The sequence below is a fragment of the Salvelinus fontinalis genome, chromosome 3 (assembly GCF_029448725.1).
Source record: "Salvelinus fontinalis isolate EN_2023a chromosome 3, ASM2944872v1, whole genome shotgun sequence".
In the NCBI taxonomy this organism is placed as follows: Eukaryota; Metazoa; Chordata; class Actinopteri; order Salmoniformes; family Salmonidae; genus Salvelinus; species Salvelinus fontinalis.
Window position 1 is genome coordinate 14,691,497 of NC_074667.1, and position 229,217 is coordinate 14,920,713.

Below are 229,217 nucleotides of genomic sequence, written 5' to 3' on the forward strand. Positions count from 1 at the left end.
GTGGAACGTTTCTGACACCTTGTAGAATGCCCTGAAGAATTCAGACTGTTAAAGAGGCAAAGGGGGGTCCCACCTGGTACTAGATGCGTGTACCTAATAAATTGTCCGGTGAGTGTATGTTACATCCATGTTGAGAAAAACAACTCTGCAGATCCTGAAAATATTTTTAATATTTAAAACTAATGAAAATTTTCACACAGTGGTTTCACTAAATTATTTTATTTCTGTCTTTGATGGGATGAACTCAACATTGTAAAGGTTGACTATTATTGACATATATGGTGGCATTTAAGTGCAATTTAAAAGTTGCATTTAGCAAACTAATCATGTCAAACTTCTGTTGTGGGTGACATGATAACAGAGCATTCAAATTACTTTTCTTCAAACAATAAATAAATGGCATAACAGGCTTCAGAATGACATTTAAAACTGTGAAGATATGAATATTACAGGTCAAATCAAGCACCTTAGAAGTTGAGAAGCTACTAATTCCTTTGGGGCAGGCCTCAGGGTGGATACTTGCTGCTGCGGTGCTTATTCGCTGCTCTGGCAGTCAGTAGCGAGTGCCAAAGCCATGGATTTCCAGTTTGGGGATGTCCCTCTCGTTAGAGAACTCGGCGTGGTCAATGCGTGAGCTGGGACTCCCCACCTTACTCAGCCACACCTTCCTACGGAAAGAGAGAGAAAAGGCCCACAATTCCGAGTCAAAACAACATCTTACAAACTGTCACTGGTATTCAAAACAAGTTCTATAAAAGACACGTAAAATGATTTTCAATTTTCAGGCAATAATCTCTTCTGATAATATAGTACGTAGTTCAGGTGTTTTGATTAGGCTTTTGGGACTACTCCATTGATTCCATTGTACTGGACTAAACAAAATAAAGGGCAGACAATGTATTAAACAATCTATTTGAACCAGATCTGGTGTCAATGCATTGACAGACATAACAATAAATATTGCCAACTACAGCCAAGATTTGGCTGTAATAGGCCATATGTTTTGAGTCCCCAGCATAACGCAAACACAATGGGATCAATTCATGTTCGTGATAATCATCTCATGGGTGCAAGCGATGAGCTAACACCAGAGGACCTATGTTCCCTTTCCTCGCAGTCTGTACGCTAAATCCCTCATGCTGTATCCTAGTGAATCAAGAGGTCACTAAATGCATTATGGTCCTCTGAGGGCCCATCACTCCATTCTGATTGGATAAGTGCGAGCAGCAAGGCACACCGGTTGGCAGTCGGATGCTTTTTTCAAGGTGGGTCTGTGTTGAGACTGCCGGGAAACATCTTGCGTTGGAGGCTAGGATGGAGGAAATTGACTAACAACAAAAGAGAGATGTATGTATCGTTGCCATGGAAGAGATGTCTCATTCTCTCTTACAAGGGTCCATTGATATTCCCCTACTATTTTGCCTTTCAATGAAATACAAGTAATTCTACTGGTGGTTCCCTAGGCTATGCATTATCAAGTTGAGCACAGAGTGTCTGAGCTTTGGGAATACAGGATTTTAAAAAAGCCTAGAAAGTACAGACTACCCAGTAATAAAAAAAAATGCTGTCTAGTTAACTCTGACAATTTTATACCTCAGTGCTGTCAAATATGTTGATTATTGTGCATTGTCCCTGACAAAAACGATATAAATAACTAAAATGTTATCAATACTGACATTGTAAATATAGGATACACACCAAGGTGTATAAAAGAGAAAAAACACTGAAAATTACAAATCTACTAAATAAAAAAATAAACGCAACATGTAAAGTGCTGGTCCCATGTTTCATGAGCTGAACTGAAAGGTCCCAGAAATGTTGCATACGCACAAAAAGCTTATTTCTCTCAAATTTTGTGCACAAGTTTGTTAGTGAGGATTTCTACCTGACAGGTGTGGCATATCAAGAAGAAGGCAGTCTGAAGGCAAGACGAGAAGGCAGTCTGGCCTAATACTGTAAATGTCCTGGGGACTTTAAGTAGCAACCACCTAGCAGACTGGGTATGGTAACTGCTGGTGGTGAAGGAGACCAGACTACAGAGGGAGTATACCCAAAAGGGATTTGTAGATGAACACATTGTGACGGCCCTGAATTTTTCTGAACCGTCTCAGTGCTTCTCCTTCCAATAGGGCGCTTCCCCTTTAATTCCCAATTAAATAGCCAGCATCAGCTGCGCAAAAGGTGGGGTTGTGATGGAGACATGAATGAGGAAGTGGCCAACCCTCAGTTCTGAAGCTTCTCTCTTCCGTTTGTTTTGTTGCATTTAAAAGTGTGCTTTTGTAGCCTAATAGCTAGTTTACCCAGGATCGGATCCACTTTGCATCCGTGGACTACACCTCTCCGTTGTTCTTCGTGGCCTTTCTCCGCTGGAGATCTGTTGGCGGATTGGATATTTTTCAGTCTCTCGGTTCCAGCTTTGATGCACCTGTACTGACCTCGCCTTCTGGATGGTAGCGGTGTGAACAGGCAGCGGCTCGGCTGGTTGTTGTCCTTGATGATCCTTTTGGCCTTCCTGTGACATTGGGTGCTGTAGGTGTCATAGAGGGGCAGGTAGTTTGCCCCCAGTGATGCGTTGTGCAGACCGTACCACCCTCTGGAGAGCCTGGAGCGCGTCACCACAACGTCTGAGTGGGTGGACCATTTCTGTTTGTCTGTGATGTGTACGCCGAGGAACTTAGAACTTTCCACATGTCCCTTCGATGTGGATAGGGGGGGTGCTCTGCTGTTTCCTGAAGTCCACAATCATCTCCTTCATTTTGTTGATGTTGAGTGAAAGGTTGTTTTCCTGACACCACACTACGAGTGCCCTCACCTCCTCCCTGTAGGCTGTTTCGTTGTTGTTGGTAATCAAGCCCACTACTGTTGTGTCGTCTGCAAACTTGATGATTGAGTTGGAGGCATGCATGGCCACAGTCGTGGGTGAACAGGGAGTACAGGAGGAGGCTGAGCACACACACTTGTGGGGCCCCAGTGTTGAGGGTCAGCGAAGTGGAGATGTTTCCTACCTTCAAATCCTGGGGGCGGCCCGTCAGAAAGTCCAGGACCAAAATACACAGGGCGGGGTTGAGACCCAGGGCCTCCAGCTTGATGAGCTTGGAGGGTACTATGGTGTTGAATGCTGAGCTGTAGTCAATGAACAGTATTCTTACATAGGTATTCCTCTTGTCCAGATGGGATAGTGTGATGGTGATTGCATCGTCTGTGGACCTGTTGGGGCGGTATGCAAACTGAAGTGGGTCTAGGGTAGCCGGTAAGGTGGAGGTGATATAATCTTGACTAGTCTTTTAAAGTTACTACATGATGACAGAAGTGAGTGCTACGGGGCAGTAGTCATTTAGTTCAGTTATCTTTGCCTTCTTGGGTACAGGAACAATGGTGGCCATCTTAAAGCATGTGGGGACAGCAGCCTGGGATAGGGAGCGATTGAATATGTCCGTAAACACATCAGCCAGCTGGTCTGTGAATGCTCTGAGGATGCGGCTAGGGATGCCTTCTGGGCCAGCAGCCTTGCGAGGGTTAACCCATTTAAATGTTTTACTCACGTTGGCCACGGAGAAGGGGGAGCATAGTCCTTATTAATGGGCCGCAACGATGGCATTGTATTATCCTCAAAGCGGACAAAGGTGTTTAGTTTGTCTGGAAGCGTGACCTCGGTGTCCGTGACGTGGCTGTTTTGTTGTTGTTGTAGTCTTCGACTTCCTGTAGACCCTGCCACATACGTCTCGTGTCTGCGCCGTTGAATTGCGACTCCACCTTGTCCCTGTACCGGCAATTTGCTTGCTTGATTGCCTTGCAGAGGTTAATATTCAGCCATATTCCCAGACTTCTTTCCATTGTTAAATGCGGTGATTCGCGCTTTCAGTTTTGCGCAAATCCCGCCATCAATCCATGGTTAGGGTAGGTTTTGATAGTCACAGAGGGTACCTTATCTCCAATGCACTTCCTTATAAACTCACTCACTGAGTCAGCGTATAGATCGATGTTGTTCTCTGAGGCTGACCGGAACATATCCCAGTCCACGTGATCAAAACAATCTTGAAGCCTGGATTCCGATTGGTCAGACCAGCGTTGAATGGTTCTAGTCACTGGTACATCCGGTTTGAGTTTCTGCCTATAAGATGGTAGGAGCAAGATGGCGTCGTGGTCGGATTTGCCAGCCCAGGACCTCTACATCTGGCTTCTTCACCTGCGGGATCATCTGAGACCAGCCACCCGCAGCTGATGAAACTGAGGATTATTTGTCTGTAATAAAGCCCTTTTTGGAGAAAAAGAAAATTGCCAGCGCACCCATGGCTGCGCCCCTGCCCAGTCATGTGAAATCCATAGATTAGGGCCTAATCAATATATTTAAATTGACTGATTTTTGTCACGTTCGTTTGTAGAAACGGACCATGGCGCAGCAGATGTTGAGTCCCACATAATTTAATGAATAAAGTGAAACTTAGAAAAGACAAAAAAACAAACTAACAACGAACCGTGACTACAGAGATGCTATGTGCACTAACTCAAAACACAAAATTCAATATCCCGCAAACACAGGTGGGGTCAAACACTACTTAAATATGATCCCCAATTAGAGACATCGATTACCAGCTGCCTCTACTCCACCATAGAAAATAAGGACTCTCTATGGTCAGGACGTGACAGTACCCCCCCCAATGGTGCGGACTCCGGCCGCAAAACCTGAAACCAAAAGGGAGGGTTAGGGGGTGTGTCTAGTGTCGGCTCTGGTGCAGGACGAAGAACCCGCTCATCCCGCCAGCATCGGGGGAGGCTCCGGTGCGGGCCGAAAAACCCGCTCATCCTGCGGATCCAGCCATGGACCCAGGCTGAATACTGTGCCCGGACCGGAACAAGATGCAGAGGAAGGCTCCTGCCCTGGAGCGGGACTGGACACCGGCCTGGACATCGGTGCAGAGGAGGGCTCCCGCCATGGAGCTGGACTGGACGCCGTCTCAGGAGGCTCCGGGCCGCGGACCGTCTCAGGAGGCTCCGGGCCGCGGACCGTCTCAGGAGGCTCCGGGCCGCGGACCGTCTCAGGAGGCTCCGGGCCGCGGACCGTCTCAGGAGGCTCCGGGCCGCGGACCGTCTCAGGAGGCTCCGGGCCGCGGACCGTCTCAGGAGGCTCCGGGCCGCGGACCGTCTCAGGAGGCTCCGGGCCGCGGACCGTCGCCGGAAGCTCTGGACTGGGGATGGTCGCAGGAAGCTTGGTGCGTGGGGCCGGCAATGGCGGTACCGGACTGGTGACATGCACTTCAGGGCGAGAGCGGGGAGAAGGAACAGGACGTACTGGGCTGACCTGGTGCGTATAGCCTGCATCAATGGTACCGGTTCAATGACACACCTCGCATGGCGAGTGCTGTGGAGGTGTGCATCTGGGCGAGTGCGAGGAGCAGGCACAGGACGTACCGGACTGACCACCCCGTGTGCTCCCTCCCCCAAAAATTGGGCTGTCTTTTGGGCTTTCCTTGTGGCCGCGAACCCCGGCGTCGTCGCTGTTCTCCCTTCTCTCCTTGCGTCTCCCGCCAACGAAGGTGATCCTGTCCTGCCAGGATTTCTTCCCAAGTCCAGGATACACTCTCCTCCTGGGCACGCTGCTTGGTCCTGTTGTGGTGGGATATTCTGTCACGTTCGTTTGTAGAAATGGACCAAGTTGCAGCGGATGTTGCGTTCCATATAATTTTATAAATAAAGTGAAACTTAGAAAAGACAAAAACAAATAAACAATAAACTAACAACGAACCGTGACTACAGAGATGCTACGTGCACTACCTCAAAACACAAAATTCAATATCCCACAAACACAGGTGGGAACAAACACTACTTAAATATGATCCCCAGTTAGAGACAATGATTACCAGCTGCCTCTAATTGGGAATCATACAAATCACCAACATAGAAACATGAAAACTAGAACACCCACATAGAAATAATAAACTAGACTAACCCCCCAGTCACGCCCTGACCTACTCCACCATAGAAAATAAGGACTCTATGGTCAGGACGTGACAAATTTCCTTATATGAACTGTGTAACTCTTTGAAATTGTTGCATGTTGCGTTTATATTTTTTGTTCAAACTACTATAGCACATTTCTGAATCACAGACCACACACATACAAACAGAGCATTTTAAATAGGTACTACATTCGGACACAGGCTATTACAGTATTATACACAATGTATTAAGTGCAAAGATCTGCCCAGTTTTTCAGGAAACTAAACCCTAACAAAAGAAAACAGGGAAATTGGAAAATAATTGCTAGCTGCCAAGGGAGGGAGGTATTTAGCCAAATGAATCCTTTAAGAACACCCACCCTTGCTTGTTTACATTTCCCTATCTCACATCTCTGAGTAGTTGGCAGAGGAAGACCTTTATTGGATGTCTATAACCTTTCTTACCCCTTTGCGTTTTCTATAGAGGTGTGAGTAAGCGCTTTGAAAACATGCTCCTTCTCTCTCACTCTACCACACCCGCTGGTCAATAACCCCCCACCCAATGTACACAGTGGAGCCCATCTGTGTTCTCAAGCGCAGGCTGCTGCTCATTGTTTTCAAGGGAAGAACTGGGAGGCTCCAACCCTCTCACTGGTTTGGGGAAGCTAGATAGCATTGAAATGCTACACATTGTGTGGATGAGTCAGTAAAGTGCCTTCATCGTGAAGTGGTACCATTACTTTGTGTACTGTTTGACAAGCGCCCTTTGAGACATAGCTAGATCTAACATTCCAACAACATCTTGGATTAGTTCAAATTAAGCTAGCCTTATCTCCACACTACTGAAAAGGGTAATTCAGATAAAAGGCCCCAAAAAATACAGATGAAGTGGTGGATATCAGGACTAAGACATGGAACGAAAGGAGTTAAGTCAGCAGACTAGCAATTCCAACCCTGCCAAAGAGAGGTGGAAAGTAAGACAGGGGAAATATTTATTGTTCATGAGGGAGAGAAAAAAGAGGGGGGAATGCAGGCAGACTCCAGCAGATTCCAACCTCGCCTGCTCTGTCTGTTTCAATATTTAATGACCAAAAACATTTCTGTTCTCACATCTCGTGTTCGCAGGCCGGAATGAAAAGGAACACTTTTTTTGTGCCGCAAAAGCTCAACCCTCAAAAGGCAGTGTCAGGCACAGTTGAATGACTACAAACACTGCAGTGTGTACATAAAGAAATACACATATTTCAAGAGGAACCCTCTCCCCAAATTTCAGAGCTAGATAAATACTCTATAGCCAATGGGTGAAGGAGCTTCCCAGAGATTAATGTTAAGGTAGTTTAAGGTAGTTTTTATAATGTGCCATTTTTCATCACATAGCACATTTACCATTATGTAAGTCACAATAGAAATTAGAAACAAGCCAAAGGATTGACGATCCATTGCAATCAATCTTTCTCTCTCTCACACACACACACACACACACACACACACACACACACACACACACACACACAGGTCAGGCTTTGTGAAAGGAAATACTCCCCTGCTGGCCGGACCCTCCTCCAGCTCTCCAGTACATCTTGTTCCCATTTCCTAGTTCGTAGAAAACCTGGTGATGTAATCCACAGCTCGACCCAGGCTGACTTACTTTCCCATATACCTCGGTTTTAGGAACTACAGGCTGAGCCACACCCACCAAGCAGGTCAGGGAAGTAGTAAGATGAAGTTGCCCCTCAACACTGATCTGAAGTCAGTTTAGCATCCTTCAGTTTTGTGCAAGCATGGGCAAAAGGGAGTTCCCTGAGATAAACAAATGAGAAGCCGGCACACGGAATATTGCTGCTACCCAGTGCTTTATTTCTGCACCCAAATACTAATTCCTTTTTCTCAGTAATATCCTTTAGTCCAGCACCGGTATTTGCAAGTTTAGGATGTGCATATCACCCTCCTTTTCTTCAAGAGGGAGTTTCTACCATACACCAGTCTATTCCATTTAAATCCATGGGGGGGAGTTTGTGAGCGCACCCTTTGGGGATAGAGAATCAGGCCACAGCCTGTGACTAGGCATGGGAAGCTCTATTCTAGAGTATTCCATGGGGCAGGGATCGTCAACTAGATTCAGATGTGTGCCAATTCCTTCTTGAGCGGATGGTCAGGGGGCCCGAACAAACAAAAAAATATTTTTTGGACTGCAAATTGACCGCAAGAAGCACAAACAGATATAACATTTGACTAAAACAATCCTTTCAAACATTGCTTACATTTGTATATGGTCACATATCTTTCTATGTCTGGGAATACTTTGGAGCAGATTATTATTTTTTTTTTAAATCACTTAGAGCTGATTAGCATTTTTTTTTAAATATCCAACAATAAAACATTATTTTTTTTTTTTTATCCCCTCCAAAAACCCACCAGTTAGTTGGGGAACCCTGGCATTTGGTAATAGTCTGGGCATATGATGACACCTACTGGAAAAGTACTACAAGATACTCTTGCCTGGTTTCAACCAAAGTAACTGCTCTGAGGTATGCCTACATTTTATTACTATTTTTTTGCACTGACTCTTGCAAATGCTGAATGTACACTCACTGGACTCTAACCACACACTCACACATACTACACTGACACTAACACACACACACACACACATTGATGCCACACACACACACAACAATTCACACTCTTCACATACACTGCTGCTACTCTGTTTATTATCTATAGTCACTTCACCTCTACCTACATGTACATATTACCTCGACTAACCCCGTACCCTTGCACATTGACTCGGTACCAGTACCCCTTTTATATAGGCTCGTAATTGTTATTTTATTGTGTTACTGTTTTTCCTTTAGATTATTTAGCAAATGTTTCTTACTTTATTAAAACTTTGCATTGTTGGCTAAGGGCTCGCAAGTAAGCATTTCACAGCAAGGTCTACACCTGTTGTATGCGGCGCATGTGCAAAAAACAATTTGATTTGATACATGTAGTATAGAGATCATTAAACACTTTACTTGCAAGTATGAAGTGGTATTAGTTGTTAAAAGCATGTATGAGCCTTTATGATTAGAATAAGGCTTATAATATGTTATCTCTCTGTGTGGCAACCAACTCAAAAACTGTATTTAAATGGTAATGCAAAATAAAAATATTGAGTGTTGTGATGCTGAGGGCTAAATTCCATTGAACCAGCATTGCGGAATCATATAAAAATCCCCCAAAATAATAACAGGTAGACCTGCCCCTCAGGTAGCTGATTCTTTTACAGAATAAGATGTGTTCAGTAGAGGAGGCTGGTTAGACTCCATTCCATTGATTCCTTTCTAGACATTTGAATGAGCCCCTCCTCCTATAGCTCCTCCCACCAGCCTCTTCTGGTGTGCAGTAGTTTGTAAACCAAGACATTGCTTATACATTCAAATGGAATGATTCATTGAATCGTGTCCTGTCTAATGAATTGTATTGTCTATCTCAGAGTGGACTTACATTTCATTGACCTTGTCATGGGGCCCCTGTAACTGGCCAATCACTGTTCCTTCTCTTGTGTTCTTCACCCAGCCATTAACACCCAGCTTCTTCCCCTGGTCTTCTGTGTACTGGAAAACACAGGACCAAAAGAAAGGAAGGAAAAACGGCACAGGGGGTGTAATGTTAGTGCAGTAACTGGGGTTATCTTCTTATAAAGATACCACTGTACAATGTATTTTAGAAACGGAACCAATGATTGTCTACACTGTGTGTGGGCCACATGAAAATGCTAACACGCTTCACTTTATCAATACGTATGGAACACAGAATTTAAAAAGAAGAGTACAGTTAGATGAAAGAGGGGAAAATACTAACATGTTGCAAATCAAAATGGAATGTGATAGGTTTTAAAATATATATATTTGTTCTACTTTAATTTTATATTAGTATTGTTTTTTTTTTTAAATAGCCTTTTACATGTTGAGGAAAATGTAAGTTAAGTTGCTCACCATTCTGAAGCAAACACCTGTAAGAACAAAACAAACATGAAAAGAAATAGGGGTAATTCATATCCAAATATTCCAGATTAGCTACATCTTGCTTTATTGACCTGATCCTTTCAGACTAGAAACTGTAGAGAATCCAAGGGGCCATACACAGTCCTCTTTGGTTCTCATTCAAACCATTGACCACAGCACAGCCAATGCGTACAACAGTCCTGACGCGTGTAATACTATTGGAAACATCAGAAATTCTACTTTCATATCACCCCAAAATATTTTTTTCAAATACAAAATATACACTTACTGTGCACCGTTATAACACAGATTCCAATTTCCTTTACCTGAACTATGACACTTCCTGAGCTAATGGAATCTAAGGCAAAACTAAATTATAACATTGTCTCAAAGCTATTACACTTCTTCCCCTGGTCTTTTTTTGTGTATCTTCTGTATTTGTAAAGTTATTTTGGGATGATAATTAAGTTCGCAATCAAGGATAAATTGTTTTAAAATTAAGAGCATGTAATGCCTAGATCAATTCCCCTCAACAATATTCAATGGGCTAACTTGAAGTGCTAATTTGCACCATGCCATAGGGGAAAACAATTGCATTTGAAAATATGGATAGTAGCATGCTATGTTTCGGTTGCACAGTGAAAATTGTTACCAAACTTGCCTACTCAGTGAATATACTTCAGGCAGTGTGCATTGTGTGAGTTGACGATTTTACAAACAGGCACAGGCTCACCCCTAAGGCAGACAACTGAACATGCGCAGGGTAGCCTAGTAAGCCTACCTACCCTGGACGTTCCCGAATATCTCGAAATCTACAGAGGCAAGCTTTTCACCTCCAACATCAACGTTGGTAGACATGGCAAGTAAAATAACCACTGTGGATACAACTAAACTATATAGGCTTTTCACACTACCCATGCAATAAACCCAGGCCCTCTCCCGGCTAACAGATGTAGCTACTTTAGTTGCTTTGCTCAACGATAAGTCTGAGCTATACCCTGCTCACTGCCACCATTTTTTCTTCTGCCAATGCGTCTTCTTCTAATTTAAGCAACTTTAGTGGTGAATTACTACCACCTACTGGACCAGACAGAGAAGGTCTAAAACCTGCCTAATCTCGGAAACCCTTATCTAAAATCGTGCGTAACTGCGTCAGATCCTCCATACCGTCTGTCCACGAGAGGTTAAAACCTGTGATAATATATTCGTTTTTTTGTGGGGGGGCTTATATTTGTCCTGTTACACACAAGTGCGTAATGACAATGTATTGTTTTGCATATCCCAACTCCCGCTGAGACACCCACAATTATAAAGGACCTCTGGGGCAATTAGGGCTAAAGGCCATGCTCAAAGGTACAGCAAAATATCTATATATCTTTTTTACTTTGTCTGCTCCGGTATTCAAACAGCAACCTTTACAGTTACTGGCTCAACACTCTAACCTCAAGGCTACCTGCCATCCCTTATTCTGATGTTTAGCTGACACTGATTTTGTGCTTAAGCACTCAACTTTTAATGTTAGCAGTCCCCCATGGCGGAAGCACCCCCAGATGCTGGTAGAAAAAGGTTGAGAAACATTGATTTAGCATACATATTGTATGGTACAAAATGATCTGCAGATGAAGTCTCAATAAAAGGATGGAAAATATTTGATTTAGATCTTCATTCTTTTTACATTAGTGTTCTGGTTGGCTCAGTTGGTAGAGCATGGCACTTGCAATACCAGGGCTGTGGGTTCAGTTCCCATGTGGGATCAGTATGAAAATGAATGCACTTACTACTATAAATTGCTCTGGATAGAGTATTTACTATAACGTTTTTTTTTGAAGGTGCGGTTGGTTCTATAGATCAATGAAACAAAATCTAATTTAATGAATTTATGTTTTAATTTATAAGGTCACTAAATGTGAGTAATTTCACACAGTGCATTGGAATGGATATTGTACAGTCATGTACATCATTCTCAACTCATAGGTAACAGCTTTGAACATGTTCCAACGTTTGTTGAAAAAATAAATAGGCTACAGTATATGTTCACTTATCAGTATTACCAGTACTGCAAATAACGAATATCATTTTTCAAGTTTACAGTATATTTTGCCTCCTGTGTTAAAAAAAGTGTTTTATTGCAGAGATGTCAATCCCAACTAGGGCTTGAACCCACAACCTTGAACCTGTCAACCCAACAGCATAGCCGTTACGCCAAGAGATATAGATTTCTTCAATATAGGATGGGTTGTCTGGAGAATGCAGCTTTGTGCTTCACTGCTTCACGTACCTCGAGAGGGCCGCAACCGGGGGCCATCCCACTTCTTACAACTATGTTGCAAATGACGACAGTGCAACGTCCTATATGTGTCTCAAAAGGTCTCCTGAATAGGATTTACCCACTTGGGGAGATCATAATTAGGGTCCCTACAATATCATGATGGAAATTTATCTTGACTGTGATTACCAATGTGGATATATGACTCGTGATGAGCAATGTGGCCTATCAATCTTAAAATAAGCCCTTTGACACTTGTTCAGGAGGGTAGGCCTGAACTAGTCCTGTGCAGTTGATGCGGGAGTCTGGACACAAATATTTGGTCATGTGCATTTTCCGAAAGTAAAAAGAAAGTATCTGATCAACAGTCTATTCCCACCACCATTTTTTTTAAAGACTTAGTTACGAGAAAATAACTATTTCTTAAGCAATAATTTTGCTAGGACTGTCTGGGAGGGGTCTGAGTGAGGAGGGGGAAACTAGCTGTTATTGACAGAGAGGTTTGGAACTCTCTTTGTTATTGATCTATTAACCAATTTACCGCTTGGTGATCTCACCATGGAAAGCCGAAACTTCTGCACATGCAAACCTGCTGATTAGAAGGTCCTGTGTATATTTTATTTTCAACCAGCAACTAACACTGATCAAATTCTGTCACACTTTTACAGTGTTAGTTTCATCAGCTGTTGTTCAATATGAAAAAAATGAATTTTGACTGCACCGGTCTTTTAAAATATTACTCAAACTGTGCAGCACCTAGCTCAAATCAATGCTATTGATCAAGCAGGTTGTAAGGGGGTTGGCAAAAGAATGGTATTGTTGTTCAGTTTTCTTGTATTCCTGACCCTTGTTATGAACTTTATGAATAATGACTAAATGATGTATACATTTAACGTAGAGATATAACTAACAGAATACTACCCTGTCACTGTATGATTGTATGAAACCTATTAGAATCATAAAACTAAATCTAATGTGTGTTAGTCAAGAATTAGAACAAGGACTTTCTGTTCCTTTTTGTCAGACAATATTACTATGCTCCTTACAGGACATTCTGTCCCCACCCTGGGAGGGGAGAGACCTTGGGCTTGTAGTAGATTGTTTAACAGGTGGCAGACAACGTGTGAGTAGGAGAAGACTTGTGAACTATGTTGCTATTGTATCTGAGAGGAGGGACATTTATGACGAAATGTGAGGTATATAGACCAATGTACAGGAAATGATAGGCAGAACGTTCCCGTAAATAAACATTTGACTATTGTAGACTGGGCCTCTGTCTGTTTTTATTTCTATCAGTATCCTACAAATCCTGATATAGCAGACTGAGTAATTTAATTTAATTGGTTAAAGAACATGAGAACTTAATTCTCCTAACATCCTGCAGGAGTAAAGGGAAATGACAGAGTAGATCTAATCACAAAGGGTGCAGTGAAAAAGAATATAGTGGATCAGGTGGGTAGAGGTGTGGTAAAAACATTGATTCAAAAAGACTGGGTTGGATTGCTGGCAGAGACAATGGGATTTGAGTATTAAGGGGAGACATTTCTATAGTATAAGAACATCTGTACTGGAGGTAGTGTCATATAATGGTAACCGAAGGGAGGAAGTTGTCTTGTGCAAGATGAGATCATACAGGATTAAACTCTTCTTTAAATGTATACTGAAACATGACACTGGAATGTGCAATGGGTGTATGATAGATAAAACTGTTGAGAATGATTGATTATTGTGAACTGTATTCGCGAGCAGGCGAATGGGGACAAGAGAGTTGAATTGTTCTGCTCTCAAGAAAAGGGTGCCATTGAAAGGAGTGATTACTGGGGTAGTAGTAAATGTGAAAGTTGACCAACCGAAGGGGAAGATTCCCGGTGTTGGTGATGCTCGTCATTTGGTGCAACGCAGACCAGCTGTCGTGAGTGGTGAAACAGAAGAGCTGTTGTCTTTTGAGTTTTGATGTTGTCTTTTCCCGACAAAGTGATGTTAGGATATATAACTTATTCTGTATGAGCTTTGGTGCCGAATACATTAAGTTGTTACAGGTGTCAAGCTTAGGGGCATGTGGCAGCAGTGTGTAGGAGGGAGGTTCCTACATGTGAGAAGTGTGCAGAAGGGCATGAGATAAAGAAATGTGTGGCATTGGGGAAAGTAGTGGTATGTGTTAATTGTACGGGTGCCCATGGGGCTGGGGATCAGAAATGTCCAGTGCGAGAGAGGCAGGTTGAGGTTTCCAGGGTTAGAGTAGTGCAGAAGTTGTCACATGCTGAGGCAATGAAGAAAGTAAAGGAAGATGGGTCAAGGGGGAGGGATCCTGAGAGTGGTGTCAGTATGTACCAGTACAGAGGGATATGACAACAAGTGATATATGCTTCAATAAGATTGGATGTTTAGCGTTTTATAGCAATGGTTATTAACCAATGGAACATAAGTCGAAGAAAATTGAGGGTGTGATGGCAGCTGCATAGAGGTATTTGGGTGTATGAGACTTGACGTGAGAAGAGTTACAGGGTGTGTTGAGTGGTGGTGTGCCCTCCTTTCAGGCTGTTGGCCCAAGGAAGGGCTAGAGAGATTTAAATAGTGGAGTAGGGTGGTGGGATTTTAGTGAGTGTAGTGTATTTGTTGATTTATTTTGTTTTTTCAAGCAAAGTATAAGGGACTTACACTCCAGTCTAGTAGGTGTGGTAAGGCAACATTTATTGAATGCTAACTGCTGAAACCTCAAAGAAGTAGTTTGGGACAGAGATTAAAAATGTATTTATTTCACTAGACAAGTCAGTTAAGAACATTCTTATTTACAACGACGGCCTACCCCGGCCAATTGTGCACCATGGGACTCCCAATCACAGACCAGATGTGAACCTGTGGTAAGAGGCAAGACCTGCTATCTCTTTAAGGTTCAGGTGTTACTTGTTTTTATAGCCTTTTTAGCATATTCTATCCTCTTTGTCACCCCATCTGTTTTAAATTAATATTCATAAAAAAAAATATTACTTTTGAGTGTAGTTGTATTTTGAACTTATGTGTTTGGAGTGACTGCCAGCTCCGTCACAGATTTAGATGGGAGAGTTTGTTTGATAGGGTCAGAGAGATTGGCCAGGGATAGGATTTGGGTGGGGGATTAGTAAGGTTTGTAATGCTTTATTTTATTAGAAATACTGGGTTAAGTTACAGAATATGGTGATAGAGTTACAGTGTGTGTTGAGTGGTGGTGTGCTGTCCTTTCAGGTAGGTGGCGGTGTATGCACCTTTCAGTTGGTTACGATCCACAAGTGTACATTTTAAAGAAGAAGAATCAGCTCGCGAGCTACTTCCTTCTACAGAAGCCAATAGGAACTTAGTAAATGGGCACGAGGTATCTCCTGACTGAAGTTCATTGTCGTTGCAGAGCGTTAGTAAGTTGTTTAAAGTTCAAAATTGTCCTACAAAGTTATCTTTGCCCGGTCGAAACAGCATGTATCACTCATATGAATAGTTAGATATTTAATTGCAAATATAACGTTATGTAATGTATCTCCGTTGCACACGTTTGCAGTAGATCAAAATAGTATTTGCTTGTAACAACAAATTTGCACGCTGAGTAGTTCAAACAAAAGAGTATGATTCTAGCTATTGAATTAACTTGCAAATGAATAACAAAGTACTATAGGACAGTGTTTTTTAAACTGAGAGGAAATGTCATGGTAAAAAAAGAGATGAGGTTGACATGCCTTCAATTCTTGTCAAATCTAGCCCAATGTGGTACTAAAGGAGCCTAACATTACTCCTTAGTCCAAGGACCTTACCTCTGATGCACTATGCAGAAATCGCTCAGCCATTTCCTGGTTGCTAAAATCTAATCGTTTACCTAATTTCAGTTTATGTAACTAAACAAGAAAGTACAGTAACTCAGTAAAATCTTTGAAATTGTTTCATGTTGCGTTTTATATTTTTGTTCAGTATCTAATTTCCAACTATAGTTTGATGCATGTAGATTCTCTTCTGTCATAACTTGTTGCCCCAGAAGGCTAAAGTAGTGCTCACCAGAATGTCTTACATCGATAAAATGAATGCATTAGTAATCTAATTGACACCGGTAAAGTTGTATGTTTTGTTTAGGGACCGGGGGAGAACGCAATTACTCCAAAACAGTGGAAAGATGGGTCCTTTGCAAAATGTCCAAATGTCATCAGTTTGACCAGTTTTAAGGAAATGAAAAGCTGAGAAAATGAAGAAATATTTCTGATTAGACTTCTGTTAGTTTTGGGTGCGTATTTTGTATTTTGTGGTTGAAATACTGTCTGCTTCCATAAGTGTCAAAGATAACACATTACACCAGATTTGTATTTTCTCTAGAGATGCTGAAAGAAATAAATCATATTTCTCCACTCATGTTCCTGAGATAATTAACATTTGTATAATTTTACTGCAAGAAATGCATAATTCTGCTGGAGTTAATATTATGCTATGTGAGAGGTTGTAGGCCTACAGTCAGTGTCCATATTTTAGTTACTATTCCATTTAACCCATATAAACTTAAATTAGTATTATGCAAAGGGTGGCTACTTTGAGAAATCTCAAATATATAATAGAAAATAGTAAAAATATAGAAAATCCCTAGAATGAGTAGGTGTGTCTGAACTTTTGACTGGTACTGTATATTTGCACACATCTCTGACCTCATCCATTGTGGAGGCCTAGACTAAAAGCCAATTTATGCTTGATCCGAAAATGTGGTCGGAGGCTCCATATGGAGGGTGTGACACATTTGCTGAGCCTCCAAAGGCATGCAGATGCCAAATCGAGCTCCGTACCGCATCGCTATGCGCTTCCCAAATGTTCTAACAAAGCGGAGGGCTCTGTATAGCTCCGCATTGACATGATTGGATCCTGGATGAACACAAATTCACTTTCTTGACAACAGCTCTGCACTGCTCCGCGACGCATGAATTCCCTGACTTCTACTGAGGCCATATCACCTTAAATGCTGCATGGCTAATGCAGATGTCGGATTGAACATGCGCTCAGATGCACAATGCACTTCTCTCTCCAGAATGTGCTCTCTCCCGCCAATTTGTGCACATTCATTGTTTCATAACTTCATTGTGTGAATTTTTGCATTTGAGTGTTAGTGTATATCAATTCCCTATTACGTATCACCAGTAGTACATTTACCGTTAAACCCTATAATTTCTAATCTACAATGTTTGTTACTTTGCTTACTGTAATTTATTTTAATGCATTCAATATTATTATTCCAGGCTTCCCGTTCTCATTGTCTGAGTGGACACATTGTTTGCAGAGTGCACAACCTATGCTACACTTGTGAGAAACAAGTTTTGTTTATTTCATTCCATTTATGAGTTTTGTCAATTTTAGTCATTGACAGGAGCGGTCCAAACAAAAGACAATGTTGAGTAAGGACACGCATGCATAGAAGTAGGCCTATAGGCTACCTGGGCTGAGTGTAAATGTAGGCATATAAATGTGCGCATTTGGGGATCTGATAGTATTTCTGATTTGCTTAACGCACCACCACACACCACCTGTGAAGCTTCTCAAAGTAATGTTTTCTTCACCTCAAACAGCAAGCAAACAGACTGTTTTTACATCCATTGAGAATTACAATAGTTCCTCAAAGTAATTGAAAAATCTTTCCAGTTCTCTCCCTTTTGATAAATGTCATGCTCTGATCCAGTGGAAACGTCATAAAATGAATTACTTATTAGTGCTTGACTTGGACTGAAATAAGTCCCTGTACTCATTTTGGATGCTGGTACTGTTTATTTAGGTGCAGGAGCTCCACAATACTTTTGAACTAATATTCTGTAACAGCAGTAGACAATTTGAAGTGCCGGTAATCAGCTCTGGTGAGCTCCTCCTCAAGTCAAGCACTGCTTCTTATCCCTTGCGCAAATAGCCTACAGTTGTGTCTGTCCCGAGTTAACTGGTGCACAAACTCTGAGGGCCCAGAATATTTATTCAATGTTGCAAGCTTTGGGCTGGACCCAAGTTAATAGTTTATACAATGTTTCAAGTTTGGCTACACATGGCCTGTTTTCAACAATGTGATTTACAATATATTTATTTTTGTCAGGATATTTTCTACATGCAGACTACAAGTTTTTAGTTGTTGGCAATAGAAGTAACTTTTTAGGTTTGTGTCATTTGGATAGATTTTTGATTTAACCACATGACAATGATTTTGAGATATGAAGACGTTATAATAAATAATTTTTTCACGAAATTTGCACATGAACACCATAACTGGCATGCAGATCGTTAGAAATTGTAAGATAAATTGGCATTCAACATGAGAAAGGTTGCCGATTCCTTGTGTAGCCTATTACTGGCAACTTCAGGAGAGTAATGGCATAATCTGTGAAAGCCAGCAGGAGCGGGAGGAGAATAGTTGGTTCAGGTTAAGTTTTTTTTCTTCTGTCTTCTGGTTATCTAGATCTCTGGTGCCCTCTTGAGGAATTTGACTTATTTCATCAAACCTTAAAGCATCAGACAAGCTCAATGTATGTAGGTGATTTTATTAAAACACATAGGGTGTGTCTATTAAACCAAATCAACTTTTATTTGTCACATGCGCCGAATGCAACCTGTTTAGACCTTAGAGTGAAATGCTTACTTACCAGCCCTTAACCAACAATGCAGTTTGAAGAAAAATAAGTGTTGACAAAAAAATTGATAAGTTAAAAATAACAAATAATTAAAGAGCAGCAGTAAAATAACAGTAGCGAGGCTATATACAGGGGGTACCGGTACAGAGTCAATGTGCAGGGGCACAGGTTAGTCGAGGTAATATGTACATGTAGGTAGAGTTAGTAAAGTGACTATGCACAGATAATAAACAGAGTAGCAGCACTGTAAAAGGGGGTGGAGGGGACAACAACAATGCAAATAGTCTGTGTAGCGATATGATCAGCTGTTCAGGAGTCTTATGGCTTGGGGGTAGAAGCTGTTAAGAAACCTTTTGGACCTAGATTTGGCGCTCCGATACCGCTTACTGTGCGGTAGCAGAGAAAAATGTCTATGATTAGGGTGGCTGGAGTCTGACAATTTTTAGGGCCTTCCTCTGACACCGCTTGGTATAGAGGTCCTGGACTGCAGGAAGCTTGGCCCCAGTACTGGGCCGTACGCACTACCGTCTTGTAGTGCCTTGCGGTATTAGGCTGAGCAGTTGCCGTACCAGGCAGTGATGCAACCCTTCAGGATGCCCTTGATGGTGTATTTGTATAAATTTTTCAGGATCTGAGGACCCAAAGCTTTTCAGTCTCCTGAGGGGGAATAGGTGTTGTCGTGCCCTCTTCAGAACTGTATTGGTGTGTTTGGACCGTGATAGTTTGTTGGTGATGTGGACACCAAGGAATTTGAAGCTCTCAACCGGCTCCACTACAGCCCTGTCGATGAGAATGGGGCCGTGCTTGGTCGCTTTTTCCTGTAGTCCACAAATGTCTCCATTGTCTTGATCACGTTGAGGGAGAGGTTGTTATCCTGGCACCACATGGCTAGGTCTCTGGCCTCCCTATAGGCTCTCATTGTTGTCGGTGATCAGGCCACTGTTGTTTCGTCTGCAAACTTAATGATGGTGTTGGAGTCGTGCCTGGCCATGCAGTCATTGGTGAACAGGGCGTACAGGGGGGGACTGAGCACGTACCCCTGAGAGGCCCCCGTCTTGAGGATCAGCGTGGCAGATGTGTTGTTACCTACCCTTACCGCCTGGGACAGCCCGTCAGGAAGTCCAGCATCCAGTTTCAGAGGGAGGTGCTTAGTCCCAGGGTCCTTAGCTTAGTGAGATTGCGTCATCTGTTGGAGTGGGTCTAGGGTTTCTAGGATGATGGTGTTGAACTGAGCCATGACCAGCCTTTCAAAGCACTTCATGTCTACAGATTTGAGTGCTATGGTTTGTTAGTCGTTTAGGCAGGTTACCTTGGTGTTCTTGGGCACATGGACTATGATGGTCTGTTTGAAACATGTTGGTATTACAGACTCAGTCAGGGACAGGTTGAAAATATCAGTGACGACACTTGCCAGTTCAACGCATGCTCGGAGTACACGTAGTGGTAAATTGTCTGGCCCTGCGGCCTTGTGAATGTTGACCTGTTTAAAAGGCTTACTCACATCGGCTACGGAGAGCGTGGTCACACAGTTGTCCGGAACAGCCGATGCTCTCATGCACGCTTCATTGTTGCTTGCCTCGAAGTGAGCATAGAAGTAATTTAGCTAATCTGGTAGGCTCGTGTCACTGGACAGCTCACGGCTGTATTTCCCTTTTGTAGTCTGTAATAGTTTGCAAGCCTTTTCACATCCGAGGAGCGTCGGAGCCGATATTGACGCTTTGCCTGTTTGATGGTTCGTCGGAGGGCATAGGGGAATTTCTTACAAGTGTCCGGGTTAGGGTCCCGCTCCTTGAAAGCGGCAGCTCTACCCTTTAGCTCAGTGTGGATGTTGCCTGTAATCCATGGCTTCTGGTAGGGTTATGTACACACGGTCACTGTGGGGATGACATCATCGATGCACTTATTGATGAAGCCAATGACTGATATGATGTACTCCTCAATGCCATTGGAATATGTTCTGGGATTCTTCCGGTCTGTGCTAGCAAAACAGTCCTGTAGCTTAGCATCTGCGTCATCTGACCAGTTCGTTATTGACTGAGTCACTGGTGAATCCTGCTTTAGTTTTTGCTTGTAAGCAGGAATCAGTAGGATACAATTATGGTCAGATTAGCCAAATGGAGGGCGAGGGGGAGCTTTGTACACGTCTCTGTGTGTGGAGTAAAGGTGGTCCAGAGTTTTTCTTTTTTTTTTCTTCTTCTTTTTTCTGGTTGCACGTTTAACATGCTGGTAGAAATGAGGTACAACAGATTTTAAGGCCATTAGGAGCACTGCCTCTGGATGACCTGTTTGCTTATGGCCTTATACATCTCATTGAGTGCGGTCTTAGTGCCAGCATCGGTTTGCGGTGGTAAATAGACAGCTACGATTAATAGTGTGGTCTACAGCTTATCATGAGATTCTCTACCTCAGGTGCAAAACCTCGAGACTTCCTTAATATTAGATTTTGTGCACCAGCTGTTGTTTACAAATATACACAGACCGCCACCCCTTGTCTTACTGGATGCGGCTGTTCTATCTTGCCGATGCAGCGTAAACCACTCCAGCTGTATTGTATCCATGTCGTCGTTCAGCTATGCCTCGGTGAAACATAAGATATTACAGTTTTAATGTCCCGTTGGTAGGGTATTCGTGATCGTAGCTCATCTATTTTGTTGTCCAACGATTTTACATTGCCTCAACCATCAGTCCTATTAGCCAGATTACCCACTCGCTGTGGGCTCCTTAGAAGGCACCCCGACCTACGTCCCCGATAACTCTGTCTCTTTCTCATGCGAATTACAGGGATTTGGGCCTTGTCGGGTGTCTGAAGTAAATCCTTTGCGTCCGACTCGTTAAGATTTTTTTTAGTCAAATACGAGGTGAGTAGTTGCTCTTTTCGGTCATAAGAGACGATGGCAGAAACATTATGTACAAAATAAGTTACGAATTGTGCAAAATAAAACACACACAATAGCACAATTGGTTAGGCGCCCGTAAAACGGCAGTCATCTCCTCCGGCGCCGTTCTATCACTTTATGGAAAAATACACGTTTTAAGAATTTCAACCAACCGATTGGTCGAAAGAAGACGACTTTCGGTTGACCAAGATTTTAATTGTTGGGGACAACCCTAGCACATTTTTCCCCACTGCTATGGAATAAATAATTGTATTATATAATAATTATAAAGTCATACAATTTTTACTGTGCATGAAGTTTCAAATGCATTCTGTCATTACTAAATGTATAATGCGATAGGTATTTTGACATAAAAAAGACACAAACATTTAATGAATAAAATATTGAATCAGTCTTCCTCAAATGAAGGGAATGATACGATCTTTAGTAGAAGGGAATCTGATTTAATTCGTCCTCAACTCGTGGCTCAGACACGTCATTCACGAAAAATGTTGTTAGCCCTGAGTTAACATGGGCCAGCGTAGGTTATTTCTTGACCTGGCTAAAAAGTGAGCCACTTTCGTGGCACTGGTTATCCCGAGTTGAACTCAGATTTGACCAAAGTTACCTCGCTATCTCGAACCAAGTATGTAGTATAGGGCTTTGTGGTGTGAGAATACCTGCTGTAGCTGATAATGCAATTTTACCCGACCAATAAACATCTTTCACACACAAACATCAAACATTTCACAATAATAAAGCATTATGTTCCCTAAATGTGTATTTAAGAACTTTCCACCACTGTTTTTGGATAATAAATCCACCACGGCAACTTCAACTCTACTACCTTGACTGTGATCTTAACAACAATAATGACATTGTTTTTGTTCGTCTGCAGAATTGCCTGTAGAATTAAATACAGCATCATCATGGGCCGCCTGGACGGGAAAGTCATTGTGTTGTCAGCAGGAGCCCAGGGCATTGGAAGAGCTGCAGCCATTGTAATATTTACTTAATTTACCATTCACCACACAGCTAGGCTACATTTGCTAAACAAATATACACTGAATGTACAATACATTAGGAACACCTTCCTAAATTGGGTTGCACCCCCTTTTGCCATCAGAAGAGCCTCAATTAATCGGGGCATGGACTCTACAAGGTGTTGAAAGCGTTCCACAGGGATGCTGGCCCATGTTGACACCAATGTTTCCCACAGTTGTCAAGTTCGGTGGATGTTTTTGGGATGGTGGACCATTCTTGATACACAAACTGTTGAGCATGAAAACCCAGCAGCGTTGCAATTCTTGACACACTCAAACCGGTGCGCCTGGCACCCACTACCATACCCCGTTCAAAGGTCTTAAATATTTTGTCTTGCTCATTCACCCTCTGAATGGCACATACACACAATCCATGACTCAAGGCTTGAAATTACTTCTTTAACCGGTCTCGTCCCCTTCATCTACACTGATTTGAAGTAGATTAAACAAGTGATACCAATAAGGGACCATAGTTTTCACCTGGATTCACCTGGTCAGTCTGCCTTGGATAGAGCAGGTGTTCCTAATGTTTTGTACACTCAGTGTAGATATGGTGAATTTGATTGTTAAGGCTCTCAGAAACACCCTCTGATGGGGGTCGGCAACAAGCAGCCCACTTGCCAAATTCGTGCTATTAGCATTTTTATTAGGCCTCCCGAAGACTAACCAAGAATTCCATTCCAAACTATTCCTACAAATAGAGACCGATGTGATCATGTCTCAATCAAGGTATGATAATTTTGTATCTATTTGGGTTTACTTGCAGTCAATTTACGCGGCTAAACCTAGTTGCCTACCCCTACTCTAAGACTTGTACAATGATGTAAAGTAGTCACGATGTATTCATTTGAACATTTTACTGATATTGAGTGAACAGTAAATAACCATGAAAGTAATATTCTGTAATTTTAACTGTAGGCCTTTGCCAAAGAAGGAGCTCAAGTCACCGCAACAGATATCAATGGAGAGAAGCTGAAGGAACTGGATGGCCACCCTGGTACAGTTTATTTTTGTTTACTACCATCATTTACTGGGAATCCTGAGAATTAAGGCATGCCCTTCATTCATATCAAATCTTAAAATCCATCAAGACATTAGTTTGAATGCAATACCCCCAGTACACCCCAATGAATGTTCCTGTTCTACGGAGTAGGAGCCCTGCCACTCTTTTGGTGAACTGGTGAGAGATGGGGCTGGAGAAATCAAAGCCATGTTTGTTTACAAATTATATTCTTATTTAACAAAAAATTGTTAAATAAGCTTATATTTTGGGTTCTGATGGGGTATCTCTATTATACCGTGAGCCACAAAATTGCAGTGGGATCTCCTACAATTTTGCTTCAATTTTCTTAATTTTAGGCTCAAAAGAAGCATGTCATCTGGGGAAATGCCACTTTGTTTTGAATTGCAGTCTCACATTTTCTAACTTTTCTTTAGACATATTATACATTTAAAAGAGGGGAGAAACCTGGAAGGGTTAACTCTGGAAAGAAACCCGGTCTCTGGCGGGGAGTTGCATATGTGATGAGCACAGGGAGAGTTACCACTCAGCCATAGCTCTGCACACCCAGTTACATTTTAAACCAAATAATTGTTCAATATTGCAAACATAGGGTGACATTTTTACATGAGCAAATTAACCATAACATTTTAAATAAACGGGAAGTTGCAAATAGCTTATTAGCAGCCTGAACTTGTGCTTTGCAGTGGGGGCTATTGAGTGAACGATTCTGTGATGGTTCCAGTCCACAAAGATGAAATTACATTGGATTGGCATGGATAGGATAAGTAAATGAATTTAAAAGTGCAAAATTGATGTACCATTTGCAGATTGCCCCTTTTAAGTTATTAACGCTTACCTTTTGAGGACAGCAAAAACCTGCTATTATCAAAGGCTGCATTAAAACAATGTCCATGGTTTAATCTCTAACCATACTGTTTAGGTGTAATGGGTAGTTGTATTTTTTTAGGGGTTACGAACTTTTCTTATTACAATACATTCCAATGCTTAAATGCATTTCTATGACACGTGCACTGATCACAGTACATTACCCAACCATGCCTATATTTGAGGCATGGTTGTTTGGTTATGGTAGATATTCCTCTCAAAGTGAGTTACTTAAAAGGGACAGTGTAACGCTTCCTTCCGTGCATGTTCATCTTCCCCACACTTCCCACACCTACTAATGTATTAAAGAGATGCAGCGGGATCTTTTTCAAATCTCACGATTTAGACACGAAGTGCCTATGTAGGGTTCATACATGCATTATATACCATCTGGTGTCCTGTCCTAGTGGATAAAGCAACTCAATACTTACATCGTTTCTTCCTTCCATTTTGTGGCCGCGCTCTGAAGGTACACTGGGTTTCCCACGTGCTTAGATATTTTTGATAACAGCGAGAATAAATTGATCAAAGGAATGCAACGTAAGTTAGAATGCATCCGCTATTAAAGTTATAGTACACCTATAGGATACAGATTTTGGATAATTAAATACTTATCCAAAACGTTAAAAGTTATATAATTTATGTGTGGGGCTTTAGTTGAGATTGTTCTTTAGAGTCAAGTGTATATATATGTCAAGGCCTCAATTGTTCCTTGATTAGCACCATTCATTCTCACTGTCGATAATTCTGTTATAATTTCTAATTGTAACTGTATCCACTTTCTATTTATTTCTTTAAAAAAAAAATATTTCACCTTTTATTTAACCAGGTAGGCAAGTTGAGAACAAGTTCTCATTTACAATTGTGACCTGGCCAAGATAAAGCAAAGCAGTTCGACACATACAACAACACAGCGTTACACATGGAGTAAAACAAACATACAGTCAATAATACAGTAGAAAAATAAGTCTATATACAATGTGAGCAAATGAGGTGAGTTAAGGGAGGTAAAGGGAAAAAAAGGCCATGGTGGCGAAGTAAATACAATATAGCAAGTAAAACACTGGAATGGTAGATTTGCAGTGGAAGAATGTGCAAAGTAGAGATAGAAATAATGGGGTGCAAAGGAGCAAAATAAATACAGTAGGGGGAGGGGTAGGTAGTTGTTTGGGCTAAATTATAGATGGGCTGGGTACAGGTGCAGTAATCTGTGAGCTGCTCTGACAGCTGGTGCTTAAAGCTAGTGAGGGAGATAAGTGTTTCCAGTTTCAGAGATTTTTGTAGTTCGTTCCAGTCATTGGCAGCAGAGAACTGGAAGGAGAGGCGGCCAAAGCAAGAATTGGTTTTGGGGGTGACCAGAGAGATATACCTGCTGGAGCGCGTGCTACAGGTGGCTGCTGCTATGGTGACCAGCGAGCTGAGATAAGGGGGGACTTTACCTAGCAGGGTCTTGTAGATGACCTGGAGCCAGTGGGTTTGGCGACGAGTATGAAGCGAGGGCCAGCCAACGAGAGCATACAGGTCGCAGTGGTGGGTAGTACATGGGGCTTTGGTGACAAAATGGATGGCACTGTGATAGACTGCATCCAATTTATTGAGTACGGTATTGGAGGCTATTTTGTAAATGACTTCGCCGAAGTCGAGGATCGGAAGGATGGTCAGTTTTACAAGTGTATGTTTGGCAGCATGAGTGAAGGATGCTTTGTTGCGAAATAGGAAGCCAATTCTAGATTTAACTTTGGATTGGAGATGTCTAACCAGACACCTAGGTATTTGTAGTTGTCCACATATTCTAAGTCAGAGCCGTCCAGAGTAGTGATGTTGGACGGGCGGGCAGGTGCAGGCAGCGATCGGCTGAAGAGCATGTATTTAGTTTTACTTGTATTTAAGAGCAATTGGAAGCCACAGAAGGAGAGTTGTATGGCATTGAAGCTCGTCTGGAGGGTTGTTAACACAGTGTGCAAAGAAGGGCCAGAAGTATACAGGATGGTGTCGACTGCGTAGAGGTGGATCAGAGACTCACCAGCAGCAAGAGCGACATCATTGATGTATACAGAGAAGAGAGTCAGTCCAAGAATTGAACCCTGTGGCACCCCCATAGACTGCCAGAGGCCCGGACAGCAGGCCCTCCGATTTGACACACTGAACTCTATCAGAGAAGTAGTTGGTGAACCAAGGCTATCGAGTCTGCCGATGAGGATGTGGTGATTGACAGAGTCGAAAGCCTTGGCCAGGTCAATGAATAGGGCTGCACAGTATTGTTTCTTATCGATGGCGGTTAAGATATCGTTTAGGACCTTGAGTGTGGCCGAGGTGCACCCATGACCAGCTCTGAAACCAGATTTCGTAGCGGAGAAGGTATGGTGGGATTCAAAATGGTCGGTAATCTGTTTGTTGACTTGGCTTTCGAAGACCTTAGAAAGGCAGGGTAGGATAGATATAGGTCTGTAGCAGTTTGGGTCAAGAGTGTCCCCCCCTTTGAAGAGCGGGATGACCGCAGCTGCTTTTCCATATTTGGGAATCTCAGACGACACGAAAGAGAGGTTGAACATGCTAGTAATAGGGGTTGCAACAATTTCGTCAGATAATTTTAGAAAGAAAGGGTCCAGATTGTCTAGCCCAGCGGATTTGTAGGGGTCCAGATTTTGCAGCTCTTTCAGAACATCGGCTGACTGGATTTGGGAGAAGGAGAAATGGGGAAGGCTTGGGCGAGTTGCTGTGGGGGGTGCAGTGTTGTAGACCGGGGTAGAGGTAGCTAGGTGGAAAGCATGGCCAGTCATAGAAAAATGCTTATTGAAATTCTCAATTATAGTGGATTTATCAGTGGTGACAGTGTTTCCTATCCTCAGTGCAGTGGGCAGCTGGGAGGAGGTGTTCTTATTCTCCATGGACTTTACAGTGTCCCAGACCTTTTTTTGCGTTTGTGTTGTAGGAAGCAAATTTCTGCTTGAAAAAGCTAGCCTTGGCTTTTCTAACTGCCTGTGTATATTGGTTTCTAGCTTCCCTGAAAAGTTTCATATCATGGGGGCTGTTCGATGCTAATGCAAGAAATGTAATATATGCAAAGCATTGAATATTTAAATTCATGCACTTCTAAATGACTTTTAACTTTGCCCCAGAAGAATTGAACTCAAGGGCACTCCCACATCATATTAAGGAATGTGCCTACCTGATTTAGGGGACACTAAACAGTTGTTCCAATTTCATCGTAAAAGTTTTTCCTTGGTGTTAAATACAGTCTGCGAGCAAATGTAACATTTATAAATTAATAGTTCGGATTACGGGATACCAAGGTAATAATTTTCCATATTATGTTCCAGTTAAAGGGTTGTTCCGATTCAATTAGATCTGTGGACATACTTTTTTTAATGGCTAGCTCATAATGAGCTTTCCAAAAGTTTATATATTTTTGAGATCAGTTCTTTCGGGAGCCCAGAGTTTATTTATAAAACCCATAATTGGATGGTTCGGTAGTTTGGTTTCCGAAGGGACTCCATAAGCCAGCATAGCTGACCTAAGTTGTAAATATAGAAAAAAGGAGTTGCCTGGTAATGTGCATGTATCTTTCATATCTTGGAATGTTCTCAAACCATTACTGTCCATGATATCTGTAAGTGTACGGATTCCACATTTGGACCATTGAGGGGATGCAAAAGGCCACCCTCCAAATTGCAAGGCATTATTGTGAAATATTGGGAGCATGGCCATGCCATTTTGTTTCCGAGTTAAATTGTTTTTCAATTTTGCGGCAAATAGAAACTGTGTAAGCAATAGTGGGACCAAAGTGTAGTTTACATTGTTTAAGTTATATAGGAGACACCATATACTATACTAAGAAAGATCATGTCTAAACCAATTTAGGATGGGGTGAAATGCTCGTGCCTGGAAATACAAGTTTGGTACGGCTAGTCCTCCTACTTCTTTCCTTCTGTAAACTACAGAAATTCAGCCGTGGCAATATATTCATTTTGACAATAGATAATATGCCGGTTAAAGAAACTGGGATATTATTCTATCTACTGAGGTTGATTTAGAATGTTCTGTTAAAGTTGATTTATTTACAAAAAAACTTTCCAAGCCAAACTTTCATACACTATATACAGTTGAAGTCGGACGTTTACATACACTTAGGTTGGAGTCATTAAAACTCGTTTTTCAACCACCACACAAATTTCTTGTTAACAAACTATAGTTTTGGCAAGTCTGTTAGGACATCTACTTTGTGCACGACAAGTAATTTTCTAACAATTGTTTACAGACAGATTATTTCACTTAATCACAATTCTAGTGGGTCAGAAGTTTACATACACTAAGTTGACTGTGCCTTTAAACAGCTTGAAAAATTCCAGAAAATTATGTTATGGCTTTAGAAGCTTCTGATAGGCTAATTGACATACTTTGCGTCAATTGGAGGTGTACCTGTGGATGTATTTCAAGGCCTACCTTCAAACTCAGTGCCTCTTTCCTTGACATCATGGGAAAATAAGAAGAAATCAACCAAGACCTCAGAAAACAAATTGTAGACCTCCACAAGTCTGTTTCATCCTTGGGAGCAATTTCCAAACGCTTGAAGGTACCACGTTCATCTGTACAAACAATAGTACGCACGTATAAACACCATGAGACCACGCAGCCGTCACACCGCTCAGGAAGGAGACGCGTTCTGTCTCCTAGAGTTGAACGTACTTTGGTGCGAAAACTGCAAATCAATCCCAGAAGAACAGCAAAGGACCTTGTGAAGATGCTGGAGGAAACGGGTACAAAAGTCTCCCATTTCCACAGTAAAACGAGTCCTATATCGACATAACCTGAAAGGCCGCTCAGCAAGGAAGAAGACACTCCAAAACCGCCATAAAAAAGCCAGACTACGGTTTGCAACTGCACATGGGGACAAAGATCGTACCTTTTGGAAAATGTCCTCTGGTCTGATAGAACATAGAACTTTTTGGCCATAATGACCATTATATTTGGAGGAAAAAGGTGGAGGCCGAAGAACACCATCCCAACCGTGAAGCACGGGGGTGGCAGCATCATGTTATGGGGGTGATTTCCTGCAGGAGGGACTGGTGCACTTCACAAAATAGATGGCATCATGAGGTAGGAAAATTGTGGCTATATTGAAGCAACATCTCAAGACATCAGTGAGGAAGTTAAAGCTTGGTTGCAAATGGGTCTTCCAAATGGACAATGACCCCAAGCATACTTCCAAAGTTGTGGTAAAATGGCTTAAGGACAACAAAGTCAAGGTATTGAAGTGGCCATCACAAAGCCTTGACCTATAGAAAATTTGTGGGCACTGAAAACTGAAAAGACGTGTGCGAGCAAGGATGCCTACAAACCTGACTCGGTTACACCAGTTCTGTCAGGAGGAATGGGCCAAAATTCACCCAACTTATTGTGGGAAGGTTGTGGAAGGCTTCCTGACACGTTTGACCCAAGTTGAACAATTTAAAGGCAATGCTACCAAATACTAATTGAGTGTATGTAAACTTCTGACCCACTGGGAATGTGATGAAAGAAAAAAAGCTGAAATAAATCATTCTCTACTATTATTCTGACATTTCACATTCTTAAAATAAAGTGGTGATCCTAAAACAGGGAATTTTTACTAGGATTAAATGTCAGGAATTGGGAAACTGAGTTTAAATGTATTTGGCTAAGGTGTATGTAAACTTCCGACTTCAACTGTGTATATATCTATCACACGCGTATGAGTACACCCCTTGAAATTAGTGGATTTGGCTTTCAGCCACACCTGTTGCTGAAAAGTGTATAAAATCAAGCACACCGCCATGCAATCTCCATAGACAAACATTTTCAGTAAAGGGGCCTTATGAAAGAGCTCAGTGTCTTTCAACGTGGCACCGTCATAGGATGCCACCTTTCCCAACAAGTCAGTTCAGCAAATTTCTACCCTGCTAGAGCTACCCTAGTCAACTGTAAGTGCTGTTATTGTGAAGGGCAAAGGTATAGTAGGTATATGTAATGATCGGCTATGAAAAGCCAACTAACATTTACTCCTGAGGTGCTGACTTGCTGCATCCCTCGACAACTACTGTGATGATTATTATTTGACCATGCTGGTCATTTATGAACATTTGAACATCTTGGCCATGTTCTGTTATAATCTCCACCCGGCACAGCCAGAAGAGGACTAGCCACCCCTCATAGCCTGGTTTCTCTCTAGGTTTCTTCCTAGCTTCTGGCCTTTCTAGGGAGTTTTCCTAGCCATCGTGCTTCTACACCTGCATTGCTTGCTGTTTGGGATTTTAGGCTGGGTTTCTGTACAGCACTTTGAGATATCAGCTGATGTAAGAAGGGCTATATAAATGAAAAAAAAATTGATATAGGATCAACAATGGCTCAGCCGAGAAGTGGTAGGCCACACGAGCTAAAAGAATGAGTCCTTAAGCATGTAGCGCATAAAAATCGTCTGTCCTTGGTTGTAACACTCACTACCGAGTTTCAAACTGCCTCTGGAAGCAACGTCAGGACAAGAACTGTTCGTCGGGAGCTTCATGAAATGTGGTTTGCATGGTCGAGCAGCTGCACGCTAGCCTAAGATCACCATGCGCAATGCCATGCGTTGGCTGGTGTGGCGTAAAGCTTGCCGCCATTGGACTCTGGAGCAGAGGAAATGCATCCATCTGGCAGTCCAACGGACTGGGTCTGACGGATGCTAGGAGAAAGCTACCTGCCTGGATGCATAGTGCCAACTATAAAGTTTGGAGTAGGAATAATGGTCTGGGGCTGTGTTTCATGGTTTGGGCTAGGCCCTTAGTTCCACTGAAGGGAAATCTTAACGCTACAGCATACAATGACATTCTAGACGATCCTGTGCTTCCAACTTTGTGGCAACAGTTTGGGGAAGGCCCTTTCCTGTTTCAGCGTGACAATGCCCCCTTGCAGAAAGCGAAGTCCAAACAGAAATGGTTTGACAAGATCGGTGTGGAAGAACTTGACTGGCCTGCACAGAACCCTGACCTCAACCCCGTCGAATACCTTTGGGATTAATTGGAACGCCGACTGCGAGCAAGGCCTAATTGCTCAACATCACCTCACTAATGCTCTTGTGGTTGAATGGAAGCAAGTCCTGCAGCAATGTTCCAACATCTAGTCGAAAGCCTTCCTAGAAGAGTGGAGGCTGTATGCTTGGGTTCATTATCCTGTTGGAACGTAAGTCTTTGCCCCAGTCCAAGGTCGTTTGCACTCTGAAGCTGGTTCTCATCAAGGATTTGCCTGTATTTGGCTCCATTCATTGTTCCCATTACCAGTCTCCCAGTCACTGCCGCTGAAAAGCATCCCCATAGCATGATGCTGCCCAACACCATGCTTCAAGGTAGGGGTGATGAGCTGTGCCTGTTTTTTTTCCGGACATGGTGCTTTTCATTCAGGCGAAAGAGTAAAAAAAAAATCTCATCGGACCACAGCATCTTTTGCCTTAATGATCTCTGTCTTTCACGTGCCTGTTTGCAAACTCCAGGCGGCCCATTGTGCCTTTTTCTCAGGAGTAGCTTCCGTCTGGCCGCTCTCCCATAAAGTCCAGATTGGTGAAGTGCTGTAGACTGTTGTCCTTCTGGCAGGTTCTCCCATCTCTACCAAGGAACTCGGTAATTCTGTCAGAATGGTCATTGGGTTCCTTGTCACCACCCTGACCACGGTCCTTCTTGCCTGGTTGCACACTTTGGTCGGAGGGACAGCTGTAGGCAAAGTCTGCGTAGTTCCATATTTCTCAATGGTGGAGACCACTGTGCTCTTGGAAACTTTCAAAACTCTCAATTGTTTTATACCCTTCCACAGATATATTCCTAATCACAATTCTATCTCTGAGATCTACAGACAGTTCCTTGTACTTCATGGTATAGTTTCTGCTCTGACATACACTGTCAACTGTGGGACCTTACATAGACAGGTGTTTCTTGTCCAAACAATTTGAATTGGCCAAAGGTAGACTCCAATCAAGTTGTAGTGACATCTCAAGGATGATCAAAGGAAATTGGAAGCACCTGAGCTCAATTTTGTGTCATATAAAAGCGGTGTGAATACTTATGTAAATTAAATTTCTGTATTTCATCTTCAATACATTTGCAAATATGTCTAAATATGTTTACTTTATCCATTTATAGGGTTGTGTGTGTGTGAAAAATAAATCTAATCTATTTTAATCCATTTTGAAATGGGGCTGTAACACAACAAAATGTGGAATAAGTCAAGGGGTATGACTTCTTTCTGAAGGCACTGTAGTATTTTAATCATATTAATTAATTGGAGCCAATTCCCATATGTTCCAAGAAAGACCAGAGATATGAACATTAGTCTATCAAAAGCTTTTTCTGCATTGAGTGATAATAGCGCACAAGGAGCTGTTGTTTCTGATGAAGCATCTAAGATATGTAATAGTCGGAGGTTATCCAAGGATAAACGCTTTCTATCGAACCCGCTTTGATCCGTGTGGACCAATTTGGGGAAGTAAATCTCAAGACGGGATGACAACAGTTTAATATCTGTGTTTATCAAAGATAACGGGCGATAGTGAGAACAGTGGGTGCCATCCTTTTAAAAAATATATATAATAATTATAGCAAAATTACTGCTGTATTCACATCTCTCCCAAATGAACCTTTGTGAATGGCTGTCTTAATAATTTTGAGCAACAGTGGACCTAATTGATTCCAACATTTTAAATAGACCTTAGGAAGAATACTGTCCCATCCAGGTGATTTGCCTTCATTCATGCTATCCAATGCTCTTTTGAGTTCGAGAGGTGGCTTCCTCTGTTGAGAGAAGAGTTTAATTATTTTAGAAAAATATTTAGTATTGCTTGGTATGGATATACAATCAGAGGTTTACAGTTATTTATAGAAGGAGAATCTTTGATTCATTTGGGTTGTGATAGTAATTCCCCTGTTTCAGTAGTTGCTATATCAGCTAATTGATCATTACTGCATAGCTTGTTGGCCAGTAAACGACTGTTACGATTACCGTGGATGTAATGGTTGAGTCTTACTCGATGGATGGTAAATTCTGCTCTTTATCATATCAATAAATTAAGTTCTGTCTTGACTTTGGAAAGAGTAATAGCTACCTGGTCTGAAAAGTGTTTGTTGAGAACGCTCCAACACGGTTAACATTTCCAAATCTATGTAGAACTTTTAAAATCTAGACACTTCACTTCACATGACCCAGTCCGCATCCAGCTATGTTTTTTGTGGCTAATCTTACGTATATCTCCTAGGTATCAAGACTAAGGTGGTGGATGTGACCAAGAAGGACCAGGTGGAAGCGCTGGCCAAGGAGTTTGACCACGTAGATGTGCTGTTCAATGTTGCCGGGTATTTTTTTGCTTTCTCCTGTTCCTTTTTCACTTGTATCTTATTTATATATTTTTTTGAGGGATTGATTCAATTATATCGATGACACACTGAATTAATAAAAGTCAGATCAGATGTGTTGCACCATCACACACCATTTTCCAAAAGGTGCCCCCTGTACCGAAGTAGCTAGGGCACTGTCTACATTTTATTTTGTGTAAACCAGGTAAATTATTTGTCTTCACATTTTCCCTCTCCACGTAGGGAACCTGCACAATTTCAACAGGTCACATTTCACACTTTTTATGACCACTGCAAATACAATTTAAAGGGTTACTTCGGGATTTTGGAAATGAAGCCCATTCTGCTTACATAGTCAGATTAACTCATGGATACCATTTTAATGTCTCTGCATTCAGTATGAAGGAAGTTGGAGGAAGTTTTGTGAGCCAATGACTGGAAGTCTACAGTATCTACTAGCATGCTAGCAGTTATCATAGACTTACAGGCATTGTGCTAATGCTAGTTATCAAGCTGACTGGGAACACCGCCATTTTGGTTCATCCATGATTGACCACTACCCATCACCCCTCTCAGGTTTGTCCATCACGGCTCCATCCTGGACTGCGAGGAGGCGGACTGGGACTTCACCATGAACGTCAACGTCCGCAGCATGTACCTCATGAGCAGGGCTTTCCTGCCCAAGGTGAGCAACCACCCCGCCGCTTTACTCCACCGACCTCTGACCCCAGAATTAAGGAACACACAGTCCTCACCATATGAATTTCAACTGTGAAGCTACAGTGCCTTCAGAAAGTATTCATACCCCTTGACTGATTCTACATTTTGTTGTTACAGCCTGAATTCAGAAACAGTCCTGTATTTTAGCATCTGCTTCATCTGACCATTTTTTTGTATACCGAGTCACTTGTGCTTCCTGCTTTAATTTTTGCTTGTAAGCAGGAATCAGGAGGATAGAGTTGTGGTCGGATTTAGCAAATGGAGGGCGAGGGAGAGCTTTGTACGTGTCTCTGTGTCTCAGCTATTCATTTTCTTTATCAATATCTTTTTCTTTTTAAATCTACAAACAATTCCACTTTGACATTATGGGGTATTGTGTGTAGATCAGTTACCCAGTCTAATACATTTTAAATTCAGGCTGTAACACAACAAAATGTGGAAAAAGTAAAAGGGTGTGAATACTTTCTGAAGGCACTGTACATTTATTTTATTTTACGCCAGCATTTTGAATTTGAGATTTTATGAATATGGGGTGACAGTACAGAATGTAACTTTTTTTAAGGTATTGTAATTTCTATCCGTTTTACCATTTAGAAATAAAGGCACTATGTATGAAGAGTGTGTGTGTGTGTGTGTGTGTGTGTGTGTGTGTCGTCCCCCCCCGAAGAAATCAAAAGTATTTGGGCAACTTCACTTATAGTATGTCAAGTAATCTAAAGTATTGTAGTTGGTCCTTATGGTGGATGTGTGGATCCCTTGCACGCAATGACAGCATCAAGTTTGTGACTCTAGGGCCTCCCGAGTGGCGCAGTGGTCTAAGGCACTGCATCGCTGTGCCACTAGAGATCCTGGTTCGAGTCCAGGCTCTGTCGCAAACAGCCGCGACCGGCAGACCCATGAGGCGGTGCACAATTGGCCCAGCGTTGTACGGGTTAGGGGGGGGTTTGGCTGGCAGGGATGTTCTTGTGTCATTGTTCTCTAGCAACTCCTGTGGCGTGTCGGGTAAAACGCACGCTGACATGTTCACCAGGTGTATGATGTTTCCTCCAACACATTGGTGCGGCTGGCTTCCTGGTCAAGTGACGCCCCATGGCTTTCGACCTTCACCTCCCCCGAGTCCGTATGGGAGTTGCAGCGATGGGACAACTACCAATTTGGATACCACGAAATTGGAAAAAAAAATAATACAAAAAAGTTGACATTATGGGCACAACTGGCTTTAAGACAGCGCAATTTTGACCACCTTATATGAGCTCATTTGCGACGTTAACTGTCAACACTCCAAACATACCCGTTATAGGAGCTTATGCTATTTAAACTAGTATCAATCCACAATGGACTAGGATGAGAATATTCTGTGCACCCAGCTGAATTAGAGTTGATGACAACGCAAAGACCGCCAATAACCTACAGAACTTGAGACAACGGCACGCAGCATTAAACGTAACGTCACACCTCCAAATAATGAATTAATCAAAACCCAGCCCTTTCACGCATCCACCAGCTACTGCGCCCATAATTCTGGTTGTGAAAATAAATATTTCTGACACCCTGAACCTATACCAACCTATAGCCTACCGCCAGCACTGAGATTATCATTCTCCTAACCTACTATGTTAATTCTCTGGATTATTCTCATCCTAGTCCATTGTGAATTAATCCTACAGTTTATTAAATAGCACAGACTAGTAATGAGTAAAAAACAATTACATCCAGTGTTTGCTCAATATTTTTGAAGTGTTGACAGTCAACATTTCTGTAATGGGCTTCAGCGATGCCTTTATGCATTGTACTTGTAGTCAAATGCAATTTACTGAAGCTTTAGTATTTGTCATGTATGTGTGAGGCACGTTCTGAAAAAACAAGATATAGCCTAGGCCTACCGTTGATATGGGGTTATGGGAGAGAAATTGATGAATAGCCTATGTTTGGAGGAGCGTGTCTTTGGTAATCGAACAAGAGACACTCTTTGGATATGGGGATGGATACAAGCCAAATTAAACACACACGCAGCCTATCCATAAATGTTTCTCGATGTTCTACCCTTGTCTGTGAATTTTGACTAATATAAAAGCATGCTGGCAAAATCGCCACGAGGAGACCATTGAAAACCATTTATGGATAGGCTATTTGTGCATAGCCAGGATAAAAAACACACATTGCTGCTGAACCAGCTTTTTTGTTATAGTCGGGCAAGGGTTTTTTAATTAAACGAAACGGAAAATATGTTTGTTACAGGAAAATAACTTAAATGTTTCTAAATACGAGTCAATCGGATTATCTCTCGTTCCATGATGGGTATATAGCCAGGGATTTTTGTAATGTAACATTTTAGTCATTTAGCAGACTCTCTTATCCAGACCAATTTACAGGAGCGATAAAGGGTTAAGTGCCTTGCTCAAGGGCACAGACAGATTTTTCACCTAGTCGACTCTATGCTACCTGCCAGGTTCTGGATACAATTATGTCATAGCCTACATACTGTAGATAAAAAGGAGATGTCTGCTCACTGTTTTGCTGCTGCCAAACATAACCTTTTAATAAAGCTTTTGTGAGTAAGATTTCTTTCAAAGCGGTCTCACGAGCCAAACCCTTTATCGATTGTTTTGACTACTTAGCGAATGCATTGGGCATGACCGTGTAGGGGCGTTCCTTTGTAGTTACTGCAGCAGATATTGTAGTGGAAACCTGCCCAAGATGTGTATAGCGTAGTGTCTTTTTAGTAAGTTATCTACTATGTAGACTTAATAATTAAACATTTTGATATATACAGATACATTGTCTTTTATATTAGATCACTTACTTGGATAACACTGTCCTGTTGATCAATAATTTTTTTCTCATCTCAGATGTTGGCCAAGAAGTCTGGGAATATCATTAACATGGCGTCTGTGGCCTCCAGTATAAAAGGTAAGGATGCGATTTTTTTTTTGTAATACTGAACCAAAATATAAATGCAACATGCAACACATTTGTGCACAACATTTGAGAGAAGATTTTCGTGCATATGGAATGTTTCTGGGACCTTTTATTTCAGCTCATGAAACATGAGACCAACACATGTTGTGTTTATATTTTTGTTCAATGTGTACAGGGTTGGGTAGGTTACTTTCTAAATGTAATCTGTTAAAGTTGCTTGTTACTTGTCCAAAATTGTAATCAGTAACGTAACTTTTGGATTACCCAAACTCAGTAACGTATTCTGATTACATTCTGTTACTTTTAGAGTTATTTCCCCTTAAGAGGCATTAGAAGAAGACACAAATGTATGTTACCAATTGAATGGTATCTATTGCAGGATAAACCAATGTTAAAGTTTACATAGCTGGCCATATATGGATGTAAAATGTTACTTTATGGGTTGGTTATGTAGGCTTCTTCTAACCCATCGCTTTCTACTACATATTACAATACGATTAAATTATATCTTGACATTAATAACCAAAGTCTATCAAAATTCCAATAAAGGTTATACCCCTTGATCGTCAAGAATAGGACTTGGAAATATGGAAGTATAGATTAGTCAAATTGTTTTACCTGAGCATAACTACTCTGTTTATGATTTGGTTGTCATGGAGGACTGAATGGGCTCATTGATTCAAGTTGAAAAATAAATGCTGCGCTCATGGAATGGCATGCTTTGAGCACTACTGAAAGTGCTATTTACACTGGGAAAAGAAATGCCATGTTTACTTTTTTGTTGGTGACAATAAAATATCTTCATAATATGATGTTGTTTAAAGGGCAAATCCACAAATGAAACAGTAACAAAACAGCCACCCCGCCTCTGTTTTGGTAAAAAGCTGAGGGATGGGCCTGGAGAAATGTAACCACTCTCAGATTAATAGACACCTATGGATGCAAGGACTGACCATCCATGATATCAAAATGATTGTTTTCACCATGTTATGAGGCTACACAGTGTGTGTTTACATTTACAAGGTTTACAAACATTGGAGAAAAACTAGCTTATATTTTGGGTTTTCATGGAGTGTGACAGTTGAACTAAGCTCATGAGGCATTTATAAGTTATATTCCTCAAGAATCAATGTGTGTGTGTGTGTGTGTGTATATGCTACATCAATTTTTGGAGTAATATTAGTCCAAAAATGGATGTAGCAACTACAGATTGCCCCTTTTTAAGTCTATCAAAAGTGTGCGAGTTTGAGCATGTGTCCATTAGGCCTATGGATTTTTTTTTTTTTGCAGACCCACTTTTATATCATAGGTTGGGATCCGCACTATGCAGCTGTTGCAAGAGCGCATTTTTCACTGGCTGTCCACTGGTTTAAAAAACAATGATTGATGGGCAGCTTGAACTTCTTGAATTCAACCATTATTGGGATCAAATACACATTTAGATTTGTGAGCAGCTATCCACAACAACCACAATTCATGAGGTGCAAATAGCTAAATGAGAGAGCAGCAGTGTGATTCATATCAATGCGCTATGTAGATCTCAATAATAAAGGATATCCGTATCGCCGTAGACTACACCACTGCTGTCATCCTTACCTCCAAGCGTTTATTCAAATTGGATAGTCATTGGATGCCGACAGCAGTTGCACCATTGGAAGCCATAGCTTGGACTGTAGCCTACAAAAGCCTCTTTTCCCGCGATCCATCAAACTCATTTGGTGTCATCATAGTAGTCTCTGACTTGTGGTCAGACTCACTCAGGTGGAACAAACTTAAACTTGTGGCTTTTTTCAATGCTGATTTGAATGTCATTTAGTATATATACTGTGTGTGTGTATATATATATATACACACACACACACACACACACACACACACACACACACACACACAGTATATATATATATATAAAGTATATACAGTATATATGTATATACAAACACACACAGTATATATGTATACTGTGTATATATGTATGTGTGTGTGTATAGTATGGTAATTCATCATGAACATCCAATGAAATTTGGTCACAGTCCATGTCCACTCTATCCAATCCTCTGACTATGTATTTAGTCAAGCGAAACCTTTGGCTGTGTGTGTTCCCTCCATAGGTGTGGTGAATCGATGTGTGTACAGCACCTCCAAGGCTGCTGTCATTGGGCTCACTAAATCTATAGCAGCCGATTTTCTCGAGCAAGGCATTCGCTGTAACTGCGTATGTCCTGGTAAGCACTGCACCCTATATTCCTTATATAAAATCTGATTAACGTGCCTTTCCTTTTTAATCATACCCTAGCATGACTCAGGAATGGCATGATCTGTGTTAGATTATAACACAAACACTGCTTACAGGCCCTGCTTACAGGAATGCTACACTGGACAGGGAACTTTTGTCAATCATGATACGCTCCCATTTATTTCAATGAAACCTGAGCATAAAGCCATGTGGCTCTGCGAGTGGCTGGCGCTGCTCATCTTAAAATTACGCTCTGGTTCTATTTTCAAGAATTTGACATGCCGCTCACGCCCGAGACAAGTTCAGAGTACAGAGATTTCACACTGTGAAAAGTGTATTGTTTTTGTTTAATCATTGTGATGTACCATACACTGTATAAAGAATAGTGATTATGTACAAAATGTAAGTGTTTTCTCTGCTAAACAGGGACCGTGGACACCCCGTCTCTGAGGGGGAGAATCCAGGCTCAGCCTAATCCAGAACAGGTACTCTCTATCTTCCACAACTACTGTCCTATTGTTTTAGTGTATAACAGGACAGCCTGTGCATTAATTGATAAATAAATAATCATTAACATATTTCTGTCAGTGTTGCATGTACGAAGTACCAACGCTGACTAGATTCGATGGCTATTTTACGTGGCCCTTTTAACCCACAGTGGGAAACGCTCCATTGGAAAGATGCCAATAGTAAATATATTTATATGAAATATGTCCTGCTTCATCTCTGCAGGCCCTAAAAGACTTCATGGCGAGACAGAAGACGGGACGAATGTGCACTGCCGAGGAGGTGGCACACCTCTGTGTCTACCTGGCCTCAGACGAGGTGAGCGCATTCATGGTCTGCAGAGCCCACAGCAACAACAAGTATCTGAATGTTGGGTTAATGTTTTGTTTCTGTTACCGTGCGGTAGCATGCCACTGGGTGCTAAATGACAGCTGATGTAGCCGGGGTTTAGTTTAGTTACGTTCTTCAACAATTTATTTGAAACATCTGTTAAGCTTTGTTATGACATTGTCGCCCTTATGACGTAGCATCCAAGTAAAGTGTAACTGTTTATTCCACCTCCCTCTAGTCTGCCTATGTCACTGGAACTGAGCATATCATTGATGGAGGATGGAGGCTCTGAAGAACCTACAGTACAGAGCACAAGGAAGCTCTGGAAAACTATCATGTCTTACTGTTAATTACAGTAATATAAATTTCAGTGGCCTATGCCTTATATGGTATGCCAAAAGCTTGACTTATTTTGAAATCGTACAGAAGCTGCTGACATTTTTTACTGATTTTTCAAATTTTTCATGAAGTGTTTGATTATGTGGTGTACATTTAATATAGTCTCTTCAAAAATAATTGTTAAGAATAAGGACTTCTGGTTTCCTTGTGTACAATAATATACTGTAATCAACTAGTTTTAAACACCTGTACATGTGATTTTGTGCTCATTGACACAATGATTACATATAGCTAATAAACAAAATGCAATACTTGACTGTTATTTTTGTAACTAATTTAAAACATTTTGTAATGTGTTGTAACTGCTAGTTTGTGAAGCATAATCACTATAGTTAATAGTGTTTGGGTATTTGCAAGCAGTTGATTGGCTGAGTGAAACCAATCATGTGACAACCGCTATCCATCTGTGCCGTCACCCTGTTTATAGCTTTAACGTTTTTTTTCTGTGATCTGTGTGTGTGAAAGTTACTCCAGCTTAGCGGCCTCCTGCTCCAGTTGTTCCAGGAGTCCTTTAGTCAAACTCACTTCATACTGCTGGCGACGTCGTAAGAATCCCCCCCCCCCCCCCCCCCATAAAGGTCATAAATCATGCGCAATGGTCATCGAGTATGCAATGTAGGTTAAGTCACCAAAAGAGCAAACATTTAGTATGCATTGTCATTGTAAAGCAACGCATTTACTTCTCCATCCACATTACCTTGTTATGCATCCTCCACATGCACCGTTGATTTGATTTATTAGGATGGCGACATCTAGTCTTACTGGGGTCTGACAAATAACGAAAGACAATACAGACCAAAATACTTCAGCATAATGTCACGATCTCACTTGTTTACAATAGGAAAAGTGAACGGGAAAATAAATTTCCTCGTCTGTCTTATTTTTTGTTACCAAAATACTGATGAAAGACCTGATTGCTGGGGTAATTTTAAGATTTCAGGCTTAAATCAATTGGACAAACTTTTCTGGCAAAGGTGTTTTAGGGACCGTCGTAAAAGTGCATTACCGGTGATTGCGTGTAAGCAAAGAAATATGTTATTTCTTTCCAAACCAGGAGGATTAGCCCTATATGAATATTACACACTGCAAAGGACCAACATTTTTATTGGTTACCTGTAACTACTGTGCTATATTTGACCCATATACAAGGATACTATTCAAAAGCTTCTTATCAATTGGAGATTTAAAAACCACAATATGAAGTCACTGACCCCCCCCCCCCCCCCCCCACACACACACACATCATCCATGCTACATTCCTTAGAATTCCAGTTCACCACTTCCCTGCTTTTATAAGCATATTTCTTGTGATAGGTCTACAGTGCCTTCGGGAAGTATTCAGATCAACTCTCAACTCTATCCACATTTTGTTGGGTTACAGCCTTATTCTAAAATTTATGAAATAGTTTTTTTCCTTCATCAATCTACACACAATACCCCATAATGACAAAGCAAAAACAGGTTTTGTTTTTTGGGGGGGGGGGAAATTTGGGTATGTTTTTCAGGGCAGGGACTGGGAGACTAGTCAGGATCGAGGCAAAGATGAACTGAGCAAAGGACAGAGAGATCTTTGATGACAACCTGCTCCAGATCTCTCATGACCACAGAATGTGGCAAAGGTTTACCTTCCAACAGGACAACGACCCTAAGCATACAGCTAAGACAACGCAGGAGTGGTTTCGGGACAAGTCTCTGAATTTTCTTGAGTGGCCCAGCCAGAGCCCGGACTTGAACCCGATCGAACATCTCTGGAGAGACCCGAAAATAGCTGTGCAGCAATACAGGTGTGCCAAGCTAGTAGCATTATACAGAAGACTTGAGGCTGCCAAAGGTGCTTCAACAAAGTACTGAGTAAAGGGTCTGAATACTTATATCAATGTAATATTTTATTTTAAAAATTCTTTGTCATTATGGGGTATTGTGTAATAAAATGTTGAAAAAGGGAAGGGGTCTGAATACTTTCTGAATGCACTGTAACACAGTGGTGACCTGTTTAGGGCAGAGCCCCACCTGTTTTGAGCCCCACATTTTTAGCAAAATAATAATCAAATTAAAATATCTCAACTGTTTGGGGGGAGGCTTGTCTGTTTTGCATGTTATTTTGGCATTAATACATATCACATATCAGTTTTCAAACAATGTAAAAAACAATCATTCGGTTAATAAAGCTGCATACACACATGGTCTCTTTTTTGTTTTCTCCAGTAAGGCAGCACCAAAATGCAGGTGTTTCAACATAGCTTAGTGCTTTTTGTGGTGGTGGGGCGAGCCAGCAGAAAATAGAAGCATTGCACCGTGATTGGCTCAGTATTTGGTGTTTTATTAGGGTCCCCATTTGCTGTTGCACTCTTCCTGGGGTCCACACAAAACATGAAACATAATACAGAATGGCATAATACAGAACATCAATAGACAAGAACAGCTCAAGGACAGAACTATATAAAAAAAAAAAAAAAAGGAACATGTATCCTACATATCAATGCATCCACACAAACTATTTAGGTCAAATAGGGGAGAGGCGTTGTGCCGCGAGCTGTTTATTTGTTTTTTGAAACCAGGTTTGCTGTTTATTTGAGCAATATGAGATGGAAGAAGGTTCCATGCAATAAGGGCTCTATATAATACTGTACGCTTTCTTGAATCTGTTCTGAATTTGGGGACTGAGAAAAGTCCCCTGGTGGCATGTCTGGTGTTCTGTCACTCATTGGGACAGTACTTCATCACCAAGTTTAAGTCCTTTGTAAGGGTAGACATCCAACATTTCAGCCCTTTGTGTCCTGCCATAGAGTTATATTACAAGTGCCCTTCCAAGAAGGCTCAAGGTCATTGGCCACAGATAAATGACATCAAATGATGTTATATGTACAGTAGATTTGATTGGACTGATCATGTCAACATCTTACATTCAAAGTCTTAGCTAGCAGTCATCATCATGAATCAAGTCGACAATCTACTGGCAAATTATTTTTATCCTTGTCATATGAAGAGAAATTATAAATAAAACGTATCAGTGCTCATCGGCCAGCAACAGAATTCAGAACATGGGCCGTTCTTACAGTGTACTCCCAGTACAACAAGTCAGAACTATAGGATACATAAAGGGGGCATATAAACATACAGTATGTTGAGATGTACAAACTATGCCATAAGCGTACGACAAGTATTTTACTGTACTTTATATGATGATTTAAGAGAAACCTTGTTTTAAAAAATGCAACAACAAAAAACAGAACTCATTTTATTTCTAAAGCTTGGAAGGCGTGACAAGATAAGTTGTATAACTGAAATGTTTTTGTTTTGCTTTTCAATTGTTGTAATTTCAGTAGGAATGCAATTGGGTATGTAGGTATGTGTGCAAATAAAAGTATGATACTTTTATTTGCATACAACAATACAATAGTGTATTATTAGCCCATGTGGGCTGGCCATCATGAAGATGCATGACACTATAATAAAATCATTCAATCATATATTTCCTACCTAGGTTTTTTTTCTACCAATTCTACCATAGGTTTCATATCTTTACCCTCTTGTGATTTGTGTTCTATACATTTCTTTGCCACTAGGTGGAGCCATTGACTACAGTAGCGCTTACCCTGTCGACCTACTTGTACTGACAGCCAAACTGTTTCCTTGCAAAAAGTCTTCCCTTATCCCTATGACCTATGTACATTTCCATTCCGTCTGTGTCATTGTTTTGACGAAGGACATTGATGAATCCTGAAACGTTTTGCTTAAGTTTGTTTCATAAAAAAATGTTTTTAATGGTGAGCGAGCGCTGCGCCTTTCCTTTTCCATTATGACACAAAAAAATAGTTGCACCTTTACTCAAATCAAATCAATTTTTATTAGTCACATGCACCGAATACAATAGGTGTAGACCTTACAGTGAAATGCTGACCACGCTGCAACATTACATTCCTTCACCCCAATTGCTGACTTGCCTCTGCATGAAGTGAACTGGGCAGCCTATATGGTTAGAAATTTGGTATTACACACCAAATGGTCCTGGAAGTGGTGTATGGTCTAACCCCAAATCTACCCCTAGACCCTATACCCTATAGATCTGAGTGGTTTTGACAAGAAATACTGCAATAGTTCCAACTACTGTATTTGCTCGAGTAGGTGCAACAATTTAGTTAAGTTACCTCTCCCAGCCCCAAGGGGTTGCACCCCAAAATTCAGTAAACGATGACTCAATGGATAATGATTCAAAAGGAATAGAGACAAGGTAGTACAAAGTGTGCATATGTTTATTAAACTTTAAAGTACCTAATAGACATTATAAATTGGGAGGTTCGAGCCCTGAATGCTGATTGGCTGACAGCCGTGGTACATCAGACCGTATACCACGGGTATGAAAAAACATTTATTTTAACTCCTCTAATTACGTTGGTAACCAGTTTATAATAGCAACAAGGAATCTCGGGGGTTTGTGGTATATGGCCAATATACCACGGCTAAGGGCTGTGTTCAACACGACACAACACGGAGTGCTTAAGAACAGGCCTTAGCCATGGTATATTGGCCATATACCACACCCTCTCGTGCCTTATTGCTTAAATGCAATGTGTAAATTCAATGTGTGCTATACCTTTGAAACTTCCTCACTGTGTAATTGGAAAAACATGTTGATGGCACTATTTCATTTTCTAGCTCTTAATAAACGTACAAATTCTGGATTTTTTGTTGGTGGTTCCGAAAAAAGATAGGACAATGTCGGGGAAGCTACTGTGAAAACATAGTTCACCAAGCTACCAATTACTTCACACTGGAAAAAGGTATACACTAAAGCTACCCTTGAAAAAAATAGTTGACTTCTTAAAGTTACTTTAAAAAAGTAGATCAGTACATCCAAAATACTTTCTGATAAATGATCATATCTAAATTTGAAATGCCATAGACCACACTCATGTCAGTTGGACAGGAAGCTATTGAAAACTAAATCTGTACATTAATTAATAACCACAGGTCAGGAATAAAATAAAATAAAAAAGGTGTACCCTTTATAAGTGAGGTCGAAGAACCCACCGCATTGTAGATCTATAACTCATATGGACAGTGATCTATTGAAAATGATATCTATCACAGGAAATATTAATGGGAAATCAGATAAATGAAAAATAGCATTTCTAATGGGTGCACTATGGAGGAGGGAGGCTATGACCAAACATCAAGTGGTTTTACATGTACAGTTGAAGTCGGAAGTTTACATACACCTTAGCCAAATACATTTAAACTCAGTTTTTCACAATTCCTGACATGTAATCCTAGTACAAATTCCCTGTCTTAGGTCAGTTAGGATCACCACTTTATTTTAAGAAAGTGAAATGTCAGAATAATAGTAGAGAGAATGATTTATTTCAGCTTTTATTTATTTCAGCTTTTATTTATTTCATCACGTTCGCAGTGGGTCAGAAGTTTACATACACTCAATCAGTATTTGGTAGCATTGCCTTTCAATTGTTTAACTTTGGTCAAACGTTTCAGGTAGCCTTCCAAAAGCTTCCCACAATAAGTTGGGTGAATTTTGGCCCATTCCTCCTGACAGAGATGGTGTACCTGAGTCAGGTTTGTAGGCCTCCTTGCTCGCACAGGCTTTTTAAGTTCTGCCCACCATTTTTCTATGGGACTGAGGTCAGGGCTTTGTGATGGCCACTCCAATACCTTGACTTTGTTGTCCTTAAGCAATTTTGCCACAACTTTTGAAGTATGCTTGGGGTCATTGTCCATTTGGAAGACCCATTTGAGACCAAGCTTTAACTTCCTGACTGAATGATATATCCACATAATTTTCCTACCTCATGATGCCATCTATTTTGTGAAGTGCACGAGTCCCTCCTGCAGCAAAGCACCCCCACAACATGATGCTGCCACCCCCTGTGCTTCACGGTTGGGATGATGTTCATCAGTTTGCAAGCTTCCCCCTTTTTCCTCCAAACAAACATAAGGAGTGTCATTATGGCCAAACAGATATTTTTGTTTCATCAGACCAGAGGACATTTCTCCAAAAAGTACGATCTTTATCCCCATGTGCAGTTGCAAACCGTAGTCTGGCTTTTTTATGGCGGTTTTGGAGCAGTGGCTTCTTCCTTGCTGAGCGGCCTTTCAGGTTATGTCAATACAGGACTTGTTTTACTGTGGAAATTGAGACTTATCACATTTCACATCACCAACCAAAAGAAGAGTTTATTGCATTACTTAGGCCCAGCATCAGCTTGTTCAACATTGGATGATTGTAAGTAATTTGAGATGGTAATTGAGACCTGTTTCCTACAGCATCTTCACAAGGTCCTTTGCTGTTGTTCTGGGATTGATTTGCATTTTTTGCACCAAAGTACATTCATCTCTAGGAGACAGAACGTGTCTCCTTTCTGAGCGGTTGCATGGTCCCATGGTGTTTATACTTGCGTACTATTGTTTGTACAGATGAACGTGGTACCTTCAGGCGTTTGGAAATTGCTCTCAAGGATGAACCAGATTTGTGGAGGTCAACAATTTTTTTCTGAGGTCATGGCTGATTTATTTTTATTTTCATATGATGTCAAGCAAAGAGGCACTGAGTTTGGAGGTAGGCCTTGAAATACATCCACAGGTACACCTCCAATTGACTCAAATTATGTCAATTAGCCTATCAGAAGCTTCTAAAGCCATGACATCATTTTCTGGAATTGTCCAAGCTGTTTAAACGGCACAGTCAACCTAGTGTATGTAAACTTCTGACCCACTGGAATTGTGATACAGTGAATAATAGGTTAAATAATCAGTCTGTAAACAATTGTTGGAAAAATTACTTGTGTCATGCACAAAGTAGATGTCCAACCGACTTGCCAAAACTATAGTTTGTTAACAAGAAATTTGTGGAGTGGTTAGTAAACTAGTAAACTAGTTTTATTGACTCCAACCTAAGTGTATGTAAACTTCAGACTGTATATGTCATTTGGACTGGAAGCTATTGAAAATTTGATCAATCATCCTAAAACCACCCGTCGAAGAGGTATTGATGAGCTAACTCCGAATATCAAACCAATTTCCAAACATATTTTTTTTTACTGCTGTACTTTCTTGGCCACTTCATTAAGCAACATTAACGCTGATTTTGTCCAGTTTATTTTACATTTACATTACATTTAAGTCATTTAGCAGACGCTCTTATCCAGAGCGACTTACAAATTGGTGCATTCACCTTATGATATCCAGTGGAACAGCCACTTTACAATAGTGCATCTAAATCTTTTAAGGGGGTAGGTATTTTTTTTTAGACCTGGACAGCCATTTGAAATCTTCAAATGTGTATAACAAAGACAAGATTGAATTCTAAATATCTGTCTTATACAGTGCATTCGGAAAGTATTCAGACCCCTTGAGTTTTTCCACATTTTGTTACGTTACAGCCTTATTCTAAAATTGATTAAATTGTTTTCCCCCCTCATCAATCTACACACAATACCACAAATTTATTAAAAAAAATAGAAAAATATCACATTTACAAAAGCATTCAGACCCTTTACTCAGTACTTTGTTGAAGCACATTTGGCAGCGATTACAGCCTCGAGTCTTCTTCTGTATGACGCTACAAGCTTGGCACACCTGAATTTGGGCAGTTTCTCCCATTCTTTTCTGCAGATCCTCTGAAGCTCTGTCATGTTGGATGGTGAGCGTCGGTGCACAGCCATTTTCAGGTCTCTCTAGAGATGTTCGATCAGGTTCAAGTCCGGGCTCTGGCTGGGCCACTCAAGGACATTCAGAGACTTGTCCCAAAACCACTCCTGCGTTGTCTTAGCTGTGTGCTTAGGGTCGTTGTTCGATGTGTCTAGGTCATGCGGTGAAGGAGCTATTGCATATTAAAAAGTGATTAGAAAATATATATTATTGTCAAAACTAAATGGTGTGCAGCATGCCTCTATATAAGAAATAATATAAAGGTGAATAGAGGTTTCTAAATCACGTGGCGAAAGAGCTATTGAAATTTGTATATAATTGTGTAAGGGCTTTATGAGAAAACCAAATCTTTGTATAAAATTGTGTAAGGGCTTTATGGGAAAACCAAATTGTGTGCAATGTGTGTCCCTATCCTGTAAACAGTCCAAATTTGGTTTGAGGTGTCTAGGTCACATGGTGGGGCAATTAAAATGTAAAACCAAACTTTGAATATAAAAATTCTTATGAAATAAGAACAAAGGATGTTCAGCATGTGTCTCTCCCTTCTGAACAGTTTAAAGTTGGTTTGAAGTTTCTAGGCGATGTCAGGGCTGGCCATAGACATAAGTGATGTAAGCGGAACTCAGTCGAGGTCTCAACTTACTGTTGAGAGTTAGAATAATAGAATACACAAGGTGCAATTTAAAAATGTGGTTGTGCATCAGTCACTTAATTAGCCCATGTCTGCTAAAAAAAAATATGAATTGTTAAGTTAGTCTAGCCAGCTATCTAATCACGGCCGAATTACCGACCGGACATGAAGGGTATGTTTCCAGCGGCCCTGACTTCCAGCGGGCCCCCATTGATTTTGCTACTCACTCTTACTCAGATATGTTTATTTATTTGTTTATTTCACCTTTATTTAACCAGGTAGGCAAGTTGAGAACAAGTTCTCATTTACAATTGCGACATGGCCAAGATAAAGCAAAGCAGTTCGACACATACAACAACACAGAGTTACACATGGAGTAAAACAAGCATACAGTCAATAATACAGTAGAAAAATAAGTCTATATACAATGTGAGCAAATGAGGTGAGATAAGGGAGGTAAAGGCAAAAAACAAAACAAACAAAAAAAGGCCATGGTGGCGAAGTAAATACAATATAGCAAGTAAAACACTGGAATGGTAGATTTGCAGTGGAAGAATGTGCAAAGTAGAGGTAGAAATAATGGGGTGCAAAGGAGCAAAATAAATAAATAAATACAGTAGGGGGAGAGGTAGTTGTTTGGGCTAAATTATAGATGGGCTATGTACAGGTGCAATATCATATTAACATGGCAATAGTCATGGCAAAATGTGTAGAATTTCAGGAAATTAGCTTTAAAATGGCAAAAATCCCCATGGCAAAATGTGTAGATTTGCAGAAAACTTGCTTTAAAACTACAACATTTTCTCTACGCAACATGGCAAATGTGTAGAATAGCAGGACATTTAATTTAAACCTTAAAGGTCCAATGCAGCCATTTTTATATCAATATTAAATCATTTCTAGGTAACAGGGAAGTACCGTACTGTGATTGTTTTCCATTAAAATTGTCAAAAATAAACTAAAATAGCATCTAAGCAAAGAGCAATTTCTCAAGCAAGAATTTTGCTAAGACTGTCTGGGAGTGGTCTGAGTGGGAAGCGGAAAACTGAAAACTAGCTGTCATTGGCAGAGAGGTTTGGAATTTTCTTTCTTATTGGTCTATTGACTAATTTACTGCCTGGTGTTGTCACAGCCTTTTCAAACATCTCTTACACTAAAATGGGATTATCATCACTTTCACAATTTCACAGTATTATTCCAACCTCATAGTGTGGAAATATATATAAAACACAGGAAAATCACATTTTTGACTGCACTTGGCTTAAATGTTCTCTTCCCTGTCAATGGCTAGGGTGATGTGGTCAAAGGGTTATTGAAATGTAATATTGTGATCTTGCACTTTGTTGACGGTTCCAAAACTATTGTCGTGCCATTCATCTGCTGCCATCACCTCATATTTCAGTATGATAATGCACGGCACAATGTCGCAAGGATCTGTACACAATTCCTGGAAGCTGAAAATGTCTCAGTTCTTCCACGGCCTGCATACTCACCAGACATGTCACCCATTGAGCATGTCTGGGATGCTCTGGGTGACATGTATGACAACGTGTTCCAGTTCCCGCCACAATCCACATCCTGATCAACTCTATGCAAAGAAGATGTGTTGCACTGCATGAGGCAAATGGTGGTCACACCAGATACTGCGATTTTTACTTCTGATCCACATGGCTTCCTTTTTCTTTTAATGTATATGTGACCAACATATGGATATCTGTATTCCCAGTCACGTGAAATCCATAGTTTAGGGCCTAATGAATTTATTTCAACTGACTGATTTCCTTATATGAACTGTAACTCAGTGAAATCTTTGAAATTGTTGCATATTGTGTTTATATTTTTGTTCAGTATAGTTGCATCGACTGTGCTGTAGAATGCGTACACCGTAGCCATGTGATTACTAAACTCGGTTCAGAATTGGGAAAAGACCTGAGCAATGATGTACACCTTTTTTTCTTTCATGAAGAGCCTAATCTGAGGTCTGTGACTTTGAAGGCTCGAATGTCCGGCGAATATTGAATATCAAATAAACGTTTTACCACGGTAAAACAACGTATTGTAATGACCTGACTAGATCATAAATGAACAATTGTCCAGACAGAGGCTTGAGTTTGCGAATTGACGGCTTATTAAACCAACTTTACACAGGCTACTGTTTGGACCGATCCCACTTCTGACACCAGTGTAATGAAACAGCTGGGAGCAGATCTCGAACCCTCGACCTTCTAGCCCGAGGTCCGGCGCGCTATCGACTGTGCCGCAAAAGCATGCTCCAGCGGCAGAGTCGATTTCCGCGCTTATAAACCCAGGGTCGTTACAGTATATATTTCTAAGTTAACAAATGTAAAACTGCACTGTTTGAATTGTAAATTATTTGTAGAATACTTAACCAGGTGTAGTATTTGGCCCACCTAGTGCCTTAATGGTTGTGTGCTTATTGATGTTCATAACAAAACATGTGGATAATACAAAGTGAAGTTAGTTGAAACGTATTAAAGTAATTTTGTCCCAGGGCAGGCTCAAATCATCATCTTCGTGCCCCACCCGCGCGAACCCAGAGAACGGGCAGTCGTTGCATGGTAACGGGACGCGTTTCCTTGGAGTGTATGAATGAACAACATGCAGATGGATAGCTTAGCTACTGGAGCTAGCCAGCTGTCAGTTTCCTAACAAATGAGTCGCAGACATTTGGAAATTACAATCTTGTGTATTACAACTAAGCGCTTTTGACTAACGGGACAGGAAACATGGAGGTAAGTTGTGCTGGTTTGTATACCTAGCTAGATAGCTAACGCTAACAGGTGCTAAATTACTGTACGTTAGCTAACTTTGTCTTCCGCTAGGTAGTATTCATTAGCGAACACCGCAGCAAAATGTTTAGCAAAGGATAAAAAACACAAGCCTTTCTTGTTGGAAAACTTCATTCCGTTTTCTTGCGTCAAGTTGGTGACTAGTGAATAATCACCTACTGTATCGTGACTGTCTCTACACTGTGTGTGCAGAAAGCTCCCAATCCGATTCAAACTCCATTCACCAGCGGCAGCTCTGCAAGCGTTCGGCCTAAATCAAAATACTTTCGTTGATCGCCAAATATGAAGTTTCGTGGAGCAACTATATTAATTAAAGGCCGGTATGAACATCCAAAAAAAGGTCTACATAAAAATGGACAAACAATGCATATTTAGCACCTCCAATGACAGTACATACCGGCCATAACGAGTAAATTAAGACAGTTGCTCAGCGAAACTCCATATTTGGTGATCAACGACGAACGTATTTTGACATTAAAACGCATACAGAGCTGGTGAATGGGAGTTTGAATCAGCTTTCTGGGCGATAAGTCTCTAACGCACAGATAGATAGATACTGGTTCTGGATTGCAGTATGTTAACGTTACAGAACTGTCAAGATTTGTTCGCTAACTTTATTTTTCGTCCAATAATAATTTGTATTCATGTCACTGCATTTCTATAGTAGGCCTATAGTAACTTGTGACAGTTAAGAATCAATATATCTTTATTGTCACAATCAGGTAATGTGTAGTACAGTCAGGGCAAAAGCAAAAAACAAGATCAACTGCAACTGATACACATAAGATGAATAGAAAACAGATCAGTTACAGTAGTTATTGCAGGAGTAAAACCTACAGAGAACATAATGTGTCAATTTCAGTGCCTTGCAATTAGCTTACTCTCTCAGATTTGACAAGTGCTTGATTACAGTTTGTGTGTCCTTTCCCAGGATAAAGGTCAAAAGCCAGAAGCAGATGAGAACAGTTTTGAATCACTGGAGAAGGAGTTCCAGGAGGTTCTCGATGAGCTGGTGGGAGACAAGAGCCTGGACAAATTCCGGGTTGAATATGAGAAACTGACCAATGCCCTGAAGAAGTCCCACGAGAGCGAGAAGAGGCTGATGACAAAATGCAGGGAGCTGAATGCAGAGATAGTGTCCAATTCAGTAAAAGTTGCTACTGCACTGAAGTTGTCCCAGGAAGATCAAACGACTATAACTTCTCTGAAGAAGGTAGGCATTTTATGGTGAAAACATGAGTAGCTGCAGAGATGTGTAATAGGCCTACAGCCTAAGGTTAGGACGAAGGTTGCTATTACTGTTGTTGCCAATAAGCTGTTGTAGGCTATTATGGAGTAAAATATTCACACTTCATTTTGAGCAGAATAAAGCAGTGTTTTAGAGTCGTGCTTTATTTCAACATGTCCCAGATTTGTCATAGTAGTATGGCCATACTGTACAATTGAACACTTTTTTTTCCTTTTAGGAAATAGAAAAGGCTTGGAAAATGGTTGATGCAGCCCACGATAAAGAGCTCAGAGCAAAAGAGACAATTCAAACATTGAAACATGAAATTTCAAATCTAACAAAACTTGTTGAACAAGGTGCTGGCTTGTCCGTGGGTCAAGAACATGGGTGAGTTGAGTTGTGCACACTCGCACTGTAAATTGTCCACTTCCTTTGAATTAACCAATTCACTAGAGATTATTGTCATACCTGAAGGCCTATATACAATGCTTAATTTGAGCCGAATCCTGCCGGAACAATATCCCGCACCTCACAGTTTTGGACTGCTTCGTTTTGGCATCTATTTGCCTGGATTCGGTACCTCATGGCATGACAAATCATTTCCTCTGTTTGCAATGTAAAAATAAAAATATCCTAGTTAGGCTATATCAAGTTGCCTCCTCGTTAATTCTCCTGCCCCCTAAAAAACGTTATGTAAAAACTTCGATTTTCAGCCTGCACTTGATATTCTGAGAATTGATTCGGGTTGGGCTGGGTCCGGGTTTAAGTTTGTACAACATTGTAGCCTATGTTTTGGGTCCAACCCTTGTCCATTGCTGTGGTGAGAGAGAGAAGCATGCACCTGTATCTCTCACAGAACTACATTGAGATTCTATGTTTGTGATCTCTCTGCTCTGATGGACATGTGTCTGCAACTCTCCATCTCTCCAACATTGCACTTCATCATAAAAATATAAATAGGCCCTATTATAAGTATTCTAATTTAAATTCAAGTTCACTAGAATGACTCTGTAGGGGAACAACACTTTTTTACAAAATATCTTGAGAGATAATGGCACGAGCGCATCGGCCATTACTGGTGAGTGCACATCCACTAGCCTATCTTCATCATTGGGTGAATGGATTCAACTTTTACTGGACCTTTCTTCCCAATGACTAAAGATCCCGAAGCTTCTATGGATGTGCAGGATTCTCTACTTACACATAGTCTCTGGTCTACTCGTAGAGAACAGACTACTCTGGCGAATATAGTGCTCGTTTGATAAAGGTCAATCAAAGCTGAATCAATATCTGCAAGATCACATAATGCCAAATATAATAGCATAGTATAAAGTTACTGTAAGACATAAAACACCACCTAATTTCTGATGAGATTTTTCTCTTTCTGATGAGATTTTTCTCTTATGCGGCCACAACTCAACAGCGCGCTAGGCAAAATATTATGTGCTTTGATTGAAACAAAACACAGGTTCGCTCACTGTACAACATTTGAAACAACACTGTGCATAACTAAGAAGATCTAAATGTATATTCCTATGAATCTAATCGAGATCAAATGGTTGGCTTGAAAATGCTGCATGGACGTTTCACCGGTAAAACTTGGAAGAATTATCATTCATGATTGACAGTGAGAAACGTGAAGGGAGGGTGAGCACAAAAATGTGTGCGTAAAGTGAGGGTAAAGAAAACCATGCGCAGAACATAATATGAATCTTTCCAGGGTGACGGGAAGGGGAGGTTACCTACGGATCCTCAGCCTACAAATGAAGCACTGCCTACATCTCTAGATAATGATAACATTAGAGGACTTTCAACTGAAAGCTAATTTGTTTTTCAGTGTAAATGATCTGCTGAAAATCAAAGAGGAACTAACCAAGGAAAGAGATGAACTGCTTACGGAAGTGGTGACTCTGCGAAAGAGTCTAACAAAGGCCACCGCCAGTCAACAAGAGATGGAGGTTCAAAAGGAAAAGGCAATGGAAAACATATCTCAGGTAATGCAGAAATTCAACATCACCTTTTACATTTACAGGTGTTTATTGTTAATCAACTTAATGACAGCAAATTGAAGAAGTACAAAACCACAAAAATGTGTTCTTGGTTGAACGGAGAACAACTCAAAAGGATTTTTAAACATCTTAAACATCACCATTTAAAAAAAATGTATGTGGTGCATTTGCTTTACCTTCACTTAACTGGCAGGTAAGGCATTAGTTATTAGGTAGGTATTATGGCCATACACTTGGTAGTTGTCTGGAACCTGACTCTGTAATTGTTTATAATTTCAGTCCTCATTCCCATTCAGTTGCAAATAAAGTAGGCTTTATTTGCTGTACAGAGTGTCCACAAGTCTTGGCACATCCAGTCCTAAATTAACTGGGGCCTTATTATATAGTAAGTCCACTCCAGTGCCTGCTTCCTGTCAAAATACTTGCTAGTAACAACATTGTTTTTATCCTATATTCTGTCCAACATAGCTCCAGCAAGACATCCAGGTCCGTCAGAACGAGTGCTCGCGGGAGACACGGCGGAAGGAGAAGCTGGAGAAGGAAGTGAAGCAGCTGCACACAGACCTGGATACCAAGCAGTCGGACATCAAAGTGCTGAACCTGCAGAGCCAGCGCAGCAAAGAGGAGCAGCAGAGGCTGGAGCAGCAGCTGCGGGAGCAGAAGGTGAGGCCGTGACCAGGGGTGATGTCCCACCTGCCCTCCCTGTCCACCGGTCCTCTCCCTTCCCCAATCTTTTCACAGATGGGCTGGCGAGGGAACACCAGCTTGAGAGATGGTGCCAGTTGTACACACATGGAATACAACTTTTACATGTATGCTGTAGGGGGTTTAGATTTAATGTGTGATTTGATTTGTGCCGTTTGTCCCCTCGCAGATTCTCAATGAGCGGGCCACAAAGGAGCTGGAGCAAATGCAAGTGAGAAACACCAAACTCCAGCAGGAGAATGAACAGAATTCCCTGAGTTTGGAGCAGCTCTCTCTCGACACACAACAAAGGGCATCTGACCTTAAGGTAAAGCTCACAAACACCCAACGTGTGTGTGTGTGTGTGTGTGTGTGTGTGTGTGTGTGTGTGTGTGAGAAGCTCCACAGATGACAGACACCAATAGAGAGCCCTCACAAAGTTGTGCCTAATGTTGATCGAAACATCATGCCAGTAAACCTTATATTAATCATGGGACCCCATGGTTGTTTTTTGGCTATTTTTCGCAAGGCAGCACATATGGGCACATATTCACAAAGTGGAGTGTAGGGATCGATGCTGGAGACGAGAAGCAGGTACAGGGAGTGAATATTTTAATGAAACACGGACATGGAACAGAACAGGAACAGCGCCTGGACAGGGGCAAAAATAACGACATCAATGCTGACACAGGGAACAAACTGAGGAGCAGACAGATATTCAGGGGGCAATCTACAAAGTAATTGCATAATGATGGTGGCAGGTGTGCGTAATGAAAGGCAGCCTCGAGCGCCAGAGAGGGGGAGCAGGCGTGACAGTACCCCCCTCTAGGGGCGTCACCCGGCTTCCCACCTGGGCGAGCTTGATGGGCCAGCCGAGGCATGGGCGCTGGACAAGCTGGCTGTGGCGTAGAAGCCCGGCGAGCCGGCTGGAGCATGGGAGCCCGGCGAGCCGGCTGAGGCGTAGGAGCCCGACGTGCCGGCTGAGGCGTGGCGTGGGATGGGAGTCCGATGAGGCGTAGGAGCCCGACGTGCCGGCTGAGGCGTGGGATGGGAGTCCGATGAGCCGGCTGAGGAATAGGAGCCCGACGTGCCGGCTGAGGCATAACGTGGGATGGGAGCCTGCCGACCCAACCAGGGCAAGGAAACCTCTCGAGCTAGCTAAGGCGTGAAAGCCCGACGAGCCAGCTGAGGCATGCCTGGTTCCATCGTTGACGGCACCTGGACCCGACGTCGCCAACAAAACAAAAAACCTCCCCGATGCTTCGTATGGTGGTGTCAGCATTCTGTAAGGATCGACGCTGGAGAAGAGAAGCAGGTACAAGGAGTGAACATTTTAATAAAAAACGGACATGAAACAACAGGAACAGCGTCTGGACAGGGGGAAAATAATGACATCAATGCTGACACAGGGAACAAACTGAGGAGCAGACAGATTTAGAGGGGGTAATCAACAAAGTAATGGAGTCCAGGTGAGTACAATATTTCGCAGCTGCACGTAATGATGGTGACAAGGGCAGCCTTGCGCCAGAGAGGGGGAGGGAGCAGGTGTGTCAAAGATTGCTGGGGTTGCTATATGAATATCCACAAGGGAACCACAATTCATCCCATAAACACAAGCTTCTTGCTTTTAAAAATAGATCTTTAACCAAGTGAAAACAAAAATTCAGTGCATTTGATAAACCAGCATAGCAACCAAACACAGCATGTCATGTTAACACATGAGGAGCATCCTAATAGCACCCTTCATGGTTGCAGGATCGTTGTCATTTTCTGGGAAATAGGCTAGTGATTTCTCGGGCAGGGAGAGAGCGAAGGGAGGGAAAAAAGAAGGGACAATCTTAGCCCAAACCACTGCAAACTTGTCTTTCCTCAAACAAATTCTGTTGAGAATGGAGTGGCCTCTTCCTGAACAGTTATCAGAGACAACGAAAATTGGACAGGAGCCCTAATGTCAGCAACACAATAAATACCTATTCTCTCTCTCTCTGACCCCCCACCCCCCTCTCTCGCTCTTCTCTTTCTATTCCTCCTTTTGTTCCCACCTCAGATGAAGGAGGAGGAGGTGAATCAGATGCGTCAGGAGATTGCCAAACAAACAAAGATGAGAGAGGCCACTCAACGGAAGTTCCGACAGACGGAGGATCAGAAGTTGGAAGTAGAGCAGCTGAGGGACATGCTGAAAAACCAGATCGCTGGCCTGGAGAGAGGCAAGGATGCACACACATGATACACACACCCGCACACCCTATCTTGCACTGACAAGACAATAAATACACTCTATATACACACACACACTAAACCCACACACATGCAACACATGCATACCAACACCACACACACACATATACACACACCTTTACACTCATCATATGTGTCACGGCTGTCTTCCTCTGAAGAGGTGTAACAAGGATTGGACCAATACGCAGCGTGGTAGGTATCCATGTTTTAATATAGAAAACGGAACTATGAACACCAATACAAAACAATAAACATGAACAAATACAAATACTGACACAGGAAACAATCCTCCACAAAATACCCAAATAACATGGCTGCCTAAATATGGTTCCCAATCAGAGACAATGATAAACACCTGCCTCTAATTGAGAACCAATCTAGGCAACCATAGACTTACATAAACACCTATAATAAACACAACCCCATAACTCTACAAAAAAAACCTAGACAGTACAAACACCCTAGACGAGACAAAAACACACAAACCACCCTCGTCACACCCTGACCTAACCAAAATAATAAAGAGAACAAAGATAACTAAGGCCAGGGCGTGACAATATGCTGCTGCTACTCTGTTCTTTAGTTTATTGTTATCTCTCCTGATGCCTAGTCACTTACCCTGCCTTCATGTACATATCTACCTCAAATACCTCATACCCCTGCACATTGATCTGGTACTGGTACTTCCTGTATATAGCTCCATTCTTGTGTATTTTATTCCTCTTGTGTTACTATTTTATTACATTTTTTACTCTGTGTCTTTGGGAAGGGCTCGTAAGCAAGCTTTTCACGGTAAAGTCTACACCTGTTGTATTCGGGAAGTGACAAATAAAATTGTATTTGATTTCAACATGCGCGCACACACACACAGAACTAAACAAACACGAATACACACGCCCACACAAATGCATGCAGGGAGACACACACAAATAACTGGGTTGACATTTCAACACTCCTCTGCTCTGTTCCACTCTTCACTTTCAAAAGCACTTTTTACCCCTTTTTCTCCCCAATTTCGTGATATACAATTGGTAGTTACAGTCTTGTCCCATCGCTGCAACTCCCATACGGACTTGGAGAGGCGAAGGTTGAGAGTCTTGCGTACTCCGAAACATGACCCCGCCAAGCCCCACTGCCCGCTTAATCCGGAAGCCAGCTGCACCAATGTGTCGGAGGAAACACCGCATAGCTGGGTCACCCGGTCGCGGCCGGCTCCGACACATCCCGGGATTGAACCCGGATCTGTAGTGATGCTTCTAGCACTACGATGCAGTGCCTTAGTCCGCTGCGCCACTCGGGAGGCCAAAAGCACTCTTTTGGCCTTCCGAGGAAGATGACAGGAAGATGCCATTTTTTCAGAAATGGAGTCCTCCAAAAAGCAGATGGAGATTGACAAGAAAGGCATTGACGAACTGGTGCGGGAAAGAGACATCCTGAACAAGGTATGTAGAGAATAATATAATTTAGCGGACACTTTTATTTGAAGGAACTTGCAGAACTGTCAACATTGACAGTGACAAACATCCAGTATGTACCCAATGCAGAAATCAAACCGACAACCTCGGCATTGCCAGCACCTACTACTGCATGACATTATGTGTATAGCCTATGTAGTTTGGTTATTTGCAGGTCTTGTTTTGCATGAATTGTTTCATTAGACACATCTTAATGTGACAAATGTGCACCAAGCACACTCTCATCTGTTCATAACCCATTGTGAAAGTGTGTCTGTGTTCATTTGTGCATGTACATTTGTGTGTGTGTGTGTTTGTTTTGTGCGTGTTTGCATGCACGTGTGTGTGTGTGTGTGTGTGTGTGTGTGTGTGTGTGTGTGTGTGTGTGTGTGTGTGTGTGTGTGTGTGTGTGTGTGTGTGTGTGTGTGTGTGTGTGTGTGTGTGTGTGTGTGTGTGTGTGTGTGTGTGTATTGTAGAACATGATCAAGGCAGCTAATGCCACGGAGAAGCAGCTGAATATAGGGAAGCTCCATGAGCAGTCCAAGAAGAACCTGGACCAGGAGATCATGAACTACCGCGACGAGGCCCAGAAGCAGCGCAAGATCATCTACCAGCTAGAGAAGGAGCGTGACCGCTATATCAACGAGGCCAGCGACCTCACACACAAGGTGCACTAAGATAACTCAGGAATGGGTGGAGAGACCAGGGGACTCATTTATAAATGCTGCGTACGTACAAAGTATTATGTTTTGTGTGCAAAAAAAACCTAGACAGTACAAACACCCTAGACGAGACACCTGTTGTATTCGGGAAGTGACAAATAAAATTGTGTTTGATTTCAACATGCGCGCACACACACACAGAACTAAACAAACACGAATACACACGCCCACACAAATGCATGCAGGGAGACACACAGTTTTCACTGCATTTATAAAAACTGAACTTGCCTGGAGAATGTGCTTACCTCCACGCAAAGTTCAGAACATGCAAACGCACAACTTCTTGTTACTTATAGTAATTATTGCATTGCAAGCAGGCAAGTAAGTACTTTGTGCAAATGAGGAATGGTTAGGTTGACACGCCTTTCATAAAACAACAACAACAGAAAAACATAATGACAAAACAAATGCAGCTTTTTGCCGTTACTAAGAAGAGCGAACATCTATTTACTTTATCTTTGCAATCTAAATTGATAAATGGGAATTATTTGACCTTTTATTTAGGCAGGGGAGTTCCATTGAGACCAAGGTCTCTTTTACAAGGATGCCCTGCATGACAAGACCAAGCAATCAAAAGCCGTTTTACTTAAATCTTTGGTGACAAATGGAGTTTCCAGATTTAGCCATCCCTGTGACCGGATATGGTATCTCGTACATCTATGGGTTAGTAACGACAAAGACAGTACAGTATGAAGATAGGCAGAAACTGCTTTTCCAATAGAAATCCCCGATCACTCTTGTAGGCGAAGTTAAGACGATGTTGGCTAGTTAAGCTCATGCATAGAGACATGTTATCGGGTTTAGGACGGGGCTAATTTTATAGTGAGAAACATGCGTATGTATGGTGTACGCCTAGTTTATGAATCTGAAATGTTTTTTTATAAGTAATGGGTTTTCAGAAATGGGTTACGCAGATATTTAGTGTGAAATTTACACAACGCTTATCAATGATGCGCACAGAGTGCTGGCAGGTCTTATTCATTGTGATCTAAAGGGCATAGAGGATCCTAAATCCACGTTGGATACATACAGCACCAGGGATTTAGGCTCAGTTACATACTGTACCAGAAATGTAGCACTAGCATTAATGTTGATGAAGCAGAGAAAATGGGAGGGAACTCCATTTGAACATTGCAGTTTATCAATTAGGATTTCAACACAGAGAAGATGAGATAATGTGATATGCGACATGTGTTGCAACAGACAAAACATCTTTATATGTGTTGATGAGGTGGGGAAAATTTCAACATTACAGTTTATCATTTAGGACTACAACATGCCGGTATTGTGTCTAGGTTGTCTTTTATAAACACCTAGCTATCAGCCTCTGGTTACGTAAGCCCAAGTCTTATATTAAGTCCCAAACTAAACCCCCTCTTGGGATGATTCTCTGTTCTCTCTGTTCTTTTCTTCCACAGGTGCTCCAACACATGGAGGACATTAAAATGAGGGAGATGCAGATCTTTGAGTACAAGAAGAAGATTGCAGAGGCAGAGACCAAGCTCAAACAGCAGCAGAACCTCTACGAGGCGGTCCGATCTGATCGGAACCTCTACAGCAAGAACCTTATCGAAGCCCAGGTTGGATTTACATAGGAGTAGTCAGTTGTGTGGACAGGCAGGCTGGTGATTGTCCGGTCTGTCGATCGGTCAATCCTTTACTCACTCGCTCACCCATTCACTCTCCGCCCTCTCTTTCAGGATGAGATCACAGGGATGAAGAGGAAACTGAAGATCATGAACCATCAGATTGACCAGCTAAGGGAGGAGATCAACAGCAAAGAGTCTGCCCTGGTCAAGGAGCACCTGGAGTTCCAGCGAGTGGAGAAAGAGAAGGAGGCTCTGAAGGTAATTTACTATGCCGTGCTCACTTTGTGAGGGGCTAAAGTAACTACTGTGCAAATCTACTTTTTAGTCTGGGAACCCATTGGTGTAACTAGTCATGGGAGAAAGGCGGGTTGTAATTGAGCATTTTGTTTTACTAAAATATTAACACCAACCTGCTTTAGCTCTTTCAATCACACCAGGGTGACACCCTCACCACCAGGGTGACACCCTCACCACCAGGTTGACACCCATCCTTCCTTCTTGAAGCAAATGCTGCATTCCAAATGGCACCTAATTCCCTTTATAGTGCACTACTTTTGACCAAGGCCCAAAGTGTTTTCTTTTTCTTTACCCCTCATTTTCAAATTCAAATTTTAAGTATAGGCCATCTTTCTATTTCTCCCATAGGCCGAGCTCCAGAAGATGAAGCAGCAGGCTCAGGAGACGAAGCAGTTTATCGACAACCAGGAGGCCGAGGAGAGAAAGCTGCTTAAGATCATATCCGATGCTGATGCTGAGCGGCTCAGACAGAAGAAAGAATTGGATCAGGTAAGGGAAAGGTGGCTGCCTGCTTTCACTGAGAACTCACTGCCCATTCAAAGAGACAAATAGTATTGTCATAGCGATAAAATAGTGCTGATTTGAATAAAGGGGCCAGCCCTTCCCGTAGAGGCCTGGGATGGAGAGAGATGTTATCATCAGCCAGCAGATCTGTCATGCCTTTGTGGTCTCGCATTACATTGGTCAAAAAACATTGTGTTGATGTGGCTGCAGAATGTGACAGAGGTGCAGCTTTTCATTTCTTCCTAATGAGGTTTGTCTTTGAATGGATGAGACCAAGTAAAACATTCTAGAAATGTGACTTTTTAGGAAATAGCAGGTAATTTAGCAGGTCATCTACCAGTATCCATTTAGATGGAAAATAATCAAACACGTTATCACAAAGGGCCAATATCACAAATATTTTTTATTTCTAAATGTATTTTTACAGTCTTTGATCAAAGTAACCTGGGGTTTTTGTTGTTTGCTCTTTTGCCATCACCGTCTTGTAGGTGATCAGCGAGCGAGATATCCTGGGCACTCAGCTGGTGCGGCGAAACGATGAGCTGGCCCTACTATACGAGAAGATCAAGATCCAACAGTCCATGCTGAACAAGGGAGAGATCCAGTACAACCAGAGGGTGGAGGACATCCGCCTCCTCAAGATGGAGATCAAGAAACTCAGACGGGAGAAGGGCATCCTGGCCAAGACTGTGGCTAATGTGGAAGACTTAAGGTGAGATTGAAAGAGGAAGAGGGAGTAAGAGAAAGACAGAGGTAGATAGTGAGAGAGTGCAAGACAGCAAGAAAGTGAGGGGGCGAGACAGAGGGTGGGAGACGCTGATATAGACGGAGAGCAGGGGGGACATAGGGAAACAGAGAAAGATCGAGACAAATTCCAGTTGGACTCCAAAGAATGCTCAAGCTAGATTTATTCAACCATATGATGATACAAGCACAAATATTTCTAATCTACTAGGCGGGGTCAACCCCTTACACATCTACATAGCCAATATATCTACGTTGCTAGGCAGGAAATTAATTGGTTCCTCTCAACTGGTGTAGTCATGGCCCTGCCTGATGCTAGAACCTGTGTAGGCATGGAAGTGTATGTGTGTGAGATAGGACTGTAGTAGGAGGGTCATTGGGGTGGGCCCCTCTGGCCCCCCTCCAAGAGGTTTCTTCTCACTTCTTCTGTTGACTTGGACCTCGAGCCGAATTCCTCGCTCCTCCCTGGTTCCGCAGCTGGCCTGCTTTATCAAAGACTAACTGTTGCCCTTCGCCTCCCTCATTAACTTTCCATACACGTTCCTTCTTCACCTTTCATTGACACAGAACATAACCTTTTACGGCTAGGGGTTCCGCTAGCGGAACGTTTCGACAATATCCGGTGAAATGGCAGAGCGCGAAATTTTTAAACAATTATTAGAAATATTTATACATTCACAAGTGCAATACACACAATTAAAGCTTAACTTCTTGTTAATCTAGCCACCGTGTCAGATTTCAAAAAGGCTTTACGGCGAAAGCTAACTATGCTATTATCTGAGGACAGCACCCCATCAAACAAACACATGACAATCATAATTCAACCCGCCAGGCGTGACACAAAACTCAGAAATAACGATATAATTCATGCCTTACCTTTGAAGATCTTCTTCTGTTGGCACTCCAATATGTCCCATAAACATCATAAATGGTCCTTTTGTTCGATAAATTCCATCGTTATATCTCCAAATATATGATGGCGTAGCAGTCGGACGTGTGTTTGTCTTGTCCCGTCTTGTCCCGCGTAAATAGTCCTCGTATTTTTTGTATACATTTCGTATATATTTTAATTTCACTTTCCATCTAGGAACTGAATATACATTCCCGCAACCCGCCTCACCCAATGTAGTACGGATCTGCTATTTTTTTATACTTTAGAACCGTAACCCCAATCAGAAGCTAGCCAGATAACTAGCTACTAGCTAGTAGTCAGTTAGCCACTGCTGCGGTCTTCACCCTTAACTCGGACACCAGCCAGCTTCAGATCGGGTCAATACCTGCCAGTCTGCAGGCGCGATATCAACCCAGAGAATATAGGACTGCTTTTTCTCTACCACATCACCGGATTCCTGACGCAAGCTCTGGACAATTACACCGGATCATCGTCGCTAGCTAGCTGCAACCAAGTGGCTACTACTGGCTAATACCTCTGTCCCGAAACAAGCACCAGTTAGCCTTGAGCTAGCCTCGAGCTAGGCCCATCTGCCGGCTAGCCGAAGAGGTCTACCAGCGAATTCTTGGGCTACAATACCTCTTTTGCCAATTGGACTGGACCCTTTATTGCCGACACGGAGCCCCGCCGATTCATCACGACTGGTCTGCCGACGAAATTGTCCGAGGTGGTTTCAACAGGCTTTTCCATTGCGACGTTTCTGAATACCCATCTGCTAATTATTAGCTGTCTTATCGGCTGCTATCTAAATAATTTTTTTCTTTTTTTTTCTTGGGTCACTATATCTATTTTGCCAATTGGATCGATCCCCTCTACCACACGGAACCCCACTAATCTACCGACGGAAACAAACGAGGTGACAAAAAAAAAATAATAATAAATAAAATTTAAAAAAAAAACAGACCTCCATCCTATGTTATCTTGCTACCGATAGCCAGCTACCCGGACAGCTGTCTGGATCGCCGTGACCCCAACCAACCTCTACTCACTGGACCCTTATGATCACTCGATTAAGCATGCCTCTCCTTAATGTAAATATGCCTTGTCCATTGCTGTTCTGGTTAGTGTTTATTGGCTTATTTCACTGTAGAGCCTCTAGCCCTGCTCACTATATATCCAACCTCTCAGTTCCACCACCCACATATGCGATGACACCACCTGGTTTCAATGATGTTTCTAGAGACAATATCTCTCTCATCATCACTCATTACCTAGGTTTACCTCCACTGTATTCACATCCTACCATACCTTTGTCTGTACATTATTCCTTGAAGCTATTTTATCGCCCCCAGAAACTTCCTTTTACTCTCTGTTCTAGACGTTCTAAACGACCAATTCTCATAGCTTTTAGCCGTACCCTTATCCTACTCCTCCTCTGTTCCTCTGGTGATGTAGAGGTGTATCCAGGCCCTGCAGTACCTAGCTCCACTCCTATTCCCCAGGCGCTCTCTTTTGATGACTTCTGTAACCGTAATAGCCTTGGTTTCATGCATATTAACATTAGAAGCCTCCTCCCTAAGTTTGTTTTGTTCACTGCTTTAGCACACTCTGCCAACCCAGATGTTTTAGCCGTGTCTGAATCCTGGCTTAGGAAGACCACCAAAAATTCTGACATTTTCATCCCTAACTACAAGATTTTCAGACAAGATAGAACGGCCAAAGGGGGCGGTGTTGCAATCTACTGCAAGGATTGCCTGCAGAGTTCTGTTTTACTATCCAGGTCTGTTCCGAAACAATTTGAACTTCTACTTTTAAAAATCCACCTCTCTAAAAACAAGTCTCTCACTGTTGCCGCCTGCTATAGACCACCCTCTGCCCCCAGCTGTGCTCTGGACACCATATGTGAACTGATTGCCCCCCATCTATCTTCAGAGCTTGTGCTGCTAGGCGACCTAAATTGGAACATGCTTAACACCCCAGCCATCCTACAATCTAAGCTTGATGCCCTCAATCTCACACAAATTATCAATGAACCTACCAGGTATCACCCCAATTCCGTAAACACGGGTACCCTCATAGACATCATCCTAACCAACTTGCCCTCCAAATACACCTCTGCTGTTTTCAACCAAGATCTCAGCGATCACTGCCTCATTGCCTGTATCCGTAATGGGTCAGCGATCAAACGACCTCCACTCATCACTGTCAAACGCTCCCTGAAACACTTCAGCGAGCAGGCCTTTCTAATCGACCTGGCCGAGGTATCCTGGAAGGATATTGATCTCATCCCGTCAGTAGAGGATGCCTGGATATTTTTTTTAAATGCCTTCCTCACCATCTTGAATAAGCATGCCCCATTCAAGAAATTTAGAACCAGGAACAGATATAGCCCTTGGTTCTCTCCTGACCTGACTACCCTTAACCAACAGAAAAACATCCTATGGCGTTCTGCATTAGCATCGAACAGCCCCCGTGATATGCAACTTTTCAGGGAAGCTAGAAACCAGTATACACAGGCAGTTAGAAAAGCCAAGGCTAGCTTTTTCAAGCAGAAATTTGCTTCCTGCAACACAAACTCAAAAAAGTTCTGGGACACTGTAAAGTCCATGGAGAATAAGAACACCTCCACCCAGCTTCCAACTGCACTGAAGATAGGAAACACTGTCACCACCGACAAATCCACTATAATTGAAAATTTCAACAAGCATTTTTCTACGGCTGGCCATGCTTTCCACCTGGCTACCCCTACCCCGGTCAACAGCACTGGCCTCCCCTCTGCTACTCGCCCACGCCTTCCCCATTTCTCTTTCTCCCAAATACAGTCAGCGGATGTTCTGAAAGAGCTGCAAAATCTGGACCCTTACAAATCAGCCGGGCTAGATAATCTGGACCCTTTCTTTCTAAAACTATCTGCTGAAATTGTTGCCACCCCTATTACCAGCCTTTTCAACCTCTCTTTCGTGTCGTCTGAGATTCCCAAAGATTGGAAAGCAGCTGCGGTTATCCCCCTCTTCAAAGGGGGGGGACACTCTTGACCCAAACAGCTACAGACCTATATCTATCCTACCCTGCCTTTCTAAGGTCTTCGAAAGCCAAGTCAACAAACAGATTACCGACCATCTCGAATCCCACCATACCTTCTCCGCTATGCAATCTGGTTTCAGAGCTGGTCATGGGTGCACCTCAGCCACGCTCAAGGTCATAAACGATATCTTAACCGCTATCGATAGGAAACAGTACTGTGCAGCCATATTCATTGACCTGGCCAAGGCTTTTGACTCTGTCAATCACCACATCCTCATCGGCAGACTCGACAGCCTTGGTTTCTCTAATGATTGCGTTGCCTGGTTCACCAACTACTTCTCTGATCGAGTTCAGTGTGTCAAATCGGAGGGTCTGTTGTCCGGACCTCTGGCAGTCTCTATGGGGGTGCCACAGGGTTCAATTCTTGGACCGACTCTCTTCTCTGTATACATCAATGATGTCGCTCTTGCTGCTGGTGAGTCTCTGATCCACCTCTACGCAGACGACACTATTCTGTATACTTCTGGCCCTTCTATTGACACTGTGTTAACAACCCTCCAGGCGAGCTTCAATGCCATACAACTCTCCTTCCGTGGCCTCCAATTGCTCTTAAATACAAGTAAAACTAAATGCATGCTCTTCAACCGATCGCTGCCTGCACCTGCCCGCCTGTCCAACATCACTACTCTGGACGGCTCTGACTTAGAATATGTGGACAACTACAAATACCTAGGTGTCTGGTTAGACTGTAAACTCTCCTTCCAGACTCACATCAAGCATCTCCAATCCAAAGTTAAATCTAGAATCGGCTTCCTATTCCGCAACAAAGCATCCTTCACTCATGCTGCCAAACATACCCTTGTAAAACTGACCATCCTACCAATCCTCGACTTCGGTGATGTCATTTACAAAATAGCCTCCAAAACCCTACTCAATAAATTGGATGCAGTCTATCACAATGCCATCCGTTTTGTCACCAAAGCCACATATCCAAGATGGCGTAGCAGTCAGATGTCCTTTGTCCTCGTCTTGCCCCGTGTATATATATTTTATATATTTTTCTTCTCATATCTTTTTATATATATATATTTTTTTCTTCTTAAAAACTCAACTTCAAAACACTCTCCTGCAACCCACCTCACCAAATGTGGTGCGGATCTGTTTTTTTTTCCTCAAAAGTATTATTCACCTCGTATCCGAAATCTACAACAGAAGCTAGCCAGACGTTAGCCAGCTCACAAGCTAACGTTAGTAGTTCAGCTAACCACAGCTAGCGCTTATCAGCTATCCTTTAGCTGCTATCCGAGTGACTATTGGCTAACATCATTTCCGGAGCAAACACCAATTATCCCGGAGCTAGCCAGCTGAAGAGTTCCATCAGCCACTCCTGGGCTACAATCACCTATCCGGACCCGTTTTACTGCCGATGCGGAGCCCCACCGGGCCTTCACGACTGGGATACCGACGTTATCTGCCCGAGGGAGTATTTCAACTGGCCCCTCCATCGCGACGTAACCTGAACGTCCATATGCTAACTGCGGCCCGCTAATCGTTAGCTGTCTTGAGCATATCGGCTGCTATCTGAACAGGTCTATCGAACAATCTTCTTAGGCCACTATAACTATTTTGACAATTGGATTGGTCCCCTCTACCACACGGAACCCCACTAATCTACCGACGGAATTGCACGGCGTGGCTAAAAACAGACCTCCATCTTCTGCTAGCTTGCTACCCATGACTAGCTGTCTGAATCACGAAGCTAGCACCAGTTAGCATACACAATTCTACAATTCACAACCTCTCTTTCGCCACCGCCATCCGGCTTGGATTCTCTGTCGACACGACCACGTCTGGTCTGCAGACGAACACCCCATCCGCTGTGCCCTCAACCGGCCTCCGTCTGAGCAGACCCCCTCCGTCTGAGCAGACCACCCCCCCGGGCTACTAACTTTAAACGCCGCGGGCTAGCTTAGTGGAGGCCTCACTGCTCCATCTACGGCTGCCCCCTGGACACTATGATCACTCGGCTACATAGCTGATGCCTGCTTGACTGTCCATTAATTCACGGTACTCCATTCAGTTTATTTGTGTTTTATCTGTCGGCTCTGTGCTTTAACTCAGGATCTGTGTGTAGTTAATCCGACCCTCTCTGCCTGGTCGTCGCCATTTTTACCTGCTGTTGCTGTGTTAGCTGACTAGCTGCTGTTATCTCACCTGTTGTTTTAGCTAGCTCTCCCAATCAAGACCTGCAATCACTTTATGCCTTATTGTATGTCTCTCTCAAATATCAATATGCCTTGCATACTGTTGTTCAGGCTAGTTATCATTGTTTTGGTTTGCAATGGACCCCGTAGTTCCACTCTCCGTACCTCTGATACCTCCTTTGTCCCACCCCCCACACATGCGGTGACCTCACCCATTGAGACCAGCATGTCCAGAGATACAACCTCTCTTATCATCACCCAGTGCCTGGGCTTGCCTCCGCTGTACCCGTGCCCCACCATACCCTGGTCTGCACATTATGCCCAGAATCCATTCTACCACACCCATAAATCTGCTCCTTTTATTCCTTGTCCCCAACGCTCTAGGCGACCAGTTTTGATAGCCTTTAGCCGCACCCTCATCCTACTACTCCTCTGTTCCTCGGGTGATGTGGAGGTAAACCCAGGCCCTGCATGTCCCCAGTCACCCTCATTTATTGACTTCTGTGATCGAAAAAGCCTTGGCCTTATGCATGTCAACATCAGAAGCCTCCTCCCTAAGTTTGCCTTACTCACCGCTTTAGCACACTCTGCCAACCCTGATGTCCTTGCCATTTCCGAATCCTGGCTTATAGGAAGGCCACCAAAAATTCTGAGATTTCCATACCCAACTATAACACTTTCCGTCAAGATAGAACTGCCAAAGGGGGAGGAGTTGCAATCTACTGCAGAGATAGCCTGCAAAGTTCTGTCATACTTTCCAGGTCTATGCCCAAACAGTTCGAACTTCTAATTTTAAAAATTAATCTCTCCAGAAATAAGTCTCTCACTGTTGCCGCCTGCTACCGACCCCCCTCAGCTCCCAGCTGTGCCCTGGACACCATCTGTGAACTGATCGCTCCCCATCTAGCTTCAGAGTTTGTTCTGTTAGGTGACCTAAACTGGGATATGCTTAACACCCCGGCAGTCCTACAATCTAAGCTTGATGCCCTCAATCTCACTCAAATCATCAAGGAACCCACCAGGTACAACCCTAAATCCGTAAACATGGGCACCCTAATAGACATTATCCTGACCAACTTGCCCTCCAAATACACCTCTGCTGTCTTCAATCAAGATCTCAGCGATCACTGCCTCATTGCCTGTATCCGCCACGGGTCCGCGGCCAAACGACCACCCCTCATCACTGTCAAACGCTCCCTAAAACACTTCTGCGAGCAGGCCTTTCTAATCGACCTGGCCCGGGTACCCTGGAAGGATATTGACCTCATCCCGTCAGTTGAGGATGCCTGGTCATTCTTTAAAAGTTACTTCCTCACCATATTAGACAAGCATGCTCCGTTCAAAAAATGCAGAACCAAGAACAGATATAGCCCTTGGTTCACTCCAGACCTGACTGCCCTCGACCAGCACAAAAACATCCTGTGGCGAACTGCAATAGCATCGAAGAGCCCCCGCGATATGCAACTGTTCAGGGAAGTCAGGAACCAATACACGCAGTCAGTCAGGAAAGCAAAGGCCAGCTTTTTCAAGCAGAAATTTGCATCCTGTAGCTCTAACTCCAAAAAGTTCTGGGATACTGTAAAGTCCATGGAAAACAAGAGCACCTCCTCCCAGCTGCCCACTTCACTGAGGCTAGGTAACACGGTCACCACTGATAAGTCCGTGATAATCGAAAACTTCAACAAACATTTCTCAATGGCTGGCCATGCCTTCCTCCTGGCGACTCCAACCTTGGCAAACAGCCCCGCCCCCCCCGCTGCTACTCGCCCAAGCCTCCCCAGCTTCTCCTTTACCCATATCCAGATAGCAGATGTTCTGAAAGAGCTGGAAAACCTGGACCCATACAAATCAGCTGGGCTTGACAATCTGGACCTCCTATTTCTGAAACTGTCCGCCGCCATTGTCGCACCCCCTATTACCAGCCTGTTCAACCTCTCCTTCGTATCATCTGAGATCCCCAAGGATTGGAAAGCTGCCGCGGTCAACCCCTCTTCAAAGGGGGAGATACCCTGGACCCAAACTGTTACAGACCTATATCCATCCTGCCCTGCCTATCTAAGGTCTTCGAAAGCCAAGTCAACAAACAGATCACTGACCATCTCGAATCCCACCGTACCTTCTCCGCTGTGCAATCCGGTTTCCGAGCCGGTCACGGGTGCACCTCAGCCACGCTCAAGGTCATAAACGATGTCATAACCGCCATCGATAAAAGACATTACTGTGCAGCCGTCTTCATCGACCTGGCCAAGGCTTTCGACTCTGTCAATCACCATATTCTTATCGGCAGACTCAGTAGGCTCGGTTTTTCTAATGACTGCCTTGCCTGGTTCACCAACTACTTTGCAGACAGAGTTCAGTGTGTCAAATCGGAGGGCATGTTGTCCGGTCCTCTGGCAGTCTCTATGGGGGTACCACAGGGTTCAATTCTCGGGCCGACTCTTTTCTCTGTATACATCAATGATGTTGCTCTTGCTGCGGGCGATTCCCTGATCCACCTCTATGCAGACGACACCATTCTGTATACTTCCGGCCCTTCCTTGGACACTGTGCTATCTAACCTCCAAACGAGCTTCAATGCCATACAACACTCCTTCCGTGGCCTCCAACTGCTCTTAAACGCTAGTAAAACCAAATGCATGCTTTTCAACCGTTCGCTGCCTGCACCCGCACGCCCGACTAGCATCACCACCCTGGACGGTTCCGACCTAGAATATGTGGACATCTATAAGTACCTAGGTGTCTGGCTAGACTGCAAACTCTCCTTCCAGACTCATATCAAACATCTCCAATCCAAAATCAAATCTAGAGTCGGCTTTCTATTCCGGAACAAAGCCTCCTTCACTCACGCCGCCAAACTTACCCTAGTAAAACTGACTATCCTACCGATCCTCGACTTCGGCGATGTCATCTACAAAATAGCTTCCAATACTCTACTCAGCAAACTGGATGCAGTTTATCACAGTGCCATCCGTTTTGTTACTAAAGCACCTTATACGACCCACCACTGCGACCTGTATGCCCTAGTCGGCTGGCCCTCGCTACATGTTCGTCGTCAGACCCACTAGCTCCAGGTCATCTACAAGGCTATGCTAGGTAAAGTGCCGCCTTATCTCAGTTCACTGGTCACGATGGCTACACCCACCCGTAGTACGCGCTCCAGCAGGTGTATCTCACTGATCATCCCTAAAGCCAAAACCTAATTTGGACGCCTTTCCTTCCAGTTCTCTGCTGCCTGCGACTGGAACGAATTGCAAAAATCTCTGAAGTTGGAGACTTTTATCTCCCTCAACAACTTTAAAAATCTGCTATCCGAGCAGCTAACCGATCGCTGCAGCTGTAAATAGTCCATCTGTAAACTACCCACCCAATTTACCTACCTCACCCCCATACTGCTTTTATTTATTTACTTTTCTGCTCTTTTGCACACCAGTATCTCTTCTTGCACATGATCATCTGATGATTTATCACTCCAGTGTTAATCTGCTAAATTGTAATTACTCGATTTATTGCCTACCTCATGCCTTTTGCACACATTGTATATAGATTCTCTTTTTTTTCTACCATGTTATTGACTTGTTTATTGTTTACTCCATGTGTAACTCTGTGTTGTTGTCTGTTCACACTGCTATGCTTTATCTTGGCCAGGTCGCAGTTGCAAATGAGAACTTGTTCTCAACTAGCCTACCTGGTTAAATAAAGGTGAAATAAAAAAATAAATAAAATATACTACCCACCACTGCGACCTGTACGCTCTCGTTGGCTGGCCCTCGCTTCACACTCGTCGCCAAACCCACTGGCTCCAGGTCATCTACAAGACCCTGCTAGGTAAAGTCCCCCCCTTATCTCAGCTCGCTGGTCACCATAGCAACGCCCACCCGTAGCACGCGCTCCAGCAGGTATATCTCTCTGGTCACCCCCAAAACCAATTCTTCCTTTGGCCGTCTCTCCTTCCAGTTCTCTGCTGCCAATGACTGGAACGAACTACAAAAATCTCTGAAACTGGAAACACTTATCTCCCTCACTAGCTTTAAGCACCAGCTGTCAGAGCAGCTCATAGATTACTGCACCTGTACATAGCCCATCTATAATTTAGCCCAAACAACTACCTCTTTACCTACTGTATTTATTTATTTTGCTCCTTTGCACCCCATTATTTCTATCTCTACTTTGCACCTTCTTCCACTGCAAACCAACCATTCCAGTGTTTTTTTTTACTTGCTATATTGTATTTACTTCGCCACCATGGCCTTTTTATATTTTTATTTATATATATATATTTTGTTTGCCTTCACCTCCCTTATCTCACCTCACTTGCATTGTATATATATATATGTATATATGTATGTATATTGTACATTGTATATAGACTTATTTTTCACTGTATTATTGAATGTATGTTTGTTTTACTCCATGTGTAACTATGTGTTGTTGTATGTGTCGAACTGCTTTGCTTTATCTTGGCCAGGTCGCAATTGTAAATGAGAACGTGTTCTCAATTTGCCTACCTGGTTAAATAAAGGTGAAATAAAATAAATAAATAAATAAAAAATGTCAATTTATTTGGCATGTTTGATAAAAAAAAACACTGGTTCCAACTCGTGCAACATGACTACAAAATATCTAATAAATTACCTGTAATCTTGATCCAAACATTTCAAACAACTTTCCTAATACAACTTTAGATATTTTTTTACGTAAATAATCGATCAAATTCAATACCGGACGAAAACAAAGTGGAGCGAGCTTTCAGGTCGTGCGCCCCAACCACAACAGTACACTAGACTCGACCCTCGTTCTGAACAGCCATACTTCTTCATTACTCAAAAGAAAAACATCAACCAATTTCTAAAGACTGTTGACATCCAGTGGAAGCGATAGGAACTGCAAGCAACTGCCTTAGAAATCTAGATCCACATAGAAACCCATTGAAAACACTGTCACCTGGATGGTTTGTCCTCGGGATTTCGCCTGCAAAATAAGTTCTGTTATACTCACAGACATTATTTTAACAGTTTTAGAAACTTTAGAGTGTTTTCTATCCAAATCGACCAATTACATGCATATCCTAGCTTCTGGGCCTGAGTAGCAAGCAGTGTACTTTGGGTAAGCTTTTCATCCAAAATTCCAAATGCTGCCCCCTATCCTAAAAAAGATAAACAGTTATCATACATGTTATGTAATCAATTGTAAAGGCTGTCGTTCTCCTCATCCTCGGACGAGGAGAGGAGAGAAGGATCATCAGACCAAAATGCAGCATTCGGGAAATAAGCCATCTTTTATTTAAACACGATGATGGCAACACGAAAAACAAAACACTTTCAAAATTACAAAACAAGAAAACGACGTAGACGAAAAAACCTGAACATGAACTTACTTAACTAAAACGTAAAACTCACGGACAGGAACAGACTACATCGAAACGAAACGAACAACCGAACAGTCCCGTATGGTGCAAGACATAACACAGATACGGAAGACAATCACCCACAAACAAACAGTGAGAACACCCTACCTAAATATGACTCTTAATTAGAGGAAAACGCAAACCACCTGCCTCTAATTAAGAGCCATACCAGGCAACCCAAAACCAACATAGAAACAGAAAACATAGACTGCCCACCCAAAACACACGCCCTGACCATAAACACATACAAAAACAACATAAAACAGGTCAGGACCGTTACATCAATAAGTTATTATATAGTGACAGGAATAAGTATATTTCAAATTAGAACCCAACACCGTTCGAAGAGCGCAGCACACTAAACTCCGCATCAATGTCTGTAAATTATGCAAAATTCTTTAACTTTTCTTTTCACATGATTTCATTATTTAAATTGTTTTTGTGGTACAAAAGTGCACAGATCTGTGCAGCAGGACTATTTCTGCATTGCTCAGTTTACATTGCTGTCTTATTCATCGGCATTAATTTGCTTTATTGTGAACCTGTTGATACAGTATCTGCAGCCCACAAAAGGTTACCATAGTGGCATTTGCTGGACATCTACCATGAACAAAACATTGAATTGATACAGGCTTGCCAATGTTTTTACATCCTTAATGATTAATGAAAATAGTGAAATTTAAGTCTGTTTTCAATCTATGCCCCACTTGAATTTGTTGTCATGAAATATGTGACGAGGAAATGCCATGACATTTGATGCCCTTTTGTGGGTTTTGTGACAGACGTGAGGTTTTCCACATGCAGAGGGAGCTTCTCAAAGAGAGGACAAGGTGCAGAGCCTTGGAGGAGGAGCTGGAGAATCCTATGAATGTACATCGTTGGAGAAGGCTGGAGGTGTGTGTGTTACTGTGTGTGATTGTGTGTGTATATTTTGTGAGTGCTTGGGCTCAAAAACATTTTAGACCTGTTTCAGTACATTAACTTCGGAATGCTTCGGCCTAGCTTCTGTGGGACATAGCCAGAGAACCTATTTAGGGTTATACATTAATGCCTCTTATTTGACTTTCCTCAGGCCAGCGACCCAAGCACCTATGAGTTGATCCAGAAGATTCACTCTTTACAGAGGCGTCTGATAACCAAGAGTGAGGAGGTGGTGGAGAAAGAGCTTTTATTACAGGTAAACTCCAGATAAATCTGTCTCATCCTGTTGGCTACCCAAACACCAGGTTCTCCCACAAGGAGTAGGTTGGGTCACTGCAGAAATCCATGGAAGCCTGGGAGAATTGTTTCACTACTTCATAACTTTCAGAAATTAGCATGGACTGCATACACTGAGTATAGCAAACATTAGGAACACCTTCCTAATAATGAGTTGCAAGTTGCAAACCCCCCCCCCCCCCTTTTTGCCCTCAGAACAGCCTCAATTTGTCGGGACATGGACTGTTGAGTGTGAAACCCAACAGTGTTACAGTTCTTGACAAAAACCAGTGCGCCTGGCACCTACTACCATACCCCCGTTCAAAGGAACTTAAACCTTTTGTCTTGCCCATTCACCTTCTGAATGGCACACATGCACAATCCATATCTCAATTGTTTCGAGGCTTTAAAATCCTTCTGTAAAACCCTTTCCTGTAGTCAAATGACCTAGTGGCTTTATTTTTCATAATTTCTAAATAAATAACATGATTTATTTTTTTACGCTGAAAATCTGGTGTTTCTATGTCAAACAGTTTTGATACATTTCAGTTCTCTATGATATATAAAGTGGAATATTGGAAAGCAAACAAAAAATGAAGTACATTTCAACTCTATATGTGACATGGTACACAGGTGTCTTATTTTTTGTTTCAAAGTAGATTTCTTTAAGACTGCCAAGAGACACTGATTTAGCCCACTGCAGTAAAATGTTAACCTGTCTCCTCTCCTTCATCTACACTGATTGAAGTGGATTTGGAAGTGGATTTAAGTGACATCAATAAGGGATCATAGTTTTCAGCTGGATTCACCTGGTCCTATGTCACCTATGTCATGGAAAGAGCAGGTGTTCTTAATTTTTATATACTCGTTGTAGATACAGTATCCAAATATGTAGATAATGGGTCGGTCGAGAGCTGGCAAGGAAGTGCCCAGTGGGATGTGTGCACGTTTTTAAAGAGCCCATCCCTGACTGAATGTTTGGCTGCCTAATGTCCCCTCTCTTCCACTTAAATGCTCAGGAGAAGGAGAAGCTGTACGTGGAGTTGAAGCACATTCTGTCCCGGCAGCCTGGACCGGAGGCAGCCGAGCAGCTTCAAATCTACCAGCAGACACTGAGGCAGAAGACAAAACAGCTCAAGGTCCTCTGTGCCTTTCATCTTCTTTTTCTACATCCCTCGTCTGTATGTCTGTCTGCCTGTCTGTCTGCCTGCCTGCCTGCCTGCCTCTCTCTCTCTCTCTCTCTCTCATTCTCCACTTCCAAGCAGCTCTGACCACTGGCAGAGAAATGGCCACTTCAGATACAGCAGGACCATGCACAGGCTTGCGAGCCAAGCTCACAGGCCCAGAGTAGCTTTTTACCTGGCTATGTCATTTTCAGTTTAGTCCTATGCTGCTGCTTGAAGTTGATTTATATTAGATGTTCTTTTAATCCCCCACATCCAGGCTTTGTCATCAGAGCTGAACATGTATGAGTCCCAGACACAGGAGTACAAGTATGAGATTGAGAGACTGGCCCATGAGCTGCAGAACATCAAGAAGAAGTACCTCACTCAGAAACGCAAAGAACAGCAGTGCAGGTAAAGATTACCCTGGTATAGTACTTACCAACCACGAGAATCACCCCTGAGCTCATTCTGGGGTTTCTGATCTAAACTGATTGAACTGTTCAAGTAGGGCTGGGCGATATATCAAATTAATTTGAATGTATGTTTTTGCGCGATATTCCAAATGCCTGTATCGCAAGAATCAAGGTTTTGTTATTTTTCGTTTTTATGATGTCCGCTTGTTCTCATGTTGTATTTTTGGTCTCATCTCCTTCGCTCCTCTGTGCTGTGTGCACCTTTCCATTTACACCAGAGATCTGTATATAATGACGAGTTGCACATCTCTGCCCTAACAATGGGAGTCGTTGTCCCAAAGGCGGGAAGGCAGGTGACTAGCTTAGGTCCAAAATAAGCTCATAGAAACGCATTGGCCTTATTTTGGACAGATTTTAGCGAGAGTTTGCCTCTCGCTTCGCCTCTTCCTCTATGGTTTACACACCAAGCCCCTCTCCCCCTGCCTCTCACGCTAACAAAGTTCAGAGATCACATCTTCTCTGACAAGTGGTGTCACGTTCCTGACCTATTTCTGTTAGTTTGTTGTATGTGTTAGTTGGTCAGGACGTGAGTTTGGGTGGGCATTCTATGTTTTCTGTTTCTATGTTGGTTTATGGGTTGCCTGGTATGGCTCTTAATTAGAGGCAGGTGTTTGGCGTTCCTCTAATTAAGAGTCATATTTAGGTAGGTTGTTTCACAGTGTTCGGTGTGGGTGGTTGTCTCCTGTGTCTGTGTTTGTCGCACCATACGGGACTGTTCGGTTTGTTTTGTTCATCGTCATTTTTATGTGTAGGCTATTTTCCCTGTTCGTGCGTTCTTCGTGTTATGTGAGTCCGTCGTCCAGATCTGTCTACACCGTTTGTTGTTTTGTTAGTTTAGTCAAGTTCGTGTTTTCGTGTTTTTTCTTTAATAAATCATGTCTTCAAACTCCGCTGCATTTTGGTTCAATCCCTGCTCCTCCTCTTCTGATGAAGAGGAAGAGGAAAACCGTTACAAGTGGTTTCAACTCGCTATTTGCATTTGAGGTTTGGTCCAACAGAATCGGTCATCTGGACACCAAAACACATTTAGACATAACTTCTCTATTATAGTAAAATAAACTTTTTGAACAATATCCTTTTTATGTTTCAACTACTCAAATTGCGCACAGAGCAGACACTACTAAAATGAGAGTATCAATAAACATTTATTTGCGAAAATGAGTGCTCAGTTTGTCGCAGGGCATTAGGGTACCGCTTGCAGCATTTTAGCCAAATACTGTTATACTAGCTGGCTAGTCTGTGTTTTATAAATGTGCAATAAGCATAAAACACAATTATACAGTTGAAGTTGGAAATTTACATACACTTAGGTTGGAGTCATTAAAACTTGTTTTTCAACCACTCCACAAATTTCTTGTTAACAAACTATAGTTTTGGAAAGTCGGTTAGGACATCTACTTTGTGCATGACACAAGTAATTTTTCCAACAATTGTTTACAGACAGATTATTTCACTTATAATTCACTGTGTCACATTTCCAGTGGGTCAGAAGTTTACATACACTAAGTTGACTGTGCCTTTAAAACAGCTTGGAAAATTCCAGAAAATTATGTCATGGCTTTAGAAGCTTCTGATAGGCTAATTGACATCATTTGAGTCAATTGGAGGTGTACCTGTGAATGTATTTCAAGGCCTACCTTCAAACTCAGTGCCTCTTTGCTTGACATCATGGGAAAATCAGAAGAAATCAGCCCAAAAAAATTGTAGACCTCCACAAGTCTGGTTCATCCTTGGGAGCAATTTCCAAACGCCTGAAGGTACCGCGTTCATCTGTACAAACAATAGTACGCAAGTATAAACACCATGGGACCACGCAGCCGTCATACCGCTCAGGAAGGAGATGCATTCTGTTTCCTAGAGATTAGCGTACTTTGGTGCGAAAAATGCAAATCAATCCCAAAGGATCTTGTGAAGATGCTAGAGGAAACAGGTACAAAAGTATCTATATCCACAGTAAAACGAGTCCAATAAAAAAGCCAGACTACGGTTTGCAACTACACATGGGGACAAAGATCGTACTTTTTAGAGAAATGTCCTCTGGTCTGATGAAATAAAATAGAACTGTTTGGCCATGATGACCGTCGTTATGTTTGGAGGAAAAAGGGGGAGGCTTGCAAGCCGATGAACACCATCCCAACCGTGAAGCACGGGGGTGGCAGTATCATGTTGTGGGGGTGCTTTGCTGCAGGAGGGACTAGTGAACTTCACAAAATAGATGGCATCATGAGGTAGGAAAATTATGTGGATATATTGAAGCAACATCTCAAGACATCAGTCAGGAAGTTAAAGCTTGGTCACAAATGGGTCTTCCAAATGGACAATGATCCCAAGCAGACTTCCAAAGTTGTGGCAAAATGGCTTAAGGACAACAAAGTCAAGGTATTGGAGAGGCCATCACAAAGCCCTGACCTCAATCCCATAGAAAAATTTGCATCCAGAACTGAAAAAGTGTGTGCGAGCAAGAAGGCCTACAAACCTGACTCAGTTACACCAGCTCTGTCAGGAGGAATGGGCCAAAATCCACCCAACTTATTGTGGGAAGCTTGTGGAAGGCTACCTGAAACGTTTGACCCAAGTTAAACAATTTAAAGGCAATGCTACCAAATACTAATTGAGTGTATGTAAACTTCTGACCCACTGGGAATGTGATGAAAGAAATTAAAGCTGAAATAAATTATTCTCTCTGCCATTATTCTGACATTTCACATTCTTAAAATAAAGTGGTGATCCTAACTGACCTAAAACAGGGAATTTGTACTAGGATTAAATGTCAGGAATTTTGGAAAAACTGAGTTTAAATGTATTTGGCTAAGGTGTATGTAAACTTCTGACTTCAACTGTATAATTTATGGTACAGTATGTCTGAAGCTATCACTGATCACCCACCTCACATTGAAGGCCATCATCAATTAGGATCACGCATTCACACACACTCACTGCATTTTCGCAACCCTTGTACATAGGGCTGGGTGATACGGCCTAAAAATCATATCTACATTTTTTTAAACTTATGGGCGATTCTGGGTTGTGGGGTTGAAAAACCAAGTTTTAATGACTCCAACCTAAGTGTATGTAAACTTCCAACTTCAACTGTATTTACTATAGTTTCATCTGAAAAAATATAACTTTTTAAATTTTTTACAATTTCTATTTTTCTGAAATTCACTGAGGAGGATGGTCCTCCCCTTCCTCCTCTGAGGAGACTCAACTGCTCAAATCAAAAAAGCTGGGAAGACGACCAGAGAATCAATTAGCCAGAGCTTGGGGCGACCTTACCATGTGTGTGTGGACGGAGCAACTTTGGAATGCGTCTGCAAGTGTCTGTGTGACAAATTTCCTGGAACTCTCTTGTGTGTCCGCAGGGAGAAAGAGAGGAGCCTGGCCCAGGTGGGACAGTCGGTGATCCTGCCCCAGCGCAGCGACGGTCCATGCTTCACCGGTGGAGGCTTCAGTCTTAAACAGCCTGGCAAAATCACCACCTAGAGGGAGAGACAAGAAGCTCCCTCCAGCCTTACAACGTCTTGACACACTGCCTCTTATCACCTCTCATGGGACACTCATCGTTTTCGATACTGTTTTTAAGAGCTCTTATAAAGGAAAAATAAATATTACCAGAGTTGGGCTATGATTTTATTCAATAAATAGAGTTTACTTCACGTATCAGTCTGGCCTTTCTCCAAAATGTATGTTTGAAGTTAGAAAATGGCCAGTCCAATCAGCGTTCTCTCAGAAAGAAATGTGTGTGTTTAGGATAACCTCAGAAACCCAGAACTAAAATCTTGTGTAATTGCGTCAGATGCTCCATTTAGGTTCTGGAGAAAGGTGAATGAGAAAATTATACTAACGAGACTAGTGAAGTCTCCACCCTGCTAAACGGAAACTCTCAGCCAAAACCCTCAACCACATCTGAAAACTTTCTGTTTGAAATTACACCCCCACTTTAAGCACCACCATCACACAATCTTAATATGTCCAAATAACCAGTGATGTAAAACCAAAGCACAGGAAATACTGCACTTTAGTCGTCGCATCAGTCTTTTGACAGACATTACGATACCATTTATGTTACGTAGTCTGTCCACGAGAGATTAGGTTTAGTACAACAACCCACATAGCCAAATACTGCACTTTTAAATATTGGTTAAAGGTGATCTAATCGCTGACAAATTAGTTTTTAATAATGCCCCTCATTACAAGCATGGGCTCTTAGGCTGATACTGTATGTGAAGTGTACAGAAAGGTGAGTAGCTAAACTTATTTATCTCAAATTCATAGTTTTCCTGAATTATGAAAAGCAATTTGGATGTGTTTGCACCCTCTGTAGCCATTATGGTTCTGATCCTGCTGGTCATCTATTAAAGTTTGAATGTATTTTTGTGTGCTCCATCCTGTTGTGGTTATCAGTCTGCCAAGCATGTACACCATGAACTGATTAACAATCTGGCCTTAATGGAAACATGTACTCTTTATCTCTACCCGGTACAACCAGAAGAGGACTAGCCACCACTTAGAGCCTGCTTCCTCTTTGGTTCCTTCTTTCTAGGGTGGTCACTTAGTATCTGCTTCTGCATTGCTTGCTCCTTGGTGTTTTAGGCTGGGTATCTGTAAAGCACTTAGTGACAATTGCTGATGTAAAAAGGGCTATATAAAACCAATTTGATTGATTCAAGGGTCAATCAGCAGTTGCTACATTTTTGGATTTATAAATTAATGATATGTACCTGTTGATTTTTGAAGAATAGAATTTATAAGAATATCATAATTCCAACCAATGATGATGTTCTTTTCTACACAGAAGATCATACACAATTATTGTCTGAGGATTTTCCTTGATGTTTTCCTGAACTTCCCAATAACTTTCTGAAGCATTTCAGTTACTTCTAACCATACTTCCGACTGAAATATTGTCAAAAATAATGTCAGATTGATTTGTAATAGACTGCCATAGCCTCAAACAAAAAAGGAAATATTGGCTTTTGATTACATTCTTTTTTTCACATGGTGGGGTCATGATAAAATTCCTATAACAATGTGGGGTTGTGTGCCAAAAAAGTTTGGGAACCCCTGTTCTAGCGGTTCGTGACAAACAGTGCCAGATACCATTACAAGCTAGTAGAGATTACCTCAACACTGTCATGCCTGTGGAAATGTTTGTATTTTAGCTAACCCGAACCCTTTTCCCTAATCGTAACCTAAATCTCCTAACCTTTTACATTAATTATCCTAACCTGCTGCGTAAATTCTCTTAATCTTGCCTGACGACTCGCCCTGAATTTAATTCCGCTGCTCTATCGATCGCTACATACCGTACAGTACATTCGTTCAGAATCTGCCATCCTAGAAGTATTTTGTGTGACTTCAAACTGACAAACACAAATTCATAAGCGTTTGGATTGTCTCTAACAAACTGGCTCTGGCCCAATTGGGACCAATTAGAACGGTCAGAATGTATTCACATTCTAGAAATCGTAGGGGAGGGAGGCAAATCCAGACTCCTCATGGAGAGCGATGTGGAGTCAATTCTGGTCAATTCGGACAAACTGTATACTATCTAGTCAAAACCCCACAACCCAGATAACCCCTGATCGAAAAGTGAATTATACAGTCTTTTGAGCAATGTTATTTGTACAAGTTTTAAGTTTATTTTGTTTTACGACAGCAAGTGTTTATCAGCAGCACAGTGTTCCAAGTTTTTATTTTTGTCAAAATCCGTGTGGAGGCTGATTTGGTTGATTCTGAGATCCAAGCGACGGTGATTGAGTTAATAACACCCATTCGACTTGATAGGCACGTGCAAGCTGCACTGCATACTGCTTCATCCTTCATCCATTCATCCTTTCCATCTGGAGCACGCTTCTTCATCAGGGGTTGGAACCAAAATAATTTTCTAATCGTTAAAAGTTTGGACACACCTACTTATTTAAGGGTTTTTCTTTATTTTTACGATTTTCTACATTGTTGAATAATAGTGAAGACATCAAAACTATGAAATAACACATGGAATCATGTAGTAACCCAAAAAGTGTTAAACAAATCAAAATAAATGTTATATTTGAGATTCTTCAAAGTAGCCACCCTTTGCCTTGATGACAGCTTTGCACACTCTTGGCATCCTCTCAACCAGCTTCATGAGGTAGTCACCTGGAATGCATTTCAATTAAGGGTGTGCCTTGTTAAAAGTTCATTTGTGGAATTTCTTTCCTTCTTAATGCGTTTAAGCCAATCAGTTCTGTTGTGACAAGGTAGGGGTTATATACAGAAGATAGCCCTATTTGGTAAAAGACCAAGTCCATATTATGGCAAGAACAGCTCAAATAAGCAAAGAGAAATGACAGTCTATCATTAAGACATGAAGGTCAGTCAATCTGAAAGAATTTCCAGAGCTTTGAACATTTCTTCAAGTGCAGTTGCAAAAACCATCAAGCGCTATGATGAAACTAGCTCTCATGAGGACCACCACAGGAAAGGAAGACCCAGAGACATCTGCTTAAGAGGATAAATTCATTTTAGAGTTACAGTACCAGCCTCAGATTGCAGCCCAAATAAATGTTTCACAGAGTTAAAGTAACACACATCTCAACATCAACTGTTCAGAGGATAATGCCTGAATCAGGCCTTCATGGTCAAATTGCTGCAAAGAAACCACTACTAAAGGACACTAATAAGAAGAAGAGACTTGCTTGGGCCAAGAAACATGAGCAATGGACATTAGACCGGTGAAAATCTGTCCAAATTTGAGATTTTTGGTTCCAACCGCCGTGTCTTTGTCAGATGCAGAGTAGGTGAACGGATGATCTCTGCATGTGTTGTTCCCACCATGAAGCATGGAGGAGGAGGTGTGATGTGTGGGGGTGCTTTGTTAGTGACACTGTCTGTGATGTATTTAGAATTTAAGGCAGACTTAACCAACATGGCTACCACAGCACTCTCAAATGGATGAGAGAGCTTCCTACTGCCTGAGCTATGTTGTTGATGTAAATTGAGAAGAGCGTGGGGCCTAGGATTGAGCCTTGGGGTACTCCCTTGGTGACAGGCAGTGGCTGAGACAGCAGATTTTCTGACTTTATACACTACACTCCTTGAGTGAGGTAGTTAGCAAACCAGGCCAAAGCCCCTCAGAGACACCAATACTCCTTAGCCGGCACACAAGAATGGAATGGTCTATTGTATCCAAGTCAATAAAAATAGCAGCAAAACATTGCTTAGAATCAAGGGCAATTGTCACGTTCCTGACCTGTTTTCTGTTATTTTTGTATGTGTTTAGTTGGTCAGGGCGTGAGTTGGGGTGGGCATTCTATGTTTTGTGTTTCTATGTTTAGGTCATTGGTAATTAGCCTTATATGGTTCTCAATCAGGGACAGGTGTTTGACGTTTCCTCTGATTGAGAACCATATAAAGGTAGGCTGTTCACACTGTTTGTTTGTGGGTGGTTGTCTTCCGTGTTTGTGTCTGTGCAACACACGGAACTGTTTCATTTTGTTTGTTCGTTTGTGTAGTCTGTACCTGTTCATGCATTCTTCGTGTTTATGTAAGTTCTCTCATTCAGGTCTGTCTACATCGTTTATTTGTTTTTGTAGTTTGTTGAAGTATTTTTGTGTTTCGTCATTACTTTAATAAATTCATTATGTCATATCACAACGCTGCGCTTTGGTCCAATCCCTACTCCTCCTCTTTGGACGAAGAGGAGGAGGACAACCGTTACAGAACCACCCACCTACCATGGATCAAGCAGCGTGAGAGGAACCAGCAGCAGCGCCCAAAGAACCAGGACTCGTGGACTTGGCAGGAAATATTGGACGGAAAGGGACCCTGGGCTCAACCAGGAGAATATCGCCGCCCCAAAGCTGAGCTGAAGGCAGCGAAAGCAGAGAGGCGGCGTTTCGAGGAGCTAGCTCGGAAGCAGGAGAAGGATCTGGGCTACACTACGTGGGAGGAGATCGACAGGTGGGCGATCGACCCAGGGCGAATGCCGGAGCCCGCCTGGGATTCTCTGGCGCAGTGCGAGGAGGGATACCGGCGAATGGAGGCAGCACGACGACGCGGTAGGAAGCCTGTGAGTAAACCCCAAAATTTCTTGGGGGAAGGGGCTAAAAGGGAGAGTGGCGAAGTCAGGTAGGAGACCTGCGCCTACTCCCTGTACTTACCGTGGAGAGCGAGAGTACGGGCAGACACCGTGTTACGCAGTAGAGCGCATGGTGTCTCCTGTACGTGTGCATAGCCCGGTGCGGGTTATTCCACCTCCCCGCACTGGCAGGGCTAGATTGAGTATTGAGCCGGATGTCATGAAGCCGGCCCTACATATCTGGCCACCAGTACGTCTCCTCGGGCCGGCTTACATGGCACCAGCCTTACGCATGGTGTCCCCGGTTCACCTACATAGCCCGGTGCGGGTTATTCCACCTCCCCGCACTGGTCGGGCGACGGGGAGCATACAACCAGGTAAGGTTGGGCAGGCTCAGTGCTCAAGGGAGCCAGTACGCCTGCATGGTCCGGTATTTCCGGCGCCACCTCCCCGCTCCAGGCCAGTACCACCAGTGCCTACACCACGCACCAGGCTTCCAGTGCGTCTCCAGAGCCCTGTTCCTCCTCCACGCACTCTCCCTGTGGTGCGTGTCTCCAGCCCAGTGCCTCCAGTTCCGGCACCACGCATCAAGCCTCCTGTGCGTCTCCAGAGCCCTGTACGCACTATTCCTTCTCCCCGTACTCACCCTAATGTGCGTGCCCTCAGCCCGGTACCACCAGTGCCGGTACCACGCACCAGGCCTATAGTACGCCTTGAGAGTCCAGTGTGCCCTGTTGCTGCTCCCCGCACTAGCCTGAAGGTGCGTGTCCTTAGCCTGGTACCTCCAGTTCCGGCACCACGAACCAGGCCTACAGTGCATCTCAGCCGGCCAGAGTCTGCCGTCTGCCCAGCGGCGCCTGAACTGCCCGTCTGCCAAGCGCCGCATGAACTGCCCGTCTGTACTGAGCCTTCAAAGCCGCCCGTCTGTACTGAGCCTGCAAAGCCGCCCGTCTGCCATGAGCCTTCAGAGCCGTCCGCCAGACAGGAGCCGCTAGAGCCTTCCGCCAGACAGGATCAGCCAGAGCCTTCCGCCAGACAGGATCAGCCAGAGCCTTCCGCCAGACAGGATCAGCCAGAGCCTTCCGCCAGACAGGATCAGCCAGAGCCTTCCGCCAGACAGGATCAGCCAGAGCCTTCCGCCAGACAGGATCAGCCAGAGCCGTCAGCGAGCCGTGACCAGCCAGAGCCGTCAGCGAGCCGTGACCAGCCAGAGCCGTCAGCGAGCCATGACCAGCCAGAGCCGTCAGCGAGCCATGACCAGCCAGAGCCGTCAGCCAGCCATGACCAGCCAGAGCCGTTAGCTAGCCATGACCAGCCAGAGCCGCCAGCCAGTCCGGAGCTGCCCTTCACTTCGGAGCTGCCCTTCACTTCGGAGTTGCCCCTCAATCCGGTGTTGCCCCTCATTCTGGTGTTGCCCCTCATTCTGGTGTTGTCCCTCATTCTGGTGTTGCCCCTCATTCTGGTGTTGCCCCTCATTCCGGTGTTGCCCCTCATTCCGGTGCTGCCCCTCATTCCGGTATTGCCCCTTAGTCCGGTGCTGCCCCTTAATCCAGTGGGGTTAATTTGGAGCGTGGTCATTGGGAGGAGGCTAAAGAAGCGGGGATTGATTATGGTGGGATGGGAACCACGCCCAGAGCCTGAGCCGCCACCGTGGACAGATGCCCACCCAGACCCTCCCCTAGACTTTTGGTGGTGCGTCCGGAGTTCGCACCTTGAGGGGGGGGTTCTGTCACGTTCCTGACCTGTTTTCTGTTATTTTTGTATGTGTTTAGTTGGTCAGGGCGTGAGTTGGGGTGGGCATTCTATGTTTTGTGTTTCTATGTTTAGGTCATTGGTAATTAGCCTTATATGGTTCTCAATCAGGGACAGGTGTTTGACGTTTCCTCTGATTGAGAACCATATAAAGGTAGGCTGTTCACACTGTTTGTTTGTGGGTGGTTGTCTTCCGTGTTTGTGTCTGTGCAACACACGGGACTGTTTCGTTTGTTCGTTCGTTTGTGTAGTCTGTACCTGTTCATGCGTTCTTCGTGTTTATGTAAGTTCTCTCGTTCAGGTCTGTCTACATCATTTATTTGTTTTTGTAGTTTGTTGAAGTATTTTTGTGTTTCGTCATTACTTTAATAAATTCATTATGTCATATCACAACGCTGCGCTTTGGTCCAATCCCTACTCCTCCTCTTCGGACGAAGAGGAGGAGGACAACCGTTACAGCAATGGTGACATTATTGAGGACCATTAAGGTTGCAGTGACCTGAGCGGAAACCAGATTGCATACCAGAGAGAATACTACAGACATCAAGAAAGCCAGTCAGTTGATTATTGACAAGTTTTTCTAACACTTTTGATAAAACAGGGCAAAATATAAATAGGCCTATAACAGTTAGGATCAGATTGATCTCCCACTTTTCTGGGTGTTTGGAGTCATACCTTGTGGGATTGGTAATAATCTGAGAAAGATTTAGGGAGTCCCATTACTTTAGGACTTGGTCAGGTGGTTTAAGCATGTCCCAGATTAGCCCACCTAGCAGGACAAATTCACTTAGTGCAAGGGGCCAGGAGAGAGCTTTGGGCAGGTAGGATACAGGCCGGTGCTGATGGAGGACAATAGCACCCAGCAACAGTCAACAAAGAGCTATTTGAAAGTGTAATGCTTAAAACCAGCAAATCAAATTGTTTGGGGACAGACTTGGTGAAGATAGCCGAGCACTGTAGGTGATTTTTTGGTAAATATTGCCACTCCTCCACCTTTGGAAGATCTGTCTTGCCGAACAAGGTTATAGCCAGAAAGGTTAACATCAGTATTCAACACACTCTTCCTTTCCTTTTTAAACGTTTATTTTTACCTTTATTTAACCAGGAAAAGCCCATTGAGACCTAGAGTCTCTTTTTCAAGGGAGACCTGGCCAAGAAGGCAGCAACTATCAGTACATTACAGAATTAAAACATACAACAATACAATACAACAACATGATCCAGACAAAAAAAGCATTTACACTCCTCTGTAACAGTCTCCCATCAATATTTTAAATTCATTCAGTGGCACTAACATGTCTAGATGTAGCATGGATTGTAGATTATTCCATGCATCTGGTGCACAAGAAGAGAAGGCAGTCTTGCCTAATACTGTGAGTGTCCTGGGGACTTTAATAAGAAGCAACCACCTAGCAGACGGGTATGGTAACTGCTGGTGTTGAAGGAGACCAGACTACAGGTAAAGAAGGCATTTACCCAAAAGGGCTTTGTTGATGAACACATACAAATATATCTTTCTAAGCATATAAAGTGAGGTCCAACCCACCATTTGTTACAATGTGCAATGGTGGGTGACTTGGCATTTGTAATAAAGCGCAAGGATGCATGATAAACAGAGTTCAGTCTCTTTAAGACGGAGGAGGCTGCATATGCATAATATACAACAAGTCACCATAATAAATTACAGAGAAAAGTGGCCCGAACAAGCTTCTTTCTAGCCATAAGTGGGAAGCAAGCCTTATTACGGAAATAAAAACCCAATTTCAATTTAAGCTTTGTGACAAGATTATCCACATGAACTTTAAAGGACAACTTGTCATCCAATCAAATACCTAGGTATTTGTAGGATGACACTTTTTCAATGGATAAGCCACCAGATGTGACAATGCTCACATTCTCTGGCAGAGTTCTAGCTCTGGTAAAGGTCATGAATTTATTTTTTTGTATATTCAAGACCAGTTTGAGACAATAAATGTCACGACTTCTTCCGAAGTCGTTGCCTCTCCTTGTCCGGGCGGTGTTCGGCGGTCGACTTCACCGGTCTTCTAGCCATCATCGATCCATTTTTCATTTTCCATTGGTTTTGTCTTGTCTTCCCACACACCTGTTGTCAATCCCATTCATTACCTGTTGTGTATTTAACCCTCTGTTTCCCTTCATGTGTTTGTCAGAGATTGTTTTATGTCAAGTGTTGTTTTATTAGTGTATAGGTGTGCGACGGGTCCTTGTACCCATTTTAGTTGATATATGTATATTTCTCGTGTTTGGAGCATGTCATGGACGTTTATTAAAAGTCTCCATATACACTTCGTTTACTCTCCTGCGCCTGACTTCCCTGCCACCTATACACACGACGTTGACAATAAAGGGAGGCCTGCAGTGACTGAAAAGCAGTCTGGAGCTCTTCAACAGCCTGAACCAGAGAAGGAGCACATGAATATAAAACTGTATCATCTGCATATAGATCTAATTTTGCTGGTTGCATCCCATTTCCAAAATCATTAATAAAAATTGAGAACAACACAGGAGCTAAAATTTAACCTTGGGGCACACCTCTATTAATCTAAAGATAGCTAGACTTATGATTGTCAGTATATACACATTGTGTTCTGTCAGAAAGATAGTTCCTAAACCAATTTACTGCCACTTCACTGAGACCAATGTTTCTGTGTCTAGCTAGTAACAATTCATGGTCAACTGAATCAAAGGCCTTTGATAAATCCACAAACAGAGCAGCACAATGTTGCTTTTTATCAAGTCCATTAATGATGTCATTTGCCACTGCCATAGCTGCAGTTGTGGTGCTGTGCCCCGATCTAAAGCCAGACAGACTGCTTCAGTGTCTTTAGATAGATGTTACTATGGAATACTGAAGTATAATTACAAGCATTTCATACGTGTCAAAGGCTTTTATTGACAATTACATGAAGTTGAGGCAAAGAGTCAATATTTGCAGTGTTGACCCTTCTTTTTCAAGACCTCTGCAATCCGCCCTGGCATGCTGTCAATTAACTTCTGGGCCACATCCTGACTGATGGCAGCCCATTCTTGCATAATCAATGCTTGGAGTTTGTCAGAATTTGTGGGTTTTTGTTTTTCCACCAGCCTCTTGATGATTGACCACAAGTTCTCAATGGGATTAAGGTCTGGGGAGTTTCCTGGCCATGGACCCAAAATATCCATGTTTTGTTCCCCAAGCCACTTAGTTATCACTTTAGTTATCACTTCACGTTCCCCAAGCCACTTAGTTATCACAACAATTAGTTGTTCCTCACCAAACTGTTCCTGGATGGTTGGGAGAAGTTGCTCTCGGAGGATGTGTTGGTACCATTCTTTATTCATGGCTGTGAGTGAGACCACTCCCTTGGCTGAGAAGCAACCCCACACATGAATGGCCTCAGGATGCTTTACTGTTGGCATGACACGGGACTGATGGTAGCGCTCACCTTGTCTTTTCCGGACAAGCTTTTTTCCGGATGCCCCAAACAATCAGAAAGGGGATTCATCAGAGAAAATGACTTTACCCCAGTCCTCAGCAGTCCAATCTCTGTACCTTTTGTAGAATATCAGTCTGTCTCTGATGTTTTTCCTGGAGAGAAGTGGCTTCTTTGCTGCCCTTTTTGACACCAGGCCATCCTCCAAAAGTCTTCGCCTCACTGTGCGTGCAGATGCACTCACACATGCCTGCTGCCATTCCTGAGCAAGCTCTGTACCTTTGGTGCCCCGATCCCGCAGCTGAATCATCTTTAGGAGACGGTCCTTGTGCTTGCTGGACTTTCTTGGGCTCTCTGAAGCCTTCTTCAAAACAATTGAACCGCTCTCCTTGAAGTTCTTGATGATCCGATAAATGGTTGATTTAGGTGCAATCTTACTGGCAGCAATATCCTTGCCTGTGAAGCCCTTTTTGTGCAAAGCAATGATGACGGCACGTGTTGATTGAATGATTCTAAGCACCATCCTCCTTTTGAAGCTTGCAGTGTAAATGTTATTTGAACTCAATCAGCATGACAGAGTGATCTCCAGCCTTGTCCTCGTCAACACTCACACCTGTGTTAACGAGAGAATCACTGACATGATGTCAGCTGGTCCTTTTCTGGCAGGGCTGAAATGCAGTGTAAATGTTTTTGGGGGGATTCAATTAATTTGCATGGCAAAGAGGAACCTTGCAATTAATTGCAATTCATCTGATCAATCTTCATAACAGTCTGGAGTATATGCAAATTGCCATCATACAAACTGAGGCAGCAGACTTTGTGAAAATTCATTTTTGTGTCATTCTCAAAACTTTTGGCCATGACTGTAGAAACACAATGGATAGGAAAAACTCCCTAGAAAAGCCAGGACCTAGGAAGAAACCTAGACAGGATCCAGGCTCTGAGGGGTGGCCAGTCCTCTTCTGGCTGTGCTGGGTGGAGATTATAACAGTACATGGCCAAGTACTGCATGAGTAGGCTATCTAGTTGTTCCACCTTTGGACAGCCGAATATTCTAAGCAGAGCATGTGTATCCGGACCGGTAACCAGAGTCTGATAAGGGTTGAGTTAATTTTGCGGATCCCCGGTGCACTATTATTGCCTTACATCGTTTGTCAACTACTGCTTTACACTACCTTTAGATGACGTCCCTCCCCGTTTCGTTCCGTTTGCTCTCTTTGCTTCCATTTGACACTACGTCCAACCAGCCCTACGTCCAACCGAAGACCACGTGTGGGTGAGCGGTTTGCTAGTGTCAACATTGTGAACAGAGTGCCCCATGGTGGTGGTGAGGTTATGGTATGGGCAGGCATAAGCTACTGACAGCGAACACAATTGCATTTCATCGATGACAATTTTAATGTAAAGAGATATCGTGGCAGGATCCCAAGGCCCATTGTTGTGCCATTCATACGCCACCATCACCTCATGTTTCAACATGATAATGCACGGCTCCATGTCGCAAGGATCTGTACACAATTCCTGGAAGCGTAAAATGTCCGGCATTCTCGCCAGACATGTCACCCATTGAGCATGTTGGGATGCTCTGGATCGACGTGTACAACGCCGTGTTCCAGCCAATATCCAACAACTTCACACAGCCATTGAAGAGGAGTGGGACAAAATTCCACAGGCCACAATCAACAGCCTAAACAAATCTATGCGAAGGAGATGTGTCTTGCTGCATGAGGCAAATGGTGGTCACACCAGATACTGACTGGTTTTCTGATCCACGTCCCTAACTTTTTTAAAGCCATCTGTGACCAATAGATGCATGTCTGTATTCCCAGTCATGTGAAATCCATAGATTAGGGCCTAATGAATTAATTTAAATTGACTGATTTCCATATGTGAACTGTAACTCAGTAAAATATTTTAAATTGTTTCTTGTTGCATTTATACTTTTGTTCAGTATAATAAAAGAAAGGAGGAAACAACATAATTACTAAGATACTTGGAGCAGGATTTCATTTGAAACCTCTTTTGTCAATTTGTCCCTCAATTATTTATGCAGGAAATCAAAGTGAATAGTACAGTACTGAAGGGACAATCTTGGAAATGTCCTGCTGTTCAATTATTTAACTATATAGCTCCAACTGTTTATAACTATCAAGTCAATGTTATCTCATTTGTCAGTATTCTCAAGGTGTAATTAAAACTTTAAAAATCACATTTTTACACCAACATTTTAGTTAAGGCAAGCACACAGAAAAAGTCTATTTGATGTTGCGCTTCACTTGGACATTAGCACACCTAAGTACCTTTCTCAGACAAGTGTAGGTCAGGAAGTTATTTCAGGTATTTCTAAACCTATTCTTCAAAAAACAAATTTGAAATAGATGCAGAGAGCGTTTCATTCAGGCATTACAATATTTTCTCTAGAATCTAACCATATGGAATGCACCCAAAAAGTAAAGTATGGCCGCAAGGCCACCTATTCAGACGGCCATGACAAGTATTTCAGTGATTGGACACAGACTGCACACCTTTACCTTAGACCTTAGATGAGCTGCAACCATGCCCCTCTGTGCAGAGGAGATGGCGGAAACGGATGTTTTATTTGAAACCGACAGTGCTTCAGGTGAAGATGAGAATAAGTGGGTTACAGTTGTGAAAAAGAAAGGAAACAAGAGAAGTAAAGGTGTGGTGAAATCCAAGCCTAGTCTAGACACATTTTTTGATTGTATGTCTGCGGAGCAGAAGAACTGTGCTGTGCATCTCAAAAATATATCGTAGTGGAATGTTTTGTGTATGGATTTTCTAAGCAGGGCACATATCAAGAGGGTTATCTCTGGGGTGTAGTAAAGTAAATGAAGTAAATGCAGATTGTATAACTGAAGACCTTGATGAAGTGCTTGGTGCACATCAACTGACCCATATGGTGGATGGAGTAAAGACATGTGCTTCATCAAACTATTGTACTTTGATGAAGAGTCTCTCCGTTCTCATGTAAAGTTAGGATTCATGAGATACCCTGTAAGAGCTTTTGTGCACATGCCCCTTCAGTGTCATAACTGCAAAATATATGGTAATGTGAAAGTGTACGCAGATGGGAAGAGTATCGTATGCCAGCTGAGTTGCAATGCTGCAATTGTGGTGACAAACATACGCCCAAAGGAGACAGAGGTGGTAAGAGTAACTGCTGTCCAGAGGGTTTCCTATCTGGACGCGATGAGAAGAGGGAAGGAGCGAGTCGTGGTGAAGAAACAATGGTAGTAGAGACACCACCACCAGTGAAGGTTTCACAGCAACTAAGGGATCATGATACATTAAATGTTAAAAAGGTGTGCTTTGTGTCATTTATTGCAATAGTCATCAACTGTAAAGCACAGAAAAAAAGTCAGAGAAATTGGATTGGACTGTGACTGAATGAGGGGGGTGGGTTTTGCTTGTTGATGCGTCTGTCTATTTTTGTATTTTGCATGATATCGTTTCCCCCCTTTTTCGGCAATATATTTGGTATTTTGTCGTTCAACAGCCCGTCCAGTTGGTGGCGGTAATGCCCCATTAACATTTGATGTCAACTGCCATTAAACTCCACCGAAGAAGAAGAGCTGCCAACATGGCGGCGCACGTGAGTCGCTTGACACATCGGTACAGAGCAGTGATAAACAATAATTTAACATCACTTACAAGCCTCAGAGGACATTTATCAAGGTCATATTCTCAGGTTCAAACAGGCTTTTCGTCTAATCGTGTGCGGCGTACGTTCACAGACTTTTTTCATGAACTCTACCAACACATAATTGTGCCATCCTCCCCCGTTCGTCCGCGGGGAGACCCGAGTCTCCTGTTTGTCAACGCAGGCATGAACCAGGTAAATTGAACAATCATCGGTTGGTTTTCACATTAAGTATTAGCTATATTATTGAATACAGTAGACACTCATTTGATTATTTGCAAGGGGCTATAGCGAAGAAAGCTAGCCTCATGCATGACACTGGAGATTTGACACCTCTGACAGTTCTGTTACTCTATGGGTCCCGCGTGAACAACAGCATTGAGCGAGTGTAGACAATACATAGGCCTACTAGCTAGCTATCTAAAGGCAATTCCAGTCAAATGCAGATTTGTGTCTTGTTGATTGTCAGTTGATTTTTTTGCATACTACTTAGTTATGCAAGTGAAAAGTTGTGTATACATACCATACCTTAGGCCATACATCAAATGCCATCATAGCTTTTTTGGGGTGCTCCAACTTCACTGGCTCTGAGTTGGAAGGATGCCTCTCTTCTCCTCTTCACTTAGTTCAAGCCCATTTTCCTGGGAGCAGCAGACCCGCGCAGTGAAATGGCCACGTACCGGCGTGTGGTGAATAGTCAGAAGTGTGTCCGGGCTGGGGGTAAACACAACGACCTGGAAGATGTTGGTCGAGATGTCTACCACCACACCTTCTTTGAGATGTTAGGAAACTGGTCCTTTGGCGATTACTTCAAGGTGTGTGACATACATGTAGCTTTGATCTATGATGCCATAGCAGTTTAAAAGGCAGGTGTAAAAGTGCATGTAAGCCTACTAAGCAGAGTTCATTTAAAGGTCTACTTCATGGAAATTTGCTACAATGTAAGAAGATAGTCTAGATGAGCAATTCATGTTTCATGAAATAACTAGTAAGGGGGTAATAGGTTAAGGGAACACGATGGCATTTATGCCCCTTCAGATTAGAGCCATAAGCACTCTTATGTCTCTGTGCAGGAGGAAGCGTGCATCATGGCTTGGCGTCTACTCACAGAGGAGTACAGGATTCCTCCAGAACGCCTCTACGTCTCATACTTTGCCGGTGATGCCACCTCTGGTTTGCCAGCAGATGAGGAAACGCGCCACATCTGGCTAAGCATGGGGTATGAAAGGCATAGTTTCCTCTCCAAGATAATAACAACTTCCTGACTCATTTGTGTTTTGATCCTTCGCCCTTCTCTTTCATGGTTGATGTTTTTGTTTGTAGAGTGCCTTCTGATCACCTCCTGCCATTTGGGATGAAGGACAACTTTTGGGAGATGGGGGAGATTGGCCCCTGTGGCCCATGCACAGAGATCCACTATGACCACATTGGGGGCCGTAACGCAGCTTCGCTGGTCAACGCGGACAGTCCTGATGTGGTCGAGATTTGGAACCTGGTCTTCATGCAATACAACAGGTGCTATACCTATTACCAGGGGCTTATAGTTTGGTTTTTAACCATACTAAATACTATTTAGAACATGCTGTTTAGTATAAAAACTGCAGTAAGCAACAAATATCAACAAGTTAGGAACAATTTCTGCTAATGCTCATGCACTCTAACGTTGACAGAGGATGTTAGTAAGACGACAACATCTTTACATTATTGTGTGATGAAAATATATTCCATCTGGAGTACACTAATATGGACTGTTATACTTTTTCCATGACTGAATCACATTACTAGGGTGGATTGTGTTTCTGTGTTTGCAAGCCTATGTCTGACTCTGTGCTTGCGTTTGGCTGTTCCAGAGAGGCAGATCACAGCTTGCGGTCACTCCCCCAGTTCAGCGTGGACACTGGCATGGGTCTGGAGCGACTGGTGACCGTTCTCCAAGGACAACGCTCCAACTACGACACTGACCTCTTTACCCCTCTGCTGTCTGCTATACAACAGGTAAGTTTAGTTTGTTTACAGATAATTAGGTACAATGAGATAGAGGATTGAAGAAAAACATTTAAGAAATTAAACAAAATACATGTGCAGGTGAGGAAGAGAAGCAGACATTTTATTTAACCTTTATTTTATCTGGGAGTCATACTGAGATCAAGGTCTCTTTTACAGATGAGCCCTGAATTACAGAAAATACACACATCAAAATCTAAATGCAAGCAGAAAGAAAAACACGGCCATTAAAAACAAACACATTCATGAGTAGTAAGATCCTTAATCAGCTTTGTGAATTTGCCCCAAAGGCATCATAACATAAAATGTAAGAACATTTAGATGATTGTTCCACAAATAAGGTGCAAGCAAACAACTAAAAGCTGATTTACCTAACTCAGTATAGACCAAAGGAATTTCCAGAGTTAACCATCCCTGAGACCAGTTGTGGTAACTCGTATGTCTAAAGTTTAGTCATGATGTTAGGTACAGTGGGATTTTTGTAAAAGTTCTTTAAAAATGAAAACATAGCAATATATCAACCTACTTGACATCAGAGGGCCTTTCCAACTTTCTGGTAGAGAATGCAGTGATGAGTACTAAAATTGTAGCGCGTGCTAAAGCGCAGTGTGCAATGATAAACTGCATCTAACGGCTTTAATGAAGTGGCAGCTGCGTTCATATAGATTGTCTAGGACCGATAGGAACGTCAAATGAATAATAATTTTTATTCTCAGCTTCTTAACTCATCAATATGCTTTTTAAAAGACAGCTTTTCATCTATCCAGATGTCCAGATATTTGTAAGCACGGACACGATCAATATGGATACCACCAAAGTACATGTGCTTAAATCATCAGAATTATTTTTACTCGCTCTAGAGAACAACATATACATAGTTTTACTTGCATTCAGTACTAATTCTGGTTAATAAAGTTTTTCTGTAATACAATGAAGGCAGACTGTATTTCAGACCAACCGTGGGGGACAATAGCATACACAACAGTATCATCGGCATACAAGTGCAGGTTACAATTATTTACAGACAAAGTCGATATTGTTAATGTAAAAAGTACAGGACCCAGAATCGACCCTTGCAGGAAATATCCAGGAAACCTGATTTAACGCCATCTGTAGATATGAATTGAGTTCTATCTGTCTAGTAATTATTATACATTACCAGTCAAAAGTTTGGACACACCTACTCATTCCAGGGTTTTTCCTTATTTTGACTATTTTATACAATGTAGAATAATAGTGAAAACATCACAACTATGAAATAACACACATGGAATCATGTAGTAACCAAAAAAGTCTTAAACAAATCAAAATATATTTGATATTTGAGATTCTTCAAAGTAGCCACCCTTTGCCTTGATGACAGCTTTGCACGCTCTTGGCATTCACTCAACCACCAGCTTCACCTGGTGCAGAAGCCGGATGTGGAGGTCCTGGGCTGGCGTGGTTACACGTGATCTGCGGTTGTGAGGCCAGTTGGAAGTACTGCCAAATTCTCTAAAATGACATTGAAGGCGACTTATGGTAGAGAAATGATCAATCAATTATATGGCAACAGCTCTGGTGGACATTTCTGCAGTCAGCATGCCAACAGCATGCCAATTGCATGCTCCCTCAAAACATCTGTGGCATTGTGTTCCGTGACAAAACTGCACAATTTAGAGTGGACTTTTTTGTCCCCAGCACAAGGCACACATGTGTAATGATCATGCTGTTTAATCAGCTTCTTGATATGCCACACTTGTCAGGTGGAAGGATTACCTTGGCAAAGCAGAAATGCTCACTAACAGGGATATAAATACATTTGTGCACCAAATTTGAGAGAAATAAGCTTTTTGTGCATATGGACACTTCTGGGATATTTTATTTCATTTCATGAAACATTGGACCAACACTATACATGTTGCGTTTATATTTTTTTTCAGTATAGAATACATTTCAAAGATAAGAAGGATCTTAGCTGAGAATTAATCAAGATTATTTATCTTTTTAGCTAGGCAAGAAAGATAATGAACTAAACCTTCCCTACATAGGTAAAACAAAAAAACGTGATAAGTTGCTCTATTTGTGTCTGATTGTCCAAATTATGTGTCATAATTAATTTCACAATGAACTGCTATGACTCTGTTGCTCCCACGGGATTGAATGAATGTTCACTGATGTCTATACCTTTCTTACAGGAGAGTATTAGTGCCAAATTATTTGTTTGTTTGGTAGTTTGTTTTGTTTATTTTTCTCATTTAGTTATCATCTAAATCCATCTAGCGCTCCAATTGCCCTGAGTATAGAGGGAGGACTGGAGAGGCGGATGTGGGTAAAGTGGACATGGCATACCGCGTCGTTGCTGACCATGTGCGCACCCTGTCTGTCTGCATTGCTGACGGAGTCTACCCAGGCATGTCAGGGGCCGAGTGAGTCAAACTGCTATTAGTCTCTTGCTGCACCATGCTCAGATTTTGGCTCATGCACAACAGGCAATCTGAAAAATGCCAGACTTACTAAGCATTTCCACTTCATTGAGGAAGGGAATGATAACACCTAAAGGTATAAAAAACGGTAGTTAACACTAGAACAGCCTGACCTTTGAGCTTATAAGTACCTGCTAGAGGACGTTGAGAGTGTTACTAGGTGTCCCCGGCGTCCCCTTCAGCATCAGATGCATATCAACCCGCAAGGTGCCCAAATGTAAGCACCAACGCGTGATAAATAGAGCATAAACAGTTGTGAAGCATGAATAAATATTCATGGGAATATATCCATATAAAAATATGACAACAATCGTTATTTGTTTTGATAGAGTCAAGGATATGTTTTGTGTAATTCTACAAAGTTTGAGTGAAAAATATGCTATTGGAATAATATACATTTGGTTGTGTTTATAAAGGTCTTAGGTAACATTTTGAATACTAAAAAACAATTATTTAAAAGAACATAATAGAATTTTCATTTGTTTATGTTACGCTAGGCTATAAGTAAAAACTAAAAACCACTAGTTCAAGTCCATCACAAAAGTTCATTTATAATTTCATTTTGGCAGATCTAAAGAAACATTGGGTAAAATAAGAAAATGTATTTAAAAAAAATAAAAATAAAAGAATAGCATATTTTAAGTTTATTATGTTACTAGTGTCGTGACGTTGTATTGATTGTGACGACTGCTGTTCATCGAATGATTAACTGTTTATAATTACGTGATTAAATGAATCGGGTAATCATTAACTCAATAACCTGGGGCACCATGAGAAAGTTTGTTTTCATTGAGTTTCCATTTTCCAAATTAACTCAAAGAATATCAGAATATTGATTTTACAACAGTCGCTAATTAATCAATTTCTTCTACAGTCTCATACTGAACGTCGCATGATCCGTGAATCTGCACAAACCCGAGTCCCCACTAAATGTCCGTACCACACCAATTGAGTTGATTATTTATTTACTAACAAGCTAAAATTATAAGATAAGATACACAAACACACAGTCTAGGCGAGTGATTAGAACTTAGTACAATGAAACAGGTCCCTAGCGGGCTAACACAAAATGTTAATATAGAAAGAGAGTGCACGAGAGAAAAGCACTCTTCTTTTGTCTTCTTCAACCTCGTGTTGCGTTTTGGTGTTGCGACTACTCGGACCTTGGCTGCAGTGCTGGTCACCTAGTCTGATATGAAAATTCTTAACTCACATGTTTTTTATCCTCGGGTCAGAAAGGTGCGTTTCCGTCTTTATGGCAAGTTCTCTGGGGCGTCACTAGTTACGAGGCAAGGTCTGGATTTAGCTCAGATCCAATTTAGACAACTAACTTCACATTTCATCTTTACAAAAACATTCTCTTTGATCTGGACATTTTCCACACAACGTACAGGATGCAAACATCAGGTACATATTATGAAAACTCTTCAAGTTACAATGTTTTTGTTATAACGTCGTCAATTAACTTTTAATAACATAAGAAAAACAACATTCATTTTCATATTCCATCTATCGTCATTACCACCATTTTGGCATTTATTGCATGTTACTGTTCTGAGGTAGGTTCTCCATAGGCCCATCATACATTCCATTCCTCCACACTGAGAAGACAAAGGGATTTTGTCTGCTACCTTAAGATTTACAATGAGCGTGAGGTGTCATAAAACCCGCCATCTCCGTATATCTTGATCTCTCCGCCGCTGGTGGGTGTGAGAGATGTCTCTGTAGGATTGTGGTCCACGATAACCTGACCCGAACAGGCCATGACACTAGTCTTTGCTTAGTATCCAGAGAAATGCTGCTGTGTGATTGGTCATGTGCTGAAGGCATAGACAGCACAGATATTTGGAAATAGAGCTGCACCTCTTGAATTTTGAGAGTTATTTGACAAAGATAAGTGTCATAGAAACTGCAGAATATGCTCTTTCTGATATTATATAGAAATCAAAATGTTTTACCTGCATGTGACTGATGGAGGATTTGATAAAGTGATGCTCCTGTCCCTGCATCTGTCAATTACAAGATGTGCCTATCTCTTCATGTACAATTTGACAATTGATAATATTGTTACTCATCAGACTATTGTCAATTGAATCTTGTCTATAGTCTAACTTATCATGTGTTAAATAATTTTCGGTATAGTTTGTGTAGTTTCGGTGGGCCGGCTGCGCAGGCTGAGTGGCGTCATTTATTTTCCCTCGCTCATTAACTTTGGTAGAGTCAAGGATATGTTTAGCATTATTCTGAAGGCCTACTGCAACACGTAAGCATGTTATTGTTTCCCTTACAATAAATGTGATTCGCAATAGAGTTAGTGTAAATAACATGTAAAAGAGAATGGTATCAACCCACAAGGTGCACTGTGAAATTATTAACATGAGCGCCAACACTGATGAATAGACATAATACAATCTCATCATTACACTATTGTTGTTCTAAATTAAATCAACTACTTCACCCTCCTTATCATTCATTTAGGACTATTTTAAATTTGATCGTGAAGTAACGTGCACAGTTATTGCCCATTCATCCATTTGTCATTCAGTGGGCTGGCATAGTTTGCTTCCCTTCACTCATCAACTCAGATAGTCAAGGATATGGTTTGCATTATTCTAAAGGTCTACTGCAACACATAGCATGTTTTTGTTTTCCCTTACAGTAAGTTTGAATAGTTATTTTAAATAGTAAATGTAAATATAGTAAATTAAACAGTCCCATAAGAGCTTAATGTAAAGTACAAATATTTAGGAAAAGTCAGGGAAGGAGCAGGACTTTTTCTGGGGGGGCTATTTTCTTTTATTTACAAAATCAAACATCAGTGGCCATTGGCCTATGGCGGTTCTAGTGTTAAAGGTTAAATTAACTGAGAGTCATATTTCAATCTAAAATTAACATATCTCAATCCCAAAGATTGAGAAAGAAGTTTGAAATGTGAAATTTGTTTGAGATTGAGACATATAGCTGAATATACAAAATAGACTCTGGGAGGTGTGAACACATCTGACAATTGTAATTCTCATTCTCTTTCAATTATTGTGTTTGTGCGTGCTTTGTGTGTGCCTGCTGCAGATTGGTTTTACGCCGTATCCTCCGGCGAGCTGTGAGGTTCAGCACTGAGGTACTGCAGGCCCCTGAGGGAGCGCTGGCAAGCCTGGTACCCACAGTTGCCCACATCCTGGTGAGTTGGGCTGTGATATGAGACTTGTGACCTTTGTCATCATGGTCTTGATCCTCTCTCATCCACATCTTTTCTACAGGGTGATGCTTATCCTGAACTGCATAAAGAGACAGATAGGGTAAGTTAATTACCATGAAATGAGAGAAATTACATCAACAACACGCTTAATGACGGTTTTACACCAGGAAGCAAAGTTCCTGCAATTAAAATAAAGTCTTGCATATACAAACTTCCTGACATTTCGTACACAGCCATTCACTTGACACACTTTCTCAGGTGAGTGGCAAGGAAGGTATAGTGATAAACTATTAAGATCTATTTTATTTATTTTCAGATCATGGATATAATCAATGAAAACGAGGCCCAATTCCTGTCCTCTCTGAAGCAGGGGCGCAGAGTGATTGACAGGACACTCCAGAAATTGGAGAACAATGACACTCTATTCCCAGGTCAGCTTCAGTACTAGGATACAGTACTGGGATAGGGTATGGTTTGTAATAGGGTATTTGTGGTATTCATTTTTGGGCCAATTTATTTCAGTAGTCAATCCTTTGTGTGTGTGTGTGTGTGTGTGTATCTCCTAGTGCCTGTGGCCTGGTCTCTGCATCGTAACCTGGGCTTTCCTCTGGATCTCATTGGACTAATGCTGGAGGAGCAGGGCTTGACTGTTGACCAACGGGCCCTTGATGTGTTGGCCATTGAAAATGAAAAGGTACCTACAGTCAGTGCTTTTCCTCTCCTTTTCTCTACATGAAGCAAATATTGCTAGTCTAATCTAGCTTCATGAAGCTGCATAGCAAAATACTAAAAAGTAAATGTCCAGTGTTTCCAGATTTCTATGAAAAATCACCTGTAATTAATTACTATGAGTGAAATAGTTTTCCTTACAAAAAAATGGTAATTAAGTATGTCTGTGTTTGAATGGTGGGGACATACCCCAACAACAGTATGGTGTGGGCGTATAACGGTCATTAAAAATATTCATGTGAGGAGACCGCTGATTGATGAGCCAACATGACATCATGTGCTATGAGGATATTGCAACCATTTTTGAAACGGCCTGTTTGAGATTCAACTTTGAGGTGGAGTTCTTGTGTCTTTTCTCTAATTTATGCTTTGGCCACACATACGACTATAGGACGAGTCAAAAACAATATTTGGGTATGAGTTGAATGTGAGATTTTCACTGGACAGTTGCTTCAAACATTACACTTTTATGATTTTATCATACATTAGTTTGTTCCTTTACTCAACACTGAATTATTTCATGAGTACTACATTTGACATTAAAAGCATGAATTAATTCTTAAGAATAAATTATTTATGGTTTTAACCTATTGAAACTAAATGAGGCCGTCCAGTTTTTTCACCAGCCTTTGCAGATAACTTTTTTTACTGAAAATGATCCACCCCATTCGATGGCTGTCTCTCCTCTCCCCACCACCAGCTTAGGTGTCAGGTGCAGACCTCTGTTGTGGATACGCTGGTCCATTTGGATCTGCACAGCCTAGCCCAGCTGCAGAGTGGAGAAGTTCCCCACACAGACGACTCTCCCAAGTACCACTACAGCTTGGCACAGGATGGCAAATATGGTATGAATGAGTTCTCGAGATTATGGACAACATGCTCACTCACAATTACAGTAATTAGTCTAAAACGGTTGGGTGCTGGATCTTCGCTACTAAAATCCTTAGAGAATGAGTTACACAGCACTCCAAAGGATAATATTCAGTCAATATATTATATTCAGGTCAATTATCCTTTGTTTTGCTGTCCATTTTATTCTCTCTGAAAGGAGCCCTGTGTCTTTTCTCCAGTGTTCCAGCCTTGCCATGCTACCGTGCAGGCCCTGTACTGCGGACAGACTCTTGTCTCGGAAGTAGCCGGGGGCCAGAGGTGTGGTGTGGTGCTTGACCGGACCTGTTTCTATGCAGAGCAAGGGGGGCAGTCCCATGACCAGGGCTACTTCATCAGAGATGGACTGCCGGTCAGCATTAGCTACACCTTTTTTAGGACACCGTGTTTAAGTACACTGTGTCACAACGTGTGTCTGCTTGTTAGGGATGTACCTGAAAATGTGGGGTCCATACATTGAATCTTTCTGATGTCAACTTTCCTGCATATGAATGTCCTATCCCTCAGCAACATTTTTATTAAGCTATTGAAGCTACATTCATTGAATCATTCCATTCATAGTATATTTACTAGCCTAGTTGGGATGTTGTGTGTGTTCCCTCAGGATGTCCTGTACCCTGTTGAGGCTGTGCAGCTTGCTGGGGGATATGTGGTTCATCAGGTCACCGCTGCTGAAGTGCTGAGAAAAGGAGACCAGGTCCAGCTCTACCTGGATGAGGTATAGCATTTTCTACAGGTCGACTCACAATGGACCTTGTTTACACAGCAGTCATGATCATTTGAAATCCAGGCTAGTGGGGTCGTAGGAAGAAAGTGTTATTTTGAAGTCTCTGGAAAATAGTGGTGAAACTATCCTCACGTTCAACCTTTAAATGAACAAATAAGTCATAAATCAACAGAGTATCTATAGTCACAATGTATTTGACTGCCAGCCCTGTTTAAACATATGTTGGTTACCATGGACCAGGGGTGTCAAACTCATTCCATGGAGGGCCTAGTGTCTGCAGATTTTTTGTTTTTTCCTTTCAATTAAGCCCTAGACAACCATGTGTGGGGAGTTCCTTACTAATTAGTGACCTTAATTCATAAATCAAGTACAAGAGAGGAGCGAAAACCCGCAGACACTCGGCCCTTTGAGGAATGAGTTTGACACATGCCATAGACAAACGCAGTATAACTTATAAAAAATATTTATTCATAAGGCTTCTGAAACAAATTAACTGTGGGTGTGTGTGTTATTTGTGATATGTGCTCTTTAAAGCTATCCCACGGGGCAAAAACTGGTTGAATCAACGTTGTTTCCACATCATTTCAACCAAAAAATATCAATGTGAGGATGTTGAATCAATGTGGAAAACTGATTGAATTTACAAAGTCATAAACGTAGGGGATTTTTTTTCTTTTTCCCACCCAACTTTTAACCTAAATCCAATGACAGGGTGACAATTTTTGGTTGATTTCACGTTGAATTCACATGAAAGTAAATCAAAACCCAGACGATGAACTGAAGTCTGTGCCCAGTGGGATGTTTGTGACGTATACTTTGTCATAAATATGATTGTGTTAATAGCATATTACATGTTATAATTTAATTTGCTAATAAGAAAATTCATGTTTATTCACATCCAGCCACAGAGACTAGCCTGCATGGTCAAGCACACCGCCACACACGTCCTCAACTTCGCCCTCCGTCAGCTGCTCGGTTCTTCTGTGGAGCAGAGAGGGAGTCATGTCGCTGCAGACCGCTTACGCTTTGACTTCAGCGTCAAGGTATGCAGTATGACCCGTTAATTTGATCATCTGTCGTTGTTCTCTTTGACTTTTTTTTTTATACTCATAGCAACCTTGGGTGATTCCGCTTATAGTATGACCAGTATCTTATATTATTTATCCACACATTGAAAACCAAGGGTGAATTTTTTTGTCATTGTAAAAACAGACCGAAATCGCTGACTACTCAGCACAAATGTCCGTAAAGCTAATTCTCTACATTAACTTGGAAATAATGGACGACGCTGCAGAACCGTTTGTTCTTTGTTCCGTTGCAACATTCTTATCACTTGCTTGCTGTTAGCTAGCCACGGCTACACAGCCATTACCTCTGCAGCCAGAATAACAGCAAAGTTTATTCCGTTGCATTTGTTTAAGCTGTTTATCCCGCTTATACCACAGTTGCCAAAGAAAACAATACTATTAGAATACTATAATATTATTAGATTTTTTAAATATTTTCATTTAAATAAGCAAATTCATACTTTCTCATATTTTGGTTGCTAGAGTGACGCGACCCAGTCTTCCTTCGATTAGTTCAATATTTATGGACGTGACCCAGTCGTTCATTCATTATTTTCCGGCAACGCTATCCCTTGATTGCTAATTAGCCAGCTAGCTACGGCTAACACAGTCACGACTTCTGCAGCCAGAATAACAGCAAAGTAGCTGTTTTCTATTGACATTAATTTGGATACATCCATAACAATAAGTTGATAATGCCTGATTTTGCCTGGCATAGCTAGAAAAGTTTTCTTCCTCGTCAGGACACTTGTCAACACTGACTGTTAATCACGAGGAGTTCACAGAGCATTTTAAACACTGCTAGAAACTAGCTAAATAGTTTGTTGCTAGCTAACCTACCAATATGACAACCGAATTAAAACATATCAGTTGCTGAAAACAGCTGGTGAAACTAGAAACATGTGGGGAGATTTGACAGCTTTAGCGGCGAAGGGGACGAGAAATTCATGTTCATCACTTACGGTACCACATTAGGTCGTCAGATGCTCCCCCAAAAATATGTCTCTGCAGAAACACATCAAAAGCTAGCTAAATTTTTCCTCGTTGGAGCTGGATTTACAATGTATCCAATTCCAGTTTGTGTGGTTGTTGGTTTAGCTTTCTGTAACTTTGTAGCAAGTACAGTCTGCATGCCTTGGCGCATATTGCGTCATGATTGCGAGGTGTTCCGATATCTTTTCCAACTGTCCCGATATCTGGTTTCAGTATTCATTCTAGAATGCCCTTCTAGCCAATCAGAAACAAGGATTCAACAATGCTGTGTTATAAATAATATGTTTATGTTATATGTTATAATAGCATGTAATGTTTAAGTGATAATGCCCTCGAAGCCGGTGTTTGGCGGATATATTGACACCGGTGTTGTTAGCCGGCTTCGAGGGTATTATCACTAATACACAACGAGTTGCCAACATATTCAAATAACTATTGACATTTTCAATAACTTTATTTTGATTTATTGTTCTATTTCATCCTTCCACAAGATACACAATTCTAGGGTTGCTACCCAAGCCGGCTGGTCGTTCGTTCTATCGATTCGGTTGCCAGAGACGCGACCCAGTCATTAAGTCTTTTCGTTCTAAAACTATGGACTCGACCCAGTCGTTTGTTCTAAATGTTCTGTTGCCATGATGGCTGGCAAAATTCTTATCCCTTGCATGCTAGCTAGCCTACTTTGGCTAACACAGTCACGTCAAACAATGGAGCCAGAATAACAGCAAAGTATCTGCATTTTCTTATGTTTAAGCTGTTTTCTAGTGATTTTTTTGGGGGGGGGGGAATACATCCATAACAATGATGTGTGATTCCGCCTGTAGAACATTTGCCCTCTTGCCAGGCCACTGTTCAGAAGAGATAGCCAACTACACAGTTAACACAATCACTTCAAACTGAAGCTGGAATGACAAACTAAAACTAGCTGCATTTCGTGTTTTTTATTGACATTTCTTTGTATACAGTATATCCATAAAAACTATGCTGATTCATGATTTCGACTGGCTGAGAAAAGCTGCCAGCCGGTCTGTCTCGTCCTGACTCCCGACACGTTCATTACCATAGGACAGCTAGAGATCGAATTTCAATATTGAAACAATGTTGCAAATGTCGGAGAGGCAGATTATTACTAATCTCCGCTGTTGAAAACCGAATGCATTTCTAAAAGAAATGGGAGATACTGTCTAGATGCTTTTTACAATACAGTGCCTTCGGAAAGTATTCAGATCCCTTGACTTTTTCCAAATTGTGTTACGTTTCAGCCTTATTCTTAATTTTTTTTAAAATCCTCAGCAATCTACGCACAATACCCCATAATGACAAAGCGAAAACAAGTTTTTAGATATTTTAGCACATTTATTATAAAATCAAAAATAGAAATACCTTTTACATAAGAATTCAGACCCTTTGCTATGACACTCGAAATTGAGCTCAGGTGCATCCTGTTTCCATTGATCATCCTTGATGTTTCTACAACTTGGAGTCCACCTGTGGTAAACTCAATTGATTGGACTTGATTTGGAAAGGCACACACCTGTCTATATAAGGTCGACTGACCGTGCATGTCAGAGCAAAAACCAAGCCATGAGGTCAAAGGAATTGTCTGTAAAGCTCCGAGACAGGATTGTGTTGAGGCACAGATCTGGGGAAGGGTATGAAAAAATGTCTGCAGCATTTAAGGTCCCCAAGAACACTGTGGCCTCATCATTCTTAAATAGAAGAAGTTTGGAACCACCAAGACTCTTCCTAGAGCTGGCCACCCGGCCAAACTGAGCAATCGGGGGAGAATGGCCTTGGTCAAGGAGGTGACCAAGAACCAGATGGTCACTCTGACAGAGCTCCAGAGTTCCTCTGTGGAGATGGGAGAACCTTCCAGAAGGTCAACCATCTCTGCAGCATTCCACCAATCCGGCCTTTATGGTAGTGGCCAGACGGATGCCACTCTTCAGTAAAAGGCACATGACAGCCCGCTTGTAGTTTGCCAAAAGGCTCCTAAAGACTCTCAGACCATAAGAAACAAAATGTTCTGGTCTGATGAAGCCAAGATTCAACTCTTTGGCCTGAATGCCAAGCGTCACTTCTGGAGGAAACCTGGCACCATCCCTACTGTGAAGCATGGTGGTTCCAGCATCATGTTGTGGGGATGTTTTTCAGCGACAGGGACTGGGAGACTAGTCAGGATCGAGGCAAAAGATGAACTGAGCCAAGTACAGAGAGATCCTTGATGAAAACCTGCTCCAGAGTGCTCAGGACCTCAGATTGGGGCGAAGGTTCACCTTCCAACAGGACAACGACCATAAGCAAACAGCCAAGACAACACAGGAGTGGCTTCAAGAGAAGTCTCTGAATGGACATGGCCCAGCCAGAGCCCAGACATGAACCTGATCGAACATCTCTAGAGAGACCTGAAAACATGGTGTAGCAACTTTCCCCATGCAACCTGACAGAGCTTGAGAGGATCTGCGAAGAACAATGGGAGAAACTCCCCAAATTCAGGTGTGCATCATACCCCAAAATACTTGAGGCTGTAATTGCTGCTAAAGGTGCTTCAACAAAGTACTGAGTAAAGGATCTGAATACTTATGTAAGTGTGATATTTCATTTTTTTATTAAAAAAAAATCTGAAACAAATTCTAAAATCCTGTTTTTGCTTTGTCATTATGGGGTATTGTGTGTAGATTGCTGAAAAAACAATTTAATCAATTTTAGAATAAGGCTGTAACCTAACAAAATGTGGAAAAAGTCAAGGGGTCTGAATACTTTCCGAAGGCACTGTAGATCTGGTATATACTGTACATTGCCTGGCTGAGCTGATGAGACAGTAGTTTGTGTAGTCAGATGGAACAGAGTAACTTGTGGGATAGACACCGGCTGGAATGCGGTTTTAACCAATTAGTATCTGGGATTAGACCCACCCGTTGTATAATAACAATGTAATAGTAATAATATCTTGAATAGATAAGGCCCCTGTAGCCTACGTTTGGATGACTTAAATGTTGTTTTTATAAAACACAAAGAAAACAAGACCAAGCCAATGCAGTATTTTATTAATTGAATTGAATCGATTGTTTGCACAGCCTACACATTATGTGTTTGATTTTTTTTTTAATACTCATTGGAGAAATTCTAATTGACAGTTTTGCTTGTCATAAAAAACTTCAGCAACTGATGATTTTGTGAACGCTTTCCATGTTCAATTTCTAAGCCGGGCAAAGTATGAGGTGATAGCATCACTGAAATCACTGCTGCTGTGGTCAGGCTATGGTAGGCCCTGTGGTACCTGGCCCTCCCTTCCAGTTGCATTGCTGGGAATGATTTGTTGTTGGACTTCATCCTCCTCAAAAGCCTCATTATGAGTTTCACAGAAATTATACAGCCAACAGCATGCCATAATTAGTGTGTTTATTGTGTCAATGTGACAGTCATTGCGTTTAAGCAAACACCTCCATCTTCCCTTCAGTCGACCAAAAGCCCTCTACAGTCATGCGAGAACTACTCAACCTCTCACTACAGTTGGTCTTTTATTATACTCTATAGAGGCAACAAGTTGCGCAGAAATAGCCAGCCATCTTTTTACTCACCTTTTTGCATGCTTTTGGATGAGTATGCTGAGAAACATATCCAACCTCTAACTCTTTATTCATCCTTAAAATCCGCTGGCCTCGGCTTTGTTGTGTGAGCCTACTGTGTCGGTTTAGGCAGATCGTTTGCTGTTGTCCTGCTGCTCTTACATCCTTCAGAATATGCATAATGGTCCCGACATTTCAACAATACTGTTGATTCAAGGAAATCATAAGAGAAAGTAAAAATTATTGTAAATTGCTCTCCATGTTTAAGCTAGTAGGGTTTTAATGCAGACAGTCCCAGAATTCCCAAAAACATTCTGATACATAAAAAAAAAATACATTGTGAAACCCAAACGTATTCTGTGGAATTCTTCCAAATGCAACAGGGTAACAAATTTCATGTGACAACCCCCTTAGAGTAAATCACATCCCTGTTATGAATAATGTGAAGTTATATGCATTGCCAAAGTCCAGTAGATAAGCAAAAAAAACTCACTTTTTGTATAGAAGCATGAAAATGCTTTTTTGGATGTAATAATAATAATTGATTTTTGGTGGTCACTCTGTAGGGATCATTGAGTATTCCCCAGCTCCAGGAGATTGAGAGGAGCATCCACAACATTATCACAGAGAATAATGCGGTGTACATAGAAGAGGTTCCCCTGGCCCGGGCTAAAGACATCCCAGGTCTAAGGACTGTGGATGAGGTAACTGTGTGTTGATTTGAGGACACTCCTACCCAGATTAAAGTGAATAATGTTGATAATAGCGGTGTTTTTGTAAAGTGTTATGCATTATGTTGCTAAGAGCATGAACAAGTGTCAACCCAATGGTTGCAATTTCTAAGTGCACAATATTCTGCATAATAGTGTGTTGGCATTGGAGGATTCACAAATCCTCTGTAATTCCTCCTAGGTGTACCCTGATCCAGTGAGAGTGGTGTCCGTGGCAGTTCCCGTAGCAGACCTGTACGATTCTCCGACGGACAGATGGACGTCAGTGGAGCTCTGCTGTGGGACGTAAGTGTTGTCTGTCTGTCTGTCTGTCTGTGTCTGTCTGTCTGTGTCTGTCTGTCTGTCTGTCTGTCTGTCTGTCTCTCACTCAATCAGTCTTTCTCCCTCTCTATGATAGATTCAAAAGGCATTTTTAAATATAGGATTTAACATTACTTGTTATTTACCATAAGATATTACGAAATGACAATATGCACTGCCTCACCTTTCGGCATGTGAGGATGTGGCAAATTGTTCAATATACTGTAAAAGAGCCAACATATGAAAATGAGAAGAGACAGTAGAATTTATACATTTTATCGTGGGTTAAGGTTAGAAACGGATCATATATTTGGAGGAGTAGATTTGACAATTCCTATAGTTGTGAACAATGCTAAATATTATATGTTCATTGGCTGTTTCTAAAGGGCTACTAGACTAAGCGTTTTTCTCTTTTTCAGGCATTTACTGACGACCGGGGAGATCGGGGATTTGGTTATAATTTCCGAGAGGCAGATGGTTAAAGGGATCAGCCGTATCGTGGCAGTCACTGGAGACGACGCCAGAGTGGTGTGTTATATAAAAGCAAGAAGGCATAAAACTAAATAGGCCGTCACTTATTGTGAATATACCAGAGGTGCATAGTAGCGGACTATATACAATCACGTCACTTTATCCCAATTATTCTCATGTTTTACAACACCAGTTAGCCCCTCGCTCAACACTTTTGTGTTGCTGGTTCAGTATTAATTATGTACATTTTCCTATTTAGGACGTCATGTATCACTGATCTTTTAAAAAAACACTCCATGATCAAATAAGCATTTGATTGTTGGAGGCATGGGCTTGTGGGAGTTTCCACCATATTTCTTAAACCAGTCATTTCCTTTCAAATTAGTGAAGTGAATAAGTGCACACTTTGGAGGAAGGAGAGATAATTGGTACAAATCCCAAGTTGAAAGTTTTACAGAATCACAAGTAGCTTTCAACGAGATCCATTCTGATATGTGTCGTTATTTTGTTGGCTCACAGGCTCGAGAGGCGGGTCAGGTCCTGACCCAGGAAGTGGAGTCTTTGTCAGCACGTCTTGCAACGGTCGCCAGCCCCTCCCTCGCAGGTGCCAACCGGCTGGCCAAAGAAGTGGGCATACTGACAGATGTATGTGTGCTTTTCCACTCCCTCAATACTGACCTAACTGATGGTCATTAGACAGACAATATTGAAAATGCTCCAAAAGGCAACTTCAGAGAGTATTAAATTATGGCCTAAGTGTTTGAATAGCCGAGAGCATGGGACCTGCATTTTTTCATTTTAGTTATTGATATAGCCTTGTTCTGTTTAATGTTCTCCACCTATATAGTACTCTAAATACCCCAATTCATGTTGTTGAGGTCAAAAGAATACAAAATAAAAATTGCTTACACCACTCAAACCAATGATGGTTCGAAACTTTTAAGCCAATTTTCTCAGAATCATCTTTTTGCAGATATAACCTTATAGTCCCAAGCTACCACATTACTTTAAATAGTTAGAATTAAATGTGAATATGACACAAATGCTTAGGCCTTATTTGTTTTTTGTCCCAGGCAGTTGATTGCACTCCCATACCACAGTGGAAGCGGAGGGAGCTTCAAACTCGCCTCAAAGGTCTACAGAGGACGACCAACACAAGTATAAGGAAACTGGAGACCAAAGAGGTATGACAAGCACACAACCCCATTGTCCTTTCAAACGTGTATTATATCCTCCACAATAACTATTTAATGTGACAAGTAAAAATACATGAAAATGATCGATGTACAATAAACAAAGTCGATCCTGTTTTCAAACTTTTTGTATGCAGGAAGACACATGAGTCACAACAGCATTATAAAACAATCACAATAGTTAATAAATGATAAATAATGGTAATGTACATTATACTATTGTACTTTTAACTGTTTTCTCTTTCTTACTTACTTTTGTTCCATTTGCAGGCTGCTGTGAAAGCCCAATCACTGTTCAAAAAGAATGGCAACAAGAATATTGTAGTGGACACTGTGGACACAGACTCTATATCAGTATGTTTTTCATCTGAATTTCTGATGAGGCTAAGTAGGTGTTTAACGTTCACAATTAGATCACTTTGCCCCATATAAAACTAATGCATCAGTATTCACAGAGAGTGAGCACTTTCAGTGCAATCATCGTTTTTTTGGAAACACCTTAGATTCTAATGATGCACTTAAAGTGGGATCTAATGATGAACTTACCGTTACTAAGGCTCTGGGAAACTGAGCCTCGATGTAGTTGATCCCATTGCTCTCATTGTAGGTGCTGATGAAGACAGTGAACCAATACAGTGACAGAGCCCCAGGGACCCTGATCATGCTACTCTCCCACCGGCAGCCATCGGGGAAGGTCCTGTGTGCGTGCCAAGTGCCCAAGGTATAGGGTCTAGCTCTTACATCACTGTATTTACTGATACTGCATTGTCTCTCAATAGGTCAAGGGTGGGTGGGACTAAATACATAAAGTGCCTTCATTTCTTAATGGTAAAAAAGATAGGGGAGGATGAAAAATGCCTTCCTCAGTTGGATTCGCCCCCCTCTAGGCCACAATTTAAGTATTTTCTTCCCAGGTGTAATGCAGGGCATTATCGCTGGGATATGAGGTTACACCAGGACCTGAGTCTATGTTAAAAGTGCAAAGTTTTAGAAATGTATCCCTATGCTAATCCTGTACCTATGCTCATTTTACCCAATAATCAAGGTATATTGTGCCAAGAGGCCACTTATTTTGGACAACTATGTTTTCAAAACGGTTATGTTTACATGAATTCTGATTTATTTTCAGGGATGAACAACATCCTGAAATATTTGTAGATATCTATGTTAGAAAAAATAGTATATTTCCTTTGATATAGTGATCCTGAATGTAAATAATGGCTCAACATACCCCACTCTCACCTACAATGCATTTGGAAAAGTATTCAGACCCCTTGACTTTTTCCACATTTTGTTACGCTTCAGCCTTGTTCTAAAATGGATTAAACTATTTATTTTCCACATCAATCTAAACACATTACCCCATAAAGATAAAGCAAAAACAGTTTGTTTCTTTATTTTAGCAAAAATAAATAAATACCTTATTTACATAAGTATTCAGACACTTTGCTTGGAGACTTGAAATTGTGCTCAGGGGCATCCTGTTTCCATTGATCATCCTTGATGTTTCTACAACTAGATTGGAGTTCAGTTCACCTGTGGTAAATTCAATTGATTGGACATGATTTGGAAAGGCACACACCTGTCTATATAAGGTCCCACAGTTGACAATGTATGTCAGAGCAAAAACCAAGCCATGAGGTCGAAGGAATTGTCCGTAGAGCTCCGAGACAGGATTGTGTCGAGGCACAGATCTGGGGAAGAGTACCAAAACATTCCTGCAGCATTGAAGGTCCCCAAGAACACCGTGGCCTCCATCATTCTTAAATGGAAGAAGTTTGGAACCACCAAGACTCTTCCTAGAGCCGGCCGCCCGGTCAATCTGAGCAATCGGGGGAGAAGGGCCTTGGTCAAGGATGTGACCAAGAACCCGATGGTCACTTTGACAGAGCTCCAGAGTTCCTCTGTGCAGATGGGAGAACCTTCCAGAAGGACAACCATCTCTGCAGCACTCCACCAATCAGGTCTTTACGGAAGCCACTCCTCAGTAAAAGGCACATGACAACACCTAAAGGACTCTCAGACCATGAGAAACAAGATTCTCTGGTCTGATGAAACCAAGATTGAACTCTTTGGCCTGAATTCCAAGCGTCACATCTGGAGGAAACCTGGCACCATCCCTACGGTGAAGCATGGTGGTGGCAGCATCATGCTGTGGGATGTTTTTCAGCGGCGAGGACTGGGATCAAGGGAAAGATGAACATAGCAAAGTACAGAGAGATCATTGATGAGAACCTGCTCCAGATCACTCAGCTCAGACTGGGGCGAAGGTTCACCTTCCAACAGGACAATGACCCTAAGCACACAGCCAAGACAATGCAGGAGTGGTTTCGGGACAAGTCTCTGAATTTCCTTGAGTGGCCCTGCCAGAGCTAGGACTTGAATCCGATTGAACGTCTCTGGAGAGACCTGAAAATATCTGTGAAGCAACGCTCCCCGTCCAACCTGACAGAGCTAGAGAGGATCTCCGGAGAAGAATCTGAGAAGCTCCCCAAATACAGGTGTGGCACGCTTGTAACGTCATACTCAAGAAGATTCCAGGCTGTATTCGCTGCCAAAGGTGCTTCAACAAAGTACTGAATAAAGGGTCTGAATACTTATGAAATGTAATATTTAATTTTCTAAAAACCTGTTCTTGCTTTGTCATTATGGGATATTGTGTGTAGATTGATGAGGGGAAAACAACAATTTCATCCATTTTAGAATAAGGCTGTAACGTTAAAAAAAATGTGGAAAATGTCAAGGGGTCTGAATACTTTCTGAATGCACTGTATGACAATACTCTCGAATTAAAAAAAAAAAAAAAGTGTTTTGTTTTTACTGTCGCCTTATATGAAACATTTGATCTCAAATCCAAAAATGCTGCAGTATAGAGTCAAATTAAACATGTAGCTTCACTGTCCAAATACCTATGTGTATATACACTGCTCAAAAAAATAAAGGGAACACTTAAACAACACAATGTAACTCCAAGTCAATCACACTTCTGTGAAATCAAACTGTCCACTTAGAAAGCAACACTGATTGACAATAAATTTCACATGCTGTTGTGCAAATGGAATAGACAAAAGGTGGAAATTATAGGCAATTAGCAAGACACCCCCAATAAAGGAGTGGTTCTGCAGGTGGTGACCACAGACCACTTCTCAGTTCCTATGCTTCCTGGCTGATGTTTTGGTCACTTTTGAATGCTGGCGGTACTTTCACTCTAGTGGTAGCATGAGACGGAGTCTACAACCCACACAAGTGGCTCAGGTAGTGCAGCTCATCCAGGATGGCACATCAATGCGAGCTGTGGCAAGAAGGTTTGCTGTGTCTGTCAGCGTAGTGTCCAGAGCATGGAGGCGCTACCAGGAGACAGGCCAGTACATCAGGAGACGTGGAGGAGGCCGTAGGAGGGCAACAACCCAGCAGCAGGACCGCTACCTCCGCCTTTGTGAAAGGAGGAGCAGGTGGAGCACTGCCAGAGCCATGCAAAATGACCTCCAGCAGGCCATAAATGTGCATGTGTCTGCTCAAACGGTCAGAAACAGACTCCATGAGGGTGGTATGAGGGCCCGACGTCCACAGGTGGGGGTTGTCCTTACAGCCCAACACCGTGCAGGACGTTTGGCATTTGCCAGAGAACACCAAGATTGGCAAATTCGCCACTGGCGCCCTGTGCTCTTCACAGATGAAAGCAGGTTCACCCTGAGCACATGTGACAGACGTGACAGAGTCTGGAGACGCCGTGGAGAACGTTCTGCTGCCTGCAACATCCTCCAGCATGACCGGTTTGGCGGTGGGTCAGTCATGGTGTGGGGTGGCATTTCTTTGGGGGGCCGCACGGCCCTCCATGTAGCCTGACTGCCATTAGGTACCGAAATGAGATCCTCAGACCCCTTGTGAGAACATATGCTGGTGCGGTTGGCCCTGGGTTCCTCCTAATGCAAGACAATGTTAGACTTCATGTGGCTGGAGTGTGTCAGCAGTTCCTGCTAGAGGAAGAAATTGATGCTATGGACTGGCCCGCCCGTTCCCCAGACCTGAATCCAATTGAGCACATCTGGGACATCATGTCTCGCCCCATCCACCAACGCCACGTTGCACCACAGACTGTCCAGGAGTTGGCGGATGCTTTAGTCCAGGTCTGGGAGGAGATCCCTCAGGAGACCATCCGCCACCTCATCAGGAGCATGCCCAGGCGTTGTAGGGAGGTCATACAGGCACGTGGAGGCCACAAACACTACTGAGCCTCATTTTGACTTGTTTTACATCAAAGTTGGATCAGCCTGTAGTGTGGTTTTCCACTTTAATTTTGAGTGTGACTCCAAATCCAGACCTCCATGGGTTGATAAATTTGATTTCCATTGATGATTTTTGTGTGATTTTGTTGTCAGCACATTCAACTATGTAAAGAAAAAAGTATTTAATAAGAATATTTCATTCATTCAGATCTAGGATGTGTTATTTTAGTGTTCCCTTTATTTTTTTGAGCAGTGTATATTCACACACTCTTACCCACCTGTTCTCTCTCCATCACACCAACACTCACTCCTCATCTTTGTCTCTCCATAGGGCTTTAGTGCTCTCTCTGCCAGTGACTGGGCCCTGACAGTGTGTGCCCGCCTGGGAGGGAACGCAGGTGGCTCTGCCACTGTGGCAAGGGGCACAGGGAGTGTGGCCAATCTCACTGAGGCACTCAGGTGTGCTGAAGAGTATGCACAGGACAAGACCCAAAACAGATGCTAAGTAAAAACGTCCAGGGATCACAAGCCCACATTTACCATAGGGTGGAGGTAAAATACACCCCTGTTCAATGGAAAAGTTCTCCAACTGCCACATGGGGGGGTTGATGACAAAAGTACATATTACAGCATACTACATGTTGGAAGAACCTACAATTTTGGGGGGGGAGAATGACTGTGAGAAGTTCAGTTCGGGTGACTTTTCAAAGGACAGACTATTCTAAAATGAAATGATAATGTAATTTCCCCTGTTGTAGCATAGTAGCTATAAATAAATAGGCTGAGGGTTACCCATCTGCATTCAACCCATTGGGCTAATCATTAGCTAGATCACAAACTCTAAACATGATCTTGTTGCTAGTTAGCAACATATTGATGATTTGAATGTCCCACTGGCACTCATCCAAGGATCATGTACTGGGAATACCACCTGCCCCATGGTACGTTTAGCCCTGGTCTTTCCTATGCATTCAACACCATTGGTGAGTCCTAACGGGCATAAACCATGCCACTGCTAAAAACTCTGGTTCTAAAATGGTGCAGTTCACACATTTTTGGGATTTGAGAAATACATTGAGTAAAACTAGAAAGCTCTGTGATCCTCCTCTTTTAACAGTGGCCATCAAAACTGATTTCAAAGGTGTGTTTTCCAGCGACTACATTAAGAATGTTGTAGGCCACAATGACTTGGCATGCATGTTTTTCTCCACTGCAATTTGAAAGCACTTTGAGAGGGATTTTCTTTTCTCTCATAGAATGCGACGGCCCAATTTAACCCCTGCTCCTATTTATTATGGATGCAAGTGTCTGGAATTTCTGTCAGGACTCAGTATGTACATGTGAATGATAAGCATTATGAGTAGGTAGTCAAGACAGTGTTTGGAGATTTGTATTGTTGTATTGTGCCTCTTTCCTTAGATTGTGGAGAATAAGGACATTCTAGTTTGTCCTGCGATGTACTGTATGCCAGCCTTGTAATAATTAACAATTTATGAGTGTAAGGATTATGCATATTCCAGTTGTATACTTTCTTTGTTTTAGAAGGAATAAAGACATTTGAGGTAATTTATTATTGTACAATTTTCACTAATTATTCACTTGATAACCTTGAGTAACTCAAAGCTCACATTTTTACAATAGGTATAATTGTTTATTTTAAATTATTAAGGCATAATGGCAGTGTTGTTGAATCCAAAATTGTTGGTAAGTCTCTTGTGCTGTAAAATGACATAGAAACCCATCTCCAAAACTCCACATACATTGAATTAATATACTAGATGGATATTCTCATTATTTTCCTATGTGTAAAGCCTGTGTCTATGTATGCTGATGACTCAACATACACGTCAGTTACCATAGAAAGTGCAATCACTGCAACGCTAAACAAAGAGCTGCAGTCAGTTCTAGAATGGGTGGCAAGTAATAAGCTAGTACTAAATATTTCAAAAAGTATTGTATTTGGGATAAACCATTCACTAAACCCTAAACCTCAACTAAATCTTGTAATGAATAATGTGTAAATAGAGCAAGTTGAGGAGACAACTGCTTGGTGTAACCCTGGGTTGTAAACAGTCATGGTCAAAACATGTTAATGCAACGGTAGCTAAGCTGGGGAGAGTTCTGTCCGTAAGAAAGTGCTGTTCTGGTTTTTTGACATGGCTATCAACAAAACAAGTCCTACAGGCCCTAGTTGTCGTACCTGGACTACTGCTCAGTCACATGGTCAAGTGTCACAAAGAGGGCCATAGGCAAGTTACAGTTGGCCCAGAGCAGCACGGCTGGCCCTTAAATGTACACAGAGCTAACATCAATGACATCAATCCTCAAAGTAGAGGAGAGATTGACTGCATCACTACTTGTCTTTGTGAGAAGTATTGACATGTTGAAAGCACCGAGCTGTTTGTTCAAATGACTAGCTTACAGCTCTGACAACCATGCATACCCCACAAGACATACCACAAGGGATCTCTTCACAGTCCCCAAGTGCTGAACAGACTCTGGGGAACAGACTCTGGGAAACGCACAGTACTACACAGAGCCATGAATTCATGGAACTCTATTCCAGCTTTTCTCAAACCCCGGTCTGTGGACCAGCGTTGCTCCATGGAGGAATGCTTGCCGTTCCGTGGCATATTTGTCTTGAATATGATCGCTTTTTGGAGGGGTCCGCGGCATATTTGAATCTAATAAATCTTGCCATACTTGCCATAGGCCTACTTCACTGAGGTATAATAAGAACTGGAGACTGCCTCCAAGGTGTGTCCGCCTGTTGTTTTCAAGGTCATCTACTCATGTTTGCATACACTGATTCATGGACCGTTTATATACGGGTTGCATCCAGTTTATACGGACCAACATCACATGCGCACTAACACTCAGCACTCACGGGGAGCAGCGACGACGTCATCACATCATCCAAAAACATGGCAGACATTGGATGAATATAAACTGTTAATGTCTTCGGCTGTGAGTGATAAAAACTAAATCGTCCTCAACTTCAATGCTACACTGAACAACAATATAAAGTCAACATGTAACAATTTCACCGATTTTACTGAGTTACACTTCATATAAGAAAATCTGTCAATATTGAATTAAGTTTATGACCAATTGAATATGTAAACTATTCTACTTGTGTTTACTTGTGTTGTTGGCAGAGGAAAATTAAATGTGGACAACCATTTTTGATTAGATAATTCAGTATTTGCATAACCAAAGGTACCGGGTCTCAGCTCTGCCTGGCTCTCATTTGGATCATAGGTACCGGGCCTCGGACCCAGCGTGATCCGGCCCAATTTAACCCCTGCTCCTATTTATTATGGATGCAAGTCTCTGAAATTTCTGTCAGGACTCAGTATGTACATGTGTATGATAAGCATTATGAATAGGTAGTCAAGACAGTGTTTGGAGATGTGTATTGTTGTATTGTGCTTCTGTCCTAAGATTGTGGAGAATGAGGAAAGTCTAGTTTGTCCTGCGATGTACTGAATGCCAGCCTTGTCATAATTAACAATTTATGAGTGTAAGGATTATGCATATTCCAGTTGTCTACTTTCTTTGTTTTAGAAGGAATAAAGACATTTGAGGTAATTTATTATTGTACAATTTTCACTAATTATTCACTTGATAACTTTAGTAACACAAAGCTCACATTTTTACAATAGGTATAATTGTATATTTAAATTGTTAATGACTGACCATGAGAATCCAAATAGATCAGGTTTGCAATGAATAACTTCAATCAGACCCCCTCTCACCCATAGAGGGGGAAGGAAAGAATTAGTGGGGATTAACAACTCATGCCCTGTTGTTAATCAAGGGAGAAGATCCAGGCCTGTGCTCTCCAAATTCACCAAAGAATGTGCTTTGTCTCAACAGACCCTTTTGCCTACTTACAACCTTGAATTAAAATAGATTTTTGGGGGGATTGTATCATTTGATTTATACAACATGCCTACCACTTTGAAGATACAAAATATTTTTGATTGCGAAACAAACAAGAAATAAGACAAAAAAACGGAAAACTTGAGCGTGCATAACTATTCACCCCCCCAAAGTCAATACTTTGTAGAGCCACCTTTTGCAGCAATTACAGCTGCAAGTCTCTTGGGGTATGTCTCTATAAGCTTGGCACATCTAGCCGCTGGGATTTTTGCCCATTCTTCAAGGCAAAACTGCTCCAGCTCCTTCAAGTTGGATGGGTTCAACTGGTGTACAGCAATCTTTAAGTCATACCACAGATTCTCAATTGGATTGAAGTCTGGGCTTTGACTAGGCCATTCCAAGACATTTAAATGTTTCCCTTTAAACCACTCGAGTGTTGCTTTAGCAGTATGCATAGGGTCATTGTCCTGCTGGAAGGTGAACCTTCGTCTCAGTCTCAAATCTCAAGAATTTCCCTGTATTTGGCGCCATCCATCATTCCTTGAATTCTGACCAGTTTCCCAGTCCATACCGATGAAAAACATCCCCAGAGTGAAGCATGGTGGTGGCAGCATCATGTTGTGTGGATGTTTTTCATCGGTATGGACTGGGAAACTGGTCAGAATTCAAGGAATGATGGATGGCGCTAAATACAGGGAAATTCTTGAGATTTGAGACTGAGACGGAGGAATTCTGACCAGTTTCCCAGTCCATACCGATGAAAAACATCCCCACAACATGATGCTGCCACCACCATGCTTCACTCTGGGGATGGTGTTCTTGGGGTGATGAGAGGTGTTGGGTTTGCACCAGACATTACGTTTTCCTTGATGGCCAAAAAGCTCAATTTCAGTCTCATCTGACCAGAGTACCTTCTTCCATATTTTTGGGGAGTCTCCCACATGCATTTTGGCGAACACCAAACGTGTTTGCTTATTGTTTTCTTTAAGCAACGGCTTTTTATCTGGCCATTCTTCTGTAAACCCAGCTCTGTGGAGTGTACAGCTTAATGTGGTCCTATGGACAGATACTCCAATCTCCGCTGTGGAACTTTGCAGCTCCTTCAGGGTTATCTTTCGTAGTTGTCCGGTATTGGGTGTCTTCTTGCTCAAAGCGGGCAGCGGTTCGTGTGCAAAGTATATGGTTACTGTAGGTGAGAGTCGTTTCTGAATGTGGCAATGTTAAGTGTCTCTTTCCCTCTCACTACCTCTCCATCTTTTCTTTTACCTCTTAAGGATCTCTACAGATCGGTGTCCCACCCGCAGGACGGTTGAGCTACTGTGCTCTAATGAGATTGTAAGTAGCAAGAAAATTTCCCAGGACACAGACATATCTGACATTGTCAGAAAGCTTAATTTATGGATAATCTAACTGCACTGTCCAATTTACAGTAGGTATTGCAGTGAAATAATACTATGCTATTGTTTGAGGAGAGTGCACAGTTATGAACTTGAAAAGTTATTAATAAACAAATGAGGCACATTTGGACAGTCTTGATTAACATTTTGAACAGTAATGCAATGGTTCATTGGATCAGTCTAAAGCTTTGTACATACACTGCTGCCATCTAGTGGCCGAAATCGAAACTGCACCTTGGCTGGAATATACATTATGGCATTTCTCTTGCATTTCCAAGATGATGGTACAAAAAAATACAAAAGAATGGTTGTTTTTTTCTTTAACCAAATCTATTGTGTTGTATTCTCCTACATTCCTCTCACATTTCCACGAACTTCAAAGTGTTTCCTTTCAAATGGTACCAAGAATATGCATATCCATGCTACAGAGTCTGAGCTACAGGCAGTTCAATTTGGGTATGTCATTTTAGGCAAAAATTTAAACAAGGGGCAGATCCTTAAGAGGTTTTAACAAGCATCCATGTTGTTGTCATTCCGCTAAGAACCTGTTTTCAGTGTAGTAAGTCTCTAGTCAATAGCCGGTGCAGAATGTGTGTGTTTATCCTGTGTGCCCATTTAATTAGCTATTAAATAAATAATTCAACCAATTTGTGTAGTACTGAATCATAAGTAAGGCTCGGGTTTTTGCAGATGCAAGGAGGTTACGACTGTTCAGAATGATGATATGATACGAGGTTATGATTAATAAGTTGACTGTTTATAGATGTGATAAGTAAAGAGCTTTTTTATAGTTTAATTCGGGAGATGTTAACTCTTTAAAGAACCGCTCTAATGAGTTAATTGTTACATGATTAATTTAATCGGGTAGCAATTAAACATTGTTATTTAACTAACTGTCTTCAGATTAATGTTAAAGTCACGACATATTGGTGCCCCCATGTGAGGAATCTAAGACAAAATTAGGCCTTACTGTTGAATTCAGTCAACAGGAATTGCGTAGCAAGTTATTTAAAAAAAACAGTAGGCAGGATTGATGTTGAATGTGTGTGTTTCCTTTCGACCCAAATACCAGGGAGAGATTGTCACCGGTGTGGTATATCTGACAAAGGTTCAGAGTGTGTACGGTGAATTATACATTTTTCAGAGCTAGCACATAAAGGCCAGCCGATTTAAAGAATTTTGAGAAGATATATTTGCTTGGCAGAAGCAAAGTATTATCTCTCTGTCTCTCGCGTGAGTAGACATGGCGAGTATTTCTTTGTTACTGCGTGTTCCGGAAACATTACTAGCAAGAAACATCGTTAGTAAACCCCCATTCCCGAATTGAACGGGACCTTTTTGTGCTTGAAGTGAACATTCTTGTACAAGAATGGTTAGCTTTGTATTAGAAGCTAAACTAACAGAGAAAATACATTTTTCTTTGTTTACAGCGGAAATTCTGCGCTTTGGGTGGCTGAAGTCCCACCTTTGCTGGAATCCTGTGTGATTTCAGTTTTCAGGGTCAGTGACCCCTTGTAGTGAAGAATCGGCAAAAACAAATTTGAATAATTATTGTTTTTCCAATGTGAGGGCAAACATCTTCTCAGATCTGAAAAATCTGGTTACACTTAATAATATCCAACCAATCTCAACTGATTGGATATCGTGTCTCATATGATTTAACAAGGAAGGTAAATTGCCAAACAAACCTTTTTCCCCAGTTAATCATTCGGATAAAGACCAAATTAATTTGTTCCTACCAATGAGACATTTTAAACTTGTCAATCTTAACCTAGATACAGTGACGCTTTCAGATTAATTAAAGTTGAATTCCCAGATAGCCTGTACATGTATGATTAATCATTAACATTGCTAAATCAATTACGTTTTGCTTTTGCAAGTTCATTGAAGTCCAACTCCCACATTACTGATCCAGTATTAATGATTCATTAACATCTATAAATTGATTAAAATCGTTTTCGCAGCTTCCAACAAGTCAAAACCCAAACTTTACAATATAATAATGAGCAAGCTATCAGAGGTGGTGCCTCCCATTCCCCTGCTAATAAGTGAACCCTCACCAATGGAAAGATTGATCGCTGACCGCAGCAGCGATATAAACCCAAACTATGCCGAAACGGAGATATCTCTTTCTCTAAACAAGGTTCTGGGCATACTGACAAATTGCAGATACTGATAGGGAAGATTCGACCAATCAGTCACTTGTATGAACACAGAAATTGGTTATTAGAAAAGCAAATGAATATAACACAGAAATTGGACATTAGAAAAGCACAAACATAAAATGTTCCATCACACATGTTTATTCTGTATAGGCTTCCTGCATTTCACTCTGTCATTTAGATAAGTGTTGTGGAGTAACTACGATGTTGTTGATCCTTCCTCAGTTTTCTCCTATCACAACCATTAAACTCTGTAACTGTTTTAAAATAACCATCAGCCTCATGGTGAAATCCCTGAGCAGTTTCCTTCCTCTTCAGCAACTGAGTTAGGAAGGATGCCTTTATATTTGTAGTGACTGGGTGTATTGATACACCATCCAAAGCCTAATTAATTCACCATGCTTAAAGGGATATTCAGCATCTTCTTTTTTATTTTTACACATCTATCAATTGGTGCCATTCTTTGCAAGGCATTGAAAAACCTCCCTGGTCTTTGTGGTTGAATCTGTGCTTGCAATTCCCTACTCGATTGAGGGACCTTACAAACAATTGTGTGGGGTACAAAGATGAGGTAGTCATTCAAAAATCATGTTAACCACTATTGCTGATCACAGAATGAGTTCATGCAACTTATTATGTGATTGCATTTTTACTACTGAACTTATTTAGGCTTGCCATAACCGAAGGGTTGAATACTTATTTACTTAAGACATTTCAGCTTTTCATTTTTTATACAGTTCAAAACATTTCTCCAAACAAAATTCCACTTTGACATTATGTCGTATTGTGTGTAGATCAGTGATAAAAAATAAAAAATGTACTCCATTTTAAATTCAGGTTGTAACACAACAAAATGTGGCAATATATATTTATATGTTTACTGTGTGTGTGTGTGTATATATATATACTGTGTAAAATAATTTGTTGTTGGACAGAAAAGACTGTTAAATCACCAGGAAATCTGCTCTAAGTGATTTTATTTTAGGAAATCTATATATGTTGAGTCAATTTGCAGTGTACAAATTATTTATAATTCTGTTCCGGTAATGACATGTGCAATTAAATCATATGTATGAGTATAGCACTAGAGCGATATTCAATGCAGAATAGATTTTATAATTGCGCTTTAATTCCAATTGAATTCTTGAATTTGAATAAGGCTATATGTAGAATTTGAATTGGAATGAAAGGAAACTGAATTGAATGAAATTAAAATGTCTTATTTATTCTATACATCACTATATAATTTCAATTATATATTGTTTTACTATGTAAAAAAATTATCCTAAGAATTGCAGTAGTCTTTGTCTAAATAGTTTAAGGTAATTTTGTAGGCTGTTTATAATTAAGCAATAATGCACAAGTGGTTGTGATACAGTGAGCTACAAACGTTTTGGGACAGTGACACATTTCGTTTTCTGGGCACTGTACTCCAGCACTTTGGATTTGAAATTATACACTGACTATGAGGTTAAACTGCAGACTATCAGCTTTAATTTGAGGGTATTTTCATCCATATCGGGTGAAGCGTTGATAAATTACAGCACTTTTTGTACATAGTCAATAGAAATGAATGGTCAATAACGTATTGTCTCTTTTTGGAGTCGCTTTTATTGTAAATAGGAATATAATATGTATCTAAACACTTCTACATTAATGTGACTGCTACCATGATTACGGATAGTCCTGAATGAATTGTGAATAATGACGAGTGAGAAAGTTAGACGCACAGATATCATACCTTCAAGACATGCTAACCTCTCATCATTACAATAACAGGGGAGGTTAGCATTTTGGGGGGGGTACGTGTGCGTCTGTATTCTATATTAATGTGGATGCTATCATGATTACAGATAGTTCTGAATGAATCGTGAATAATGAATAGTCATGATTAAGGATGGTCCTTAATGAATAGGGAATAATGAGTGAGAAAATTACAGACGCACAAATATCATACCCCCCAAAAATGCTAACCTCCTTATTGTAATGGTGAGAGGTTAGCATGTCTGTATTTGTGCATCTGTAACTTTCTCACTCATCATTATTCCCTATCCTTAATCATGGTAGCATCCACATTAATGTAGAAGTGTTTAGGAACATATTATATTCTTATTTACAATAAAAGTGACTCAAATGACACAATACCTTATTTACCATTAATTTCTATTGGGCACAAAATAATCTGAAACACAACCAAAACAAACAGCAAATGCATCCAACAAGTTTGTGGAGTCATAAGCTTGATGTAATCATTGCGTGCTAGGAATATGGGACTGATACTAAACTTGTGACTACTTTAATACACATAGAGTATAAGTGAATTTGTCCCAATACTTTTGGTCCCCTACAAGTGATGTACTTTCTTAACAGTTCACCCGATATGGATGAAAATACCCTCAAATTAGTGCTGACAGTCTGCACTTCAACATCATAGTCATTGTATAATTTCAAAACAAAACAAATTGTCACTGTCCCAATACCGTTGGAGCTCACTGAATATCATGAATATAGTAACAACCTAACATCTAAAAAAATAAACATTAAAAAAAACATATTTAAGTGATAATCACGTTATTATTTTAAATGTTATATTCAATTTTTGCAGTGATATGGCTAGTGGCAGATGCTTTTAGTAATATGCATGAAACTTTTCATGTCTCAATTCAAATTTCAATTCTGAGTTGAAATTAATCATATGTATGGGCAAAACAAAATCCATGTTGTTTTTATACTCTAGTAAGAATGTTTGAGGAACTACATGTTCCCTCATTAGATGGTTCTTTGGATGCCATCTACCACTGTGCCTTTTGGTTTGTTACAGGTGACAGTTGTGATACTCATCACTGCAGACTGTATCAATAGGTTGGCTGGACTTCGCTAAAGATCCGTAGATCTCTACATTACTCCGTTTTCGTTTACACGGCCCCATTTCATAAACTTCCAACTTATCTAACTTTGCTGTTGAAGTATAGACACATGAGTTGCCTAACTTGTTCACAGGATTGGTTAAATCTTGAGGTTCCTAGGGTCTCCACCAAGCTAGGTATATCTGCGTTTTACTTTTAAAGCACAGTGCTGCTGGGACAAAATACATTTCATCTTAATATTCTGGTGCTGTTCGGGCAGTTTAGAGTATTGATTGGGGACTTACTTAATTGTGTAAGAATGTAACTGTTTTTCTGTGTGATTTGTGATGTTTTACTTGTGCTTCCCATAATGTGTATATTTTTTGTTGTATTGTGCAGGGCAGATTTGAAAAAGAGACCTAGGTCTCAATATGTCTTATGATAAAATATTTTTTAAATCTGATTGACCCCAGCCCTGGTGTAGAGTGATCCATAGGCTACTGTAGACAAGAGCCCTATAAAGTATTTTGTCTAATTCAATAAAAGCAACAGTAAAATAACACATTGAGAAATCGTAGCTGTAGAGTCCAACACAATTGAGTTGTATGTCTTCATCTGTCCCTGTAGTAGATTATAATCTCTGGAATCTTAATTGAGGCCCAGGCAGACCCACTGAAAAACATGAACACAAACACAAATCGTTCAGAATTGCTTGGAAACAATTCCAGGAAAATATTTATTAAATGAATGAATTAACGGTTAGATGTGAAGACATACCTGCAATGCATCCAATTCGATCTTCCCACTGTCCTGTTTGTCAAGCGTTTTGAACATTTCTAGTAGAGAGAGAGAGAGAGATAAATACAACGTGATTCTGTCTCTGAGAATCTGCCTGCCCATAACAGGTATGGCTAATACCTTTAATTTGATTGTAGTAACTTAATAAATGTTAATTTAAAACAATATCCTGTGCACACTCAGTTCATGAGCTTTCCGCAGATAGTTTTTTTTTAAGAATGATAATAATAATGGTCGTGGAACAGACACTTTTATCCAAGGCAATTTATAGTGTACAATATCCAGAGATGCAAGCACCATGCTCTGGATTGACTAATTGGAACCACCTCTATTAGAAGACATTATGAAGTTAAGAACCACTCACTAAATAGCATTTCCAGTCGTATCAGGCAGCCCATGAAGCAGTCAAAATCCATGGAGTACTCTGAGTTAGCGTAGCGGGACACAATTAGCTGGAGCACCTCGCTGTTAAGCTGAAATCCTGCAACAATAATAAACATGATAATAAAAACCTGGCCCAGCATTTCAACCAAAGTCCTAATACAACAATTAGTTATGGACTGACCCATGTAAATGTTGTGACATGGGGGTAAATGAACCAGCGTGATGCTGCATTCTAATAAATATTTGCAGTTAACAAACAAATGCATTTGAATTGATAATATTACAATAGTAAGAGTGTTGTGGTAGTAGTACTTGTGGTGTTACTTACAGTAAGTAAGTGGTAGCCGTATTAATGTGACTTTAAAGGGATACTGCGAGATAGCATACCACTAATTGGCAATATCCCTTTAAATGTGTTTTAAATAAGTTCTCCATAAAGGATAACTTTATAAAGAAGTTCTCCATAAACTGTTGTGATGATGCTATTTGTTCTATTGTCCCTGATATGTCTGTGCTAGTGTACAGTTGGCAATGTTTTCCTGCAGGGCAATACTCCATTACATGAAGGTAGATGTATTTTTAAAATGTAATTTTACCCCCTTTTTCTCTCCAATTGGTAGTTATTTTGTCTCATCGCTGCAACTCCCCGAAGGGAGAGGCAAAGGTCAAGTCGTTTGTCTTCCGAAACATCCCTTGCCAAGCCACAATGCTTCTTAAGATTTGCTTGCTTAAGCCGGAAGCCAGCTGCACCAATGTGTCAGAGGAAACTCTGTTCAGCTGAAGTCTTACAGGCTTACAGGCGTCCCGAATTGTCCACCGCCCTATGACACAGCCTGGGATCGAACCCCAGGCTGTAGTGACGCCTCAACACTGTGATGCAGTGCCTTAGACCATTGCGCCACTCAAGAGGCCCACACGTAGATAGATTTCTAATACTCTTCTGTTTAACTACACTGAGTACAAAACATTAAGAAGACTTTCCTAATATTGAATTGCACCCCTTTTTTCTGTCAGAACAGACTCAATTTGTCAGGGCATGGACTCTACAAGGTGTCGAAAGCGTTCCACAGGGATGCTGACCCATGTTTACTCCAATGCTTCCCACAGTTGTGTCAAGTTTTCTGGATATGCTTTGGGTGGTGGACCATTCTTGATACACACGGGAAACTGTTGAGCATGAAAAACCCAGCAGCGTGCAGTTCTTGACACATTCAAACCGGTGCGCCTGGCATAGCCACGGGTAGGGGTGCTGAGCACCCCTGATAAATTACAATAATTCATATATATTTTTTAAATTATAATAATAATGGGAGAAAAAAAATCACATTTAGTGCACTAGGCCTTTATTACTCCTGTATGAGCAGAGAAAAAATGTTGTCAGCAGAGTGGGGAGAAAAATACCCCCAAAACATTTTCCCGCGGCCATGGCGCCTGCAGCTACTACCATAGCCCTACTGGCAACTACTGTAAATCTTTTTTCTTGCCCATTCTCCCTCTGAATTGCACACATACACAATCCTTCTTTAAACTGTTTCTTCCCCTTCATCTACATACACTGATTGAAGTGGATTTAACAAGTGACATCAATCAATAAGAGATCATAGCTTTCACCTGGATTCACCTTAGTCAGTCTGTCATGGAAAGAGCATGTTTTATACATTAAATGGTTAAATAAGTCAATGTTTCTTAACAATACCTGCTTCAGACAACGCCCCCCTCATCTCGTGGGTGCTGATCGTGCCAGAGTTGTCAGAGTCGTGACTTTTGAAGATTTCCTATAGGACATCAAAATTATTGACAGACTCAAATACCAGTAATAATAGCAGTTTCAATACTGTACACTCAGCACAGTCTCTGCCTTTAATCTTACCAAATACTTCTGGATCTTAGTCCACAAAGTATGGAACTCAACCAGGCCCAACTTTGCATTGCCATCCATCTGATTGTGGTCAAGGCAGATATAATATATGCCAGTTAGCAGACACTTTTATTCAAAGCGGCTTTCAGTAGTGCGTGCATACATTTTCACCTGTGGGAACCGAGCCCACGACTTTGGCGTTGCAAAAGCCATGCTCTACCAACTGTGCCACACATGAACAATTTCCTAATACCACATGTTGAAAAGTAAAATGTGTATTTTTCCATATCATATCGAGAATGCTACTGTAGGAAAGGATACATCCAACAGACTGATGATGTGACGACAGGTCTCGAGGCTAAATCCATCAGTTTTGACGTGAGATCCTTGAAAACAGAGTGGCAAAAAGTAAAGCTAATATACCGTCCTGTTAACACATACTGGGTCCATACTGGTGAATATTTAAGTTTACATTTTATCTGTCTCAAAATGCACATCAGCCAATTCAAAAATGTTGTTGCACGTGATACAATACTACATGTGCATTTTAGTCTGTTATCCAGACCAACTTAAGGGAACATCAACAGATTTTTTACCGAGTTGGCTCAAGGATTCAAAGCAGTTGGCCCAACGGTTCCAATAAGATAACCTGGCATATTTAGTGTTTCTTAAAATAAGTCAATTTGGCCACCAGAGGGATATTTTAAACCTCCAAATGAAAGGTTTACTTTTGTTTCACTTGGTCTGTAAAGTGTAGTGTCCCAATATTGCATGACGCATCCTTGACTAGGCTACTAGCTTCTAACGTTAGACAAAATTAAAAAGTTTTTTTTTTGCATTTTTGAAAAAAATCACACGTTTTTGCTTATCTGTTTCACACAAGTGTAGCCTACATAAGAAATTAAGACGTTTTGGTCTAACAGTAATGTTATACTATGCTATTAGGTTCGGTATATTCGGTATGCTAGGCCTATATAGAATACTAATTCATCCTTGAAGTTAAGTGTCCAGTGATAATCTCACTTTTAAAAGTTCATATTCTTTTAACTCATACCCAAATAATGTTGTTGACTCGTCCTATACTCATATTTGTGGTCAAAGCATAAACTGGAGAGAAAATCCCCCCCCCACCTCAAACATGTATCTCAAAAACACTTTCAAAAATTCTTGCTATTTCGTCATAGAGTATGATGTCATACTCCTGAGAAGGATAAACTGGCCAATCAGCAGTCTACTCTGATAAATATTTTTAATGACCAGTATACACCCATACCATTCTTTTGTTGGGGTACACCTACACCATTCCAACACAGAAAAGCTGCTTTTTAAAATACTTATTTACCAATTTTAGGAAGAAAAACTTTTTCACTCATATGGTAAGTAAATAGAGGTCATATTTAATAGAAATCTGGAATCACTGGACAGTTACTTTGGATGATCTAGCGAGACATTGATTCAGCTTTGATCCAAACTTTATTAAACAAGCACCATTCTGAGAAGCGCCGCTTCGGTGCACACCGGCAGCACTAACGTTAACGTTACACCACTGTAGCAGTAGCTTACACGTTGGTCTGCAATAGGGACTCCAAGAAGCTCCTCATTAAATATATTTGTAATCTTCATTTACAAGGTTTTGGCCGTACTTTGGAACACACTATCACAATAAATGTAATTGTACATTTCAAAGGAAAAAACTCTCTGGTGATTCAAACTTTCCGCAAACGGCGAAAATTACCCAGGAGCCAAGCTCGCTACACTGTGAGCTTATCGTTTAGGTGAGATTTTGCGTGTTTGTTAGTAAAAAAAATGTTTTATTCACTTCTGTTATGAACATTTTCATGAAAAAGTGTTCAATCACATCCACCTACGTCAACATTTGTAATTTTGTAATTGGCTGATGAGGAATTTGTGACCGATCATAATCACTGCCACCTGGTCAGGTTCGCATAGCGTTAAATGTGCCAGGTTATGTAATGGGAACAACAAAAATATAGCGTTTTATCACGTGCAACTACGTCAACAATTTTAATTGGGATGGAGAAAAAGTTTAAATTTAAACTTTGTCTAATGTTCGTAAATATAGACCCACTGTATCTCATCACAGATGATGCATCACAATGTATATACATCTCCTTTACTCACTCTGAGTCACCACTCTGTTTAAAATCTTTTGAAGTTCAAAGGCAGAAACTTCGGAATCCTGTCAAGATTAAATTAATATTTTAGAAAGGAAAATAAGATTGTTATGTGACTGATGTAAATAAAGAACAAAAATAATATAGAAATACATACGCTTCCAGCAATCTGCGAGAATAGACGTTTGAAGTAGGGATCCACATCACCCTCTGTAATATCAGGCTAGAAAGGGTAAAAGAATAAATAAAAAAACATTCATGAATCTCTGTTTAAATATTATGTTGCACTTGGAATTTGCAGCCGGAAACATAACTCAGGAAGCATAAAAACAAAATTGTGTTGGAAGATGTTGAGATCAAAAGACAAGAAATAACTATGATGTACCTCATCAACTTCCCCACTGATATCCTCTTCCATTGGACTGCAACAAAACACATACAAAGATATACATATAACATACACCATATGATAAACGCGTCAAGTTTTTACATGTGTTTGTCATTGTGCCCTGGTAACAAAGCTACATTTTCAAATGTATGATCGAACTCATGTAAGTGTAAATAATGTCACGTTGCTTCCTTAGCGAGTACCACGTCCTCCTGATTCGGCTCATACCGAGGCTCGAACCCAGGACCTCTGCCTCACAAACTCACGTGACCGCCCTCCTGAACCATCTTACCCAGCCACACCATAAAAAAAATTGTCAGCACAAGTGGATTCCCATTTGCTATATAGGCCTACATTATTTTTTGGATTCCCATTTGCTATATAGGCCTACATTATTTTTTTTAAACACTACCGTGTTACTACATAGTCCTACATTATATAAAACGTTACAGTGTTCACAACAGCATCTAGAAACATAAAACCAAGAATGTTAATAAAACAATAAGACACATATGGATCTATTCACATGCCTTACGACTTTGCAACATTTCGAAAGGCTTAATAATTGATTTCCAATAATCACTATAAAAATGGTAAAGTCCCACTCTATTGCAGGCTGTATAACCTCTTTATAAACGCGGGCCCCACCTGGTGGCAGCATGCTTCTCGGAGAAGACTCTCAAGAGGAAGCTGCCCTTCTTGTGCGGCTCAAACGTGGAGGGGATGATGACGTACTCCCCGGGGGGCAGCGTGAAGCGGTCACAGATCTCCCGCAGGTTGATGAAGGTATTGCTCATTGCCACAGACTTCTGTCTCAGCAGCACATCTGGGCCCAGGTGGATGTTGGTGCGGCCCTTATACTGCCATCAAACACAGAGGATAGGGCCTTTTGACTGTAGTCTACATTGTGGCATTATACATTGGTTTCAAACAACATATTACCTTACTTTTTGTGCATTAGACACTGTACTCATATTTTGGCTCATAAGTTGAGAATGTGATATGAACAGATCAGCATGAAAATGGCCTTATACTGTATCTATAATTATGTTTGAGTTTATTTCTTTGTAAGTGATTATGTACCATACATACCTCATCAGGAACCTGAAAAACAAACAAAAACAAAACAAACATCAGAATATTAACAGATTTGACCATTTTATTTTAAAATGGATTAAGTCAGGGGTAGCCAACTCTCCTCTCGGAGAGCTACTGGGTATGCATGCATTTGCTCCAGACCTGCTCGAAAACACCTGATTCAGCGAATTCAGGATATCATAAACAGCTGATTTGTAGAAATTCAGTTTTTTCTGTGTTTTGTATCATATTGTACAACAGCTGATTAAACTAACACGGTAAAAGTGTAAAACAAATATTATCAGTGTTATTTTCTGATAGTTGCTGGTTGAAAAAACAATTTTAACAGGACCTTCTAATTAGCAGGTTTTGCATGGGTGGAGTTTTGGTTTACCTGGTGACATCACCAGGCGGTGTACATTTATAGACCAATAACAAAGAGAGTTCCAAACCTCTCTACCGATAACAGCTAGTTTTCAGGTTACATATCCCTCCCATTAGGCCCCTCACTCAGACCACTCCCAGACAGTCCTAGCAAAAGTCTTGCTTGTGAAGTAGTTTTTTTTCTAAAAAAAAATGCTGTTTGTTTCTTTTACAATTTTAATGGAAAAGTATTACACTAAGGTACATCATTGTTACCCAGAAATTATTTAATATTGAGATAGAAATGGCTGCATTGGCACTATAAGGCAGGGCTGGAACAAAAGCCTGCATACCCAGGTGGAGGGTTGGCCAGTTATGGATTAAGTGGATAAATTCACTCTGGGGTGGTGATGTTGCACCTGGTATATGGAAAATCCAATGGTGTTGAGGTCCCGGCTGAACCTCCTCTCTTTGCGGCCGTCTTTTTGCATGAGGCCCACCAAGAAGGTGCAGCCATTCTTGCCATCAAGAGGGTCATCATCCACATCATCCAATTTAATGGCAAACTGGGGGTTAGAGCAGAATGTGGCTGCAGAGAAATGGGTGAGAAAAAAGATTAGTGACTAATCGAGGCAACACTATCAGAGTTGCCAGGTTTAGCTACAATGTCCAGTCTATGACCACTCAACACCTGCCCAAAAGGCCTGAAAACTAGCCTCAAGAGAGGAGTTGCCACATGTATAGAATAAGTGTCTCCATATTAGCTAGCTAGTGCTGTTAGTTCCTCGTTCTCACATCACTTGTCATGGCGTGCGCGCGTGCTGCTTTCCTCTCACTCCCGTGATTTAGCTGCCTGCTGCAGCGCTCGTCTCAACACACACACACACACACACACACTCCTCTGGCCCACACACTCACTCATGAACAGCCTGCCTCATTTTCTGATAATCAGAAGCAGCAGGTCACAGTGAAATTAATAGACTCCAAAAATAAGAGAAATGCCATGGTGGCCGCAGTGCAATTTAGAAGTAGCCCAAAAACGCGCAACCCATGACCAATTAATTTTCACTAGCAACATTTTGCCGGAAAATCGTGGACATTGCTACCCTGAACACTATACCCTTTATACTCTAACCCAGTGCTCAATTTGAGCCTCTCTGTTTTGGAGTTTTGCTTCCGGAAACTATTTGGCTGAATCCCGTACCTCTCGTGGCATGAATTTATTTTCTTTCGCCTTTTTGCAATGTAAAATTCAAATAAAAGCGTTCGAGAATGCCTATTCGTTCATTCTCATGCCCCCACAAAATAACGTAATGTGAAAAGGTTGATTTTCCGCCGGTCCTTAATATTCTAAGAGTTGATTTCGGTTGGGCCGGCCCGGGTTTATGGTTTGCGCAACATTGTAACCTATGTTTGAGACCAACGCGCAGACGTGGCTGTGTGAGAAGCGCGCCAGTATCTCTCACATAGGTAGAATGAGATTCACTTTCTATGATCCCTCGCTGCTCTGATAGACATGAATGAGCCTGCAACTCTCATCTCTCTAGCGTTGCATGTCATCATTTATTTCCTTATAGAATCATCGCCACGCGAAGGGTTCTGAAGGAACTGCAGCACCCCTTATACATTGAAATACATTTGCCAAAGCTTCATAATTACTGCTGTCTGTTCAGAAATAAATGAAATCGTTCAGAATAGCCTACTACACAACGATAAGGTCTATAATTTAGCCACAGAGGATCAATAGATTTTTTTTTTTAAATAGCCTAGCTGTGGATTGTAACCGCACATTCCTGACTGGGGAAAATCTGTCAGTGAAAAAACACCATGCAGACAAAACAAGCCTTTCAAATCAAATCAAATCAAACTTTATTTGTCATATGCGTTGAATAGAGTGAAGAAAATATTTACCAAATAAACTAAAGTAAAAAGTAACAAAATAAAATAACAATAACAAGGCTATATACAGGGGGTACCGAGTCAATGTGTGGGGTACAGGTTAGTTGAGGTAATTTGTACAAGTAGGTAGGGGTGAAGTAACTATCCATAGATAATAAACAGCGAGTAGCAGCAGTGTAAAAACCAAATGTACAGGGCCGTACGCACTACCCTCTGTAGCACCTTACGGTCAGATGCCGAGCAGTTACCACACCAGGCAGTGATGCAACCGGTCAGGATGCTCTCGATGGTGCAGTTGTAGAACTTTTTGAGGGTCTGGGGACCCATGATAGTTTGTTGGTGATGTGGACTCCAAGGAACTTGAAACTCTCGACCCGCTCCGCTACAGCCCCGTCAATGTTAATGGGGCCTGTTCGGCCCGCCTTTTCCTGTAGTCCACGATCAGCCCCTTTGTCTTGCTCACATTGAGGGAGACGTTGTTATAGGCTGTCTCATCATTGTCGGTGATCAGGCCTGCCAGTGTTGTGTCGTCAGCAACCTTAATGATGGTGTTGGAGTCGTGTTTGGTGTTGGAGTCGTGTTTGGCCTTGCAGTCATGGGTGAACAGGGAGTACAGGAGGGGACTAAGCACATACCCCTGAGGGGCCCCAGTGTTGAGGATCAGCATGGCAGATGTGTTGTTGCCTACCCTTACCACCTTGGGGAGGCCCGTCAGGAAGTCCAGGATCCAGTTAGCTCAGTGATGAGCTTTGTGAGTACTCTGGTGTTATACTCTGAGCTGTAGTCAATGAACAGCATTCTCACATAGGTGTTCCTTTTGTCCAGGTGGGAAAGGGCAGTGTGGAGTGTGATTGAGATTGTGTCATCTGTGGATCTATTGGGGCGGTATGCGATTTGAAGTTGGTCTAGGGTATCTGGGAGGATGCTGTTGATGTGAGCCATGACCAACCTTTCAAAGCACTTCATTGCAACCAACGTGAGTGCTACAGGGCAGTAATCATTTAGGCAGGTTACCTTTGCTTCCTTGGGCACAGGGACTATGGTGGTCTGCTTGAAACATGTAGGTATTACATATTACAGACTGGGTCAGGGAGAGGTTGAAAATGTCAGTGAAGACACTTGCCAGTTAGTCCGTGCATGCTTTGAGTACATGTCCTGGTCATCTTTCTGTCCCCACGGCTTTATAAATGTTGACCTGTTTAAAGGTTTCACAATATTTTAAATTGAGGGAAACACAGGTTGTAAAGCAAATGTCTACTGCTGAAAAGAGAAGACTATGCTGTAGGTTACCAAAATATTTGATCAACTTCCAAATATTGTTTTACAAAAGAGAGAGAGATAGGCTTTTGGCATGAGCGCATCGGCCATCACCAGCAAGTGAGCTGGCATCATTGGGTGAGTCAGTGGAACTGGAAAGCATTTTTAGGGCAATCATTTCCTCTTCATATTGTAGCCTACGATATGTGTCTCCATACACCTGGGCCTAGGCTATTGATGGATTCAAGACAAGGTCATTTTTATTTTTCTCATATTTTCGCAGCCTGCCATTTCGATTATTTTTAGTGGTATTAAAAAATATTCTGCCGAAGTCTCCAGTTATGTAAAATAACGTAGAATTGCATGAAATGCGTTTATAAAATGCCACATTTTTCCCGGGCCCTAGAATACTAATGTTAAAATGTTCTCCATGTGTCCAACTTCTGTAAGTGCCTCTACTCTACTGCTCTATGCCCCGACGCAAATGCGATGCTATGAATGCAATGGTTTATTATAACGTTTCTTTTAATGCATTCCGATACCTCAGAACTCCCCAGGTCACCCCACTCTTGCGCTCACTTTTTGTTCTGGAACCTCCCGATTTACAAATTAAGAACTGCTCTTACCATAACGGTAACCATAATATAACTCATCAGCTGTACATGAATATTGCAGATAGGATTAGTGCAAATAGGCAAGCAGCACAAAATCTCTTAAAAGTAGTTTTAATACCTACTGGATGTAATGTTATATTATTAGAGATTGACAGGTACTGTACCTGCATTGTTCCTGCATCCTCCAGCGGTAGAGCCTACCCTCCACATCCCCTCAAACTGGTAGTGGTTCCAGCGACCCACTTCATCACTGACCAGCGTGTCTGGAGTTAGGTTGCAGATCTCCAGCTTGGAGTACTGCCTTAGGAAATCAGAGTAGGCCATCCTGGATAAGGAACAAGGAGTAGGTTGGTACCATGCACATAAAATATAGAGGAATATATATTTTATGTATGACATTTGAAAGAGACAAGAATGGAAATAAACACTTTTTTTAATGTTACAATCAAAAGTTATTTTATGCCAGCTGTTAGACTATATCGTTCTAATGAAAGTGTTATACTGTAGCAAACAATATAATTGGGGTGTTTAATACAGTGCAATACCAATAGAAAAAAAATAACAGTTTCACCAAAACTCTCCATCTTCTGCAGAGTGGTCTAGCTTGGATTTCTCCTCCGGCCGTACTCCATCCCATTCCCTGGAACTAATGAGAGAAAGAGTTTAAGCTTGTCAGGTGGCTTCCCCAAGTGGTATTACAACATCAGGGAATTACACAACCAAATAAATATGCTTTCTTGGAGGCTAACCAACAGCTTTCTCCCAGAAATTGTCAACACAGTATCACCATTTTTAAAGCTTAAAGTGCATTTGGAAAGTATTCAGAACCCTTAACTTTTCAAATTTGGTTTGTCACGTGCGCTGAATACAGCAAGTGTATACCTTACAGTGAAATGCTTACTTACACGCCCCCTTAACCAACAATGCAGTTTAAAGAAAAATAAGTGTAAAGTAAAAAATAGATAAGTACGTTTAAAACATTTTAAAAAATTAAGTAACAAATGATTAACGAGCAGCAGTAAAGTAACAGTAGTGAGGCTATATACAGGGGGTACCGGTACAGAGTCAATGTGCGGGGGCACCGGTTAGTAGAGGCAATTGAGGTAATATGTACATGTAGGTAGAGTTAAAGATAATAAACAGAGAGTAGCAGCAGCGTAAAAGAGGGGGGCAATGCAAATAGTCTGGGTAACCATTTGATTAGCTGTTCAGGAGTCTTATGGCTTGGTAGAAGCTGTTAAGAGGCCTTTTAGACCTAGACTTGGCGCTCCGGTACCGCTTGCCGTGCGATAGCAGAGAGAACTCTGCTCCTGAGTGGCGCAGGGTCTAAGTTACTGAATCTCAGTGCAAGAGGCATCACTGCATTCCCTGCTTCGAATCCAGGCTGTATCACATCTGGCCGTGATTGGGAGTCCCATAGGGCAGCGCACAATTGGCCCAGCGTCGTCCAGGTTTGGTCGGGTTAGGCCATCATTGAAAATAAGAATTTGTTCTTAACTGACTTGCCTAGTTAAATAAAGGTTTTAGGTCCTTCCTCTGACACCGCCTGGTATAGAGGTCCTGGATGGCAGGAAGCTTGGCCCCAGTGATGTACTGGGCCGTACACACTACCCTCTGTAGTGGCTTGCGGTCGGAGGCCGAGCAGTTGCCATACCAGGCAGTGATGCAACCGGTCAGGATGCTCTCGATTGGTCATCTCCTTTGTCTTGATCAGGTGGAGGGAGAGGTTGTTTTCCTGGAACCACACGGCCAGGTCTCTGACCTCCTCCCTATAGGCTGTCTCATCATTGTCGGTGATCAGGCCTACCACTGTTGTGTCATCTGCAAACTTAATGATGCTGCTGGAGTCGTGCCTGGCCATGCAGTCATGAGTAAACAGGGATTACAGGAGGGGATTGAGCACGCACCCCTGAGGGGCCCCCATGTTGAGGGTCAGCGCGGTAGACGTGTTGTTCCCTACCCTTACCACCTGGGGGCAGCCCGTCACGAAGTCCAGTTGCCGAGGGAGGTGTTTCGTCCCAGGGTCCTTAGCTTATTGATGAGCTTTGAGGGCATATTGGTGTTGAACGCTGAGCTGTAGTCAATTAATAGCATTCTCTCACATAGGTGTTCCTTTCGTCCAGGTGGGAAAGGGCAGTGTGGAGTGCAATAGAGATTGCGTCATCTGTGGATCTGTTGGGGCGGTATACAAATTGGAGTGGGTCTATGGTTTCTGGGATAATGGTGTTGATGTGAGCCATGACCAGACTTTCAAAGCACTTCATGGCTACAGACGTGACTGCTATGGGTCGGTACCCTTTTGGTACCCTTCCACAGATCTGTGCCTCGACACAATCCTGTCTCGGAGCTCTATGGACAATTCCTTCGACCTCATGGCTTGGTTTTTGCTCTAACATGCATTGTCAACTGTGGGATCTTATATAGACAGGTGTGTGCCTTTCCAAATCCTGTCCAGTCAATTGACTTTACCACAGGTGGACTGATCAGTGGAAACAGAATGCACCAGAGCTCAATATGGAGGCTCATGGCAAGGGGTCTGAAAACTTATGTAAATAAGGGGTTTCTGTTTTTTAATTTTCAAACATTTGCAGCAAGTTCTGAAAACCTGTTTTCACTTTTTTATTATGGGGTATTGTGTTTAGATTGATGATGATTTTTTATTTATTTAATCAATTTTAGAACAAGGCTGTAATGTAACAAAATGCGGAAAAAGTCAAGGGATCTGAATACTACCAGAATGCACTGTATAGACCTGCAATTAAGTGTTGTATAATTGTTTGTTGTGTGTGTGCCACAACATTCCAAAATGGTTATATCGTCAATAACGTTGCTCAACACTGCTACAAATTTAGTTATTTACTCACTCATCGCTCCAGGCACCCGTCCACTCCACCTGACCCCAGGGGTTTCTGATCCTCACCAGCTCAACTGGAGTCCCATGCAGGTGTACCTTCATTCAACACGAAAATTAGACAGCCTGTTACGATTGACAAGAGGCTACCTGGCTATCTTATCTTGTTGCAAAACACACGTCATCTATTAACGTCATCCATCATGATCTGTTGTCTAAAATACGTATTTTTTAAATGATCTATGTGCCGTGTCATAAAAGGACATAGTAATAATAGTATGTCAGTTAGAATACTACTAATAATATCATTGTCTTTTTTATGACATTGTTACAGAGACAACATTAAGTTTAATGTTACCAAAGCAGTCTTTTTAAAACAGTTCAACTCATTGAACTGTTAAAAAGGCTGAACACATTATATTAACTTATTTTACTTCTCCTTGATAGTTTTATGTACTGAGAAAAGGCTTATTCTTACCTCTTCTGCTGCAGTGATTGAGTATGCGTGCCCCTTCACCAGCTTCTGACGAGTAACTGCCTCCGTCTCGTACGCACTTGTTATCTACAGTACCCCAGAACACTACATATCAAAACTGTTTACCGCTACTGCATACTCTAATTTATTAATGTAGGACCGATCCAAACAGATGTATAATTATGTATATATATTTCTTGGTTCTTGTAATGTACAACTGGAATATTATGTATTTAAAGATGACTCATCAAAAACACCCTTACATCAATGGAGCAGCCCAAAAGAGAACCCAGCCCCAGGGCCTTCTTCATGATTTGGAACAGGTACTGTGGGGCTTTGCTAAGATTATATGTCTCAGCGATGCCCCCAGTAAAGTCCTCAAAGCCTTCTGTGGTGGAGCCCCCAGACAAGGCCTCATAGGAACTGTTGACTCTACAAAGAAAATAAGAGTTTGATTATGTTTGGTTATATCAAAATCAAATATATTGTCATCAACACAACACATCCCTTGAAAAAAACAAAGTAAGAATCAATCTTTGTTTAATCATGAAAACCTGTCAGAAAACGCACATCAAACAAAACAGGTGATTGAATTGAACACTTTTTTGGTTACTACATGATAAAGGGAACACTTAAACAACACAATGTAACTCCAAGTCAATCACACTTCTGTGAAATCAAACTGTCCACTTAGGAAGCAACACTGATTGACAATAAATTTCACATGCTGTTGTGCAAATGGAATAGACAAAAGGTAGAAATTATAGGCAATTAGCAAGACACCCCCAATAAAGGAGTGATTCTGCAGGTGGTGACCACAGACCACTTCTCAGTTCCTATGCTTCCTGGCTGATGTTTTGGTCACTTTTGAATGCTGGCGGTGCTCTCACTCTAGTGGTAGCATGAGACGGAGTCTACAACCCACACAAGTGGCTCAGGTAGTGCAGCTCATCCAGGATGGCACATCAATGCGAGCTGTGGCAAGAAGGTTTGCTGTGTCTGTCATTGTAGTGTCCAGAGCGTGGAGGCGCTACCAGGAGACAAGCCAGTACATCAGGAGACGTGGAGGAGGCCGTAGGAGGGCAACAACCCAGCAGCAGGACCGCTACCTCCGCCTTTGTACAAGGAGGAGCACTACTAGAGCCCTGCAAAATGACCTCCAGCAGGCCACAGAGCCCTTGTGAGACCATATGCTGACACATGCACATTTGTGGCCTGCTGGAGGTCATTTTGCAGGGCTCTGGTAGTGCTCCTCCTTGCACAAAGGCGGAGGTAGCGGTCCTGCTGCTGGGTTGTTGCCCTTCTACGGCCTCCTCCACGTCTCCTGATGTACTGGCCTGTCTCCTGGTAGCGCCTCCATGCTCTGGACACTACGCTGACAGACACAGCAAACCTTCTTGCCACAGCTCGCATTGATGTGCCATCCTGGATGAGCTGCACTACCTGAGCCACTTGTGTGGGTTGTAGACTCCGTCTCATGCTACCACTAGAGTGAGAGCACCGCCAGCATTCAAAAGGGACCAAAACATCAGCCAGGAAGCATAGGAACTGAGAAGTGGTCTGTGGTCACCACCTGCAGAATCACTCCTGTTTTGGGGGGTGTCTTGCTAATTGCCTATAATTTCCACCTTTTGTCTATTCCATTTGCACAACAGCATGTGAAATTTATTGTCAATCAGTGTTGCTTCCTAAGTGGACAGTTTGATTTCACAGAAGTGTGATTGACTTGGAGTTACATTGTGTTGTTTAAGTGTTCCCTTTATTTTTTTGAGCAGTGTATATATATTTTATGTCTCAGGACAATATTGTGCATTTAAGCAACTTTTTTTTGCCTCAGTGCAACGTTGTTTAGTTAGGCTACTTTTCAGGGCAATTCAGTATCATGCTCAATGAAAGACATGTAATTTGATGTAAAAAAATAAATAATTGCCAACGTATCCCCTGACATTCACAGGCAATGAACACAGGGACATTCTATGGGCGAAAGGAGCCTAATCGAGCAGTTATGATCATACCCTATGGTAGTGAGGACAGTGAGCTTGAAGACCATGACAACGATGAAGAATGGACCCCAGAATCAGGTTTGAGAGGCTGTGAAATATTAGTTTATGCCCAACTTGTATTATTTCACGAAAAGAGTGCTTGTTTATGATATTTCTATTTTACTTTTTTTATTTCACCTTTATTTAACCAGGTAGGCCAGTTGGGAACAAGTTGTGATTTACAACTGCGACCTGGCCAAGATAAAGCAAAGCAGTGCGACACAAACAACAACACAGAGTTACATATGGAATAAACAAACGTACAGTCAATAACACAATAGGGGGAAAAAGTATATATACAGTGTGTGCAAATGGCGTGAGGAGGTAAGGCAGTAAATAGGCCATAGTAACGAAGTAATTACAATTTAGCAAATTAACACTGGAGTGATAGATGTGCAGATGGTGATGTGCAAGTAGAAATACTGGTGTGCAAAAGAGCAAAAAAAGTTAATAAAAACAATAGGGGGATGAGGTAGGTAAGATTGGATGGGCTATTTACAGATGGGCTGTGTACAGCTGCAGCGATCGGTTAGCTGCTCAGATAGATGATGTTTAAAGTTAGTGAGGGAGATATGAGTCTCCAACTTCAGCAATTTTTGCAATTCGTTCCAGTCATTGGCAGCAGAGAACTGGAAGGAAAGGCGGCCAAAGAAGGTGTTGGCTATGGGGATGACCAGTGAGATATACCTGCTGGAGCGCGTGCTACGGGTGGGTGTTGTTATCGTGACCAGTGAGCTGAGATAAGGCGGAGCTTTACCTAGCAAAGTCTTATAGATGACCTGGAGTCAGTGGGTCTGGCGACGAATATGTAGCGAGGGCCAGCCGACGAGAGCATACAGGTCGCAGTGGTGGGTGGTATATGGGGCTTTGGAGACAAAACGGATGGCACTGTGATTAACTGCATCCAGTTTGCTGAGTAGAGTGTTGGAGGGTATTTTGTAAATGACATCGTCGAAGTCGAGGATCGGTAGGATAGTCAGTTTTACGAGGGTATGTTTGGCGGCGTGAGTGAAGGAGGCTTTGTTGCGAAATATGAAGCGGATTCATGATTTCATTTTGGTTTGGAGATGTTTAATATAAGTCTGGAAGGAGAGTTTACAGTCTAGCCAGACACCTAGCTATTTGTAGTTGTCCACATATACAGTAATTCACTTAATAAATGTTCTAAAAATATCCGATTTTGCTTGGTGTTTTAGTAAAATCCACCTTCTGGTGGTATGGATAATTTATTGTGTCTCCAGAGAAACCTAGATTCAAATAAAGGTCCCATCTATCAAATTATTACAGGTGGAATTAGGTGTTTTAGCTGGGGTCCAAATGACCCCAAAGTTATAATTAAGAACAAGGTTATTGACAAAGTCCGGAAAAAGTTTAAGAATTGAATAAACCACCTTTGAGCTATGATAATAAATATGCCTCTGCGGTAAAATGACCCCAGTCGGTAGTATGATGGTTAATAATAGTTAATTCTTTAAAATGAATTGTTTTACAATAAAATAACTTTTTTTAAGAAGCTAAAATAACTCAAATAAAATAATAGCAATAATATTGCTAACCAAAAGCCATGCTAAGAAGGTTTTCAAAATACTGCAATAGGTGTTGAGGTTTTTGTACAGGGATATTTTGTAAAAGATATGACAAATGATACAAATTAGAGCATAATAGGGACTGGCATAACAAACATAGTAAGTAAAGAAGGTGAGGGGAGCAATCTGGTGGCATGTTTACATTTTAGGCTGTGGCTGGTGGCTACAGGTACACTTCAATATTTATTCAACAGTCACTCTATGACTAAAGCCTCTGCTGGTCACCACAATGGTCCAGATCAATATTATACCATAGCGAATGTTCTGTAATTCATTCGGAACAGTTCAATTTAAATCCATGTCATTTGTGTTATTCCCTTTGTGCAGGTTCAATGCCTTGGGCCCTATTCAATCAAACTTAGTCACTGGGTTTACAGGATATGTCAAAGCCACATTTTTCATGAATTGCAGGGATGCACATTTGAATAAATAAAATAAATCTGACTGCAAAGTATTTATAGACTGACAACAACAGACAAACTGTAAGAAAATGTGTTTTTATGTGTGGTTATCAATTCTGATTGAATAGGACCCCAGTTACTAACCATGACGGGTGAATGATGTTTACTCACTTAGCATAGGCCTTCTCCAGCAGGGCGCTCCAAAACTCTGAGCCCTCAGCTGAGTGAACAAACAGCAGTTTCCCCTCTCTTGTGGGCAGCCTATCGTCAATCACAACGTCCACCCACTGTCCATACTGCCAAAACTGTAAACAAGGAAATCTGAGCAGAGGTAGAACACGACTTCCCCTTCCTGTTCAGCTTCACCCTTGACGTACTTTTTCCTTCTTACCACTCTTCACAAATAAATCATTAAATGTTGAACATTTCTCTGAGTGTACAATAACATCTACCCTACACCCCCAATCCTAACTTTTGGAGGTAAAAAGGGGGTTAAAAAAGCCAAATTGATCTTAAATCAGCACTTATGAGCAACCTCACCCATCACTACTAAAAACACATTGCTCACCTGGAAGTGAAAGATGCCAGCGTAATTCTCCTCAAAGCTCTGCCCAGGGGGTACCACTCGAGCCAAGATGTCTTTGTCCAAGGTAAGAGAGGCTAGGGCTGCCAGCAACCAACAGTCACCTGTATACATACACCAGTGGGAATAAGAATATGTTTACTCTCTATAATAAATAAGTTATACAAAACGTGTATACGTTCTTATGAGTGTTTTATATACCAGGAACATTCTAGAGAACTTTGAGATTCTTCTGGATATTCATTTGTTTATTTTTATTTTGGTAATAATCCAACTTTACTGAATAACTTAATTTGTTAAACACTTCATATCTTACACTCAAAGTGCTAATAGTAAAATCATTGCATTTTAATACTTTAGTGTGCTACCAAGAAATGGGTCTGTGGCTTGGTAGAGTATTCAAGTATAAATTACCAAAGTCACCATAGATTGCCATAGATTACCTGTTAATTACCATTACCACATTTTGGTAACTTTGGCAAATTACTGGTAGTTTTGTATCCCTTATTGTTATTTTAATATATTATGAAATACTAATATTACATGATGCAATATAGTGAAACATAAATGCTGAATAGTTTAAGACTGCAGATATGTTAGCTCCGGGTATCAATTTTGCAGAGCGAAATCAAAGTACTGTAAAAGCAAGGGAGAGTTAACTGTACAAACATGAACAGTAAACAGCCAAAGAAAAGGGATTGCGCAACAGTGAGCAAACATTGTCAGCATGAGTAATTCTTCATGACTATATGAATAGGTGCATACCACCCTATATTGTAATAGAAATTGAGTCAAATCTGTACTCCAAATAAGTGTCCTATTTAATTTCCAATCAGTAGCTAGCTGTGAATAAAATCTTGTTTGTTCAGCGTTGCACACTTGAGTCTTCCATGTCTGTGTAAATTAGGGGTGGTGTATGTTTACTACAAAGGGCGAATCTGGTGTACCATTTCTTCAAGAAGCAGCATAGTAGTCAAATTACACTAATGTGTACTGTAGGCCTATACATTAATGTAACATTTTGTGAACATTTCTGGGACACTAAAGGGAAGTGGGAACCTACCACATACAACAGGTGTATAGACACTATTTGAAATGTAAGAGGTTTTGCACAATTGGTTCCACTTCCATTTCATTCCCATTGATGACTAGATGACTACACCTTTGTCATTGTATACAGATAAACATACAGTATGTGAGATAACTTATCCTTAATAACCATGCTTTGGGATGTACACTACAGTATGTTGTCTGGAGAAAACTAGTGACAACAATATGTGGTTTAATGTATTATTAGAATTTTTTGATTTAATCAAAATACATATCTGTAGTAAAGGTGCCGTTTGGATATGTAAAGCTAATACATTTTCAAACAAACAATAAAATATAATCTCATCACACCTTATCCCATGTTATGGCAAACATATATACATATGGGGGTTAGGTGTCAAACTCACCCAAAGCCCCTTGGCAGATGTCAGTTCTCGTGGCTCCTTCAACAATGAACTGAGGGTTTGAGCACAACTCCTGTTTGGAAAATGCATAGGTTGTTTAACTAACAGAATGAATAGGAGGATATCGGTTCATTTAAAAATACTAAGCAATTGGTACTTTGCTCCACATGATGCTAAATGGCATGAATTGTTTCCCGACATTAAGACCAAATGAGTTGAATGGAGTGTAATTTGTTTCAAGGCCAGAGCAAAAACAGTGACAGAATATAGGTACGGTTCATGGAATTTGCATGCTTGAGACAGGGTGCCAGCACAAATACAGGCAGTAAGTTGCAATTACATTCTTTATCAAGACTTCATTTGCGTTCCAATCAGTCTTAATTATTCCCTGCACTATGGTTAATCTTCAATCAAGAGTTTTGAGACATAGACTAGAGACATGTCACCCAAGATCACCTTTTCAGTTATTGACTAAATCAGAATTAAGCCTATCTATGCTTGAATATATTCCACCTGTCTGTGTAAATAAGTAATTGGGGCATAACATAGTCCCTTTCATGACTGCCACCACCCTTATATGCCTGATTGCAACTTCTTAGAAACTTGAGCTATGAGGAGGTTACCCTGGTGCCATGGACAGTAGGAGTCAAACGACACACAAGTTATTTGGGAGGAGAAAGGGTTGGGGTGTTAATTGTTTCAATTTACAGTTTCATTTTAATCTGTCAATTGTGGGAAGAAAATGTATGTCCATCCATGTATTTTTGTGAACAAATCCTGACCAATCCCAATACACAGAATATTAAATAAGCACACAGAAAGTAAGAGAAGGGAAAACAATGGGCCCTTCCAAAACAAAGTAAAACAAAAGCCTGAATCAAGTTATTAATCCAGAAGACATGCTGTGAGCTCGATACATATATCTTGATGAAATTGCAAGAACTAAAGCAAGAATCAGATTGATAAGTGCCTCTGTTGCTGCACATCTAACAAATCACTAAAGCAGAAATGGCTAATATCATGTGAGACGTGGTTAGCCTACCACATCCTTGTGGATATACCTCCTACAGCTATCCTCCTTACACTGAGACAAAGTCCTTACCTTTGGTCTTTTCCACTCCACGCCCCGGGTTTTTGAAGAGTAGCGACCCAACTCATTGTACCCAAGAGAGTTCCAATCAGCAGGGAAGGATGTGTCACTGAAGAGTTTCCCACTCTCCAGACACTCTCTCCTCAGGGTCTGGAAGTCTTGCTTGTTAAAGGGGATGGCCTTGTCATTGTTGCCTTCACCTTCCTCCCTAGCTTGCCTCCTGGCCAAGTGGTTAGCTATACTGGACATGGTGCTGTGAACTCAGATGGCTGCAGTGAGTGAAGTGTGACTGTGTGAACTGTACCGTAGTTGCTTCTGTGTGTATACTAAAAGGCTTTTGGGACTGGGGAGGTAGATGTGAAGGGGTGGAGTCAATTTACCTGCAGTCTATGATGACAGAGGTGGAGGTGTGGCATCTGCTGCCTGCCCCATACAGGTACTGGCCTAAGAAGTCTCAGCAATATTGAGGAACACATTCAATTCAATGACCTGTATTAGTTCCCAGGGGATAATTGTAGATGACATACGACAACAGCAAGAGCGGAGTGCTGTGTGTGTGTGTGTGTGTGTGTGTGTGTGTGTGTGTGTGTGTGTGTGTGTGTGTGTGTGTGTGTGTGTGTGTGTGTGTGTGTGTGTGTGTGTGTGTGTGTGTGTGTGTGTGTGTGTGTGTGTGTGTGTGTGTGCGCATGCGTGCGTGCGTGTGTGTGTGGATATTGATGGTCCTTCAAAGGACCCCTTTTATGCAAAGTAGACTAGTTACTATTAGCCTAGACCAGTCCCGTACCCCTTCAAACATTCATCATTGTAAGCCTGCCATGCACACACTATACGATACATTCGTTAAACATAAGAATGAGTGTGAGTTTCTGTCACACCCCGGCTCGTGGGAAGTGACAAATTGCTCTTATAGGACCAGGATACAAGTAATAATAATAATCAATAATGTTGCTCTTTATTTAACCATATTACATATAAAACCTTATATGTTCATTGAAAATTGTGAATAACTCACCACAGGTTAATGAGAAGGGTGTGCTTGTGTAACAGTGTAACTTTAGTCCGTCCCCTCGCCCCGACCCGGGCGCGAACCAGGGACCCTCTGTACACATCAACAACAGTCACCCACGAAGCATCGTTACCCATCACTCCACAAAATCCCTTGCAGAGCAAGGGGAACCACTACTTCAAGGTCTCAGAGCAAGTGACGTCACCGATTGAAAGGCTATTAGCACGCACCACCGCTAACTAGCTAGCCATTTCACATCGGTTACACTTGAAAGGATGCACATAACTCTGCAATGTTGGGTTGTTTTGGAGAGAGTCTCAGTCTTAAATCATTTTCCACACACAGTTTGTGCCTGTATTTAGTAGTCATGCTAGTGAGGGCCGAGAATCCACTCTCACATAGGTACATGGTTGCAAAGGGAATCAGTGTCTTAACAGCACGATTTGCCAAGGCAGGATACGTCTTAATTCTCACTCAAAACACTCCTGTGGCAAATTTTTCAAATTGGCATGTTTTGTTTCTAAATGTCTGTGCAAGAGTGAAGGTTTCATCGAGTTGTGAGATAGTACTTTTGCACATATAACACACTGTGCCTGAGGAAAGGCACTACTCCATATATAAGTGAACCCCAAATCAATGTAGTTCTCATCATATTTGCGCCTCTTTGATTTGGGGTTCACTTATATTGGGAGTAGTCCCTTTCCTCAGCCACAGTGTGTTACATGTGCAAAAGTATTATCTCACAACTCAATGAAACCTTCACTCTTGCACAGACATTTAGAAACAAAACATGCCAATTTGAAAAATTTGCCACAGGAGTGTTTTGAGTGAGAATTAAGACGACTTTCGAGTAGTAAGACGTGTATAAAAGCAACAGATACCATTAATAAGAAGGGGCTAGAAGCGTCTTATATGGTGAGCTACCGAGTGGCTAGGACAGGCAAGTCCCATACTATTGTGGAGGACTTACGGCTACATATGGACTGTTAGTGGAATTCCCGCGAGAGAGTAACGGTTAATGTGATTGGATGTTGATTATTTGACTATGCTACCTGTATTTGACATTGTGTTGTAATTTCGCTGAACTCTAGATGGTTAGATGTCAGTGAAACAAGTTTGAAAATGTGGAGAACGTGTGAATACCTGGCCTAGACTATTATTAGTTGACTTTGTTAATGGATAGGCTAGTAGTGTTGGCTACACTACAGAGAACGTTCAATTAATGTCAAATGCCCAATGAAAATGAGAGATTTCTGATTTCTAAAATATGTGTTGTTAATGTGCAATTAAAGATGTGCAAATTGTATGGAGATTTTCAATTGAGCTCTTTCTTTTTCAAGTAAGAGATGTTACGAAAACACGCATTAACTTGCGTCTGACAAGCCACGCCTGTAAAAGTTTTGGGCGGAGAGTCACAGCAAAACTTTCCATTATCATCTGTACATTTTTGGTGATAACGACGTTGTACAGCATCTCACTGATAATGTCTGGAATGGCGTCTAACCTAGCTAAAAAGCGGGCATTGGCTGCAGGGTTTGGCACCAATGCCAATGCGGTGAAATATCTCAATCAGGATTTTGAAGCGCTTAGGGCGCAATGTTTAAGTCGAGGAGGGCTATTCTCGGATCCAACTTTTCCAGCCGCACCCGAATCTTTGGGCTTTAATGAACTCGGACCAGGCTCGTACAAAACTAGAGCAGTGCAATGGAAAAGGCCAGGAGTAAGTCTATTTTTCCACCCATTAACGTTATATGTTTAAGTTTATTTAGAAAGTTTTATTTGAAACATTATAAATGATATGTACTTCCAATTTCCCATCATATTTGCTCCGTTCATATTGTTGCCCCGTGCGTTTTAAACTACCCCGTGAATCATGTGGCCTATAGCCTACTCTGTGATTATTTTCTAAAATATTAAGTAGAGGGGCTTTGAATCAAGCTCAACTCAACTGCGTCAATAGTCTACTCATGCTGTAGAGACAAGATTTGTCCACGGGAGGCCAGGATAAAACTAAGCTAAGCATTGATTTGTGCAGTTTAATGATTCTCGAGAATGCTTGTAAAGAATTTGGAATTTGCAACAGCTTGACAATATTCCATATACTATGTAGATTGTGAATTTCTTAATATATAATTTCACATTGTTACTTGATTTATCAATTTTTCCTTTGCTTTTATATGAGATATCCTAAGCATAGAAAATGCTCTTGGTTTTGTTGTTTGTTTTTCTGCTCTTGTGGTTAATGCATGGTGAAATGTGACATATTATCCTCAGGAGTTGTGCTCAAGTCCAGAGTTCATTGTTGGAGGAGCCACCAGAACAGATATCTGTCAAGGAGCTCTAGGTAAGTTATGTCACACTCTTATAGGCTCCACTGCAAAGCAATTTTTATTCGAAAAACTGCCTTTGGAAAAGCCCCCATTGCATCAAAACGCCAGTTAAACTAGTACAGCCCCTACACTCATGGCTTAAAACATTTACATTCTTCATGCACTGCATAAGAGCTCTATGGCCTTCCTCAGCACTGTTTATTGTAGAGTCCAGTCTTCTGCCAAATAAATAATACAAACCACCTGAAACATATAACTGTACCTTTTCTAGTACATATTCAGGAAGGGCAATCATCTAAAAGGGATAATGAAGTTTTTTGGTCTTGTAAAAATGCAGCTGAAATTTGATATCACCCTCATACCACAGAAAGGGGTTTGGCCATTGTTTGTCACTGGTTTAATCAACGGCATATATGCTTTTAAGGAGACTGTGCCCAAGTGGGAAGTGAAGACTACACACACACACACACACACATACAACACGTGGGCACACGCGCCTTTCCCTGTTGTAACTAGTTTGCAGAATGGGAGAATATAATTTTTTGTTCTTCATAGGCTGACTCACCACTTGTGTGCGTGCTTCTGTAAAACCACACCAGAATTCTAGCTTCTCTTTTTTTCAAAGCTACAACTGTGAAAACATGCATGCCAGCTAAGCTTTATTTTGTAGCAGCCAGGACACTCGTAGGCTGCAGAAGTTTGAATAGTCTTTAATTCATTCAGAGGCACTACCATTTGTGTGCCAGTTTTTTGTAAACTGACAGCTTCAATGCCAATTTATATGCTTCATTTTAGCTTGATGTGTTCTGAGCATGTATAACAGGCTGTAAGTTTGGCTGTTTCAACTTAGTTACCCTGCTGATATGAAATATTAAGTTAAATTAACTTCTATATTAAAAATGTTTTCAATCGCATACAAGCATTTCTTTGGAACAATGTTGATTTTCAAAACAGTGTACACTAGTTACCTTTTTAAAACATAAAAATACATGAATCAATTGCAAATAAAATCATCAAAAGAACATGACTGCCTGCAAAAAGGATTAACACAACAATACTACTGTAACGTTCGTTGTTGGGAGAAAGAGAGGAGGACCAAGGTGCAGCGTGGTAAGTATTCATTATCTCTTTTAATGAAAATGAATACTCGAACAAAAACAACAAAACACGAGAACGAAACAGTCCTGAACGGTGAAAATACAAAACACAGAACAGAAAATAATCACCCACGAAACACAGGTGGAAAAAGGCTACCTAAGTATGATTCTCAATCAGAGACAACTAACGACACCTGCCTCTGATTGAGAACCATACCAGGCCAAACGCAAAACACAACATAGAAAAACGAACATAGACAACCCACCCAACTCACGCCCTGACCATACTAAAACAAAGACATAACAAAAGAACTAAGGTCAGAACGTGACAACTACATACCTCTTAAGTCAAGCTGACAAAACAGAAAGTTAGTCTCTCTTAAAAAAAATCTCATTGCATCCATATATTTTCTTTGCAGTCACTTAATGATCAAAATTGGAAATTCAAATATCAAGGTGCAATATAATAGGCAATTACTGTCCTTTTATGCATTTTTCACCAAATAAATTCATACACATCAAGTTAAATATTGTTTCTAATCAAAAAGAAAATGGAAAATAGCACATTGTGCAGGATTTATTCATCGGTATAATCAGAAACCAATTCCACGTATTTATTAAGTAGGCTGGTCTACTTATACCTTTGTAGCCTTTCCATCACCAAGCAGACAATCCCCAATAGAAATAACGAAATATAAATACAGTGGAGAAAAACAACTTATATGATGAATGCATAAGCCTCAACACACACCAAAGCAAAGCGCTGTAATGGAAGGTCACAATGTTGGCGATGACGACTTAGGACTAACCCAAAGTTACTTAGAAATAACCCAACCTTATTCTCTGCACCTCTGCATGTCCGCAGTGTTGTAAAAATATAGAACTGATGGTGATTTAGAATTTTGTGCACTATTATTTACTGATGATGGCTGGAAACAGTGAACACATTCAGACTTATTTCTCTTCTGATGAAAATGTGTTATGATTCGGAGAACAAAACACTTAACAGTGAACTTGACACCTAGTGCCATAACACGTTATATGTCATAACAGCTGACATAGCGTGTCATCTGTCGTAATATGGCCATAACAATGTCATGACACATATATTTAGACCTGTTGTGACATATATTGCATTATTTTATGGCTGGTTAAGACACCTACATAAGAGTGTCAAAACCCACATCACATGGCAAAACATTAAATTACATCATAGCCTATTTGTCAACAGTATTTTTATGTTGTATAACATTTTCTGAAATTGACCATATTGAATTATCATTGTATTGCGCACACACTGATGTCAGACATGTACCTACCCCAATTCTCTGTTGCTGATGACTGGGATGAATGCAGGAGCATATTTCAGGAGCAGGACAAGACACCCTCTTTTTGACTGATGATTGACATAAGGGCATGTATGTAATAGGCCTATCTGGCTTATATGATTCTGATGGTCATAATGCTTCTTGACAGTGTCAAAGTGTATTTTCTTAATCCAAGTAAAGTGACACAGGATGGTCATAGTGCTTCTTGACAGTGTTATAAAGTTTAAAAACACGACTTTAAAGAATTCGTTACAACAACAACACAGGATTTAAGAAACACATTTTCAATCGAAAGGAAACTTCTTGGCAGGGAAAAAACCCCAATTGAATGTAGGTGTCATAACCAGCCATAAAATAACGCCATATATGTCACAACAGGTGTAAATATAGAGGTCATGACAGTGTTATCACCATATTATCACAGGTTATGACAAGTTATGTCAGCTGTTATGACATCTTATGACATGGTTATGACCGTATCATAATGTGTTATGACGCTAGGTGTCAAGTAAAGTGTTACCAAATTTTATATTCATTGATTTGTATTTATAGTTTTGCAAAAGGGAGTCTAAGATATGCAATCCAGATACAAAGACAAAAAAGTGATCAGAAGTTTGGCAAATTAATTTGGCCAATTGATCATTGTTGTTCTGCTATAGTTACGTTTGTCCACAGTTCTGAAAAAAAAAAAAATTGCACGTGATTGAGAAAAACAGTATAATATAACGTATTATATATCTTATGTAGGTGTCATAACCAGTCATAAAATAATGCAATATATGTCACAACAGGTCTAAATATATGTGTCATGACATTGTTATGGCCATATTACGACAGATGACACGCTATGTCAGCTGTTATGACATATAACGTGTTATGGCACTAGGTGTCAAGTTCACTGTTAAGTGTTTTGGACTCTAGTTTACAGAATTGTTTGTCTCCAGTTAATGTTTAGCCTACCATTGCAAATGTCACAACTGCATTGATAATATAATAGATAACCCAAAATCAACCAGTTAAACCATTTAGAACCAGTTATTTTATTGTCAAGTGACTGTTGGCGTTTTGCTTTCCGCTGTTCTCCGATGGACTTGACAGATCTGTTTACTGTTTCCTGTCCCCATTGGAAACTACACAATATGAGAGGAGGTTAGCTACAGACATATCCTTCCAGTGTGTTGCCACATGTCACAATGCACTCTTGTTTGCATTGGGCAATAGTTTGGTGCACTCACTGCTTGTGGTTAACATCATAATGCAAATATTCCCCAAAAGTACACAAACGCAAATAAACCCAAATATACAAACTTAGATTCTGTTCTTTATTTTTTATTTAGGTGACTGTTGGCTTTTGGCTGCCATTGCCTCTTTGACGCTCAATGAAGATGTCATGGCTAGAGTGGTCCCCGTTGGACAGAGCTTTGGGGAAAGTTACGCTGGCATTTTTCACTTTCAGGTAAAATAAAAGTAAAAAAAGCTAAATAATGTTGTTTGTAATCTATGTGTACTCTGTGTACTCACCCAAAATACAAATAGGTAACTATGTGTACCTTTAATGTAATCAAAATATGCTACACGTTTTTAACCATTTAAATCCATATGTTGAAAATACACAAGGTCTAAACTGACGAATTATGGTACAAAATTGTATTGATTCATTTCTGTCCCCCATTACACAGTTTTGGCAGTTTGGGGAGTGGGTGGACGTTGTCATTGATGATAGGCTGCCCACAAAAGATGGAGAGCTGCTGTTTGTTCACTCAGCTGAGGGCTCAGAGTTTTGGAGTGCACTGCTGGAGAAGGCCTACGCCAAGTGAGTCAATATACTTGCGCTGACTTAATGATTAACTGCCGGTGTAGCAGTCAAAAATCTATGCTGACAGAATGCAAATATTGCATGGCAAATGCTAAGAATACAATACTTTCTTTAGGCATTGTAGTGTCACGCCCTGGCCTTAGTATTATTTGTTTTATTTGTTATTTTTAGTTAGGTCAGGGTGTGACATGGGGTATGTGTGTATTTTGGGGTATTATATGGTAGAGGGGGTGTTGGTTGTAGTTTATGGTTTTGTGTTGAATGTATGTATCTAGCTGTGTCTATGGGTGTGTAGTTTTCTAGGAAAGTCTATGGTGGCCGGAATGGGTTCTCAATTAGAGACAGCTGATTTCTGTTGTCTCTAATTGGGAGCCATATTTAAGGCTGCCATAGGCTTTAGCTGTTTGTGGGTCATTGTATATGTTTATGTCGAACGTAAGTAGTTTGTGTGTGCACTTGCGTTTTAGGTTTCACGATCGTTTGTTGTTTTGTTAGTGTGTATAAGTGTTACGTGTTCATCTTCGTCGTTATAATTAAAGAAGATGTATTCAAGTCATGTTGCGCCTTGGTCCTCTCTTTCACGTCAACACGATCGTGACAGAATGACCCACCAAATCCGGATCAAGCAACATGACCAGCGGCAACAGGATCAAGGCATTAAGGATTCATGGACATGGGAGGAGATTTTAGATGGTAAGGGACCTTGGGCGCAACCGGGAGAATATCGCCTCCCTCGTGAAGAGCTGGAGGCAGCGAAAGCCGAGAGGAGGCGATATGAGGAGGCAGCACGGAGGCAAGGCTGGAGACCCGCGAGTACTACCCAAAAATTTCTTGGGGGGGGGGGGGGGGGGGGGGGGGCTAAGAGGTAGTGGGCCGAGGGCAGGTAGGAGACCTGCGCCCACTTCCCAGGCTAACCGTGGAGAGCGGGAGTACGGGCGGACACCGTGTTACGCAGTAGAGCGCACGGTGTCTCCTGTACGTGTTCATAGCCCGGTGCGGGTTATTCCACCTCCCCGCACTGGTAGGGCTAGATTGGGCATTGAGCCAGGTGCCATGATACCGGCTCAACGCGTCTGGTCTCCAGTGCGTCTCCTCGGGCCGGTATACATGGCACCAGCCTTACGCATGGTGTCCCCGGTTCGCCTACATAGCCCGGTGCGGGTTATTCCACCTTCCCGCACTGGTCGGGCGACGGGGAGCATTCAACCAGGTAAGGTTGGGCAGGCTCAATGCTCAAGGGAGCCAATACGCCTGCACGGTCCGGTATTTCCGGCGCCACCTCCCCGCCCCAGTTCAGTTCCACCAGTGCCTACACCACGTAACAGGCTTCCAGTGTGTCTCCAGAGCCCTGTTCCTCCTCCACGCACTCGTCCTATTGTGCGTGTCTCCAGCCCGGTACCACCAATTCCGGCACCACGCACTAAGCCTCCTGTGCGTCTCCAGAGTCCTGTGCATCCTGTTGCTGCTCCCCGCACTAGCCCTGAGATGCGTGTCCCCAGTCCGGTACCACCAGTTCCGGCCCCACGCACTAGGCCTAATGTGCGTCCCCAGGGTCCAGTATGCCCTGTTCCTTCTCCCCGCACTAGCCTGAAAGTGCGTGCCTTTAGCCCGGTGTCTCCAGTTCCGGCACCACGCACCAGGCCTACAGTGCGCCTCATCCGGCCAGAGCCATCCGTCTCCCCAGCGCCGTCTGAGCCATCCGTCTCCCCAGCGCCGTCTGAGCCATCCGTCTCCCCAGCGCCGTCTGAGCCATCCGTCTCCCCAGCGCCGTCTGAGCCATCCGTCTCCCCAGCGCCATCTGAGCCATCCGTCTGCCCAGTGCCGTCTGAGCCATCCGTCTGTCCAGAGCCATTAGAGCCGCCCGTCTGTCCCGAGCCGTCAGAGCCATTAGTCAGTCAGGAGCCGCTTGAGCCATTCGTCAGTCAGGATCTGCCAGAGCCGCCAATCAGACAGGATCTGCCAGAGCCGCCAATCAGACAGGATCTGCCAGAGCCGTCAGCCAGCCATGAGCGTCCAAATCCGTCAGCCAGCCATGAGCGTCCGGATCCGTCTGCCAGCCATGAGAAGCCGGATCCGTCTGCCAGCCATGAGAAGCCGGATCCGTCAGCTAGCCATGAGCAGCCAGATCTGTCAGCCAGCCATGAGCCGTCCAACCAGGATCAGCCGTAGCTGTCATCCAGCCAGGATCTGCCCATTATCCTGGTGCTGCCCCTTATCCTGGTGCTGCCCCTTATCCTGGTGCTGCCCCTTATCCTGGTGCTGCCCCTTACCCCGGTGCTGCCCCTTATGACTATGGTGGGGTGGGGACCACGACCAGTGCCGGAGCCGCCGCCGTGGAAGGAAGCCCACCCAGACCCTCCCCTAGACTATGTGCTGGTGCGCCCGGAGTTCGCACCTTAAGGGGGGGGTTATGTCACGCCCTGGCCTTAGTATTATTTGTTTTATTTATTATTTTTAGTTAGGTCAGGGTGTGACATGGGGTATGTGTGTATTTTGGGGTATTATATGGTAGAGGGGGTGTTGGTTGTAGTTTATGGTTTTGTGTTGAATGTATGTATCCAGCTGTGTCTATGGGTGTGTAGTTTTCTAGGAAAGTCTATGGTGGCCGGAATGGGTTCTCAATTAGAGACAGCTGATTTCTGTTGTCTCTAATTGGGAGCCATATTTAAGGCTGCCATAGGCTTTAGCTGTTTGTGGGTCATTGTATATGTTTATGTCGAACGTAAGTAGTTTGTGTGTGCACTTGCGTTTTAGGTTTCACGATCGTTTGTTGTTTTGTTAGTGTGTATAAGTGTTACGTGTTCATCTTCGTCGTTATAATTAAAGAAGATGTATTCAAGTCATGTTGCGCCTTGGTCCTCTCTTTCACGTCAACACGATCGTGACATGTAGGGGAAACCATTGTGTGACCTATTTTAAACATGTGTGATTTAGTCTTTTTAATTTCAGTCTTTCTACCTCGCCCACAGGGTGAATGGCTGCTACGAGGCCCTGTCTGGGGGCTCCACCACTGAGGGCTTTGAGGACTTCACTGGGGGCATTGCAGAGAACTACGACCTGAGGAAACCACCTCCGAACATGTTCCAGATTATTAAGAAGGCAATCGAGTCAGGGGCTCTGCTTGGCTGCTCCATTGACGTAAGGCTCTCTTTTCTGTCCTTTTCACGCTGTTTATTTTAACAGCACAATTGTCACCATAGACCGTTAAAATATATATATATATTTTAAATATCGTTAAGATCTATGTTTCAAGTTATCCTGTTGGATAGTGTGTTGGGTATATAGGTTTTCTTTGCACAGTGTGTGCGTTTAGAAATGGAAAATCAATGTGTGAAGTACATTACGAGAGGTAGAGTAGAAAGGGGTAAATGTGTAACATAAACAGATCAATCAATAAATCAAATTATGCAAATTATTCTTTTTTAAACACATTTGTTACAAAGTGCTTAATAATAGTAACCTAGACCTAAGCCAAAAGTCCTAGCAGGCGTGTCAGTGGCAAGGAAAAAGTCTCTTGGTAGGAAGTAACCTGGTCAAGTTGAAGTTCAAAATATACTGTATACAGTTTGAACATCTAGGTCTTGTGTAACAATTCAGTTCATAGTTCATTCCAAGTTTTTTTTATCACACCCCTACAATTCTTTGGTCTAATCCTAGTTTTCCTGTGTTGGTGCAGATAACCAGTGCCGCTGATTCTGAGGCAGTCACACGACAGAAGCTGGTGAAAGGGCATGCCTACTCCCTAACAGGGGCTGTTGAGGTGAGACCCAAAATGAAAGTAGATGATGTACAGTTGAAGTCGGAAGTTTACATACACCTTAGCCAAATGCATTTAAACTCCGTTTTTCACAATTCCTGACATTTAATCCTAGTAAAAATTCCCTGTCTTAGGTCAGTTAGGATCACCACTTTATTTTAAGAATGTGAAATGTCAGAATAATAGTAGAGAGAATGATCTATTTCAGGTTTTCTTTCTTTCATCACATTTCCAGTGGGTCAGAAGTTTACATAAACTCAGTTAGTATTTGGCAGCATTGCCTTTAAATTGTTTAACTTGGGTCAAACGTTTCAGGTAGCCTTCCACAAGCTTCCCACAATAAGTTGGGTGAATTTTGTCCCATTCCTCCTGACAGAGCTGGTGTAACTGAGTCAGGTTTGTAGGCCTCCTTGCTCGCACGCGCTTTTTCAGTTCTGCCCACAAATTTTCTATTGGATTGAGGTCAGGGCTTTGTGATGGCCACTCCAATACCTTGACTTTGTTGTTCTTAAGCCATTTTGCCACAACTTTAGAAGTGTGTTTGGCGTCATTGTCTATTTGGAAGACCCATTTGCGACCAAGCTTTAACTTCCTGACTGATGTCTTGAGATGTTGCTTCAATATATCCACATAATTGTCCTCCCTCGTGATGCCATCTATTTTGTGAAGGGCACCAGTCCCTCCTGCACTAAAGCACCCCCACAACATGATGCTGCCACCCCCGTGCTTCACGTTTGGGATGGTGTTCTTCGGCTTGCAAGCCTCCCCCTTTTTCCTCCAAACATAACGATGGTCATTATGGCCAAACAGTTCTATCAGACCAGAGGACATTTCTCCAAAAGTACGATCTTTATCCCCATGTGCAGTTGCAAACCGTAGTCTGGCTTTTTTATGCCGGTTTTGGAGCAGTGGCTTCTTCCTTGCTGAGCGGCCTATCAGGTTATGTTGATATTGGACTCGTTCTACTGTGGATATAGATACTTTTGTACCTGTTTCCTCCAGCATCTTCACAAGGTCCTTTGCTGTTCTTCTGGGATTGATTTGCACTTTTCGCACCAAAGTACGTTAACCTCTAGGAGACAGAACGCGTCTCCTTCCTGAGCGCTATGACGGCTGCGTGGTCCCATGGTGTTTATACTTGCGTACTATTGTTTGTACAGATGAACGTGGTACCTTCAGGCGTTTGGAAATTGCTCCCAAGGATGAACCAGACTTGTGGAGGTCTACAATTTTTTCTGAGGTCTTTCTTGGCTGATTTCTTTTGATTTTCCCATGATATCAAGCAAAGAGGCACTGAGTTTGAAGGTAGGCCTTGAAATACATCCACAGGTACACCTCCAATTGGCTCAAATGATGTCAATTAGCCTATCAGAAGCTTCTAAACCCATGACATAATTTTCTGGAATTTCCCAAGCTGTTTAAAGGCAGAGTCAGATAGTGTACGTTAACTTCTAACCCACTGGAATTGTGATACAGTGAATTATATGTGAAATAATCTGTCTGTAAACAATTGTTGTAAAAATTACTTGTGTCATGCACAAAGTAGATGTTCTAACCAACAAGAAATTTGTGGAGTGGTTGAAAAATGAGTTTTAATGACTCCAACCTAAGTCTACGTAAATTTCCGACTTCAACTGCAGGTGTGTGGAATTTTTAACATTTTGGTTAAAAAAATTAAGATAAATTATTACATTCTTCTAACTATAAACATTCTCGTTATGGCATAAGGGAAACTTAATGTAAAGTGTCACCCAAATGATAATGACTATGAAGACGCAATCATTCCACCACCCACATGATCCCAATTGAGGGTCCATGAGGTTACTTATGTGTAAGTTGTGCATGTGTTTTTAGGTGACCTATCGTGGCCGTAAGGAGAAGCTGATCAGGATACGTAACCCTTGGGGTCAAGTGGAATGGACAGGGGCTTGGAGTGACAGGTGTGCCTTTATCAGAACAATAGCTCAAAGAAATGAAGGTGCCTTGTACCTTGTATGACCTTTCACTGCTTTGCCCTCCTTCCAGCTCCTCAGAGTGGAACTCCGTTGATGATTCGGAGCGCCAGAACGTCAAAGCTGATGATGGAGAATTCTGGTACAATAATATTAGTTATTTAGAGTTGATAACCTTGTGTCTAATACTAAGAAGTATGGGTAATACAATGAGCTACATATCTTATGCCAAGTTACAAACTTTTCAATAATGTGTGTTATGAGGTGATTAATACTAGTTTAGATAACCGCGTCCTTTTAATGCTTATTGTTGAAGACTTTCCAAATAAATCAAGCTGCCAAATTATATCGAAGTTTATGATAAGTTTTGCACATAATGGTTTTGCATTACGAAAATGTCACCCTTATGTCATGGGCAGGATGTGAACCCTGGTCTCTCACAGGAGAAACCAACGATATTTCCTGTTGGGCCCAGGTTGATATTGATTTTGAAGTCACTCGCATGCGGGGATACCCCATTACGAGACTATGAGCCTGACTAGGGTCCGCAACACTTAGGCCAACATTTCTAGATGTAGCCAAAGCCTTGAACCCTGTTGGTTAAAATGTTCTACTTGTAGTCAAAGCATTAATAAACTTGTTAGGCTAAAATTGCTAGCTGTAGCCTTAAGACATATGTTATGTTATATGCATTCACTTAACAGTAACTATGGTGCCAGACAGTGGTGGAAAAAGTACCCAATTGTCATACTTGAGTAAAAGTAAAGATACCTTGATAGATAATTAATCAAGTTAAAGTGAGTCACCCAGTAAAATACTACTTGAGTAAAAGTCTAAAAGTATTTTGGTTTTAATATACTTAGCCAGGGCACACTCCATCACTCAGACATCATTTACAAACTAAGCATGTGTGTTTAGTGAGTCTACCAGATCAGAGGCAGTAGGGATGACCAGGGAATTTATCTTGGTAAGTGCTTGAATTTGACAATTTTCCTGTCCTGCTAAGCATTCAAAATGTAATGAGTACTTTTGGATGTCAGGGAAAATGTATGGAGTAAAAAGTACATAATTTTCTTCAGGAATGTAGTGAAGTAAGTCAAAAATATAAGTAGTAAAGTACAGATACCCATAAAAACTACTTAAGTAGTACTTTAATGTATTTTTACTTAAATACTTTACACCACTGGTGCCAGAAGATGTTTTATGTTATGACCAATGAAAGGTGCATTCTGCAATTTCCAGTCAAAAGGGCTGCCCCTGTTTTTATTTCTAAACTGAAGGGTGGGTCGTAGCAAATGTATTTATTTTTTGTTAGTGTTTCTGTTTTTTTTTCTTTCTGTTTTATCTTTTAGTTAAGCTTCTTGCCCAAATGTATTCATAGTACCTGAAATGAAAATTAAATGAAAGTTACAAAATGTCTCGACCTTTAAAGTGGATCTGTCCCTTTTAATCTATCAACTGTATAAGCTAAGTATTCCACTCATTCTTGCCCATGTGCAGGATGTCATTTACAGAGTTCCTGCGGCATTACTCTCGCATAGAGATTTGCACTCTGACCCCAGATACGCTAACGGATGACTCTGTGAAGCACTGGAGTGTGTGTAACTATGATGGTAGCTGGAGGAAGGGTTCCACTGCTGGGGGGTGCAGGAACCATGCCTGTGAGTACAATTGCTAAAGTATTCAAAAGTGACCATATTAGTCTCTCTGTTTATAACCTAATTAAAACTTAATAATGGGAATGTTAGCTAATGCTAGCTGGGAATGTTCTTGGTTTGCTGGGTGTACTGTTACTTTGTCTTGTGCTTGTATTCAACCTCATTCAGCTTACACTCATCAAACAAAATACTTTCCAAGTAAGCTCACACTATTTCATGCTTTAAAAATATATATATTCCATTACCTCCCTCCCAACTCCAGACACCTTCTGGATGAACCCCCAATTTGTGATCAGGCTGGATGAAGAGGACGATGACCCTGATGATAACGAGGTGGGCTGCAGCTTCGTGGTGGGCCTGATCCAGAAGAACCGGCGCCGGCTGAGGAAAGTAGGCGAAGACATGCACACCATTGGCTTCGCCATCTATGAGGTGAGGAAGGTCTTAACCCCCTGCGGTGTGTCTTGAGGAAGTGGGGTAGGTTCTAGTGGGCAAAGCAGTTTCACAAAAAATTCCACATACTAGATAGTCAAGGTGTTCAAATCACAATTAAAAGGCGTCTGACATGCTCTGTTGGCATTGGCAAATGTATTTAAATGCTTTGTTTTGTTTTTGGCATTTAGATAATGGGATTTATATATTTGGATAACTGTTTATTTTGATGCTGCAACTTTTTAACTGACTGAAAATATCCGTTATTAATTCAGGATTTCATTGTCATTATGAGATGATACTAAGACTATATAAAGGGGTCATACACACTTGTCAGAAGTCTTAAAATGATTATAACTGTATCACAATAACAGATATTTGCAGAAAACAAATTTGTCGATATGAGGTGAAAATATAGTTTTTTTCTTTTGTTTTAGGTTCCATCACAGGTGAGGGATTAACCAAAGAGACCGTGCAGTGTGTAATGACCAATAGTCAACAAAGGTCTGCTACATATATTTACATATGTTACAGTACTCTCCTTTAATTGTATTCCGTACCAGGGGTTGGAACTGGTTCAGGGAATAGAACCAAAAACTGGAAAATATTTGTCAAAAATTGAGGAACAGAACCAGAACCGAGAATGAAAGTGATCTCTACTGTTCCGGAACAGAACTGTTATTTTAAAAATATGGGAACCGGTTAATAACGTTATTTTATGTTCCAGGCATTTTTTTCCAGTCCCACAAAAAAATTATGGAGAGAGATTTTTTATTTGAGAACAATGGATTTACTTTTTCAATGCTAGTTAAGGAAACTATAGTTATCATGTTTCCCATTGGATTTATTAACTACAAAAAGGTAAGACTTGTTTTATTTGAATTCTAGTGCCACTCTGCACACACTTCGGGGTGGCAGGTAGCCTAGTGGTTAGAGCGTTGGACTTGTAACCGAAAGGTTGCAAGATCGAATCCCTGAGCTGACAAGGTAACAATCTGTCGTTCTGCCCCTGAACAAGGCAGTTTAACCCACTGTTCCTAGGCTGTCATTGAAAATAATAATTTATTCTTAACTGACTTGCCTAGTTAAGTAAAGGTAAAAATAACAAGCTTGCTAGCTCTGGTTTAGCTCTTGGAAACTCTAGGTGGCATCATGTGTAATGTGATTGAACTGAGAATTATGATCAAGGGCAAGCTCTGGTAAAATGTTAGTTAAACCAACTCTCTGAAGTACAAAGACATTCAAAGTTCCTTCATAGAAGCCGCTCCTCTGTAGGTATAATTTTGTAGGCCTAATGCATGTCATAACAACAAGATGCCCAGCCCTTCATGCCTAGCACTCTCCTCGCCCGCATCATTCGCACCCTGCGTTAGTTACACTTGTCTGTCCAATGCATGCCCGCTCCATAGCGAGCTGCTCTATCATTGGTAAAATAATGTAATGTCGAGCTAAATGTAAAAAAAATATGCTGATTTCAGAGGTTTAAAAAGAAACAATATAAATTGCTTTTTGGTTGTAAACGGTTCAGAATTTTATTTTGCTGTTTGGAACAGTGTAACGGAACGAAAAAAATAATGGTTCTGTTCAGAATGAAACAATTAGAAAATAATTTTGGTTCCAACCCCTGTTCCGTACTTGAAATAACCTTTAGGAATGCCTTTTGTTTGTTTGCTTCGTAAAACACACCCTGCATCTTTCCCTGATTGGTTCGTTCTCCTGTCAGTTTCATGGTCAGAGGGAGGTTCACCTGGACAAGAATTATTTCCTGACACATGCTCAAAAGGCCCGGTCTGAGACCTTCGTCAACCTTCGGGAGGTTAGCACCCGCTTCAAAATGCCCCCCGGGGAGTACCTCATTGTGCCCTCCACCTTCGAGCCGCACCTAAATGGTGACTTCTGCATCCGTGTTTTCTCAGAGAAGCAGACTGAGACTCGGTAACGCTCTCACCTTTGTTCAGGTTTCATACATTTTCAGGGCCAAGTGATAAAATGACTCCTGCACACACAATGACCTCTGACATGTAATGTGTTGATAGTCTGGCTTGTTACTGCCTGATGTCAACTTTTTGTATTTTTATGTTGTGCTATTTAGACCATGTGACGATCCTGTCAAGGCAGACTTAGATGATGTGAGTAGTGCATAGACTGTTTTGGTTTCACTTTATTTTATGCTATTGTTTCCTCTAGTATTTACTAGGAAATTGGGTAGTAACAATGCTTAAGGTACTTTCTGATACTTACACAATTGATAACTAACCGAGCCTAATAGTCCTTGTTTAGAAGAATCCCAAAGCAACAAATATGTGATTACAACTCAGGTTTCTTGGTTTATTGTGAGTAATGTTCTCATATCTTTACATGCATAAACATTCTAATTATGTTCTAAAATCAACTATTTTCTTTTTTAGGAGACTGTATCTGATGCTGAAGTCGACGCAGGATTTAGAGGCTTGTTTACAAAGCTTGCAGGAGATGTACATTCATTTTTACACATCATTCTTTTGACACTTTTGTCAGTGCATTACAACATCCTAACCACCTCATCCACTTACAAAGGATGTTAAAGAGGGTGAACCTAAACATCAGTAATCTGGAAAAGGATTCTCTTTGCGGTTCCTGGGAGTTCTGATTTCTCTAGTATTCAAAATTGTGTAAAAAAACACATTTTGTATTTTATATGTATTGTTTTATTTCTTCAGGACATGGAGATCTCTGCAACGGAGCTGAAAACCATCATGAATAAGATTGTCTCCAAACGTAAGTAAAAATTTAGTTTTGTGGATCTGAGGCAGATGCGAATCAAATCAAAGTTTATTTGTCACGTGCGCCGAATACAACAGGTGTAGACCTTAAAGTGAAATGCTTACTTACTCTAACCAATAGTACGAAAAAAAGGTGTGTGTGTGTGTAGGTAAGTAAAGAAAAAAACAACAGTAAAAAGACATTTGAAAATAACAGTAGCAAGGCTATATACAGACATCGGTTAGTCAGGCTTATTGAGGTAGAATGTACATGTAGGTATGGTTAAAGTGACTATGCATATATGATGAACAGAGAGTAGCAGTAGCATAAAAAGAGGGGTTGGCGGGTGGTGGGACACAATGCAGATAGCCCGGTTAGCCAATGTGCGGGAGCACTGGTTGGTCGGGCCAATTGAGGTAGTATGTACATGAATGTATAGTTAAAGTGACTATGCATATTTGATAAACAGAGAGTAGCAGCAGCGTAAAAGAGGGATTGGGGGGGGTTTGCTCACAATGCAAATAGTCCGGGTAACCATTTGGTTACCTGTTCAGGAGTCTTATGGCTTGGGGGTAAAAACTGTTGAGAAGCCTTTTTGTCCTAGACTTGACACTCCGGTTCCGCTTGCCATGCGGTAGTAGAGAGAACAGTCTATGACTGGGGTGGCTGGGGTCTTTGACAATTTTTAGGGCCTTCCTCTGACACCGCCTGTTGTAGAGGTCCTGGATGGCAGGCAGCTTTGCCCCAGTGATGTACTAGGCCGTACACACTACCCTCTGAAGTGGCTTGCGGTCGGAGGCCGAGCAATTGCCGTACCAGGCAGAGATGCAACCGGTCAGGATGCTCTCGATGTTGCAGCTGTAGAACCTTTTGAGGATCTCAGGACCCATGCCACATCTTTTTAGTTTCCTGAGGGGAATAGGTTTTGTCGTGCCCTTTTCATGACTGTCTTGGTGTGTTTGGACCATTCTAGTTTGTTGTTGATGTGGACACCATGGAACTTGAAGCTCTCAACCTGCTCCACTAAAGCCCCGTCGATGAGAATGGGGGCGTGCTCGGTGCTCCTTTTCCTGTAGTCCACAATCATCTCTTTAGTCTTGGTTACGTTGAGGGATAGGTTGTTATTCTGGGACCACCCGGCCAGGTCTCTGACCTCCTCCCTATAGGCTATCTCGTCGTTGCCGGTGATCAGGCCTACTGTTGTGTCATCTGCAAACTTAATGATGGTGTTGGAGTCATGCCTGGCCATGCAGTCGTGGGTGAACAGGGAGTACAGGAGGGGACTGAGGATATACCCCTGGGGAGCTCCAGTGTTGAGAATCAGCATGGCAGATGTGTTGCTACCTACCCTCACCACCTGGGGGCGGCCCGTCAGGAAGTCCAGGATCCAGTTGCAGAGGGAGGTGTTTAGTCCCAGGTTCCTTAGCTTAGTGATGAGCTTTGAGGGTAATATGGTGTTCTCACATAGGTGTTCCTTTTGTCCAGGTGGGAAAGGGCAGTGTGGAGTGCAATGGAGATTGCAACATCTTTGGATCTGTTTGGGCGGTATGCAAATTGGAGTGGGTCTAGTGTTTCTGGGATAATGGTGTTGATGTGAGCCATTACCATCCTTTCAAAGCACTTCATGGCTACGGACGTGAGTGCTATGGGTCTGTAGTCAATTATGCAGGTTGCCTTTGTGTTCTTGGGCAGAGGGACTATGGTGGTCTGCTTGAAACATGTTGGTATTACAGACTCAATCAGGGACATGTTGAAAATGTCAGTGAAGACACTTGCCAGTTGGTCAGCACATGCCCGGAGCACACGTCCTGGTAATCCGTCTGGCCCCACAGCCTTGTGTATGTTGACCTATTTAAAGGTCTTACTCACGACGGCTACGGAGAGCGTGATTACACAGTCATCCGGAACAGCTGATGCTCTCATGCATGCCTCAGTGTTGCTTGCCTCGAAGCGAGCATAGAAGTGATTTAGCTCGTCTGGTAGGCTCGTGTCACTGGGCAGCTCGCAGCTGGGCTTCCCCTTGTAGCCTGTAATTGTTTGCAAGCTCTGCCACATCCGACGAGCGTCGGAGCCGGTGTAGTATGATTCAATCTTTGCCCTGTATTGACGCTTTGCCTGTTTGATGGTTCGACGCAGGGCATAGCAGGATTTCTTGTAAGCTTCTGGGTTCGAGTCCCGCACCTTGAAAGCGGCAGCTCTACCCTTTATCTCAGTGCGAATGTTGCCTGTAATCCAGGCCTGTAATCCAGGCAACAGTGTTAGATACGCATTGTTGGATAACCCATTGTACAAGTGATTTCACCCGCCCTGAGATCTAGTCAACTGTTGCTCACTCTGGTTACACGGTTGACTTGAGTGACAAAGTGTTGTTGGGAACATTGGATCGTCCAAGGTTTGCTGTTCAGGGATAGTCTCTGTTACTCCTACTACTTAGAAAGTACACAGCCTCTGATGGACCCGAAGGCTATTCCAGAAAGATAAATAAAGCAAATGCAAGCTTTTATTATGTAGGTTACACTCATTGATGCCCTAGTACAAATGTATCAGTGCAACAAACAACTAGCAAATTCATCCACATTATGTCTGTCACTGTGTCACATGTTGGAATAGTGACGTAATTCTTTGAAGAGGTAGGACATTTGATTTGATTGGTTGAGATCTTGTGAATGTAGCCATAAATTCAGGATAGAGTTGAGTTATCCTTTTTTTGTGGATGATTCGTTGCCATCGTTTCAGCTCTCTCTGGAGCAGAACATTCTATCTAGAGCAGCGTTGATTCAAGATCTGACAAATTTGCTGGCTAACTCATTAATCTCCCTTTTCTGGAATACCCCTCAATAGTCCTTTTTGTTGTTTTGCAGGAACTGACATCAAAACAGATGGCTTCAGTCTTGAAACCTGTAGAATCATGGTCAACCTCATGGATGTATCCTTTCTTTCCGTCAGTATTCCCAGACTAAATGTGGTTTCCATATGTTTGATGTGTTTGATACCATTCAATTTATTCACTTCCAGCCATTACAATGAGCCCATCCTCCTACAGCTCATCCCACCAGCCTCATCTGTTCTATACTATAGTATGTCAATCTCCTAACTTATATCACATTAAGTAAAGCAGTGCTTTCATGTGCTGGCCAGTGGTACGAATTTGCTTATGTTCCATGTTCAACCAATTAAACGATATGGTGTGCTCGTACTGAAAGTTTGAATCTTAACTCTACAGTAGGACAGTGGGAATGGAAAATTGGGCCTTGGGGAATTCGCTACTCTGTGGAAGAAAGTGCAGAAATACCTGGTAAGATATGTGTCGAGAAGGGTTTGAATTTCTACCCCGAAGTGGGTGCCCTGATTGCAATTTTCTATTGGTAGTTCCCAGCAATTTCTACAACAGGTGTCACAGGTATGACATATGCATCTCATCATTGTTTTTGGTTGAGCATGTTATCTGAGATTAGTCACAAAAAGAAAAGAGGAGGGTCTTGACCTCTGTAATACTCTCATATTTATTACAAATAGATGGCCATCGTTTCGGCGGTAGGTAGCCGAGCGGTTAGAAAGGCGAGCCAGCAACTGTAGGGTTGCCAGTTCCAATCCCGGGTCTGACGGGAAAAATCTGTTGGGAAGTGAGTTGGCAACCAGAAGGTATCCTAGATGCCATTGTGTGCCCTTGAGCAAGGCACTTAAAAACAACAGCTAGCTGGGCACCCCGTGTGGCAGCCCCCTCCCTGCATCTCGCCCTGTATGTGAATGTATTTGTGCTTTCGGAAGGGTTGGGTTAAAAGCAGAAGTCAAATGTTGGACATTGTGTTCAATTGACCAATAAAGTGATCTTAATCTAATCGACATAGTACAGATAAATATGTCGGAATAGATTTAACATAAGGGCTCATATTGTTTTACACAATAGAACATAAGGCACTCAACATTTACAACAACTAAAAGATAAACAAACAAACAAAATACTACTTAGAAATAATCCACAATGTATACAATCACACATTACATTTAAGTTGGAAATAGTGGATGTAGTACTTACCCATGCTGATAATGTGGAGCATGCTATGTTTTCCCTGGCAGTAGTGCAGAAGACGTCAATGTTATTATGAGCATATTTAACCAAAAAATATTTAATTGTGTAATTATGTGCCGTTTGTTCCTACAGGGTATCTATAAGAAGAACGACATGGACAATTCAGGCACCATGAGTACTCCAGAGATGCGTATAGCCCTGAAAGAAGCAGGCGAGTCTCTTGGCATTTTCTGATCCGGTGACTACTTTTTAATTGAGCCTATCTTTTTGGCTTCCTTGGAGATTTCGCTGATCTGACAGATATGGGTTGGTGAAAGTGTTCACGGTTAAGTAGAAGTAGATAGGGGAAAGGACAAATATCAATGGTATTGTAATGAGGCACCCGATTTGGAAAAGGACTGGTGCTCGTAACCATAGAGTTCAAATTCCAGAAATTGAGTCATCTGCTGGCCAGTGGTACGAATTTGCTTATGTTCCATGTTCAACCAATTAAACGATATGGTGTGCTCGTACTGAAAGATTGAATCTTAACTCTACAGTAGGACAGTTGGAATGGAAAATTGGGCCTTGGGGAATTCGCTACTCTGTGGAAGAAAGTGCAGAAATACCTGGCCTAAGCAAGGCCTAAGCTGATTGGTATTAGAAGTGAATAATGTATGTGCATAACAGACTAAAAACCCATTGAAGGAGTTTGGAGTAAGGGGAATTGAGCTGAACTGAAGGTGTTTGCAACAGAAAGAAAGTCTTAGGTACACAGGCTGTCATTGCGCTCAATGCTTCACTGCTCAGTTTCTAACAAGGAAACTCTTCTTTTCCTTCCTCAGGCTTCACATTGAACAATGGCATTTATCAGATCCTCGTGGCTCGCTACGCTGAGCTAGACATGACCATCGACTTTGATAACTTTGTGGCCTGCCTTATGCGTCTGGATATGATGTTCAGTGAGTATAGTTGGCTTTCTCAAAACCCCAATCCATAAGATTTCCTGTTGTTCAATAGTCATCATTTCAGTTAACGATATAGCCATTTATTCTGGAGGAATTTAACTTACAGTTGCTTCATGAACATCTGTCTTACCGTATCATAACCCAAAGCCTGTAGTTTCACTCCAAACAATGTAGTTTGTTCTCTTCCAAACTAATTGGCTGTTGGGCTGAAACACAAACTCCAGTTTGTGGTCATTTTATAACTAATGAAGAAACAGTGTTTAAAAACTTTGCAATTATATAAAATCTAGCAAATCTAACACCAGACACTGAATTCATAGTTTGAGCTGTAACCTGTGTTTTTTTACTGTAAATAATTGATAACTACTCTATTTTATACAGGAGTCTTTATGAAGATTGATGCTCATGACAGTGGCTTCATTGAGCTCGACTTCCATCAGGTCAGTGAATTAATTATTTGAAGAAACAATGATGGCTGCTCAGACTTGGATATGATGGATATGGTACTGCAGATAGCTTGGATTCACATCACAGGTATGCCTAATGCAATATGATGGTCTGTTCTTTTTGTTACAGTGGCTAACATTTACGATGATCTAGAAGACCCCTGTTCATTCCGAAGAAAAATGTGCAAGTTAAAAAAACAAGTATTAAAGTATTAAGAGTTTTTTTAGATTTTTATGTCACATTTCTGCATGTATTTTATTCACTGCTGCATGGTATTATGTATTCAGTTAGACATTACTAACTGTGGGATGGTATTACTGTGGTAGATTTCATGTGAATGTCAATCTGTAAGAGGAACAAGGATATATTTGTTCGCACACCACTGTAATATGTTTACTTTTTGTATTAGACAATATGCCCTGTAGAGATTGTGAAATGTATTTTTATTTTGGCCTGTTTTATGGAAGGTCCACATGGAATTCCATGCAATGCTCAAATAAAGATTTATTATATTATAATAATGTTAACAGTCGGAAATGAATCCATCGGCTACATGTAGGCTTTTAGGTTATAAACCAACGGTCTACGACTGTCTATAGGCCTTTACGGCGTATGATGCTCAGTTGCGCACCAACTATACACGGTTCTTGGACCTTCAATAAACACGATTGGGTGGATAAGATTGGCTTGGTTGATTCATTTATGCTGAGCCGCGGGGCACCACACGTCATCGGGCGAAATGGAGGCGCTCCTTTCTCAAAACTAAGAGTAATCTGCCTCGCTCGGTCATTTTGGCAACAAGACATCATGTTGCATCGTCCAGAAACACATCTCATTTCCATAAAATAAATGTTAGAATTGTCTATCTAGTTTTCATTGGGAAAGCAGATAACGCGTTGTTAGCTAACCTAATTGCCTTTGCATGGGAAAACACAGAATCGTAGCTTCATTGCGTCACTTTTATTTTGAACTGCATCACATCCGGCCGTGATTGGGAGTCTCATAGGGCGTTGCCGTCATTGTAAATAATATTTTGTTCTTAACTGACTTTCCTAGTTAAATAAATGTTAAATAAAAAATGAACCGACTTCGCGGTGGGCTTCGAACGGGACTCCTCGCTCACGCCCGGGAGGCAGTCCTGTTCCAGATCGGATGCAATCAACTTTTAGCCGTCGCAAAACACGCCTACCCTGGCGGGATTCATTTTGATGCTGCTAAACCCCTCCCACCGGAATGGGTTGGGCAAGACACTGCAGTAACAACACTGATTGCATCTTTGTTCTGGCCTTTACTCATATGACATGATAGATATATGTACACATATCGGTTTATAGAGACACTGAACGTCTCCTCGAAAAGTGTCTAAAAAGATTTCCAGTCAGTGGTAAGTTATGTCTGATTTATGATTTGGAATACAAGATGCATGTCTCTATGTGATTGTGTTATTGAATTGGGACTATTTACCGAAATTAAATGCGCTGAAACTCAGCAGAAAAGCATATATTGCATGTTACCATGCTTCATTGCAATGGTAATCTATGTCAAGCATGTCAAGTCATGGAAATTAGTTTTGCGCGTTTGGATGATGCAATATGATGTGATGAACTGCTCAGTATCAGCTGATTCCTCCAAACATGGCAGGCGACTCTCTTCTTTGAGAGACGTTATCCTTGATGTTTTTTTGCGATATGATTTCTAAAACAAAATGAATTCTTTCTGAAAGCCTTCATTACTGTCATACACCCTTCACGGTCAATACTTGACATGCTGCTCTGTGGCATTTTATTTATACAATTATAAAAAGACCATGAGTTCATTTGATCCACTGAAAACAACATGAACAAATGTGATATGCACAGGGATTATTGCAGAAAGTGATGTAGTCTATAGGCCTATAGTTTAAATGACTCGCAACCATGTAGATTGTGGTTCAATGAATTGTAATAAGGAGGCTAACACAGTGTTATTGAGAGTTTATTTTAAAGGTGATGCAGCTTTCTGGAAGGGGTGTGAACCTGACGAGACTGAAATCAATACTCAAAGCAACAATTTGATCAGTTTGATGCAGGCTTACAGTATAGGCTGTTGGATTTATCCAAGAAAATGAAAGGATCATTCAACGTTTTCTTGATGACCATGGAATGAACAAGAAATGCAAATTTAATTCCACATTGTTACCTATAGTGGTGGCAGGCAAATTGGCGTTAGTTCCATTGGACTTGCCCCAAGCATTTCAGTTTCAATCAACAATATTGATTCAAATGTATTGTTGCAGCCTTGTTTATTGATATATCAATCCAAATGAATGCCTTGTTAGACTTTCTATGTAAAATGTATATATGGAGTATACCCCATTAAAAATGTATTTTATTGGTAATAGAAGAAGACGAGGGCTGTTTATTGTATTAGGTGCACAGTGTAAATGAGTGCAAAAACAAAAGGGGATTCCAACTGTTTTAAAATTGAGCATCACTACCAGTTTATTTGATTTCCACAGCAAGTGTCTTTGGATGGAGGAAGGGAGTCATTGTCTGTAACAATTAAATTCTGTTTTTAGGTCCTACTTTGTCATGTACCATACAGATCTGCTACAACGATCGACTATCGTACCATAAACCTTTTTTGTTATGAGACACAGTTCAGCGTTCAAAAACAGTTGCTTCTTGTTATCGGTCCGTGATGCTACAGTGCCGCCGTGTTCAAAGCAAGCCCTGCCCCCCTCTAGTCAATTAGCCTCGTGAATGACATGACATACTGTACCATCCAGCTCTATAGGTACCTATAAGAGTTCTCTACCAGCTGCTGTCCTTATCAATCTCATGTCAGTGAAATGTACAACACGGACAACATGGACAACGAACAGTGCTTCTTGCTTGCATGTGTGTATAGCTCACTGCTTTGCTATACTACAGTGAAATTCCAGCTATGTATGCTTGTGACTGTGTCTGTGAAGACTGAATCCTAAATTAACTGGACTTTTGTTTCCCCAAGCCTGCTGCCTCCCACACTGAAGGACTGAAGGTACAATAATATAGATATGTGTTCTTGTCATGGTCTGTTCAGTGACTGGAATGGAGTCTAATGTACAGATTGGAATTGTAGTCCCTTCTCTAACTTAACCATCAAATAATGTTTTATGCTGTAGTTTCAGTTTTGTGCCTAACAGAATTGCGTTGACGGACACATGGTGTCCTTCCTCTGTATCCAATTATGTTAGAGCATGATCACCTTTTTTAGGGCAGGCCAGGAAGAATGCCTCTTCAAAGTATTTGAGCATAGTGCTTGTTCTACCCTATAACTATCCAGCCATATAATCAAAATATATGTTTTATATGGCTGGATATAAACATACTGAAAGTGTATGATCAATAGTCAAACTGTATCTGCGAAACGCTATCATTTTTGTAATCCCACAAATTAATTTACATGAAAATACCAGTGGAATTCCAGACAATCCAAACGCCTTTACATTGTGGCACTCAGTTTTACCTATGAAATATTCAGACAGCACTCAGAGAGAGTGTCCTACCCATGGCCACTCTGGGCCCATCACGGCTCCTAGTTCTGAGACATTATCTCCATTGTCATGAGTAAAAAGCATTTACTGATAATGAGCCACATCATACAGTGTTCCCTCTCATTTGAAACAATGTCCCTCTGCCTGCAAGTTTATTCTGTTGGGGCTATTTATATGCTAGCTTCCAGTAACCCACCTCTTAACACACACACACACACACACCCTCTTATTTTTTCCATCCCAGCATGTACCCATTCGGAGGGGTCTCAGTGCGCATCCAGAGGGAGAGACTACACACCGAGGGAATGGGAACCAATGAGCGGGCGCTGAAGTTCCTCAATCAGGACTACGAGGCCTTGAAGCAGGAGTGCCTGGAGAGCGGCTGCCTGTTCGAGGACCCCTGCTTCCCCACCGAGCCACCTTCCCTTGGCTTCAAAGAGCTGGCGCCCCACTCATCCAAAACCCAGGGCGTGGAGTGGATGAGGCCCACAGTAAGAGACTGATAGGAGTTACAGTGTTCCAAATTAATATTGTAGTTGAAGCCATACAAGAGATACACATACAAATCCCTTGGTTGTATCAACGCTTTGGGCTCCTGAGTGGCGCAGGGGTCTAAGGCACTGCATCTCTGTGCTAGAGGCGTCACTAAAGACCCTGGTTCGATTCCAGGCTGTATCACAACCACCCATGATTGGGAGTCCCATAGGGCCATGCACAATTGACCAAGCGCCGTCTGGTTTAGAGTTTGGCCGGGGTAGGCCGTAATTGTAAATAAGAATTTGTTCTTAACTGACTTGCCTAGTTAAATAAAGGTTAAATAAAATAAATACAGATCTCAATTAAGGATTTGTCCCTAAACTCATAAATGGTATTGCAAAAAAGTGTGTAAGCTATTCTCGTGGTGTCTAAATGGCTTTTGCTCAAGCCTCTAAATCAAACCCTTGTTCCTGTGTGGTTAGACTGTAGGATGAGCACAGTATGTGCTACTTGCAGACACATGGCACTCTAGATATATTTTGTGCCTGTGCTGAGAATTAAATAGTTATTTTGGCATGGAGGGGCACAATGAATGGCATGTCATGAGAAAAAAAACAGGTGGTCTTTTCAACAAAGAGGGTTAGGGTGTTGAGAGTCAGCTTTTAGGGTTTGCATTTCACCAAACCTGAAAAGGTGCTGTTTAAGATGAATCTCTCATTGTGACTTCTGTGTACTTACCAGTAATTCCTCCCACCCCATGCAAAGATAAAGGTCACAATTGCCAGGTCGCAGTTGTAAATGAGAACTTGTTCTCAACTGCCCTACCTGGTTAAATAAAGGTGAAATAAAAAATATATATAAAACACTCAAGCAACAAATTAGTCCCTTCCTTAATTATGTATCCACAAATGGTTCATACATTACTGTGGTCACAATGTGCCAGTCTATTTCTGCTTTCAAATAGTTCTTTGTATTGGTCTTGGAAAATGGATGTTATTCTTTACTACAGGAAAATGTTAGTGTCTGGTGGGCAAAAAACAAATGTAACTCAAAATCCCTCTTTCACGCAGCATGTGATAGCACTGTCATTCTATAGCAGAGGTAAAGACAGCACTGTTGATAGATTAACGTGGCGGTGGGTTGGCGTGAGAGCCATGCTCACTTCAGTCAGCGTCCCTTGTCGGGGAGTGTTGAACAAACAGTCTAGAGGCCTACATGCCAGACATATCTCCTCCAACAGCTGCTGCTTGTGTATACTAACTAAAAGCACAAGCTGCTAAATGATTTAAATAACTTAAGGCTGGGAGGGCAGCCCTACTCTCTCACACTAGTGGCAGCTTTTCACTCTTCAAATCATGCTTTGATGTCATTTGACTCTACCGGTACCCCCTGTATAAAGCCCCACTATTGTTATTTACTGCTGCTCTTTAATTATTTGTTATTCTTGTGTCTTTTTTGGCGGGGGGGGGGGGTTCTTAAAACTGCATTGTTGGTTAAGGGCTTGTAAGTATTCGGCACATGTGACAAATAACATTTGATTTGATTGAGAGAGTAACAATCTACTTTTGACAGACTTTTTGAACGCTTGAAAAGTTTGACTAAAGATACTTTCAGTGTCCGTCCAAAATGGACATGGGTTAAAGTTGCAAAATCATAAGTAGGGGTACTGTAGTTACACAAGCTTTTGCACTAGATTTAAAAACATCAGCCACATTTTCATTCATGATATTTGTCTCGATGTGTACATATTTGCGTGTCTTTAAAATACTGTTTCTGATTTTACTTCATTTTCAATAGGAGTTTTCAGATAACCCTGAGTTCATTTTGGGCGGCGCCACAAGGACTGACATCTGTCAAGGAGCACTGGGTGAGTATCAATGTGCTTAGGTGTCAATGTGCTGTAATAGTTTGACACTAAAAAGACTATGTATTTCTGTTTTCTGCAGTGTGGTACTCCAGGAACTACAGTACTACTATTGTAATGGCTCAGACACACCGGTAGGATTGTCAAACGTTTGCTTGCCGACAGTACTTAGCACCTCTGAACAGAGTGTTGGCAGTCAATCTCTTTTGTGTTCACACAGCAAAGACCTTGAAGTCGTCAGCTATTCAGCCTTGTTAAAATACTCGAAATCAGAAGGTGGCAGTATCCTTGTTTGGAAATGCATGTCCATGTGAGTTGCTTTATGGTCGAGTCAATGTTACTTAGCTAGCTAGCTGCGCTAATATTGCTATTGTTGTTGAATTCCTTTGTTGATACTAGTCACATGGCTACAGCTAGTTTGGCAACAGCTAAATAATAGCTAGCAAGATGACAAAGAGTCAATTTAATTGACTCTTGCATGGACAATCCATAGATACATTTTTAGCTAGCTGGCTAATGTAAGCTAAATGATAAGCATGATTCTCTAGCTAGCTAGCTGTTGTGCTAGGTAAAGTAAAGACACTGCATTGACCCTGGGCAGCCAGCTTGGTAAAGCATTTAGTGTTGTGTGCATTGTGCTGCACTTATTACCACCCCATTCATTTTATATGAAGTATGTATGACTACTTTGCTCAGTTAGCAAGCTAACGTTAGCTATCTAGGGAACTAATAAGCTAGTGCACATTAGCAAAAAGTACTTATTTGAGCACAAAACTCCTTAGCTAGATGTAAAAGATGTAAAGACTTGCTCTAGAAAAAAATATGTATTATGCAGCTTTGTTTTATTTTGAACACTGACGAAAAGGGTGGATTAGACCAGAAAAGGTGCCCTATGTCCCCCCCCTTGTCACTCCTGTCGGCTCCCCCATGTGGAGGTTTGTGCTCACTGATTGGCTCAAAGTCAAGTTGTCGGCTACTGCCTAGTATTGCGATTCTACAAGTAGAAACTGCAGTTTTGGTGGTATCAGGTCAGTACTCAGCAGGTATGTATTTTGTACTAGCAAGAAAAGGAACGGCTTCCTTCTGTGATAAGTAACTATTGGCAGTCTATCTACACTCAGATTTTCTGTGTGTTTCTTGCTTAAGCGGTTTCTGGGAGAAAAAGTCCCTTTTATAAAAAAAAAAAATTGTTGCTTAACAGCAGTGTCCCTCCTCCTCCCCTTAATGTGTTGCAGGGTTTTCAATGTGAATGTTATTTTCCTCTACAGGGCACTTAAGTGAAACCAGAGGACTAGAAAAACTAACAAAATTACTGCCTGCGTGGAACAGTGAATAGCTCTTCCCTCATTCTGAGACATACAGTAGTTCATTCTACTACATAGAACAGAAAAACAACTCATCAATTCTTGCCAGACCTAACTTGCCTAGATGTTCAGTGGGATAGATTACAATGATGATTTTTCACATTCCTTGGGAGTTCTGTGTTCGCTGTTCTGTGAAGGGAGTAGTATACAGCATTGTATGAGATCTTCAGTTTCTTGGCAATTTCTCGCATGGAATAGCTTTAATTTCTCAGAACAAGAATAGACTGACGAGTTTCAGAAGAAAGGTCTTTGTTTCTGGCCATTTTGAGCTTGTACAAATGCTGATGCTCCAGATACTCAACTAGTCTAAAGAAGGCCAGTTTTATTGCTTCTTTACTCAGGACAGCAGTTTTCAGCTGTGCTAACATAATTGCAAAAGGGCTTTCTAATGATCAATTAGCCTTTTAAAATGATAAACTTGGATTAGCTAACACAATGTGCCATTGGAACACAAGAATGATGGTTGCTGATAATGGGCCTTTGTACTCCTAAGTAGGTATTCCATAAAAAAATAAGCCATTTCCAGCTACAATAGTCATTTACAACATTAACAATGTCTGCACTGTATTTCTGATCAGTTTGATGTTATTTTAATGGACAGAAAATCTGCTTTTTGTTCAAAAACGAGGACATTTCTAAGTGACCCCAACCTTTTGAACGGTAGTGTACATATATACATACGGTACTAGTCAAAAGTTTGGACACACCTACTCATTCAAAGGTATTTTATTTTATTTTTTTAAACTAATTTTTACATTGTAGAATAATAGTGAAGACATCAAAACTATGAAATAACATAGTAACCAAAAAAGTGCAAAACAAATCAAAATATATTTGAGATTCTTCAAAGTAGCCACCCTTTGCCTTGATGACAGCTTTGCACACTCTTGCGTTTCAACCAATCAGTTGTGTTGTGACAAGGTAGGGTTGGTATACAGAAGATAGCCCTATTTGGTATAAGACCAAGTCCTTATGGCAAGAACAGCTCAAATAAGCAAAGAGAAACGACAGTCCATCATTACTTTAAGACATGAAGGTCAGTCAATATGGAACATTTCAAGAACTTTGAAAGCTTCTTCAAGTGCAGTCGCAAAAACCATCAAGTGCTATGATGAAACTGGCTCTCATGAGGACCGCCACAGGAATGGAAGACCCAGAGTTACATCTGCTGCAGAGGATAAGTTCATTAGAGGTACCAGTCTCAGAAATTGCAGGCCAAATAAATGCTTCACAGAGTTCAAGTAACAGACACATCTCAACATCAACTGTTCAGAGGAGACTGCGTGAATCAGGCCTTCATGGTTGAATTGCTGCAACGAAACAACCACTAAAGAACACCAATAATAAGAAGAGACTTGCTTGAGCTAAGAAACACAAGCAATGGACATTAGACCCGTGGAAATCTGTCCTTTGGTCTGATGAGTCCTAATTTGAGATTTTTGGTTCCAACCACCATGTCTTTGTGAGACAGAATAGGTGGACGGGTGATCTCTGCATGTGTGGTCCCAACCGTGAAGCAAGAAGGAGGAGGTGTGATGGTGTGGGGGTGCTTTACTGGTGTCACTGTCTGTGATTTATTTGGAATTCAAGGCACAATTAACCAGAATGGCTACCACAGTATTCTGCAGCGATACACCATCCCATCTGGTTTGGGCTTAGTGGGACTATGACCCAACACAACTCCAGGCTGTGTAAGGGCTATTTTACCAAGAATGAGAGTGATGGAGTGTTGCATCAGATGACCTGGCCTCCACAATCACCCGACTTCAACCCAATTGAGATGGTTGAGATGATTTGGACCGCAGAGTGGAGGAAAAGCAGCCAACAAGTGCTCAGCATATGTGGAAACTCCTTCAAGACTGTTGGAAAAGCATTCCAGGTGACTACCTCATGAAGCTGGTTGAGAGAATGCCAAGAGTGTGCAACGCTGTCATCAAGGCAAAGGATGGCTACTTTGAAGAATCTAAAATATATTTTGATTTAACATTTTTTTGGGTTCCATTATTCCATATGTGTTATTTCATAGTTTTGATGTCTTCACTCTTATTCTGCAATGTAGAAAATAATAAAAAATAAAGAAAAAACCCTTGAATGAGTAGGTGTGTCCAAGCTTTTGACTGGTACTGTCAAAAGCTCTATGTGTGTAATAGAAGAATGACCCTGACTAGGCAGCTGACTGTTTGGGTGTGGCAGAACCCATTTGTGAGTCAGGGAGACACTGGTAATGATTCACAGAAAGGCTAATAGCGGACACGCCTACATAGAAAGCGTGCTAATGGATCTTGGCTGATGTCCCATGCAGCAATCTCTGGCGTATGTTTGCAAAACAGGGTGGAGGGAGGCGGATAACGGACCTAGCCAATGGAATGGAATTCAAGATAAAAGATTGTTCAATCAGCGAGCTATCAGTCGTGATTAATGCCATGATCAGCTTCCTTTTTAACTAGTGAGAAAATGTTGTTGTGAGTAGATCACAGGATATGGCCCAAAAAAAGCCCAAAACTGTTCTGTTCTTGGGATCTCACAAGTCTTGTTTAAAGTTTCCTCACAGCTCTAGTCTAGCTGGAAGTGAAAAGGCGGTTGGATGTGTAATTGTTATACACACGACGGGCTGAAGACCCAGCCCACAAACAACTTCTCTCTTTCCGTCTTTGGCAGGAGTTGACTCTCCTGTTATGTCACAGCCTGTGGGCTCCCCCTCTGTTTGTTTTGGGGAATTAACTTGATTGAGTTATGTAGCCTTTCAAGCATTCTATAAGGCTTATCAAACTTCAGGTTGAAGCTAACCAGTGCTTGAAATGTAATAGAAGATTTGACAATCTGATAATACTCCTCACTATAAGGTCTGTCTAACTTTTTCACCATCAAGCAGTGCTTAACTTATTGAACATATCTACTTCTGAGTATACACTTATATGGATAAGGCTGCTGTCATATGTACCCACATTAGAACACCAACACACTAGAATTTTATGTTCGAGAATTTCAGATGAAGCCAATGCTTTTTGAAGTTGTACTTTTGACGGACAAAAATGGACAATGATATTGGTCATACACAATTTAATCTGTTCATCCGTTTGAGTGTGGCCTTAGCCTTAGGATTTCAACCCCTCAGTCGATAACAGCAGTTACACTTAGCTTAAAAGAAAGGGATATTTTAGCAAGACCTCGAGGCCAGAGCAATCCCCAGTAGTGACATTGGGGACCTTTAACATTGCATTAGCAATCCCCATAGCTCTCTCTATAGGGAAGTAGCTAATGCTTACTCCCCACGCTAACTCAGTTACAGTACATGACCCCTTAAAAGCTGAATACATTTACATTTGAGTAATTTAGCAGACATTCTTATCCAGAGCAACTTACAGTAGTGCGTACATACATTTTTGTACTGGTCCCCCGTGAGAATCAAACCCACAACCCTGGTGTTTCAAGCGCCATGCTCTACCAACTGATCTACACGGGACCAAAATAGTTGAGGTTGCCTGATGGTTTTAACAATGTGACGATGGTGGGAATTAGCCTTTGACATGTTCAGCTGTTCTTGCTGCATGCCATTGATAGTAGTCTGCTGATGGTGCATGATTTCAGTTAAAGCAAATTGGAAGCGATTTTTCAAAGAGGAGTTGAGGTTTTGGAAAACAAGAACAAATGTTTGAAGGCTTGGCTCAGACTGGCCAAAATGCATTAGGTTGGCTATTCACTCACTACTAAATGCTGAACAAGGGTGATTTGAGCTGAGTGCTTGAAATGAGTTAAGTGTTTTGTTTGCTATTAACAGCAGCCTTAATTTTAAAGTGGTGAGATAGAAACCGCACCAGACAGTGTAAATGTTGTGTTTTTAAGACATATGGGTAATATTTTAGAAAGATGCACACATTATTAATTTAGGCTATGGTGCCGTTTAGATTTTGAATGTTAAGATTTCTTTATTGTTATTTGGCAGTATTTTAAGAAAACATTTGAGGCTCAGCTAAATTAGCTTATATTTATTCACCCTCTCTCACATTTTCACCCCAGGTTAAAATGATTAAATTTGAAAATGCCTTAACTATCTCCCTCTTCCATCTGGGCCAGGTGCTTCTATTCTGAGCCTGGTTCCTCTCTAGGTTTCCTTTTCGTACGAAGGTTTTCCAGGCCACTGTGCATCTGCGTTCTCTTTGGAGTTTAGGCCAGGTTACTGTGAAGCACTTGGTGACAACCGCTCAGTGTTTAATAAGTGCTTTATAAATACATTTGATTAATTTATTTTTTACTATTTTCCCTCTGTGGCTAGGTGACTGCTGGCTCCTGGCAGCCATTGCTTCCCTCACCCTTAACGAGAAGCTGCTACACAGGGTGGTCCCTCATGGTCAAACCTTCCAAGACAACTACGCTGGCATCTTCCACTTCCAGGTCCAATCAATCAAACAGAATAGAGGAAATGGAATAGAAAAACCTTTTAATGAAAGATAATATAATGATACAGCTTCAAACAGCGTGGTAGCCTAAATACGTAAGAAAGAGTGACTTGCCATATTCAGATTGAAGTTTGATTTGAGGGATTTTAAATCAACCTTTTGTAGGAGGCTCAATTCCTGAATTATCAGGTCACTGGGCTTTCCCCCAAATAATTCCCAGAGAGACAACAGTTCTGGCATATATTATTATGTGATTATGGGAAGCACTTAATAATATATGCTGGAGACATTATTTAGCGTCATAGGGGAGCATAAAACAATTATAACCTTCATGTCTGACTCCAATTTCTTCCCCAACAGTAATGACTGTTTTGTTTGTTCACAGTTCTGGCAGTTTGGAGAGTGGGTGGATGTTGTCATTGATGATCGACTGCCTGTCAAAGATGGCAAGCTGATGTTTGTTCACTCCGCTGAGGGTAACGAGTTCTGGAGTGCCCTGGTTGAGAAGGCTTATGCCAAGTATGATTTTCCTAATATTAGCTATTGTCTGTGTCAAAAGCTTTGAATGTTTTAATGGTTCTGTAAAACAGGCTTTAATTCAGGTATACAGTGCATCCATCTTAGAATATAATTGTATTTTTGCAATGTTTTATTTGCTACACCAAGTTAACAGTTGGTAACAATTGAATGTTCATAAAGCATACATGTCACAAGTCCAGTTAGCTCTGACATGTGTAATTGCGTCATACATTCCTTAAGCTTTCATAAATCTATGTCGCTATAAGGTTATGTTTATTATTTATTATGTTTGTTTTATGAACATACATTTCATTTACGAATATTGCAGATAGTGAAGACTTTCACATTGTTGCATGAAGGGATATAATTATTTTCCAGCATTGTGACATTTTTGTGTTAGACTGAGTGGCTCCTATGAGGCCTTGTCTGGTGGCAGCACCACAGAGGGCTTTGAGGACTTCACCGGTGGCGTGGCAGAGTTTTACGAGCTACGTAAGGCACCTAAGGATCTGTACCGGATCATCGGTAAAGCCCTGGAGAGAGGCTCCCTTCTGGGCTGTTCCATTGACGTAAGTGGCGTCTCTGTTACATGACAAACTGCAGTACACATATGCAGTCCTCTCAGATGGGGGTTGTTTCTGGATGGGACCTAGGTCACTGGCGCAGGTCCTATGTTCTAATCTAGGTTGACATTTTCCCCCATTCAGCTTTTAAATTCCCCAAAACATCAGAATCACCCACAACATGAATCTTGGCTTATTTTAAAAATCTTTCCACATAATGGAATTGTGAGCTGCAGTATTCTCAATGTTTTGCCTCTGGTGATGGTTTGAGACAAAAGTGGCCCCCTAAAATGGACAGAAATGGGCACATCTTCCCACGCCCCTGGGCATACAGTATATTGTCAGCCTAAAGCTACTTAAGAAATGATTTATATCGTAATATGTGTATATGAACCACACAGGCAACACTCAAGCCAACATTCTAGGTAAAAAATAACTAAACATCCATACAGCCTCTTTTAAAGTGGAGAGAAAGAGTCTGTTGTCACAATTATATTTTTGGCCGAAGATGTCATGTCCCAAGTGTGTGTGGTAACAATTGAAATGTATGATGACATCTGTTTGCATTCCCAGATCACCAGTGCCTTCGACATGGAAGCAGTGACCTTTAAGAAGCTGGTTAAAGGCCATGCCTACTCTGTCACAGGTCAGAAGCAGGTGGGTGAGTGAAAATAAGTCTTTGTGGAAAAAGTGAGGGATTTGCCTCTTCCTGCGGGCCATTTCAAGCCTTAGGCGATTGTGCCTGATAGGGCAGACCCGAACCATACTGTAATAGCTCAGATTTTCATTTTCACATTGTCCTTTCCAGCATGGTTCCATTGTGGATTCGTAAGCAGGCCAGCTAAGTACAATTTAGCAGAGCGTGGCTCAGCTTGACCCTAGTGTGAATCTGGAATTGGAGGGAAAGGAGTGGTGAAAACAGGAATATAAACATAAACAAATCACAAAAAGCAAAATAAGAAGCACTTATTCTCCTCATCTTTCAGTATACAGGCAATCTTTTGCAGAAATTGCTTATTTCCAAATTAATAGTTATACGGGCATCCGTGACTATCAAACAACATCATGATTGAGAAATTCTACTTTCAAATTGGAATGTGTTAAAATTTCAAAGTAAAATCTGACCCAATTTTTGTGTGTCTGTCTATCATCATAGGTGGATTTCCGGGGTCGCATGGAGAGGTTGATCCGTATTCGTAACCCCTGGGGTCAGGTGGAGTGGACCGGGGCTTGGAGTGATAAGTGAGTTCACATCACAACCATCATGCTTTTCTGGACAGCCTAGGGCTCTGTGGCTCAGACGGGTATAATACTCAATGTGCATCAGCAGTTTATTTCTTATGTCAGTCACTGACAGTCACTCAATTAGCCCATGTCAGCTAACATTTTATAAGATTGCTAAGTAAGTTATCTAAACCTTCATGGCTGAATTACCTACCGGGCATGAAGGGCATGTGCCCAGGGGCCCTGATCTTCAGGGGCTCCTGATTTTGTTATTCACCCAGATATTGTATGAACATGACCTAAGTCAAGGCAAAATGTGCTTTAAAACTGCAACCAAATCTCGCTTAGGGCCTCCAAAAGGCTGCGTGTGTGTCTGTGTACATCTGTTTGTGTGCACGAATTCGCTAATCAAATTTCACATTTTATTAGACATATGTACAGGATACACATTGTATACACAATCCGACGAAATGCTTATTTGCAGGTTCCTTCTCGACAATGCAACAACAATAAGAAAAGTTAAGGATACGAACATAAAGTAAATTACGAAGTAGAATAATAATTTTAGCATAAGTATAATAGAGAAAGCCACAATTTATGATCTAATATGTACACTTGTTTTGGGAAAGGGGGGATTGGGGGGCAAGTGTTTTAAATTGTGCAGTATTTAGCAATAATAATAAGAGTCTGTTAGCAGCAGTTATGATGTGTGTGTGTGTGTAGCATGAATGTGTGTGTGGGTGAGTGGGTGCATGTGTGCTAAGGTGTGGAAAAATCAGAGGCTGCTGGTCAGTCCAGTTCAAGTGTTCAGTCTGATGGCTTGTCGATAGAAACTGTCTCTGAGTCTGTTGGTATCAAATTTTATTTGTCATATACACACATATACATATACACTTGTGCTTCTAGTTCCGACAGTCTCGTGCTCCGATACCGTCATGCTTTCCACCACCCGCTGAAGGGCCTTGCGGTCGTGGACGGAGCAATTCCTGTTCCAGGCCGCGATTCAACCGGTCAGGACGCTCTTGATAATGCAGCTGTAGTATTTAGAGAGGACCCGGGGTGGCATGCCAAATTTCTTTAGTCACCTTAGGAAGTAGAGATGCTTTTGTGCTCTTTTGACAAGAGTGGTGGTGGTGGTGTTGTTGGTTAATGTCACGTCCTCGGTGATGTAGACCCCGAAGAACTTAAAACTGCAGACTCTTTCTACTGCAGTCCCGTTGCTGTGGATCAAGGCATGTTCCTTCCTCTGCTTCCTGAAGTCAACAATCAACTACTTTATTTTGCTGACATTGAGGGAGACCACAATGCCAGTTCACTTACCTCCTCGCTATAGGCTGACTTGTTGGTGTCATGCAAAGCCACGCAGTCGTGGGTGAACAGGGAGCACAGAAAAGGGCTGAGGACACACCTCTGGGGGGCCCCTATGTTAAGAGTCAGTGTGGGGGAGGTGTTGTTAACAATCCTCACAGCCCGTGGTCTGCCCGACAGGAAGCCCAGGATCCAGTTGCAGAGCTTGGTGTCGAGCTTGGAGGGAACAATAGTGTTGAACAGTAGTCAATGAACAGCTTTCTCACATAAGTGTTCCTCTTCTCCAGATGTGTTAGGGCCATGTGAATAGTGATGTAAATGGCATCTTCCGTGGATCTGTTGGAGCGGTAGGCAAATTGGAGTGGGTCCAGTGTGCCTGGCATGCTGGCCTTGATGTGGGCCATGACCAGCCTCTTGAAGCACTTCATGATGACCGGGGAGTCAGACGGTGCGATAGTCATTTGGGAATGTCTCCTTGTCTTCCTTGAATCAGGTGGGGTCTACAGCCTGGGACAGTTTGAAGATGTCAGAGAAGATGCCCCCCAGCTGGTGAGCACTAGGACTGGGATGATATCGCAATGTTCTTTCCATGGTAAAAATGAAAAAACGAAGCAGAACAAACTCTTTGGTCCTTTAAAATCCTTCTGTATGTAAAATATTGTCTGCTATAGCTTGGAAAATAAATAAATGTGACTCTGGATGACAATGTGATGATGTTTGTTACCAACATAAGGGCTGTTTTCCTAAAGAAGGTGAATCTGCTCTGTGTTTTGTTTCCTTGTCACGATACTAACGAGTATCGTGTTACTGGTATCATCCCGGCCCTTGTCAGCACACACTCATCTGGGCTGGTGGGTTTGTGAGTATTCACTTATGAGAGTTTTCCTCACGTCAGCCTCGGAGAGAAAAAGCACCTGGTCAACCGGAGCGGCGAGAGTTTTCCATGGATGGCTCGTTATTGGCTGCCTCGAAGTGAGCATGGAATGTGTTAAGCTCGTCTGGGAGGTGGGCTTCGGTGGGCACCACACACACAGTTGGATTTGCCTGTGATAGTCTGTAGTCCTTGCCACATGAGTGAGTCTGAGTGAGTCTGAGTTGTTGAACATCAATTCAAGTTTGAGTCTTTATTTACTTTTTGCGTCCCTAATGGATTTGCGGAGCTCGTACCTGCTTGCCTTGTACTTGATTTTTTTTTCTGTACTCTCTCCCTTTAGTTTTAAGGTTGTTGTCAGTAAGATCTTTGCATTACATTTCTATTGATCAGTTCAACAATACTCATCACTGTCTCTCTCTTTTTCTCTCTCCGTGTCTGTGTCTCTCTCTCTCGGATATTGCTATTAGTTCGTCTGAGTGGGATGCGATTGATCCATCAGAGAGGGAGGACATGAATTGCCACATGGAGGACGGAGAGTTCTGGTAAGTTCACATTCTGAGATATCACCTTGTGTGTTTTCCACCCACAACTCTGTTGTTTTCTATGGTGTCCTGTTTGTTGGGGCTGGACCCTGTATACCACACCGGCATCCGATAACAATCTAACCCAACCCACACCTGACCCAAACCAGATGGAAATATTAACATTTTTATCAAACAGATTCCATCTGTCTCCCTTTCCCTGCTTTCTGAATATACAGGATGCCCTTCCAGGAGTTCCTGCGCCAGTTTTCCCGGCTGGAGATCTGTAACTTGACAGCAGACGCTCTGAGTGATGACAGCCAGAGTTTCTGGAACACCATCAAGTTTGACGGAGGCTGGAGGAAGGGCAGCACGGCTGGAGGCTGCCGGAACCATCCAAGTGAGAGCACCATGACCACCACACTACACCCACTACCTTGTAGGCACTTGTGTAGACCTGAGAGGATTGGATCGTTGTAAGCAATATGGTAACAATTCCACCTAGGTGGTAGGGGCTCGGAGTTGATTTCGGATTCAGGGATACACTTAAACTTCATCAGTCACTGACTGCATGTCTTTTCTATATCACATGAGTTGCATACCTTGTTCATGGATTGCATATGTTGCAACATACAAATATCCCAGTGAGAACATACCATAACATATTTTATAAGGAATATACTGATATTTTGGTGTTATGCTTTCAAGTACCTAGTTATGACATTAGGGGGTGCTGTAGGATCATAGACAGAATCCGATACATACAGAGCTGCAGTACTTGTTCACTTCTCTCCTTTATCTGAGGGACGTGATCTAAGATATTTGCCTGTGTTTGTTTGTTTGTTTTCTTCACGTGGCAAAGTCACCATACAGACCATATCAACGGCGAAGGTTGGCTAATCTTAAAACATTTTTCAGGCAATGTCCATGGCTCGGACCTGCATTGCAATTTAGGCTACGCAATTTAGGCTAGTATTCCCATGTTGAAGCAAATTACCTTTTGTGAAAAACTGGGGACATGTTGTTGTTTTTTTAAACTAGGCCTATTATAGGGTTACTGTAAGCCTATGAAGTTTAGTAAACAGTCTTCAATGGATAGGACGCACAGCCATGCCCTCCTAATGAATTGGAGTTCATGACAATGGAACATCAAACACCGTAAATGCACAACCACATTAAAAGCTTCGGGAGCAGGTTTTCATTGGCCAGTGAGTGGTCAAGCCCTCATTACACCTACAACAAATTAATGAAAAGCGTGCCTCTACACTACCACCAGCTGTTGTGCCCATAATTCCCGCTGTCAAAACAACAAAAATATTTCTGACACACCCACAGCATTGCGCGAGTGTGCTAAGATTTACGTTTGCGTTTGGTTTGTTAAAATAGAGCCATGAGTTGAGTTAGAATTAACTGCAGGCGTTTTTACTTGCTATGTTCAAAGGAGGTAGAACCCAAAATATACATTATCATGACCTCTGCCTTCTGTCTTTGTTAGACACCTTTTGGATCAACCCCCAGTATAAGATTACCCTGCTGGAGGAGGACGACGACCCTGAGGATGAAGAGGAGGCCTGCAGCTTCTTGGTGGCGCTCATGCAGAAGGATAGGCGCCGCTACCGACGCCAGGGCCAGGACATGCACACCATTGGCTTTGCCATCTACGAGGTGAGGGGTCAAAGGTGACATGCCAGTAGCAGAGCAGAAAATTAAGCTGCAATAAATCTCGATGAAGGGTAGAATAAACTAAAGATACATTTTGCCAAGTAGAGGTAGATTCTGTGTATAATGTCTGTTTATTTGATGTGATACCCAGTGACCAAAGAATCAACAGTAGACCAAAACAAAATGTCCCTAAAACTGACCTCGTCCTTTCTATCATTACAGATTCCAGAAGAGGTATGTAACGGTTTCAGGCACCCACATAAACACACACACAAACTAGCCCTATCTACCCCCTGTCCTTCTTCTCTCAGTTTAAGGGTTGTCAAAGTGTTCACTTGAAGAAAGACTTCTTCTTGAAGCACTCATCATGTGCACGTTCTGAGACCTTTATCAACCTGAGGGAGGTGAGCGCACGGCTGCGCCTGCCACCCGGGGAGTACCTTGTGGTACCCTCCACCTTCGAACCTGGGAAAGAGGCTGACTTTGTCCTCAGAGTCTTCACTGAGAAGCAGTCGGAGACACAGTGAGTACAGTATAGTAGTACTTCAGGGATGTGCAACTTAAATGGAGAAATACAGTTCTGTTAACAGCAAAATTGTCAATCCTAAATTATTTCTCGTCTGGTTTTCTCAATACACCTCAATCAGTTGTTGGTAATTATGTACAGCTGTTGGGTCTTAAATTGACCCGTTTTGTTGCAGGAGAAAATAATCCTGCAGTAGTAGGATTTGAATGTTTGAAGAAATATTTAGAATCGCAGCTGGAAGCGGCGTTTGTATACAATGCAGTATCGTACCTACATTTTAGGCCTACTGCAGGTCCACTGGGTACCAGTTCAACTGGTTTTAAGATGTCCTTTTTCTCGATAATATATACTGTAGATCAAAAAAAAAAGCATAGGCTTTCATGGGCCATTGCGTAGCTGAGGTAGCCTACGCAACGGCTCATGAAAACCTATGATTTTTTTATGACCATGGGGGGGAGTAATATCATTTCATATTTAGTTTGTATTCACCTGTGGGCTGCCACTTGAAAAAAAAAATAAAAAAGAAATAATGTACATATATACAAAGTATTGATCATGATGATCATATTCGAGTTTAAAAAATTATACATTTAGTATGTAAATGAAAGAATTAAAAATAAGTGAGCCTTGATCCCCAACCCCACATTTCCAACAAGACTCCATCCAACCACCCACCCACAATATATATCCGTGTTATTAAGCTATATAAAATGACAGTTGTTGATGAGTATGGCTGCATTTCAGTTAAATTTTTGTACATTTGAATGTTGGAGTAATAGGACCTGGGCCTAGCGTTTGACTGCCCCCGCATGGAGAGAAAAATATAACTTTTCAGGGAATCATATTTGAATTTCCTGATGCAGTAGGAAAATTCTCAGCGACAAAAGAGTGATCAAGTTAAGATTTGACATCTGTATACCACTGTATTTTCTAGACATTGGCACAATTTGGTAAAGAATTGTATTAAGAGTCTGTGGCGATTGTATTGTATGGCTATCACTGAATGTAAAAAGCAGCTTTGGTATATTCTAAACATTGCATGTAAACATTTATGGAATTTATTTTAAATAGTTGCTATGTCATTTCAGAGAACTGGATGATGATGTGGTGGCAAACTTTGAAGATGAGGTAAAGAGTCAAGCTTAGATGTTCAACTCCCTTGCAATAATTGCTTAACCAAGAACTTGACTTAGGGGTGTGAATACTTATGCAATTGAGACATTCCATTTTTCATTACGGGAAAAATAAAAATGTATTTTTCTTTAAGTTTGAAAGTGTGGAGTAGGTTGTGTATATATATTTTAAGTTACTGCAACATGCCAGAACTTTGCAAGGAATTAAATACTTTCACAAGGCACTGTTATTTCACTTGTTGACCATGTATCAACATGGATGGACAGCTGAGTCTTTATCTTCACAGGAGGACATCTCAGAGAGTGACATTGAGGACTCATTCAGGGCCATGTTCGCTCAGTTATCTGGGGAGGTGAGTTTCAAGTTTGGTTTTGCTCCGAAACGCATTTGAGTGCAAAGATAATGTGTTTCATGTTTAAGAACATGGAGACATTTTGAGTACAAAACCTGTATTTGCTTTATGTTTTAGGACATGGAGATCTCTGTCCGTGAGCTCAGAACCATTCTCAATAGGGTGGTGACCAAACGTAAGTACTGTTCATTCAATGCTCTTCAGGTCGAGGGGGTTTAGTGACTCGTCATCCATTCAATGCAATTTCTGAAATGTGGTCTGTTATCCTATATTCAGGTAAAATGGGCAGACACCATTGAGGTTTTTTAAATCACTTTTTAAACCCCATATTTTTAGCCGTGCCTTTAATAAGTGATTATTTTACACATCTTCTGTGATCTTATGTTCTTTTATTTATCCTCTTTAATGCTTTAACTTTTTTCATTTATTGTTTTAATGTAAAGTGTGTTTCAATTTTAAATTGGATTTGATTCCCAGACAGGGACCTGCAGACTGATGGATTCAGCATGGAGTCCTGTAGAGGCATGGTCAGCCTATTAGACGTATCCTTCCTCAGCTAGTCACTTTAACACTCCCTACCCTTCATTTCAATACATACTCAACTTTATTTGGACAAAGGATATATTACGGCAGTATTAATGAAAAATACAATACATACATAACCAATTGCGTGATCACAAAAAAGTATCATTGCTTTGATATGTTACACTAACAGACAAATGTTGCACTCCATTTCCAATTGCTATCAATGACACCTTGACTCACCTGTTACGCAGAAAGATGGCTCCGCTCGCCTTGGTATAGTTGAGTTTCAGATTCTGTGGAATAAGATCAGGAAGTGGCTGGTGAGTTGAAATATGCTGATAATTGTATGTCAATTTTACAGAAGTGAAATATTGTCAATGGCATGCAAGAATGCAAGGCAGACACCCATAGCTCTAATCTCTTCTTTTCCCAGGGAATCTTCCGCCAGTTTGATCTGGACAAGTCTGGATGTATGAGCTCCTATGAGATGCGTCTGGCCTTGGAGTCTGCTGGTGATTACTCTATCTTCGCACTACTGGATTGGTGTTGTTCAGTAGACACGAAACAGGCACAAATATTTATAAATAGAATAAAACAGATGTACTAGCTACCTGAACTTGAAAATAATGCGTAGGTTTTGCTACATTATACCTACTGAACACAATCCAGGGGCTTCAATGAAACAACGAATGACTATAACTTTTGTACTATAACTCTACATTACTGATGCACTACAACACATTATGAATTGCAGAGTTGATTTTGTCAATTACATTATAGGTAATTCAGTACTGTTGATATCACAGGAGGTTGGTGGCACCTTAATTGGGAAGGACAGGCTCGTGGTCATGACTGGAGCTGAATAAGTTGATGCCATCCCATTCGCTCTGTTCCAACCATTATTATGAGCCGTCCTCCCCTCAGCAGCCTCCACTGGTTGATATCAATGGATAACACTGCTTTCATCTTTACAGTCAGACTACAGTAGCCTGTTCCCAGATCTGTTTGTGCTATCATGTCAACTCCTTGTCACTTATTGCCATTGCATTACTATGAATTGACATGATAACACAACCAGATCTGGGACCAGGCTTAGACAACCGTATGTGATGTCGGAAAAAAACTCTTTGGTTTTCATGTGTTACATGCTTTATGATCTTCACAGGATTCAAACTGAACAACAGGCTGAACCAGGTGCTTGTGGCCAGATACGCTGAAAATGAGGTCATCGACTTTGATAACTTTGTCTGCTGTCTGGTCAAGCTAGGAGCCATGTTCAGTATGTATTTTTTTTGTCTTTGACTACACAACCTGGTCCAGAAACAACATGTAGTCATGAAAGTATTGGATATATGTAAGCTCCCCTATGCCTGATTGGAATGGTTAGTGGAGCCATTATCACCATTTTGAATACATATCTGATTCTTTTAAATCTGCAAAGCGGGGTGAGGGCTAGGCCAGTGATTGTTTCTGGACTGATTTTGTGATTGAATTCACATTATCATTTCATAATTAGGACCAGGAAAAATTATTGACTTCTGTCTGTACTGGTAGTTCTGTCCTCCAGCACCAAGACATTGATGTAGTGCCCTCAGAAGCTTACAGTCATTCATCACATCTTCATACCTTCATCATTTCCATTAATATTCTACTTATCACACATTAAAGGGATACTTCTGGATTTTGACAATGAGCATGCTAGCAAATACCCATAGACTTAGCCAATACTAACTATCGTTATCACAAAGACTAACGAAACTACCTCTACCTGCCTTCATACTGGACACAGAGACATAAAAATGGTATCCACACGTTCATCCAACTCTGGGGAAGTAGATAAATGGCCTCATTGCCAAAATCCCAAAGTTTCCCTTTAAGCTTCTATGCATGTGAATGGTCCATGCAGTCTTCTTTAACTGGGTCATTTATATTACTTCTGCTATGCCAACATATCAAAAAATGGTTGAGCAATGGTTTTTCTTTTGAAAAAAAGAAAGCAGGCAAATACTTTCACAGCGATGTTTCGTTAACAGTCTTGTTCATTGTGTCCAAACTCCGGGGGGGGGGGGGGGGGGGGGGTTACCTGCAGTGGTGCATCGAATTATAGGATAAAGATGTCATTGGCCAGATGGTCAAGAAAAGTTAATTATAGATGGTGTTAAAGCACAATTCTAAATATATATATTTCCCCTTATTTTCAGAGGCCTTCCAGGAGTTGGATAGAGAAGGCACTGGAACTGCTGAAATGAATATCACAGAGGTGAGACCATTTGAATTTCAATGCTATGTGTCTTTTAATTACTGATTCACTAAGGAAAAGTAACCTTATCCACTCTATCTTTGTCTCTCACAGTGGCTGTATATGACCATGTGTGGTTGAAGTGTATGGTGATCTTGTATGCTGTAGAAGAGGACACATACACACCCATAGTAGAGGACAACCATAGCCTCAAAGTGCCTCCAAAGCATCTCAGTGCACCCAACCAAGGCATCTCAAACAATCCCAAAGAAACTTCTACTCCCTGCTTTTTAATCACCACTACAAATACCTTGCTGCCTCTGCTCAATAACTTGGCAATTGCATTTAACCTGGTCAATTACATGTGATGAAAATTAAATGCTTTACTAAGGGAGTCGCTGCATATAAATCACTGCACGCATTATACAATGGCAAAGTTTTCAGGGCATACCGTTGTGCAAAGAATGCCTGTATTTTTTAAGTTCCATTCCAAACCTCTTAGGTTTTCCTCTCTTTTGTTTAACCATCAAATTCAGATGCTAGTCTGTAATAAGAGATGATATCGTACTCTGTGACTGTATGTATTTTTTGCTACCTTTCGCAGGATCTTGGATTGTAGAAAGTATGTAGAGCTATAGGCTGCTAATGAACTGTAAATTGTACTGATGAATTAGTCTTTAGGATACCTCAGTACAGTACACTACAATAGTTAAAGACAGAAATATAACTAATATTTTCCTCAGGATGGCAATTTCAGTCTAAATATTGGTGAGGGTACTTTCAACTGAAACACAATGTAGGAAAGGGATTCTTCAAAATGTGACAAGGTAAAAAGTAACTTTGATGCCTATGCTACACTGCACATTATAATTCTGCAAAGAATGTCACTGAATAAAAACTGACTGATCATGTAACTTTTGAGTTATTAATTTTCTAAAGATGAGTAAGAACATGGTTAATGCATAGTTATAATCCCTAATGCAAACAAGGTGTGTATGAATGTAACCTTTTATTTATTATTATTTATTGTTGATATGAATAAGGTCATTTTGCTTCCAAAACCATACCGCAAGAGATGCATGTTAGAGCGCCATGATCAAGCGCTACCCCAACACTTGGTTTGCTAACCAATTTCATATGCATACATAGACATGCAAGGACTAACAGTCCATGAGATCTTGATTAAACGTTTGAAAGCTACAACCTTATATTTTGAGTTATGATGATACATGACTGTTACTAAGCACGAGGCATTTAATGACTCTTCCAGAATAAATGGGTAAATGAAATGACCATTGAACATGGATGTAGCAGATCTATCAAGATGAAACAGAAACATTACATTTGGATACATTTATTGTTCAAGCCCAAGTTACAAATTACAGTGGGAATAGTGACATCACCAAGAAAAACTGTCCTCTGCTGGGGCAAGTCTATGGTTCGGAGTCAATGTTGTTCTACTCTTTGGTCTTTGCGTCCTTGCTCTCGATCAGTCCAAGAAGAAAGGCATCTGCTTCTAGTAGTGTTGTGTCGGTGTTCGCACCCAGGAAGCGAGATGTGAGCTCGAGGTCCTCAAGACGCAGACGTACCCTGCTCCCCCTCTGGTACTTCTCTCCATCGACTGTCGGTCGTTTACATACACAATGGAACTTGGCTCCAAAGTCAATGTATAAATCGTCTTTGATTATGTGAAAGATCTTCCCGATTACCATTTTGTCCTTTGCTGGTCCCATCTGTATGAGAGGAGAATTTCGTAGCAATGACGCAAATGATTTTTCATTTCTTCTTGACCCAAGTCTGACAGTAGTTCCTGTCTGATTTTGTCTCTGCTGAAGGTCTGTGTGTTGTTCATATGCTGCAGCGAAGCCACTTTTCACCTTGTCGGCTGCTGGTTTTTGCGTTTCTTCCACCGCTTTTCCTTCCGATGTCTCCCCGCTATCTGTGCTGTATAACGACTTGCAAATATCAATTGCTCGTTTTGGAAACACACATGTACCAGTCCTCAGACCTGACACGACCTTGCACAAAGCTGCCATGTTGGTGTGTCTGCCGCAAAGGACGATGGGTGTTTTACTTGTGTTACATTTAAATAAAAAAGGAAGGAATACCACAATATTCAAATTTCTACTGTATAAAAATAACAAACTCCTTACATTTGTGGTGGCAAAATTAGTATAAAAGACAAAGCCCTTAAAAAAAGATACATCGTCACGTTACGTTTTTTAAAGCTCTCCGGCTTCCGTAGCATAAAACATTTTGACGTCAGCGTAAATATCCGGTAGTAGCTCGACAAAGTATCCTTACATTTCTGTTCTCTCTTTGGCAACATCATGGAGTTGTTTCTTTCTGGTCCACTTCTTCATTTTTGCAATGCTTCTTTTCCTATTGGAGCATCTGTTCGTGATCTAGTTGATAATTTTACGAAAGAAAAGGTTAGTATGAAAACGTCGTGTTATCAATTAAACTGAAATCTTACTTAATAGGTTCCACATCCAACAAGCTAGCTACTGGTAGCTAGATAACTAACGCGGTATTAGCGGAAGCTAGCTAGCTATCTAGTTTAACAAACTTTGCCAACCAGGACTTGAACATACATAGTATTTTCTGCCATGCGCTGTATTTAAAAAAAAATATATAACTAGCTAGCTAGTACTGGCAGTACTAATACTAGTATGGATGTGCATATTTCCCTTTCAAGTCTATTCGATACACATTTAACGTTAGATGGGCTCTGATGCGATTCAATAACGAAACATTTTTCAACATTTTAGTTGTTTTGCACATGGTTCCCACACTTCTTGGTGGGTTTATAAAGAACTCCGTCCGGCTTTAAACGAAAGTTGTAATAGTAGAATGTGCAATTTTGAAATTGAGTTGTGCACCATCAGGTCATGTTTGTCATTGCATACCTTTTTAGATAGCTATTTATAACATGTCAGAAATGTCCAGATCAACTAGCCTGTGTCAGCAGTGTTTTTTTTTTTATGTCGTTTTTTTTTTTGCCCATAGATATTGTTGTAATTTTTTAGTTACTCAAATGAATACACATTAGACATAGCAAAATGTATAGAATTGCAAAACAAAAAGTAGCTTTAAAACTGCACATTTTTTGTGTGCGCCCCATAACAATGTGTAGAATTGAAGGAAATAAGCTTTAACCCTGCAAAATTCTCTCCACCAACAAGGAGTGTGAACGGTTTGTTTCATGGACAGTGCTTTTGCCTATAGAAATAGACGTGGGGGGCGCTGGATGTTACCCAATGCTAGAAGTGGGGGCCCCAATTGAAAACGTTTGAGGACCCCCCTGATTTAGCAGATGCTGTAATCCAGAGTGGTTTACATTTAGTGCTTTAATCTTAAAATAGCAATGGGGGACAAGCACATATCACATGCATATAAATGAACATTTTCCTCAAAGTAGCCATCATTCGAGTCAGGGCTAGAAAGGGGGTATTCACGTGCTGGTTCAGTTTATTTTTATGAATCTCTTGTGTACAGATGAAACAGCAAGAATCTGTCAAAGCCCAAGTAGAACAACATACGCTTGGTCCAAGACTTGCTCGAATCTGATAAATTATGGATTTACTCTTTATTTTTTTTTACAGAACATTTGATATGGTTGAACACCCTTATTTTCTATCCTTTGGAGCTTTATGGTTTTGGAGAAAAGTTCAGGAACATGATTAGATCCTTTTATCAAAACACTAATAGCTCAGTGTCCTTAACACTAGGGACTTCTCCACGATTTGACATAAGTTGTGGAATTAAACAGGGCTGCTCTATTTCACTATCACTCTTTTTTATGGCTGCAGAAATGCTGTCAATTCTTATCAAGAATTCTGATATAGAACAGCTGAGTGTTTTTGATGACCAGATTTTCAAAAATCAGCTAGAAGAAGTCATATCCAAGTAGGCTCGAGTCTGTAATCGCTGCAATAGGTGCTTCAACAAAGTAAAGTGTCTTAAACTTATGTAAATGTGATATTTTAGTGTTTATTTAATAAATTAGCAAACATTTCTAAAATCCAGTTTTTGCTTTGTCATAATGTAGTATTTTGTGTAGATGGAGGAGAATATATTTTTTTAGAATAAGGCTGTAACGTAACAGAATGTGGATAAAGTCAAGGGGTCTGAATACTTTAAAAAAAGTGACCTTTATTTCACTAGGCAAGTCAGTTAAGAACAAATTCTTATTTACAATGACGGCCTACCCCTGGCGACGCTGGGCCAATTGTGCGCCACCTTATGGGACTCCCAATCACGGCTGGATGTGATACAGCCTGGATTTGAACCAGGGACTGTAGTGAAGCCTCTTGCACTGAGATGCAGTGCCTTAGGCCGCTGCGCCACTTTCTGAAAACACTGTGTGTCTGTGTGTGTGTGTGCACTGTTTAAGTGAAACTATTGCTGATGGTGAACCTGAACAATCAAAGTAAAATTGAATGTAATCTCCGATCATCATCTGTGTATCCAGATGAGTTGTCTCCTGCGGTAGCTTAGGCTACATTTATTCCGGTAACAGCACGTTTGATAAAATAACCTAGCAAATGATATACTCATCTACTAAAGCCTATTATTGCGCAAGCCATTTTACAAACATTTGAATGCTAAAGGTAACGCATAGATGTGCCAGATCAGGAATGAGCCTACCTCTCGTTGATCAGCGCGCCAAGCTGCATACAGCGTGCTATTTGACTAGGCTACTGATATTTCCTGGGGTTGAAGCTCAATGACTGTCAACACAATTAAATGCTTAGTTCTACGCTGAAGGAGAGAACGCAGTTGTTACAAAATATTAGTTATTTTCCTTAGGTAGAAAGTCATTTGAGGAAAAAAATTGGAGTAGGTGATTCGTAACGTTTGAATCGATTTCCTGGCCTATGCTACATTTGGATCGGTTTGGAGTCCTGAAGAACAACCACACTCATATCTTAAACATTTGAACCGGGGACTGATGTGTATTGTTCAATCATTACATCCCTACTAGCTAGCTACTTGCCTAACGTTTCTTCTATTGCTTTCAGGGAATCCCGTCATCGGATCTCTATGTCAAGAATAATGGACGACTATCAGAGCTTGATGAGAAATTGCAGGCTGGAGCGGTGTATCGACTGGAGCCTCGTCTCTGTGGAGGGAAAGGAGGTAACTAAGTAGTTATTAAAGTCTGCTTGTCTCTTAGACTTACAGTAACAGGTTCATTACTATAACTTCTATTTAGCTAGCTACTTAAGAAAATTATAATTTACTGTTAAGCCTAAAGTTAGTGGACAGGTGTGAAATGTTGCTTACATTATTCTGAGTAAGTGAGTATATGAAACTAACTGTTCCATTATTTGTAACTGGCAGGCTTTGGGTCAATGCTTAGGGCTCTTGGGGCACAAATTGAGAAGACCACAAACCGCGAAGCCTGCAGGGACCTAAGCGGAAGGAGACTAAGAGATGTCAACCATGAGAAAGAGTAAGATGGTCACCCACAGACTCAGTTTTATCTGGTATTTTAAGTATTTCTCTAAATAGGTGTTTTTGATGAAGCTCGTCTGTTGGATTTGATTGTCAGTTTGCACTTTTGGTACAATGGAATGGATAAATTGCATGAATAAATAGGAAATGAAAATATAGTCACATTGTGTGTGTGTCTTCAGGATGGCAGAGTGGCTTAAGAAGCAGGCAGACCGCGAGGCAGAGAAAGAGCAAAGGCGTCTGGAGAGACTGCAGAGGAAGCTGGCCGAGCCCAAGCATCACTTTACAGACCCAGAGTACGAGCAGCAGTGCCACGACCTCTCAGAACGCCTGGAGGACTCAGTTTTAAAAGGCACAAATTTCAAATGGCTATTTAGAATGAAATGGTAGAATAGTATGATTATTGTCCATTTGTAAGAATGGTAATGTTTGTTTTTCACCCAACCTCTGAGACACACGGAAGCTGCACAGGGCCAAACAATGCAGAGCCCCTGGTGTAATTTTTATGGAGATATATTTATATATACACTACCGGGCACAAGTTTTAGAACACCTAGTCATTCAAGGGTTTTTCTTTTCTTTTTACTATTTTCTACATTGTATAATAGTGAAGACATCAAAGCTATGAAATAACATATGTGATCATTTAGTAATCCAAAAAGTGTTAAACAAATCAAAATATATTTTAGAAGTTAGATTCTTCAAAGTAGCCACCCTTTGCCTTGACAGCTTTACACACTCTTGGCATTCTGTCAACCAACTTCATGAGGTAGTCACCTGGAATGCATTTCAATTAAGGTGTGCCTTGTTAAAAGTTCATTTGTGGAATTTCTTTCCTTAATGCATTTGAGCCAATCAGTTGTTGTGACAAGGTAGGGGGGCTTTACAGAAGATAGCCCTATTTGGTAAAAGACCAAGTCCATATTTTGGCTCCCGGTCTAAGGCGCTGCATCTCAGTGCTAGAGGCGTCACAATAGACACTCTGGTTCGAATCTAGGCTATATCACAACTGGCTGTGATTGGGAGTCCCATATTTGACCAAGAAGGAGAGTGATGGAGTGTTACATCAGATGAGCTGGCCTCCACAGTCTCCTGACCTCAACCCAACTGAGATGGTTTGGGATGAATTGGACCGCAGAGTGAAGGAAAAGCAGCCAACAGGTGCTCAGCATATGTGGGAACTCCAAGATTGTTGGAAAAACATTCCAGGTGAAGCTGGTTGAGAGAATGCCAAGCGTTTGCAAAGCTGTCATCAAGGCCAAGGGTGGCTATTTTGAAGAATCTCAAATATAAAATATATTTTATTTGTCTAACACTTTTTTGGGGGTTACTACCTGATACCATTTGTGTTATTTCATAGTTGTGTCTTCACTATTATTCTACCATGAAGAAAAACCCTTGAATGAGTAGGTGTATCCGAACTTTTGACTGGTGCTGTATATACATGTCTTAATGATCTGTGCTGTAGAAAATGATTACAATGTAAAGGGCTGTTTGTTCCATTGAACTAATTCAAGGGTGAGTCTAACAGTCTGTTTTTTAGGAATGCAAGCCTCTTCCAGCGGACTAGTGAAAGTAGACGAGGCACCGAAACGCAAAAAGCCACCTCCAAACAAAGGCCAAGGGAAAAGCAAGAAGAAATGCTTTTGGTGAATGAGCATCTTGGTTTAACATTTTTGTACAATTAAAAAAATCGTCTTTGCAGACTGTAAAAAAAAAAAAAAAAAAAAAAAAAAAAACATGCCCAAAAACTGTCATGGGAACAAAACTGCCCAATAGAATTTTTTTTTTTATATTACAGGACTGGTGTTGGTGGCATGGATGACCTGGACAGCTCCGAGGATGACGATGATGCAAGCAACAGCAGGAACTCTCCCTCCACATCTGCTTCCGGTTCAGGGGTACCCGATTGTCCTGTAAAGAGAGCAACGTCAGCTCACACATCAGCCTCTCTGAGCAGAGCGGAACAAACAGCAACTCCGGAAGCTCCTAGCGCAAGCAGCAACTCCATCTCAGGACCCAGCTCTCCAGAGAGCCCAGCAGAGGTGCAGACACATTCTCAAGCAGAGGCAGCAGCTTTCGATACCAGTGGTAGTGGGGAGCAGAAGGAGGTGGTCACCACAGATGAAACATTCCCAAAGGCCGACAATCTACGCGTAGCTCAGAGTAGCGTCAACCAAGCCGCTGTGAGTTTCTTAATGTTCCACTCAAGATTTGTCCTCTTGGGCCTTGTTAGTTCATTATTTAATGTTTTACATTTTCATTATCCATATCTGCTCCTTCGTTGTTCTGGGTCATCCCAGAAATTAAGCAGCTTTCCTTGTGATCATAATGCAAATGAGATGTTGGGATGACCAAAGATGTTTAATGGCTCACAATGCACCATGAATATAGGACTTTGCAACAAGACCAACTGCAGTCATGCAACATAGAATAGTGTAATGAACAGTTACTTTTAAAGATTAACTTGTGTGTTTCTCCCCTGCTATGCAGTGTGAAGATGGGCCCTTAGACCTCCAGGCAGTGCACTCAGACAAGGAGTTGGAGACTTTGGGGTTGGACAGGCTAAAGGCGGAACTGATTGCACGGGGGATGAAGTGTGGGGGAACCCTGTCCGAGCGAGCTGCTCGCCTTTTCTCCACCGTAGGGCTTTCTGCAGAGGACATCGATCCTGCCCTATTGGCCAAACCCAGCAAGGGCAAGAAGCAATGATTGCCTAGTTTCTATTACAGCACTGTATAATAATGAGTCTTATGCTGAGTTGGACTCCTGACTTGGTGACAATTAAGGTAACAGATATGACTATGCCATGAGCCCCAGATTTAAAGAGTGATTATTTTTGTTTGCCCCATATAGTGGACACAATTAAAGATTGTCACAGGTATAGGATATATCCCAGAATTCTCCTGTTCTCAATTCATTTCAGACACTTTTTCTAGAGTAGATTTTACTTTTTAAATTTCTTAGGTCATTGTACTGTCCCTTATGTTGGATGAAATTTCACAAATGAAATGAAGTCTCTTTGTAACAGTGGCTAGGTTTCAATCCAATTAGTGACAGATTTTCATGCAAATATTCTAAAACAAAATGGCATTTTCCAACTAGAGATGTTACCATCACGTGAGTCCAAGTTTACTTTGCTATGATGGTTGTTACATCAACATTTAGAGTATGAAGGTGTTTCCACTGCCATTTTTCGTGTAATTAATTTTCCAGATACACAAAGTTCCCGCCTTGTCTAGCATTCTGTGTATTGTTGACATTTGTGTTTTGTTGACATTTGGAAAGTTTACCGATGGCAACCTGGTGGTTGTTCTCACAACCCAATTTTTTTTAGGACAGAGTAATTCTTTGGCTTAAAAGTACGTTCATAACTCTGGAAATTGCTTTTTTATTTTTCTGTGGTTTTATATGTTCCTTATTTGGATACATGGTTGAATAAAAGGACTTACTGTATTGTGTTAAGCAAAAATACATGAATGTGAGTTATTTTTTAAACCATAAACAATATTATGGCAATGATGGCGCAATCAAAATTTGAGTCTTGTCTGTGTACCTCAGAGCCGGGGTAATCTGACAGCCCTCCTGTTCTCACGCAGGCTAGCAGTGGGATAATGCAGGACAGCGTTGGAAATGCGTACAGGAGAACATCTGGCCACAGTTGGTGCGTCTATCCATAGTGGCGGTTCTTCCTGGCGTCGTAGGGAAAACCAAGGGGACGTTGCGTGTTTACACGTGACGCGAACAGGTACCGTTCCCATATTTGGAGAACAATGTCGGGCTGCAGCAGCCACTTGTCTCCGGGACCCCCTTGAGACATGAGGTCTGCTCCTACGTTCTGATAGACTGGAATGTGTGCTGCTGTCAACGAGCGAAGGTGCTCGTGAGCCCACAGCCACAATTCCTCCTTGGCGATGTATGTAGGCACGAAGTGGGTCTGAACCAGTTGTGGTAAACCGTGGGGTGTTGGGTTGAGCGTGCAGATATTGACACAGACAGGGAGGCTTTAGTCCAAAAAAACGACTTTACTAAGACAGAAAATAAATGTATCAAAGAAATAACTTAGGTTTTGCTCGGTCTTCCTTCTCTCTCTTTTAACTGGTGTCCGTCTCTCTCCCTTCTCTCCCGCGGTGTGCCATCGTGCTCCTTTTATTTAGCCTCCACGGCTGGTTGGCACCTTCCTCTAATTACCTCCACTTAGCTGTCCGTGTCGGGGTGCCCAGCTCCCATATTCACAGCAGAGGGAGCCAACGTCGCCTCTATTACCATCCCCCGGTGTAGACCTCCTGGGACACCACACAGTCGATCTGTCTCCAACTCTAGGAGGTTGATGGGGAGTCCCGAGGGAGGCCACACACCTCTGACCGCCCGAGCCTGGCATGTCCCTCCCCATCCAGTCAGACAAGCGTCTGTAAACACTGGAATGTCTGCGCGTCCTGTGAGAAACGTGGGCGCCAACATTTTGGTTACACAGGTAACCTTGGCGCCAGGTAGCCTAGTGGTTAGAGCGTTGGACTAGTCGAATCCCCGAGCTGACAAGGTAAAAATCTGTCGTTCTGCCCCTGTCGTTCTGCAGTTAACCCACTGTTCCTAGGCCTTCGTTGAAAATAAGAATTTGTTCATAATTGACTTGCCTAGTAAAAAAATAAATAAAACGTTGTGGTTCCAACCTTCGGTGAACGCAACACGGGTCTGAGATGCACTGACTGAGCCGGTGCTCCGTCGCCCAACAGCGATTACGTCATCGGCCCAACATGGGGCTGTGTACGCAAGCTGTTCCTCAAACATTGCTCCTAAGAGTGTGTGGTGTAGGGTCGGAATTATTGGCGGGTTCTGTGAGAAACGGGGGTTATACATGTAACCTGTGGTTCCAGACGCCCATGAACGCAGCACGGGTCTGAGCTGGTGCCCGCCTGTGTTAGTGTGCCGTCTCCCAATAGCGTCATCGGCCCAACAGGGGGCTGTTCTTTAAACCTTTAACCACATTACTCCTGAGAGTGTGTGGTACAAGGCTTTTATGAGGTATGGCGGCTCATCAGAGCGTCCGCTTTGCTGCGGTCATGTCATTCCCACTCACAACGTCCTCCTGTGTGTAATCAGCTACGCACTCATGGTGGGCTGTGCTAGACACAGGGTGGTGAGAGGAAGAGAGATAAAGAAGAAAGAAGGAACCTTAACGGTCTCAAGTTTGTTATGGAAAAGAGGTTCTCTTGTGACGAAGTCAGATGGAACACATTCTTTATTAACAACTGACATATTGGCTCAATAACAGTGGGCGCTGCGCTCTTCCCCCCTGGTCCCGTCAGTGTCGCCGTCTCTTCTGGCTGCCCCTAGGACGCCAGGGTGACGAAATGAAGACCTCTCTCGCTGGTGGAGAAGCTGCTTTCTCTGGTGCTGCCGGAGAGGCGAGGCCCGCTCCAGGTGCACCCGCTCGACGGGCTCTCCGTCTGGCTCTAGACCCATGTCTAATGGAGCAGGGAGACTCGTTTGAAGCCGCTCTAGACCCTCCTGCCATTGGCAGGCCAAAACGCACCGTCGCATCTTTGACGGCGGCTCCAAAGAGGCCGCTGTCAGAGATGGGGGCGTTCAACAGGGCGGCTTTGTCGGTCTTCTTCATGGCCGTCATAGACAGCCAGAGGTGTCGTTCCACGACCACCGAAGTAGCCATGGACGTCCCCGCGCATACAGCCGACGCCTGAGTGAGATGGAGGATGGCGCCGGAAATCTTCGACGCTTCCTCTAGCTCCTCTCCCGACAACCCAGTCTTACCCGTGGTGAGACGGGACAGAGAGGCGGCCAAGAGGGCAATATTATTAGCTGCTGCTACAGCTTGAACACCTAGAGCGAAGGACTTCCCTGCCAGCTGGGCTGTGAGTCTGTCCTTAGTCGAAGGTAATGTGGGTTTCCTGGACGACGGCCAGGAGCTCGAACCTGGGACAAGGTACGCTGCCAGGGCGTCCTCGAGCCTAGGGATTTCCTGGGACCGTTCTCCGTCCACTCTGGTGAATGGGATGTACGCCTTCGCAGGCGCCCTGGCCATTAAAGGCGCCTCCCATGCAACCTCCACATATTTTGCCAGTGAGGGCATGGCAGGTGCTAAAAGCACAGCCGCCCGTCTCGGTCTAGAGTAGAGGCCGCCCACCATCATATCCACCTCCGGGTTGGGGGGAATGGGGGGCAGTGCAATGTCTAGACGGCTCGCGGCCCGCTCAATGAGCCCTGTAAAATCAGAGCGCAGAGAAGCCGTTGCGTAAGAGAGGGCTGCTGAGAATACAGAGCCCGTCTCTTCCTCGCCCAAGGTGAAATTTCCCGCGCTCACCCTAGGGAGAGGGGTCATTTCAGTTTCGGTTGGGAGATCTCCCCTGAAAAATTCCCACCGCTGTTTACTCTCCTTTAAAGAAAGGAGGGTGCAGCTAGGGCATTCCGAGGAGTCTGTGAGGTCGCCCCTAGCGTGCTGTGAACCCAAACACACGAAACATAAATCGTGTGGGTTCGTAGCCGCCATTGTGGAGCAGCGCCTCTGAGCTCTTAAAAGAGCTTTTGGGAGTGGAAAAACTTTGCTCATGAAGGACGACATCGAGACCAGGAAGTCGACGGTGGGTGGGTTCGTCTTGAGTCTTCTATCTACTGTATAGGCTTCTGCTTCTGCTTCTTCTTCTTCTTCTTCTTCTTCTTCTTCTTCTGTCCAGTCCAGTCCAGTCCAGTCCAGTCCAGTCCTGTCGCTGAAGATAATGGGAGGCTGAATGACAGGAAACATCCCCTTATATATGGACACCTGTACTCCTATTGGCTGCATGTTTGTGCATAATTTTTTCTCAGGCTATTCGCTGCCTAGGCGGGGTAAACCAATAGAAGCAGAGCTCCACTATGGGGCGGAGCTCCACGATATAGAACAAAGTTAGCCCCGGGGGTGAGGGCTAGGCCAGTGATTGTTTCTGGACTGTGATTTGTGATTGAATTCACATTATCATTTCATAATTAGGACCATGAAAAATTATTGACTTCTGTCTGTACTGGTAGTTCTGTCTTCCAGCACCAAGACATTGATGTAGTGCCCTCTGAAGCTTACAGTCATTCATCACATCTTCATACCTTCATCATTTCCATTAATATTTTACTAATCACACATTAAAGGAATACCTCTGGATTTTGACAATGGGCATGATAACAAATAACCATAGACTTAGTCTTTGTGATAACGCTAGTTAGTATTGGCTCGCGAAACTACCTCTACCTTCCTTCATACCCGGCACAGAGACATAATAATGGTATCCACAAGTTCATCCAACTCTGGGGACGTAGATAAATGGCCTCATTGCCAAAATCCCAAAGTATCCCTTTAAGCTTCTATGCATGTTAATTGTCCGTGCAGTCTTCTTTAACTGGGTCATTTATATTACTTCTGCTACCCAACATGAAAAAAGGTTCAACAATGGTTTTAATTTGAAAACAGCAAGCAGGGAAATACTTCGACAGAGATGTTTCATTAACAGTCTTGTTCGCTGTGTCCAAACTCCAGACTTCTACTTTAAAGTTGTTAATAATTAGACCCTAATGTGAGAATTAACTGGTGAGACTGGGGGGAAGGGGCGGGGGTGCCTGCAGTGGTGCCTTGAATCTAATCACAGGTTAAAGATGTCATTGGTAAGATGGTCAAGAAAAGTTCATGGCCTTAATTATAGATAGTGTTAAAGCACAATTCTAAATATATATATTTTCCCTTATTTTCACAGAGGCCTTCCAGGAGTTGGATAGAGAAGGCACTGGAACTGCTGAAATGAATATCACAGAGGTGAGACCATTTGAATTTCAATGCTATGTCTCTTTTAATTACTGATTCACTAAGGAAAAGTAACCTTATCCACTCTGTCTTTGTCTCTCACAGTGGCTGATTATGACCATGTGTGGTTGAAGTGTATGGTGATCTTGTATGTTGTAGAAGAGGACACATACACACCCATAGTAGAGGACAACCATAGCCTCAAAGTGCCTCCAAAGCATCTCAGTGCACCCAACTAAGGCTTGCATCATCTCAAACAATCCCAAAGAAACTTCTACTCCCTACTTTTTTATCACCACTACAAATACCTTGCTGCCTCTGCTCAATAACTTGGCAAATGCATTTATCCTGGTCAATTACACGTGATGAAAATGAAATGCTTTACTAAGGGAGTCGCTGCATATAAATCACTGCACGCATTATACAATGGCAATGTTTTCAGGGCATACCGTTGTGCAAAGAATGCCTGTATTGTTTAAGTTCCATTCCAAACCTTTTAGGTTTTTCTCTCTTTTGTTTAACCATCAAAATCAGATGCTAGTCTGTAATAAGAGATAATATCGTACTCTGTGACTGTATGTATTTTTTGCTACCTTTCGCAAGATCTTGGATTATAGAAAGTATGTAGAGCTATAGGCTGCTAATGAACTGTAAATTGTACTGATGCCTTAGTCTTTAGGATACCTCAGTACAGTACACTACATCAGTTAAAGACAGAAATATAACTAATCTTTTTCTCAAGATCGCAATTTTTGTCTAAAAATTGGTGAGGGTACTTTAAACTAAAACACTAAATGTAGGAAAGAGACTCCTCAAAATGTGACAAGGTAAAAAGTAACTTTGAGGGTTATGCTGAACTGCACATTTTAATTCTGCGAAGAATGTCACTGAAAAAAAAACTGACTTATCATATAACTTTTGAGTTATTCATTTTCTAAAGATGATTAACATGGTTAGTGCATAGTTATAATCCCTAATGCATACAAGGTGTGTATGAATGTAACCATTTGTTACTTATTATTTATCGTTGATATGAAAGATAAGGTCCTTTTGCTTCCAAAACCGTACCTCAAGCGATGCATGTTAATGTTCAGATCGAGCGTCTGGGATCTAAAGAACTCTCCCCTACAGAAGACACCTTCGTCCAATGACTTATAGTATAATGTAATGGAATTTAAGAGTCATGATCAAGGGCTACCCCACCACTTGGTTTGCTGAGAGGTAGGATGGGACTGGAGAAATGTAACCACTTTCATATGCATACATAGACATGCAAGGACTAACAGTCCATGAGATCTTGATTAAACGTTTGAAAGCTACAACCTTATATTTTGGGTTATGATGTTACATGACTGTTACTAAGCATGAGGCATTTTATGACTCTTCCAGAATAAATGGGTCAATGAAATGACCATTGAACATGGATGTAGCAGATTTCTCAAGATGAAACATTACATTTGGATACATTTATTGTTCAAGCCCTCAGTTACAAATGACAATAATGTGGGAATAGTGACATCAACAAGAAAAACTGTCCTCTGCTGGGGCAAGTCTATGGTTCGGAGTCAATGCTGTTCTACTATTTGGTCGATGCGTCCTTGCTCTCGATCAGTCCAAGAAGAAAGGCATCTGCTTCTAGTAGTGCTGTGTCGGTGTTCGCACCCAGGAAGAGAGATGTGAGCTCGAGGTCCTCAAGACGCAGACGTACCCTGCTCCCCCTCTAGTACTTCTCTTCATCCACTGTCGGTCGTTTACATACACAATGGAACTTGGCACCAAAGTCAATGTATGAATCGTCTTTGATTACGTGAAAGATCTTCCCGATTACCATTTTGTCCTTTGAAGGTCCCATCTGCATGAGAGGAAAATTTCGTAGCAATGACGCAAATTATTTTTCATTTCTTCTTGACCCAAGTCTGACAGTAGTTCCTGTCTGATTTGGTCTCTGCTGAAGGTCTTGTGTGTTGTTCATATGCTGCAGCGAAGCCACTTTTCACCTTGTCGGCTGCTGGTATTTTGTGTTTCTTCCACCGCTTTTCCTTCCGATGTCTCCCCGCTATCTGTGCTGTATAACGACTTGCAAATATCAATTGCTCGTTTTGGAAACACACATGTGCCAGTCCTCAGACCTGACACGACATTGCACAAAGCTGCCATGTTGGTGTGTCTGCCGCAAAGGACGATGGGTGTTTACTTGTGTTACATTTAAATTATAAAGGAAGGAATACCACAATGATCCAATTCGTACTGTATAAAAATAACAAACTCCTCACATTTGTCGTGCCAAAATTAGTATAAAAAACAAAGCCCTTAAAAATCCCTACATCGTCACGTTACATAACAAGGTCTCTTTTTTAAAGCTCTCCGGCTTCCGTAGCATAAAACATTTTGACATCAGCGTAAATATCATCGTAAATATCCGGTAGTAGCTCGACAAAGTATCCTTACATTTCTGTGCTCTCTTTGGCAACATCATGGAGTTGTTTCTTTCTGGCCCACTTCTTCATTTTTGCAATGCTTCTTTTCCTACTGGAGCATCTGTTCGTGATCTAGTTGATAATTTTACGAAAGAGAAGGTTAGTATCAAATCGTCGTGTTATCAATTAAGCTGAAATATTACTTAATAGGTTCCACATCCAACAAGCTAGCTAATGGTAGCTAGATAATTAACGCGATATTAGCGGGAGCTAGCTAACTATCTAGTTTAACAAACTTTGCCAACCAGGATTTGAACATGCATAGTATTTTCTGCTATGCTATTCTGCGCTGTGTTTTTTTTTTATATAACTAGCTAGCTATCTTGTTTAACAAACTTTGCCAACCAGGATTTGAACATACATAGTATTTTCTGCAATGCTATTCTGCGCTGTATTTTTTTGTTTTTATATAACTAGCTAGCTAGTACTGGCAGTACTAATACTAGTATGGATGTGCATCTTTAATTTTCAAGTCTATTCGATACACATTTAACGTTAGATGGGCTCCGATGCGATTCAATAACGAAACATTTGTAAACATTTTAGTCGTTTAGCACATGGTTCCCAAACTTTTTGGTGGGTTTATAAAGAACTCCGTCCGGCTTTAAACGTACTCTTGAAAGTTGTAATAGTAGAATGCACAAGGTGCAATTTCGAAATTGAGTAGTGCAACATCAGGTTCTCTTGTCATGTTTGTCATTGCATACCTTTTTAGATAGCTATTTATAACATGTCAGAAATGTCCAGATCAACTAGCCTGTGTCAGCATTTAAATTTTTTATTTTTTGCCCATAGATATTGTTGTAATTTTGTCACTCAAATATTACATGAATACACATTAGACATAGCTAAATGTATAGAATTGCAAAACATAAAGTAGCTTTAAAACGGCACATTTTTTGTGCGCCCCATAACAATGTGTAGAATTGAAGGAAATAAGCTTTAACCCTGCAAAATTCTCTCCACCAACAAGGAGTGTGAACGGTTTGTTTCATGGACAGTGCTTTTGCCTATAGAAATAGACGTGGGGGGCGCTGGATGTTACCCAATGCTAGAAGTGGGGGCCCCAATTGAAAAAGTTTGAGGACCCCCCCCTGATTTAGCAGATGCTGTAATCCAGAGTGGTTTACATTTAGTGCTTTAATCTTAAAATAGCAATGGGGGACAAGCACATATCACATGCATATAAATGAACATTTTCCTCAAAGTAGCCATCATTCGAGTCAGAGCTAGAAAGGGGGTATTCACGTGCTGGTTCAGTTTATTTTTATGAATCTCTTGTGTACAGATGAAACAGCAAGAATCTGTCAAAGCCCAAGTAGAACAACATACGCTTGGTCCAAGACTTGCTCGAATCTGATAAATGATGGATTTACTCTTTTTCTTTATTTTTTTTTTACAGAACATTTGACATGGTTGAACACCCTTATTTTCTATCCTTTGGAGCTTTATGGTTTTGGAGAAAAGTTCAGGAACATGATTAGATCCTTTTATCAAAACACTAATAGCTCAGTGTCCTTAACACTAGGGACTTCTCCACGATTTGACATAAGTTGTGGAATTAAACAAGGCTGCTCTATTCCACTATCACTCTTTCTTATGGCTGCAGAAATGCTGTCAATTCTTATCAAGAATTCTGATATAGAACATCTGAGTAGTGTTGATGACCAGATTTTCATAAATCAGCTGGCAGTTTGTTTTTGAGAAATATTGTCCAGGTTCCAAAAGCTCTCCAAACCATAAAACGATTTCCCAAAGCTTACGTTTTTACACCTTCATTTAAGGAAGTGTGAATTAATGGCTCTTACATGACTGTCACCTTGTGGTGGCTCATGATATTCCAATTAAATCCACAGACAAATATCTAGGTATACATATTACCAAAAATGTCAAGATAAGTGAGATTTTCAGTGTCTGGAATAATTTGGATGAATGCAAGGCCAGACTTAACAGATGGATGCAAAGAGATATATAGATTTGGTCGCATATATTTAACTAAAATAGAAATTTTATCCAGATGCATTTATCCAGCTTACTCTCTTTCCATCTCCAAGAAAGCTATGAAGGCCATTAACCAGTTGAATTTTGACTATCTAGGAATGGGAAGTTCATTTATGTGAACTTTATTGGTACAGGAATATATGTATGCCTTATTGTATTTGTACATTGACAAAGCATTTTTAATAAGAAGCAGCAGTTTTTCCTGGTTTTGGGTTTTTGACTGTGATTATTTGGATGAATCAGGATTGGGCGAAGGCGGTGCTTAAACTGATGTCCACTAGAATCCACAGCCACAAAGTCAAAATAGGCTGTATCGTAAAATTTATTGAAAAAACAAACGTTTTTGGGGGCCATGGTAAACATGGGTGACATTAGCGGAAGAGATGGGTTTGGCCAAGAGTTTCTGTTTGTGCAAAGAAAGGAAGTGAAGTCTCCTCCCTTACAAAGGCAGAGAGGCCCAACTCGGCGGAAAATCTGTCTCCCTCCAGCAGGTGGCGTGTTTTGTTGTTTTGCCCATTAAGAAAGGAGTTTTTCTATGGAGGTCAATGAGTGACGAATTTGGTAAACATTTTTTTTGTTGGCTTATTTGATATGTGAGGTTATTTGATTAAATAGAAGTTTCGTAATGCACAAGTTAAGAGTGTGCTGATATAAGTAGGACACGTGGCATCCCGTCAAATTTGATATAAAACACTGTCGGAGTTGTTTCTAAATTGCTATGCATATTCATGTAATGAAGCGAGTAGCATAGCATCTCTCTCCATTGAATACAGGCGGTTGACGTCACAACCCTCATTTTAATATATAAAAAAAGGAGTACAGTAATGAGATTTATCCACCAATCCAGATAAAGGATAGGCGGAAGCTAGACAGCCCGCTGTGCCTCTTTGCGGACCACGGCCCATTATTTGGGCGGAGAGACATGTATCTTGTCAGTATATCCATAATCTTTGACAAAGATAATCACAATTGTTAATGAGATTACGTTTTATATAGCCTAGGCAGCCGATAGTCGGTGCTAGATCTGCACAATCATCTAGGATTGATGTGCTTCCCGGTAATACACTCGTGTACCCCGTGGAACGGCTCGTACATAAAGCATCTTCCATTCAGGCTGCAAAAGCATAATTTTCCTCCTTTGCTTTATATAATGGCGAGCCGCCGGAAATGGAACAGGAAAAATATGTGTACTGTCTTAATACGAAAATGGTGGTGGAAGATGTTTTTTCGGACAACTTAGGATGTTACCCACCGCTTTCGAAAGTGCACACTCCTGACTTTTCAGCTGAAATCACCATCACATTTAAAGTGTTGGAGCTAGTAATGTATCAATATTATCTTTAAAAAAAATAGCGAAGACATAGCCAATTAATAAATGGCATGAATTTGGATTTCACTCCCGTCTCATCAAATGGTTTTGACACACTTGAGTGAGCTTCTCTTCATCTCCTGCTTCAACCATGCAGTGCGAGTAGCTAAAGAAGTCATACCCAAGAAGACTCGAGTCTGTAATCGCTGCCAAAGGTGCTTCAACAAAGTAAAGTAAAAGGTCTGAAACTTATGTAAATGTAATATTTTAGTGTTTATTTTTAATAAATTAGCAAACATTTCTAAAATCCAGTTTTTGCTTTGTCATAATGTAGTATTTTGTGTAGATGGAGGGGAATAAAACATTATTTATTTTTTAGAGTAAGGCTGTATGAATGTGGATAAAGTCAAGGGGTCTGAATACTTAAATAAAGTTCACTTTTTTTTTTATCTAGGCAAGTCAGTTAAGAACAAATTCTTATTTACAATGACGGCCTACCCCGGACGACGCTGGGCCAATTGTGCGCCACCCCATGGGACTCCCAATCACGGCTGGATGTGATACAGTCTGGATTTGAACCAAGGACTGTAGTGAAGCCTCTTGCACTGAGATGCAGTGCCTTAGGCCGCTGCGTCACTTTCTGAATGCACTGTGTGTGTGTATGCACACACTCTGTTTTCAAGTGAAACTATTGCTGATGGTGAACCTGAACAATCAAAGTAAAATCAAATGTAATCTCAGATCATCATGTGTGTATCCAGATGAGTTGTGTCCTGCGGTAGCTTAGGCTACATTTATTCCGGTAACAGCACGTTTGATATAATAACCTAGCAAGGCTTTATTAGATATACTCATCTAATAAAGCCTATTATTGCGCAAGCCATTTTACAAACTTTTGAATGCTAAAGGTGACGCATAGATGTGCCAGATCAGGAATAAGCCTACCTATCGTTGATCAGCACGCCAAGCTGCATACAGTGTGCTATTTGACTAGGCTACTGATATTTACTGGGGTTGAAGCTCAATGACTGTCAACACAATTAAATGCTTAGTTCTACGCTGAAGGAGAGAACGCAGTTGTTACAAAATATTAGTTATTTTCCGAAGGTAGAAAGTCATTTGAGGAAAAAAATTGGAACTTGTCATTCGTAACGTTTGAATCGATTTCCTGGCCTATGCCACGTTTGGATTGGTTTGGAGTCCTGAAGACCAACCTCACTCATATCCTAAACATTTGAACCGGGGACTGATGTGTGTTGTTCAATCATTACGTCCCTACTAGCTAGCTACTTGCCTGACGTTTCTTCTATTGCTTTCAGGGAATCCCGTCATCGGATCTCTATGTCAAGAATAATGGACGACTATCAGAGCTTGATGAGAAATTGCAGGCTGGAGCGGTGTATCGACTGGAGCCTCGTCTCTGTGGAGGGAAAGGAGGTAACTAAGTAGTTATTAAAGTCTGCTTGTCTCTTAGACTTACAGTAACAGGTTCATTACTATAACTTCTATTTAGCTAGCTACTTAAGAAAATTATAATTTACTGTTAAGCCTAAAGTTAGTGGACAGGTGTGAAATGTTGCTTACATTATTCTGAGTAAGTGAGTATATGAAACTAACTGTTCCATTATTTGTAACTGGCAGGCTTTGGGTCAATGCTTAGGGCTCTTGGGGCACAAATTGAGAAGACCACAAACCGCGAAGCCTGCAGGGACCTAAGCGGAAGGAGACTAAGAGATGTCAACCATGAGAAAGAGTAAGATGGTCACCCACAGACTCAGTTTTATCTGGTATTTTAAGTATTTCTCTAAATAGGTGTTTTTGATGAAGCTCGCCTGGTGGATTTGATTGTCAGTTTGCACTTTTGGTACAATGGAATGGATAAATTGCATGAATAAATAGGAAATGAAAATATAGTCACATTGTGTGTGTGTCTTCAGGATGGCAGAGTGGCTTAAGAAGCAGGCAGACCGCGAGGCAGAGAAAGAGCAAAGGCGTCTGGAGAGACTGCAGAGGAAGCTGGCCGAGCCCAAGCATCACTTTACAGACCCAGAGTACGAGCAGCAGTGCCACGACCTCTCAGAACGCCTGGAGGACTCGGTTTTAAAAGGCACAAATTTCAAATGGCTATTTAGAATGAAATGGTAGAATAGTATGATTATTGTCCATTTGTAAGAATGGTAATGTTTGTTTTTCACCCAACCTCTGAGACACACGGAAGCTGCACAGGGCCAAACAATGCAGAGCCCCTGGTGTAATTTTTATGGAGATATATTTATATATACACTACCGGGCACAAGTTTTAGAACACCTAGTCATTCAAGGGTTTTTCTTTTCTTTTTACTATTTTCTACATTGTATAATAGTGAAGACATCAAAGCTATGAAATAACATATGTGATCATTTAGTAATCCAAAAAGTGTTAAACAAATCAAAATATATTTTAGAAGTTAGATTCTTCAAAGTAGCCACCCTTTGCCTTGACAGCTTTACACACTCTTGGCATTCTGTCAACCAACTTCATGAGGTAGTCACCTGGAATGCATTTCAATTAAGGTGTGCCTTGTTAAAAGTTCATTTGTGGAATTTCTTTCCTTAATGCATTTGAGCCAATCAGTTGTTGTGACAAGGTAGGGGGGCTTTACAGAAGATAGCCCTATTTGGTAAAAGACCAAGTCTATATTTTGTCTATATTTCTCCAGAGTGGCGCAGCGGTATAAGGCGCTGCATCTCAGTGCTAGAGGCGTCACTACAGACACTGGTTCGACTTAAGGCTATATCGCAACCGACTGTGATTGGGTGTCCCATAGGGTTGCGCACAATTGGCCCAGCGTCGTTCGGGTTTGTAAATAAGAATTAGTTCTTAATTGACTTGAAATTTTTATTTTAACTAGTCAAGAACAGCTCAAATAAGCAAAGAGAAACAACAGTCCCTCAGTCACCTCTAAACATGAATGTCAGTCATTATGGACCATTTCAAGAACTTAAAGTTTCTTCAAGTGCATTCACAAAAACCATCAAGCGCAATGATGAAACTGGCTTTCATGAGGACCGCCACAGGAATGGAAGACCCAGAGTTACCTCTGCTGCAGAGGATAAGTTCATTAGAGTTACCAGACTCAGAAATTGCAGCCCAAATAAATGCTTCACAGAATTCAAGTAACAGACCCATCTCAACGTCAACTATTCAGAGGAGACTGTGAATTAGGCTTTCATGGTCGAATTGCTGCAAAGAAACCACTAAAGGACACCAAGAATAAGAAGAGACTTGCTTGGGCCAAGAAATGCGAGCAATGGACATTAGACCGGTCTGATGAGTCCAAATTGGAGATTTTTGGTTCCAACGGCCGTGTCTTTGTGAGGCGCTGTGTCGGTGAATGGGTGATCTCTGTATGTGTAATTCCCACTGTAAAGCATGTGGGTGAAGGTATTATGGTGTGGGGGTGCTTTGCTGGTAACACTGTCTGATTTATTTAGAATTCAAGGCACGCTTAACCAGCATGGCTACCACAGCATTCTGCAGCGATACGCCATCCCATCTGGTTTGGGATTAGTGGGAATATAATTTGTTTTTCAACAGGACAATGACCCAACACACAACTCCAGGCTGCGTAAGGTCTATTTGACCAAGAAGGAGAGTGATGTGACCTAGCCTGTGACCTAGACCTAGCCTGTGACCTAGCTTCCACAATCACCTGACCTCAACCCAACAGATGGTTTGGGATGAATTGGACCGCAGAGTGAAGGAAAAGCAGCCAAAAAGTGCTAAGCATATGTGGGAACTCTTTCAAGATTTTTGGAAAAACATTCCAGGTGAAGCTGGTTGAGAGAATGCCAAGCTTTTGTAAAGCTGTCATCAAGGCAAAGGGTGGCTATTTTGAAGAATATAAAATATATTTTGATTTGTTTAACACTTTTGGTTACTACATGATTCCATATGTTATTTCATAGTTTTGTTGTCTTCACTATTATTCTACCATGTAGAAAATAGTAAACATGAAGAAAAACCCTTGAATCAGTAAGTGTATTCAAACATTTGACTGGTGCTGAATATATGTTTCTTAATGATCTGTGTTGTGGAAAATGATTACAATGTAAAGGGCTGTTTGTTCCATTGAACTATTTCAAGGGTGAGTCTAACAGTCTGTTTTTTAGGAATGCAAGCCTCTTCCAGCGGTCTAGTGAAAGTAGACGAGGCACCGAAACGCAAAAAGCCACCTCCAAACAAAGGCCAAGGGAAAAGCAAGAAGAAATGCTTTTGGTGAATGAGCTTTGTCATCCTGGTTTAACATTTTTGTAAAAAAAAAAAAAAATCATCATCTTTGCAGCCTCTTAAATAAAAACATGCCAAATAAATGTCATGGGGACAAAAGTGATAGTGAAATGTTTTTGATATTACAGGACTGGTGTTGGTGGCCTGGATGACCTGGACAGCTCTGAGGATGACGATGATGCAAGCGAAAGCGGGAACTCTCCCTCCACATCTGCTTCCGGTTCAGGTGTACCCGATTGTCCTGTAAAGAGAGCAACGTCAGCTCACACATCAGCCTCTCTGAGCAGAGCGGAACAAACAGCAACTCCGGAAGCTCCTAGCGCAAGCAGCAACTCCATCTCAGGACCCAGCTCTCCAGAGAGCCCAGCAGAGGTGCAGACACATTCTCAAGCAGAGGCAGCAGCTTTCGATACCAGTGGTAGTGGGGAGCAGAAGGAGGTGGTCCCCACAGGAGAAACGTTCCCAAAGACCGACAATCTAAGCGTAGCTCAGAGTAGCGTCAACCAAGCCGCTGTGAGTTTCTTAATGTTCCACTCAAGATTTGTCCTCTTGGGCCTTGTTAGTTCATTATTTAATGTTTTACATTTTCATTATCCATACTTGCTCCTTCGTTGTTCTGGGTCATCCCAGAAATTAAGCAGCTTTCCTTGTGATCATAATGCAAATGAGATGTTGGGATGACCAAAGATGTTTAATGGCTCACAATGCACCATGAATATAGGACTTTGCAACAAGACCAACTGCAGTCATACAAAATAGAACAGTGTAATGAACAGTTACTTTTAAAGATTAACTTGTGTGTTTCTCCCCTGGTATGCAGTGTGAAGATGGGCCCTTAGACCTCCAGGCAGTGCACTCAGACAAGGAGTTGGAGACTTTGGGGTTGGACAGGCTAAAGGCGGAACTGATTGCACGGGGGATGAAGTGTGGGGGAACCCTGTCCGAGCGCGCTGCTCGCCTTTTCTCCACCGTAGGGCTTTCTGCAGAGGACATCGATCCTGCCCTATTGGCCAAACCCAGCAAGGGCAAGAAGCAATGACTGCCTAGTTTCTATTACAGCACCGTATAATAATGAGTCTTATGCTGAGTTGGACTCCTGACTTGGCGACAATTAAGGTAACAGATTTAACTATGCCATGAGCCCCAGATTCAAAGTGTCTGATTTATTTTTGTTTGTCCCAAGTAGTGGACACAATTAAAGTTTGTCACAGGCTATTGGATATATCCCAGAATTCTCCTGTTCTCAATGCATTTCAGACACTTTTTCTAGAGTAGATTTGACTTTTTAAATTTCTTAGGTCCCTTATGTTGGATGAAGTGGCACAAATTAAATTAAGTGTCTCTTTATCACAGTAACTAGGTTTTTATCCAATTGGTCACAGATTTTCATGCAAATATTCTAAAACGAAATGCGCATTTTCCAACTAGAGATGTTACCATCACGCGACTCCAAGTTTACTTTGCTATGATGGTTATTATATCAACATTTAGAGTATGAAGGTGTTTCCACTGCCATTTCTTGTGTAATTCATTTTCCAGAAACACAAAGTTCCCACCTTGTCTAGCGTTCTGTGTTTTGTTGACATTTGTAAAGTTTACCGACGCTATTTGCTGTTTCCATCAGGACTGTTGTGACTTTTTTTTTTAATCCAACGTACTTTACTCACATAAAGGTTGGATGGCAACCTGGTTAGTGAGTGGTTCTCACAACCAAAATCTTTTTAGGACAGAGTAATTCTTTGGCTTTAAAATTAGGTTCATAACTCTGGAAATTGCTTTCTTGTTTTTCTGTACCTATGTTCCTTATTTGGATATATGGTTGAATAAAAGGCATTTCTCAAAATTTCAAGGAGTTATTGTATTAAGTAAAAGTACATCAATGTGACTTCAATTTTTTTTACACCATAAACAATATTTTTCTCCTCATAAAACAAAAGGGGTTATCAGATGGTTTAAATCAAGCTTGACTTTAAAAAAAATATCAAGCCATCGTATTCCTAAATGTCAGAAATCACAAATCTAGTTAACAAAGGTGAATTCATTTAAAGCCACATCCTGCCATTTCAACAGCCTGCCCCTTTCACTTTGGTAAGTTGAGGGATGGGGCTGAGGAAATGTAACTATTCTCAAATTTACAGAGCTGGATGCAAGGATTGATAGTTGGAGATTGGCATGGTGGTTTTAATTTTATTTAAACTACAAATTGTTTACACTTATACTGAACAAAAATAGGACGCAACATGTGAAGTGTTGGTCCCATGTTTCTTGAGCTGAAATAAAATATCTTAGAATTTTTCAATACACAGAAAAAAAATATCTCATTTTGTGCACCCTTTTGTTAAACAGCATGATCATTACACAGGTGCACTTTGTGCTGGGGCCAATAAAAGGACACAAAGGTGCAGTTTTATCACACAGCACAATGCCACAGATCGGAGGGAGTGTGCAATTGGCATGCTGACTGCAGGAATGTCCACAAGAGCTGTTGCCAGAGAATTTAATGTTAATTTCTCTACCAAACGTTGCCTCCAATGTTGTTTTAGAGAATTTGGCAGTACATCCAACCGGCCTGACAACCGCAGACTACGTGTAACCACGCCAGCTAAGGACCTCCACATCTGGCTTCTTCACCTGCGGGATCGTCTGAGACCAGCCACTCGGACAGCTGATAAAACTGACTATTTCTGTCTGTAATAAAGGCCTTTTGTGGGGATAAACTCATTCTGATTGGCTGGGCCTGGCTCCCAAGTGGGTGGGTCTATGTTCTTCCAGTCCCACTCAGGGCTGCGCTTCTGCCCAGTTGTGAAATCCATAGATTAGGGCCTAATTAATTGATTTCAATTGACTGATTTCAGTTGACTGTAACTCAGTAAAATCGTTGAAAGTGTGGCATATTGCGTTTGTATTTTTCTTCATTATACATGACTAAAAACAATGGACTAATATTGCCAAAGACATTCTTCAAGAATCAATTGGTATATGTAATTACTTGAAATGACCAGTCGCCTGTGAACAGCAGGAAATATTCTAGACTTCGAAAAGACATCACAAAAATCATATTACCTGCATATAGAACAAAGATAATTGGAAAAAAAATAGGATTATATCTACACTTTGGTTTTGAAAAGCTCTGTCTTAAGTAGCCCTAGATCAATCAATCAAATGTATTTATAAAGCATTTTTACAACACCGTACAGAAACCCAGCCTAAAAACCCAAAGAGCAAGCAATGCAGATGTAGAAGCACTGTGGCTTGGAAATACTCCCTAGAAAGACAGGAACCTAGGAAGAAACCTATAGTTCTTCAAGATGTTCAAACATTCATTGATGACCAGCAGGGTCAAATAATCATAGTGATTATAAAGGGTCAGCACCTCAGAAGAAAAATGTCATTTGGCTTTTCATAGCCGAGCATTCAGAGCTTGAGACAGAAGGTATGGTAGAGAGGGAGAAAGAGGGTCAAAACAGCAGGTCAAGGTAGCACGTCCAGTGAACTGGTCAGGGTTCCATAGCTGCAGGCAGAACAGCAGAAACTGGAGCAGCAGCACGACAAGGTGAACCGGGGACGGGGACAGCCAAGAGTCGTCAGGCCAGGTAATCCTGAGGCATGGTCCTAGGTCCTCCAGGAGGGGAGACAGAGAGGGATGAGAGAATTAGAGGGAGCATACTTAAGATCATACAGGACAACAGATAAGACAGGAGAATTACACCAGACTGACCTTAGCACCCCGGCACAAAAACTATTGCAGCATAGATACTGGGGACTGAGACAGGTAGGGCGTAAAACCAGACAGGAAGATCACGTCAGTGACTCAAGCACCCCTCCTAGGGACGGCATGGGAGAACACTAGCTAGCCAGTGACTCAGCCTCCGTAATAGGGACAGAGGCAGAGAATCCAAGTGGAGAGAGGGGAGCCTGCCAGGCAGAGACAGCAAGGGTGTTTTGTCACTCCAGTGCCTTGCCATTCACCTTCACACCCCAAGTCAAGACTAAACTCGATCATAAGACCTACTGAAGAGATTAGTCTTCAGTAAAGACTTAAAGGTCAAGACCTAGTCTGCGTCTCTCACATGGATCAGCAGACCATTCCATAAAAATTGGGGAAAGCCCTACCACCAGATGTTTGCTTAGAAATTCTAGGAACAATAAGGAGGCCTTCATCTTGTGACCATAGATATGTATGGCAGCACCAAATTGGAGAGATAGGTCCATGTAATGCTTTGTAGGTTAGCAGTAAAACCTTGAAATCAGATCCTAGCCTTAACAGGAAGCCAGTGTTGAATAATTTGATCACATCTTTGGTTTATTTTGTGCATGGTTAGTCTTTCTGCATCATTATTTGACAAAAGTCTCAGTTTTTTTATCAATGTTACGAAGATGGGAAAAATGCTGCTCTTGAAACAATTTGTATATGTTCGTCAAAAGAGAGAAAAGGGTCCAGAGTGTAACGGTCGTCTTGTTTTTCGTCCTCGGAGTCGCCTCTTCACTGTTGATGTTGAGCCTGGTGTTTTGCGGGTACTTTTTAATGAAGCTGCCAGTTGAGGACTTGTGAGGTGTCTGTTTCTCAAACTAGACACTCTGATGTACTTCTCCTCTAAGGATCAATTAGCCTTTTAAAATTATAAACTTGGATTAGCAAACACAACGTGCCATTGGAACACAGGAGTGATGATTGCTGATAATAGGCCTCTGTACGCCTATGTAGATATTCCATAAAAAATCTGCCGTTTCCAGCTACAATAGTCATTTACAAGATTAACAACGTCTACACTGTATTTCTGATCAATTTTATGTTATTTTAACGGACAAAAAAGGTGCTTTTCTTTCAAAAACAAGGACATTTCTCAGTGACCCCAAACTTTTGTAGGGTAGTGTATGTAAATAAGGTATTTCCGTTTTAGATTTTTTATACATTTACAAACATTTCTAAGAACCTGCTTTCACTTTGTCATTATGGGGTATTGCGTGTAGATAAATTATCAAAAATCTATTTTAGTGGTGAAGGGGTCTGAATACTTTCCGAAGGCACTGTTTTTTGAATATTTGATATCTATCTGATCTTTCCCTAATGTGTAAACAGCAACAAAAATGTTTGAGTTCAGATTTATACCACATCCATCTGTGGATCTAAATCCTAATACAATTCTAGTGCTCTATATTTGACCTCAGTCTGGACGGGCAGATCAAATTTCTTTGCTCTGACCTCTTAAGCTTCATAAGAACCATCCTGGGCCTTTATTTCCCGATAGCAATGCCACTCTTCTGGGAAGGCTTTCCACTATATCTTGGAACATTGCTGCGGGGAATTGCTTCCATTCAGCCACAAGAGCATTAGTGAGGTCGGGCACTGATGTTGGGCGATTAGGCCTGGCTCGCAGTCGGCGTTCCAATTCATCCCAAAGGTGTTCGATGGGATTGAAGTCAAGGCTCTGTGCAGGCCAGTTAAGTTCTTCCACACCGATCTCGACAAACCATTCCTGTATGGACCTCGCTTTGTGCATGGGGGCATTGTTATGCTGAAACAGGAAAGGGCCTTCCCCAAACTGTTGCCACAAAGTCGGAAGCACAGAATCATCTAGAATGTCATTGTATGCTGTAGCATTTAGATGTCCCTTCACTGGAACTAAGGTGCCTAGTACATGAAAAACAGCCCCAGACCATTACTCCTCCTCCACCAAACTTTACAGTTGACCCTATGCATTCGGGAAGGTAGCGTTCTCCTGGCGTCCGCCAAACCTAGATTTGTCCGTCTGACTGCCAGATGCTGAAGCGTGATTCATCACTCCAGAGAACGCCTTTCCACTGTTCCAAAGTCCAATGGTGGTGAGCTGTACTCAACTCCAGCCGACGCTTGGCATTGCGCATGGTGATCTTAGGCTTGTGTGCGGCTGTTCGGCCATGGAAACCCATTTCACGAAGCTCTTGACGAACAGTTATCTTGCTGACGTAGCTTCCAGATGCAGTTTGGAACTCGATAGTGAGTGTTTTAACCGAGGACAAGTGATTTTTATGCACTACGCGCTTCAGCACCTGGCGGTCCCGTTCTGTGGGCTTGTGCAGCCTACCACTTCCCGACTGAGCCATTGATGCTCCTAGATGTTTCCACTTCACAGCACTTACAGTTGATCGGGGCAACTGTAGCAAGGCAGAGATTTGACTAATCAACTTGTTGGAATGAGCACTATGACGGTGCCACGTTGAAAGTCACTGAGCTCCTCAGTAAGGCTATTCTAATGCCAATGTTTGTCTATGGAGATTGCATGGCGGTGTGCCTGATTTTGTACACCTGTCAGCACGAGTGTGGCTGAAATACATGAATCCACTAATTTGAAAGGGTGTCCACATACGTTTGTATATGTAGTGTATACAGTATATTCTCCAAATCTATGCAAATTGTTATTGTTCCTGTGATTATTGTGTGATTATTGTGATTAGAAAATTGCCAAAGTTATCCCCCTCTAAAAATCTTGGGATCCAAGATCTTTGACAAATTATCGCCCAATATCTGTGCTACCATGTTTTTCTAAAATCCTAGAAAAATGTGTGTATAAGAGAATATTGAAACATTTAAATCAACACCATATTCTTAATGAGCATCAACATGTTTTTTTGTAAAAACTACTCGTTTGCAACTTGTGGATAAAATATTTACAGCCCTTAACAACCATTTTTTTAAATCTATCCAAAGCATTTGACACGGTTGATCATGAAACACTACCTTCTAAATTGCATTATTACTGTTTTCATGATTAAACATATAATTGGTTATATAGTTATGTTTATGCTAGAGAACAATTTGTGTATGCAAACGGCTGTGCATCTACCAGGGCCAAGATATCCTGTGCTGTGCCACAGGGTTCGATAATTGGACCTTTGTTATTCCTAATCTATATCAATGACCTTGCTGCTCTGTCTTCTACTGTACTTCACATTCTCTTTGCTGATGATTCCAATTTCATTTTATCACACAATCATTTTTATTCACTAATTAATGACGCCAACTCGGGTATGGACAAATTTTCTGAATGGTTTCAGATAAACAAATGATCTTTAAATGTTACAAAATCTAACTTTATTCTAAAAACTAGTAAGAGTAATATTGTAAAGAAAAGAGACAGAATCTCAATTGGTGGGAATGAAATGGAACAAGTCACATCCACTAGATCCCACTAGTTCTAATTGATGAAAAGTTATTCTGTTAATGTCATATTACATTTGTCTGTAGCAAAGCAATGAAATCTGTTATCATCAGAAAGATTAGGGGTTTGGCTCATCATGCTTGCTTCCTAACTCTATACTATAGCTTAATTTACCCATATCTCATTTACTGTAATATTGTCTTGGCCAGTACATTTGCCTCCTACCTACACAAATTACTCATCATACAAAGACATTTGCAAGACTAGCCACCTCCTCTAATTACCTAGCTCCATCTGCAACTTTGTTTGAGAAATTCAATACATTGTCTGTTTACAACATTAATGTACGCCAATTATGCACTTTCATCTACAAATACTCATACCTCTTTCATCTACAAATACTCATACCTCCATACCTCCCAGACAGTTTACGTAAACCCTTCAATGGATTCTTCCAGGTTAATTCTGAAATACATCTATATAACACTGCAATAACCTTCCCCCTCCCCACCCCTCACAAAATAAATTATCTACCAGATACAGAGGAACCATACTCTGGAATTCTTATCTTCATATTTCTTCTTGTATGCTAAATATATAATGTACAATTATAGTTAATATGCTTTGTTTAACTGATATATATATATATTTTTTTAACATATGGATTCTTTAGGCCTTTTGCCATTTGGTAGGCCGTCATTGTAAATAAGAATTTGTTCTTAACTGACTTGCCTAGTTAAATAAATGTTCAATTAAATGTACAAAAATAAAGACATTCAGAAAGGTGAAAAAAATGCAAATAGAGAGCCACTCTACAAATGATCACTAACCCAAACAGGTCTAAAATAGATAGAAAGACAAAATATGTTACAGCTTCCCCCAGTCTCCCCTTACTAATCGTGAGCATGCAACTTTCAAACAATTTCTCCCACTCTTGCCTACCAGCAAATAAATGAAATTCCAATTTATAGAGGGAGATAACTTTGAACATTTTCAAGTCTTAAGGAAGAATACCAATTTGCATAGATTTGGTGAAGATACAGTATTCGCTACATATACAAAAGTATGTGGACACTCTTCAAATGAGTGGATTCTGCTATTTCAGCTGACAGGTGTACAAAATCAGGCACACAGCCATGCAATCTCCATGGACAAACATTGGCATTAGAATGCCACAAAGTTTGCAAATTGTTCAACGAATGTAAAGGACGGTAGGTAACTATTGGGAAAAGTAGGAAGCCCATGTTTCAATAGGCGATAAGATATTAATGTGTCATGAAAGGAGTGTGGATATTTGGCCTGGCGAAGCAGTTTAATGCGCTGATGGAATGGAAGCTGATACTGGTCACGTTCCTCTGCTCACAGTGCATTTCCACATAACACTATGGGGGCGATGAAACAACAGAGCCCCATTCATTTTCAGTGGAGGGAAGCGAAGTGGACTGGGGGACCATTGGGCGATGCGAGCATCGGCAAGAAAGCGTGATCAGAGCAGGACCAAAGTTGGAGAAAGCTGAACTTTATGCAAATACTCTACGATAACGCGACGCTATTGACCAATCGAAGCTCACTATAGCTTCCAGCCCCTACCGGATTGGCTGTTGATACCTAGCACTACCTCAGCTGCTTGCTAGCTCCCACACGAGGGCAAAGCTCGAATGGCTATTGGAATTATTGTGTTATGTGGAAATGTACTGATGGACGTAGCCAGATCTTACATCATGTGTTATAGCAATCTGTCTGTAGATGACACATTCAATGACGTGGCACCAACCATTGGTTGATGCATGCAACATCTAAGCAGTGGAACGCAACCACTGCAATTATGAGTTTTTTACTCTGCTGGTCTTGCCTGGTCTCCGAAAGAAATTATGAGTCCTCATTGTCTGAGACCGAGTCAAGACCGAGTAAAAATGTATCAGACACTGAGACCAGACCAAGACACTCAATATGTGGTCTCAATTACTACAACACTGAACTGTTCCTTGTAGTTACTGCAGACTGCAGATAGATATAATAGGGAAATATGGTCACAATGCGGACACAGTAGACAGATAACAGACACATTTTATTACCATGTGTAAACGTGACAGAACTTGTTTGGATCATCTTGATCAGATAATGAAGGTGAAAACAAGGCTTTTGGGTGTGCACAGCCTTTAGTAGCATTCAGAAAGCATATTGTACAAACCTAGGAACACACCTAGGGGTCCGAGGATGACTACAGGACAGAAAGAACACAACCCAATGGTGGAAGAAAAACAGACTCATTTCTATGTGAAATAACAACAACAAGGAAATTACAATAAACTTCAGAACTTTAAAAGATGATCCCGGGCCCATTCAAATTGACTCAGAGCAAATAGAATCAGTTGAGCAACACAAATATCTTGGAACTATAATTGAGTCAAAACTCTCCTGGACTGCAAACACAAAACATATATACAAAAAGGGACAACAACATGAAGAGATTAATTACACATCAGGAGTTCATCTCAAGAACATGGAAACACTGTTCTTGGAGAGAGTACTGAGGGCAGGAGCGAGAATTGCCACCGATCTAACACACCCACTCAACCAGGAGTACCAGCTCGCCGATGCAGAGTCCATCTTTACAAAGAGCCCAGAAATAATTCATTCCCAACAGAATAAATCAGTTGAATAAATAACTGCTCACCCCACCACCTGAATTAATGAACATGTCTGCTGTAGTTATTGCTTGTGATTGATGTATATATTGTATTTTACTAGGCAAGTCAGTTAAGAACAAATTCTTATTTCCAATGATGGCCTAGGAACAGTGCCTTGTTCAGGGGCAGAACAACAGATTTTTACCTTGTCAGCTCAGGGATTCGATCTTGCAACCTTCTGGTTACTAGTCCAATGCTCTAACCGCTAGGCTACCTGCCACCCCACTTATTGGTGATGCTGTGCTGTTGTTTGTCGAGATGCAAGACACATTTCCCAAAAGGGACACACAGTAAATAACGTTTTAATATCTCATCAGAAAGTTTGAACCTCTTGGTGTAACAATTTAAGTTTTGGACTCACAGTAGCAGTAACCTGGGTTCGGGCTACATATTCGCTATGCTGGTGTTAGAACTAGAAGTGTGTCCCAAGGGACTTGTGAGAGAAACATGGGGATGGCAGTAGCAGTCAGTAAGCATGTAAAGACCTTTGTACAA

General features: G+C 41.6%; 10 protein-coding genes, 1 long non-coding RNA gene and 1 pseudogene across 14 annotated transcripts; 8 read left to right on the top strand and 4 right to left on the bottom strand.

Moving 5' to 3' along the window:
- Positions 1-203: 203 nt before the first annotated feature.
- Positions 204-10,975, bottom strand: LOC129839720 (acylphosphatase-2-like). Of its 3 annotated transcripts, none has more exons than XM_055907316.1 (4): positions 10,711-10,975; positions 9,917-9,933; positions 9,426-9,535; positions 204-668 (listed from the first exon to the last, which is right to left on the bottom strand). In XM_055907316.1, exons 1-4 carry the CDS (start codon positions 10,841-10,843, stop codon positions 554-556), a joined length of 375 nt encoding a protein of 124 aa, XP_055763291.1. In that variant the 5' UTR covers positions 10,844-10,975; the 3' UTR covers positions 204-553. The 3 variants fall into 3 exon arrangements, with proteins under 3 accessions (XP_055763291.1, XP_055763299.1, XP_055763308.1); XM_055907324.1 differs by having other exon boundaries at positions 10,659-10,732; XM_055907333.1 differs by lacking the exon at positions 10,711-10,975 and adding an exon at positions 10,587-10,660.
- Positions 10,976-15,487: 4,512 nt separating this feature from the next.
- Positions 15,488-41,299, top strand: bdh2 (3-hydroxybutyrate dehydrogenase, type 2). Its single transcript, XM_055907305.1, has 10 exons — positions 15,488-15,580; positions 22,568-22,670; positions 23,631-23,709; positions 33,836-33,932; positions 34,509-34,617; positions 37,502-37,562; positions 39,683-39,796; positions 40,234-40,292; positions 40,540-40,632; positions 40,883-41,299. Exons 2-10 carry the CDS (start codon positions 22,599-22,601, stop codon positions 40,934-40,936), a joined length of 738 nt encoding a protein of 245 aa, XP_055763280.1. The 5' UTR covers positions 15,488-15,580; positions 22,568-22,598; the 3' UTR covers positions 40,937-41,299.
- A 10,626-nt stretch (positions 41,300-51,925) lies between these two features.
- cfap58 (cilia and flagella associated protein 58) lies at positions 51,926-81,631 on the top strand. The gene is made up of 18 exons (XM_055907346.1): positions 51,926-52,089; positions 53,078-53,359; positions 53,613-53,761; positions 55,212-55,368; positions 55,852-56,046; positions 56,258-56,395; positions 58,115-58,274; positions 59,665-59,747; positions 60,236-60,427; positions 61,900-62,061; positions 62,182-62,328; positions 62,716-62,856; positions 63,360-63,583; positions 75,922-76,033; positions 76,212-76,316; positions 77,356-77,475; positions 77,780-77,913; positions 81,338-81,631. The coding sequence occupies exons 1-18, from the start codon at positions 52,084-52,086 to the stop codon at positions 81,456-81,458; spliced, it is 2,628 nt and encodes an 875-aa protein (XP_055763321.1). The 5' UTR covers positions 51,926-52,083; the 3' UTR covers positions 81,459-81,631.
- A 13,175-nt stretch (positions 81,632-94,806) lies between these two features.
- aars2 (alanyl-tRNA synthetase 2, mitochondrial (putative)) lies at positions 94,807-119,013 on the top strand. Its single transcript, XM_055907357.1, has 22 exons — positions 94,807-95,079; positions 95,511-95,699; positions 95,958-96,103; positions 96,208-96,399; positions 96,735-96,879; positions 99,151-99,296; positions 102,423-102,531; positions 102,611-102,649; positions 102,866-102,980; positions 103,116-103,243; positions 103,979-104,123; positions 104,349-104,518; positions 104,771-104,884; positions 105,796-105,936; positions 111,089-111,226; positions 111,435-111,538; positions 111,973-112,081; positions 112,544-112,669; positions 113,098-113,208; positions 113,488-113,571; positions 113,825-113,938; positions 117,775-119,013. The coding sequence occupies exons 1-22, from the start codon at positions 94,825-94,827 to the stop codon at positions 117,946-117,948; spliced, it is 2,994 nt and encodes a 997-aa protein (XP_055763332.1). The 5' UTR covers positions 94,807-94,824; the 3' UTR covers positions 117,949-119,013.
- Positions 119,014-128,268: 9,255 nt separating this feature from the next.
- Positions 128,269-149,254, bottom strand: capn8 (calpain 8). The gene is made up of 21 exons (XM_055907372.1): positions 149,001-149,254; positions 147,902-147,971; positions 146,430-146,548; positions 146,033-146,166; positions 142,096-142,264; positions 141,836-141,919; positions 141,371-141,456; positions 139,078-139,152; positions 138,671-138,831; positions 135,156-135,325; positions 134,389-134,400; positions 133,945-134,156; positions 133,294-133,330; positions 133,066-133,131; positions 132,916-132,973; positions 131,095-131,159; positions 130,786-130,854; positions 130,612-130,690; positions 128,896-129,012; positions 128,511-128,569; positions 128,269-128,405 (listed from the first exon to the last, which is right to left on the bottom strand). The coding sequence occupies exons 1-21, from the start codon at positions 149,235-149,237 to the stop codon at positions 128,382-128,384; spliced, it is 2,103 nt and encodes a 700-aa protein (XP_055763347.1). The 5' UTR covers positions 149,238-149,254; the 3' UTR covers positions 128,269-128,381.
- A 2,139-nt stretch (positions 149,255-151,393) lies between these two features.
- Positions 151,394-173,210, top strand: LOC129839793 (calpain-2 catalytic subunit-like). The gene is made up of 21 exons (XM_055907437.1): positions 151,394-151,714; positions 152,269-152,338; positions 156,087-156,205; positions 156,429-156,562; positions 159,535-159,703; positions 160,242-160,325; positions 162,177-162,262; positions 162,348-162,416; positions 163,775-163,935; positions 164,195-164,364; positions 164,802-164,813; positions 166,088-166,299; positions 166,457-166,493; positions 166,773-166,838; positions 167,064-167,121; positions 169,968-170,032; positions 170,333-170,401; positions 171,269-171,347; positions 171,961-172,077; positions 172,465-172,523; positions 172,660-173,210. Exons 1-21 carry the CDS (start codon positions 151,478-151,480, stop codon positions 172,681-172,683), a joined length of 2,097 nt encoding a protein of 698 aa, XP_055763412.1. The 5' UTR covers positions 151,394-151,477; the 3' UTR covers positions 172,684-173,210.
- Positions 173,211-173,475: 265 nt separating this feature from the next.
- LOC129839752 (calpain-1 catalytic subunit-like) lies at positions 173,476-196,510 on the top strand. Of its 2 annotated transcripts, XM_055907385.1 has the most exons (23): positions 173,476-173,914; positions 175,522-175,551; positions 176,292-176,538; positions 178,322-178,391; positions 184,026-184,144; positions 184,535-184,668; positions 185,069-185,237; positions 185,805-185,888; positions 186,388-186,473; positions 189,105-189,179; positions 189,398-189,558; positions 190,654-190,823; positions 191,043-191,054; positions 191,132-191,343; positions 192,435-192,474; positions 192,767-192,832; positions 192,950-193,007; positions 193,310-193,374; positions 193,609-193,677; positions 193,791-193,869; positions 194,523-194,636; positions 195,559-195,617; positions 195,711-196,510. In XM_055907385.1, exons 3-23 carry the CDS (start codon positions 176,293-176,295, stop codon positions 195,735-195,737), a joined length of 2,115 nt encoding a protein of 704 aa, XP_055763360.1. In that variant the 5' UTR covers positions 173,476-173,914; positions 175,522-175,551; position 176,292; the 3' UTR covers positions 195,738-196,510. The 2 variants fall into 2 exon arrangements, with proteins under 2 accessions (XP_055763360.1, XP_055763368.1); XM_055907393.1 differs by lacking the exon at positions 191,043-191,054 and having other exon boundaries at positions 173,479-173,914.
- A 424-nt stretch (positions 196,511-196,934) lies between these two features.
- mrps28 (mitochondrial ribosomal protein S28) lies at positions 196,935-197,667 on the bottom strand. The gene has a single exon (XM_055907421.1). It carries the CDS (start codon positions 197,630-197,632, stop codon positions 197,054-197,056), a length of 579 nt encoding a protein of 192 aa, XP_055763396.1. The 5' UTR covers positions 197,633-197,667; the 3' UTR covers positions 196,935-197,053.
- Positions 197,668-197,846: 179 nt separating this feature from the next.
- On the top strand, positions 197,847-204,592 carry LOC129839773 (splicing regulator SDE2-like). Its single transcript, XM_055907414.1, has 7 exons — positions 197,847-198,028; positions 200,621-200,738; positions 200,943-201,054; positions 201,239-201,408; positions 202,600-202,705; positions 202,858-203,242; positions 203,550-204,592. The coding sequence occupies exons 1-7, from the start codon at positions 197,927-197,929 to the stop codon at positions 203,766-203,768; spliced, it is 1,212 nt and encodes a 403-aa protein (XP_055763389.1). The 5' UTR covers positions 197,847-197,926; the 3' UTR covers positions 203,769-204,592.
- Positions 204,593-208,673: 4,081 nt separating this feature from the next.
- LOC129839803 (uncharacterized) lies at positions 208,674-210,163 on the top strand. The gene is made up of 2 exons (XR_008757102.1): positions 208,674-208,848; positions 208,942-210,163. It is a non-coding gene; the product is annotated as an uncharacterized LOC129839803 (long non-coding RNA).
- Positions 210,164-210,287: 124 nt separating this feature from the next.
- LOC129839785 (28S ribosomal protein S28, mitochondrial-like) lies at positions 210,288-211,152 on the bottom strand (annotated as a pseudogene).
- A 52-nt stretch (positions 211,153-211,204) lies between these two features.
- Positions 211,205-220,736, top strand: LOC129839765 (splicing regulator SDE2-like). The gene is made up of 7 exons (XM_055907406.1): positions 211,205-211,412; positions 215,943-216,060; positions 216,265-216,376; positions 216,561-216,730; positions 218,776-218,881; positions 219,022-219,406; positions 219,714-220,736. The coding sequence occupies exons 1-7, from the start codon at positions 211,311-211,313 to the stop codon at positions 219,930-219,932; spliced, it is 1,212 nt and encodes a 403-aa protein (XP_055763381.1). The 5' UTR covers positions 211,205-211,310; the 3' UTR covers positions 219,933-220,736.
- Positions 220,737-229,217: the final 8,481 nt, after the last annotated feature.

Coding starts and splice junctions, on each gene's coding strand:
- aars2 (XM_055907357.1), top strand. CDS start 94,825: ATGGCGGCGCACGTGAGTCGCTTGACACATCGGTACAGAGCAGTGATA. Junction 95,080..95,510: donor TCAACGCAGGCATGAACCAG/GTAAATTGAACA, acceptor CTCTTCACTTAG/TTCAAGCCCATTTTCCTGGG. Junction 95,700..95,957: donor CCTTTGGCGATTACTTCAAG/GTGTGTGACATA, acceptor GTCTCTGTGCAG/GAGGAAGCGTGCATCATGGC.
- LOC129839720 (XM_055907316.1), bottom strand. CDS start 10,843: ATGGGTAGTGTGAAAAGCCTATATAGTTTAGTTGTATCCACAGTGGTT. Junction 669..9,425: donor CATGACAAGGTCAATGAAAT/GTAAGTCCACTC, acceptor CTCTTTCCGTAG/GAAGGTGTGGCTGAGTAAGG.
- LOC129839752 (XM_055907385.1), top strand. CDS start 176,293: ATGTACCCATTCGGAGGGGTCTCAGTGCGCATCCAGAGGGAGAGACTA. Junction 186,474..189,104: donor ACCGGGGCTTGGAGTGATAA/GTGAGTTCACAT, acceptor TATTGCTATTAG/TTCGTCTGAGTGGGATGCGA. Junction 193,678..193,790: donor ATAAGATCAGGAAGTGGCTG/GTGAGTTGAAAT, acceptor TTCTTTTCCCAG/GGAATCTTCCGCCAGTTTGA.
- LOC129839793 (XM_055907437.1), top strand. CDS start 151,478: ATGTCTGGAATGGCGTCTAACCTAGCTAAAAAGCGGGCATTGGCTGCA. Junction 159,704..160,241: donor TGCTTGGCTGCTCCATTGAC/GTAAGGCTCTCT, acceptor GTGTTGGTGCAG/ATAACCAGTGCCGCTGATTC. Junction 170,402..171,268: donor AGAAAGTGCAGAAATACCTG/GTAAGATATGTG, acceptor TTGTTCCTACAG/GGTATCTATAAGAAGAACGA.
- mrps28 (XM_055907421.1), bottom strand. CDS start 197,632: ATGGCAGCTTTGTGCAAGGTCGTGTCAGGTCTGAGGACTGGTACATGT.
- bdh2 (XM_055907305.1), top strand. CDS start 22,599: ATGGGCCGCCTGGACGGGAAAGTCATTGTGTTGTCAGCAGGAGCCCAG. Junction 22,671..23,630: donor TTGGAAGAGCTGCAGCCATT/GTAATATTTACT, acceptor TTTTAACTGTAG/GCCTTTGCCAAAGAAGGAGC. Junction 23,710..33,835: donor GGAACTGGATGGCCACCCTG/GTACAGTTTATT, acceptor TATATCTCCTAG/GTATCAAGACTAAGGTGGTG.
- LOC129839765 (XM_055907406.1), top strand. CDS start 211,311: ATGGAGTTGTTTCTTTCTGGCCCACTTCTTCATTTTTGCAATGCTTCT. Junction 216,377..216,560: donor GATGTCAACCATGAGAAAGA/GTAAGATGGTCA, acceptor GTGTGTCTTCAG/GATGGCAGAGTGGCTTAAGA. Junction 218,882..219,021: donor AGCAAGAAGAAATGCTTTTG/GTGAATGAGCTT, acceptor TTGATATTACAG/GACTGGTGTTGGTGGCCTGG.
- capn8 (XM_055907372.1), bottom strand. CDS start 149,237: ATGTCCAGTATAGCTAACCACTTGGCCAGGAGGCAAGCTAGGGAGGAA. Junction 133,132..133,293: donor TCAGTGGGGAAGTTGATGAG/GTACATCATAGT, acceptor TACCCTTTCTAG/CCTGATATTACAGAGGGTGA. Junction 128,570..128,895: donor ACGACTGGAAATGCTATTTA/GTGAGTGGTTCT, acceptor TCTCTCTACTAG/AAATGTTCAAAACGCTTGAC.
- cfap58 (XM_055907346.1), top strand. Junction 58,275..59,664: donor GATCGCTGGCCTGGAGAGAG/GCAAGGATGCAC, acceptor CCATTTTTTCAG/AAATGGAGTCCTCCAAAAAG. Junction 76,034..76,211: donor ATCGTTGGAGAAGGCTGGAG/GTGTGTGTGTTA, acceptor GACTTTCCTCAG/GCCAGCGACCCAAGCACCTA.
- LOC129839773 (XM_055907414.1), top strand. CDS start 197,927: ATGGAGTTGTTTCTTTCTGGTCCACTTCTTCATTTTTGCAATGCTTCT. Junction 201,409..202,599: donor GGAGGACTCAGTTTTAAAAG/GCACAAATTTCA, acceptor TCTGTTTTTTAG/GAATGCAAGCCTCTTCCAGC. Junction 202,706..202,857: donor AGCAAGAAGAAATGCTTTTG/GTGAATGAGCAT, acceptor TTTATATTACAG/GACTGGTGTTGGTGGCATGG.